General features: G+C 45.3%; 1 protein-coding gene across 1 annotated transcript; it reads right to left on the reverse strand.

Annotated features, from left to right (window-relative positions):
- Positions 1 to 41,774: 41,774 nt before the first annotated feature.
- TLCD3B (TLC domain containing 3B) lies at positions 41,775 to 166,488 on the reverse strand. Its single transcript, XM_069652031.1, has 6 exons — positions 165,646 to 166,488; positions 154,632 to 154,715; positions 63,689 to 63,905; positions 53,778 to 53,873; positions 51,032 to 52,337; positions 41,775 to 50,568 (listed from the first exon to the last, which is right to left on the reverse strand). The coding sequence occupies exons 1-5, from the start codon at positions 165,768 to 165,770 to the stop codon at positions 51,972 to 51,974; spliced, it is 888 nt and encodes a 295-aa protein (XP_069508132.1). The 5' UTR covers positions 165,771 to 166,488; the 3' UTR covers positions 41,775 to 50,568; positions 51,032 to 51,971.
- Between the last annotated feature and the right edge of the window lie 121,870 nt (positions 166,489 to 288,358).

Genomic DNA, 288,358 nt, shown 5'->3' on the forward strand with positions numbered 1-288,358 from the left:
CATAGTTCTTCTATTATCCTTGTATTGGAGGGGCGGTGTGCTCCGATTTGCGCCTCTGAAGTTAGCTATGTATAGAGCTTGTTTGTAGCGGGCGTTTTTTAATATGTCCTGGTGGCTTTTTTTCAAACAATAGCCCTCCTTTCCTTTCAGGGGAGAGTGTTTATTATTTCCTCACCCCATGGGCTGTTGTGCACTAGTGTTTAGCCCTTCATTCAGTTGGTCATGTGATGGGATCCAGGGACCAGGGCCCCTGAAGAACTTATGCTGCCCTATATGCCTGGCGTAGGCCTCGCTTCCTCCGGCTGTCCCCCGCTACTACACCCGTGTTTAGTGTCTGGAACTTTCTCCCCGCCCTCTCGCCAGACCGTGCCACTCAGGATGTGGGGAGTCACGCCACATTTATTCTGGTTCCGGAGAACGGGTTTACTTGACCTTCTTTTCCCTGGTGAGGGCCTTGTCATCAGTTGACCTCCCCCACAGCCTCTCTTCTAATGGGTGCTCCTCCTCTGCGTCCCCCGCTTACCACAATTAAATCTCAGAATGTGGCAGAGTGGTGAAAGCGGGCCTCCAGCGGTCTCCTTCTGGACTTCCGATCCGTTGGGCGTCGATGGCTCCCTCACTGCACCCTTTCCGCTCTTTACCCTCTTCCTGGCTTCCAGCTGGCGCCACTCGCCGAGGACCACAGGTTTCTCTTCGCCCTCCTACCAGTTCCCACAAGCTCTCCTGGACCGGCTCACTTTTCGGGTCCTCCAGCTGGATCCGCGCCGCAAGGTTGCTGACTTCGTTTTCTGGCCTCAGCTGTGTGCAAGAGCAACTCCGCCACCCAGCGACTGTGTCAGCGTCCCTCAATGTTGTGAATTAAGATTTTCTTTAAAGGGGAGGGGAAGAGAATTAGCCCCCACCTACACGGGCTCTTCCGCAGCAGAATCCGATCCCTGGGAGGCTGATAATGCTCAATTAAGTGTATTATGGATCCCTAGGTTCAGGAGAGCATGTGTCATGGCGCTCTCCTAGTGGCAGCCATCTTGGAATCCAGGAAATCTGTGAGGCCTATTTATAAGCATTTGTTCCTTACATTGCTGACAGAAGCGAGATGCAACATTAATTATGACATAAAAATCCCAGACTGTTTAACCCTAGTAAAGTCAAAAATCAACTGTTTGCAAAATGAAAAGGTTTAATTAACAAAACAGTGATAACATGTTACTATACAGCACAATCCAACCCAAAATCCAAGATCCAAGATCCGTTTTATTAGACTAACTGAAAATAATATACTGAGACAGTACAGTGCACTAGCTTTCAAAATCCCTTGGGCGTCTTCTTCAGGTGGTCATCTGAGGGTAATAAGTAACCACAAAAGGAAACACTCGACATTTCATTCTCATAGAAACATTTTAAAACATTTGAAAACGAGACTCCTCAGTTTAAACTTTAATAGGGGAAGGAAAACGTGCATGGAATGCAGGCCTGAGATGGCATACGCCAAATAATAATAATGTTATGCTACTTGCAGCAATGCTGTGAATAACAGGGTCACAAAGCTAGGCTTTGCATAACAACATTGTGGTATTGAATGATGTATGCAGGGTGGTGATAAGATTGGGAACATAAACCAGAGACTGGGACGGGAGGACATTAGAAGACTGACATCAGTGTTTGAATGGAAGGTTGGAGGGGATTGGTGTGCAGTTACCATTGTTAGAAGGTGGAGTTTTAACCTTGTTTTAAAGGCTCGGACTATAGAAATTGGTTTGATGGATGGAATCGAGCCTTATTTTATTTATTTCATTTTTTAGAAATTTGTTTTCAGTGCTAGTCCTACCCAGAGGGTCTCACAGGATCTTACAAGGTTCAAAGAAAAGGTGGTACATGGAACTGAAGTTACACAATATTTTCAGGATACGATAGGAAGATTAGTATAGACAAGTGGTAGAAGGGGAGTTGTAGGGGCAGGGTTATTTGTTGGTAAACAGGTATGTTCTGAGCCTCTTTCTGAAAGTGGTGGCCGGTACTGTGCGGATGTGAAGAGGTAGGGTGTTCCAGACTTTGGGTAAATTCTTGATTTTGTGTGCATGTTAGTTTGCAGAATGAATCTATAGGAGATGCTGGCTTGCTTGTTTGGTGTTTGTGTAGGCGATGGGTTTGCGTTTGTCATGAAGTTAAGGTGGGTTTGTTGTGGATGGCTTTGAAAACAATTCAGAGTCCTTTGAAGGCAATTATCTAAAGCTGTTGGCTTCAACCTGTGGGGCTGGCCCCTCTAGAGGGGCCTGAAGGATGACCAGGGGGGTGCAAGGCTCTTCAAAAGGGGATTACGGTGACTGCTTTTAATAGAAAATATAGCAGATACAGCATTTGGGGGGGAGGGGTAAGCAACAGTATTTTTACTGAAGGGGGGCTCAGCATAAAAAAGTTTGATACCACTGATTTAAGGGAACGGGGAGCCAGTGGAGCTGGGTAAGAGCAGAACTGGTTTGTGAATGTTGGAGTAGGTGGAGGATGAGTCTGGCAGATCGTTGTTGGTCCCACTTGCAGAAAGAAGGCCAGGACCACCCCATCACGCACAGTTAAATGTCGAGGTGTAGTGGCTGTGAGGAGGGAGCTGAAAGAAGCTGCGATCAGGCTTGGCATGGAGTGAAGACGTCACACAGTGGCAACCAGGGCCCAGGGGTCAGTGGAGCATTATGGCGCTCAGGAGAGGATCGCTGCAGAGAGGTGGCTGCTGGGGTCGGACAAACACATGAGGAAGAAGTCACCAGCCACGGTGCAGCAGCGTACTCTGCCACCAACCTGGGTAGGAATTGTCCAACAGGGGACAGCACAGTGGAAGAGCCCCACTTGGCCACCATGGACATTTAAAAAATGTACTGAGCCAGCAAGGAGGACGTGTTAGTGGTGTTAGTGGTGGGTTGTTGGCTTGACTGTGTCCTGAGCACGGCAAGCCTGCATAAAAAAAGGGGTGGGGCCTAAGACTCTTTTGAAGGGTTTCCCTGCCCTCTGCACAAACACCTGCGGAAATAGGCAGATTTGATTGTCTAGGGAGAGCCAGACAATCAGAGAGAGGAGGGAAATTTAAAGAAGTAAAGGATAGGATAAGAAATATGAGGTCAGAGGTGGCAGGAGGAGGACCAAGGGACCAAAACGAGTATGGATCCGGTGGCTGTTAGTAAAGGAAAGGCTACTGCAGAGGAAGTGTGCATGAGTGGGAGTGAGTGGAGAGGTAGTGGCAAGTGGAGAGGTATTAGTAGTAGAGTGGGAGGAGTAGGAGGTAGTAGTAGAGTGAGAGGAGTGGGAACTACTAGTAGAGCAAGGAGAGGGAGTTAGTAGTAGCAGTGAGTGGTGGTGTAATTTTAGTGGGAGGTAGTAGTGAGAGGGAGATGCAGTGGTAGCAGAGAAGCAGTAGTTGTCACGCCGCCATCTCCCGGTGGCCGCTGGCGGCTATGGAACGCTTGGCGTTGGCGGCGCCATTAGATTGTTCCAGGTTTATTTTTCACGTCCTGGTCCACCCGTCTAGTCTTTTTGCTCCTTAGCCCCGGTTCAGTATTTAGCCGCGCCCATCTCTGGGTTCGGTGCGTTGCAACTTAGTCACTTTCACTTTGTTGCTGTGCTCCTGTGTTTTTTCTCCTCGCGCTTGCTCTGCCTGCCTCGCCTCGCTTTCTGCTCCCTCTCCTGCTCCCCGAGCATCTTGCTACTCGGGTCCTTTCTTTGCCTCTTCCGCTTGCCTTTTCTCGCTTTCACCTCAATGCTTCGCTCTCCTTTCCTTCCCGCTCTGTGCTCTTCCTTCCTGGTTCTCTTCCTTTCTGCCCCGGCAGTCGGTCTCCTGCCTCCCTTCGTGCTCTGCATCTGCCTGGCCTGATTGTTGGACTCCGCTCCTTATCCTCACCCGTTTCCATCCCGGGCGTCGGCACCAGTATAGCCTCCACCCCTCAGCCTCAAGCCCAGGACCCTTCCATCTCTGCTACTACCTTCGGAACCTCCACTGTGCGCTACGGATCTCCTTCCATCCAGTTCTGGACTATAGAACCACCCGGAAGTCTGCTACATCTGCCATTACTGAGAGTTTTTTTTTAAGCGGCTGCCTTTTTCCTCTCCATTTGGTCTCCGTGGGAAGGAAGTCCACTGCTTCCCTGTTTAACAGGGAATCAGGGTGGCTTCTTACCAAGGACGACCCTTTCTCTTCTCAAAGAAGAAATCAAAGAAGAAGCTCACCCGACAAAAAGCCTCCTTAGAGGATTCAGGTGAGGAGGAAGGGGAGGTGAACATTGATCTTGTCGAAAACCCACCTGTAACAACAGTGCATGACAGTTTGCAACGCCACAAGGACATATCAATGGCTACCCCTGAGCAGGATCAGGAGCTTCTTACAGCTGTGCATAACATCACACAGGAATTACAGGCTGTCAAGGCCGAAAATACGGCCCTTAGGAAAAGGGTCGACCGCTTTGACAGCCCCGGAGTGACCTTCCTCCCATGCCCTTATCCTGTGGCAAATTTGATGGTTCACCCAATAAATTCAAGGAATTTATGGAAGCTTGCATTATCCACTACACCTTCAGACCCCAGACCTATGCCTCAGATCAAGCCTGCATACGTTTTCTGGTCTCCAATTTAACGGGCAATGCCCTATCTTGGGCAACTCCTCTTGTAACCAGCACTAGTCCTTTACTGCAAGATTATCCCGGGTTTACAGCCCAATTCAAATTGGCTTTCGAACGGCAAGAGACTGCCGTAGTAGCCAGTGAACAATTGTTGGACATCCTCCAGGGTACTTCTTATCTTTTGTCATACATATCCCGCTTTAAGCGGTGGCTGCAGATGCAGGTTGGCAGGAGAACGCCCAATATACCATCTTTCGCCGGGGCCTGAGGGAAGAACTCAAAGATGAATTGGCAAGAGTTACTAGACCTGCCACACTTGCCGATCTTTGGTCTACAGTTATCCAGCTTGACTTCCGCCTCTCAGAAAGGCGTTCAGAACGTCGAAGACATCGTGGGTTCCCAGTTCAGACAGAGCCTAGCACATCCTCCCCCACTCCCACCTGCTTGAATAAGGAGGAACCCATGCAAATAGGTACTACTAGAGGACCACTTTCGTCTGAAGAAAGAAAACGACGCAGGGACAACAATCTGTGTATGTACTGCGGATCCGCTCAACACATTATACGGGACTGCCTGGAGGTACCACCCTGACGATCGGGAAACACCACACCTCAGAACTAGTGGGGACGAGTTACCGAGGGGGATTTCCTGGTCCCTTTGTTTCATTATCTGTTACTCCCGTCAATTCCACTGAGGACAACCGCCTTATGGTAGTTCGTGTCCAATTGTGTCTTTCCCAACAAACATTCGAAGTACTAGCTCTACTTGACTGTGGAGCAGCTGGATGTTTTATGGATGTCGTCTGGGCTGACAAGACTGGAATTGGTCGTTTGGAGAAAGAGGAAGACCAAAAGGTGGAGGGAGTGGATGGCAGACCATTAAGTTCCAGACTCATCAGACACACCACTTCTCCCATGGTGATGAAGATACGTCATCATACCGAAACCATCCAATTTGATTTGATCAGAGCTGCGCATTTCCCAGTCATCCTGGGTGTTTCGTGGCTACGGAAACACAATCCTACTATAGACTGGACTAAGAATCAATTGACTTTTGACTCTGAATATTGTCAAAGATCCTGTACTTCCCAAACCCAGCATGCCACTGTTCTCGCTTTTCCTGATCCATCCCGGAGAACGGACGTTTTAAAGATGAACAGCATTCCCACGGAGTTCCTTCAGTATCAGGATGTGTTTCAGAATGAGGGTCCTCAAGAGTTACCACCTCACCGACCAGAGGACTGCGACATCAACCTACTGCCCAATGCGGTGGTACCTTTTGGGCGGATGTTTTCTCTTTCTCTCAAAGAGAAGGAGGCACTCAAGGAGTACCTCGACTCCAATCTGCACCACGGGCTTATTCAGCACTCTCGCTCTCCCGCCGGAGCCTCACTTTTCTTCGTTCCTAAGAAAGGATCTTGTGAACTTCGACCTTGCATCGACTACAGGGGACTTAACCAAGTCACAATAAGGGATTGTTATCCCATGCCTCTTATAAGAGACATACTGGTGGCAGTCCAAGGAGCAAAGGTGTTCTCCAAGATCGATCTCAGGAGAGCCTACCACCTTCTACGGATCCGCTCAGGAGATGAGTGGAAGACGGCTTTCCGTACACCTTATGGACACTATGAATACTGTGTCATGCCCTTTGGCTTGGTCAATGCACCATCGATTTTTCAGCAATTTATGGATCGTATATTCTCTGACCTCCTATTTCATTGTGCCATAGTCTATCTTGACGACATTTTGGTATTTTCGAAGAACACTCAGCTCCACACAACACATCTCCACCAGGTTCTCCAGCGATTACAAGAAAACCACCTTAAGGTTAATGCTGAGAAGTGTGTCTTTCAGGTTCCTGAGGTTCCTTACCTTGTGTTCATTTTGTCTTCAGAGGGTGACCAGATGGATCCCGCAAAGATAGATGCCATACTACATTGGCCCACGCCTAGTTCTGTCCAGGATTTTCAAAGGTTCCTAGGACTTGCCAATTTTTATCGCAAGTTTATTCTTGGTTTTTCCGACAGTGTACTCACCATCACTAGGCTACTCAAGAAGTCTTCTATGCCGTTTACATGGGCCCCTGAGGCTAACCAGGCCTTTCAACAGTTGAAAGAGGATTTCTGCTCGGCTCCTGTCCTTCGCCAACCTGAGCAGAGCTTAAGATTTATTGTTGAGACTGATGCGTCAGCTGCCGCCCTAGGCGCAGTTCTCCTGCAGGAACATGAGGGTCTGGAGTACCCCGTGGCCTATATGTCTAAAACGTTGAACGACAGTCAGACACACTATTCTGTCATTAAAAAAGAGCTACTGGACATGAAATCCGTGTGAGGAATGGTGTCATCTTCTACAGGGGGCTAACCATCCTTTCGAGATACGGCCCGACCACAAGAATCTCAAAATTCTACAGAACATGGAATGCGTCAATTCACGTCAGGCCCGATGGGCCCACTTCTTTACTCAATTTGACTTCATTCTGACCTACCTGCCAGGTTCCAAGAATATACTTGCCGATGCTCTGTCAAGAAAATCGTTTCCCGGGGTGGTACAGAAGGAACCCCGTAGTCTCATGCTCCCAGATGTTAAGATCATCTGTTCCATTGAGTCCTTTTTGGAGGAGGCTCATAGCGCTACACGGTCTGCTGGTATTCCTCCTGCTACCCCACTCGCCGAGAACCTTCTGGACCAAGATGGTTTGTACTTCAAGCAACAACGCTTGTTCCTTCCCAACTTCCAAACACGGCAGACGGCACTAAGATGGTGCTATGACGACCCTGTGGCTGGACACAGGGGGGTGAAGGACACCCTGGAGCTGCTACGACGCAGATTTTGGTGGCCCCAGATGGCTAAAGAGGTCGCTTCTTATGTCCATACCTGTCCAGTTTGTAATCGGTCTAAACACAACACTCAAAAATCCATTGGTTTCCTGCAACAAGAAGAGACTCCCAAGAGACCTTGGAGCCTGATAGCTACCGACTTCATTGTGGATCTTTCCCCTTCAGAAGGCTGCTCTTGCATAATGGTAACAGTCGACTGTTTTACCAAGATGGCTCATTTCTCCCCCCTGGTTGGTTTGCCTACCGCAGCAGAGATGGCGGCAGTATTTGCCAGAGAGATATTTCGCTTACATGGCACGCCGGATAAGATAGTTTCTGACAGAGGTCCTCAATATGTCTCCCGCTTTTGGAAAGAACTTTGCGACAGGTTGGGCATAGAGCGTGCCTTATCATCAGGGTTCAATCCGCAGACCAATGGGCAAACAGAAAGGACAAACGCAACCCTAGACCAATATCTTCAATGCTTCACTAATCATCAACAGGACAATTGGGTCAGCCTGCTGCCCACTGCAGAATTCGCCTACAACAACTCCAAGCACAGTGCCACAGGCCTCAGCCCTTTCTTTTGTTCCTATGGGTTTCACCCCAGCTTTACTCCTTCTCTATCCTTTCCTCCGTCTGTCACACCCTCTGTGGATAACCTGCTGTTTAGTATCTCGGAGGCGCACAAATCTGCGGTTGAGAACCTACGGGCAAGCAGTCTTCGCTACAGTACCCTGAGTAATTCCAAGCGCCTGCCCTCTCCGAAGTGGCAAACTGGTACTAAAGTATGGTTGTCCACTAAATACCTGCCTCGCTGGCTTCATCCCTCTAAGCTATCACCCCGTTTTCTTGGTCCTTTTCCCATTGTTCGTAAGATCAATCCTGTGGCTTTCAGTCTTTTGCTACCTAAACACATGCACCGCCTCCACCCTGTTTTTCACTCTTCCTTTCTTAGAGAATTCAAGGGGGATCCCTACCATCGCCCTTTGCCCCGGCATCCGGTGCCAACTGACGTACTTCCTGAGGAGTATGAAGTGGCCTCAGTGCAGTATTCTCGTTATCGGTGGGGCCGGTTGAAATATCTCATCCATTGGAAGGGTTATCCCCATTCTGAGGATTCCTGGGAACCGGTTTCTCATGTACATGCCCCGGCATTGGTTCAGAGGTTCCACCGCAGGTTCCCGGGCAAGCCAGAGGGGGAGTCACTTGGGAGGGGGTATTCTGTCACGCCGCCGTCTCCTGGTGGCCGCTCGCGGCAATGGAACGCTTGGCGTTGGCGGCGCCATTAGATTGTTCCAGGTTTGTTTTTCATTTCCTGGCCCACCGGTCTAGTCTTTTTGCTCCTTAGCGCTGGTTCAGTATTTAGCCCTGCCCATCTCTGGGTTTGGCACGTTGCAACTTAGTCACTTTTACTTTGTTGCTGTGCTTCCGTGTTTTTTCTCCTCTCGCTTGCTCTGCCTGCCTCGCCTCGCTTTCTGCTCCCTCTCCTGCTCCCCGAGCATCTCGCTACTCGGGTCCTTTCTTTGCCTCTTCCGCTTGCCTTTTCTCTCTTTCACCTCACTGCTTCGCTCTCCTTTCCTTCCCGCTCTGTGCTCTTCCTTCCTGGTTCTCTTCCTTTCCGCCCCGGCAGTCTGTCACCTGCCTCCCTTCGTGCTCTGCATCTACCTGGCCTGATTGTTGGACTCCGCTCCTTATCCTCGCCCATTTCCATCCCGGGCGTCGGCACCAGTATAGCCTCCACCCCTCAGCCTCAAGCCCAGGACCCTTCCATCTCTGCTACTACCTTCGGAACCTCCACTGTGCGCTACGGATCTCCTTCCATCCAGTTCTGGACTATAGAACCACCCGGAAGTCTGCTACATCTGCCATTACTGAGAGTTTTTTTTAAGCAGCTGCTTTTTTCCTCTCCATTTGGTCACCGCGGGAAGGAAGTCCACTGCTTCCCTGTTTAACAGGGAATCAGGGTGGCTTCTTACCGAGGACGACCCTTTCTCTTCTCAAAGAAGAAATCAAAGAAGAAGCTCACCCGACAAAAAGCCTCCTCAGAGGATTCAGGTGAGGAGGAAGGGGAGGTGAACATTGATCTTGTCGAAAACCCACCTGTAACAACAGTGCATAACAGTAGTAGTGAAGCGATAGTAGTAGTAGTAGATGTGATGAGGTACTAGAAGTTGAGAGGCAGCAGTGAAAATGGAAGGACAGTAGTAGTGAGGTGGTGATAGTAGAAAGGAAGAGGTAGTAGTGGTAAGGGGAAAGGGAAAGGTAGTTGTAGGAGCAAAGAGGTGGTAGTCGAGAGATAGTAGTAGCGGAGAGAAGTGTTAGCAGTAAGGATGTGGTAGAATTGGTTAAAAGAGAGATAGTAGTAGGTGTAGGATAAGGTAATAATTAACGGTAGAGGTAGAAAGGTGGAGTGAGAAATTAGAGGGACAAGTTTGATGGCGAGGAGAATCAAGAAAGAAAGTATAGTAGAAGGGAAAGGAGGGACAGAGCGTGATTTCCTTGAACAATTCCATCAGAGTGAGTGTAAGGCACCTCCCCAATCACACAGAGAACACTAAGCAGGCTAGAGTAGGGACAGTTAGAAAACCTCTACTGAGTCAGAGAGCCAAAACCTTAGGATACCATTGCAGCCTTATCCCAAAGAAATAGACAGTAGGGGTTACCAAGCCTTAGTACTAACCACAGTTATGGACACCTGGGCTAGGATGTGGGTGTAATCCAAGGAAGAAATGACAGAGAGGGGTGGCCCAAGCACCAAATGCCCAGGGCCTCATTTGCCCTGAACTCTTGCTGATTCCACCCAATCTTACCTCTATAAAGATTCAACAATAAACACCCTTGAACCTTCAAAAAGAAGTCAAAGTGGACTTCTTTGGTGACGCCTGTCACACCATCCAGGGGGTGATAGTGGAGAGACAGCATTAGAGGGTGTGGAGTTTAGAGACGGATGAGATTTGGAAGTATATTTGTGTGCTGTTTGCATATTGGAGGAAATGGATTTTGTGTTTGTTAAGGGTCTGTCCAAGGGATTCAACATACAGGTTGAAAAGGAGTGGAGATAGGGAGGAGTCATGTGGTATGCCTTACTTGACCAGAGTGGGGTTTTGATTGAAAAGGAGGCATGGAGACAAAGTGTGTCCTGTCAGTAAGGAAGGAAGGAGGTGAAGCAGTCAAGGAGTTTCACCAGTAGGCTAGGATGTTGAGTAGAATGGAGTGATTGATTGTGTTGAAGGCTGCAGAGTGGTTGAGCAGTATAAGTAGTACTGTGTGTCCTTTGCCTGTGATGTTGTAGAGGTCATCGAGTATGTGAAGTGAAGTGTAATGGTCTTGTGTTGTGTTCAGGTCAAAGGCTACATTGGAAGGGGTTGAGAAGGTTGTTTATGTTGATGTGTTTTTGCAATTGGGTAGTGACAAAGCATTACATGATTCTTGGGGGGGGGTGGCAGGATAGTGATGTGGCGGTCATTTGCATGGAGCATGGCTTGAGAGATGTTTTTTTGATGAGGGGTGAGATTTGTCCAGTTTTTAGTGCAGAGGGGATAGTGCCATGTGAAAGACAGGAGCTGATGATGTTGAGCCAGTAGATAGCGAGGGTGGTGATGCAATTGAATGTGGCTTGAGGTGGGCATGTGTGGAAAATTAAGAGTAAATTATTGTAGGAACTTTGCAAATGAGTGAACATTAGTTCTCTAATCAATTGGTCTGTGCACACGACCATAGAATGCTTGCATAGCAGTAAGAAAACACCCCTTGCTTCTCACATACACATTTATTCTTGGAACAAGCCATGAGTGGAAATAACCTAGATAGCAGCTGCACTAATAGTAACCTGAGACCCTGACTCTGTGTTCGTATTTAGCTCATGATTTAATGACCTGCCATGAAGAAATGTAACACCAAATGTATAAAAGCTGTTTGTTTCCAGAATAACCTCAGTAGTTTGGACAAAGCATTTGCATGTCGGTATGCTCCCTGTATAAACACATTCTGAATGAATAAACCTTTGACTGCCAAACAGCGCTGTGCCAGTATCTCAAGATTTTGGTGTGTGTCCACAAGCGGGCATTGCGACTGGATTATTTCTCACAAAATGGCACCCCAGATGGGACCTCGTCTCGGATAGGATCCAGTTGGACAGTGTGCCATGGTCGGGGAACAAGCAATGGACAGCAAAAGGACATGTGTCGCACTGCAAGAGGTGGACAAAGGTTTTCTGTACCCATGGCTTTCGCCGCCAGCTGATTTCGTCCACACACTGATCCTCCGTGACTGAAGTCCCTGCTTGCTGGGCAGAGGGAAGCTAGCAAAGATAAAGGAATTGGGTCAGATTGTTCTGAGTGCAGTATGTGTATGATGTGATGATGAGCATGCTATGATGTATTATGGATACATTATTAAATGAGCATGTAATGTTGTATTTTCTATGGGAGCATTGTGTTAAATAAGTCATAGTGAAATATACCATGTGTGCACAATTTGAAACCATGGGATGGATGAATCATGAAATGAGCATGCAGTGTTGTATTTTCTGTGAGAGCATTGTGTTAAATGAGCCATAGAGAAATGCACTTTGTGGACACAAATTGAAACCATGGGTAGTTCATTCAGTAAAATTATGTGTTGTGGGCTGAGGTTTTGTAAGGCTTGTTCCAGTGCTCTGGAGTAGCATGTTCCAACTCCCCCAGAAGGTACGCCGGGGTAGGAAGTGATGATTAAAAAGGGCTTGGGGTGGTGTTGGTCTTGCGAGAATGGCATAAATACACGACAGGACACAGACTGATATTCTGTGGATATTTCTCTTCTGTGAAAGGATAGTGAGCTAAAAAATCTGGTTGAGACTCCCCCACGACTGAGGCCAGTAGAGAGACTCTCAGAACCCCCCTGTTTTGCACATTAAAAAGTTCCACTTCTCTGATGAGGCTCAGCCAGGCTGAAACACCTGTCGGGGGTTGCTGTTGGTACTCATGTTCAGAAGAGAATTGCCTAGCATTTTGGTGCTGGACTGCCCTTTGGCACGTTAAAGACTGATATGTTGTGGATATTTCTTTTCTGTGAAAGGGATAGTGAGCCAAGAAAATCTGGCTGAGGCTCCCCCGCGACTGAAGCCAGTAGAGAGACTCCCAGAACCCCCCTATTTTGCACATAAATACACCACCACCAATTCTGAGTTACAGCATCCTGTGCATGGATGTTTTGACCTGGAGAAAATAAGGTACCTAAGAGAAGCATTATCGCTAAAGGCGATAAGGCAATTAGACCCTTGCAATGGGAAACATAGAGACAGTGGCAAGATTATGCTAGACAAAAATCAATGAGAGAAGCACAGATAAAAAAACATAAACTGCAAATCCGAAAAAGACAAAGCACACTCACATGATCATGAAGAGATGAAAAAAGATTGGGAAGAGGGAGACTGTGAAGATATAATGAGAATTAAGGGTGTGTATGCAGCCAAGGCTTGCCCCTCAGCCCTGACACTTGAATCAGGAGTGATCTTAGAGGATGAGACAGACCCATTGTTAGAATGTTTAATGGTTAAAAGGCCTCCCCATACCCCTTTCGGGTACCTGGTGATAAGGCACTCTCCTCGTCACCTCATGCCTACAGGATTACAACCCATGACACAGAAACCGCAGAAAGGGTGGTGTTAGCATGGATCAAACAAGGGTAGAAGGAGTAGAACAAGCTCAAGTATACGTGCCCCAGCAACTTACATTCACAATAGTTTTAGAACTAACTAAGCAAGTGTGGCTGTTACATAAACAGGTGAATGAGGAGGATGAAGTGTACCCCGTCCTGAGCGAAGGACATAGAGCAAGCACTCCAGGAGCGTAAGCTTGATTCAGACTCCAGTCAAAAAGTTGTGTTGAAATTCCTATTTTGTATCATAAATGCCCAAACGAACTCTATGGTAACTCAAACATTTCCTATGAGAGAAATACCTGGGTGTGATACTAATAACCCCACACACCAGGTACCCTGAGACAGAATGGAGTTAATGGGGGTCATTACGAGTTTGGAGGTAGCCATGGTGCTATTAGTGCCATGGCTGCCTCCAAACTCGGGTCCGGGTTCCCTGAATGGGGACTTACCGGGTCATTGCAACCTTGGAGGACCCGGTAAAGCCCCATTCAGGGAATCTATCCCCATTCCCATTCGAGCCCCCATAGGGCTCAATGGGAATGGGGAGAGAGCTAATAACGGGCACGTTATTAGCTCCCTGGTCCTTTAGTGGCTCCCGCTAAGGGACCTCGTAATGTGGCTGTAAGGGGTTAACGGCACCGGCATCCTTACCGGCGCTGTTAACCCCTTACCGCCGCACTCGTAATGGGGCCCACTGTCTTGTGTGTTGATGGTGTTATAAATGTTGAGAAGAATGGAGGGATGTGTATTATTGGAGGTGAGGGCATTGTGAGTGGTGCTAAGGCTGTGTCTGAAATGTGTTTAGTTTGTCTGGGTGGGAATGAGGGGGATATGCGGTAGGTCGGGATCCTATGTGGTAGAGTTAGTTTGAAGGGGACTAAAAAATGGTCTGACCACAACACCTAGATTCGATTTTCCACAAAGACACGATTTTTGCTTGACATTAAAAGGTCCAGGGTGTTGCTAGCTGTCTGTGTGGGTTAGGTGATGAGTTGTATGTGGTCATAGTGGGCGAGTGGATACTCTTTAGTGTGGGGGTGCTCTCTGGATGGGAACTATCAGGGCTGAAGTGGCCAAGGTAGATATTGATGGATGGGGAGCTGTGGTTGTTAATTGTGAAGTCAGTCCAGTCAGTTTGGAAGTTAGGATTGTGTGTTGAGGGCGGCAAATGAGGTGGATAAAGATGGGGTGTGTGTGCTCACTACACACGCACTAGACAAAATAGCCCCCTCAAAATAGAAAAACTCTGCTGCTTCCACCATCATTCATAGTTCAACAGTTTGAACCTCTCTATCAAGCAGGAAGACAAACGCTTATCAATAGGCTGGCAAAAGAACCCATGCTCCACCACCAGAACACTGCCACAACAAATAAAAAAAAAAGACAAATGCCATGCCAAAGCCACCCATTGTCAAATATTATTGATGTTGCCATCCACCCAATTCAGGATTTGATCAAATACCATCCGCGGTATTCTGAGGGAATACTGCCTGTGGCATTTTAGGCAAACCTTTTGCAGACAATCCAGCTATTTTTAAAGTGGAGGTAAAAAATCTAAACTGGCTCCAATATTTTAAAATCTTTCTTTTTACTCTACAGAGTGTAAGCACGGGTGTTTCCCTTCAATAGAGTGAAAAAAGATTTTACAAATGGTCATGTTGAGGAGGTAAAAAGATGTCAATCTCTGATTGCCTCCTCTCTCCCCCTTATCCATATAATACTTAAAAGGGCCAGAATTTCCCAATTTATGCAGAAAGAAAATCAACAGTAGTGATATGAGCCACTACTGTAGATAATTCATTTCTGCCTTCACATTGATGCTGATAATTGCTGAGCAAAAAACTTAAAAAACCTTTTCACATTACCACCATTGGAGGTGGTATTTCTGAAATAGCACTGGAAGTATTCCAGAAATACTACCTCTGTTGGTGGTAAATATTGAGTAGGGCGGATTTCTAGAAATACCACGGTCGGAGCTGGTAAGCTTCCTCAGCTGTATTACAAAATACACCCAACTCTGAATGACCCCCTTAGTTTGTATTCTTCTAATAATTAATACCAGAATATTGCATCTTTCTGTGAGTGTTTTTCAACTATGCCCAAAAGTAGGTACCACAAGCAGTCCAACCGCCATTTCTATAACCACTACATAAGTAACATCAATGGGTGTTATTTAGGGGGCTAGTAAACTCTTTTTGTATGAACGCAGTAGCGAGCAAGAAGTTTACCACAACATAGGCGAAGCATTCATACAGAATCAAACCGTGGACAAACTCTAATAAGATATGGGCCCTTACTTCAACAGCAGCAATAGATTTAAAAAGTGTGCTGAGTGCTACCGCCTGTCATTTTCAATGCCCCAACGGAACGTGAGGACTACGGTTTGGTTGCGCTTCATCGCACCTGAAATCATTTCTCGTTTTGGAACTTTGTGTCTGTTCTGACATGGGATTCCCTGTAACTAGGGCAAAGGGATGTCCCCCATCACAGTGGCATACAAGCCACCTTGTCCAAAGAATTAAGAGACCTATCTGTGTTATGGGCAGAGTCTTCTTGATGCCTCTCTGGTGTCATGTATGTTCCTTTCCGCACGCATGCTCCTTCAATGCTGCGCACCACGCTGGGCCTACTTGGGTTCGACATGGAAAAGTCTGACAATGGTGGAGAGGGAGCTGGGCCTTCACGCGTCACTTCCATTCAGCATGTCACACTGCTGATCCCACCAGGAGTGAAACCATCAAAAGGGACACGGTGCAGCAAAGCGTAGCTGCCTTCAACAGAGTGCTCACTTGGCATATTAACCAAAACAACATAAACCTTGCTGAAAAAAGGAACAAAAGAACAAAGATCAGGTGCGTGCCAACAGGAAGGCAGTGTCCCGGGTTTCGTCCCCAACACCTTCACCTCAGATAAAAGAGGGCTCAGTTGCTGGCCACAAGCGAACAAATAAGGAAACATCCTTCTCTCAGAAGAACCTATAGACAGGAGCCTAGCCATTCATCACATGTGTTTAGCAATCATGGTGGTTACGCAGTAATACAAAGGTGGGGGATGACAAAGGACCCATCCCACAAAGCTCTTGTAGGAGGTGAGAGGGAGTGATACAAAAAAAGAGGGGAAAAAAAGAGTGTATGGTGACAGGTGCCAAGGCAACCCGGTCAGAGCAAACAGGCTAAAAAGTGTAGAAACAAACCAAAGGGCTAGAAAGGTGTAATCAGCTAGACGGTTGGCTGAAACAAAGAATCCCAGACAATGTTCCATAGGGAGTTGACAAGAGCCGCTTGACAACCAAGCAGCTGTTATGGTCTTTCCAAATCCAAATTCTACTTTATGATTTGTAATCATTACAATACCTTGCCAGGTTCCAGGAGACCCCCTCTGTGGGATAGCTCTTATATTACGCATATGATAATCCATGACAGTACCCCCATAACCTTGGAAGCTCAGCCCCTAAAATCTAGGTAAATAAAGTATGGCTGTTTATTTCTGGTTCCCTCATTTACGTGTTGCACACAGCTTTGTCAGGAAATTCCCCTTCCCTCCCCTACCAAGGGGCCAGAGAGACTGCAAATTCCAGATTGTACTGTTATTGCAAACGCATTGACATTTCAATTTCATTCTTACTCATCATGGGCTCCCATTTTACCATTTTCCCCACAGCGTATGTGTTTTTTTATTTTTTAGGAAGTGTCACAAATTTTCAGCCTTTATTTCCTTCTATATTCTAATGGGGCATAAACTTTACTATGCGCCTTTTTTACTTCATTTTCTTATTATTGTGTCCAACTCGTGCTGCAAAGCGGTATCAGGTAATATTATCCCCATATATATGGTCGCCGTAAATAATATCGCCAGGAAAAGGTTGCAGCGATATTATATGGGTGACCAAAAGTTTGGGGGTTGCGGGGGTGTCCCCCGCATGTTCCATGCAATAATGTTGCCACAGAAAACGGGCATTTTTCGGCGATATTTTTGCATGCCGAGATTTTTGTGGCGACATTATTACATGGAACCCTGCAAAGCATGCGCTTCCTTATGTACTTCCAGGAGTGTCAAGAGGGCAAACATGTCAGAGGGGAGCCAAGAGGAGCTGACCTGGGGGGCGCTGTATTATTATTATGGATCTGTGACAAACCAAAAGGTGTTTCACTGCCTAGACCGCGGGGATCCCTTAGTCAGGTGGCAAGGGCACGGCCATCGCCTTTGGATCCAGACCCTGGGGTGGATAAGTGCGGGCGGATCACCTGGGTGAGGGGTCCTCAAGCAGTGGGTGAGGAACGCCCGGTGGTGAAACATGATATCCCCCCTTTCCAAATACCCCTGTCCCATCCTATTTTATAGGATATTCCAACCTCCCAGATCCCATGGCCCTTTCCTACACAAACACTGAGCCGAGGAAGAGGAGGTCGGAAGCTGAAAGGAGTACGACCCATGCAATACATTGGACATGTCCCGCTAATAAGATCAGGCAGAGTCAGGCACTTGATCTTAATTACATACACCTGGGTCCTATTAGCTCTCCCCACATGGTTAAAAGGTGGAACACTGAGACACACTCTGAGCGAGGTGATGCATGAGAAGGAGCAGTTTTCCAGGGCGACAGTGAATGAGGCGGAGCAGAACGACTGGCCGAGGGACGTAACTGAGGTAAGGAGAAACCTTGGACACCCCAGCGAGAGATCGTTACCTCCAAAGGGCCTTGAAGGTTGCACAAGGAAGCCCAGTCAAAGAGAAGAGACAAACCTCTTTTGTGTTTCAAGGATACCAGCCACCCTCCCGGGTGAATGGCAGAGTGGGGAAGGTGCAGCAGCAGCTGTGGTATTAGCCTTGACTTCAGGATCAAAGCTGCGAAAGACGAAAATGAATTAACACAGCCGGTGAGTTAATGAAAGCAATGAAATTCCGGTCTGTGTTAAATGAAACTTGATGACAACAGTATCCGACGAATGAAGGTTGCGCATGTGTGGATAAGACGTGAGGGAAAGCAATGCATTGTAAAGAACTGTAGATAAACAGAGTGGTCTGGCGAATGAAGATTGCCCAGTTAAAAGTCTCTGTGAAATGTCTGATGCTGTGGAAGCGGCAGGAAGAGAAAGAAACTCAGATGCAAGATTTGAACTGTTAGGTTTGATCCCAACTGAGGGAAACCTAGATGTGAGAGATGTCTTTGAACTGTTAGGTTTGATCCCGGCAGAGGGAATCTTGGTTGTGAGAGAAATCTTTGAACTTTGAAATAAATACTGTGCTCAAAACTACACTTACCAAGAGGCCTTGGTGACGTTTGAAGAAAGAAGGTCAAAATGGTCATGCCGAGGTAAGATCAAAAGCGTTGCAGTTTCGAAAGTCTTCGACAGTGGAAGGAAAGTGAACCGAGGCTTTAGCCCGACAGAGGGGAGCCTATGAAGGTGTGATTGAAGCTTGGGGAAGGGTGCCCCCACAAATTGTGATTGAAAAGTTTGAGCCCAGTGCAGGGAATCCTGTAACTGAATCGTGGTAACCAGAAGGAAACAAACTTTTGTTGAATTGTATTACAAGGTAAGAGGTGACATGGGCTGGATTGAGAGAAAGCCGAGAGGCCCAGAAGATAATCTAGTGACTTTTTGTGGAAGGCCAAGTGGGCCCTGGTCCATAAAACAAACTGCATCCTTGTGTCCGAAGCCAGAGAGTGTCTCAAGGTCCAAGTGTACCACCTTACCCCGTGCTACAAAAAATGGGGAAAGGGGTTTACTCAGCAATGCTGACATTTCTTTTGAACACTGATTTTTTTTTGACTAAAGACTGACTAGGACTGTATTTTCCTTTTGTTTGATGGTCGTGAATACTCCCATCTTAGTTATAGAGCAAGATAGGAGTTGTCCAACCCTTTTAAACCATCAATAAAGGTTTTGAAACTTACAGCTCTTGTGTCAGTGTCTACTTGTTATACCATGCCTCCCTCACAGATCCTTTTCTGTTATAACATCTACGAAAGCAGGAGACGATGCCTACAAAAAGGAAGAAAAACATTGTTAACCACACATTGATAGAAGTATTGGCTTGGTTAGACAGAGAGTGGCCGTATGATGCGCTTCTTCAAACGACTTTCTTCTGCTCATTAAATACTACCTACAACACCTGCAAGCTCATCTGTATATCAGTAATCTTCTTGATTTCTGGTATTAAATTCGCCAAATTCTCGAACCTTCTAGGTAACAACTTAGTTTTCTTTAGAAAACTCTACACGTATCTTCACGTGCTTCTTTTCCACAGCTAGACAAAACATGTTAAACAGTCCGACTTCTGTGTGCACTACAATATGTAATTCTGTCTTGGGCACTGAAGTCAATTCTTTACACTTATCTTTCCCACTGTCTACCTGTTAGTGTCAAGCCAGAGGCTTTCCTCCTCCCACCATATTCAGTTCCCCACTATGAACACTTGTCTCTATAACATATTAAGGCACCAGGGTGCCGGCATGAGCCATAGTTCCCAGGTTGAGCCAATTCCAAACCACAAATCGGGGGTTTTCCCCTGTGGTAGATGTATGGTGTCTGGCCGAATCAGCAGATGGTCTAACTTCTTACACTTCTCTTTGTGTGACCCAATCACAATTGCATCCTTCCCACAAACCAGGCACGATCTTGCTGGTGGGGGCCCAGATGCTTTTGACTAGCCCCTTGGCTGTGAAGGTGCAATTTTTCAGCTCACACAATGATCCACTATATTGCCCGAAGTTTCTCCAGCAGGGTCACAGGTACTAAAGTACCACAGAATAATTTCCCAGGATTCTTGGCCAGCTGGTATGTTGAATGTCTTCTCTGATGCTGAACATGTCGGCATTAGTAAATCTTGCACCTCTTCCCAAGCCATGTCCCACTGCAGCTCTCTTACAGCAGTCATCACACTTGTCACCAGCTGCTGCAGGGTGTCACTATTTAATTTGCTGAGCTTCCCTGTGACGTTCAGTTCCCCAATATTGGTGTTAGTATTCGAGAGTTCTGCCCCAGAGATAAGCACAGTGACCTCTTCCAAATGGCCTAGACGGCCTTCTAAACTTTGCCCCTTATAGATAGCACAAACTACAACTGCAGTGTTTGCCCTATCCAAAATCTGATCTGCTACTTCCCTTTTCTGTTGTCCTCCGTATAAATCCTTACTCTGCTGCTTTAGGTAATGTGAGAAACCTGAAGGTGTCTCACCCGCTAGTCACCGGGGATCTGTCATCCAGGTGGCCAGGACACGCCCATCGCTTTTGGAACCAGTTCCTTGGGGTGCACCAGTGCAGGAGGATCACCTGGATGAGGGGTCTTTGGGGAGTGGAAGTGGGTCACCGGATGGCAAGACGCAGTATCCCTTCCATGTAACACCTTTTCCCCATCCTACTGGGTAGGATACTTAGGAACACAATCCCCCCACCCCTTTCCCGACATGAACACTTTCTCACGGACAGCTCACTGCCAGAGAAAACTGACTAACACAGAGCCATATACCTGACATGTCCCAACACAATGGTCAGGCAGAGTCAGGCAAATACTAATCATTGCACACACCTGACTTCCATCACACTTCCCCACACAAATAAAAGGCGGAGCACGAAACCACACTCTGAGCAAGGCAAAGCACACGAGGGAGCAGCTGTTCCAAGATGGCAGTTTAATAAGAGACCAAAGACGGCAAGACCAGAGAGGGTTGCAAGGAGGGAAGTGCCCTTGACCTTTCCAGAGAAAGACTGTTACTTTCATGAGCCTTCGAGAATAAGAAACTTAAGACCTGGTACTAAAGCTGAAGAAACCTGCATTGTGTGTCGGAGGTACCCAAGGCTCTCCCCGTTGATAACCAAGGTGGGGAGGAGCGTTTGCCACCGTGGTACTGTCCTTGGCTCCCACAACAAAGCAACAACAGTAAAGTAAGCACAGTCGGTGAGTCGAAGAGACTGATACCAGACCGGTCTTTATTAGAGCCAAGGCTGCAAGCAGCAACACTGTATTGAGAAATCTGAAGAGAACAGTGTGTGAAGCATACGTGATGAGCGACATGAATAATTAAACAGCAGATGAGTGACTGAACTTTTTAAACCACGACTGACACCGTAAACGGAGTGGTCTGGAGCCACATGGGTGCTCATTCGAAGGTCTCTGTTAAGTATCCAACCGAGAGGTGGCAAAGGTAAATAGGAATTGTGAAATCGAAGTGGTCCTGCAACTGGTCAATCTAAACCCTCTGCACATTTAAAAGTCTTCGATAGTTGATACTGACTGAAATTGGCAGCAGAAGGAGACTAATCATGTAAGAGGAAGGATCTGAGCCCGACTGAGGGGGATCCAGGGTGAACCGTTAGTCACCCGAGAAAGAATATTTGATGAACACTGTAAAAGGGAATCTGAGCCCAGAAGAGGGGGATCCAAAGTAATGATTGCTGTATTAAAGAGATCTGAGCCCGGCTGAGGGGGATCCAGGGTGAAGAGTGAATCGCCTGAATTGAGTACTTGTAACACCCTTGAACTGTGGTCACTTGTGCCTGTTTTACTGTTGATACAATGCCTTCCTTATATGTGGTGTCAGGTCTGGGATATGACTGAATTGATCAAAATTGAGAATCCATGCTAATAATTGTTGTACCACCAGAAGGGGAAAATAGAATCATTGAACTCCTTGACTCTGGCTGTGTATCCACTCTTAAAGAGGTTTTGGTCTCTCAACTGCACATCCCAAGTGGTCAACAAGACTTGTTTTTCAAAACCCAAGTCTTATTAGACACACTCCTACTCTTTCATTATAATATCCAGCAGTAGGAAAGAATATTAAAAACCCGGCCAGCCTATACTTTTATTAGACCTAGTGCCCTAAACCCCTCACTCGCCCCCAAACTTTTCTTTTTGGTACCCAGTTACCGACAGCCCCGGGTCCATCAGGGTTAGAGACCAATCTATTTAAGTAATTTCCTTTGGTAGAATCGGACTCGGAAGGGTCAGACAACTTCGAAACCTTATCCGAAGGAGTCGAGACCTGTTTCTTTTCCAATTCAGGAAAAAACATGGAAGGAACTCTTAACCCACCGGAAGAAATGGTAGATTTAGCTGTCATGGCCCAGTTGGCTACCCATCAAATTCAGGCTGAAGCTAGGCTTCTAGAAAATGTGTCGGAATTGATTGAGTTACAGACCAGACCCCTATTACCACAGGGGATACTTCAACCACACATAGAAGGAGAAGACCTAGGGAACTTCTTTCTGAATTTTGAACTAATAGCCGAGCAGTTAGGATTGGAAGAAAATCTAAAGCAATGTTACTTAGTGCCCCTGTTAAAAGGTGAGCTACAGACCACCTACCAACTACTTCATCTTGCCCAGGGAGCCACATTTACATCTATAAAAGAAGGACTATTGAAAAAAGTAGGCCAAACTTGTAACTTCTATCGGCAAAAATTAAGGGGCATTACATTAAATCCTGGAGAAATCCCCCTTGAAATGGGTGAACGTGTTGAAAATACCATTGCTCTGTGGATTAATAACAAAACAATGGAAGAGTTGGTAGAAATGATTACTTTACAACAATTCACCAATTCTTTACACCCTTTCTTGCAAAAGGCAGTATTACAATTAAATCGACCTACCCTAGCCATGGTCATTGAGACTGCCCAAAATCACTCGGATGCAGCCAAACACTTTCACTCGGTACATCAAGGTGAGGAACGAAAAGATTACAAAACTCCCCTCGACCCCAACCCCAAGTAGTAGACAAACAAGGAAGGTCATATGAAATCAAAGAATGGATAACGAAGTCACCCGGGAAAGAATATTCAATGAACATTGTAAAAGGGGTTCTGAGCCCAGAAGACCGGGATCCAAAGTAACGATTGCTGTATTAAAGGGATCTGAGCCTGGCTGAGGGGGATCCGGGGTGAAGAGTGAATCACCTGAATTGAGTACTTGTAAGAGGAAAATACATTTTCATTTGTTTTGGTACATCAGGCCCTTTGAATCAAGAGACTTTGATAAGTAAAGAGACTTGGGCACAGAAGGCCCTGATGCTAAGTGATAACTGTATCCTCGTGCCGAAGAAGCCAGTGATTGTGCTATGCTTGAGTGAACCACCTTGTCCCGTGCTGAAAACCTGGGGAAGGGAGGCCAATGGCCTGAACATCCTGATATATCATTTTTGTAAACACTTCTTTCTTTTTCATAAACACTACACAGGACTATTTGTATTTAGCGGTAAGGATTAGCAATCGTTTTTATTTTGACAAGACACCACTAGGACTGCAATATTTTTATTTGATGGTCGCAGCTTGCTCCCATCTGTAGATTTGGGATTAGATAGGCGTTTATCATACCCTTGTTGAAGTTCAATAAACACCCTTGAACTGTGGTCACTTGTGTCTGTCTTACTGTTGATACTATGCCTTCCTTACAGTAATTGTATCCAACTCAGAACAGTTTGGAAACTGTTTAGAGACCAGATAGACAGATAGATGCACCGTAAACATTATAGTCGCGAACGTGGCATTCAAAACAAGATTCCTCTAACCAGACCTATCTATGTAAGTATCAGTGTTGTACTAAAGAGACTGATCACTCTTCTGATTATTTTTCATAAACTCCATAATATTAACTGTGGCAGACACTAAGGGCCTGATCACGAGTTGGGCTGTATCCCGGTGGTGATACTGCAGGAATACTGCCCAACCTTAATTGCGTTAGCGCCACCTGATCCAGGGCTTTTAGCGCAGGATGACGTGTTGGGCGATAACGTGAAATCACCATTCCCCATTTGGTCCATTGGACCCAATGGGGCATTTTTGGCACAATTACCACATGCTAATACCGCCAGCAGTAATTGCACGGAAAACGGACGCTAAATGAGATTTTCACCTCAAGCAGAAACCTGGAGGTAACACCGCCCATTTAGCGCCCACCTTGTGATCAGGCCAGCCCTTAAATGCGATGGTATTAGCATTACCGCCGCATTTAACTGCTACCACCCAACTCGTGATCAGGCCCTAAGTGCTGGATCATCGTACACTTCCTATTATCTAAGTCCTAAGTCAAATGACAAAGTATTGGATGAATTTGAACATAGTTTTGACATCCGAGTATAAAATCCAAAATGGTCATGAGATAACAATATAATATTATGGGACCTCTTTCCCAACAACTTAGTCGAATCCTCTACACTGCACTTTCCCAATACAATTAGTTTGGGTATCCCCAGAGGGAAATTTACTGCATTAGCGGCCAAGCTATCGTTACCACTTTGTGTCTTCCTCCTTGTCATCACCATGGTGCCAACAGAAAGTTTTCAAGGCCACTTTGTTTCTTCACCTGGTATAAAGAACAAAATAAGAATAATGAATTGCAATGGTTCTTTTTACATTTCAAACACTTCAGGTATTTGTGTTGATCTAGCAGCTACAAATTCAGTTTTAACAAGGGTTTCAAAAGTAGGTCTTTCTGCTGAGGTCTGAGCATCTGCATTTAGAGCCTGGGGGTAATCCTCACTGCTCATCCAATTGGGGAGAGTCTTCCCTACAATAAGGAATAACTCCAGGGGGACGCATGGCCAACTTTGGGATGAATCCTAGTAATAAACCAATCTCACATTGCCAATCTCCTGAATATGCAAAATTACCGCTCTACCAGTAGATTATCTATTGCTTGCGGTATAAGGGCAGCTCTCGATCTCAGAAGTAGTAGCTATATTAGTAAGATTATATTTTTTCACAGGCTCTAAAGTAGACATGTTACATACACTGAAAACCAGGATATAATATAGTAGAGCAAGAAGACAGAATGAAAATATTTGATACTTCAGTCTGCCGAGACTACCTCCCTCATGCAGTCCATAACATGCACCCATGTTTGTGCCCCTGGTGCTTGACTGATGAATTTGATGTCTGCAGGACATGAACGGAGCCTCTCCAACATTCGGACCAAAGCAGATTTTTGCTGATGGACCTTTATTCGTACTTGATCTCTAGGTTGTAAGGAATGGCCAAGGACAAGTTGTCATGGGCAAGACTGGCAGAGGAGGTTAAGGACTTCACATACTCAAAACGTTTATCTTCAGTCAAATGCAAATCATTGGATACAGCTTTTAGCTGTTTCTGTGTAGGAACAGCCAATACAAATCTATCTTTTTCAAGACAATACAGAGTAAATCTTTTTTGTAATCTGGACGTCCCAGAGCAGGAGGTTCAACCAAACATGCCTTTATTCTCGTGAAGGCTTCTTCTGTCTCCCAAGTCTATTTTAAGGGCTCCACTTTGTGGACTCAAGTGTACTGTTGAAGGGGTTTGACTATTTCAGCATAACCTAGAATCAATTTTCGGCAGTAACCGACTACACCCAAAAATGCTTCCATCTTTGTGTCGGTCTAAGGCTTTGGAATCTTATGCACAGCCCCTTTATGAGGGGGGAATATCAATTGGTAGCCTTTTAAAATGTCATGTCCCAGGTAATGGACTCTTGGTGTGCAAAGTTGTAACTTCTTCTTAGATGCTATATGCCCTTTCTCAGCCAGAGCAGACAGGAGCACCTCTGTATCTTGCTTTAAAGTTTCATAAGACGGTGATACTTTCAATAAGTCATCTACGTACTGAATCAATATAGTTTACAGATAACCTTATATCATACAGATCTATTTTTGGTTGTTATGAGAAGAGGGTGGGGTACTTTGTATACCCTTGGGGTAATCTTGTCCAGGTGTACTCAACTTTTTTGTGCAAAGAATACAAACAGGTACTGACTATCCTGATGTATGGGGCCATACATTACCACCAAACAAAGATCTACTACCGTGAAATGGGTGGGATTTTGGGGAGAGGTGATACATGAGAGGATAGTAGCAGGGTTTGGCACCACTGCGATAGAGGGGACCACTGCTTCATTTACAGCTCTAAGATCTTGAACATAATGGTAAGTGGACATCCTCGGCTTTTCACAGCAGTATAGGAGTGTAACACAGGCTACTAAAAGAGCCAATGATCAATTGATTCAGAAGTTATTTAATGACAGCACTGATACCTAACTCAGCCTCAGGCTTCAAGGGGCATTGAAGAGCATTAGGTAAACTCGTTTAAATGTATCTATTGTAATCCTAACAGGTTCATGTGGGTGTACCCAAATGCATTATTATGTGTGGACCATAAAGAAACAGGTTAGGTGTCAATCAATGCCTGTAAGTCATCAGACAATCCCTCCTTCCCTTTCACCAAGTCCCCCAATTCTCCAGCCAGAACTGCCTCGGTATTGGCAGAAGGCACACTCAAAGACACTCCATCTGGTGTGCAGTATATAGTGCACCTGGCTTTGCATAGAACATCTCCACTTACCAAATTTACTGTTGCATTAGGGCTCAAAGGAAATGCATGCAGTGCCGTAATGGACCTTAGGATGATGGTGAGGGGCTCAGTGACTGGATGTATGATTAGAGTGTTAGATATGCCAACAGCTTTCACTGTCCCTTTGTCTCGGCTGGGTTGGCTGCCCGGGTTAAGCACTCACTTGCCTCCTTGTATGGTTTGCCCCATGAGAGGACCACCTCGACCCCTATTCTGGGGTCTGCCTCCTCCCCTTTGGGCGAGCACCTTCACATTATGCATCTGTACCTGCACTGCATCTGTCCCTGTCCCTGTAAGCTTGAATCTGTAAAGTCATCAGTTTATTCTCAAAAATGTCCTTCTTTTGCTCCTGCCAAGCAATGCAGTGGTTTGCAACCACCACCGATTCTGCAAAAGGTTTAGTGTGCCACCCAATGCATACATTTTTGAGTTTCTTATGTACCTTAGGTAACAGCCTGGTGACAAAATTATTAGCTATAGCTTCCTCAGCTGCATCATCCGTTTGGTATTACATGACTGCTGTGCGAATACACTTTCAACCTATCTAAATAGTCTGGCAGAGAGTCTCCCTTATTATGCTTACAGTTCCCTATTATCGCCTAATACATTTTCCAATTGCATATTTCATGGATTGAGGTAACTATTATCCCCCTAGTTTGGACCAACGGTCTCCCTGTTCCTGGACCCAAAGCTGGCCAATTGGCTGGCCAATTGGCTTATTCCACAAGTCTTTGTCTTACCTTGGGCTGCATGACCACCCTCATGACCTGATTCATATCTGCCCGGGAAGGGTCTAGCATTGGAGACCCATCTGCAGAGACGCATCTGCAGCCCCACACAATGCACACTAGTGCTTGGGAATTCCTTTGCCAAGCTTTGCAAATCACCTGGTATCCATGGAACATGTATGTCAATGAGGTTCGGCTGTTGTTGCCCTTACTCTTCATTACTGCCGGTACTTGTATAAGAGGCGCTTGGAGGACTCAAGGGTCTCTACCATACACTGTCACTCCCCTCATTAACAGAATGTAGGGGGAAGGTGCATCAATCTGCATGTGCTCACCCCCCCTTCCACCCACCAAGGCTCCCTGGTCGCTCGGACTAGGTTGTTCAGCCACAGAGGGTTCAACTAACTGAGGTACTTGTAATTGGGCATCTTCCAGCACCTCTTCCTGTTGAGGTTGTCTCTGTCATGCCCTCATGGCTGCTTGCATGCTAATAAAAAACTCAACAATCTCCTAGGCATATTCACTTTTCTGTTCTTCCTGTTCTGTTTCGGCTTTCTCTTCTATTATCTTAGTTCAATGGTGCATGCTTTTCTCTGATGCCCCCTTGATCTTAATGACTTTATCTGTTGTGATGAATCCAGAGAATGTATCCCTTCTCCCCAAAGGGTAGCCACCTCCTTTGGCACTAGGGTGGTGAGCATGTTGCGCAATACCCTCTCTAAAGGTCAGGGGGAGCGGAATCCCACCTGACACTTGTTCAGCTCAAAACCTCTGCAGCATCTATGACCCTTCTCATACCTTCTCTACTTTCATCTCCAAAACTGCAATGGCGGCTCATCTCAACCTCCTAAATATTATGAAAATCAGGCCCCTCCTTCAACAAAACCAAGCATCTCATAACCACTGTTGTCTTCTCTAAAGTCGATTACTGTGCCAGCATCCTCTTTGGTCTCCCAACTACACTTTCTGTCCTCTTAACAAGATAATTAACTTTGCTACCAAGACTCTCTTTGAACTCCCTTACTTCACACCTACTTCCTCAAAGTGTCATCAGGCTGGATGGCTGACTATGCAAAACAGGGACAGATTTAAATGTCTTCTCCTGGTTCACAAATCTATACACAGTAAAGCACCATTGTATCTATCCTCTTTCCAACTCTACAAGCTTTCTCGTAATTTCTGCTATGCCTCCTCAACTACACTTGTGGCATCTCACCCTCCCTGTGCTTCCTCTCGCTTCTGCCCTTTCTCTCTTCTTGTTCTACTTGCATGGAATTCTCTTCCCAACCACATCCGAGAAACAGTCCACACAGATTTGTTAAATAACAAAATAAAACCCTATCTACTCGCCTATGAGTTACCCGATTGAACTACCTCTCATCTACCTCCTAGCGAACATTTTCCCTGCACCTCTAACTTGCCACTGTGCCTCGCCCTCTCTGCCTCCAATTTAGCACTTCATCCATCATGGTCACATTCCTAACAGAGCTGGCTGAGACGCCTACCTGCTCTTAAAAATGTCAGATGTTGGTTGTCCTTAATCTATGTATGTCCACCCATGTATTGTCTTCCATTTGCTACCCTCCACAACCTTGTCACAATGTCACTCGAACACACCCCATTGTAAGAAGCTCACTGCTTCCTGTCAATTCTGCTTTCTTATCTATAGTAAGTTTTTTGTGAGAGCATTGTTCCTCTCTGCATATAAATAGATCAATAAATCCCACTAGTGGTGACCTCCCCTCGGGGAGCAAGGAATATGCAAGTAAGGATTCCATCCCTGCTCCATTCACTTCACACTCTCCAAAGTGTGTGGTTATATGGAATAAAGATGATAATCAGGTACAGGGCCCCTTTAAAGTGGATGGCTTGGTTTCTGACCTATATTTGTCTCTGCCTCATGAGGAAGACCAGGGACAATGGAGTCTCCCCTTCCATTCCAGGGAGGAACATAAATACAGGAAGCAAATTTGAGTGGGCACCACAGGAGTATCGAATCCTTCTGGCGTTATCAAAAGTTTCTAGTGTGATAAGTCTTTGTTAGGAAGTTAGATCCTTTGTTAGGAAGTTAGATCCTCTATGCAGGAGCTGGCTGAAAAAGGCCTGGAGACACCCAAACCCAAAAAATACAGCAAGAAACAAAGATTAGGTGAAAACCCAATAATACAGCCGCTCTCTGGAATCCCATACTGGGTTTTACAATACAACTAATTTACATTACAACTAATATAAAACCCAGTATGGGATTCCAGAGAGCGGCTGTATTATTGGGTTTTCACCTAATCTTTGTTTCTTGCAGGAACATAAATACAGCCAGATGCCAACTGAGAAGGAGAGATTCAGCCAGAGAGTGAGAAATGCTCACGTCCACAGATCATCAGAGGAGCGAATCGCTCCCTCACAGGTGGAGCTGAAAGCCACACAATTTGCATTGTGGGTGGCGACCTAATGCAGCCCACAGAGTGCTGCTGCTTCATTGAAGGCTGAAACGTTGCCAAGCCAGGGACTGCTGAGGAAGAAAGAAGATCGAAAGGAAACTGGATGTACCAGCGTCTTGTTCTGCCAACGCCAAAGCCAAGAGAAGGGAGAAACAATGCAGAACAGCAAATCGCGCAGGCCATAGCAAAGTCAAGGACGTGTATCCGCATGAGCCAGAGAAACCACCTCCACTCCAGAGCAGCACTGCTGTACAGAAGTAAACGACAGCAGGTGAGGAGCTGCTGCAGGATGGTGAGGCCACAACCGAGCCCATGGTGGACTAAGAACCCCATCAGGGGGGAGAGAACTGAGAAACCCAAAGGGATGCGGGGGTCCATATCCCACATGTGGCTTATGACCTGAATACCCTAAGAGGGGATGATAGAAACAACAGACCAAGTCAGGCTAAGCAAGTCCAAAGCCCACGTAGGGCTGAGAAGCAGAATATCGCAAGGAGGTTTAGAGAAGCAACAGACCAAGCTGGGCTAAAGAAGCCAAACTCCACACAGGGCTGAGAAGCTGAATACTGCACGAGGGGGTGGGAGAAGTAACCTCACAAACAGGGCTGAGCAGACCGATACTAACTACCTGGGTAGCGGCGGGTGGGTGAAAGAAGCAACTACACAAAAAGGGCTGTTAAGGCTTGTACCCCCGATGGCACTAACAACCCAAATACCCCAGGAAGGGGTGAGAGAAGCAACAAACCAAGCAGGGCTGAGCATGGCCATAACCCACGATGGATCGAGAATATGAAAACAGATCATTTTTTTCTTTCTTTTCATTGTGGTAGGGCAGACAGTAGGTTAGCATGAATTTGGACAGCGAACAGAGTTTATTTGTGAGACATCCTGACAAGCACCCATTTATTGTTTTCTAGCATAGGGAATCCATCATGGTGTTAGGGATTAGAGAAGGTTTTCTTTCCGTTTTTTAATAAACCACCTGAAATAAACATGTCCTCTGGACCGTCCCCTATGTGTGACTTGCCACACTGTCGTCACATTCTATTGTTAACTTCCTTTAATCTAACAGTCGCTATGTTGTGCAATCGCCTCTTCTAATCATGTGGCAAATGTTCCCCACTTCTTTTAAGTAATGTTCCCTTTTTGTTCTGTTTAGACATGACAGAGTACTCCAAATTTGTCTAAGATAAAAGTCCCTTCAATTGGAAACTGAGTACGTTTGTTTTGTCATATCAACTAATGCAAAGAGTCCAAAACTCACAGCTAGCGCTATTAAAATTGGTAACCATTTAGTAGGGGTTCCCTTTGGGGGTTCTTGAACCTTTTTTTTTATTGTTCCTTGCCCATTTCTATCCCTAGTTTTATCACTCTCACAATTAGCAGTTGACAGGGCTATGGGGCACTCAATCTGCAAGCATAAGTGTGTCACTATTAAATTGGGCTCTAGTACTTCAATTCACTATGTCCCTTTTTATCAGTTCTCTATTCTAAACCAGAAAAACAAATAGTATAGAGAGGTTTCCTATAGATACCTTCTCTTTCCAGTGCCTGAATGTATTCTGGCCAACAATATCAGACAAAACCATTTTAACTAATTAATGAATCCCAATATTTTGCAAAATCTAATCCATGGCAGCAATAATAAACAATTGCTAAAACCACTGCAATAAAACAGGCAGCAAACACAATAACCTTATAAAGTGGCCAGCCCAGAACCTCTGTCACCTTTCAGTGCAACCCCAAAATAAATCCCCTTTGCCTGTGCATCCCCATATTTATTTATTTTTTTAAAACTCAGCTTCCCTTTGCAGCCCGCATGCACGTTCACCGACCTAGCGAATTCCTCACGATAACCCCCCTCTAGAACGCCTTATCTTATTCTGGTGCGCACAAGGGGTCTTTGGGAGGAAGTAGACCAATGTCTGATGCTGTACCTCATTGCGACAGGTCAGAGTCGGGAGAACAATCTGTTAATGTAGTAAACTGAAGGATAGTTTAGCTCTAAGTAGATGAACAGGCAAAACGTTTATTAGCAGTGATTTCTTGCAGGAAAACAGACAGAATCCCATTCTAACCCCAAGCCCAACTGATCTGCTTTGCCCTTCAGTCCTGCTCTTCTAATGCACATCAAGATGCTCAAACCCCTATCTTTGAAGTGGCCTACGTATGGCTTCTGGCATGCTGTCCTGCCTTCAGCAAACAAAATTACTAATTGTATTGTTATGAGAGTCCTTTGTTTATTTACACTACCTTCAGGTACTAGGTGATAGTCGACTTCTGGGACATGATGATGGTTTTTACAAGTTCTCATTTCATCCTCCTCAGGTGAGGGGCAAAGTTCCTCCATCCCCTAATGTGCATCCTTTCCCCTACGAGGAGCTCATTATCCGTACCGCCTGGAACGGTTCAGTTCACAAAATGGTAGGCTGACAACCTTCACCCAGTTATCTCAAGCTCATCAAAAAGTACTGAGCTCATCATCTTCTGGGGCACGCCTGCCCAGGGCTTGTTGTCTCGCACAAGCATTGGTTTCAGCCAATAGAACAGGGAAACCCTCAACAAAGTCTCCTTTAATTTAAAGAAAAATAATAAATACTAGGGCCTGCAACACATCGGGCTGGTAAAGGCATCATAGAGATTTAAATTATATATTTTTTTGTCTATTCATATATTTATATGTTGTTACCTTAACGTTATGATTTCTTTTGTTTCTAGACTTTACGTTTTTTGTGGTTAACCTTAACCCTTTTGTAAAACAATTTTTTCATATAACTTCATGTGTTTTTTAAGGTTTTATAACTGTTTGTTAAATATTTTCAAGTACTATTTAATTGTATAAATTATTATATGTTATGACTTATTTAATTGAAATATAGGAATGTTTGTTGTAATTGTTTTTTAATGTAGTTTAAAAAATTCACATAATAGGAAATGTATTTATTTGTATTACTTTTGGGGATTTGTGGACTTTAAACTGTTAGATTAGTAGTATATTTACTATTAGGTGATGTATGTTTTGTTTTATGTGATGTAACAGCGCTTTCTATTATTAAAGCAGTGCTAGAACTAGTACTAGGCAATGTCATTGAATAGAGAAAGTTTGTACTGTCTAAATACATTCAAATGTAGACTGAGTGCTTTGAATTCATTTTAATTTGTTGACTTTTTGGATGTTTTGCATCAGTTGTTTGTTTTAAATGTTTTAAAGGACTTGTGGATACAGCTGTTAAGGCTTGAACTGGTGCAATAAATGTTATTTATGTTGTAAGTTGTTCTTTTGAAAATATATCTTTGACTACTCCTTCTGTGACATTAACAATAGTTGGTATAGTTGTAATGTCGTCAGTGAGAATATTGATTTCAACATCCTGTTAGCTGATGCTATGTGTGCTTTTATGTTCCTTTTTTGTGTTCTTTTTTAAAGGAATTTTTGTGGCGTTTTTCTTTTTCATTTACTGCTTTCCTTTCATGCTTGTATTTGTGATAATGTTTGTGTTCTTTTTTCTCATTTTCTCATCTTCTCTTAATGTTGATGTTTCACCATTACAAAAGAAGACATGTGTGATAATAGTGAAATATGTCTATGTTAATGATAATCGTAAATGCAAGAACCAGATAGAACGACCCAGTAATGCCTGATGCTCTCTTTTTACTCTAAATGAGCCATAGTATAGTGACAATTTTGGAATCTCATTCGTTTTCTGTAGCTCAATTAGTTCCTTTCATGGTTCACTGTCTTCACTTGTAGTTCTTAAAATTAAATCCAAGGTTGTGCAAAAAAAAGTTTCAATTCAAATAGACCAATATGTCAATTAGTTTCTTCTAGGCAAACAGTTTCCTAAGTCACAATGTGGCTCAAAGCCAATGCATTTCGGAGCCTTGCTCCATCTTCAGGGCTACACATTATGTTGGAACCACATAAATTAAAGCAGTCAATGACATTAAATAAAGTGTTTCATACATGCCAAAGTTGGCCATATATGTAATAGAAAAAAACAAAACAAAACAAGAAATACCAAAAGTATGTTAGAATAACTAGATCACTCCTTCATCACACTAATGGAACATTCAGATGTATTAACAACAATCTTTGTATGGTATCCATCATACCTTATTTCCAGAGCCTTATAACTGTGGGTTGAAAGAATATGCATACAACTACTATTAGTCTTCTCATGCAGGCACAAAATGTTAGCGACACTGTTCTACTATACAGAATCTTGAGCATCGACTATACTATGCTACAAGCCCTGCTCTAGAACTGCAAAATTTAAATAACATTCTCCTATATGCCACAGCCAAAGAACTGCTTCAAGAAATAGAGCATATCCAACATAAATACTTTGGAACTGAAGATGACTTAGAAAATTCTGTTCCTTCAGAAAACATTCCTGAAAACCTCATGAACACCAACGTCCTATTAAAGAAATAGCTTTGTTTCAAAACACATCTGCTGAAATACCCCACCAAATGTGTCTGTTGTCGTTGAACGTTTTATAAAAAGAGCACAAAAATAGTACATCTAGCCTACAAAATAGAAGACAATGAAGAATCCCAATGGTTCCAATTAGATTTAGATCTAACGCCAGAAATTAAATACAAAATAACTGACCCCTCAACAGTTTGCACAAACTTCAACACAAAGCTTGCCAATAACTAAATTCCATCATGTGCTATCACTATAACTAATATTTCCACTTCCAAAAGCTCTCCAACAGCTCAACTTGTACAAGAGCATTATAATACAAAGAATGCACTAACTTCAAGCTATTATATGCCTTCACCTGAAATCAGCCAAATTACCTCCATCCGAGTTACTAAAGGTCACCTGTGGCAAAGTAGTATATTTGCCATTAGATCTAAAAGAACATTTACAAAGTCTAGGAGTACAACGTCCAATAGATCAATCTTTGATTTTACTAGTTAATTAATGGTGTGCCAACAAAAGACAAAAATATCTGGCAACAGCTAGTCGACTTAAACAAAGTTAGACAAACCCTACAATATTTAAAAGAAAACAATGAATACTACAAAGATATAAACATAGAGGAAAACTTAAGAGAAATCATTCAAATTATTCAAGAGTCACCAGCAAGTGGCCAATTTGAACATGTAGATCCTGTTACTGCAGCCACCATTTTCGACCAGTATACAATTCACCCACTGCACTCCAAAGACACCATTGACGACGATGCATTCGAAACATATCAAATGTATAAAGCCAAAGGATCCCCAATGAGCATATGGGGAAAAAGTGTAGAAGCATGTTCTTTTCCTCTACTCTTTCCTACAGGAAAATTAGTAAGATTTGATGAAAGGTCAGCCCAAATTAGTCCATCAGAATATCGCTCTTTAAGAAAGTATCCTGAAGACCCCAGATTCGGACAAAATGTTGAATACATTTTCCACCTCCTCTTCGAAAGTGAACTAGCATATGGTATGGAGTTGCACACACATTAAAAACAGGCTCTAACTTTTTAAACAAATCCGCTACCCAACTGCTTAAAAAAATAAAAGACAAAGATGGAGTTTGGCGGTCAAGCATCACAAATTTCTTGGCAAACATGCGTGGTACAAATTAATACTGGTTTTGCCATCACGCTGATGTACATTGTATGCTAAGGAACCTAGATCCACCCACATGGTTTGTTACTTTAAGTTTTGCTGAGTACGCATGGGATGACTTGCAGGACCTCTTATGCACTGCAAACCAAAATAAAGACGGAATAGTTATAAAAGCACCAGGAGAACTCTGTTCTCTTGACCCTGTCAATCTATCAAGGTACTTTCACCATTGCTTCATTGCCATACTACATGTAATCTGCAATAAAACTACCCCAGCGCTCAGAGAAGTGCAACACTTCTTTTGGAGAAAAGAATAACAATCCAGAGGAGCACCACACATTCACATGCTTTTGTGAGATAAAGGATGCTCCTAAATTAGGCCATGATAGTGACACCACTGTTTAACAGTTTATTGAAAAATACATTACCTGCAACATCCCTTCGGAAACCACAGATAGTGACCTAAATACATAATTTTTACGCTTCCAAAAACATAAGTGTGGCATATCCTGCCAACGTAGATATAAAAACCAATACAAATACTGTACCAAATGTCCCTTTGGCTTCCCTAGACCAGTTTGAAAAAAAGGACAAGTAAATAGCTTGATGTCTTCTGTTAGACGCATCGTAAAAGGCAAATCCCCTAAAAGTACATACAACATTAAAAGGGATAAAGCATCCAAGTACAATGCAATTATTGCCCTCTTATGGAATGCAAACATAGATATATAATACATTGCAGACAATGCCACTGCAGTCGCAGAATATGTCACAGCCTATCTGACCAAAGCTGACAAAACAGAGCTAAAAGACCTTTTGGATGACATAACATCTGACAAAACACTATCCCAAAAATTGTACAGCTTTGGTATAAAAGTGCTCTCCCATAGAGAATGCAGGTGCTGCGGAGCTGCAGACCGTTTAACAGGTACAACCTTATATGAAAAATCTGAACACATTGGGCCTCATTATAATGTTGCCAGTCCAGAAACAAGGGTGCCGGTAAGCTCACAAGCACCCTTGTTTCCAAACCAGAAAACTACAACTACAAGTCTGCCTGCCGGAGCTGCTGTGCCCGACAGGTCTGACCCTGCCAGGCACAGCAGCCACGGTAGGCAGACTTGTCAAGGGAGCACATGCACCATTGCTAACGGTGCCGGTGCTCCTGTGTCCCCACTCCCATAGAGTCTGATAGTACTTTATGGGAATGGGGATTAACAAATGTACTAGCGCCTGACTTCCCGGCTGCCAGACTTGTAATAGCCGGTGGCACCGGGAAGTCAGGCATCAGTAAATTATTATGGGTTTGGCGGCAGCCCACTGGTAGCACCGGCAGGGTTACCTCCGGACCCGTAATGAGGTCCGTTGTCTGGCTGAGTCTTGGACCAGCTTCATTCCAAAAAAGAATACTAAAATTCTACCAAGAGATAGAAACATAGCCAAAAATGATCTCAGCAGCCAGGACATTTAATTCATACTACCCAAAAAGAAGTACTGCTTTGGAAAACATGTGTCTGTACGATATTGCCAAAACTACACATACAAAAACAATGTCACATCAATTTACACAACTGGCAAATATTCAGTCTCAACTTGTGAAGGAAGTGAAACTCAACAAACCATGTCTAATTAATCATATAAAGTTATCATTTAAAACTCCACAACATAGAGAACTGTGTTACATGGCCCTACTATTAAGTGACTATGACTCATTTGAAGCTGCATTCAAGGCAAATGAAAGCAGTATAACAAATCACAATTTCGAACAATACAAACACATGTTGGACAATGAACACCACCAAGAGGATGAAATTGAAGCTCAACTAGACAAAGACACTCCTGAGGGCAGTCAACCTTCCCTTGCAGGAAGCCGAGAACCACCTGGAGAAACACTCATTCTAAATGAAGCAGAAATAGCCATGACTGAGGCAGAAAATACCATGTATCAATCTAAACAATCTGAGGAAGACTTGTCAGTTCTGGAATCTCGGCTAAATGATGAACAACTCACCATTTACCTCGTAGTCACTCGAGAAATTGAACATGGTTTTAAACATGAAACTAAAACGCGCAGCTGTAAAAATTATAAAGCTCTGCATGGTGAAGCTGGTTCTGGTAAAACATTCTTTATTAAAATAATCAGCAAATGTCTACAAAACTTAACAAACAACAACCTTTTCAGCTGTATTAACAGGCCCCACAGGTTTAGCAGCTTACAACATTAGAGGTGTAACTTTACACCAACTACTACTCCTCCCAGTAGAAAACCAAAACAAATTAGAATACTACAAATTATCAGCAGAAGCTGCTAATGGATTACGCAGTATTCTAAAACAAATGAAAGTGCTCCTGATAGATGAAGTAAGCATGCACCTCAAGTTGGCTTTAATTAATCTCAGAATGCAAGAAGTCCTAAAAACCAACTACGAAGAACTGTTTGGAGGAAAACAGTGAACGGTCAACCTATTTTCAAAACATTAGGACAGAACCAATGCCGCAATACCCTCAGCAACATTGGAAATGTAAATCTCTGGCAGCATTTTCACTACAGAGAACTAACTCAAAACATGCACCAGTCTGTAGCCCTCACCTATGCTAACATTTTAAAAAGCATTACAACTGGTCTGCTTACTAAAGATGCAAAATCCATCTTAAATAGTAGACTAATCCATGAGCTATATGAACGAAACACATGGGCTCCTGATGTCATGGAACAATTAACTCAACAAAATCTAAAATGTATGACCTTAATGTCAACCCTTGCAAGCTGTAGTCAATTCAATGAGACAATGTTGAAAAAAGAAATGCAACCCATACTGCATATCAGCTCCACAGACAAACTAGAAGTGCACAGCATGACACTTCCTATGTGTCAACAAGTCACAGCATGACTAAATAGCTTAGAAAAATATATCTACAACACAGCTGGATTGGAGAAAATATTGACTTTGTGTCAAATTGCAGCGTAATTCTAAAACGTAACCTTGACGTTGAATGAGCTTTAGTCAATGGAGCAATTGGTAGGGTTGTTGGCTTTCAAACATATCCACATGACAACATTTAGTTTGTCAACATCCACTTTGGATCTATAATCTTTTGCAAACTTTTGTTTAGATTCATCATGGGGCTTTCATGCCTCAGCAAAACTGATGGTTACTCCCTCCCACTCCCCACTGAGGGCTAACATTGAACATGGGGGAGAGTTGGATCCTGGCTAGCTCCACACTACAGTTACCAGAATTCCCTGCTGTCACTGCCTATTAAATACCAGGGGGATTTAACCCTGCACACCTGCATCCAATCAGCCTCCCTGAAGATTACGGAGGCATGAAAGCGTGCTAGGAGGAGAACATCTTTGGACTGTTTGACTTTACTGCAGCTGGGACCCAGAGTAGCGCCCCTGCCACCCCTCTTGTTTTGTTTGCACATCTACCTGGGGGACTGGGTCTCCAGAGGGGCTGCACCTGGGCTACTCTTGCCTAACTTTGGAGTGCCATTCTGATTGTTACTCCCTCCCCCTCCCCACTGAGGCCTAACATTGAAAATGGGGGAGAGTTGGATCCTGGCTGGCTCTACACTACAGTTACCAGAATTCACTGCTGTTACTGCTTGGTACATACCAGAGGGATTTAACCCTGCACACCTGCATCCAATCAGCCTCCCTGAAGATTGCAGAGGCATGAAAGCGCGCTAGGATGAGAACATCTTTGGACTGTTTGAGCTTACTGCAGCTGGGACCCAGAGGAGCGCCGCTGTCACCCCCTTGTTTTGTTTATATATAGATATGTATATATATATATATATATACATATATATACATATATATATATATATATATATATATTGGTACTGTATCACAACTGCTGTGTTCATATTCATAGTGCCAAGATAAGAAGTTAAGCAGTGTATTGCAAATTTTAATACCAGTTTTAAATATTGTTTTTGGTAGGATTTCACTTATTGTTTATAATGTGTGGTAGTCATGGTGTCAGTCACTGTTCTCATCTATTTTCCATTGATCATCATTTTCCTTTCGCAATGATTATTTTAATGAATATTACAGTAGTGAACTGGGCAGTGGTGACCATATAGATTTATTGGATCAGCTGAATGCATAAGCAGTAACAAATATTTTTGAGGAAACAATATTTTTATTCTCCACCACTATTCAGCTCTTTGGCCACATACCCCACTACTGGAGTTAGTTTATATATTCCTACTGGTCCTAGAAGATGTGGGTAAGGCTAAGTAGTTGGAAGAAGAAATATCATTGACCCCAATGATGTGTTTTCAGCTGATGTAATAACATACAAACAGATTTACATATACACGAACCAACTTGCATCTACATAGAATGTCATCTTTTGACTTTTCATTTTCTTAGCTGATTCATGCTGGGTCCAGTTTGGGGTCCTTTTAGTCAATAATGGCAGAGCAACTGGTGAGGTACATTTGAGTGTACATGAAGGAAGATGCTGATGCAACATAAATGTTGGGAATCACTGCCTTACACTTTCTGGTCCTCAATCACCAAACACCTTCAGAAGTTCTTCATCTCCCTTTACCCTTTCATGCTCACCTTCCCCTGTGCCCTATACGCTATGAGCCATCTAGAGACCTATGCGCCCATTGCCCACCCTTAACATATCCTTTTCAACCCCCTGCCTATCAGACCATCACCAATCACTAGCCTTCAGGGTCTTCAATTATCTCCTCTCCTTCCAGACATTTGCCTGCCTCAGAGTTCCCTAACCTCCTTACATATTGCCTTTATTCTGTGTTCACCCACTACCTGCCTTCCGGGCCCTCATACACCTTTTTGCTCCCCTCCTTCAACATGTCAAAGCCTTGACTGTGTTACTGACCTACATTCCACTACCAACCACCCAAACTCTCCGGCACCCATTTGCTTTTATGTGTCTGCTTCTCTTTTAGGCAGGTCCTCGACTACCTTGTCTGCATTCTATCCCACCTAATGTTTTACCTAACCTCAGTCCTTTCTGGCTTTTTCAAGGGTCTTGGCAAGTCACTGCCCTTTTGGGCTGTCTCCTCTCCTCCTACCCAATCATTCCTCCTGCCGCCCAAAAACATTGTTTGATCCCAGCCATCTCTGGACCCCCTCTGACCACAATTGTCCAGTACCTTTACCCCTCTCCCACAGTCCTTCCTGCCAAACCATGAAGGCCCTTATCAACCACCTACACTCGTAAGCCCACACCAAACTACTGCCTGTGGGACCAGAAAGCTAACCCTGAAAAACTCTCTGATGGACGTAAGAAGCTAGAACCCTGAGCCCCTACGTGCACCCTTTGGTATTTTTCAGGGTGTACGTGCCATGCCAATGCTTACTGAAATACACCAACTTATCAGACGCTTATGTGATAGTGGCAGACACTGCAGCCAATTGAAGGGTTTTAAGATTGGCTTTTGAATCCCTCATTGTGGGGCATCTATCTTTAAGCCTTACTGTTCTGTTCCAAACTCTCACCCAATCCTTATTAAAGGCCTATACCAATGCACGCACTTTTACATGCTAGCTAGAAACTATAGAGTAATGGCTACCATATAGCTTAACTGTAGTTTATACATAACCATGTCCCAAAGTATTTGTGAAGGTCTCCTTTTTCGTCTGAATAAAAGGACGGCATATTCCGCCTAGCCCTGCTGCCGAGTCTTGTTACAATGCAGATATTAACAGAATGCCCATTTGAATGGGTGTCCAGTGTGGTAAAACACAAGCCTAGACAGAACATGAACACAGGATCTGTAAAGTAACATGGCTGAAGTTCAGTTTAACTAAATATAATATCAGGGACAAACAGATGGGGCGATCTGACGCAATCAGGAAAAACGAAATTGTGTCACCAGTCAATGATATCCTTTTTCCCCAAACCATGTAATATGAAGAAGGGAGGGACAAATTCGACACCACATGAAATAGGAAAACATACCATAACAGCACGGTGTCGGCCTGAACAGAATAATCTAAAATAAATAGGGAAGTCAGCAGACATCTTGAAGAGTAGGGAAAACACTTCTTTCTATTACTATGGTAATTCATACTTTGTCCACCATGCCAAAGAGCAACGCGGCACAAGGAACATGACTGATTTATCCTCACAATCTTTTCCTTACAGTAAATCAACGATCATTATTTGAAGCAGGAAGTCGGTGCTGTAAATGTTTTCATTAGGGTGTTGGCAAGTCTACTGGGCTGTGTCCTATAGGGAACAGGAAACCATATATACTGACCATCAGCTAAGGCAAAGCCGCCAGTACAAAGGGCTAATGGGAAGGATTCCATGTTGGTCCCGTTGTCACATTAGAGAACCTATGAGGACAAACACAAAGATTGCTGGTAGAAATTGCAGCTTACCAAAGATAACCTGCAGGATTCCAGGATTCTTGGAGGTTTTTCACAGCCAGTGTTGACAGGACACTATATGGTTGGCAATGCCGAGACTCCTACTTTTTCATCCTGTAAAGAAATGTTCCGCAGTTGGAAAATAAAAAATCATAAACATGTGTTTACCTCCGAGACGGAAAAACCAATGGTGCTCACTCTGGAGGCTCCCTCTCTGTCCCCCACCCAGCCCCCACCTCTGTCAGACAATGTGGGCTGCACCATACCTTGGGTTTGAAGAAGATCACCCTACACAGAAACCAGCGTTGTAATTTCGTTTTTTTTAATGTTTAGATACAATTATAAATGCAGTCAATACACTATCAGTGATGCTCGGCGTATATTCAAAATATTTACAGTCTTTTAAAATAAAAAGGGCAGGGGTGATGGGAGAAAATGGTCCTCTTTCCATCCGTTTAATGCTATGCTTAGCCTCAAATCTTTAGTGGAGGAGGGTTGTGAGGTGGAGGAAAAGGGTTGGATGGAAAAAGGAGAAATGGGGAGAAGAGTCCACGCCAGCCAAAGCCAGACTATCAACCAATCAGTATAAAGCCTCTGTGCACGAAACCCGTCCAGAGGTTTCCATGGGCGGCCACAGAATGTCTGGATTGAACCAGCAAAATAAATCGCCAGATTTCCAGCCAAGTCGCGCCATTCGCTATCGACATAAAAAGACAGAATCCTGACCCGTTAGCCTTGGGACTTGTCATTGGTGAGTATCTAGTAGACGTCAAGGAGGTTTGGACAGAAAGGTGTGAAGGTGTGCAGGGAAAAGTAAAGACGACTGAGACTTTAAAGGAGTAGGTGATATTTGCAGGCACCGTCTGTAGAGATTGGCGGGAACAGAGGGGATAATTAGAGGGATTGTCATATTTAGATAGGACTGTTTAAAAGATTTGGGGGAAAGGCAGGAACTGTGTAGGGAACGTCAGGGAGTTTGTGGAAATTTTGGGAGCTTTCAAGGGAAAATTGGAGAGATTTGACAGGAAAATTGGAGAGATTTGACAGGAAATTGAGGTTTGGTGTGATTGCGTGGATCTGGAGGATGTTCCCTGGTGTACAGTGTACCAAGGCCGGAAATCTCTACCTTGCAGAAAATTGAATAATCAGGGACAAACTCCGGTGCCGGCTCCTTTTAAGGTAGAGCGTGTGGCCAGGGCAGTGAAGTTCTGTCGGAAATGTCTGAAATTCTGTTTTTCCTTCTATACAAATGGGGAAACCTTAGAAATATTTGGCATAGCTGAAAGAAACTGCGGGGCAAAGGTCAAACATGTAGGCTTGTGGAGTGCCCTTTTAGACATTGAGGCATCACTCTCCTTGTCCCAGTGGTACACATCCTCCTCTTCTGCACGTTCCCACCCTCTTTCTGTCTAGCCTAACCCTTCTGTCCTGTACACCCTATTTGGTCTTCAACTACCTACTCAGTCCTCTACCCAACATCCTGCACACTCTTCGGCTTTCATCTTTTGAGTCCTGCACAGGCCTCGGGATTTCTTCCATTTGTGCCTTGCACATTGTTTGAGCATTACCTCCTCAGAATTCGGCTTTCCACTCTGTCTTCCTGTCCCATTCAGTTTCCAGCGTTCTCCCCTGTCCTGTAGCGTCTCCTTGGTCTTGGTGCTCCCTGTCTTTTCCATATGACCCACACACCCCATTTGTCCATTGTCTTTTATTGTGTCCCATCTTTCTGTCAGTGCTTTGACACCCTATTCTGTGGTTGGGCCCTCCTCCATTATTATGCGCTTTCTGTAGGGTCGTTAGTGTTCTCCATGTTCTTTGCATGCTATTCCATCTCCAGCTTACTGACCCATCCCGGCAGGCTTTCCGTTCTCCCAGTTTTGCCCGTCTGTCTTTCACATTCGTTTGTGTCTCCAGCTTCCACCCCATCATTTCTGCGCAACCCCATTAGGTCCCGAGCTTTCCACCTGCTTTGGTGGCTAATCATACAGTTTTAGTCTTTGTGAATGACATACAACTGAGCCAACAGGAATCCTCAGGCGTACAGAAAATTCTTATCTATTAGCGAGTAGTTAAATAAGTAAATAAATAAATAAGACTCTTTTTGCAGTGGCTGAAGTCAAACATGTTTGCACCGTAGAAACACAGAAAATAAATACATTTAATAAATAATATAACTTCCTCCTATAGGTCTGAATTATTTTCATGCAACCATTTGGGAATGAACTATGATATGTTTTGAATGTTATTTTCTCAAATTCTTGTACAGCGCTAGTGTTGCCGCCAAGGCAGTCTCCTGCCGTTGAATATATTCATTACACAAGAGGGGCATGAGTAGATTAGATGCGAATGGGTACAAATTAAAGTTTGACGCTGTAACCTTAATTTGCCATGGTCTGAAATGTGCCTTAATTTGTATTTTGTATTTGTATTTAGTTTATTTATATAGCGCGCCTGGCCCAAAGGCATCTGGGCGCATTTTCTTACAAGTTACAGAATCATGTACAGTGAACATGGAGTAAGTACTGGAGAACATGGGGTCCTTAAGGTGAGAGGGAGCTTATTCGAAAGCTTTGCAGCACAAACCGAGAAAACTTTGGTCACGCACTCTTCATTTCTTGGTTCTCGTGATATCCACGAGCCATGTGCCTCCTGAGCACAAATGGTGCCCAGTACTGTACAAAACAAATCCATCTGTTAAGAAGCATGGCCCTTGTTCATGAAAGGCTCCATGGACGATATGTGCTGGTTTAAAACCAACCCCACTTCTTACTGAAAACCAAAGGGCGCTAGGTATGGTGCCAGTCTTTTTCAGATGAAGCAAGAGTCGGGCTGCAACATTCTAGATGCCTTGATAAACAGGTAGGCCCAGATTAGGGCTATTGGCATACACAAGATGAGCCAGAACCAAAAATATCATGGCCTGGACTATGATTGGGAGGTTTAAAAAGGTAAAGATCCTTTTTGCATTCTTTAAGTCAACAACCCTTGAGTACTACAGTTGATATCTGGGAGTTCATGGAAAGGTATTCATACATTAAAACACACAGATTCCTTAACATCGTTTACGGCTCTGGAGAGGCCCCTAACAGTTTTGGCTAGATTGCTCTAGGCCTGTTGCAGGTGGAAGCTCCCAGAACGATAATCTCTGCACATCACAATTCCTTTTAAGAGACTTTTTTTTGTGATCCAATCCTTGGTTGTGATACGGGCATGAGCAAATCCTATCAGAGTTATCTGCGCCTTTGTAAAATGTACAAATGAGTTGGTTGTTGGCATCATTATATGCAGCAATGCCCGCGTCCTGCATTAGTCTGATCAGAGACGACAAATAAATATTGAACAGTCAGTGAAAGGGTAGATCCTTGGGGTACTCGGCAGGTAACTGGGCACACCATAGACATGCAGTGGGATTGAGCAACCCTCTGGACAGGGTCATTTGGGAAGGATACAATCAATTTCCACGCCATGCTGCCTGGCCGGATGTCCTTTCATCGGGATGGTAGGATGGTCACTGACCATCTAAAAGATGGCAGAGATCCAGAAGTACCAATATCCTAGCTTTCCTCGATCTGCACCCCCTGCTGAAGTCATCCAGTATAGCACTAACGACAGATTGATTGCCATATGATGGCAAAAGCATGCCTCAAAAGGATCGAATAACTCATTTGATTCCGTGGAATCTTGTAGTTATTTACCTGCAATTCGTTTGATGAGTTTGGTTGGAAAAACGTATGTTGGAAGTATGCCTGTTACTGACCATGATTCCTTGGCATGTATACGGCTTCTTTAGGAGGGGGTGAGGGACGCTATTGTAAAAGCTTTGGGTACCTTGAGTGATCGTAAGGAGGCAGTGAAGATGGTCAGTAACTTATTTGGCGAAACTGAATTGGTTGATACTCCAGCGTCATCTGGAGACCTTGAGCAGCAGCTTGTATCCCAAAAAACTAACATTCTTCTAGAGTTAAATATTTTCGAAGTAACCATCTAAAACTGGTTTGGTTTATATGGCATTGCCAAGATTTTCAGGTCCTGATTATATTTTAGTTCCTGCAGTTCAATTTGTATCTTTCTGATCTTATCAGAGAAGTCATCTGCAATACTGTCACAGAGTTCTTGCAAATGTATTAGTCCAGATTCCGATGCCAACGGTTTCCTTAGTTCTGCAGTCAGCTCATAAAGATCCTTCTGATGTAAGGTTGCACTAGTAATGTAATCTTGAAAATCATTGTGCTTGGTTTAAGATTTCTTTTTGTATAATAACACGTGCATCTCATTAGATTTCATGTATCCTGATCACAATATAATTGCTGCCATTTTCTCTCGTGTTTCTTTCTCTGTGTTCTGGCATTTACTATGGTTTGTGTGAACCATTGTGAGTTCTAATTAGGACTGGACATGTTGATGTCTTTAAATGGAAAGAGAACTTCAAAAATGGCATTTTAAATATTTCTAAGACTGCATTAATATCTTCCCGATGAAGATCAAACCGAATCCATTGCAAGTACTCCACAGAACATGGCTGGAGAAGGTTTTGAGTGGTAATGGGCCTGTACCATAATTTGTGTTTGTGCCGATCCAGCGTGTATTGTATTCTGGTACATACCACAAACAATATAGCATAATGATCCATCCAGGATAATGACTCTTGTTACAAGCTGTTATTTGCTCACAGATATACAGTCAGACAGAAAGCCCCCTGTTGGCTCTCGGAGCTGCATTATGGGAACGGCATGCTTCTGGGAACTCTGGGCTAAACAGCCAAGGAAAGGAAGTCGCTTATGGATCTGTGTCCTAAATTGGAGAAAGGCATGCTCCCTTTGACTCGCTTATGTGCATTCATTCAAAATCACACAAATCAATTGGGCTCTAAATATGGGTATGATACACACACACACAATATTCTTGGTTACTGGATTTGTGTTTTGGGTGCAAGTGAAGCTCCCCTGTTGCCTAAAATATCCATAATTGCAGGCAAGGGCTTTTCATTGGCTCCAAAACTTGTGTTTAGGGAAAGAAACACACATTTGCTAAGCCATCAGTGAGCTGGAAAATAAGGTTTCTTATTTACCCCCGCCGTAGAGGTCGGAAATCTTTGTTTCTAGCCGTAAGTTTCCAATTGTCTAAAGATGGCCTGGTATTGCCTTCAGATGGGTCCGCGCTATATGCTTCAAACGCGTGGCAGCACTGCCTGGGGTTCTTACTGTACAGAGATGTTTCCAGGTATGCTTCAAACCCCTAAAGCCGCCTGTCTCCAAGTGCTTTGTGCAAAGCTACATTTTTTAGTGTTTGACTGTCTGGTCTTGGACAGCCTTCTCCCAAATGTAAAGCGAGCAAGGCGATCCGACAGTGCTGGCTGCTCATTCGCAGGTAGGACAGCAAATCTTTGATATTTTACTGTAGATGGGCTCCCCTGCTCCTTACTTACCAGGTTTGGCCGTTTCCTCCTTAGTGGCTAGCTAGTCACTATTTTTGCACTTCCATCGAACCGTGCCTTTGCTTTCCAGAGTTATTTTGTAGTGTAGGCAGCTACTAACACTTGTGTTTTCTGTACCAGCAGGGAATAGCCTTTTTTCAAGTGCCAGATGCATTGCCTTGATTTGCCTCTTTTCTGTACCTGTTAAGCTCGACCTATTTTGTCTTGGTTCCACGGCACAATACCTCTATCAGCTGAGTAATGCCTGCTTTTACCCATTTACAGTCCCAGCTGCTCACTGTCTTTTTGCCAGTTCCTTTTCGGTGCCACCTGGGCACTATTTCTGTTTGTTTCCTTTGTCTACTGAGCATTGCCTGTTTCTGCCAGTTTGGGCATGACTAGTGTGTGTACCAGCTTGTTACTTCCCTTCTCCACCTATCCCTTTGACGGTTTGGTGCTCCCTGTTTGCTGTGCTAGTTATGAACTCATTTTATCTGACCATTTACTGTACAGATGATGCATTTCCCGTTTTCTGCGCCAACTGGGTGATACCTGTTTTCACTGCCAGACAACCAGTGCCTGTTACTGCCTAGTACCTCTTTCTGTTCCTTTCGCATGAGATTTGGGGCCCTAGGGAGCAAGCGGTACACATTGCTCCCCGGGAAGATGTGGGTGCTGCGCTAAGAACAGCAATCCGCACTGGGGGTAGAGCGCCCCTACTCCATTTATAGAGGTGCCGGCAAAGGTTCAGGAACAGTGGCCGGTTGATGCTGTTTCGTGTTGATGGCCCACCGACCCCAGTAATTTTGTCTTGGGGGAAGGTTTCTTTCGGGTTGGTTTACTAGGCAGGGGATGAGCGTAATAAGGGGGAGCCGGTGTTTTTATGTAACAGGTCGGGGTGCCAAGGGGCAGGATAAACTTTGTATTGCGGCGTTCCTTTGTCGGCAGGTCAGTCTGGCTTTCAGGTTAAGAGGAGAGAGGTGGTGAGTTGCGGGGACCGAGGATATTGGGGAAAGTGGGGATATTGCAACGGTAGCCGGGGACATGGTTGTTTAAATGATGGTTGATTGAAACCAAGGGATAATTATCGCGCTAAGGAGGGTGGTTAGTATAGTTTGGACAGACAAACTAGACCAGGATTACAAGATAGGGAAAGAGGTACAGAAGAAGGACAGGCAGTGGCTAGGGGGGAGGACATGGATACAGTTGGGAGAGATGTTGGGGAGTTGAGGGGGAAGGAATATTTGAAGGGAGGGAATGGGGGAGTGGGTTTACATACATGTTTAACGGTTTGGTAGTCTGTAAGGCCGAGGGGGCAGGTTAGGGTAGTTTGTAAATTGTGGCATGTCACGTTAAAGAAACCTTTTTTTAATGGCGAGTCTGGGTATTTTTTGCAGTTTAGCCCAACTGGGTGCTGCCAGCTTGGTATGCTACCTGTTCAACACCATTTTCTGCTAGATTTCTGTGCCATGTGGGCAAAGTCTGCATCTGTTTTTTTTTCGCTCAGTCGACTTGACACTGCTTGCGTTCTTTGCTGGCCGAGTGCCCTCGGTTTCTACGTGCTCCTTATACCAGCAAGGAATTGTCTCTTTCCAGGTATTGCTTCTGTCAGCTGTCCACTGCCTCTTTCCTCTGCCAGCTCGCATTGGGTATTCCCACTGCCAGCCGCAGGGTGCCCATTTAATTCGCCAGCTGGGAAATTCCTGTTTCCTTCGCCATCAGGCCAGTAACAGATTCTGCTCATTTTCTATGACTGCCTAAAAAGCAGTGCCTTTTTACCTACTTGCTCCACGCCCTGAACCCTGCCTAGTTCTGCGCTGTTTGGGTGCCAGCTGCACACTTGACCACCATGCTAGCTGCTCTCAGCTTGCTCTTACCAGTTTTTTTCTGTCTGCTCCTCTTGCTGTTTCTTGTGCCAGCTATTGGCTGTTTCCTGTGCCTTGCTTCGTCATTGCCCGTTTCCTTTGTGAATCGGGGGCCGCTTGCTTGTTCTTTATTTGTACTAAGGGAAGTATCTTGTCGCTGCCCATCGTCCTACTGCACGCCGCTTTCTTGTGCTTCTACCTCAGTTCCATAGTTGTAACCTCTTCCACGAATGCACCTCTTCTCTACCTCTCTATGTTATCTTGAGCCCATTTGTTTTTTCTGTTGGCCTTCCCTGGCACTCTAAACGCTCTCTTGTGCTCCTGCTGCTTCCTCACATGGCATGCTTGTCCGCGTGGAAGTAAAGTACCATTATTTGTATTTATATAAAAGGTGAGTACATACATAATACCTTATATACATTACCTCCACACATCACTTTGGGAGGGCTCTTACTGTCCCTCGCTGTGCATCCCTTCATGGATTGCTGTTCCTAAATCTGTGCTCTGTTGCCTTGACTTTACCAGTCCATGGCCACCATTCTGTGTCGACTCTTTCATGCGGTTTTGGTCGATTTGACCTAAAACATTTAACCTAATCACATTTGATCGAATGTATTTGACCTTTTTTTGGTCTAAAATGCGGAGGGGAGACCCCCCGCAAGCCTCCTCCCCCACTTCCCCTCAACTTAATCTATAACCATACCCACCCCATACATATATTTAATTAGATTAGACCGAAAATAAAGGTTAAAAAAAAATTGATCAAATGTTTTAAGTAAATGCTTTTAGGTCAATTATGCTAATACCTGTCCTGCTGGTCCTGCTTTATACTGCACTTTGAGTCCTGCACAACATGTGATGCCTCCTGAGGGATTCCTGGCCTGTATTATTCTGGTCTACTCTAACAGTTGCTTGCCACTGAAACGGTAACCCTGATCTCAATTTCATGTTTCTACAAAGGGTTCCTAGCACCAGCATCTGCCAGAAAAATATTGGCTTTTTGCCCCGCTGTTCTTGTAATCGGGCTCACATTGCTTTGTGCATTTGTCCTACGGACTTGCATAGTTCTTATTTCTCATCAAATGAATGACTCCGGACCCCTGACCCGTCCTTCGCTCTCAGCCAACGCACGGAAGGTCCAATGGGAATATTTAGCCAGTGCTAATGAATGCATGGTCGGTCTTCTAGGATTCGCAGCCATGTAGGAAGGTCTTAGGAGAATGATAGGGTCTGTCAGCCCACATAGGGGGATGTTAGACTGAATCATCTGCCACCCCCAAAGCCAATGCAGGTCGAATGTTTGGGGCAACTCGGGCTCCGAGAACCCCAGTGCATGCAGGGGAGGCGCCGGTGAATGTTGCTGTCGCTGAGCCTGGAGGCCCGCATACAAGAAATATTAGAAGGATCTTGGTGTCCCCGAACCCGTAGCAAGTGAGTGTGGGGTCTGGGTGTCCAGCCCACCTAGTGGGTCCGTAAAGTGAATGTTAAGGTGTGTGAGCCCCCAGCCAATGAAAGGGAGGTGTTAGGACATTCTTAAGGTTTGTAAGAGCCTTGGCCATATAGGAGATATGTTATGGAAATATTCAAGCGTAATCCCACTAATGGGTGTGTTGCGTCGCAGCATTATGCTGGAGCGCTCTTCCTCTGGAACCAAGCATTCAGGGACCGACCTAGAAACTGGGCCTTGCATGTCTGCAATGGATTCCTTCGGGGATCCGAGTGTGGGCGCTAACTTTTTCTTGAAGCGTTTACTTTAGGAAAGGAACATCCTCATCCGGGCTGCACCTTAAGAAGGGGGCCCAGAGGGTGGACTGGCCTAAAAGCAGTGGCTGCGAACTCTCAAGTGGTTAATAACCACTGAACAGGTTATCATGTCTGTTCTTGCGAGAGAGGGGCGCCCGCTACCTTTGTAAAACTATTTGTTAAGGAACCTGGGATTGGTAACCCTAGGTCTCCTGGGGGCAACCAGACGTGGTCTCCCTCTCACTGTGCTTAGAGAGGCATCAGCTTCACCTCACTGATGATCCCCAACAAGGGTGAAACACGTGTATGGGGTTGCTGGTGGTACTCTCGTTCAGATTGGAATTGCCATTGTATTTCGGTGCTGGACTGCTCCTGGGCAGGACAAAGACTGATATGCAAATGGATATTTCCCATCTGTGAAAGGCACAGTGAGTAAAAGCAGTGGCTGCGAACTCTCAAGTGGTTAATAACCACTGAACAGGTTATCATGTCTGTTCTTGCGAGAGAGGGGCGCCCGCTACCTTTGTAAAACTGGCCTACAGGGAACTCTGGATATTTTACGGTGAGCTGCGGCACCATGGGCCTCTTTTGTGCAGTAACCTATTTTAGTTCGAAATGTTCTTATGGGAAAGCGGTTGGTTGAGCTTGCTCACAATTTGTAATGTGGATCCCCTTTGAAAATGATTTCTAGGGCCTCTTTTTGTTCCGAGTCCACCCCCTCAGGGGTTTGATATCACAGCCAATTCGTGCGAGCAGGAGGGAGTAAAACCAGGATCATACAGACTTCTACTGCGGTCAGAAATGAGGCGGTGGGAAGACAAAAACAGTGGCCATTTTGTACATCATGAGCAAGGCAGTGAGCCGTGGCTAACAGCAGTGTTTTCCATCAACATCCTCCCACTCCTTTCTTGGGAAGTCCCAAATTACTAAGACATTACCAAGGAACCCGCTCCCGCCCTGCTGGCCCCAATCTTCTGCTTTCCCCTTGTCGTTGGTCTCTTCAGGCTGTAGTGTTGTGCAGGCAGAGTGATGGGAAGAGAACGTTTCACTCTCACCTCATGTGGGTGACCCATGTCTGTCTGCTTACATGCTGAACACACCTTCTTGGGTTCCTCTGCATGTTTTGCCAAGCTTGTGGTTTGCTGAACCATAACTTACAAATAAATACATTCATAAATAAATAAATAAATACCAAAGTAGAGAATAGGGGATAGGAGTAGGGAGTTTGGGGTAGATAAAACGCCATCCTATCAGTACAGTTGAGGCAGAGCATCGGTGCCACTTTTTTAGTGGTGGATTTTAACGTGCAGGTCCCTCTTCGCGGTCAGACAAACCTGTCCCATTGAGTTCATGTTCGAAGGAGGGGTTCCGTAGATGTGGAAGGGAAGGCAATGGGCAAATACGGGTAGTTGCAGGGTGTGTAGTAGGGATGGGGGCCTAGGGCATTATGAGAGTGTTCCACCACACGCTGTGTTCTTAGTTGACTGGCCTGGGGTCTCCGCTGCTGGTGTCCATGCTGTCTTCGGCGATGGTGGCGGCCAGGCTGTCAGCGGCATGCCCGTTCTTCAGGGCTGGCTGCCGCTTGGCTGGTTTGGGATTCATGAAAAGCCTGTAGGCCCCGCGGCAGATGAGAAAGAACCAGTAGACCTGGGGAGCCATCAGGATGGCAGAGCCAAGGTTGTACTCCATGGGTATGGAGAAGGGCACCTGGTGCAGGGGCAGGCCCACCCGCTGTCCATAGGCCCAGTACATGTACGGGAAGAGCAGGATGCGGCAGGCAAAGAATGTGCTGAGCATCAGGAAGCCGTTCACCTTGTGGAGCAGGGTATGTTGCTTCTTGTACTGTGGGAGAGAAATGTAGAAAAGAGAGGGGTGAGCAGCACTGATTACAGCATCCGACCAACACTCCCTGCAGGTGCTACCTCTGCTGCAATCCCAGTCCTATCCAGCAGGGGCCACTCTAGAGCCATTCTTCTGGGCTGCCCTCGAAAGGGAGTGTGCAAACTCAGCAGCACTCCCAGTGCAAGCCAAGCTCAGGTATCAGTTTAAGGCTAGTATTGCCGCCCCCCAACCCACCCAAGGAAGTTTATATCCGCCACTCCCCCAGCCCCAGCTCACATATTACAGTCTTGGGGGATATATGTAGCTCTCACTCCATGTTTATGCAGCACTCTCTACCCCTAGAATCAATTATAGAGGTAGATAGAATCTGACAGCTCAAAGATACATACAATATTTAGAAGAAAATACATAGCACTTTATTTAATAAGACATACTATTAAAACACTTTATAAAACATCAATTAACGCGTCCAAAATGACATACTATATAAAACGTTATAAAAATAGTGTGTGACCAATAAGTGCTCTGTAATAATCTCTTGCAATCGAGTTTGTTTGTACCCCAAGCAGCGGTCGCTTTCAGAGCCGTACTTTCTCTCCCTCGGCCAGGAGCGCCAAGGCTAGCAAAGGTCCCCCCTATAAGGACAGTTCAGGGCTCTGGCTCCCTCGTGTTGTGCTAATTCAGGTGCCCTACCAGCCCAACCCATCGCAGGTCACTTTGAAAGCAGCATTGCTCTCTGGCTGGGGGCCAGCTGTGCTATTGCACTTCGAGCCCTGGCCAGCAAGATGCCTTGCAAGAGACATATGTTGCAGTGTTTTCCCTGAGGTGGTGTTTTCTCACCAGAAGCCTCCACGATAGTCAGAAAGTGTCAGTATAGAAGCACGTGCATGGTTGTCCCTCGCCAGCATTGCTGTTCATTAAGCAGCATGGCCGGCAGGTGTCGCTGTAAGATCTAAGAACAGTCTCTGCCTCTCCCTCCCCTGGAGATGCGCACTTCCAATCTTGGCCCGCAGGTGTCAGTGTAAGAGCAGCGCATGTGTGGAGTGTTGGAAGATGACTCACTCCAAGCAAAGGGCCGCTGTACGAGCAGTAAGCGGTAGAGTTCCAGAACACTCCGTGTCATTAGGCACGCGCTGTCCAGTTATATACTCTAATTTCTCCATGAATTGCGTTCCAGGAGTTCCAGTGTTGGGCCTCAAAGATGGAATCAAATGGATAGGGTGTCATTTGTGACTTGCAATTATCTGATAACAGTAACTGGGCCTTCCTCCCAGAGAGTGTGTTAAGTCATCAGGGCTCGAAAAAGTGACTAGCAATGCTTGTGGCGCCCTCTCTAGGGGCAGTGCTATGGCGTCATTCCTGCCCGGGAGCAGGTGTTACAGTGACTTGCTTCTCCTGGGACCCGTTTTACCCCATTGCCTGTGCCTCCAGCACACTCACCTGAATGAGAACCTTCCCCAGGCAGACGAACGGTGTGCTTAGTTCAGCCATCAGCATGCAGCCCAGGAAGAAGTCCCCTTTCTCCTCTCTCCACAGCTGTGGGACAGAAGAGAGGAGAGTAAGAGGTGAGATACAGCGCCACTGACACACACACACGCACACCCTCTAGCATACCAGGGGTCACTGCGGCCAACAGCAGACACATGCCATGCAACGGGGGTCACACCAAAGAGACTTGTGCCATGATTGATACCCCAAGAAACAAACAGTGTGGGGATTCACACCACCAGGAACGAAGACCAGGGTTCACCACACACAGCATTGTTCAACACTAGAGGCATGCTTCACACCATAGTATTTGAGGATTCAAACCAGTATTCATTAGTACTAGAATTCACACTGGAGAGCAGCACTGCAAAAACGCACACCACAATGCACTAGTGGTATGGTATTGTTTATTTATAAAGGACCTATACACAGGCAAGTGTTTCAAAACGCTCAAGGAGGGTGGGAACATGGGGAAAAACAACAAGTCGCTCAGAGCCCTTGGCATTCTGAGACGACAATAGAGTAAGTGCGTAAATATTCAGATCCGCCTACCTCTGACCACACAGACTCAAACATCTTACACTAAACGAAAAAGACTGGTGGAATTGGATGATGAGCGGAGACTCTACATCCTTGACCATAGGAACAGCCAAATTCCTCCAGAGCTTAGACCTAAATCCTCAGTTCTATAGGAAGAAAATATAGAAAACTAACCGCGGAGCAAAAATCAAGACAATGCTGTCGCTGCATTTGTAAAAATTGTCTAACCACAATTAAACACACAAATATAATAATAATACATTTAACAGTTTGAGATACAACAAATAGATCTTGACGCTGATTCTGCAGTTTTACCAGTGCAGTTAAGGGGTGAAGACAAGGAAGAACAGAGGGACGATCATCAGGCACCGTGCGTACGGATCGTTCAAGTGCACAGACGGTAACAGGGAGGTGGAGGGCCAAGTGCACCTGGTCGGTGAGGACTGGGGTAAGTGCAGAGAGAGCCGGTCTCTTAGGTTATGTCTTAAGTGCAGTGAGTGTGGGTGGGGTGTAGGGCCCTAAGGCAAGTGTGAGAGAGGACTGGCGGGCGTGCCAGGGACCTGTGAGACTCTGAGCTACACCAGGCGGCCAGTCAGCAAGTTGTAAGGAAGAGGAGGGAGCGAGGGAAAGAGCAGAGAGCTCGGTTCGCAGGGTAGAGGGAGAGAGAAGGAAGGAGAAGGTCTTGAGGAGTTTCCAGAACTTAAGAAGATCAGGCTCAAGACGGAGGGCGGCAGGGAGGCTGTTCCAGAGGGAGGCACCTGGTGAGGATAAGGATCTACCTCCAAATCTCTTCTTTGAAAACCAGCTCACTCGAAAAAGGTTGGAGGTAGATGAGCGGAGGGCTCATGAGGGACAGTATTTAGGTAGGCAGCGTTGTAGGTAGGTAGGTCCCAGGCCCCAGAAAGGCTTGTGACCAATGCAGAGGGTCTTGAACTTGATCCTTGCAGCCACAGAGAGCCAGTGAAGGGATTTAAGTGCCAGAGATATGCGGTCCCTGGGCTTGAGGCCAAGGATAAGTCTGGCAGTTCTGTTCTGGATGAGTTGCAGAGGGCGCAAGGCAGAGGAAGGCAGGCTGAGGAAGAGGCTGTTGCAATAGTCCAGCCTAGTGAGAACCAGGGCTCTGGAGACAGTGAACCACTGGGGGAAAGTGAGAAAAGGTAGAGTACCTCCGAGGAGGTGTAGCTGTTAGTTGGACTATTTAGAAATGTCTGAAATGTGAGAGGACAAGGACAGAGTGGAGTCAAAAATTACCCCAAGGTTTTGTGCCTCGCAGGTGCGTGCAGTCAGAGGGCCAAGGGAGGCCGACCAGAGTGAAAGTGGGAAAACAGGAGCAGGGGTCCCAATGCGAACAATCTCAGTCTTACTGGTGTTGAGGCAGTGGTCGTTTGTGGCACACCATGACTGAAGAGCAGACAGGTAGTTAGATATGAGCGAGGAGGAGGCGGCTGAGGGTAGCCTGAATGATAGTTGCGTGTCATCCGCACAACACTGGAAGTTAGAGGTGAAAATTGGAAATCACACGTGTCAGGGCAGCCATATAGACGTTGAAGAACCAGCGGGATAGGTTAGATCCCTGGGGAACGCCATAGGTTGAGAGAGCTATAGTCGAGAGAAAGGCTCAGAGTTCCACCTGGAATGGGCAGTCGGAGAGTAAGGAGGTTAACCACGCCAGAGCCTGACCTGTGATTCCTAGGGTGTCACAGAGTGGTACCAAGAGTTGCAGTTTTTGGAAGGCTTCCGTCAGACCCTCATGGCAGGGGCAAGAGTGTCAAGAGTGTTGGAGATAGAGAGATTGAGGTTAGCGAGAGCCTTGTCAGGGTGGGAGTCAGCCGGAGGAATGGGTGGAGTAGGTAGAGGCAAAGGCAGCCACTGTCACTTTTTTCAGGAGAGGAGAGCTTAAGGTGTGTTGAGAGAAGAGAGTGTTCAGTCCAAGAGAGGGAGGTAGTGAGAGGGATAGAGAGAGGGATGTCAGTAGAGATGAGAGCATACAGGGTGTGGCCAGTGGTGTGCGTGTTAGGAATGGCACCACATATCTAGAATTCCAAGCCAAGTCACTTGATCCAGGATTCAAACCACAGTTCGGAAATGCTAGGAGGTGCACTACTAGGATACAATTCACACCAAAGAGCATTAGTGATGTAAACTACACTACTGAGAACTAGTGTTATAATGCATACCACAATATACCGCAGACTGCTAGTGGCAACATTCGCACTGCCAAAAGCCAGTGCCAGAATTCACACTGCAGGACACTAGTACTTGAATTAATACCTCCGGAAGCACATGCTAGAATACACAACTGAAACTCGGTCTAAGAGTATACATCACAAATCACGACTGCTAGAATTACCAGCGTATACCACTTGGGATACGACTCACAATATTGGGCACTGGGGTTCTAATTCATACTACATATCCCTAGAGCCAGGAGTCAAGCTGCATATCATCACTGACGATTAGGTCTAGAATACATTCTAGAGAGAAACAGTGTTGTAATTCACACCACAGTGTACCCATACTAGCAGTAAAACTCCAGATATCCAGTGCCAAAATTTCAAATACTGAACACTAGTGCCAGAATTCCCAGCCTAGAGCAACAGTGAGAGAATTCATACCATCAGTCACCATTGCAAGGATTCATCATTCAATAATATTAAGCCTACACACCCCAGCACAAAGCATTATTGTTAGAAATATACCCTCACTCCCCTCCCCTCTTCCAGAACTGCACACCAAGAGGCCACCAAAATGGTCACAGAAAGGACCACTTAACATTGCCTTTGCCATTTTGGTAGCAATAAAGCGAGAGGACCATTGGTGGGGGTAGAGGCATGGACACGTTTGAAACCTGAGGTGTTTATGGGCGCAGGCCCAGATTACCGGAGTCCTGTTTTTCAGGATTGTTCTATGTGCTTTGTGTCGGTGGCACTTGTGTATATGCTTTATGCAACATCTATTAGCTGATACGTGGAGCCACGTATGTCTGGCAGGAAGTGGGGATAGGTTGAACTAAAGACCCTCCTTGTATGAAGCACATAGAGGGGTTGACAAATGCAGGTAGACGCACGCCGGATGCAGCTTTGTCATTATTTCCTTCCCTGTCATTGATGCATTTGCGAAATATTTTATACATCTCATCGCACTTTCGGCACACCGTGTCACATTCCCCTTATGATTTATATAAATGTGTTAATATTGCAACCATGCATTTTATGGTCTGTGTTATGATATGCATTTACTAATTGGAACATATTGAGTGCTATGGAATCAAAATATTACTACTACAAAAGGCACTTCAGGGGTTAAGTTACGATTACAAATATCAGTTCAGTGCAGGAAAACATTAGTTGTGGCACGAAATACCCTATTCCCCCATATTAGGATCATCTGAGGCTCCTGTCTACAAAACGAGGCTCACTGGGCCTACAACATCCAGGACTTTGCCTGCAAGTGTGGAAGCCATCTAAATTACCCTGTCTCGCTCCCAGAGGGACACGTGACTGTGCGGAGGTTCATATTCAATAAAAACAAATCTTGGCCACATCCTGCTTTGCCAGGGGACCCTGTGCCCATTGTGAGGGTCTTGCCTAAAAAACAAAGCTCCCAGTGTCTACAACACCCAGCACTCTGCCTACAAGTGTGGAAGCCTTCTGGAACACTGCCCACCTTATCCAGTCTCCCCTGGGTGTCCAGCCCGGGCATTGCAGTCAAGGGACAAAAAGCAGCAAAGGAACTGTTGGTGCCAGAAACGGTGTAGGGCCAGAACCCCTGCTCAAGCCAGGACTTCACCTGGCTCACCCTTTACCTGACCACAGACAAGGATCCTTCCACCCATTGCTTATCCATTCAACGCAGAGCGTATGCTACCTCACAAGATCAAGGATCATTGCTGTTTTGGGTCTGTTCACTGTCTTCTGGTTACCTATAGCCCTATACTAGCCCAACTCAGAAATTCGACTTGCTTCTTATTAGCCAGTCATCCACCCCTTCCCTTTCCGCTCACCCACCTACCCTCCCTCTCTCTTGGGCTGCACCCTTTCTTCATTTTCTTCACTTGCCTCTTTTTTACACCCTTCCTCATGTATCTTGATTTTTCTCCATACCTCCTTCCTTATCCCTAAGGCTGTCAATACTGTCCCTCTTGCCCCCCACCCCCGACATCAACTCTTCCTCTTTTGAATATTTCCACTATTCAACTCTCCCTCCTACTCCTCTTAGTGTTCTTGCTCACTATCAACCCCCAGTCCCCCCCAAACTCCTTCTTCCATGATCTAACCTTCTCCTTGAGTCACTTAAGACCGACATCCCCATTATTATGCTGAGGCACTTTAACATTCCCAAGTGCTCTGCAGCCACCTGCCTTGAACTTAAATCCCTCCTATCTGATCACTCCCTCCACAGCCAGAACTACACAGTCTGGTGGGAACGCTCTCGACCTTGTGATTCGCTCTAACTCACTCTCCTCCTCTGACCTCCCAATTGACCCCTTTCCCTCTGATAACTCCATTGTTAACTTTAAGATCTCGGTTCGTCCACCTTTAAATACTCCTCTCCCCACTCCAATGACTAAGGAAATTCAGGCAGGGCTCTCCTGCCCCTTACTTTGATGATGTAAGGACCTCTCACCAGACACTTTTCCCCTATTCACGCCTCTTCCATTGACCATGCTTTCACTGACTTTCACTATGCACTTATGACTCCATTTGACCCACACTATCCTGCTCGCACGTTCACATCTTCCTGTCACCATCGTCAGCAATGGACCACCTCTGAAATTCAGACCCTCAAAACAAACTTGCACCATCACATACGATGATGGCTCGAGTTATGGATATCTTCCCTACTCCTTGGCCTACAAAAATTCCCTTGCTGCACTAACCTCTGCCCTGGACTCAGCCCAATTCTCCTACTTCACAAACCTAATTTCCTCCCTTAGCACCGTCCCCGCAAACTTTCATCTAACATCCAATCTTTGCTCACACCTCCCAAGCCAGTTTTCATTGCCTCCTCCCTTGCTGCTAATATCTTTGCTCATATTTTTCCTCTAAAATCTCTAAAATAAGTGACACCCTCACAGCCCTCCTCTATCTCCCTCCCTAACCCTCATTCTCTACAACACTTCTTCCACCACTTCTTCTATGCTTGACATCTTCCCCCTACCTCGCCTGTTGAATTAGCTCCCGTCCCTTGCAGTGCCAATCCATCTTGCTCTCCTATCGACCCTTTTGTTCCCCAAATAGTCAAAGACTTAGTCTCCATCACTTGCCCTTATCTCTCTGAGCATTTTAAAATCTCTCTCACTATTGGGCTCTTCCCTGCCTCCTTCAAATCTACAACTGTCTTACTCCTATTGAAGAAACCCTCTGCTGACCCAAACGCCCCAGCAAACTATTGCATAGTTTCTCTCCTTCCTCATTATTCAAAAGTCCAGGAGTAGGTGGTCTTTGACCAGATCACTAAGTATCTTGAGGACAATGGCAGTGGAGATCAACTCTAATATTGCTTCTGTAGAAAGCACTCCACCGAGACTGCACTCATGCATGTCTCCAACTTTCTCTGTAATGCGCACCACTCCAAACTCTCTACTGTACTCATTTTTGTGCACCTTTCTGATGCTTTTGACACTGTCGACCACTCCTCTCTCCTCCTCACTCTCCAGGGGCTTGGGCTTTTCAAATCTCCTCTTGCCTGGACCGCCTCTAACTTGGAAGTTCGATCCTTTAAAATCTCTTAGAAATCGCAAACCTCTGACCGTACTCCTCTGCCTGTCCACGTTGCATAAGGATCAGTCCTTGGACCTCTGCTATTCACCCTCTATATCTCTGCCCTGGCAAGACTGAGCTCATCCTTTTGCTTTCACTATTATCTTTTTGCTGATGACAGTCAAATCATTTTTGCCTTTTCCCTCCTTCACCCAAGCCATCTCAGAACAGATTATGAACTGCAATTCGTCACTGGATGGCTCTCCGCTGCCTCATGCTTAACGGAGGTCATCTTTCTCCCAGCTTCCAATGTCATCCCTCCCCTCTCCTAGCTCCTTCCCAGCCGACCTTCTTGCTCCTTCACCCAAGTCTTGCAATTTTGGGGTTCTCTTTTATAGCGATCTATGACTGCAACCATTTCTCACTATCATTGCCTCTGCTGCACATTTTAACCTACTCAACATTTGGACAATTCATCCTTTTCTTACTAACCATTCGACAAAAACTCTAATCTCTGCTCCAGTGGTGCTTAATAATGTAATTTTGTATATTTAATTAGTACTCCTCTTTAGTTTGAACCACTTAAACCCTTTGTAAGTCATCTGTTTTATTATATACATTTGATTTCTGTTTCTTTGGTTTTGTCCCTGTTGTATGTCCTAATTTTTTACATGTTGACCCCCTTTTAATTGCAAATTACAGACCTATCTCTAACAACCGTTTCATAGCCAAACTAATTGACCGATCAGCCTACTCCCAGTTATGCCTTTTAAATTGATCAAACCTGCTCCTTGACACCGCCCAGTTCAGCTTCAGATCCCTACAAAGAACTGAATCTTTCTTAGTCTCGGTCTGTGATGATCTCAAAAGAACCTCAGACTCGGCAGGCTGTGCTGCACTTATCCTTCACGACCTCTCAGCGCCCTTGGACACCATTGACCACCGCACCCTCACGGACAGACTCCACTCTCTAGGCACCAGGGATGCAGCTTTGAAGTGGATATCCTCCTTCATCTCCAAAAGATCCCACATCACTCACATGCCTCCCTTCTCCTCTATTCCGTGCCCGGTCACCAACGGAGTACCACAGGGCGTCTCTCTATCACCCCTGTTCTTCAGCCTCTACCTGAGCCCCTGCCCTGCTCTCATCAGTTCGCACAGCCAGTCTTGCTACAACTTTGTAGATGACACCCAAATCATCTTCAAGAACCCAAAAGACTCTTCCAACCCCTCTCCCAACCTCACCTCTTGCCTCACAGAAATTGACCACTGGATGACGTGTAACTGCCTCCTCCTCAACCCCGGAAAAACAGAAATCGTGATCTGCAGGAAGACAGCCCTTTGCCCCCTACCCACTCCATGGCCATCCTCCCTTGGTCCTCCCCTACTCACCTCCAATACAGTAAAGAACCTCGGATGTACCATGGACGTAGATCTGACATTATCGCATCACATCAACTCTGTGTCCAAATCATGCTTTCTACACCTACGCATTCTCTGACGCATCTTCCTCTTCCTCTCCTACCCCCACAGAGTGACCGTAATCACGATCATCATCTTCTCTCACCTTGACTATGCCAACTCCCTATACCCGAGCACCCAGCATCTCAACTCAGAAAACTCCAAGGGGACCAAAACACTGCAGCCAAGATTCTACTTGCCCTAAGCCCTAGAGAGCACATTACGCCTGACCTCTGTGTCCTGCACTGGCTCCCTGTCAGACACCGGTCCACCTTCAGGGCTATGTACAATGCTATGTACATCGCCCACAGTGCTCTGCACAACACTGGCCCAGAATATCTGCAACACAAGCTCACCCCATAGAGACCCAATTCGGACAGAATAGAGGGATCCTCCTTCTTTGTCCATGCACTCACAATATGGAACTCTATCCCTTTTAGCATTCGCAGTAGAGAGGATCAACTCGCCTTCCAGAAGGCACTCATGACCTGGTTTTTCCCTCCTGCGTCCTGACTGACCTAAATCACCCCCAGGCAGACAGAGACTCCAAGAAAGTACCGAGCATGCACAAAAAGGATTCCCGTAGACCCTATGGCAGGACCTGCATTCTGCCAAAAAGTAATCGGGTATGACTCCTGGGTACCGTACTCCATCTACATTGAAGATAGCTGTATCCCACCAAGGCGCGGCCACCCACCCACACTCATCTGCAACCATGCGCTACTTGATCTCATATCGCACATCACCTCTACCACTAGAATGCAGCTAAGTCCTACAACAGATATTCGGTCTAGCTGGATTCATAATCAGTCTCCTTGGCTCGCATTCTCTCACGACAGCCTTCACAGTGCCCATCCACTAGCCAGTTCTAGATGGGCCACTAGCAGAGACTTAGCCACCCCTACTTAATTTCGGACTAGCTAAAATGCAAACACGGATTCTAAACTCCTCTGAACAATTTCTCATACCTCAAACTTCGGTCGGCAAGGGCGTTCACCTACACTACTTTGAGGCCATACCAATGGCAGTAGTTGCTTTGCAAAGGACATATTATACTACATTACACTGTCATAAACTGCCTCGCCATGCTATTGTAAAGGCACTCTTGCCGGGAATGCTTCTGCTATTTGTAAATGTGTTATTGTAACAAATTGATCGAAGATACCCTAATAAGCACCCACAGGCACCCTTTTGGCTATTCAATTTATTGATCGAAATTGATGTCCCTGTTCATCAAATAAATACATTATCTCACAATTAATTGGAACATTTAGCCTGATAGCATTAGGTGTAGAAATATGTGCAGGCTGTTTTAGACCCCATATATTTTTTGTAAAGAAATCCACAAATCTACAACATGACACATAAAAGCACATTATTTTGAAACGCTACCAAGAACAGTAAATAATAAAATGCACTGTGGGTAGAATGCCTGTACACCTCAATGTACATGAGGTGCGATGGGGAGCCAGTGCTTATTATGATAGCAGCTTGAATCAGCAAGGTTCCCTGCAGTGCCTCTCTCATAAAGAGTGAGAACTCAAAAAGTCCAGAAGAGCACTCGCTCGGCTAGCAAATAAGCCTGCTCCTTGATTAGTAATTGGAAAATAGAAGACTTCTGACATTTGAAGTGCTATCTCAATTCTGCTCATCTATAGCAGGGGGGCAAGGAGTGATCCCTGCCTCTCCAGGGCAAAGCATTTGCCAATACAGGTAATGTAGCACTGCTTCAGTGCCCATACCCAGAGGTCTGCTTTCTGCAGTCATTTGGCAGCAAATATTTTGTTTTTGAGACAGAAGGGGATATTGTGCTTATGATGGGTGTATTTCCTCAAAAGGTAGACTTAAAGAAAAGGGCTTCACACCTATAGAAACAGAGTTAAGCAAGAGAGAGATCCAAAGATATTTTGCAGCACTTTTACGCATTGGGTTGGCACGGTGCTGCCTCTTTCGTTCCCATGGCAAACACATCACACACATAGGGGAGCTTTAGAGTCTGACCCCCTTAACAATGCCAGGGGAACAAAGTCATTACTTGTCCCATTTTGGAAGATACCCTAATAAGCACCCACAGGCACCCTTTTGGCTATTTAACGGTAGAGAAGCATGTTACACACTGTGCCCTGACACTTGTGCTTACTTAGACCAGGAGACACTTACGACAGACATGGGGAAGCAGACGGCCACCATGAAAACGTGGTGCAGCACCATGAGGAACTCCTTCTTCAGGTAGCACTTGGCCAGGGTGAGCGTACTCCCGGGACAGCCATCGTGCTCCTTCACCCGGTACTTGTGCCAATGGCATAGGAACATGGCGTAGATGTCGTAGATGAAGTAGGGCACTGCAAACTGGGTGTAGGTGGCTGCCAGCCAGTGCCTGTGAAAGACAAGTAGAAAGCGGGATTGAGTATTTGCAGTCATGCCACCTCATATTTCTTTCACACGTCTCTTGATTTATTTGTGCCACAAATACTCCTAGGCCACTTTCCCCTTTCTCCACATTTCTGGGATGCTCGGCACCACCAGGACCAGGAGACGAAGCACATGGTTGCCCAGAACACAAATAGTTCATTTAAAAAATCTGGGTGTATGCATTTACCTGCATGCACCCGGGATCTGCCTCCTATACATGCCTTCTGGTTTGAATACTGTGTCTCTTATCTCTGCATAACTCAAATTGGATGTGTTTGTGCCGAGCAGCAAGTTTCATTCTCGTTTTCATTCTCATCCTTCTTCCTCACTAGTACTCTAGTACATTTTCCTGTGGCCTGGGGATGTTTTGCCTGATCATTTCCCCTGGAAGTTCTTTGATTCTCAACACATGCTGTAGGCTATCTGCTTTAGGCAATTTCAAAGCTGCAGTCACCAGTTCTCCTAGCTGACCCACATAGGTATTATAGAGAGCTCACATTCACAGAGCTCAACAATCCTTTAAATGATCGCCAGTGGCTACAGAGTCCTACAATGAGACCCTCCAAACAAGATGGGTGGAATCTTTGCCATCATTCACAAGGCATCATGGCCATGCACTCAACTGGATATCACCACCATCAGTTCTTTTGAAGCCTTACCAGCCATGCCCAATACCCCTTCTTCGCAGACTTCATGAATTTGGTCATCAGCATGTCTCTCATACACATTAATATCTTTCTCACTGACATCAACATCCCTGGCAACCTAGCAACTCAAGTCCATGAATGAAGATTTCCACTGCCTTCTCGACACTCTGAACCTCACACAGCACATGAAAGACTCAACTCACAGGAATGGTAATCTCAACCTCACCATCACTGCCCTGTCCGCCCTCTGTCACAGCTCTCTAATTCTGCTCGACTGGTCGCATTATCTGGCAATCCACTTTGACATTAGTCACACCACCCCAGTCAACCACACCCATTAGAAACCCAGAAAACAAGCCTTCTGATTATTTAAGAACTTCCCGTTGGAGGCTCCTAGAGAAGACCTTGCCAGCCTCCACATCACATGGGCCAATCTACCTCAGACTGTGACTCACTTCTCCAAGACCTGAACATCACCCTCTCAACAAACATCAACAGCTATGCCCCAGTGAAACAAAGCACCCTCAAGCCTAAACCTTCTGCACCGTAGTACACTCAAGAACTCACCTTCAACAAAAGAACCATCAGAAAACAAGAAAACACTTTGTGAAAATCCTGCAGCACATCCAACCTCACCATGCACAAGGAAAAATGCTATGTGCAGATGACTGATAACTGCTGCCAACACCAACTACTGCCAAAGGACCATAGCTAAGGACATCAATGAAAGCAAAGCCCTCTTCAAAGCCAGCAAGGATTGCATCAACCCACTGCACGACCCCCCTGTACTGCACTCCATTGAAAAATCAAATGGCATCAAATCTTTTTTCACTTACAAGACTGCATGATCCCACAGCACATAGATACCAATGCCACAACTGACAGCACACTGCACAACACAGCTCAGAAAACCACCACTACTTGGACAATGTTCATGACACTCACTATGGAAACCTCACTGGCATCCTAGCATCCTTCAAGGCAACATTGTACACAGATATCCACCCCACCTCTGTACTCATGAACCTTCCACCTGAAGAGCTCCTCCCTTACATGACAATCATTAACAGCTCCCTCACTCAAGGCACCTTCCGCTAAACCCTGCAGACCGGACAAATTCTTCTGCTTGTAAAGAAACCAACACTCGACTCCAACACCCTATGCAACTACCGCCCTATCACCCATCATCCCTTAAGATCCTTGAGAAAGCAGGAGCCAAGCAACTCCTCCAACCCATTGAAGCCAACAACAAGATGCCCTTAACATCCTCAATGATGGCCATCCTTGCCTCCTGGTCCTCCTCAACCTCTCAGCTGCATTCCGCACAAGAGACCACCACACACTCACCAACATTCCTTACCACTGCATGGGGATTATTAAGATTGTCCTCAGCTGGTTCAAATCCTATCTTGCTAACCATCACCAGTTCATCCAAATTGATTCCTCCAGATCACCAAAGCTGCCCACCACCTGTGGAGTACTGCAAGGATACATCCTCTCCCCCCGATCTTCAACGTTTACAGGGAATCACTGTGAATCCTCCTGGCTCAACACAACAGCCATCAATAAGCAGATGATTTGCAGCTCTACCTCAAGATATCCTCCATTAAATACATTCACAGGCTCAAGGCCTGCCTCATGTTGATTCCGTTCTGGATGTCCAGTGCTTACCGGAAGCACAATCTCTCCAAGGCTGAATTCCCACTGCTGACAAACAACACCGAGCAGCCTGACATCCAAGCTTGGCTCTCCGCTATGAACCTTGAAGCCTTCACAACACAGCTGACCAGATGTAATATGTCTCTTGGGTTTAACTCCCACGTACATCACTTCTTCAAGCAGCACATAGCAAGGCAGACGAAAACGGCTTGGTACCAACTTTCTCTGCTGAAGAAAATCTAGCCCTTCATCCCAGAGGTCTTCTGACTTGCTGGTGGCAATGCACTTCTGGAAGCCCTTCCAGGAATAACCCCGGAACCACTCAGATGTGTCCTACATGCTGCAGCATGACTGCTCAAAGGACTCTACAAATTCAGCCACATCATCCTGTCTCTCAACGAACTGCAAGCGCTTATCCTCTTCACATCCTGCTGTATTATCTGCATGGATGCCTGCCTGAAGTCTCATGCTACCTCACTGAGAAACTCAGCATCTTCTGAGACCTATAATCCACCAGAAGAAAGAACATGTGCAGACTTGAACTCTGCCAGTTCAGGAAGGAAAGAATCAGAAGACAAGCCTTCTCTGCCTATGCCACCAGACTCTGGAACCTCCTCCCTGTCAACGTCAAACTCGCCCCCTCACTTCCACATCTCAGGAAGGTGCTCAAGATCCTCCTCTTCAAGAATGTCTTCTCACCAATAGCTAGGTCCACAAACCCTCCACTCCCTACCTAATGTGAGACAGTGCGATCTGCTTTCCTAGTTTCCTCCCCTGGTTGCTTGTAGATCCCCTGCTGCCATATTGCCCGCTCTCCGACTCCCCTGTTAGCTCCCCACTCTCTTGCATCTCTCCTTTTCTCACTGTGTCCTTCCTCATATGGATTGTAAAGCACTCCGTTGGTTCCCATATGTATTTCCATATTCGTTTTTATGGTTCAAGTATCAACTGCTTTAGTCAACCCATAGATTTGCTTATACAATAGAAATCCAAAAAGAAAAACGTACAATGCATAGTTATAAAAGAGCATATGCGTAGATCCCTAGCGGTGCCAGCCGAGTGTGTACATCTTTTGAAAGTCTCTTCAAAGTTTTTAAACATTGCCATACGTGATAAAGGTTAGGTATGGCCTGACTCTTCAAGATAACAAATCACTGCCCTTTACACTCTGCCGTTAGACTTACGTCAGTGCATAATCAGGTGTTCTAGTGCCTTGATTTGTGCGACAACCTTACAAATTCTACAGCAGCATTGTTCTCAAGGCACCTTTTTCAAATGACCCTGTAGCTCACATGTCCCTAATAAGAAAAAACAAATTTTTTGAAGGTGCATCGAGTCCACCTGCAAGGGAGCGCCAATGGATATTCCTGAGTTATGTGTTCTTCGGCAAAAGTCAACATTCACTATTTCGTCGAGTCTAAAGACAGCAAGTTCTGTGTAGACTGAGATTTCTCTGTAACCATAAGTTTGTTTTTTTAAACGGTTAACAAAAATGTTATACGCATCACAGCCCAACAGATCTACATGCATTTTGGGTAAAACAGTCAAAAGAAGAAGACCTCTGGTCTTTTTCTGAATTTGGGCAGTGACCTTCGCACCTCAATTTTGTTGATGTGCGAAGTTCATGCGTTCAGGTAGCCGCCAGGACCATCTCATACTGTGCAGCACTGCACTACTTCTGCCCTCCACTACTCCAATACTGTCCAGTACTTCTCCAAAGGATTTGAGCTGGTAGGTGGAACAGGATAAGTGAAGTATAGAAGGGCCTTTTCTTAAGCCCCCGTCCCCAAGTAATCTTCGCAACGGACTGTCCAGGGCATGGCAGGGGGCGGCCATGATTTTGCAGACAGGATTCCATGGACGAGCTTTACGCTATGCTAGTGCCTTCCTGTAGAAGTGGGTCACTCCATCTGCATATCCGCAAAGGCAGATGGGGTGAGGCAGAAGATCCAGCCAGCGAGGGGAACGGCACACATATGCAGTTGAATATGCATTTAAATGACTGCCTTAAGTGTCTCACTGTCCTTCTCAGCCTGCCGCTTTATGCAGCCTCCCCTTCCAATCATCCACCATTGGCACCTCTGATGGGGCATGCTCATGACTATAGCCACTGACACCGGCATAGACCGCTGTGCCTACAGCAATTTTCAGATTGCGCCTAGAAACACTTTTTGTTGTACAATGCGCTTTATAAATGTTCAATAAATAAATAAATAAATACCAAGCTGGGCTTTTTAACTGCTTCTGAATGGGCTTCATGTCCTTAGTAGTCTATGGAAATTAACAACAATCCAGCACCTGCAAGATAGCGCAATGAGATGCAACACTGCAGTGATATTGGCAGGGCCTAGGTGCGAATCCCCAGCAGGGGAGAAGTGCTGCATTTTGTTTCATGCAAAGATCACCTCTTCGGAAACCGACCGGTTGTGGCTGAGGAGACACTCTTGGGCTCATTGAAAGTTCACAATCCATGGTCACCAAAGAACACTACTAAAATCACTTTCAGATTCCTGAACGTCAGGATCCCCCTCCTTGCCATGTAATCCTTTCTTTCCTTCGGTCCAGGGCAAGAGGGTTGTACTATTCATTCAAGGACAAAATGACAGCTGTATTTGGTATCAGGTATTAATTTCAGACGGGTTGAGGGAATGTCCCCCGCTCCTCTTGTAAGGAACAAGTTACTTACCTGTAACTGTTGTTCTCCAGCATGGGTCTGGCATGGATTCACATGCTCATGAATATTCCCCGTCGTCAGGCTGGGAATCCTCGGTAAAGAAAAAACCAGTATCAGTTTCGTTTCTGATCTGTCTTTCGTAGTAATAACCAATCACTGGTCTCTGCGTCATACTGACCACAGCCAATGACTGCCCTCTACCTAAGCACCGCCTCTGGCAGCCATCTTCAGATTTGGAAGCACGTGAAGTGGCAGTATGACCAAGTGAAGAGCCGCAGAGGGGTAGGCGGGAGGGTTCGCATGTGAATCCATGCCAGACCCATGCTGGAGAACAACAGTTACAGGTAAGTAACTTGTTCCTTCTCCAGCATGGGGTCTGGCATGGATTCACATGCTCATGAATAAAGAATACATAGCAGTACACACATGCACAACCACGGGAGGTGGCAAAGGCTCAACATTAAGCATCACATCAACTCAACATTAAGCATCTTACCTCCTCACCAGGCTCACCTCAGGCGAACAGGTTGCGCAGCACTGCTTGGCCGACCCTGGACTCCTCCCTGGAATCCCGGTCGACGCAGTAGAATTTCGTGAAGGTGTGCGTCGACCTCCACGTAGCAGCCCTGCATATGTCCAGCAGGGGCACACCAGATAGGAACGCCGTGGTAGCTGCGATCGCTCTGGTGGAATGGGCTCTCGGACGGCCAGGCAGCGGTCGGTTTGCCAACCGGTGACAGTACATGATACAGCCGGAGAGCCATCTGGAGATGGAAGCCTTCGAGAGAGCCTTCCCCTGATTGACAGGTCCAAAGTTCACAAAGAGTTGTGACGTCTTCCGAAAACCTTTCGTGCGGTCCACGTAGAACTTCAGCGCTCTAGCTACATCCAGCGAGTGCAAAGTCCTCTCAGCCGGCGACGAAGGCGACGGGAAGAACACAGGTAACACCAAGGGTTCGTTGAGATGAAAGTCCGACGGTACCTTGGGCATGAAGGAGGGGTGCGTCCTGAGCACTACCCTCGTGTCGTGGAAAGTCAAGTACGGGGCCTTGCAGGAAAGGGCCTGGATCTCTCCCACTCGTCGTGCGGAGGTGATGGCCACGAGAAAAGCTGTTTTCCACGATAGAAACTTCAACGGGGCCGAGTGCAGAGGCTCGAACGGAGGTCCCATGAGTTTGGTCAGCACCACGTTGAGCTCCCACGCCGGGGCCGGAGCCTTCACCGGCGGGAACGATCTGAACAGTCCCTTCATGAACTCTTTCACCAGACGATGAGACCACAAGGACGTCCGGCCCGTGGTTCTGGTGTATCGGGAGATCGCAGCAAGATGAATCTTGATGGACGCGTGTGCCAGACCAGCTTTGGCCAGCGTCAGCAGGTACGGCAGCACTTGGGGAGCCGTAATCCGTAGAGGGTTAACCTTCTGTGCGTGGCACCAGACAGAGAACCTCTTCCATTTGTGTCCGTAGCATTTAAGAGTCGAGGACGCCCTGGCCTTTGCAAGAACCTCTCTGCAATCGGCCGGTATGTCGTATCCTCCAAACTCTAGCGCTGCAGGAGCCAGGCCTGCAAGTTCAGCGACTTCGGGTCGTGGTGGAGGATGGCGCCTCCTTCCCTGGAGAGTAGATCCGCGTCCGCCGGCAGCTTGATTGGCGGGGACGCCGACAAGTCCAGAAGGTCCGGGAACCATATCTGCCTCGGCCACGCAGGTGCGACGAGGATCATCCTGCACCGTGACCTCTTGAGCTGGTTGACGAGCCGGATTAGCAGAGGCAAGGGAGGGAACGCGTAGAGGAACAGGCCCTCCCAGGGGAACGAGAAAGCATCGCCCATGCTCCTCGTCTGGGGAAACCTGCTGGCGAACCTCCGGCACTTGGTGTTCGTCGCCGTCGCGAACAGGTCGATCTGGGGTGTGCCCCACCGTCGGAAGAGGCGATCCACCAGATCCTGCCGTAGTTCCCACTCGTGGCACGAGCGCAGCTCCCTGCTGAGTGAGTCGGCGATGGTGTTTTTTATCCCTGCCAGATGAAACGGCACCAGAAGAATCCCTTGGGCGACGGCCCAATGCCACAGGTCCTGCGCCTCCTTGGACAGCGCTGGGGACCTGGTTCCGCCCTGTTTCCTGATGTAAAACATGGTGGTGGTGTTGTCGGTGAAGATCCTCACCACCTTGCCCTTGAGGGACGGAAGGAAGGACCTGAGGGCCCAAAACACTGCACGGAGCTCCAGGACGTTGATATGCAGGGACTTCTCCGTCGGGAGCCAGAGTCCCCTTGCGTGCAGATTTTCGGTGTGCGCTCCCCACCCTTCTAGGGAGGCATCCGTGGTCACAGTCACCTGGTGGGCTGGGGTCTGGAAGTCCATGCCCGCCGTCAGATGCGCGCGGGTGCCCCACCACCGTATCGCTCGTCGGAAACTCTCGTCGAGCTTGATCCTTTCCTCGAAGCTGCCCGTCGTCTGGATCCAGCGCGCATCCAGGAACTCTTGCAACGGGCGCATCCGGAGCCTGCACATGGGAATGAGGTAGATGCAGGAAGACATCATCCCGAGGAGGGACTTGATGGACCTCACCTTGGCCGCGTCGGCCACCAACATCCGTTGCACCTTGCCCAAGATGGTCCTGGTCCTCTCCTCCGACGGGGAGGCCAGAAGGGACACTGTGTCGAGCCTCGCTCCCAGAAACAGTGCGACTTGCGCGGGCACCAGGTGGGATTTGGCGTAGTTCACGGAGAATCCCAGGTCCGTGAGGAGTTGGACGGTCCTTGCCGTGTGGACCACGGCGAGCTCCCTCGTCTTGGCGCGGATGAGCCAGTCGTCCAGGTAGGGGTAGACGTGAATCCCCTCGCGGCGCAGCTGCGCCGCCACCGGTGCGAGGCACTTGGTGAAAACCCTGGGTGCCGACCGCAGTCCGAAGGGAAGGGCTTTGAACTGGTAATGACGCCCTTGGACCACGAATCTGAGGAATTTTCGGTGCCCCTTTAGGATGGGAATGTGGAAGTAGGCATCCTCCAAATCCAACGACGATAGGAAGTCTCCTTCCTCCAGCTGACCCAGGACGTGCTGGAGGGTGACCATCCGGAACTTCTGCGCCTTGATGAACTTGTTCAGGCGTCGCAGGTCCAGGATGGGGCGCCATCCTCCCGTCTTCTTCTTCACGAGGAAGTAACGCGAGTAGACTCCGGAGCCCCGAAGCCTCTTTGGGACGAGTTCGATGGCGCCCTTTCTGAGCATCGCCTTTACCTCCAGGAGAAGTTGAGGGACGTGAAGTTCTTTCCTGGCCACGGGGGGGACGCGCGGGCACCTTCTTTGAAACTCGAGCGCGTGGCCCCGGGCCAGGGCGTCCAGCACCCAACGGTCGGTGGAGATGGACTCCCACACGCTGACGAAGCCCGCCAGCCGGCCTCCCACCGGGGTGCTTCGGTGGGGGCCCGACCCCACGGCCGGTTCAATCCTGCTTGGACGCGGCCTTGCCGCCTTGGCCTCCTTGGCGACGACGGCGGGGGCCGCCAGACTTGCCTCGTCCTCTGTAGGCCTCTTGCGACGACGAGCGGGCCGCTTGACGGTAGGAAGCGAAACCGCCGCCGGAACCTTTGGAGGCGCCCTTGCCTCCGCCGCTCCGAAAGGGCGTCCGCCGTTGCTGCAGCACTCCAAGGGCCCGGGCCGTCTCAGTATCCGCCTTGATGGCCTGAAGGGAATCGTCCACTGTCTTCCCAAACAGGTTGTTCCCGTCGAAGGGCATGTCCAGGACCCTGTTCTGGACGTCCTGCCGAAAGTCCGTAGCCTTGAGCCATCCGCGACGTCGAAGGCAAACGCCGTTGCCCATCTGGCGGAACCCAGTGTCGGCGATGTCCGTCGCCACGGTGATGGCGTGGTCCGAGGCCACCTCACCTTCCTGCAGGATCTCAAGGGCCTCCGCCCTCTTGTCGTCCGGCAGAAAATCCAGCAGGGGAGCTATCTTGTACCAGAGTTCCCTGTCGTAGCGGGCCACGATAGCCAAGGCGTTGGCCGCTTTAATCGTCGTCGCCGCCGACGAGATGACTCTGCGTCCCATGGCATCCAATTTCTTTCCCTCGCCGTCCGGCGGGGAAGTCGACGTGGAGGCCGCACCCCCCCCCGCTTTCTTCCTGGCTGCCGCGGAGACGACGGAGTCCGGGGTAGGCTGCGCCCGGAGGCATAGGGGGGCCGAGTCCGGGACCCGGTACTTTTTCTCGTACCGGTCTCTTTTCGCTGGCGTCGTGGAAGGGTTCTTGAGGAGGGAAAGGCCCTCATCCCAAATGTCGTCCAACAGAGGCACTGCGAGGACCGTCTTCCTCTTGGTCTCGCGCCGTTGGTAAAGGAAGCCTTCCTTTTTCTTCTCCTCAGGGCAGAGTTGGAAAAGCTCGGATGCCCTGGCGATCATTGAGTGGAACGATCCAATCTCGTCGGGCGGAGAAGCCCTGGGGGGAGGCGACGACGGAAAATCCTCGTCGTATGCCTCGTCGTCCGTACCCGTCGCTGCCGTGTCAGTCCCCGTATCATCCCCTCGGGTGGACGGGGAGGAGGGCTGGACGGGGCGCGACGGTTGAAAAGGAGGCGGTGGATGGATCCTTCTTTTCTTGGTAGGGGGAACACCAGAAGGTCCCGGTTCTGGATCCCCCGACGGGAGAGGTTCCTCCGTCGGTAACGGTAGTCTCGTCCTTATCTCGGAGCATAAGGACTGTATAGCCAACAAAATGGCCGCTGAGTTGTCTTGCGGCGCTGGCAGAGGGGAATCCGACGGGCGAGCAGGGGCCCCGTCGGTATCCTCGACGATGTCGTCGTCGTCACCTGCGTCGGGGCCCATTCCGACGGGCTGGTCTTGTTCCACGCCTAGGCCGTGGCTTAAGACCTCGATCAGTTCCTCTTCTGAGGTTGAGGCCGAATCTACGACGACGCCCTGCCCCCCCTTCTTCCCCACGGAGGGTTTCACGGGGGTCCTATCGATGGGCACGAAAGAAGACTCCCTCCGGGGAGGCAGGGAGATTCTGGGCCCCGAGGCCGCCACCACTGGTGCAGCCTCCACAGGCTGGGCCAGGGCCGCCGCGACCGTTTCGATAGAGGGCTTGGTCGAATGGATCAAGGCCTTCACCACCTTAGGTGCGCTCACCGCCTTATCCTTGAGGGAGGGGGCACTGCCACGCTCCTCCTCTGCCTTAGAGCTCGACCGGGGTCTCTCCAGGAGCTTCGCCGGGTGCTCGGCCTTCCTCTTACCCGACCCAGAGCGTTGGCTCGTGGTTGATGGTGCCGGGGAGGGTGCGCCCTGCCTGGCGCCCGTAGAGCCCGACCGTTCGGCGCTCCCGGTGCCAGCGGACTCGCGGTGCTTGGCCTTATGTTGGGCCCCCGTCGCCGGGGCGCCCTCAAAGGTCTTAGAAGACCGCTCAGATTTCTTCTTCTTCTCGCCAGACGGGCTCTTACCCTCCAGCCAGCTGGCGAGACGTTGATGGCGGTCCTTCATGGTCCGTTCCGACATGTTGCCGCAAAACGCACAGTCCTTCTCCACGTGCGTCTTGTCCCCATGAAGGCAGTAAAGGCAGAAAGAGTGTTCGTCCTCCTTGAAGACGTTCTGCAGCTGGCATCCAGGGCAGGCCCTGAACAGCTTTCCGGGCGTCGAGCTTCCCTTCTCCTGGGCCATCTCCGAGACCGGGCCTGAGAAGCTTCTGGAGTCCTCCGAAGTGTAGCTCGACGAAATCTTCACCCTTGAGGGGCACAGATGAATCCGACACGGGTCCCCGTTGATCGGATGTAGGATCGGTGGAGCTTGAGGCTCTTTTGACCGAAAATCGAAGTTTTTTGTGAAAAAGCGCGAAAAAATAGCACTAACGCTCGAGAGCAATAGCACGAGGATCCCAACACATGAACGTGCGGTAAAAATCTGAAGATGGCTGCCAGAGGCGGTGCTTAGGTAGAGGGCAGTCATTGGCTGTGGTCAGTATGACGCAGAGACCAGTGATTGGTTATTACTACGAAAGACAGATCAGAAACGAAACTGATACTGGTTTTTTCTTTACCGAGGATTCCCAGCCTGACGACGGGGAATATTCATGAGCATGTGAATCCATGCCAGACCCCATGCTGGAGAAAAATAAATATTCAATGTAATAATGTCTCCGTAAAACACAGCGACAGTTTTGTCAGCAGACATGTTTGCAGGGACATTATTACATGGAACCCTGTATTTTCGGTCATACATTCTGGAGAGGCCCACTTCTCCTGTCATTGTCTATTGGTGGTGGATATGTGGACAGGGAGGCTGTGCTGAGCAAGGGTATCTCTCCGTATTTCACTCTTTTCGTAGAGTGCCCAACCTCCAGGTGGACTGCTTAGCCAACTACCCAACACCACTTATGAATGGAAGCCATGTTTGGAGGAGTGGTTAATTTTGTTTCAGAAATCAGACAACCTAGAGATGGGCATGTTTGCATTGTAGGAAAAATGAAAGCTTCCTCTCGAGTGAGTATGGAAGGCGATTCTCCTGTATAGGGAAGATGCCAATGTATGCCTTGTCTTCCATTCTCTTTATTCTCGAGGGACACCAGAAGGTGGCAACAGACTCGGGGCGTTCAATTTGGAGGTCGAATGTGCAGCTTTGCAGCAGGAAAGCAAATGGGCAAAAGTGGAGAGGCCTGCCTCTCGTTGTCTGAATGAAAAGAGCAGAACGAGTGAGCCTAGGGCCTGAACTACTGGGAAATTGGTAGAACGGATAGGCCTGGCGGTCCTTTACAAGAAAGTGGACGATGGGTGTGACGCTGGATAAGCCTGCTGGCCGTATCTGTAGAGAACGTGCATATTATATGGGCCAGACGATCTTTTGGGGGATGTTCCTGCAGGCAGTCCTTTTCCGGCATAATAATAGAGGCGGGCCCCACGTTTTAACTACTGGAAGACGATTTTCAATTATCCAAGGACTAACACCATCTGTTAATAATAATAGCAGAATTAAACCGAAAGTCGGTGCTGTACAAACAAACAAATATTATTGTTATTATTATTGTTATCAGTCGCACATTTTTTAATCAGCCTGACTGACATTCCCGTACTCTGGTCCCTGCGCCGCTTTTACGTGACGCAGGAAGGTGAAAGACGCCATGGATGCCTGGTAATTGGATAATTCAATTGCTGCACGTCTTTCCTGGTTCCCCTCCCGGGAGGGAGTCCGTCCCTCCCCTTAGGAAGGAGAGAATCCGCATCCTTTGCCTCACCTGCCTCCTCTCAGAGGCCTCCCTAGACACCTGCCGCAGGCTCACTTCACAGACGCGTGAAGCAGGTGAGCCTGCAGCTCAATGGCCGCGTGGGGCGCCTGTTATTGGATTCGCTGCGGCCAGTCTGGATTGAGGTGCGCAGGCACGCGACATGACGGTCCCGTTACCGCGAGACCTGCACGGATACTTGTGCAATGACAGAGCTGTGAGGTCTAGTCCTGGAATTGCAGGGAGGGAAGAGGTCGACAATGGGTGGGGAGGGGCTGGGGGTATTGAAACAAAGGGAAACTGGAGTTTCGGGGGGACCACCACAAATACAATTAAAACAAATCGGTGTTTGTTTTTTTTCTTCCTGTAAAATCACGTACAACTCTGGAATAGCAGTTAGTGGCCATAACCAGGATCTGGGAGGATAGCTCAGTGGCAACGTGCTCGCCTTAGAAGCAAGACGAAACGGTGCAACACAGGTTGGGTTCGCGCCTAGAAACCTCTGGGTATTAAGCGAGTTATACATAACCTATCAAATTATACAGTGTCAGCTTTGTTTGGGCTTCGGTGCTGGGATAATTTAGGATGTTTTAGGTAAGGATTGAAGTACAATGGCTGAAATGTATTTACTTATCACTGTTGATATACTAGTAAAGGTTAGGAAAGAACTCTTCAGCACTGCGGCCACCCCTCATTTGAAGAAAACACTGAAAATAATGCACCATGCCATCACTTTCTTTTATTTCAAGCAGCATGCAGCTTTATGCTTCTCATCAACCACAATTTGCACCTCTTAAAATACAACAATTGCTCCTATTCATCCACTCCTGCTGTTTCTTCGGCTATCTGTGATTAATGGCCCTATAACATGCTTGAATGCAAAACAAGGACAAATCGGAGTAGAGATCGGAATTTTGTAAAGTAAACAGAGTTTCACTGCAGAGGCAGTCTGCGGCAGCAAGGCCCTGGGCTTTACATTTGGCGGTTCATTTTTGCCTGTTTCCGAATCCAGGAAAATCCGACCCAATTCAGGCACTGGCTAGTGTTGGGTGGGCCGAGGGTGCCTGACCACTCTCATAAAGGGCCCTGCAGGGCAGGATCGGGAAGCGGCGTTCGGAGCACCAAACAAGATACACCAGGCAGGAGTCTGGTGGCATTGACTGACCAGCGGCTGTCTTTCTTTTTCTTGCTTACAGATTTTATCCATCAGCTGTGATTTTGGGATACCGAGACTTGCGCCTCATTACTCCATCTTCTCGGGTTGAGTACGTAGTCGTGGGTTAGGATTCTTCTTGGTCTGTGTGGGATTGTCACAGTAGGGCGAGCGGGAAGCCGTTGAGCCCTTTTATTGGGTCAGTCACATGGTGCACAAACATGTGACACAGCACAAGCCCTCGGCATGGGCCTCAAGTTACAACGGTTAGAATCATAGTCCATCCTATTGGTAGAGGTGTGTGTATGGGTCTCAAAACAAAGAGAAAAGGGTGGGAAACTGGAGCAAAGAAGTGTGTGGGTCTCGACCCAGATAAACAAGTGGCATTCAAACTTTTTCGTACCGAGCTCTGCCCTCCAACCACTCCCTCTTGAGTAAAAATATTGTTTCTGTCCCCCTTCCCTCCCGCCAAGGGGTTGGCCCACCTAGGGGCAGGGCCGGATTTAGGCACGGCCAGGGAAACTGCTGGGGTTGCCTCATTAGCCCCACCGCCCCACCATGCCAGCTCAGGAAGAATCTTTCAGGGGCTCCCCCGAGGTGGCGTAGTCAGTGAAGGCGCCCTATTGTAATAAAATGCGCCCGCTCTCATGCTGGCGCCAGGCGTGCCAGCATGCTTTTTATTACAAGCGCTGATGCTAAACCAGCATAGGGCAGACTTTCAATGGCTGCCCCACGCAGTGCTCGATCCAAGTGATTAACTCCATGCTCCACTATGTGAGCGGGGAGTTAATCACTTAATTAAATACAGCGCTGATGCTGGTTTGGCAGGGGCGCTGTATTTAGCAGAGCAACGGAGCGAGGAAACAACATTTGGAAATGCCATGGGGTAAGGCCGGCCCTGTCTAGGGGTCGCAAGGGATGTCCACGGAAGGGGCAGGCTCTTCAAAAGCAGATTTTCTACTGCTTATATTTTCTATTAAAAAGGTGCCACCTTATTCTGTTTTTAAATTAAAAACAGTCATCTAAATTCGTTTTCAAAGAGGCTGCCCTCCACACCCCAGACATCCTTCGGCCCCCCCTCTCCCAGTTTGAAGACCACTGAGATAGTCATACATCAACTGTGTACGCATGGACCTCTATGTGAGCACGTGTGTGGGAGTACTTAACTCTGCCTGAGTGTAAACATACCAGGGTGAAAGGTATCCGAGTGTCTGAGATACCTATTTGTGCGTGTCTGTGGTGCAACGTACTACTTACTGGTCGTGCTCCACTCACCCTGCGTCTTTATCGGCTTGCCATGATTTGCATTGCAGTGATGCTTACTCGTAGGGCAGTTGTATTTATAAGGTCACCTTTTGTGTGAAAGGTGCAGCGACACATTCGCTGCCTTAGCCCCTAATATGTAACACGGCATGTACCCTTTCCCCCACAACCCCAATGTATGTTATCCCTTACCCAAATGCCATAGCTCTCAACTCGCACGCTTTTGGCGGGTGTCACCCGCCTTGTAAAGGGCTGTATCACCCGCCAAGCGTCCTGCACGCCCATTCATTCCAATGGGCGTTTCACCCGCCAAAAACAAAATCGGGTGATTTCACCCGCCTTTGCAGCACAAATGGTTGAGAGCTATGCAAATGCTGTTTACGTTCCTGCCTTTGGCTAAAACACGCAGCTGTCACATGAGACTTGTCTGGGATTACACTGGTGTTACTGGTGGTAACTAAAGCGGTGGGGGAGGGGGGCTTATGATGAAGCCAGCTGTGTGTGTGGGTGGAAATCTGCAGAGCCTGCAACAAGCAGCTGCTGTGTGTGCGGCTCTGAGATGTGACACGTTTGCTGCGTTCCTTGTGCAGTGGTTCCCGATTTCCTCTCTTCAGCAGTCCGTGCTGCACTCCACCCCCCTCTCTCGACAACATTCTCCTTGCTTTCGACTTATCCCTCCCTGTTCTGCGGCTCCTTTCTTGGGCGCCAGCTGCAGGGCCTTCAGTCTCAATCGACCACCGCTCACCTCAGCAGTTTAGCTCTCCACTCTAGGGCCTGTTTACAGCCCCCAGCTCCCACTGCGCATGCGCGCGCGCACACCGACCATCTCCCGAGTTGGACCCCGGGTCCCTCCAGCCCTGGCTGGCGCATTAACCAAGGACGAGCCCAAGGTGAAGGCTTACTTTCGGGCCTAGTGCCTGCACGTAAAGAAAATCGATGGTGCAACTGGGCTCCCTTCCTCTGCTATTCCCTCCCACCCTCACTGACTCAGCATGGGATGGCGGAAAAACGCTGATACGAGCTGCTGGTGCCCAGCCTTTGATTCGATTATCGATTAATGCGCCTTGCGCTGACTTTCCTCTTAAGCGATTAATGCATTATTTAATAATAATATTTTTAAATGGTGAAGCACACGTCGCAAAGAGAGTGGTCCATTTTTTTCTCCAATAGATATTATTAGTAGAATCAATTCAATGGCACTCAGTTTGCTTTCCTCTAAAGTATTACATGTTCTTTCAGGCCTGCTTGTATTCAGTTTTCTGGGCACTTGTATGTGTCACTGTGCGTGATCAATAAATTCACGATGAACGCTATAGTCAGGACCCTGTCTATGGACTTGATACATCCTATGGTTCAGCCCATTGGTAGCATTTACCCCATAAAAATTTAAGTCCTACACTAAGAAGATTCTGAGATGTATTGGAATGTTTTAGCTGTTTGTGCTAAGCTCTGATCTGACCAATAGTGGCTCTCCCAAGACCGCAGTGCTCATGTCGAGGGTACACGTGGGTGGACGGAGACCCCCACTTTTTTCAGAAGTCCCCCCACTTTTTTCAGAGGTCACCCTGATATGCTAATTTCTGGTGACACCAAATTCAATTGGAATGTTCATGAGTTCCCCCGTTTGTTTTATTTTCTAGGTCTTGACCCCAAGAGGCTGGAGTTTTTGAGCATTTTGAAGATGTTTGAGCCCCAAGGTGGCATGTTCTGTGGTTTCAGTCCTCAAATCAACTTGACGGTGGTTGGTTCCCATGTTTAAATCTTGAATAATGTCCATACCTGACTGCTGTGATAGAGAATAAAGGCCTTAAATTGTCCATAAATATTCTGAATTTAGAGGTTGTACTTCCTAAGTCCTGTGACAGAGGTGCTTAGAATCACCACAATGCAGGAAGACAGGCAGTGTCACAACATTTGCCTTCAATGTGGTACCGCAATAAAGGCAGGATAGGGTCCCATAGCTTACCTTGGCTCACTCATTGGCAGTTATCATTTTGAACAAAGGAATTTCCACACTGACGTAAATCTGAAATAATGTATTAAAGGGCAATCAAATCGTTATTTACAGTTTATGGCAAAGTAATACCTAGAACTAAGGGTGTAAGAATGAATGTGCCCCTAGCTATTAGGTGTAGTACCACCCAGATGGTCACAGTCGGTGATAGTCTCACCGGGGTTCAGAACAGCCAGTGTACCTGGGGTTGATTACTGGACCCATCTTGGCTCAATGGCAGTACAAGGCTCTCATAAGAAAAATTGGGTCAGACAGGCATGCATATGATTGGTCGAGCACGAGAAGGTCCTGATGCTGCATGGTTATTATAGAGGTTAGGACCTTGCAGTCGAAATTACTTAGGCCTCTCTGGTAGCCTTTCAAGCCATCAGGGAGGTCCTTTAGGTTTCCCAGGAAAGACTACCAAATGCATGAGCATCTTGCACAGTGATACATCTGTGGTTATTTCAACTGGAGGTGGCAGATCCTCAGCCACTGTTCGGGGCAGAGGTTGAAGGCATGATGCTCTAAGTGAGGCAAAGTTCTGATGATGTCACTGAGAAGCTGCAGGTGGATCTCGAGGTCAAAATAGTATCTGGGAGTTACCAGAGTTCAGGTACTAAAGCTACAATGCTGGGGCAGCCCTGTCCGACAGTGGTGGTGGTGGTATAAGGATTCTGGAGGACGATGACCGGGCCCAGTAAGGCTTTCACAGGGGATAAGGGGAAGAGGGTTGTGTTAAGGCTGGTCTCACCAAAACAAGGGGAGGAAGCACCTTTCTGGTAACACTGGTAGTTCGGTGTCCAGTTCCCACAGGTCCTTGACAGAGGTCTGCCAAACTGAAGATCTTTGAAGATTGCAGGTTCTAGCAGGGCTTCCTTACATTATGTCTTTATACGAACATCTTCTTACGATCTCGGTACATCAGCAAATTAACATAAAATGACTCTCCACCTCCATGACAGATTAGGGAAGCGATGTGAAGATGCACCTGTAGGGATTATAGCATAGATGGGTGTGCCCTGACCCCGAAGGACTTTGAATCCCTCACGTGGCGCAGATAGTATCTGGGGTTCTGATAAATTCTGAGATCACAGCTCATCAGGGAAGAATCAGGTCAACAGCAGCATTATAGTGAAAATGTTGAGGGGTGCTGCCTCAAAGCCGCAGCATAGCATTTCTGGTCTTTCAGGCCAGTTCCCTCGATTGGCCAAATGACCAGTCTGTCAGAGAGAAGGCCTGCCTTAATTTGTGGTTTTATCCCTTCCAAAATGAGAATGCCTCTGTGATGACGTGACTATTGGTGAAAGCATGAAAACCTTTGCGTCACCAACAGCTACCAAGATAATTAGAAAAAGGTGGGTATGTAACTTGTCACTATGACCTAGTTATTGATATGTCATGGGAGCTTAATGGTGTTTCTTGGAGTCATTTAAGGATACCTGATATGCATGCAGCTCTTACTGACCCACAATTAAATGGATAGGTGGGGCATATGGAATTCTCTACAGAAAATGCATGACCAAGACACTTTTTTTAAATCACTGACTTAATAACACTTGGAATGTTTCCCTAGTACTAGAGGTAGCACATTTCTTATTGACTGGCCAGCATGATGAGCATGCAAGGTAGGTCACTACGTTACTTGTAGGACAACACATGTATTGTGTTGCCTAAAAGGTGATAGGAACTTGACAAATGACATTTTATTTGTGTTTTTTCTTTCTTCTCTTTCCTTTGCGACCCTCCACTTCTGCCATCCCCATTCTCCCCGTGTGTCATTGTTTACGTGCTACGTTGTGGTTGGATGCACCACTATGATCTGACTATTTTGTCCAATGTATGGTTCATTTATGTTTATTTTGGACAATGTTTAACAATGCAATTTTGAACAAATTGACATGGACTTATTGGTTGGCACTATTTATGTGTAATATCTTCTGTTTTTTATTTTGGCTTTATTTTATTTGAGCAATTTGATAGGTACAGCCCAAGTAAGGCCGAACCACGTGTCACAAAAAGGGCATTCCTTTGTATTAGCCTACATGATCACAATAAAAGGCATTTATGTCTTTCAAAACAGAAAGTTGAACACCAAATCCTTTGATTTCTATCGCACAAACTAATCTATAAATAAGCCTGATATTGGGGACTACCTGGCGCACTGCCCAGGGTGCACCTTCAAAATGCTTAGCTACCAAGATAGCCTTATACATCCCACTTATTGTTTTTGTGTGCTAAGCATCAGACCAAATGAACCTCTAGATCTGACCTGTTTTTCAAGGCAGACTTGTAACCTCCTTGAACAAGCTTATGAAGGAAAGGTGTACTTCTGGCCTTTTTCCCAGCTCATCCGTGTCGCTTTAACTTGGTATGTCCAAAAAAAACAAACCAGATAGAAGTGCTACCCGGCCGCTGGCACACCTAGAAGCCCTCAGACCTTGAGGTAAGGATACATTGTGCTGCAGGTGGAATCCCTTTCAATCCATCCCCAGGGATGCACATGTGTGATGTTGCCAGGTGTCCCCAAGTTCTCAGACTGCCAGGTAAAGAAGCACAAGAGTGTGCACATGAGACAAGACTGCGAGGTTCGCCATGGAGACTGTAAGAATCCCATGTTCTCAAATGTAGGCTTGCAACCCTCCCGCTATTAATGACTCGACTATAGTTGATCAATTCATGTACTGTATTCTTTGCTGTATTGCGATCTTATTGCACCCCACTTCACAGAGCAGGGCCTTTATTATTCGATCACTACTACTCATAGGTGAACCAAGGCAGCCAAGACGGATTGCTTCTCTTGTGATTAGTTGGACATCGTTGGGGCATGAGTAAATTGTGAGACTCTTCCAGTGCCACTGTTGGGAGTGCACATTCTCAGCATTCCTGACAAATCAAAACATTGTTCTGCAGCCCTCTTCAACAAAACCATGCAGAGCCCCGCCTTCGTATTCCATGACGGCCATGTTGGTACAGTATTTTCTCTCCGTGCACGGGAAAATAATACTTTCTATTTGTAAAAAAAAACCATTAGCATCCGCGTAACATGCTACATGGGTGCTAACGGAGGATAGCACAGGGGCAACGCGCTGGTCTTGCAATCAAGACCACGCAGAGCAACAGAGGTTCGAATCCCGGATCCGTGCTTAGAAACCGAACTCAGGTATGGTATTAGGCGTGTTATAAAAAAACAATGAAATAAATAAATAATGGCACAATGCCCCTCAGTGGCTGGGCCCACCCTGTTGGTAACGGCCCACCACCTTTGTTAAGGCCCGTAACTTGGTGCGGCATGGGGCCTACCACGGCGGGGAATATCGCCACAATATATTTTCTGTAAAGTTGTAGGAAACCGAGAAAGCTTTCAAGGCTCTGTGCTCCCAATCATGCACACGCTGTATTTAGTACTGATCCATAGTCACCTTCCTTGGAACAATAGCATATTCTAGGAATTGCATCTGTTATACGTGCAATTCAAACTTCTTTATTATTCTCAAGTAGCCATATGATGTTGATGCTATCTAGAACATTATAAAAAATAAAATATCCAAGCAGATTACCATGAACTGATCCAGATATTCCTAAAAGGTGTTATTTGCAGATATGCTGCATTGGCACTACACTGAAAATGCTTTGCTTTAAAACTCCCATTCCATCTGTCACCTCACTTCATTTTGACTCAGTTGCAGGCCCCCCCTATAGAGCTCATTTTGAAACACTTGTGCCCCTTGAACTTGATCCAACAATTCTACAAACAATGGTAACTAATAACAATCCTGGATAGGGATATAATTTAAAATCTAACAATCAGCGGTGGAGATCACCATTTATTAAAAATATAGAGGAGTTCAGTTCCTGGCAGGGATGTAGTGTTTGAAAGCATTTCGTTCATTACAGTTAATCCATTTATGTCGTATGCCATTTGTATAGAGGGAGAACTGCCTGTTTCCTTCTCATCACTTTAAACCTCTTGACTGAAAAAACATAACCTGATCGGTTTGTGTAACTTTTGGGGTAACAGATATGTCTTCATGGACTTCTTGGAGTTAAGGAGGTTGTCAAATATTCGCATGGCCCTTGGAATGCATTATTGCCTGTGCAGAAAAGCCTTACATACTATGGTATTTCTAAAGGGGTGTGGCCAAAGCAAAAAATCTGTTTTTGATCGATGGTGTTGACCCATATCCATGGTAAGATTTGTGTATGCCGCAGAGGGCCTTAAAGACTATTCACAGCTTAACCGGCAACCAGTGCACAAATCTCAGGATGACGTTAACGGCTCTCTGATGACAAAACTGCGGCTTGTGGTTCCTTCCACTGTACTTTCAGAAGGCCAATAGGGAGCAGATAGTGAAAGATTTCACTGCCCTTTCACAGGCCTGTCAAGGCACCGGGCGCTGTTCTGGCCCTTCTGGTGACTCCGTATGATGTGGATGACTTCTCTCGTAAGGATGTGGTGGAAAAGAAAAGGAAGAGCGATGACTCGATGAGTTTCTCTTCTTCCAGAATCCATTCTTCATCAAACAGTGTTACAGGTCCCCCTTATCCATCTCATAGGAAGTATCACATATGCAGGTCCGAGGTTCAGGTGCCATTCCCAACCATGTCTTGTCATCAAACACCATGTCACAGTCATTCTCCTACAAGTACTGAATAGCTCACTTTACAATGGACATTGTATCCACAGCAAGGATTTTATATATAGGGGCAGCTTTGTGCATCAGATGACATGATTCAGAAACAAGCTCATTATTCATGAAATGATCCATTTTGTCGAGACAAGCATTAACCAAATTGTTATAACAATTGTACTCAGAATGGGTAGAGAGAACACCTCCCTAAGATTTAAAAACATTAAGGCTAGAATCTTGAAATATTTGATGAATAAACCTAATCTCTTTATTTATCTCATCCCCAGAAAGACTAAGCCCACTTGCCACCTCAACCCCTGGTTCCCTGCAGACCTTCAAACCTTGCGCAGTAAGAAAAGACAAGCAGAGGCGCTTAGAGGCGCTTTTAAAAAAAAAGAGTCCACAAAGCTGCTAAAAACGGCCCTTAACAAATTCGCCAAACAATACAAGCAAGCTATCACAGCTGCAAAAGCCCAATTATACACCACTAGAATTGAGAATGCTAACTCAAACTCTAAGGAATTGTTCAAAATCCTCAGAGAACTTGAGACACCACCACAGCCCCTAATCCCATTATAAAATGACGAAACGTGGTACAGAAACATTCAGAATGCTATGCACAAGAAAATCTCCTTGCTACAGAAAATAATTGAACAGAAACAGAAAAAACAACCCCCCTACTCCACCAAACCCCTCCAAATTACAGCTAGCACATGCCTTCAAATTCAGGCAATTATCTGAGGCCAAAACAGCCAACATCCTAAATAACCTTAAACTCTCCAACTGTTAAGGGTGACATCTGACCAGCAGATACTATCAAAGACTGCTCAGAGCACGTGGTGCCATTCATCACCAAATTTATTAATGCTTCCTTCTCCAACAACACGGTTCCAGTGAGCCTTAAGGAAACCTGGGTCCAACCACTACTTAAGAAACTGTCACGGGACCCTGCAGTGCCAAATAACTACCGCCCCATAACAACAGTACCTTTCCACCTGAAGATCTTAGATGGAACAGCATACAACCAGATCCAAGCCCATCTTGAATCAAACCACATCCTAGGTATGCAGCAATCAGGCTTCCGTCCCGGCCATGGCACCTAAAATGCACTATTAGACCTTAAAATCCAACTCGATTCCTTCTTCCGCGGTGAGGGCACACCAGCCATCCTTCTCCTGCTAGACCTATCGGCTGCGTTCGACCTTGTAGACTACCCCACTCTATGTCACCACCTCATCACCTCAGCCAATTTCATCCCCAATGTGACATCTTGGATAGCCACCTTCTTGGAAGACAAAACCATGAGTGTCTTCTCAGACACTGCCAGCGCACCCCCCTATCCACATCCCCTGCGGCATCCCCCAAGGTTCCTGCATCTCCCCTTCCCTCTACAACATATTCACAAAACCTCTTTTTTGACATCCTGGATGAAATCGGCATATCCTACACCAACTATGCCAATGACACCCAAATCCTCTTCCCCTTGTCAAGCTGCTACGAAGAAGACCCACGCTTGCTTAACAAAATCTATTCCACGATACAATCATGGATGACAGCTAGCTACCTATGTCTAAATGATGACAAGACAGAGATCCTACTGGCAGGCCCACCTGCAATGCTGCAGAAACTCAGTCCCCAATACACTGCCTTCACCATAGACGGACACCATATCCAGTATCAGCCACAGTAAAAATACTGGGGGTCTACATAGACTCTGCACTCTCCCTCACCAAATAAGTTAATGTGATTGCCTCCTCAGCAGCTTACACAGCCAAACGTATCAATGCCTCAGGACAATCCTTAACCCCACAGAGCTGCTTAACCATCGCCAGAGCAACGACAGGAGCAAAACTGGACTATTGTAATGCTCTCTTTGTAGGAACATAAGAAAAGAACATTAATAAACTCCAAATAATCCAAAACAATGCCCTTTGAGCGGCACTAAACATCCCAAGGAGAGACCACATATCAGCCACCAAAAGAAAAGTGCATTGGCCCCCCATTAAAGAAAAGACCATTTCAAAACGCTATCTATGGCTCACAAATGTTTGAGCAACTCAGCACTGCAATACCTAGCCCAGACAATTGAGAGATCCAAATTCAATAGACAGGTAAGGTCCACCTATGCCCACCGCCTCACTCGACCTAAAACCAAAAGAGCAAAAGGAGGAAGGGTGTTCTTCGCAACGATAGCAGTCAACCACTGGAACTCTCTCCCCACTGAACTAAGAGCTGAGAGCTCCTACTGGACATTCCGCAAAACTCTAAAAACATGGCTTTTCACCTAACTGTTAAGCATCCACCCTGGCCTTCTGGCCTCTGAACACTGTTTGCTGTCATTAATCTCCTATTCATGCTGTTCTATCCTTTAATGTGAAATTTACTATTTAGTTCACTAAGACTATCATGTAACTGGTCTTGCAACAACGCCCTTGTGCCTCAGGGTTTGGGCACTTTACAAATACACATAAATAAATAGTTTCCAATATACAATTCTACCGTTGGGAGTGATATATTTATTATACCAGAAGTACCGCGAGAGCCCTTGAAAGGGGGTATTAATAGCCAGGAACAAACAAAACCTAAGTGCATACATGAATGCTTTAATGAAACACTTGTGTATAGGCACGTTATAAATGCCATATCATATTATATCAATGGTACTTGAGAATTTGGACACAAAAGGACCACATTTATACACCAGATCACAGGAGAAAACAAGTCTTTTTCAAGGGAAAACAAGGTAGGGAAGTCATAGCCATCAGACGAAGCATACCAGGTATGAGATTGTTTAATTAGAAAAGCATTGTGATAACACCTAAAGTCAGGGAAGCGGACACCCCTATTCTCATGCGAGACCATAAGCTTAGCAATTACAATTCTTTTGTTTTTACCTTTACCCCACAGAATATTGGTTAGGATACAATCTACTGAGGTAAAAAAAACATGTCAGCAAGGGGGTACAGCAGTAGTTGCAAGCAATACAACACTATAGGAGAGAACATCATCTTAATAGTCTCCAGTCGGCCCCGACAAGACAGATACAAAGGGGACCAAATAGAAGACGGCTCAGAAAGTCTACCAAGGAGGGCTTTCGTATTAACTTTAATAGTACTATCTACAGAAGAAGTCAAATGTAGGCCCAAGTATTTAAAAGAGCTGTCATAGCACTTAAACCCAAATACATCAATATCATGTTTGAAGCACAATTAATTAAGACATAAAACCTCTGATTTGTCCTTATTGAGTTTGTACCCCCAAGACTGAAGAAAAGTCATCCAATACTGAAAATAAATTAGGTAGATGTTTCTTAGGATTTTTGGGAAAAATAAGAATATCATCTGCATACGCAGCAATCATATTCACCACACTGAATGCCAGAATGAGAATATCCTTCCTAATACACTCTAATAGAGGTTCAAGGGACAGTATGTAGAAAATAGGGAACAGGGGGCACCATTGCCTAGTCCCTCTTTTGAGGGAGAAACATGACAAAGATTGACCATTAATAAAGATAGAAGATTTGGGATCAGAACAGAGAAGTTTGACTAAAGAAACAAAACCAACACCAGACCCATGCCAATGCAAAGCCTGAAAAAGATAATCCCAGTTAACTTGGTCAAAAGCCTTTTCAGCATCAAAAGACAATGTGGCATAACCATGTCTATCCTTTTTATCTTTAGCAATTAGATGAAAAACATCAAATAAAAGTCTCGTATTGGAGGAAATAGTCTGTCCTTTTTACAAACCCGACTTGATAAGGTTTAATTAATTTGGGTAAGAAAGATTCAATTCTATTGGCTAATACGTTGGCAAAAATGGTACACTCTATATTAATAAGGGAGATTGGTCTGTAACTCTTTGGAAGAAGAACATCTTTTTGAGCTTTCTGAAAAATAATTACTAACGCCTCAGCAAATGTACCCTCTGTCTAAAAACAGGTGAACAGTGCCTCAATCTTAGGGGAGGGTGAGTTGGAGAAGTGCTAAAAAAATGCAATGGATAAACCATCAGGGCCAGGGGCTTTCCCTTTACTTAAGTCCCTAACAGTACAATTGATTTCCTCAATAGTAATTTTACACTCCAAACCACTGAGATCCACTGTAGGGTAAGATGTTCTAATAATATTATTAAAAACCTAATTAAGATTATCTGAAGAGACAACATTATCAAGAGTATATAATTTGGAATAGAATATTTAAAAAAAATCCATTAATTGAATGGGATTAGAGACAATGGCACCTGAATTATTTTTGATGTTGGAAATAAAGGTTTTCTCCTTTTTGGCCTTATATTAGCATACCAGCGCTTTGCTAGCTTTAATTGAGGTTTGATCAATTTTTTATTTGTAATTTAGAATGACTCCAGATGCCACCTCTGTTAACTTTTTGTTAACTTCAAAGCGCAAGGTAAGAACATTGCGATGTCCTAACTCAGAGGGGTTTTGATAGTAAAGCTTGTCAGCATTAGTGAGTTGAAGAAAAAGTGCATCCAAGTCTTTTTTATACTCCTTCTTACGTCGGCTCATAAAAGCAATGACATGCCCTCTCAGAGCAGCCTTAATATCAGGTTTGTCTTTCTCTTCTTGGTAATCACTTAAATCAAGATCCCCCTCCTACTCTCCTGTGTCTTCGGATGTAGAGTCCTGCAGCCGGCCCTTCTTTTTCCGGTCTCTTCATTTTTTCCTGAAGAGGTACGGCCTCCCTCGGGTAGAAGCCACTCTTCCGCCTTTATAGCAAAGGTGGACAAAGGACCCCCTTCCCAGAGCGCCAGCGAGGAGAAAAATCCAATTGCAGAAAAAACCTCTCGTGTGAATTGTGTTGAGTAAAACCTTGCCGGATGGTAGTAGGCAGGAGAAGTAGCAGATCCTCAATCTTATTGGTTGTTACAGCCAGGAGTCCTTGTGAATGGAAGCAGTGAGTTTGGCAATGTAGCAGGAATGTCCAGCAGAGAGAAGGTAGAGGTTCTCTGTAAACTCACTTCCCCCTCTGTTCGAGGATTGGTACAGCCAAGAAGCGAGATGGTAGGTGAGACTTGCCACAAGTAAGCCTGGTATGGGGAGCTCTGGATCGGAACCGGAGTATTCCGCTGTAGATGGGGCTGCAGCGGAAAGGAAGAAGAGCTCCGTGGCTCCAAAGAGAAGGAGAGAAACCGCGGCGCGGGAGCAAGGAAAGACACGGAACGTAAACAATGGAGGAAATTAGCATAACACGAGGGAAAGAAAGAAGGTAGATAAGAGAAAGCAGAGACAGGCAGACAGAAAGGTAGAACGGGAGGATATCCGAATAGAGCTACAGAGAACTGCAGCTGCAGGGAGGCACGAGAAGAGACCTGTACGGACCAGCAGAAGACAGCGAGACCCGTGAGGAACAGCAGAAGGCAGCAGAGAGAGGAAAAGGACGAGACTGAGTAGGAACAGCAGAAAGGGAGGGGTAAAAAGCAGGCAGAAGGCAAAGGAAACAAACATAGTTGCACGAAAAAATGCCAACACGAGCGCAGAAACCCAGTAGCGAGAAGCGAATGGGTTGCAACGCGCCGGACCAGGGAATGGGCGTGGCTAAGTAGAAAAACAGAAACAGGCAGCAGAAAGACTGGAGCGGAACCCCAGGAAGCGGGCACAAGTGGAATGGCATACTCTAATGGCAGTGGAGCCGCCACATATTCCATAGCCGCCAAGAAGGCAGGCGCACGAAATGCGTGACACTTAAAAGTGTCCCAGTTATTAACAGTATAGGGATCACACTCAAGGTTGTTAGACATAAATTGTAGTTGGAAGTCGGAGAAGGATTGAAGAAACAAAGTTATTAAATCTCCAACATGCCAAGTGAGTTGAGATATCAATACAATTAAAAAACGTAACAACAGGGACATGATCTGAAATATTATCAGTTGAAGAGTCCACAATGGTAGGTGACAGGGATTTCACAGCAAAGATGTCATTCAATTGTGATAATGAGGGAGTGAATGAAAAGTAAAGTCTAAATCCAGGGGATGAGAAAGCCTCCATGTATCAACCAGACCCACTTCAGAAATACACAGGAAAAAAAGCCTTATGCGATTTGGAGCTTTTGACAATACATTTGGATCTGCTATCCATAAATGGATCAATAATATTAAAATCACCACAAAGAATAAGACTAGTGAGGTTGGATTGCAGAATAAATAGTTTACCAGAACCCGGGGGTCAGGTTTGTTTGGGCCATAAATAGTAAAGACAGTAAAAACATTATGTCCAATCTGTAATTTAACCCAAACCCATCTCCCTTCATTTTCAGCGGATTTACATACCATTTTATGGTGCACGTTTTTATGAATTAATATAGCTACACCATTTTATTTCCCGATAGCAGGCCTAACTATAACATCTTGATCCCAGAATTATTTAAGTTTCATGGATTCAGCCATGAAGAGGTGGCTTTCCTGAATGCAGGCCACCGCTCGGTTGAACTTCTTTATATGAGAAATAACTTTGTCTTTTAATAGGGTAATTGACACCCTTAATGTTCCAAGATATACATTTAAACACCATTATGGAACTTTAATAAAGATATATGAATATAAGGAAATATATTTGCAAACATAGCAAACATCATAAAACAAGGAAATGAAGGCAATTAGACCATAAAAACAATAATGTGTGGAAGATACACAAATGCAAACATAGCCAGACACTGAGGGAAACACACAGAGGGAAAGGGGAGATGTAAATACACCATAGTAGAATTTAGAGGGATGAAAGATATAAAAGATAAGAGTAGTCAAAAAGGAAAAAGCAAAAAGAAGTTAAAGGCTCACTGACACTAGATAGGATCCGCACCAGATCCACTATGCAGATGGACCCCTCAACAGTGCACCCACCTGAGTCAGCACCAGTTACCTACAACAATCTGCAATGCTTATATTCAGAAAAGACAAAATTATAACAGATCAACTAAAAGGAGTCAAGAGCCTATGGTTAAACAATTCGGAGGTGTCGAAGTATCCATATTTTCGGATTTCATGGTCTTAATAAAAGTCCTGAGGTCAGTAGCATCATCAAAGAACGACGTTCTTCTGTTAAGGGTAACTCTGAAAGAACAAGGATGCTATAGGCCATATCGAGCATTGAGTTGCTTTAAAGCATGGTGAAAGGTAAGAATTCTCTTCTTTATTGTGTAGTCTTTTTTTGCCACATCCTGGGAAATATAAATGCGACTGCCATGCCAGACGGTGGTGTTTTTTTCTTTGGCCTTAGAGATGATGACCTGCAATTGGGTATATTCCAGCAAAAGGAAGATCCGAGTGTGTGGTGGCAAAGTAGAAGATTGAGTGTTCTTTATAAGACCAATGCTATGAGCCCGTTGAATGTTAAGAATAATTTCAGGTGGGATAGGAAGCAGAGCAGGCAACATTTTTTGGAAGAAAGAAATGGCATCATTACCCTCACAGCCCTGCGGAAGGCCAAAAAAGAGAAAATGTTTGCGTCTCCCTCTATTTTCCAACTCTTCATTATTCTTTTGCAACTCGTTAACTGCTTTTTCTGGATGAGGAACTCTAGGAACAGTATCTTCAACTTGACTGATTCTGGTCTCCAACTCGTCCATCCTGTTTTGAACGGCACTCCATCTGTCATAAGGTTGTGGTAGTGTTTGATTTGTAGTTTTAATAAAAGGTTTAAGAGACCTAATTTCCTGCAAGAGAACATCCATGCCTGAGTCCAGAGAAGGAAGCGGGGTAGGGGATTCACTTTTCAGTGTTTTTCTGGTAGCTTAGGGGGCAAGTGCTTGGATGACTTTGGTGCCAGGAGGGGCTTTCTGCCCACCTTTGCCCGAGTACAAAGAAGATTGAGAAAAGACTTATCAGGCTGTATCAGCAAGTACTCACTTCATACAGGAAAGAACAAAATCCCAATCCACCACACACGGGTCAGTGCAGTAACTTAGTAGAAAGGTGAGTAAAAATGAAGTACAGTCGAAGAACAAACAATTACTGCAGTAAAAGAGCAGCCTGTAAACTCCTATTTGTCCATGAGGAGGCAGCGTAACTACACAAAGCGCCCAATCCAATCTGATCAGCGAAGTACAGTATTACGTGTGTTTGTAATTCTCCTCACAACAAGCGGCTACCACATGCCGCTCCATCGCCTCTGGGGACCAGACGCCTGGGGTTCACCCTGCCTGGATCGAAAAGCACTGTTGTTGTTATCTGCAGAAGAGGGCCACACAACACGACAAGTGAGCAGTAAAACAACAAATAAAGAATTAAATTTAAAGTGATGCAGAACCTAAATATGAATGTTACGGGCGGAAGCTGCGCAATCAAGAGGCCATCTCCATCGGTGCCAAACCACGCCCCTGAAGTATGTATCTTGAATGTTCTGATCTCCTGGTTCCTTTGTAGTTTGAGTATGCCAGGGAGACCTCCTCCTATGCTCTAATGTCCAGAGTGGTAGTTGCCAGCTTGGACTGTGAAAAATGTTGAATATAAGTGCACCTTTCACCAAGGCACAGAGTCTCAAGCAAAGAGGAGGCCACTTTCCACTTGCTTTTCACAAGGCCTCCTTCTACCCTCCCCCACCCGTCTCAGGGTCCTGGCTCTACTGCTCATCAGCCCACTCTATCTATCCTCATTGATGCCTTACCACATACTTATACTTATGGGAACCTCTCCTATTCCCTTCCTCTCCATCCTTGCGATTCATCCTGGACACCACACCACATGGCCATTTCTCCACCCATCCCAGGTTTCCCCCTTTTAGAGCCAGCCTTCACCCAATTTCACAATATTACTTTAGTCCTCTCTGGGCCAGATGTGTCCTTCCTCGCAAAAAACCTAATTTCTCTGTGGTGGCTTATATCCCCTCCCTTTTGCCGTTCCTTTCACCCTCCTCTTTGCCGCTCTATGTATTCATGTTCTCCTTCTTTCCTCTTCTTTGACTGCTACCTTTCCTCCCTTGGTATGCCTCCCCTCCTTCACTTGTTTGTTTTCATCCTCCAACTCTCCTCTGTGATCAGTTTCATCCTCTTCTCTGCTTTTACCCTCCTCCACACCTCTACAATTACACTTCTGCTCCTCTCTCCAGCTCTCGATGTCCCTCCTCTCCTTTCTCATCTTGTCACCCTGACCTTTAATATTACCAAATTCAGAGGGAACTTCTCTACCTCTGCCAATTATTTTATCCGGTGAATCAGCCCCATTTTCCCGTGCTTTGTCTTCCACCTGTTAACCCTCTCACAAAACCCTACACCCAAAGTCAGAACCCCAAAGCAATAAACTTTCCCCGGAACCTGGGGAACATGATGTAGTGGAGGAAAAAGTGAGGATGCCCTCAGGATCCTCACAAGTCCCAGCTGTCTCTAAAACCTTGACCTGAAACACCTGGTAATCCAGCATTTCTGTCAAACCATCCAATGTCAGAGAGCTGGATGGTGTAAGCCTCTAATGCTGACACGTAGACCTATGTCTTTCCCTTCCATCCCCAGACAGAGAATTCAAGAGGCTGGATGCCTTCTTGCATAGGATATTTGCTTGTGGCAGCTTGGCCTTGCACACTGTTAACATGTGTAACAAATCTGGTTAATTCATCCCTTCTCTCCAGTGGGGAGCCATGTCCTTTGAGGTTAGGGAAGTGAGCCTGCCATGCAAGACCATGCCTAGGGGTCTGGGCAAGTGGGGCCTTACTGGGAGTGACTCCCCTCTTGGGGACAAAGACTCCCATTCCACAAAGGAACTCCCTGTGCAAAGTACCTTTTCTGCCTATTTAGATGTTGGGAAGACTCTGGCATCTCCTTTAATGCCTATATCCAACAAAGTGTTTAAACATTGTGTCTGCAGTTGGAGAGAGTGAAAGCATTGCCCAAACCAAGAGCATTCCCTTATTGGGGTTAAAACAAAGCCTTTCTCAAAGCCAGAAAACGGTCTAACAATGACTGTTAGCCCAATAGAAGTTCAGCCTTGCCTAAGATACAAGTGTGCAAGCATTACCTGAGAGAGTGGCGCCAAGGCTTCTGGGTAATTATTTGGCTAAGAGTTGGAAGAGAGGTGAAGGCAAAGTTGGGGAAAGGAAACCTTACTGCTTATACAGATTACTTGAAGTTGACATAACCTATATTGCCAAAGACTGTAAGAGAAAGAGAAAGAGAGAAGTCGGTCATAAAGGAAAACCCAGTTTGCTGGCGTAGCAGACAGACAAGAGAGGCAAAGAGGTTGCCCCTTTTGAAGAGAGATATTCAGAGGAAGAGTGCCTTGCCTATTTCATGTTGTTGCAGTGCCTTAAAGGGAATCTTGTCAGAACCTCTCTTGAATCACAAGTACTGAAGCTGTGGTGGTATATCTGGTTGTCAGTAGATGCAATAGTTCAGTAGTACAAACAAAGGCTAATGCTATGAGGCAAAGGAGAATGCCCTCATGGTAAACGCTAGTAGAACTGAAGATGTTAAAGTAGAAGCAGCAGTGCTCTGAAGTCATACTAACAAACATACCTATTGTAAATCCTAATCTTGTGTTTCACTAACATTTATAGAAGTTGTATTTCTTTTAAACTGTGTCAAGTCTTCTTGGATAACTGGAGGTGGTGCAAAGCATTGTGACTGGGAATAACATTGATGCTTTTTTGAGGAAGTGGAAAGTCTTTATCTCACTAGGAAGAAGACCTTTGTTGTTGTTGAAACACTGGTTAACAAAACTTTACCATGACATTGAAACATAAAGTACTGAATCGGGACTTTGCTACTTCATAGATATCCTTGGTTCCTTTGATGAACACTGGAGCTGACTTTACTTTGCATCCTGGGGAAGAGATTTGACCCAGGATACTAAAAGGTTATCTAGAAACTGTGAATATAACTGTTGATGTTGTCTGAATTGCCATATATTGTCTTTGTGTAATTGTGTTTAAGTGTGAGGGCCAGACATACAAGTGGTGCATGGTCTGTTACTAAAGTGAATTATCTACCTAACAGGTAATATCTTAGTGTTTCTATGGCCCACTTCACTGCGAGGCATTCTCTTTCAATTGTCGCGTAGTGCATTTCGTGTGGAAAGAGTTTCCTACTGATGAATAGAATTGGTCTTTCATTGCCTCCCTGGTTCTGATATAACACAGCCACAAGGCCTGTCCCAGAGGCATCAGTGTGTAAGAAGAATGGTGCTGAATAATCCGGACAACGCAGGACTGCCTTTTCTGTGAGAGCATTTTTAAGGATGTTAAAAGCTTTTTTAGACTCTTCTGTCCGCCATTCTTTCTTTGGGGAAAATGGCTTCTTTAGTAGATCAGTCAAAGCGGTCACAATACTTGAGAAATGAGGAATGAACCTTCGATAGTATCCGACGATTCCCAGGAAAGCCCTGATTTGTCTGGTGTTCATAGGGAACTTTATACGTTTAATTGCAGCCAATTTCGTTTCTTGAGGTCTAATAACCCCTTGCCCTACAAAATACCCTAGGTACTTTGTGTGGTAGTTGGCGATATGGGTTTTCTTCGAATTTATGTGGAGTCCTGCTGCTTTTAACCGTTGTAGTATTGCCTCAAAATGTACCAAATGATCTTCCCAAGATTGACTAAAGACAATAATATCGTAGGCACCAACATATTGTTCTTGTCCCTTAGTTAGTGAATTCATCAACCTTTGAAATGTGGCAGGTGCTCCATGCAGGCCAAACGGAAGTACTGTAAATTGGTACAAACCAGTAGGCGTAGCAAAAGCTGTTTTTTCTCGGTCTGCTGGATGTAGAGGTATCTGCCAATATCCTTTAGTGAGGTCAATGGTTCTTAAATATTTAGCTTTACCAAGCTTGTCTAGCAAATCTTCTATTCTTGGCCTAGGGTAGGCATCAAATTTAGATATCTCATTCAATTTTCGGAAGTCCATACAAAACTGTGAGGTTCCATCTGGCTTGGGTACTAGGACCATTGGAGAAGACCAATCACTGTGCGAGGGTTCAATTACACCTAGTTGTAGAATCTCTTGAACCTCTTTGTTAATGGTTTGTAGCTTTGCTTCGGGAATCCTATACAGTCTTAACCTGACAATGTTCCCTGGTGGGGTGTTGATATAATGATGAGTGAGGGTTGTTCTTCCAGGTAGAGAGGAAAATGTTTCAGAATATCTATCTAAAACTTTTGATAGTTCGAATTTTTGTGTGCCAGATAAATTCGGATTTATGTTCAGAGCTTCTTTTCCTTCTTTCTTCAATAGTTGTGAAAAATGTTCTGTATGAACCTCATTAGTACTGATCATAGCCAGTGTCGTAGTGGGTTTGATCCATTTCTTAAGAAGGTTTACATGATACATTTGCAGGGTTATTCTTTTATCTGGTAGTCTCACTCTATAGGTTAGAGTTCCTAGTACTTCTATCACGTATGGCCCTCTCCAGGCAGCTACCATTTTATTCTCTGAAGTCGGAATGAGAACTAAGACTCTGTCTCCCTTTTGAAATTTTCATAACTCAGAATGTCGGTTATAATATTGTTCTTGTTTCTCCTGTCCTTTCATTAAATATTCTCGTGCCACCGATTGCAATTTATCCACACGTTCTCTGAGTTGGCAGGCATATTCTGTAAGAGTCATTTCCTCAGTTGGTTGTTCTTCCCAATTTTCCTTCAGAATGTCCAGCAGGGTTCTCACTGGTCTCCCAAACAGCAGTTCAAATGGAGAAAAACCTGTTGAAGATTGGGGGGTATTTCTAAGTGACAATAATATCCAGGGTAGCAGTCTGTCCCAATTCCTTTCTCCTGGTTCTGCGGTTTTCTGTAACATCTGTTTGATGGTCTGGTTACATCTCTCTACGAGACCATCCATTTGTGGGTGATAGACCGCCATTTTTAAATGATCAATTTGTTATATTTCACAAACTTGTTTTAGAACACTGGACATAAAATAAGTTCCTTGGTCGGTTACAATCTCCTTGGGTATCCCGACCCTACTAATGAATGGAATTAATAAATCACAAATCTTTTGTGCCGTCGGAGACTTAAGGGGAAAAGCCTCGGGGTACAATACTATGTGGCATCTCTGTCCCAGAAACAAGCTCTGCAATACCAGGCAAAACGGCTATATGAAAGGCTGACATGAGAAGGCAGTGTGTATGTACTTGATAGATGTGTTAATCTACCAATGAAATACAGAGAAACACGATAAGGACCTTTTCTCTAATGGGTGGCTTGTCTTTCTATCTGGTTACTAGGAAACACCGGAGGAAGAAACAGAAAATGTCCATTATGAATGGGCCTATTAAGTACCGGCCGCAACAAAGTCCGTTTCAAGTTTTGTGGTTATAGTTATTGCACCGTTGTGCTAAAGAGTTGATACACGTACCTTGGATCATTAAAGAGGGCTTACCTGACTCCTGAGGTGTCGCCGAACCGTTGGCTTGAGACGCGGCTTCGAAGAGCCATACGAATACAGAGGGGCATATTACGCCAGCATCGACCTTGGGAGGAGTGGCCGACACTGGCAGACAGCTGATGATCTGCCGAGCCTCCGTGAGCCAGGAGGAGGAGTAAAGCCGGGTGAGACGACGGAGCAGCGCTTCCGGCATTAGGAGAGAGGCTCTCCCTGAGGAGGCCAAGCATGCCGTCACTGAAGCCCATAAACTACGCCCATAAGCTATGCCCATAAGGAAGTGAAAGCCACACTGAGGTACGATAGTTTCCTTTCAGTTCAATCGCAACAGTAGCCTTTCGAGATGACAGGAGAACTGCTAAGTGAAGTGCCAAAGAGCCTATAAAACAAGTTGATATGCAAGACATATGTTCAAAGTAAACGAAGATTGCATAATTCATGTTCTGAAGTTCGTATGAAAACGATTGCAGTTAAAGTTACAGACAAGTTGAGAATTATACAGTTAAAAGAAAGAAAGTTACTACACATACAAAGGTGTGAATTTATACGAGAAGTATTATAAATATTGACAATATTATAGAGTGAAAGAGGGAGTTTGAGCCAAAGGAGGGGCTAGAAGCTATACAGGGAAGGAAGAACATTAAAGAAAAGAAAGCAAAGAGACAGTAGAGACTTACCAGCAAACTTACCTGCACAAAGAATGTGGTCTTCTATTGAAGCTGTCCCAGAGTCTACAACCTGTAGCCTTTTCATTTGTTTAACCCTGAAAGATAAAAATAACAACACAATATTTAAGAGGAGAGTTAATAAAGATATATTGTTAAAAAATACTACAGTTTCGGTCTGTTACTCTTATCCCCAACTTTAGACTGGTGACATTTGGTGGCAGGGGTGGGATAAGAGTAACAGACCGAAACTGTAGTATTTGTTAACAATATATCTTTATTAACTCTTCTCTTAACTATTGTGTTGTTATTTTTATCTTTCAGGCTTAAACAAATGAAAAGGATACATATTGTAGACTCTGGGACAGCTTCAATAGAAGACCACCTTCTTTTTGTTCAGGTAAGTTTGCTGGTAAGTCTCTGGTGACTCTTTGCTTTCTTTTCTTTAATGTTCTCCCTTCCCTGTATAGCTTCTAGCCCCTCCTTTGGATCAAACTCCCTCTATCACTCTATAATATTGACAGTGAACTGACATGAGTAAGGGTATAGTATTGATAGCAGGTGATTTTATTGTGCAATTTGAACCCCAGCCTGAACTGTTTGATCGCCTAGAAGGCAAGGATGAACATGGAACATACCAACTTTAAAGTCCTCAAACCAGTGTTGGCATTATATGTACTTGGAAATGGCAGAGACCCTCTTTATAATGGACGTACAGGCATGTAATGGGTGTGTGACTAGCGATGTGCCCCCTGCAGGGGGAACTCTACGAACCAGATCGATTACTTTCTCCTAGATGTTCGGCACTGGGGAATTGTGCAGGTAATAAATGTAGTCTCTAGGTCCGGGAGTGACCATTTACCGATCATGATTTCCCTAAAGATTTCTAACTTCAAGACTAATAGAACCCATATGTTAAACACCTCTACCCTCTCCTGTTCCAACTATAGGAGGAGATTGAAATGGGATTTGTTTAACTGTGATGCCATCATGGCTAGTATCTTTTCCAATGCCTTGCCATACCAAGAGCTAGTTTTTACCCACAGCATCACCGAAAATGAAATGCTGTGGGATCTGAACAACAAGATCATCGCATTACTTAACTATCACCTGACAAAATGTTCCCAAGCACCTAAGGGAAGGCACAAGAATAGGCAAGAACTGTGTTGGTTGGATCTTTTATTGATTGTAAAAGCTACTGATCCTCTAGACCGATTACAATTGCAGTCTATCAGGAAAGAACACAAAGATCTAATAAGCAAAAAAGAAGGTGCTCACGTAGCTACTAGTTGGGCGTATATGAATATCACCAAAAAAAAAGAAAGATCATAGAGCTTTTTGGCAACTACCACACTAAGGTGAATCGAATGGGGGTGTTCCTTTTGAATTTGCTATCACAGAAGAAGCTTGGTATAACCATTTTGCTGCACTCTATAAAAAGGACAGAATGGACTATCATGGACCAGTGGGCTTATTTGATGAATTTTCATCTCTCTGATCACATGAAGATGAACATCTAGTATTCACCCTCAAAGAAGTAGCTGATGATGTAACATCTCCATGCAGGGCTAAGGCCCCTGGTCTAGATAAAGTCCCTGTGGACATCTTCAAATATGAACATAGCCTATGGGTCCCTTAGTTGCTTCTTGTATGCAAGCACTTTTGTAGAATTAATAGTGGCGTCAGGAAGCGATTGTGCTGATTTACAAGAAGGGGGATAGGAATGATGCAGGGAATTGCTGTCATACCTCCCTTCTGGATGCTTCAGGGGAAATCTTTGGTATTATGTTTTTGGGTAACATGAGCAATGGGTGACACATTAAACTGCATTAGTAAAGAGGAAGCAGGGTTTAGGAGAGGTATTAGTACCTCCGAACAAGCATTCAGACTCACTATTTTGATTGAGAAGTATGTTGTCCTGGTTTCAGGAATGTTGTACCTACTCTTTATTGACCTCAAAACAGCTTTCCACTGTATCCGCTGTGCTCAGCTGTGGAAATTACTTTGCGATAAAAACATTCTAGGCCCTTTGCTGAATGCTATTTACTTGCTGTACCTTGGAAACCCTGCCTCAGTTAGATTTGGGTTTAACAGGGAGTGTACAAGGCAATTTCCAGTAGAGAAGGGAGTGAGACAGGGCTCTGTGTTGGCCCCCACTCTGAGGAGTCAGGAATGAGAGGCTGATGCAAAGTTATGTTATTCTCAAAGTAGGATATTTTATTAAACAGAAATGGGTTAGAAAATGCCTCTCTAGCCCTATTCGTAAAGAGGAATTTCCCTACCTAGAAAATGAAAACGAAAAGATCTGTATGTGTCAAGTAGTCAGTAACTTAAAAGCTGTCCTTGTGTCCAAAACATTCTAAGCGGACCTTTACACTAGAGCTAAAATAACAAAATGGTGCAAGGAAATGTTCTTGACTGGATATTAGCAAAAAGTGTTCACAACCATAATATAAAGACAAATAAACCTGGTCTCCAAGGAAAGACCCTTGGATCCAGAGGGTGGTTCCCATCCCCTGGATTCCTAGGTAAGATGTCAAAAGGGTCTCTTTATCCAAAAGTTCCTTTGTGTAAAAAGAAGATCTCTTTATCCAACAGTTCCTTTGTGTTAAAGTGTCTTTGCACTGGACGAACAAAGTTCTTGTTCAAACAATACATTTCCATAAGAGTCTTTCTTTAGTTTCAAACAATACATTCTATAACATTCCTTCTTTTATTTCTATTTGCAACTTTTGCAGATTGTCTGGTATACGCCCCCGGCCAGGAATCCATCTATGGATTTTTAAGATCCCCTGGTATACTCCCCTGCCAGGTATCTTCCCACAATGTCGAAATATTTAGACAACTTCAGGTGCCTGGTGTACTTGCCTGCAAGGACTTCTTGCATGGGCTTCTCAGATCCCCTGATATACTCCTCTGCCAGGTATCTTCCCACAATGTCAGCATTGTGATACAACTTCAGGTGCCTGGGATTCTAACCTGCCAGGACTTCTTTCATAGGTTTCTCAGATTCCCTGGTACACTCCCCTGCCAGGTATCTCCCCCCAATGTCAGCTGCGTTGTATACTCCCCTGACAGAACTGCTTATTTGTTTCACTGTTCTTTTCACTATACCACAGTAGCATACACCGTGAGGTGCTCAGTATATCTGCCTGTGGTAACACTTGCTCCAGCTTCTCCCCACATTGGCATCTGTACTTGCTTGGGGTTTTTTGCTGCACTTTGTCTTGTTTTCTTTCAAATGATCCTATTAGGGTTCGAACTTGTACTTTGCCTTGACTGTATTCAAACAAGCTTTGTGACTGTCTATCATTTGCAACTTCATACAGTTCAAACATTCGCTGGTATTCACGTTGGAATGCCCCAGAGCCCCCCACTGCTCAAGGCACACTCACTGGGTCTTCTTTGCGTCTCTGAACTTAATCGCTCTTCCACACTGTTGTCCCTCCACCACCGGGAATGTGCAGATGCTCTGCCAGAGTCCTGCATGGCTCTGCGATCAACCACTGGCATTCCTGGACCGAAGAGCGCCATTTGCTTGGGTGGCCATACTGCCTGGAGTTTCTGCGTGTCCGTCAGCCTCTCCACAGCTTTCCTTCCTCCTTGCCTCCCTTTCTTTCTTGGCACACCGATCTGGACTGTTCATGGTCAGTAGCCCCATCACGGGGTTCCTCGCTCTCTCTTGCACTGCCTCCTCCCACACTGCTTCTGCCATTTTTAAATGTCCCGCTCACTTTAGGACCAGTAACACAACTAGCCTGCACGTTAGGCTTCAGGCTTCTCTTGGTTTGCATACATTTCTTCCCCCTCTTCCTCGTCTCAGTACCTGAGGGTTTATGGGAGTTGAAGTCCATAGATGTTACTGGATTTTTTGGATGTGGTTGTTCAAAAGTCTCACATAAGGACACATCAAAAACAGAAATTGTTATGTATGAGTTGTGAGTTTTTGAGTCAGAGGGTGGCTTGACGAGTGATTTAGAGGAAAGGTTTTCTGTGTTTTACTATAGGGTGGAACTGTTAGGTGACAAGCCATTAAGGACTTGGGTATTATGGGGTCTTCCTCAGGGGAAAGGGGGGAATACCTAATTTCATCTGATGAAGTCACTACCTCCCCCTGGTAGTTGTATCCGCCCATGTGATCATCCCTCATATAGCCACCACCAGAGTCAGGACCAGATAGCGGCTGCCATCGCCTGGCCACATGGGAGAAGGTCACCACAGGGAAATCAGTGATGACTCCACTGGATTCATCACACCACCCTCTACTCCAGTGGTCTTCAAACTTTTTTGGCTCGGGCCCCCCCTGAGCCATGTTTGGGCAGGCCGGGCCCCATAAAAGTGCCGGATGGACAGTATGTAGAAATCGCTATGAACTTTTGCGTGCCGTCACTGAACCCTACTCCCAGTACAGACCCTGGGCTCTCCCCCACCCTACTCCCACCACTTTCCCAGTGCTGCCGCCCTTCCTGCTCCCACCACAGTCCCATAACACAAACATAAACACACACATAAACATTTAAATAAAAAATAAATTGCCATAAAATGACCTTCTGCAGGGGCATGTGCATGGTTGCTAAAATGCCCCGCTCCAGGTTGCTCTGCCCATATGTGCGAGGAGGCGCAGGAGCACCCCCTCGCACATACATACATGCCGTGCCCCAGCCAGCATTTCCGATGAGCTATGCAAGGCTGGTGAAGCAAAAGACCCTCAACGTTGCATGGCTCAGTGGTCATGTGCGGCTGGGGAAATGAACTGTCAAAGGCAAACAGTGTTTCCCTTTGACAGTTCAGCCGGCCCAGGAGCCCTCCCTCAGCTGGATAAAGCAGCTGATGGAGTGCTCAGTGTTTCACTGCGCTGGCTCCTCGGCTCCTCCATAATGGGTGAGGTGGCCAGTGGGTGGATGCCTCCTCACCCATTATGGATGAGTCGGCAGGCTTGGACTGGCCTATAGGGCAATAGGGCGATGACTGTACCAAAAATGCAAAATGCTAGTGTAGGCCAATCAAAATGGGCCACTTTTTTGGCCAATGTGGGCCAGTTTGAGGAGTTGCTTCACTATGCAGCTAGTAGTTTTGACCATTGTTGCTGAATAAATATTGTTTAAATATCACAATTTGTTTACATTTGAATAAAAAACAACCCCTTGGGCACTATTCAAACAGTCTGTGACTAAAGGACTGAATATCCATTTGCAACTGCTGGCCATGTTTTCATTGGTGCCGAAGACCATTTTATGGTCCATGTGAGCTGACCCCTCCCATTTCCTCCAACCTCAAAAAAAAAAAAATATATATATATATATTTTTTTTATTTTGTTTTTACACATTTCATGCTGGGCTCTGGCGCCCCCCCTAGGAGGCGGCCACACCCCCCTGGGGGGGCGCCCCACAGGTTGAAGACCTCTGCTCTACTCTATTTTAATGACACTGTAAGCCATTTGGCGATGGACGGGTAGCACTGGCGATCTGGAGGAGTCCATCTGAACAAACCGATTGCAGTTGGTGAGGTAGGACCTGAACCAGCGTAGGACAAGGTTGCTGATCCCCATTCACCAATGTAGGGTGTCCGAACACCTAGGCTAGCGGGAGAAAAGATAAACGTGTTGTTGTTCGCAGATGATGCAGTGCTCATTTCTCGAACACCTATTTGGTTGAAAAAGTTAACAAGCCAATTTGCGGATTTCTGTGATATGAAAGGATTAACGGTAAATGCAAATAAAACTAAACAAATGCGCTGTGAGAAAAAAGATTAAACATTTTACTGGGCTAACTAGTCCAATCGAAGACAGTGAGGTTGAGGAAGTCACCGCCTTTGACTATGTAGGCTTCTGTTTGTCCAACAATGGCAAATAGGACACAAATATTGTAAGAGCACATCTCACATTGTCCCGCCAATGTTCTGCTATTGTGAACTTCTCTAAAAAGTTTGGAAACAATGTTGTAAACCCTGCCATAGAATTACACAGATCTCAAACGGTTGGGGCAGCAACCGCAGAGTTGTGGGGCCACAGTGGAATTGGTTGTTTAATCACCATCGAAAACATATTCTTGAAAACATTTCTTATGCTTCCTAATAGTGCACCTCATCCTTTCCTACATTTTGAATTGGGCTTTCAAAGTATTGGTGAATTAATTAGGATTGAACTCTGTTGTACTGGGCATATATTTGGTGCAACCGAGAGCTGGCATGCTACTGCAAAGCTCTCGTGGACTTGATGAGCTGTGAGGGTGCAGCTAACCTTCCCAGGCTAGCTTATGTTAGATCCACATTGCAACTTCTGAACCTGGGCATTTATGGTCTGAGCCGTGGAATATGCAGGGGAAAAATTCTGATACAATCAAAGAGGCCTTCAGTGATTGCCAATGTTCCCAAAAATGTACTGATTGTTTATCCTTGGTGGCTGGTTTAGATTATCTGGTGCATAAAAACATGAGCATAAAATCCCCATTTGTGTGTTCACGTCTTATGAAGTTAAGATTTAATATCTCCCACTTGCTCCATTGACCAATATTTGGTATAAAACAGGACATGTCTTCTGTCCTTTTTGTGCCAACACAACTGAATTGGTCCAACACTGCATGTTTATCTGCCTATTTGTGGAGTATATGTAGTTCTGTGGGATTCTGAATGAAGGGAAGTTAGGAATAACGGGGGTACATTGCAAATGAAGTATATAATCATGAATTCGGCTGAATTTGTTGTAGCAGGCCTGTGTGGTGTCTTCAAACCAAGATGGCCACCGCTACAATTTATGAATCAGAATTTGATCTATAACTCCTTTCAGAGTGATCCTATCAAATATTTTCTATGGACCTTTTTTGTTCACCATAAAAAATGAAAAAAGAAGGTACCTAAAAGAATTTGATATCTCTTATTTTTTTTTAAGTTTCTGTTTGAAGTTTGTTTGTCATGAATTCTAACATTTTGTTCCTTCTATTTTGTTACAGGTTCTGGTAATTACCAAGAAAATGTGAACATTATTTAAGAGAAGTTGTAGCATGAAATTGATTATATGTTCCAGTAAAATCATGTTTTTCGAAATGTCAATACCTCCAGATATCAAAAGGTGTTTAAAAATAGAACTCCCACCATCAGCCTAAAAAGGAAAACGGATTACAGTCTTTGTATTGTGTATTTTATGTAAACAAAGAAAGAAATCTCCCCTGGTTAATCCAAAATGTTATGAAAAGGGTTTAGAGTGCATTAAGAATAGAGCTGAGTGGAAAAATAATGACTACTTGAAAATTACGATTAGGCAACTTAACACCTGAAGAACTGAAAAATGAAAACGCATCATGGTATTCGGAATGCTACAAGCAATGTACTCATAAGGCAAACATGGATCGAACCAAAAGATTGCACAGAGATGTGATGAATCAGAGATGTTTCTCCCGGAAACCCTGGCCCAGACCCTTCTCATGTGGCCAGGGACAGGCAGACGCTTCCTGATCCCGACCCTGTGGATGGTGTTCTGTGGGAGGACCACATGAGATGGGTATCGGTCAGGAGAATTGGGAGAACCCCTTTACTAACTTCCCTAGAGACTCTACCGTCTTAATGGCCTATTGTGGAATTGAAACCTTTGAAGAAAAGGATAATCAGAACATTGGGGACTTAAAGTCCCACAATCCCCTAAGTACTGGGATGAGGAAGAGGGACTCAGAGTCCCTAAACTGCAAATTGCACTCAAGTGGTTCTAGTGACCCACACCTGAGTGGGACATTTGAATATATAAGGCCTCCTCAGGTGCAGGCCATTGGAAACAGAAGGTGGAGTTGCAGAGACCTCCTGTCGCAGTTGCAGTGGAAAAAGATAGGAAAAGGAGCCACTGGAGCCGCCGCCATCTGTGAAGCCGATGACCGTCCTGAGAGGGTCTCCAATATTGATGGCCTTGATTGCAGAGGTTGCACATCGGTAAGCAGTGTTGCAACAAACTTTCCCCCTGGAGTGAGAGACTCTGCTTGTTATTTGTGTCCTGGTGGCTGGCAAGCACAGGAGTCCACTATGAGCGAAAAAAGCTCCTTTCCCGATCGGCTTGGGCCCCAGGAAACACACCAAAGCAGTCTGACATGCAGGAGTTAGCTGAAGAGGCAGAGCAAACAGTGGCAGCGGGTCAAGCGGACGCATGTGCAGCAGCAGCCGATGAGTTTACCATTGCCAGGTAATACAGATGTGCTGCGTAATTGACCACTGGCCAATAATAACAATTTTGAATACCCAACGAATAAGAAGTTAAATTGGCATAACAAGCATTTTGTAAAGAGAAAGGTTATAATCAATATTATCAAAGCCAGTGTTATTGCCCATACAAAGAAAGGGCAATACTGAATCAAGATAATAGCCACCATTGCCTAAGAAAAGAGAGCGCAATACTGAAGCCAGCTTACAACCACCATTGCCAAAGCAAAGAGAGGGCAATACTGAAGTAAGCTAATAACCACCATTGCCAAAGCCAAGAGAGGGCAACACTGAAGCAATTTAATTATAACCATTATTTACCAAAGTGAGGAAGAGGCAATAGTTGAGCAGGACATCAACAAGCATTTCCTAAGCCAAAGAGGGTCAAGAGTAATTCAGAAACATTGTCAAACATTGTTTGATGTAAAAGTGGGAAAACAAGAGTGGTAGGAGAGAAGCCCTCCTGGTAGAGAGTATCAAGGAGGTGAGGAGAATAATCGGCATTGCCTGTGTTAATACAACAGTGGAACAAACCACACCAATGTGTATCAGGTCTTCCCAAAAGAAGTTGTGAATTTCAGTGTTGTTAAAAGTTGAAGACTTTTTTTTAAAGATTTGAAGTAAACCTTACCACAGAGTACTTGTAGTAGTTTTAGGAGTTTTTGTCCTGGCAGGCAAGTATCCCAGGATAGGGACCTTTTAGTCGTAGTCCTGGCAGGTTAGTGAACCAGGAAGAAATCATTAAATTACTGCATTAAATTACTGCATTGTGGTTGAAGGTTGTGGAGAAGAAGAAGTTGCAGTTGTAACATTGGATCTTGTTCTTTACAAGTCTGATTTAAAATTAGCTATGGCTAAAATAGACTTGTCAAAGAACTGGATGCTTAGAACAGGTGAGCTATATATAATAATGGCAATGCGTCGAGCTATTGGTTCTTTCTTGGATGATACAGGGATTGAGTCCACCTTAATTGTACTTTATGACGCAAATGTTGTGTTGAAGATTCTATAAGGGAAGTGTGTAATGTGAGCAGTTGAAGCTCACACGCTACTAAGGCTTACACTTTTCAAATGCATGATCGATGAATTCTTCAAAGAGCATGTTGAAATCAAGGAAAGGATGGAACCTGAAGAAGTTACCTGAAAGTTTACAAGTGGATAATTCCCAAGAAACAAAATCAACCCATAATTACGTTGTGGCGGTTCTGACAAATTTGAATGTAATGGCCAAAATGGAAGACTTTCGGGCTAAAGAATCTCCAGAAAAACCAACACTCAGAGACTCTTCAGTACATTCATATGGTGGATACAATGCTTTCACTTATCAGATCTGAACTGAAAACTGGGATTTACACCTTGCATCACTTGAAGAGTTTGTTAAGTAATTTTTCGCCCTCAATTTGATAAACTACGCAAGTCTGATAGCATGGGTTTTAGCAGAAATGAAACAGCTTAAAAGGAAAAACCCAGATTTGTGGAGTGAGTTTCAAAAAGGCAACTGTGTAGTAAGCAAGACAAAAGTACCCTTTTGTGCTTTAGGTTCAGATGAAGCTCGGGAACATCAAAACAGAGTAATGAACGTACTTGGTGGTGTCGTTAACATTAATAAAAAAAAACAGGCTGTAGCATGATTCTTTTTAGCCTCTCCTGAACTTTCAAGGCTCTCTACAGAAGCTAAATAAATTGTACGAATCAAAGATTACAAACAGTCAATACATCACCACCTAACAGCATCCAAACCAACAGGCCAAAAGGAAGATATTCAATAGATCTACAAATCGATCATGACATTGACTAATGTTGTGAATTATGATGGAAAATAACTCATCAACATCTCGACAAAGGCAGTTTTTGATGAAAAAATTCAGAAGGATACACCAAGAATGACATAAAAAGGTTGCCAAATGTGCAACAGCTTTAAGGAAAACTGTATTTAATCAGACAGTTGTAGCTGGTGGGCACCAATGAAGAACGAGAATAGTCAGCTGTGTAAAAGTGCACCCAAAGTTGTTACAAAAGTATGAGACGCCATAGTGCAGTTCGTTTTTTTTCACACTACAGGAAGGCTTGAATAATTACGAATTCTCTACAGTACCTCTGACAATGTTTAACTTAGATGGTACAATGATTTTTGCTCCAAACAAAAACAAGCTGATGAATATACTGGAAGAGGAACACCTTCCAGAGGTTTCCAACAACATGACAGAGGTCTCTTAATTTCTTATTGAGGACGGATTATCTGTACCAGAAAAAACATATCCAGCAGCTGACCTTGACGGAATGGCAGAATTGCAAGCACTGCCGAATCTGTCATATGTGAAGACATGCCATGACCTTGCAATTGAATTCAACAAGAAAATAGAACCTTATCTGCTCAAGTATGATAAAAACACGTTTAGTATTTGATACCTAGCTAGAAAATTCATTCAAGAACTCCATGCAAAGGAAAAGAGCAGGAAAAGCAACACCTGTTGAGTACAAAATCACGGATTGCACAAATATTGAAAGATGTTCCATGAGAACCCTCCTCTTGCATTATAAAACTAAAGATGAGTTAACATCTTACCTCTCAAATAAAGAAATTCTGCATGCTCAGAGGATAAAAAGAGGCATAGTGGGATAATGGTGCACATGATGTTGGAGACATTAAAAACACACATGAGGAGGCAGACACAAAAATAATTCTTCACTCCTTTATGTATCACATCGTCATACTACTATTCTCCACATTTTTTAACCTGATACCGATGTTTTTGTCCTTTCATTGTGGTGCTCACTGTTTTCTTCATCTGACAGTATGCCTGTCACATGAGTTGGAACTAATAGAAGATTTATAGATCTCAAACATGTGTGCTCCTGCTTGGGGCCTGCAAAAGTGCAGGCATTACTAGGACGTCATGCTCTTTCAGGGAGTGATGTTACCGGGTGCCTTATGAAGAAAGTGAAACTATCCTTCTGGAAAGTATGCAAGACTTCAGAAAAAGAAACCCTTGAAGCTTTGGGAAGACTTGGTTGTCTAGAAGAATTTAAGAAGGAAGATGAATGATTGATAGAGCGATTTATTTGTCAAGTCGATTCGCCAGGAGCAAAGATTTCGGACCATTCGTCAGCTGCGATGGTGGATGTTCACAAAAAAAGAGATGCAAAGTGAAAATCTGCCACCAACAAGATCCTCTCTAATACCAAATATCTAAGGGACTCATTAGCAGATGATGGAGTGGCGACACGCAGATCAACAACACCCGAATCTCCTAGAGCCATCACAATTCAGGTGGGAGAAGGCAGATAATCAATATTCTCCTACTATCTGTACGCTTCCATGTGCACCATAATCAATCATACAGCTGGTACGATGTGCATACATCTAAAGACGCTGCCCAAAGTCACTAAGGTGCACAGACCTGTGTAAGTGTGGTGCCGATGAAGAGCTCTGTGATAACGATTTTGTAGATGATGAAAATGAACTCTTGCACTCAGAAGATGGTCTATAAAGCCTTAATTTATCTCTTCAAATGTAAATAGTTATTGTAGTAATAATAATAGTTTTAATAAATAGTATATTTCAATGAGAAAGTTGCAAATTATTTCAAACTTTCTAATTTAGTGAGCATACAGTCGAAGGTTTACAATGAAGTAGTAATAATTTCCGAGGCTATATCTCGGAAACGGTAAAAGTTTTAAAGAAACTCTTATATGAACTTTTCTATTCCTTTGATCATGTTTAACAAAAAACCTACTTAGCAAATATTTTATATAACCACCCTAAAAGCAGTTACAGCTCAAAAACTAAATCAGTATCCGTAACGGCAGCCACCGTGGATTAATTATATCACACAAGCCCCCTGCCACAAATTCAGACAAAACACCTGGTAGTACATGATTGTATGCTTCATTATCAATGCATCCCCAGTAGGCATCCCTTCCCTTCACTCAAAATCCCACGGACTAAGATATTGTAACAGATGCCCCTCAACTAGCCCGGTTTACTCCCGAATTTGCTAGGGGAACCTGAGATTGTGCTTTATCAACCATGGAGTATGCACACTGCAGGAGTTCTTCTCTTCCTGATGTTGTGATCGGTATATCTAACTATTTAGTTGGTGCCTGGAGAAGAAGGAAAACCAAGCTGCAAACCTTGAGACTAACATATTTATCCAAGTCTGCTGGTCAATTTATATTTTGATCCACTCTTTTTTAAACTTAGATGCATTTATATGTAAATACCTTTTCTTGTATGTGGTATATTATTTAGCAATTTGTATTCTGGTGCGCTTTCTTTAAATTTAGATGAATGTGAATTCTTATTATATGGTATGTTAATGACGTGTTTTTCACTGTGATGTTATGTATTTTGCTTTTATGGCAACAGGCCGAAATGAAGTAGCCGTAGGCATGAGATGTGGGAAAGCCTGCATCTAGTTTGTTTGCAAAGACTGACACGTCATGCGAAAAGAGTACTCCGCATGCCAAGGGTGAGAGACTTTGTTTGGGGATTACTAAAAACTTTCCCTTTGCTAGTTTTTACTTTGTGCTGGACCTTCCTTACATGTGCAAATAAAAGACAAACTACACCTCCTAAGAACAGTTGTTGTGTGTCCCATGAGTCGTTCATGATAAAGGCCATAGAATTGATTACACTGTTTGAAATAGGAAAGAGAGGGTCTATTAACACTTTCCGGATTGCCAAGAAAGTTAGGGGGACTCCTCATCCATTTTGGACTTTAGACTCCTGAACCTCTATCTTCCCAAGGACAATTTAAAAATGGTCACCCTATCGATTATCCTGCAAGCATATAGACCACCAACACTGGTTTGTGTGCCTGGATCTCCAGAACGCATATTCCGTTGTCCCAGTCCACCACAAACACATTATGTTCTCTAGGCTTGTGGTAGAGGAAGTGGACTATTACTTCACCTCATTTCCATTTGGTCTATCCTCTGTGACAAGGGTTTTCACCAATCCACTAGCAGAGGTAGCAGACCACTTGTGTGTGTTCCCTAGCTGGACAACTATCTTCTAAGAGACTGTTATTCTGACTATTTTTGAGCATTTTCTGAAAACGTTTCAGTTGCACCACAACCTGGTATCCTCTCTCATTTTACACAAGTCTTCTGTGATTCCATCCCAGCACCTATAGGTAATGGGGACAGGCTTGGACAGTCAAAAAGAGAAAGCATTTCCCCAGCCAGAGAGAGTCACTAAGAGTAACCAATCAGTGACTCTCTTCAAAGACAATGCGTGTGGCAGCATCATTCCTAAGGCTCTTGGGCCTGATATCTCCCTGCATTTATCTACCTCCAGATGGTGGGCTTTTTGATGGGTTCCCTGCAGTGGCAACTTTAGAATCAGTGGTCTCAATCTAAGAGGGCCATGTGGACTGTCTTCAGGTGTCCTCCAGCAGGGCACGGGGAATCCAGTGGTTTTTTTCACTTGGCAAACTTATTTAGGGGGATCCTTTTTGTCAGCCATGGCAACAGATCACCTTGGTGATGGATGAGTCCTTAGAAATATAGGGTGGGGGGTCTCACCTGCATAACCTGTTGATGAATGATTCATGGATATGTCCACATCAATTTTCTTAACGATTCTGGTGATCTATCTTATATTGGCACCCTTACTTTCTTCCATAAAGGGCAAGTTCATCCATATATTGACAAACAACATAGTTGTCATGCACTACCTGAACATACTAGGTGGGTGAACTATTCTTCCGATATGCAGAGAAGTGATGTTGTCCTGGCTCTGGGTTTTAGACAACAGGGTATTTTTCGTTTCAGTCAATTTGATGAGAAAGGTGAATGTCAGAGCGAATGCTGTGTGCAGGCAAGGGGCAGGCTCCCATTAGTGGGATTTCTGCAAGGTGCTACTCTAGGAAATCAGGTTCTATGTCATAATCCCACATTTTAAAGTCAGATTATTTTTGGACGTTTTTGTGTAGGTTTTAAAATGCGGTATTATTACATAGAACCCCCCTCCTTCCCAACCCCCTCACTCTACTGCTCATTTGCTCGTTAATCGGGGGGCTTAATCCCCAGCTAGACCTCCCTTTCCTCACCCACCACCCCTTCCCACATCAAAACACGCATTCTCCCCACACATACGCATACAAACACATACACGCACACACACAATTTCAAATTTACCTGCCACTCTCGGGACGAGTTCGCTGGGGCACACAGAGCTTGTCAGCTCCTGCGCGCACTCGTCAGCAGCAGGGGCTTGACATTTTGATTTAGAAAGATCGCTCCATGCGGTCACAGAGCAGTCTTTCTAAATCTTTATTTTTTCCTGTTGGAAAAAAGAAAAAGATCTTTTGACCTAGGACGGGAAATCTTTGAAGCGCGTGATTCCACCGATTGACTTCTTCGCATCCAGTCAGAACAGGAAATTCTTATTGTTTCAGTCCATGGAATCCCCACATCTGGGTGCCCCGGACGACGTTCCAGTAGTACATTGAAACTTAAATTTCCTCAATGCGGTTCTTCCTGTGTCTCTAGTCCAGGTGATGCTCAGTAGACTCTCGAGTTTCAGGAGCAAGATGATTATTATTTCCCTGGGCCGGAGCAGGAGCACATGGATCTGAGGACCTCATAGACCATTCATTCTGCCAGCGGTGGAGGCTGCTCTTGAAGGAGATATGCTGTTATAGGCTCACTGTACAGTCCTCCATCCGGATATGAGCACCATAAAGTTCATGCTTGGCTGCTGAAAAGCTAAATTACAGCAATTCAAATCTGGTCTCCATTGGCAGTGGTTTTCTTGTTGACGACGGAAAAGGGAACTGACCACTTTGTGTGTCCAAAGTCTTTTGTGTTGGAATACTTGCATTCTAGTTTTCGGGTTATGTTGAAAACTACTGATAAAACACCATCAAATTCACATATTTTACTTTACGTGTACACTGATGGTAACAGTTTTCTCTGCTGCTGCACTGCTCTGGACGAAAATACATGTTACCCACAAATATTTACAGGTTCCAGATTGGATGCTGTGAGAGCAGGGCCCAGGTTACTTTGTAACTCGTCTTTGATTTGAGCAAGTGCACAGAATATAGGCTGCTACTTTGCAACAGAAGAATACCGCAGGGACACTAGAGCATGACTCTGGCCATCTCCCCACTTGGATTGCTACATTTACATATCAAAGCCAAAACCCACTCATAGTCCCCACCTCACAACAAGCTGCACCCGTATGGCCAGAAAATGACCAGTTACTTTGTTGTCTTTGCATCGTAATATTACACCCGTATAACAGAGGGGATATTTTACTGCAATCTCAAATTGCAATGATAAATTACAGCTTTTAAAAAAAGAATTTTGACGTTCTTTCAACATTCAGTAGTCTTTAAATTGGAAAAGGCGTGTTCATGCACTAGCTGTTGTTAATTGAGCTGACAATACGATGGGCCAGTCTCCGCTATTTAAACTAAATGGTTAAGAAGGACTGGGTTCTGTTCTGAATCTGAAAGGAGATGGAACGAGAGATCGAAGGAGGTCTCGAGAAAGAAACTAGAGAAAAGGACAAGAGAACTGTGAAAAGGAGACTAACGTACAGGGTGTGGTTTGTTGGATCACACAAGCACGTGATGAAGATCGGCAGGAGGTCGGCAGTAGCAGCGGTAGCAGTAGAAAGTATAAAGGGCATCTTGCAAGTCGGCTGGACGTCTACACTCGTAGTAGTAGAAGAAGAAAGTGAGTATCGGAGGGCGAGCGAGAGAGCGCAGGGAAAGACGGGACCAGTCTGGCACCCTACCAGCCTCAGAGAAGGAGATCAGGCGATACGAAGGTGAACATATCGAGAAGAGGTTGAGTGAAGTAGAAAAGACTGAACATGGGATGCCCACAGAATATCTTGATAGTTGTCCAAGGGCCGACACCCCGAAATCCAAGAGAAAGTGTGGTGGGGTGTGACCTGTGGTGGGTGGACCGTGCGCTCCGAGAACGGCGCTGAAACCTCCAGCACTGCCCTACGTAGGCGATTGCACGAGAAACGTCCAGGAGTATGAACAACACATTACCTGGAAAGGCTGGGCAGTCGGCGACGTACACCCGAACTGCCTATAGTCAAGGGCTGTGAAAGTAAAATGGGCCCCAAAGAAAGAAGAACAAAGGAACCTATGTTCATGGGACTACCCCAGGCAGAGCCAGTGAAACGTTCTCCACCCAGAACAGGCAACAGAAATGAGAAAAGGTCCAGGACGGAGGCCTGTGATATATAAGTGAAACTTGAAACATCTATAGAGAATGAAGAAAAGGCAATCAGAGTCATAATGCAGTACAGTGGGGACAGGTTAAAGAAAACAAAAAAGAGACTTACTTTTAACTCAATAACTACCATGATCTATTTTTTAAACCTGGGCTGGCACTTAACACTTTTCCCCACCTCTTCCCCAAAAGTAAAAGACGTGAATACGCAGGAATCCATCTTTGAAGAGATCAACTACCGGACCCGGGGGTCTTCTGGAGCATCACTGGTGAGAACAGTGTCCTCCTGGTGTACAGCCCAGAAACTAGTGTGAGTCTGTGGATTCGGGTCTTGGGAAGGGCCAGACATATTCTATTGCAGTAATTAAGGAGCGTTGACATGAAAGCCTTACCAATGGTGATGAGACAGAAGAGCCAATTTCCGACCATTGAACTAATTTGAGCATCAAAGCTGAGCTCTGAGTCGATGATGATCCTGAGGTTGCAAAAGTTTTATATTCAGATTTGGCAGGGTCTCAGAGATTGAGACCACATTTTCGGGAGCGTAGATAGTGGGTCAGAATTGAAAGAGATAAACTCAGTTTTGGTAGGATTGAACCTACACCTTTTTGCAATCATCAAATCCGAACATTTCATCATGCAATTTATGAAGTTGGTGGTTGATTTGTTGCGGTTGCCTCTCTGAGTGCTATCCATATAGGTGAAAAAATGCAAGATGGAAAAGCTGATGAGGTTTGCCATTGCTCTAAGATAAAATGTGTAAGAGCGACAATAGAATAGAGCTTTGTGGTAGTCTGCAGAGCATTGCTGTTTCTTCTGATTTAAAAGGTGGTAGTTCTATTGGTTGGGTGTGGTTTAATAAGAAGGATATGATCCAGTCTAGCACCAGATTTCAGATTCCCGTATGGTGTTGACAAACCAGAAGTATTGTATGGTGAGCTATATCTAAAGCAGCTGAGAGGTCAAGAAGAATTAAACCACAAGCACCATTGGTGTCAAAGAGTGCTCTGTATGTTATAATTTACCACCATGAGGACAGAGTATGTTCCTCTACCAAGGTGGGAGTTGACTTGTTTGTGGTAAAAATAAATTGTGAAAAGGTCTCTGGTACAGCCTTCTGGTTTGCACGTTTGAAATAGGTAAGTGAAAGAAAGCCAAGTCACACATGCCATAGCACCACCAACTAGCCATCATTGGAAGTTCACCTCCAGTTCAGAGCAACATGAGCAAAGCATTGTGGATATTGTGAGAAACCTGAGGGTATTCTCACTCCTAAACCCCTGGGATCCTCTGTGCAGGTGGCCAGGGAAAGGCCATCGCTATTGGATCACAACCCTGTTGGTGGAGAAGTGAGGGAGGATCACCTGGGTAGGGGATCCATCAGAACTGGGAGTGGGGTGCCCTTGGCCGAGACATGTTATACCCCATTCCCTTATGACAGCCACCCCAACCCTTCTCCAACCTTCATAGGTTATTGTGAGTCAGTTCCCCTTATTTCTTCACACATGGCCGTTGAAAGTAGTGGGACGAAGAAGAAGCAACTAAGAGCAATATATATACTATGCATGTCTACCACTCTGGTACTGGGACAAGGAAGATGCCTGCTGAGTTGGAAGGGTAAGGCATGTCCCTTTAGTTGTGGTCAGGCACGGATAATTGAAACCTTCACAATGTCAGCCTGTCAAAGGGCTGCAGGTGTATAAAATGGGCCCAATCCCTGGTGTGAAGAGAAAGGTGGAAGCAGAGGCGAAGTCAAAGTAGCAGCAGCAGGGAGGCCAAGAGAAGCAGCTGGGGACTGTGGCAAAGAGGCATGCTGAGACGCTGAGGTCTGCCGAGGGAGAAGACCAGTGGAAGCATTGTGTGCAAGCTGAACCCCTGTGGAGCAGAGCGAGCGCTGGAGAGGGAGCGGTGCAGAGAGGTTGTCCCTTTTCGTGGAATTCTAATTGCTTGTTCACCAATGGTTAGAAGGTGACACAGGAGTGCCTGAGGGGCAGGATTTGGATTCCTGATGTGTAAAGCTGAGGGCCGAGTGATCCGAACTGCTGGGTGGTTCTGAAACACAACAGTGAGTTTCCAGCAAAGGAGAAACCCGGTATGCAAGTGTTTGAACTTCCCGTGAGGAATACATTGTATCGGATAGGTCGTGTGTGAGATCAAACACAGTTTCGAAGGTCTACGAGCATTGGGTATTTCCTTTTGAACTGTACAATCTGTATAACCTTTTAAGAGGAATACATTGTATCAGAGTGGTTGCGTGCAAGAAATAACAATTTTTCGAAGGTCTCCGAGCATTGCACATTTCCTTTTGATGCAAATAAAGCAATATTACATAGCGGGCTGAAGAGAAAGAGGGTTTTGAGTGCAAACTGTGTTCATTAAATCACAGGTGAAAACGAAAGATATGTGCTGAATGCAACCCGTGCCCAGGGAACTGTAACCTAAATTAAAGTAATTTAAAATTCCAAATTAAGCCATAAAACTGTATCTTACAAAGAAATACCTTTTGAAGCATAACCAATGAAGACTCTGAAGTTGTTTTGAGTATATTTCACACTTTATATTGGATCCATCAACTACAAAGAGAAGACCCACAAGTGGCAAAGACCTTTATGAAGACAAAAGACAATTATTGGTGTTACTGAGCTTAAGCCTTGGGGAAGGGAGCCCTTACACTGGAACTATTTCTGTTTTTTTTTTGCTGAACTTAAGGAAGGAAATCCCTCATTATGTATTGGTATGTGGATTTGTGATGCTTAGAACTTTGAGACTTTTGCTAAAAAAATGTATACTTGTGGAAGGGAGCTGAAAGGAAGCTGCTAACCGGAAGAGGCTCAGAAATTTGTGCTGGAGACAGTTTCTTTTGCTTGCTGACATCCATACACATTGATAGATTAGTTGTGAGGGCAAGTATAGGTTTTGGACACAGATTCTTCATTTGAACTCTTTGACTCAGACTTTCCTTCGTTTTATTTAGGCAGGGAAATTCCACCTTAGCATAAGGCAAGTTAGGCCTTTTTCCATCCTGACATATAAGTTAATAAACCTATTTGTTTTGAATTCTGAATCTGTTGTCTGTGTTCTTCTTCACGATGCCTTCAGAATATGCAAATCAGTCCAAATACAAGTCTTTAGTTTCAGGAAATAGTTCTTTGTTTATAGAGCAGTGCTACTTTATACAATCGCTTTTTCAGACAGTTCTTAAGGCTGGTGACAACAGCATATTGGTTTCAACCTTATTAGGGATCATCAGTGCAGTATGACCTGACAGCCTTGAAAAACTACCGTTTGAGGGATGTTGAAGTAGAATACAATGTGGGAGGGAGGAGATGATTCAGAGGGTTGGGTCTGTGTCTGGAGTGGTGGCGATGATGTTTTGCAGGCCATTGCTGATTTTCTAAAAGAAAAAAGGTTGTTCCATGGCTGTTTAATAGTTTGATGAGGTTGGGCACTGCGTTGGTCCCCAGAGGTAATCAAAGATTTTGAAAAGTTATTTTGCAGTGTCCAGTGCGGATTTTAGGCAGTCTTTAAAGTAGTGTTTTTAGATTTGACGATCTGATTGTTATAGTAAGGCAGCTTGGATGTGAATCCAATTTTGGATAGGGAATAGCAATTGCTGTGCCATTTTCATTTCCAGTCACTGCAGGGTTTGTAAAAAGTTTTGAGGTGTTCGGGGGATGTACCATTTTTGTACTGGCTGTTTGGTGTTCTTGATTTTTGTCCTGGTTGGATTTTAGATGCCACTTTCAAGGAACCTTCCAATAAGTAAAATCCATCGGCACAATGAGGTGGCTGAAAACTGGAGGCAGAATAGAAATGTTTTGCACATTTTCGCGGGTGGACAAGTCAGTCACACACTGTACTTTTATTGGATCCTTGATAATTGTCCCTGGTGCAATAGCACATCCCAGGAATTCCACAATCTGTGCTCGATATTACCATTTTCAAGTTAAGCACTGAGACAAAGCTCAAGTAACCATGGTGGAACTTTTTAGACCTGCTATTGATGTTCATCCATGTTCTTAGTATTTACAAAATGTGATTGAAAATCTTCAGGGATTATATATTGATCTAATGACTACATTATGGGCACAATCAGTTTCAGAACATGCTGGTGCTTCCCGCACGTGATGCAGTGATTCACTCATTAGTGCTAAGAGATAATGATGCCTGGCGGTAATAATATTCAATACATAATTAAGCTTTATAGACCTAGGCTGAGGGCCGAACCTGGTTCTATGGGCCCTGAAGACTCAGTTAAAGGCCTGAGCTCAGCAAGGGAGTTTAAGGAGATCTTCAGGAACCATAACTCCTGATATGGCCAGAGGGAGTGGTCTACAAAGCTATTATGTCCTTTAACAGAAAAAAAGGAAATCTGTCTTCAGTGGTTGCTCGAAACTTGCTAGTTCCCAGCAACCATGTCCACATATCATGAGGAGGGTGGGGGGGGGGGGCGCAAGGGTTAATATGTAACTGGACGGTGGCTGCCAGGTGTGGCCTGGCAAAGACTGCAGGCAGCAAGGTAGGGGGGACACCCCCTCCAAACAAGGTAAGGAGTGGGCGCAGGTGATTACACGTGCCCATGGTTCTTCAGTGAGGAGCGGACAGGGCAGGGGGAGAGCATCGCTGTGAGGGGGGGCTCTGCCCCCTCCCCTAAGAAGGAAAGGACTGGGCATGGGTGATTTGTCATGACCGGGCCACACCTCTGTCAGGTGCAGCCCAGGGGAAGGAGCACTGCTTCGGCCCCTCAGTGCTCTCAGTACAGCAGTCCCTCTGATTACAGGAGGGACCGCCGCCCAAAGAGCCAAGGTGGGAGCAGCCCTAGCAGCAGGGCTCTCAGCACGGCGCTCCTCTGCTAAGAGAGAGAGAGCGCCGTGCTGAGAGCCCTGTAGCTGCTGTTTAGCTCTCAGCATGGCATTCCGGTCATGAGAGGGAGAGCTGCGCTGAGAGCTCTACAGCGGCTATGGGGCTCTCACTGTGGTGCCCCCATCGATGTAACCTGGATCTAGTGAAAAAGCGATTGGGGCTATTAGAATTGGGTCTCATGTGATGGGAATGACTGACGCCCTCTGGGTTTGATGATTTACCCTTATTACTTGTGTTTAATAAAATCGAGTGTACCCTTATTTAATAGCCTATTCCCTTTGTTACCTGCATTCAGCTTGGGACATTTACAAGATACCCATTTGCAATATAATTCAAATACATCCATTTCTTTTTTTCTTTTCCTATTCCCAGCCTTATGGGGGTTTTTAATATTCCAAGCGCGGTGAAGTCCTTCCTTCAGCCTGACCCTTCTTTGGAATAAGGCAGCTGTCTTCTAACGTTCCTGGGAGGCATCATCACGAGTGGAAAAAGAGCAAGACTCATTAGCATTCACACTTCACCCTGGCAGGCGACGCTTGAGGACCCAGCTTGGCTTTATACAGTCTGAAAACTGAAAGTGATTCAGCAGAGATGTGCACTATGAATCTGAAATTGCTAGCTATGCTGGCCTGCTAAGTCTGCTCAGTAGAAACATGCTTATCTCCTGCAAAAGGAAGCAGTGCTTTTTCAGATCTTCATTGCCCACTGCTCAACATTTATGTAATGTGTTCAAGTCTTTGCCTCTCAGGTGTGCGCCACACTTTGAAGCCACCACAACATTCTGAGTAGCCCCTTTCATTTGTATTGCCACAAGAATAGATACATGCCTACCTGCTCTTATTTTTTTTATTTTATTTTATTTTAATGATTTTTATTGTTTAAATATTGGGTTTGATACAGATATCGACAAGTTACAGACTTTGAATAAAACAAGAACCATAAAGAAATGACATAGTAAATGATTCTGGTCACTTGTAATAGTATTTCTATATAGAAAAATCATTTGTTAAAATCACTTACGAATATAATATGAACTACAGTAGATATAAACCGCATTAATATAACAAGTAGTATAAAATTAATAGTAGCAGTAGTCTGCAAAGAGTGACTTATATGTAGTAAATATAGAGATTAGGGGGAGACGTACAGGGAGACAGACAAGAGACATATAAGCCCTGCTCTTATTTTAACAAATTGACAGTTCTGTCCAGTAAGGTTCACAGGTAACAACCATCATCATACTTGTGTTGCATTGTGCTGTTGTGATGAAGTCCCCTGCTTGACATTGAAGACCAACAGTGGGGTGGTCAAAGGTGCTGGGTGCCTCGGAAAGCTAATGTATGCAGGACTAGGAGGAGGTATACAGGGGATCCCCGGTTACTCTGACTAGATCCCTGAACATAGGCAGGTGGTAGACATAGGTGCACTCCCACTCCCAGCAGCTCTACAGACACCTGTAGCCACCACTGGGAAAGGGGGAAGCAAAGACGCTCAAAGATACCCCTTACCTAAGGTTGACCACCTTGGAGAGCCATTCCAGATCCCTAGCCAGATCCAAACACCTAGCATATTGAATAAAGCATTCTGCTTTATGGAAACACAATTGCAACATGTCTGAGTCATCAGCAATCAAGAACATCGTTTTTTTTCCTTCAGCCCTGGTGCCTATGGGAACATTTTCCATTATAAGCCATGCCTGCTGTGGGGATTTTGCGCAATGAAACAACGTATCACACAAACTAGCCTTTAAAAAATATGGTTTTAAATTAGGTGAAGGCCCATTCGTACTAGGGAATGATTCTAGAATTAATAGATATATATTTGGTCAAATGGTGTCAAGAATGGGGTAACTTAAAGCAAAGTTCTTGATGTGCTTCCTGAGCCTTAAGTGATACAATGGTTTAACATAAAAGTCATGAACTTCATCTTATGAATCTCTGCCCCTTCTGGGAGGCCCTTTTCTAATACAAAAAAGTCCAATAGTGAGCAACACAAAAGTCCAAACCTAATCTTTATAAGTCTAACCTCCATAAGCTATAACACAAAGAGTTCTTCAAGTTTGGTTAACAGAAAGTGTTCAAAATGTATTCCTTTCTAGACCATCCCTAGTCTATGAACAAAACATATCTCCAATGTTCCTGGGCCATCCCCTCCTGAGGTTTCACTCATCGTTCGTTCTGCCTTCTGAGGGATTTCTGAACAGCACACATTCAGTAAGCATTCCCTAAAGCTTTCATTCTTTGAATGCATCCATCTTCTCAGGCATCTCCATGACCTTGGCTTCTGTAAAGCTTCCCTCAGATCTCTCCATGACCTTGACTTCTCTCAGAATGCTCTCAGGTCCCTCCACAACATTGGTTTCCCTCGGACGTCTCTCAATGCAAGACTCATGACAATAATGGATATCCCCCCCTCATTCCGGTTCCTTTTCATACAGACAATATTCTTACCCTCTTGCCAGGAGTTTTGCCTCTCAGATTCAAGGAGGCACCTCACCTGCAGGCCCTCTTTGTGGTCTAAAAGCTTGTAAGTGGGACCTTTACCTAGGCCCTGAACAGCAGGTGCAGCTGATAAAACATGTCCCTGTGTATCCAGGGAGCAGATGAGGCTAGTACCCACTGTTTTTATCAGTGATGGGTTTTCTAAACTAGTCCTGGATTGGTTTCGCAATGCTGGGTTTGCTTTGCGTATCGTGACTGGTGGACTTTCTGATAAGGCTTTGTTTACGTTTGGGTCTCATTATTAATACCCTTTGGACATTGGTTGGTCTGAATTAATTCCTTAACTTGAGTAACGTTCAGTACCGAGCCTATAAACCCGAATCGAGCTTCGCCGCCATTAGGCATTGACTAGTGTGAGCAGGTGCACTGCTGAGGTGTTCGACAGTGCTCGGCAACTTCACAACAGAAAAGCCTGCGGCTTCCGTCAACCGAGATCTTCCTGGCTCTCGCTTTGTTGGTACAGTATTGACTGTGGTTTCTCATTGTTTAGTTTTCCTCTGTGCTCGGCATTCCACAAACTCTTGTGGTTAGCCTCTTCGTTCAGCAGGATTATTAAAGCTGAACTGCAGAGTTTAAATGCACAACAAGGGTTATCTTCATTCTGGGGTTTTAACGCTGATTACTATCCTGTTTTAAGAATCATTCAGAGCTGAAGTCCTGTCCACTGTTACAAACTGACTCTCCTGAAGCATGCTTGATGCTCTGGTACATAAGTATCTTTATAAATAAAGGCGACTCCTTTCGCAATTATGAAATGTTGCATATCTGAAGGGGGGGCGGGCCCTGGGGGGGCGGGCCCTGTGATCCCACTTCCTTCTCCCTCTGGGAGCAACATCAGTTAACAGCTGGCCGACCCATTACCTGTTGCTCAGCCCAATCATATGAAAGGATGTTGAGTTTCTTCAACTCACCATGCATGCCGTGCTGCCGCTCTGACAAAGCAAAAGTGCCTCGGTTTGCTTTTGAGACAGAGAGAAAGAAAATAAACAGTGCCTATTTTCCTGCTCTGCTGAACTTTGCAGGCGTTAAAACGTTGTAAACTCCCTTCAACAAAGGAACCCCAAGTATAGCAGACAACTTCACATGCTTGCCAGAGGGTTTTCTGTCTCAATTCACACACTATAAAAGCAGAGGGACCCAGGATAAAGCAGGAAATGGAAGCATAGCTGCAAGAGGGTGGGAAGGCGAGCCTACACACACGGCCAAGGTCATTCTAAAGGCCAAGATGGCAGAAGGTCTTAATGCACCACTTTAATACCCCCTTTTGGCCCACGTGACCCTATGCATTATGCCCAATCACAGAAAATATAGCCCACACAGCACAAGTGTAATCAATGTCCCTATGTATCACCGAAGGGGAGGAGAGACTACCCTGCAAAGAGCAGCCAGTGCAGTCTGGGATTGTGTGCATTTGAGAAGGAGCTGGAGGAAGGTTTTTGATGAAGACAGGTGTTTTGTGTAGGCTGGTGAGAGGTGTATTAGAAGGAGAGTGGGAGGTTGGATGAAGAAGTGTGTGCGATCTGGAGAGGGAGAGATATTGAGAAGGGTTGAGGAGGGTCATCTGGTGTGCTCGAGGAGAGGAGTTTGGAGGTGGGTAGTCTCAACACCTTCTGGGAAGGAGGACAGAGAAAGGTTAGAGGCCAGATAAAGGCGTATGACCTTAAGAGTCCGGAAGAGAATAAGTATCCCTACCTGGAAGAAATAGTTGACAGACTTAATAAGTGGGAGAAGGTACGAGAAGATTCAACCTCAGCAGGGTCAGGGGACCTTACAACAGTGGTCAGCAGGGTGGCAGGGTCCTTGGAAAATTGTGAGGTCACCAGAAGGGAACAGACAACCTGAGTCCAGTGCCCAGACCATCAAGAAGGAGAATATGGTGGGAGAAAGTGTGCCAGTACCTCAGAGCCATGGAGAAGACGGACACACCTCTCCTGATCTCGGACATGGAAGGCTTGTACACCCAGGATGAAGAGAATTGGGAACCCTGAAAACCTGCGTCCTGAAGACAAAGGCCAGGGAAATCACCTAGACTTTAGAAGGTGGGCAAGGACCAACCCAACTCTAACCTGTGTGAGAAACTCTTTCTTTTTATGATGTTCTGCTGTGATGAGAGTTATCCTGACATATTTCCTTTTGAAAATAAAGCCTCATGGAGCATATCCTCGTGCCAGCTACTTTGTGCTCCCACTCGTGAAGCCTCTGGCACTTTCCATTTCTAATTATAGCTTGTCTTGGCCAATCGGTGCAAGCCTTTAACTCATTCACGTTGCTTCCTCAACTTGTATAATTGTTACAAACTGTGGTGTTTGTTATATTGCAGCCTCCCAAAATTCAGTACTCGGACACATAGAGGTCTATTGGACAACTAGCCATGTTGTACAAACCTCCTATTGGATTAGCTACATTAGCTAGGAAGTCTTATTTTACAATTGTTGGGACCAGGATCATCTTATATACTTTCTATAACATCGAAAACAACAATTGCTACCTTGGCCTGACCACTTAGTATGAAGCACAAATCAAACATAGTTCCTGAAGAGGCTACTTGTAGTGTTTTCATGAAGTTGCTTTTAACCTAAGTCTCCATGGTAACCACGATCTGGCCGAGTGACCAGCCCAACGAACCCGTGAGCTGTCTCTATCTGAAAATGTACCTTTAAAGCCAGACATCATTTTCTTGTCTGCAACAGCGGGATATCGGAAACAGAAGTTCTAGTCCAGCTCCAGAACACTAAGGGCCCTGCTAAACAGCAGGATACATGAAGGATTCAAGGTGAAGGCAGGAAGCTGCACCTTCCCTTCTTAGTAAAAAAAAACATATTCCCAACTATCACTGACGATTAGTGTGTTTGCAAACTCGTTATCCAGTAAAATGGAACAACCATATCTCCAAAGCCCACTCTAATTGGGAAAATACTGCTGCTGAACGATGACCTGTTTATACTAGAAGACACCCCCCAAGAGAAGTAACATTGCAAAAACACTCTCAGAATCAGAAGAGACGGTATATTAGAGTATCTGTGGGTAAATACACTCTAATGTTTCCATATACTTGATCCAGTGCCCAGCCAGTGTGTATTGATGGGGTGCTATGCTATCCATTTGGGTAACCAGCTACTCCATGCCAGCTCTGCCTATGTATCAATGTGAGGATGTCACCCATCTACCCTTCCTTCCCTGAAGGCAAAGTGTACAGCCACTAGGACACCCAGTTCTAAGCATTTCTCGAATTGTTACAATTAGATGCATTGATCCAATATCGCCATCCATATACATGCATAGCACCAAATATGTGTGACAACAAATAACAGCACGGGGGCGCAAAAGTAGACTGCAAATGGTCTACTCAAACATTGACTAATTCATTAGGCCAGTAATAACCTACTCAAGGAGAAAACACTGCCTATAGAAATGGTATCTTTCATTATTGATGTTTAAGGATGAGGTCTTAGAACACACACTGAATTTTCAGCGTGTCTGTAAGCTTCCCACATGCCACGAAGACCCTCCATGAAAAGGCTCTGGGGACATGCTATGCCATACACTCCAAATTGTGCCATGTTATGCCATGCATAAAACGTCTGTAAACACTGTGGCTACCTCATTGACACAGTTTTGTAGTGAATCAGTTCAGAGGAAAGATTTTGTTAAGTGACCATATCAGAAACTATGAGCTTAACATCTTGCATCAAAAGATCCCCATGTCACTAGACAGACAAAGGTCGACAGGCCTTGTATCTCTTATGATGTACAGCAAAAGATCCCCATGTCCAAAGGTAGTTAAAGATCGACATGCTACAAAGGTCGAAATGTTTATTTTAAACTTTAACATGTGTTAGATTTCGACAGTGGAATACGCTCAGGTTAAAAGATTGACGTGTTTAAATATGGGGGTTGGGTCAGCCCTCCTTGCCTGACCCTTTTGCGTCTTTCCCATACAACCCTAGATCAACTGAAAACGTGGAACCACAACAATATTAAATTGTTTCCCTTTCCTTCAGATTGCCTTGTTATCCTCCCTCCGTGTCCATTCACAGCCACACCCATCCCCATCCCCTTTTTCACACCTACCTCAGCAAGATATACCTCTCAACGTTAGAATGTCTATGTTTTCACCCTATCTTTTGCACAATGAGACCTTAACATCTCTTTATTGTGAGCCTGTTTATCTTTTGTATGCCTACCTTAAGACTTTATACAGTACAGAGGTACTTACGGTTTACATAAATGTGCCCAACAATGCAGACAGATCAGGTCTGCAAAGAGACACCTTAGTAAGGCAATAATGCTTTCCCTGGGAGGCCTTAGCAGGTGGCAACAGCCCGCTTCTCGAATTAATAGGCCCGATCAAAGCAAGGGCATTTGACCAGAGCTGCGGGCCATTCCCACACGGCTAGAGCTTGCCCGGGAGGCACTATTACCATTAGCAAACTGCAACAATGTCTGGGGTGCTATGGGTCATTTTTAGGGAAAATTGTCAAGAGAGCATGTGCAGTCTACTTATTCCTTAAACAACATAAAACTACAAATAAGATAGCTGAGGGTGGACAAGGACTCCCTCAAGAACAGCACTTAGATGTTGGGAGCGGAAGGGGAGTTGGAGACGAGGATGCAAGCATGACATCCGATAAATGGTAAGTGTGGGTTTTCATGATTTAAGTAAATTTACAAAGTATGAAGCAGGTCGATTGATGGGATTTGGATTAATGGTGAGCAGCGAAATGCTTCCTTAAAATGTGGGGTTAGGCCGTTAGGTAAAGCCTGTGATTCCAGCAACCTGGTGAGCTGCTTAATTCTCCCCGAGTTCCAATACTACGGCCTCATTCCGAGGTTGCCAGAAAGCTGTGAGTGGGTCCGACGGCTTACTGGCAACCTCGGCTTACCGTTTGCCCTCCTGATATCCTGGTATTATCGGGATATTACGGGCGTCAGAGGAACAATAAGGTACCATTCCCATGGGATGGGAACCACTGAAGCACCGGCACTGTTAATGGTGCTGATGCTTCAGTGAATGATCTGCCGGCAGGAGCCCGAACTACCGGCAGGTCAGGCCTGCCAGTTGTTCACCGCCCTTACTGCCAGACTCAGAGTAAGCTGGTCTGGATAAAAGGTGCCATTACACCTTTTTCTGGACCGCATACTCGTAATGAAGACGTATATATACACTAAAGCAATCTAGGACATTACAGTGTCAGATCAGAGAAACTGTAATAGAATGAAAACACTCATCAGGGTCATCAGGGTGAAAAAAAAATACAAAAATTAGATATCAAAACCACAGAAGAACAGGTTACTTACCCCTGGTAATGTTCTTTCGATTGGATGTTCCTTCCTCATCTTTGATCATTATCTTTCTGCTTCTGAAAAAAAGATTATTGACAGAAGGCGCTGTGCGGTAGCATTGATAACTCAATGTCCCTCAAAGGCCTCCGTCCGATGGTCAACGTCATCCACAGTTCATGTAGCACGCGCAGCGCCGTTGGCCTCCTTTCTTGTTTTTCCATGTTTAGAGGAATTACTAGTGCCTCCTTAGACTTTAGAAGATTCTGGGAGAGCGCAGAGTGTAAAACATGTAAATTCTGCAGTGGGGTAGGTTGGGAGGGGTGATGAGGAATACTTGGGAAGAACATCTAATCGAAAGACCGCTACCAGGGGTCAGAAACTTGTTCTTCGAATGGATTGTGTCCTCCCACGTATTTCTCATCTTTGATAGCTTCCCAAAGCAGTAATAATTTTGGAGGTGGGAAAATAATTTAGATCTGCCTTTAGCAGTTATCTTGGACCGAGTGCAAGACAGCTTTCCCGAAAGCTCCCTCTTGAGTAGAAGAAGTGTCCAGGAATGTTTCACCAAGGTGTGTACGGTAGACCATGTGGCTAACACACAAATGTCTTTAATAGGTACTCCTCTCTGAAAAGCGAAAGAAGTAGCCATGCCCCTGGTTGAGTGAGCTCTTAGACCCTCTGGGGGATCTTTACTAGCCAGTCTATAGCATTCTTGGATAGCCAGAATAATCCATCTGGATAAAGTCTGTTCTGTTATTGCTAACCCCAATTTATGACCTGTATATCTGATGAATAATTGGTCATCCTGGTGAATTATTTTAAGACTAGCCTTATCCTTATGCAAGTCCATATATGGAGGTTTACAAGACAGTGCTTGCAATTCCTACACCCTGCGGGCAGATGTGATTGCAACTAGCAAAACAGTTTTTAGTGTTAATAGTCTTAATGGACATGAATGCATGTGTTCAAAAGGAATGAAGGTTAAGAATTTTAATACAAGATTTAAATCCCAAACGGGGACCTGGAAGGGAGTAGGAGGAAACATATAAGTGAGACCTTTAAAAACCCTTTAATCATTCAGTTTCTTAAAGTATGAGGTTTCCTCTGAAGAGCGCTTGAAAATCAAAAGCGCTGCCAGATAACCTAGCCAGATTTGCTAAGTGAAGTAGAAAAGATAACACTGAGGGTGTATCGCACTGGAATGCGTCCACATTCCTATCCCTACACCAGCTGCTGAACTTGTTCCAAAGACAGCGGTATGAGGACTTTGTTGCTGGCCTTCTGGCCGAAAGCAAAATCTCCAATCCTTGTACCTCAGCCTCTCAGAAACCATGCGTGAAGGCTGTGTTTTAACCACTGGATAGAGAACCTGACTCTCCTCTCGCGAGGTAAGGTCCTCTCCTTCTTTGTGGAAGATGTATCGGAGGGCAGATGGACATGTCCAGAAGGTCTGGGTATCATGTTCTCCTAGCCCAATCCGGGGCAATAAGGATCATGGATTTCCTGGACTTTCTCAACCTCCTGATGACATGAGGAATGACAGGGACTGAAGGAAACGCGTACAGAAGTGGGACCTCCCAGTCCACCACAAATGCATCTCCTAGCACTCCTCTTTGGGGAAATTCCCTGGAGGAGGAGAGCCCGTACTTCCGGTTGACACTGGTCACAAACAAATCCACTTGAGGGGTTCCCCAAAGGGTGGAGATCGCTTGAAGGACTTCCTGAGCTAGTTCCCACTCATCAGAGACTGTGCTCTACATGCTCAGAGCATCTGCCGCTGTGTTCTTCTCTCTGCCGATAGGGAGATTCCTTCTTGAATTTGCTTAGTACCAGAGTTGCATTGCCTCTCTGCACAGTGGCAATGAACCTACACCCCCTCTCTTGTTGAGGTAGTACAAGCCCACTGTGTTGTCTGTCATTATCAGGTCATTATTTCCCTGAACACAGGGTAGAAAGGCCTTCAGCGCTAGTCTGATTGCCCTCAGCTCCAAAGAATTGATATGTAGTTTGGACTCCTATGGAGACCAACAATCGCTGATTGTCAGATCGTTGGTATGGGCTCCTCACCCCGTAAGTGAGGCGTCCGATAATACTGTTATCTCTTGCCATGGTTGCTAAAATGGTTCTCCCTTCACAAATGTCTCCTCGCAGGCCCACCACAGAAGGACCTGTGGGACTCTGCTCATTACGTGAAGGAGGTCCGACATCCTGCCTGAGAATTGGGACCATTGAGTCCTTTAGAGCCCATTGGAGAGATCTCATTCTTAGGCGAGCCTATGGCCCCAGGAAAATGCGGGAAGCCCTGAGGCTGAGAAACCTCAAAAAATTGAAGGTCGGAAGACTCTAGGCACTCTGAAATTTGGTGACCATCTGCAGAATGTGATGAGTCCTCACCTCGGGTGGCAAGGTTTTTTCCGAGGAGGCATCCAGGACTGCTCCTATAAATTGGAGTCTTTGGGATGGTATCTTGTAATTGAGGGAGAATCCCAGTTTGTGAAGAAAGTGGCAAGTCACCTGAGATGTTTCAGGGTCTGTTCGGGATAACGAGCCATGATCAGCCAATCATCCAGGTAGGGGTAGACGTGAATCCCCCCTCTCCTGAGACTCGCTGCCACCCCCGCCATCAACTTGGTGAAAACCCTTGGGGCGGAGGTCAGCCCAAATGGCAGAACTCGAAACTTAAAATGAGAACCCCCAACTGTGAACTTAAGGTACTTTCTGTGCTTATGATGGATAGGCACATGAAAGTAAGCATCCTGAAGCTCCAATGATACCATCCAGTCTTGGAGCTAGAGGGCCTGAAGGATCTAAAAAAGGGTAACCATCTTGAACTTGTCCTTCCTGAGAAACTTGTTCAAGTTTCTTAAGTCCAAGATGGGTCTCAATCCTTCGTCCTTTTTGGGGATTAGAAAATACAGGGAGTACCAACCCTTGTTCATCTCCGCTGAAGATACTGGTTCTATTGCACCTTTCTCTAGCAGGATACACATTTCCTGCATAAGGAGCAGATCTGGAATTTTCAATGAGCTGTTTCCCAGTGGATGATCCTGGGGCCTTTTTTTAAAAGGAAGGCACTAACCCTGGGCAACTGTTTCCAGTGCCCAAGCATCTGAAGTAATGCCTCACACTCTTTCAGATGCTTTGAGAGCCTGCCTCCGACTGGGATCTTGTGGATTAAGGCGGCTGAAGCAGCAGCAGAGGGCAAAGCTGCCACTCCTTGGGCTGATTTAGCACCTCTTACTCGTCCACCATGATGGAATCTTCTTTGTCCTCTATGACTAGCTTGTCCTCTCCCTCTTCCAATTGAGGAGTAGAAATAACGTACCAGAGTAGGAATGTTGAGGCTCTCTAATTGCGGCACTAAGAGATTTAGCCGCCACTTTTGAGGTGTGTAGCCTTTCCAGACTTTCACCAGCCTTGCTACCAAACAGTCTCAAGCCGTCAAAAGGCACATTAAGTAATCTAGATTGCACATCCGGTGCAAATTCAGACTTCCTTAGCCACGTAAATCTGCGTAGCACGATGCTAGTCAGCAAGGATCTGGTAATACTATCTGCAGTATCCAGACCTGACTGGAGGCACTCACACATCGCCTCCTTAACATCCTTGTTGATAGCCAGGAAGCTGTCTCTCTCTTTCTCTCCAGGAGGTGCTCAGCCGCCATTGCGGGATAAGGCGCAAGTGGTATTTGCCGATTTCAAGGCCATGCTCCCGGCAGTAAATAATTTCCGCACCCAAGCGTCCACCCGTTTATCATCCCTGTCTGTAGGAATAATAGGGTAAGCAGATTGTTTTGTGGGCATGGCTGCTTGGGTCACCAAACCTTCTGGAGTTGGGTGCTTGGTCAAGTAATCTGGGTCATTACTTTATGTTCTATATTTCTTGGGAAAGTTCTTATTAACCGCAGAAATAGAATATGGGGTTTCCCAATTTGTTGTAACCCTTTTTTGTAAAGCAATATCGAAGGGCAAAATGGGATCCCTCTTGGTCTAATATGTCTGTCAAGTCATCCTGTTGTAAAGGTTGAGCAGGTCTACTCCATCCCAAATATTCTACCACCTTGCTCAACAATTGTCTATATGAGCTGTAAGCATGTTTTGTAGGATCTGGCTTTCCAAGTTCCAGCTCAGGAGATGTATCTACTCGACTGGCTGTTTGTAGTTTGTCATAGAGCTCTTTAGTTCTAGATTCATTTGAAATAAACTCATCTGGCACATTTGGAGTGCCATATTGAAGAACAAACAGTGCCAGATCATCATCAGATGGTTCATGTTCTTCATAGATTGAAGAAAGAGATTTAAAGAAATATTTTTGTGGTAAAGGCTTGTAAGATTTCTCTTGTGTTGCCTTCAGTCGCTCTGAAAAAGTCTTCGGAGTAGGCCTCGAGGCCAATGGCGTCGAAGTGTTCAACTTAGGCATCGATGGCTTCGATATGGGTGTCGAAGGTTCCAACGTCGAGGGAACCAATTTTGTTTTCGTCAAAGATGTCTTTGACAAAACCCTCGGAGGGCTGGACTCTCGACTCGTCGAGGTCCTCGACACCTTTTCACTCTTTCAAGGCTTCAAAGGCTCTCAATGTTAGTCAGGATTGCGTCCCGGACTCGAGGGTGCATGGGGTTTAGCCTTAGACTTTCCCTTGTTGTCTTTATGCAGAGCAACCGGGTCATGGTCTTTCTTCCGATCTTTCGAGGGAGTAGAGGTTTCTCTCTCGAAGATTTTCATCAACTCTTTCCATTTTGCTGGGGAGTGGACATGTTATTCTCCCGAATGAGGAGTCATTCGACAACTTTTCTTGGACTTTCTGGAAGAAGATGAAGAATGACATGAACAACTTCTTGATCAAGATTTCTTCGATCTTTTTTGACAAGGGGAATCTCTCGACTCATCCAAAGTACCTTTTTTCGGGACAGAAGGGTATTTTGGAATTCTACCCACTGCCAATTTACCTGTGCGCTCTCTCAGAGCCTTGTCAGTCATCACCTGACAGGATTTGCATTCCTTCGTACGATGCTCCGTGCCGAGGCACAACAGGCAAATGCAGAGCGGGTCGGTGATGGACATCTTCAACCCGCATTCCTGACATTTCTTAAAACCCGTCTTGGACATCGATGGAGTCGACGGTGAAGACATGACGTTTTATTTAATGCACGCCGTAATTTCTCTCAAAACGAAAGCTGTGTTGGAATAACGGAACTGAAGCCAACCGGCGCTGCGAAAGCTACATATTATGCGGATGACGTCGACCATCGGATGGAGGCCTTCGAGGGACATCGAGTCAGACATCGAGTCATCGACACTACTGCACAGCGCCCTCTGGCAAGAATATTTTTTTTCTGAAGCAGCTGATGCTGGAAAATAATTATCAAAGATGAGGAATATGTGGGAGGACACAATATATTCGAAAATGTACCTCTGTCTATCGGATGGAAGGAACTACACAATGTTATATACCCAACTGGAACTATAACCCTGGACAATACCTGAGGAAAGTTTGTAGAACGAGAACACAGACAAATAGTAACCTAACAGAGTGAGCGCTATGGGCTGAAAAAATGCAGGCAGATACAGCCAATCCTGGATAATGGAGGAAGGTAGGATATGTGCCTAATGCAAAATGGACCATATCAAAGATGAGGCCCGCCTCTTAAAACTAGTTGATGAACAAAAAGATGCCGATTTCTCTGGAAGAAGACCGATATCACAGAAAAAGCCACAAACACAGCACCTTGCACTGGCTGATAGAAAACACCCATAAGCCATGGGATCAGCAAGCAGGCCTGCCACTGGCTCATCCCTTAGAGCCTGGATGCATATAATTTATTTGTATTTATTTTATTCATTTATAAAGTGTGCAGCAACCCGTAGGCATCGAGGCACCATTACAGGGGTAAGTACATGGTTACATAGTTACATGGGCACATATATAAAACGGTGAGAACTGACAATAATGACATTCGTGTGCGCATGGCTTAGTCAAACAGCCATGTTTTGAGGGTTTTGCGGAAGCCAAAGTAGGATGGTTCTGCTCTAAGGGTGAGTGGCAGGGAGTTCCATTGTCTGGCCGCAATGAAGGGGAAGCGGGCACCACCTGCTTTAGTGCGTTTGACTATGGGGAGTAAGAGTCGGTGGGAGTACAGTGTTCTGGCAGGTCTGGATGAGCCTGCTCCGACTACTTTCTGAGAGAGGTAGGTGGGAGCTGTGTCCATGAGGCACTTGTGAGTGATGGCCAGTGTTTTGAATATGATGCGTTCTTTGATGGGCAGCCAATGGGCTTCCCGTCTCGCTGCAGAGATGTGGTCTCTTTTGGGGATAGTGAGGGCTGTTCGGAGCGCATTATTTTTGATGATTGGCAGTGTTAATAACTTTTTTGATGAGGTGCCAGCGAAGAGGACGTTGCAGTGGTCAAGTTTTGAGCATATTACTGCTCTGTCAACGGTGAGGCAGTTCTGGGTGAATAGGAATGGTATGGCTGAAATAGGTAGTTTGGTAGAGTAGGCTGCCGAGGAAGCAATAGCGCTGACTTGCCGTGACATAGAGAGGGTAGCGTCTAGGTAGACCCCTAAGGTCTTGACTGAAGATGATACAGGAAACTGTATGTTGTCAATTGTGAATGCAGTGTATTGGCTATTGAGGTTTTTGTTTCCTGGGGTCCTACCAAAGGGATTTCCATTTTGTCTCCATTGAGGAAAGCCTGTTGGCTGCCATTCAGGCCTAAATGATGGAGTAGGCTGTATCAAGGGCCTTGGCATCTACTTAATGACCCCATAGTTCCATGGCATATTCTGCGATGAAACCCAATTCTGCCTTTCTTCGGTACATAAATGTGTTTAATGACTGTTTGAAAAAGTACTCTGTGCAACCAAGCTCTGTCAATACATGTACTTTTACTGATGCCGTATAGAATTGCTGTGTTAGATTGAAGTGCATTGCATGGATAATTTGGCAATGCACTTATATCTATTTACTGATTCCAAAAGCCGCTTTTGGGATAGAACCCCATGCCCTCCTTTCCTACAGAGGCATGCGCAGCAAAGCTAGCATCATTGGCAGGAGGGCGCTATGTAAGACCACTTTGCATTACACTGAAGTGAATTATATCATGAATGAGTGTTATTAATATTCAGAAAAGTAACGTATACCTATGTATAGACCTCCATCTCCATTGTCCATGCACTCTGCACTCCCCTTTATGTTACATCCTTCATTCGCCACTCTCTGTTCTACCTGACATCCTCTCCCCGACTTGACTCTACCCCCTGCATCTCCCATATTTAAGGGAAGAGGCCGCTGCTCAGTAAAGGAACAGCTGCCATTGCTCATCCCTCCCAGCCGCCCTTGACAATGATTACAATCCTCACCCATCTGCTCGGTGGAGGGGGCCAACGGAGAGGGGGCATGAGGGGGCTAATCCAGACTAAACCTAATTACTGTACAGAAATAATAAGAGCGGATTAGGCAAAGGCTCACCTTCCTTGGAGGGGGGATGGGGCAGGGAGAGAGGGCGGAAGGCTCAGGAGGAGATGTGTTGAGAATGTGGGCAGTGAAAGGGGGATGAGAAGAAAGGGTGCAATAGGGAAACTGGGGGGAAAGATGGAAGAGGAGTGGAGACAGAAAGGAAGTGGGCATCAGAGAGCAGAGACGGGAAAGAGATGAGGAGCGAGAGAAGAATGCCAACCCATGGTGAGTTCCTCACACATGGCCTTCCTCTCACTCCATATCAAAACTACACCGTCAAGTGGCTTCAAATATGGTACTACTCGAATTCCCCAGGCAAGCCAGCAGCTCAATTACTATTACTGGTAGGACTATACAGGAACTCCCTAAATATTCCTAGGCCAACCTTTCATAGTAAGGTCGAACAATACTCTGCCAGACGTGAGTACTGGAGCTATCGTTGCCGTTGTTTGCTGCTGGCTGCTAAACACAGATTAGGTCATTCCAATATGTGAACAGCGGTTCTTTTGGAAGAGCTATGCCTTCTGGTTATGACATTTCAAGATCAATCAAGTCACTATTAGAATAATAGAAGTTGAATAGAAGATTGACAGCTCATGGCTCTTATAAGGGGTGCTGGCCCAGATGAAGACAAGGCTTCTCAGCTCTTAGTAGAAACTCTCTCACTGGATTTATGTATGGTGATTCAGATATCTGCGTATTAACCAGTGGAAAGGGAACTCTGCCCTGAAGTTTTTCCATCATGGTTGATCACTAGTTTTATAATGTCTAGTCCTATAAATATTGTATGGATTAATGACCAGTAGGTTGGGCTACATAGTTGGCTCACTTTCCCAAGTCTGCCATGAACATTTGTACTGTAGGTTGCCAGCACATGTAGCACTTTAAATAACTGTTGCATTTCTTTATGCTATGTAATTTCTGAGATTTATTTAGGCATATCTTTGCCATCATGTCTACCTCAATGAATCAAAATATCAGTGAGTGTGTTGAATGGATTCATGTATTTATATGTATATCAGTGTAAATAATGTGTATATTCATTGCACTCATTTTGCTACTTATAAAACACTATGACAATGTCCGATATGTACGGGGTGATTTAATGGTCTGCATTATAGGGATTTGTACCCATGTGTGTTAAATAGGCTTCAAAATCAGTTTTCTTGCTAAATGAGTGTGAGCTATATTGCTCATATTACGAAGACATTGGGCCTCATTCCGAGTCCGGCGGTAACCCTGCCGGTGCTACCGGCGGGTTGCCATCAGACTCGGAATGATTTACCAGCGCCTGACCTCCCGGTGCCCCTGGGGGATTACAACCCTGGCGGCCCAGAAAATCAGGCACCGGTAAAATGGTGTTCCCCATTCCCATAGAGTCCTCTAGGACTCTATGGGAATGGGGCCCACGGACGGCACCCGCCCGCAGAGGTGTAGTGTGCCGGTAAGCTTAGCCGCAACGTTGCCTCTGGACTGGCACACTTAGAATGAGGCCCATTGTGTTGCTTTAGAGGTACTCTGTCAGACGCCTTTTAGTAAGGGTCACCACGGTTTGGGTGCTATTCACTTTAAATAATAGTGCAGCATAATATTATATTCAGGAAAGACAACCAGGACCATTACCTGTTTGCCCCATCCTCCTCCACTAAGACTAGGTTTCGAGCTCCAAGAAAGATCTAAAGATGATTTTTTTCGACCTCCAGTGGTGGTCTCCATTTTCGGCCCAACAAAAACTAATTGACATTTTTTGGGGGGGTTCGACCTCCAAATCCTCTTTACTATTATCTAGTCCCTATTCCCCATAGCCTACCTTCTTTCAACAGTAAGGGCTGGTGAAGGCTCGAGCTGCAGGTAAGAATCACGGCTCTGCCATCTGAGCTGATGTTCTCTTCTCGTTTATGCTAGAGAGAACCCAACAGTCTATAAGAATTGAAAAACAGTCGGAGAGCTGCATGGCTCCCTGTCCACATATTAGAGCACTCTGAACGACCCCTATCCTATCCCCAAGGAAGAGAATCAGAGGTCAAAGTGTGTGGGAATTCAATGGCATGAGGTTGCCCTGCTTTTCAGGGAAATCCACCATTGTTCCCTTATATTATGCCACACGAACACAAGTCCAGGATGGCAGGGAAGGGCACCTTTGTATTTTTACCTATCCCCTACTTGGGATTCGAACTGGGGCTCTGCTGGCAACACTCCTATATCACATCTAACTGAGCTATCTCGTTAGTGATGGACGCCTTTTGTTTATTTTAATAGACTGCTTGGGACATAACACACATTCCCGAGCTGCCACAAAACCCTGCTCGGCAGTGATTTTACTTTATCTTCTACAATTAAGCATGAATTGCTGCAGGCTCAGCTGTCTGTACAGGTAATGGTAGGGGTGTGTGTAGCTGTAATACTGGGTATGTCCCTTAAGAGGTGCGAATGGCAGGGGTGATTGGAAAGGGAGGGTGCATAAAGCTGCATGCTTTGGGAGACAATGGGCCTCATTACGAGGTCGGCAGTAACCTGCTGGTGCGACCGGCGGGTTGCTGCCAACCCCGTAATGCCGTTTCTGCCACCTGACCCACGAGAATGGGGACACTGAAGCACTGGCACGTTAGTAACGGTGCGGCGCTTCAGTGAGAAGTCTGCTTGTAGGGGCCTGAATTCCCGGCAGGTCAGAGTTTGCCGGTTCAGTAAGGGTGCCGATATGCTGCTACCAACACACTTGTTTCCGTACCGGCAAACTCGTAGTGAGGCTTAAATGCATTTTCTCTCACTGTGTTTTCTTCAGTCTCGATAGAACAGTCGTAAAACACAGCATTGTAGGTTGTAGTGGAGGAAAGGTATAGGGTTTGAATTGGAAGCGGTACTTTATTTTTACACTTCGACCCCTGAAGAAAGGCCACAAAAGCACAAACCTAAGAGAAGACATACTAAGGTTTCTCCCACTACTGCTGCTTCACCTTCTACTCTATGGTTGCCATTGCACTCTCTGTGCTAAGGGATTAAGTACAACAAATGGTTGGGAGCAGTGTAGAAGAATGCTAGCAAGAAAGGAAGCATCAATCATACCTAACCTCAAACTAAATTAGGTGGAAAGAGGAGGAGGTGGGGGGGCAGAGTAGGCGATTCCCTAAAATGAAGAGTCATTGTATTAAGAGGTAAAATGTAGTGTCCATAAGCAATGGCAGAGATCATGTCTTGTGCCTGCCTGAACCAGGGGAAATCAGACCCAGATGAGCCCTCCACGTCGGAGGAAGTGAAATGTAGTCATTTAAAAGCCCCAGTCACAATGCTACCCCAGCTGCTTCCATATAGCTATTCACCTGGGAATCAAAAGAACTCAGTGGAATGGGGGAGAGGTGCATGCTTTCCAAGCAAGCGATATCCTCTACGAGGGTTTGATGAAGGCTTCCCAAAGATCCTTAAAATGTACTATCGTCTACCCTTTTTGGAAGAATATGAACCGTCATCAGAGGACCTTGCACCAAATGACACAGGCAACAAATAGGTGCAAACATCTGTAAAGTGTTGCTATGTTGCAACACACTTTTCAATTTGCGCATCCACATAGACGATCCGGGGCATTGCTCTCTGCTTATTACGCCTCACTGTGGCTTTTGTCACGGTGGACCGTGGGGTACTATAGACTCTCTTTGTATTTCAGACCGTTTGCCCTCGACTCGACTGGATATCTTTTTTTCTCTCCGGGACATCTCAGCAGGTTGTACTTGGTTCATGCATCCTTTAATGACACCCTGTATGGGGTCTTGCAGGAGTCTCCCCTCTCATCGGTGCTGTTTAGTTTGTACACCCGGCCCCCTCGCTAACATTATTCACAAATTTAAGATTGGATATCACTTATACGCCGAGGATACGCATCTTATTCCACCATTGCAGCTGTGTCACCTCCATCTCTGTCTTTCCACCATCAAACCAATTCTCGGTGAGAAGAAATTGGTTGCAGCTGAATGTGTCCAAGACTGACATTTTAGTTCTTGGTCTCCCTCCATCTCTATGAGGCTCATCCCTTTGATACAGCTACTTAGCATCCAAGCTGTTGTTTCTAACCCTGCTACCCCCATCGGGAATCTCAGGGTTCTTGTGGGCTCTTGGATGTCCCTTCTCGCCCATAATCTTCAAGCCAAAAAGACTTGTTGTTCCCTTAAAAACTCCTGAGGGAAATGTTTCCCTTAGTTCCCAAAGAAGACTGTCTAGTAGTAGTTGGGAGCCGTGATCAAATCCCACTTGGTCTACTGCATCTCCCTTCTTGCAGGTCTGGCTGAGTCCACTGTGAACAAGGTACAGGTGACCCAGAATGCAGTGGGTAAGATTGCTCTGGGTCACACTTCGGAAGCTAGGAAGTCACTGCCCTGGCATAATATTAAAAAAACTGCACTATGTTACAAATGATGTACCCTCCTCACAAATGCCTTGGGGAGTTAGGGGCCAGGCTATCTCTGCACTGTTACATATTTCCACACCACTTCCTGGTCATCTTTTTGTTCCTAAAATCTCTTGCAGTGATCATCGTTTCTCTATCGGGGTCCTAGATATTGGAACTGGCTGCCTGAGAACATTAGCACCCTTTGCCTCCTCTCTCCTCTTGACTCTATTTCTTCTTCCCTCTCTCAACTTGGCTGGCTTCCCTTCCACTTTCAGCTTAAATTTAACTTCCTTTGTCTCATCTTTAAATCTCTTCATGATCTCGCTCCTCCCTACCTTTGCTCTCTTCTCTCATTCTACTCCCCTTCTCGCCCCCTCCGATCTGCTGATCTCTTCCTACTCACTGTTCCCCCACCTCCTTTTGCCCCTTCTCGTTTCCGTTCCTTTCAGCTGCTTGCTCCCCTACACTGGAAATCTCTACCTCTCTCTATCCGCTCCATTTCCTCCTACCCCTCCTTTCATTCCTCCTTGAAATCCTATTTCCTTCATTCCCCGTCCTGTTAACCTCCTCACTTTTCTCTCATTCTCCCGCTCTCCCGTTTTTTTCATTCACTGCCCTAGGTAAATTGTTCTTCATATTGTTTTGATGGTTTGTCTCATGTTTTGCATTTATGCTTCCATTTATTCAATGTATTCAATTGTTGTAATGTAAAGCGCTTTGGAGTAAAGCGCTCTATAAATTCAATAAATAAAGTAAATAATAAAATAGGCAGGAACACGCTCACCTCCATTTTAGAGCGTTCCTCACAAAATCCCTATTCCTTTGATGGTGTGTTCCCTGGCTCATTTCTCTAGTGCTCCCCTTTGCAGTGAAGTCCAGGTGGTTTAGTTACACTGTGCACATTAAATGGTACCACTCAATCCCTCTCCCCCGTGGGAAGGAGATCACAAGACGCCTATGGTGGTTGGTGAGCACAAAAATCACCACTCCTACCCACTCACACTCACTCAGATATAAAGAAATTTCTAAGACGATGCCCATTCTCTCACTTTTTCATTACGGTGGAGTAGCAAAAAAGATCCCATTTGTTTGGTGGCAGACTCACGTACTTAAATCGATGTAGCCCACTTAAAGCGATGTAGCCCTTTCTAAAGGGATTAGCAATGCCAGCCCCACCAATGAGCTGTGTATCTCAGGATATTAATGGTCACCCATACTGAACACTATAGATGCTTGGATGCAAATGGTTATATATCTGGGCCTTCCGGAGAGCCCTAAAAACATGGCTGTTCGCATTCGTTTTGAATTGGGACTTCCCAGGTGCACTGACTTATTTGACATTTCTTCCCAGTAACTCGTTATGTAACAGCACTTTCTTTCTTTGCATCCACCCACCCTGCTTCTAGCTCTAACGTGCATCCTCAGCCCGTGATCCGTCTGGGATCCTTCCACCGTCTTCTGAGTTGGTTCTTTGGTCAGGTTCTTGCTTAGGTCAGGTGCACCTGACCACCACTGTTTCTGAACAGGACTCTTGGGGGTCTTGGCCTAGCTTAGACCTTCCACCCCTGCCAATGAGCTGGATCCTCAGTTGCAGTTTAGTTATGCATTGGCCTCCTGGGCCTGGTCTAAGTCTTTACCTTGAGAACGACTAATATGGATGCACACCTGTCTGTATTCAAACTTAAATGTGATTAATTAGGTTAGTGAGGTGCAGAGGAGAGTGGTGCAACCCTGGCACTAGATTGCAATGACTAAAGTACAGCAAAAAGGAAGTGTCCATGATCAGTGGATCACTCGTGTCCCCTGCACACTCGAGGGATTGTATGGTGTCAAACAATAAATAAATGATTTTTGCTGAGTTGGAAGTAAATCCAATGGAGCAATAACTCATGTTAAGGAAAACCAGTTCACAGGTAAGAGTCTATGTCCGGACCCCCCTGGTTCAAAGCTTAATGAATTTCTTAAGGTTTCGGTGATTCTAAATCATTGTAACAAATCATTTTAAATACAATACAGTTGAAATTTTGAACAAAATGTTTAATTTGACTCAATCAAACATGGAGCGAAAAACCTCCCAATAAAGAGGGACACATAATGTTACAATATTATATTCATATTGATACAATGTTGTATTGGTAAATGGTAAAGAATGCCAACAGTTGTTCATATTTAAAAACTCAACGCGTTTTGTCCTTACCTTCCCAGCATTCAAGGTCTGAGCATTCTACTTGGTTCTGGCCTAGGCCTCACTCTCCACCCCTGACTCTGAAATGGGTTCTTACTCATGGCCTGGCAATGGGTCAGACTATTGGTCTAGTTTTGAGCTTGGCAGCCGGTCCTGGCTTAGGTTTTGACCTTTTGCCTGTACATTTACCCACAAACCAAGCCTACTCTCAACTGCTCCATCAGTTGAGGCCCAGCTCTGACATCAATCACTTTGCTCGAGCACACCCCCACCTCTGCTCTTGCTGTGAGCTGGCCTCTTAGTCTTGGCCCAGATCTCCCCCAGCTTAGGCTTGGTTTCTTGGTACGGACTAGTTTCCTTCTTTACCTCTGAGCTGGACACTTGATCCCGATTTAGCCTTTAGTTGGGTTTGGGTGTTTGACTGAATTTATTTAGATTGTGGCAAACTGACCGCAATTTATCTGCTCGGGCCCCAATTTAAACGCACACTCGTGTTATTTTTTTGTCCCCCGCCTCCAATTTTAAGGAATCAGGGGATACCCCTGCACCCCAAAATTGCAAAATATCAAACATGGGGAGCAGAGGACATCCCCGCTCTTCAGGGTTGGTATTTTGCAATATATGCGACCAAATTGCCCCAAAGGCCAAATCACCCATGCAAAATTTGATCAAATTGGTAATTAGGTCAATTGTTTTAGGTCAAATAGGCTAATAACTTTAGTTGGCCCTCACTGCTCTCATAATTACCAGCTGGCCTAACTGCCCCCTCCCTTGCCCCCTTCCTATGAGTTCGGACCTCAGCCCCCGGCCTACCTCTGGCACCTCATCCTTGCCACAGAATTTGACCCTCTGCCGTCTGTAAATCTTGTTCTTTTATCACGGCTGAAACCTTTCTCTGCCCTGCCATTCCTCCCCTCCCTCTCACCCACCCCCCACCTTGTACTGGGAGCTCCCCAGGGCAATGATGAGCAGAGAAAGCCGAGTGCTGCCGAGTCAGCACGTTTCATTCCCAGCTATAGATGAAAGGGCTGACGCCGGAACTAGAAACTATCGATCTGGGATCAGGAAGCTGGAGAGGCGGAAAGTGCTGACTGCGACTGATCGGTCCATCGCGGCCAGTTTCATCTGTAGGCCCACCATAGGATTCCCATAACGACAGCACTACCATCTCACAGCCGGTCCACACTCCTGCAGCCCCCCTACCAACACTCATACAGCCGGTCCACACTCCTGCAGCCCCCCTACCAACATTCATACAGCATACACCTCCTGTATCCACATCCAGCAGGCACTCCTGCTAAGTCGCCACGGGCAGGGTCAATTCCCTGTGTGCGTTTAAGTGTCACATGCAAAACCCATAGCGGTGAATGTTTACACCCTCTCACTCAGTGGCATACCACTGGGCTGACCGGGCTTCACTCCCCATGCCCCAAAAAATGTGGTATGTTGACTCGACCTGGCTAAGCTACACAGCCTTGGCCGTACAGAACAGGACACAGATGTTAAACAGCTCCTGGGCTTCCCTGTTAACAAAGGCCCTGCAATTACTAATGTAAAGCATTCCACTGTTAGTAACTTGCATTCATATGCCTACATTTTATAGGCAATGAAATCGTGATGTGGGCTTAGTACTTGCATGCCAGGGGAGTGATTGGAAAGGTAGAGAGGGGACAGGAGACCACTCATTCGCACATCAGTCCTTAAGTGTGTGCGTTCAGACTTAAAGGGGAGAGTTAACTGCTTGTAACATTGAAACTTCACAAGAAGAGTCTCATTACAATGCAAAAAGTAGTTAGATGCCCCCCCCACAAACATAAGTCTGCCCTTCCCCCACTGTCTCCCAACATTAAAAGGGATAGTCCACTCCCCCACCACATCCCCCCAAAATGTAGCTTTCATTGCACCACCGCTCTCACCTCCACACCATACCGCAGAGATTACTCTCTTACAGCATACATTTTCACTCCATCCACAACAGCCAACACACTCATGACATCTGCGAGTTAACACTACTACCCTACCTTACACACACCCACCAGCACTAGTCCCCAAGTTACAGCACTCCCATCCAACACAGAAAGAACTTCCTAAGGGTCCATCGAAGTCCCACCTTAATAACCGTTGCTAGTTTTTTTTACTGCGGCCCTCGTGCCGCATCCCGCACAGTTCATAGAGGGATTCATAAATAAGGAGATTGTGTCGTTTCGTGTATATCTTGTGTCCAGTCTTACGCTGTTGGCGTGTTGTGTCACCTTTTAGCCACTTCCGGGAAACCTGACTCCGCGGAGTACCACGAGCGCATCACAGCGCGCCCACCACAGTTGCACTGCATCTACCTTCTTAACTAACAAACAAACACGCAAGAAACAAGGCAAGCAGCATGTCTGACGTGGTGCGGCTGTTCGGCGGAAGTGACCCTGATGTCCGCTCCTCCCTCGGTGTGGCCAGGCGCCGCTGCATTCCCCAACAACACCCGTGACATCCGGCTGCATGCTCGCAACCAGATGTGGCATTTCTCGAGGTCCCCTGCGGCCTTGCTCCTCTAGCAGCGGAGGCTGTGAAACGTCAGTTGGTGACGCCACCCGCTCGCCACTACCCATCACGGCCTCTAGCCATGCCCAGATGGTGGCAACGCTTTGCTTTTCGCTTCCGTGAGGTTCGGCGGTAAAGCTTGGCAGCCGTACCGGCCTTCTATGTCCGGAGCGACATGCCATCTGCGGGCGGGCCTTAGCGATCCCGGGGACACGAGGAGGATAAGAACATGTTTCTTACTTCTTTTAATTATACGTTCATATGCACAGGGGCTAGACGGACACAGATACTAACACACACACACTCCTGACAGAACGGATATGAAAATCCCTTCACGTGAAAGGGGCCACACACAGATACCTGCTAACAATAATTGTCACAACCTCTGAGAGAAAAGAAAAGATAGCACAGCGAGTAGAGCGCTCGCTTTGACATCCGTGCAGAGCCTGCTGACGCAGGTTCGAGTCCCGGCATACCCAAACTCAGCCTTTCATCCTTCCGAGGTCGATTAATGAACACCACACATCTGGGAAATAAGCAGCGCTCAGATACCCAAGGGTTCACGGTGCTATATAAATGCTCAACCAAACAAACAAGAGGCACACCATGCTTCAATAGACCGCTGACAACCCCCAGTCTTTCCATTAGCGAAAAAAGCTAAAAGTACCCATGAAGCATCCTTGGCTCAATTATAGGTAGCGCAGGCTGAACTCAAGACTTTGCTCTGCACAGCCTTGAATGCAAGCGTCATAGTTTTAACACATTCAAGCCAGTCAAGATATGAAGTTTCGATGAAGAGCATGCATACAAGTAGGAGAGATCATTTAAAGTCTATGAACTAGAAGTAACAAGACATGGGGCTAAAAATTGGAAAACGTATGTTAAATATAGACTTGGGTGTTTTCTAATGTATCTGCTAGACTTCCTGTTTCAACACATATGTCTTCTGGTTACATACCTTTGTATTTATATTTGCGCCTATCTATCTATGAATACACCCATCAGTCGCTTTTATTCCATACCCCTGTTGCTTCCTATCCTTCGGTCACGGAAGGCATCCCCCGAACATAGGGTGGCCAGACGTCCTGGGTTTTCCCGGCACAGTCCAGGGAAATTACCCTCCGTCGCGGGTTCCCCGGCGTTTTTTCATTTTCCATACCCGGTCCGTTTCTTCTCCAACCCCAATTCCAATTGGCCATTGCTTCAGGATCATGGAGGCCTCTGTCCAGGATGATATGATATGATGCCCTCAGCCACCAAAGTAGAGTAGGGACCAGCTTCTTGTGTACTATGACCTGCTTCCATTACATGGTCATCTCTGTGTGGTAAAGAAGACACACAGTAGATTGAGGAGCTTCTTTATTGGCAACAAGCCTCAGCCCAGCAGTAACAAGCCTACATTACAGCTGTCCAGATAACTCTCAACCGTCTTCCTGGAATGTAGAACATTAACAAGAGTAACAGCCATTATAACACTCTGCAAGGGGACTTGCCCGCTCAGCCCCCCCGGAATCCTTTCAAGAGACAGTACTTCTCAGGCTAAATCAGCCTTCCCACACCATGATCTCACTTGCCCGATGGAATCCATCACCTGTTCTTCGATTTCGGGGACTTTCTGGGAACCCTGGTTGGGAGACCCAGCATCAGCTCTCTTGCCATTCTATCGGTCCTGCCGCCTTTTTCTTCTGGTCCCGAGGGGTGTTTTGTGCAGCCTGGCTGACGCTAGATTGTACAGCGTTTCCACGCTTTCGGAGCTCTTTCACCTTGGTTATGACCGGGTGCTTATGTGACTTATCAAACAATAATTTAACCCTTTTGATGCATGCACATTCAAAATGCAATTTTACCTTAAAGTTCCTCCTCAGATCAGTAGTAATGAAGTAGGATGACAGCTCTGTCCTGTGCACTGCCCTGCTACTTCCACTGATTTCAGGATACTTGTGCCAATGGGAGCTTAGGGCAGGCTCTGACGTGTCTCGTGCTATTGTTTGTTAGAAGTATTTTTACTCCCAATTATTTTTTGGTTAGGTGTATTTGCCTATTTTTAGGGAGTCATAGTGCAACAGAAAGTAAACGGGGCGATTGCCGTGTTTAATTTATATTCCTGACACTGCCCTTGGAGCCTCTGAGCCAGGGGTCGCATGGGCAGTGCCAGGGGTGGCCAGGGAAAGCAGCTTCTACCCTTGGCGGCCCTCAAGGGATGTTTCTGCGCCGTTGCCAGCAGCTCTTCGCTGTAAAATCAGGAAATCACTTCAAGGGCCAATGCATGGGGGTGAACTGAGTCCCCTTTTCTGACTCGCAGTGCCTAAGCCTCGGGTGCTCAAAGTACCCCAAACTGTGTTCCCCCCCTATTATTTCTACTCCCTAAATAGGCTCAGAACATCCTCCTACCTCATGGCACCACATTGGACAGAACACATGGTGGCAGAGATCAACATTAACACACAGGCACACACATACCCAGAAATGTTGAGAGCCTAAATTGTTGAACCACATTTGTAGGATTTAGCATCTGCAGCCACACAGACTGGATGCAACGGTGATGCACCCTGGCCAGCCAGAGCCTAATGCTTGCCCCCACTAAAGACTTATGTTAGACTTCACTGCAGAAACCTGTGGACCATTTTCCAAAGAACTACATTCCCTTGAGCGGACGGAAGAAACTGAATCTATATGAGGGAATTTGGGGGGATGTTCTTAGAGTTGATATGATTATTGGACCTGTGCTTTGTTGTCCCAGCCTGTGTATGCATAAACGTTATTGTATTATTGTAAAAAGATAATAAACATGTGAATACAAAAAAAAAGAGCTACATTGCCTAGCTGCAATCTATGTAAATACTGGCCTCAGGCTCTCAATGTCCAAAATGTCATGTCCTCCAGTCCCTGTTTAATGTTCATATTCTTACCCCATCACCTCCCGGAATACGTCATTTAATCCTATGCTCTCATGTAAAGGCATTTTACCGTAGGACTGACTGGCTCTGCTCCCTGTTACTGCCTATTTTGTGAGTTATAGGTTTTCAAAATGGCATCCTGCTCTTAAATAAATACAAACACCAGTACTTTAATTGGTGGATAGCGCGTGGCCAAATGTCCCAGTCTGTCTCTCTGGCACAGTGCCCCTTTGTGTTTCAAAGTTTCTGTGACTAATTTCTATGGCACATCGGAGAGGCAATCTCCATTGCATCTATTGTATGTGCTTATAGAGGGCCCCCAGATCGATCAGAGTCTGTGTATACCACGTGGCCTGTTTTCCATATGCGAGTAACATGGTGTGAATGGGAGGGGAACAGTGGGTGCATTTAAGATGACCACGGAAATGTTATCCGAACCTGAGGCAATCCCTGGGAGAGATGCCCTCAAGAATCACTACCATCCTAAATTGGCAAAGAGGCTACAACCGGTTTGTAAAATAACAAGAAAAGACCGCCCCCTTAACAATGAGTGGGAATTGTTACCTTCTATTTTGCAACCAGAGACTGTGTTAAGGCCCTAATAAAGACTAAAATGTATGGGAAATGATTTCTTGGAACACACACGACTACAAGCATTAGCCGAAATCTTGTGTCGACTCAAAATGTAGTTATTCAACATGAAACATGGCACTGCTTAATCCCGATCATAGATGGATATACTTTAGTCTGTGAAAAAGTAGTAAAAGGCCTTAAAGGTTGCCCGAAAGCGCATTTATTAATTGGGGTAAGGAAGGGATTTTCAGTGGAAAAAAAGTGGGAATTGGCGCAATCATCCAATTGCTTTGTGACCTATGTGTACTATGCGCTGGACAATTATAAGGAGGGGGAAATGTTAATTGTAAACACTTATGACACCCATTTTAAACAGATAGTGTCATTTCCTGCTTCGGCACGGGAAAATTGGTCTCATCAATTGCTAATAGTGGAAGGGGATTTAAATGCAAAATACCATTCTTTGCCTGTTGACAGGGAAGTAGACGTGTATATCCGGGAAGTGGCATTTTCCAAAACAAGCTTAAAACAGAAGTGCAGCAATGGGTTGGGGCACATGTGGGCCTCCTGGAGGGATGAATGGAGATCGGTAGTTATCAATGGACGAATCCCGAGGGATAAGCAGTGGAATACACCATGATATGGTTTATTAACAGGACACTGGATTATATTCAGTTCACTTTGTGTGTTTTGAAAAATAAGTAATGTATACATTACACAAAATGATGGAAGCTGTGTGCTAGACTGTTAACTGTGCTTCACAGGAGCACAGTCATCACGAGGAGACAATAATTACATAGGCAACATTCCAATTAGGTGATTGCGAACAATATTAAGATAATTAATTATTGTCTTGGATTATACAAAACATCTTGGATTGAAGCTGAATGTGTTCCAAATGTTGGGAGCGTTTCCAAATAAGTAAATACCTTAATGAACAAACAACCACAGAAGAGTGCTTATATAGCACCCTAGACGTTTGGGATTTACAAGCCATATGACCCGATAATTGTGGAGAAGAGAGTTTTGTTTTGAACTATGACAATAAAATAAATGGGGTTACATTAGTGTTCCACACTTTGCTAACAAATAAGAAAAATTTTACAAACATATAAAAAGTGTTTCATTCAATACAATTAAAAAGAAATAAAGATTTCCAGAAGATGGTTGAACGCTTGATATCGTCTCATAATACAAAATTACAGCAGATCATAAATAATACCAACCCTGGGTTGTCAATAGCATTACTCAATGATACAGATGAAATAACCCAGGTTTTTTACATTAAGGAGGTGTATTCTTACCAGCACCAGAGCTAGGAGAACAACTCTACGTGATCTTCATGCAGAAAATGCGGGCCTGGAAAATTAGGATGTATTAGACATTATTAAAGCAGAAAAAACATTCATGGGTCTGGCCCAGAAGGTTTTCCAGTAGTTCTGCTTAAACAGCAGCCAGGAGAATGGACTCTACTGATCTCGACCCTCTTTAAGCAGCTCAAAAGAGTTGGAGCCAAAGCATTTTATTTCCGATATTTAAAAAAAGCAGTGCAAAGAGGGTCCAAGTAACTATCGGCTAATAGTGCTTCTGGATTCCTCAGGCAAAGTTTGGCTCCTTTTTAGATAAAGAACTGAATGCCTGGGTGGAGAATAAGGGGAATTTTCCCAGATTTTAATTAGGGTTTTAGAAGGGAGTGGAATTTGTGGAAAATAGTTTTGTCCTGAGGTTGCTGATAGATAAAGCATTGGGACACGCGTGTAATGTATTTAGACTACTCTGCAGCTTCCGTCCAGTTGGATAGCTATGGTGTGGATAAGTATAGTAGGACTGGAGGATAGCTCTGTGGCAACACACAGGTCTTGGAAGCAAGACCACACTGAGCAAACACAGGTTCGAATCCCAGACCCGCGCTTGGAAAAAATAAAATAAATAACGAGCGCATTATAAATAACCTGTCCTTCCACAACGAAAGCCTAGATACCTACGGCTAGGTTTGCTGTAAATAAATGCAATAATAAATAAATAAATAAAAAGAAATATGGCAAAAGCTGATGGTCTGGGGTATGGATAGCTCTTTATACAGCCTCTCAGGTTGGGGCTTGGCGTGACATGCAAAGGGTTTGCCCACGTTTAATCAGAACCGAGTAGAGTTTGAGGCGGGGATGCATACCGGTGCCCCTGCTGTTTAATCTGTATATGGCCGAGTGTGTTCACACATTGATTGGAATGCTCAACTTTCCACCAAAATTGGGTAAAAACCACATTACACATTACATCACTAAGACAATTTACTTTATGACAAAAAGAAATTGCAGAAGAAAGTTGTGTGTAAAATTGGAATTACAGCATTCGAGGCAGTAAACAAGTTTACACATCTTGGTATAAATATTTAGAACAAACGAAAACAGCAGAGTCCAGAAGAAAGACTACGTGATGAAGCTATTCAAATTATGGCGGCTATGAGCGGTTCAACCAAACAATAGCGTACATAACAAAGTAGCCCAATCATTTTGTATGCAATTGAAACCAAAAACTATAAGATGTCATGTGCTTTGGAGGGATTAGAAGGCCATTATTGTAAAAAGGCCCTGGGATTATCCAGTGTATTCCACTTCAAATAATTAGATCAGAACTGTGCCTGTTATCCCTAGGGGCTGGTGAAAATATACGAAGCACGAAATGATATCTAAACATTCACTTAATGTACTGAACTGGGTAAAAGAATTATGTTAGGACAGAGCAGTTTCAAGGCCGCTGTAAGCAGATGTTGTTTTACTGGGGATTTAAGTTAGTTTAAGATATGGAAATCAGGATTACGCGAACAGAGCTACAAAAAAGCTTGTTATTGGCCTTGGAAGACAATTAGATCTATTTTGAGTCAGAAGAATATTTACTTAAGGGTCTTTCCTAAACATTTCAATCTTTCTAAATATGTTTGCTTTTTTCCCCAAACGAGATTGTAAAATTGTAATTGAGATTGTAAATCATGACATTTCGTGTTAATGAACTCCACACTGGAAATGTGAGGTACACATGCGAATATTGCAGCAGTAAGTGAAGCTCTATGGGGTGCAAAAATAAGGGCCATAGAGAAACTCTAAAACAACTGATTATTCATTGTACAGGCGTGGGTGAATTGTGAGATCTGCATTTATGAAACATGTTCATTAAATGGCCACATTGAATATAAAATCCTACTGGATACGTTGGATGCTGGGGAGACAAATCTCATTATACTTGTGATAATAAATTACTCATAAACGACTGGTATTATGTGGAAGGATTCTTTTTTAGGAACTTGGGGTTCGCTTTCTTTAGTTACATTTGTATTTTTTTGTGAAATAATGTAAATTGCTTCATTTAGCAATTTGGTATCTGGATAAATTGTATTGCTGTTAATTAAATTAATTAACGTGCAATGTTTTCTTCTAACCCATATCACTTGATTAAAAAACATTATCACCCGGCAGGGGGGAGCCAGCCAATCAAGTGGCCAGGAACGCGGGCTTGATTTGCTGCTGTAAGCCTGCGTTCCAAGCCACCTGACGGTCGGCTCCTCCCACCGCCATCTTCCCTCCATCACTCTCCCTTCCCCTTTTTACATTTTTAATCCCCCGCCCCCAAACTTACCTTATTGTGGCTGCAGCGGCACTTGACGCCGCAGCCGCACCTTCCTCTCTGCTCACAACAGCCACCATGGAAAGGGAAGAGGGGCTCCGTACGGAGCACCGCTTTCTCTTTCCATGGCAGGCATGTTGGTAAAGGTGTTTCCTTCCTACAACGTGGTAGGAGTGAAAAATAAAGGTTTTAGCACTCCGGTTTGCCACTTTGGTAACCTGGGGTGCTAATGGCCTTAATAACATCCGATCCTGCACGCCGAATCAGGTGTTAACGCCACAATATGCACATAACCTTGGATAACTTGCTCTAATTGCTCCAAAGGTTGGTGGCAACCTGTTCCTAATTTTAGGAGGCATTGTCCTGCTGTGCCTTGGGGGTCTATCTACGGGCAACTGCCAGTTTCAGTCTCTCCTCTTGTTTCTGAGTAAAACAGTCATATGTTTGCTGTGAGTTTCGAAAATATGTCTGTTTCCATGAACTGTTCATATATATTAAGAAGAAAATAAAAAAAAGGTTTTGTATGCGTTGGGCATGAGATTTGTAAATTAGTCCCCGTGGGAACAGTGTGTGCACTTCAGGGTCTTGATGCTGGACATTGTTCCTAAGTGGAAAGGAAATACAGTTGGTCATATATGGGGTAAGAGCTCTCTTAGGGCAAGAACAGCCACGTGTCGATGAGATCCGTTTTTGAAAGGTGTCTGGAATGGAGAGCTAAATCCACAAATGGGGAGTTTGACCAGAAAGAAGCATGTAAAGTGGTTTTAGGGAAGCCCCAGCTGACTACGTTGGCCACTGAAATGTTTGAATGCATGCAATCCTGTCATTGTGAATTGCTACTACCCTACCAGTCCCATTTCCCTATTAATGTGGGGAGCCTGGTTTAGTTATTGGAAGATCCTTGGGGACAAGTCCCTGAACAGGGAAGATGATGAAACGAAGATTGGATTTGATGATGTCTTGATGTTATCTAAAACCTTTCAAGGCCTCACCTAATGGTGCAGCTTTGCCTGGTGATCATGGAAACAGGACTTACTTATAGAGGAGTGAGATCAAGGATGGTGTTCACTCTTGTTGACTTAACCCACCTGACCGAAACCTCCAGCGGCTCAAGATACTGAATGACAACAGCCCAACGATCACCTAAAAGGCCTGCAACTTCTTGAACAAGTATCATCCCTGGAGTTCCTCTGCAGCCTATCACCACTGTCGCTAGACCTCCATTGGACTGGACTGGTCGGCGCCGTATCCCAGCTTCACAGCTGTCCTCCATTTCTACCGGACCTTAAGAACTGTACTTCAACAACCTAATATCTGAGAGCTCTAATTGGAAACACTCAACCATCACCGACCACAAGAGACACAAAAAGGTGACAGTCCTTGTGGAGGAGTCCAAAGGACCTCTCTGTGTGCAGGTTCCCCAAATGGTTTTCAGTTCCTCCAAAGGCGCCGGAGCAGTTCTGAAGGCAAGTCCGATTTGCCCCAATTTGATGAATGACTGTACAGTCCCCGGTGTAACTATAGAACCAACCACTATCTTATTGTTGGCCTCAGTCCTTACAGTTAGGTAGTCCAACTAGGCACTTTACAGCTTTCACCTTCCTCCTACTTGTACATAGCAATTTACTTACACGCAACGAAATATAAAGTATGTTAACTATACCTCTGTGTGGACATTTCTTTATTCAAATTATTAACATGTCTTACCGCCCTGTTGCTTACTGAGTGTGTGGCTTGACTGCTCGACCATTGCTATCAATAGGTGAATGTGGATCATTTACCGTGAGAATGCGCGCCCTACCGAAGGTGGGCACTGCAGGCGTAGGAGCCTTAACCGCTTAACTGCCAGGCTATTATGCAAGTCTATGCAAAAAGGAGGCACATACTCGTCCTTGGACCTTTTGTAGACCTCGAAGGACTGGGGCACAAAGGAACCGAGTTAAAGTGATGGAATGGCCAGTTTCTCACTTCTCTCACACGCACACACATGCACGTACGTACACACATATAGGCAGCCCTGCAAGTTAACGGCTCATTTCAAAGATCTGTGTGCAACCTGTAGAAACAGAGTTGAAGCCTGGCAGGACCATCTCAGCTCCTTCTGATATGGATTAAGTGAGTATCATTGAGTTGGGTAATAAAAACACCTAGGATTAGAGCACTCACAAATAGGACAAATTATCGTGAGATCCGGCGTAAAAAAAGATGCTTTATAAAAGTACATGCCTCTGAGCATTTGCCCTTTATATGGCTGTTCTCAGGAACGACCTTGGATTGCCACGCGATCCTGCTCCCAGGCCAGCTTTTAGAATCGAGGCTCTCCTCCACGGGTGCTAACTCAGCCTTACTCCCCTGGAGCTGGTTCTGGTTGGCCCTGCTTCAGGTGAGCTTGGTTTCTAAAGAAGGCCTGAGTGGTCAACGCCAAACTTAGATCCACCATCTCCGACCTTGTGTTCATGGTCCAGGATAATGTGCCACAAGTGCATCTGAGCTGGTTAATAAGAACAGTAATTAACTAGAGTGGCTGATTTGTAGTGTGTGCCCAGCACATGGAGGACTCAGAGCAGTTAGCATTGAATAGCTCTTTACTTGTTTTTTTAATGAATACTGCATAAGCACATATTGTTTAAACATCTTACACTTGATGTGATGGGCACACGTATTTACTATGCATGCATTGCAGGGAGCAGCTTGTTATTCATCGACAGAGTGACAGGGGGTGATAGGTATTGGCGCTGAACGACAGATGTCCCTTGCTTAGAGGCCAAGGGGTGAATTGGGGTGGAGTGTCCGCGTGGTTGCACACTCACCGATCCTCAATGACGTCCTTGCATGTTGAGGCTACCACGTAGCCGGCGGTGGAGGCCAGGATGGCTTGCACGGAGGAGACCAACCTGTGAAGGAGAGAGCAGGTGAGATGAGTCAGGAGATCAGGCGGCTCGATGACAGGCAGGGGGAGGAACAACGCTCACCTGACTTTAGCAGCAGGTGGCCAGGAAATATGGTTGTGTGCATTGAAAAATTAATGCGTGTGATTATGTAGACAAGGACGTTCGACACAGCAGTGAGAGCCTATTAATTATTGAATACTGTTCCTGGCACCTTCTGCAGGAGGGGCCACACACAGCTCTGGCTGGCACGCATCTTGGGTGGCACATAACTCACACTGATTGTGGTGGTACACACGACTTGGGGGGAGTGGTGACACAGCTAGAGGTGGCATACAGCACGCGCAGTACATAGCTTAAGGTTGCACCAGGATCAAGAAGGCACATGGGTGGCTGGTGGGAATATAGCTTTGGGGCACATGGCTGAGGCTGGCACACAGCATGGGATAGCTAAGAGCTCAGTGGGACTTTTATGGTGGCATGCGGTTAAGGCTAGCACACAACTTGAGTGCATGCACCTTGAATAGCACCTAGCCAGGGTGTCAGGCAGAGCAATCCAAAGTTTGGTGGCAAACAGTTTGTGTGAACACTAATTGGGTGGTACACAGCTTGGGCGGCACGCAGCTAGGGGAGTACACAGCGCAGGGGCCATGCAGTTCAGAGGCAGCTCACAGCTCAAGGGTCACCCAGTTCAGTTTGGCACATATTTGCTTGGCAAAAGCTTGATAGCACACAGCTTAGGTGGCACGTTCCTTGGGTGGCAAAGCTTAAGGTGGCACATGGGTAAAGGTCAGCAAAGAGCTTGTGAGGCGCGGAGTGTAGATAGGGTATAGCATACAGCTCACGGGGAGTGGGGAGGGATTCAAGTGTTAAAGAAAAGAAACCGATTGCCAGACTGCTCTGATGTAGGCATTGATGAATTCACTGCCAAATCCCAGTGCCATATTTCTTGGACTTCCCATCACACATTTCCATGGTATCACAGAGCCATAAAACGACTATCCTGACCATAACTCTTGCTTGACTGCCCCCTCCCCTACCAGCCATCGAGGTGTGTGGACCCACACAAAATCTGTAAAGAACAGGCCTGCCAATAAAGGCATTTTTAAAAATGATTTAGTTAAAAATAGGATTTAACTTTTAACATTTAAATAACATTCACATTTAAAAGAAGACAACAATACAAATCATTTCAATATAACCAACAGAAATACATCAGAAAGGTACCACTATAAAATGTTCTAAAAACAAATAAATCCTTCACAATCGCCACATATTAACAACGAGAGGAGCAGGTCGACCAAAAAGAGTAGCCCTCACCCAGCCACTACAGTAAAAGAAATTAGTGCAAAGGGGTACACTCACGGGATATAACCAGTAAGAAGAGGAGGGGTTAACCATGGCTGAGCTAGATCCAATGTCGCTTGGCATTTCGAGCTTCAGAGCTTTTAAGAAGCCAGTTATCACAACTACTGCTGATGTAGCATCAAGCAACATTTCCAAACCAATTCCTCCTCAACCAAGGCAAACAAATCCGATCCTTTTAGTAGGGTGTACCATCTTAAGCCCTGTATCGCAGCACATGAGACCAGAAGATGTGTAAGGGTTTCGCAATGGTCATTCTCATTGCAAAATCTACATGTAGCTTGTTCGGCTGTCAGCATACCATACCTGACCAAGATCTGCTTGGACGACACAAGGAACAGACTCGAATAGACTTATCGCGATAGATTGTTAAATAGGGTGCTATGGTACCCAGTTTTTTATGGTCCCCATGCAAATGACTTAATGATGCATACATATGCAAACTCTCCAAGCTCTATTCATCCAGTCATGGTTGAACAGAGACTGTTTAGCTTAAGTTGGCTTTTCAATTAGTTCTTTCAGTGAGCTACCAGATTTGATGAGAAGGTCACGGCACAGCTCGAAGATGTCTTTCACTAACACACAACCTTTCTCCTGCAGAATCATCTTCATGTCTATACACAAGGGATCTTCAGTGGGACACAAGATCTTCCTTAGAAGAGAAAGGCATGATATTATATGGCATTTATAATGCGCCTATACACAAGTGTTTCACAAGGCATCTCCAGTGTGCTGTTGCTTTCAATGAGACAATACCCAACTCATACCTTATGGCGTGAAGAGGTACAGAGCATGGGAAGCACAAAGCCCTCCTCCAAATCAGGGGCTCAAGAATAGGCATATATTCCAATAAAGGTATTTAAAGTGCCTTCAGGAACCCAATTTGCCGTACTACCCTCTTTTATTTGAAATGAGCAAACTGCACACCAGGAAATGGGGGTTGGAAGGGCTAGGGTGCTCGGATAATTCCCAGTGGCACTCAGCACCAGCATAAGAGGGTCCCAGTCTCCCCAACACTGGAGTCATCCCAAATAAGAGTTTCAGCAAGAGCCAGAATCGCCAGGCGTGTAGGTTTTGGGCGTTATCATTAGGTGCCTGCCAGACCGAGGCCCACCTCAACTGAGACTGATCTAGTCCCACCCAGCTGAGCAAACCTGACTATAGAACAGAGGGATTAGAGCGCTTCAGAGACAGGCAGCGGGGGCGGCGGTATCTCCTAGCCACACGCGGGACTTGTCAAAGCCCCAGCAAATAACGCTTCCTGCGCCAGAGTATTACGACGAGGCTCGTGGGATGGCTCAGTAAGGAAGTCCACACTGATTGGACAGAAAGTCTGCTCAAAGCCTGATAGAGAAATGACGTAGCAGGACTTGGGCGGGAGAGGGTAGATTGCTTCATCTGGGCTGTTGGATTGACAGTCTGATGCAGTGCCAATGGTGGAGGTCAGCCAGGTGCACCCAGTTGTGAAGACAAGGGAACTGAGGCACGTCTTTACAGTGGAGTGTCTCATGATTGGTTGGCCTAGACCAGTCTCTTTTGATTGGTTGGCCTAGACCCTTAGGTCTAGGCCAACCAATCAAAAGACACTCTACTGCATATCTGTGTTTGGCTGACGATGCACCCATCCGCCTATCAGACCATTGCTAGAACTAATCAATAATTGATCAGGGCTTTCAACATTACAACGGCCGCTTGTGGATAAGCGCTTTAAAGTGTCCACTTGGCGCCATGTAGGACTGTACAGACAGTCTGTCTGGTGTGGGATTAAGATGTTCCTGGACTAGGAAAACGTTCTGAGGAAGCAACAAGGAATTTCGAGGTCCCACAAGCAGGCACAAGAACTCGAGGAGGGGAAAGCCTGCAAAAAGGTGACCCAGCTTAAGTCCCGAATCTGGCGAGTACTCAAGGAGTAAAGAGGATGAGCGCATTAAGCAGCACCTGCGCCAAGGAACTTAAGTCCTTGAGAGGCGCCAGCTGAAGATAAACAGCCGAGTGCCTGCAAGCGCAGGATGAAAGCAACGCGTGGCTTTCAGGGCACCGTCATGTTAGTAACAAGCACTGGCATAGCCATTCGTTTTAGCTTTTATGTAGGCATTTACCAGGCGCTCACCATTTGCCAGCTATTGCCATCATATGCCCAGGTACAGCCATTATTTATCTGGGTGCTCATATCACATGGCAGGTATGATGACTGCCATGCAGCAGTTACTGCCTCAGAAGTTCAGGTGCTCGCACTGGCGCAAGGAATGGTCATTAACTGTCCAGGTCCTGGCCTGTCATCCTTGGCCGGCAGATACTGGAAGCAGGGCACAGGAACTCAGCCCCACCTTGTATAGGGCACATTCTATCGGGGAGCATGGACTAACATGCATGCAGCCGGATACACAGAGCGTGAATGCTCGGAATGCAGCACTGGCTCCAGAGGTTCTCTTTGTCAGACTACCCATATACCACAGAGACAGAAGAAGGTCGAGGAGATAAAGTAAAGCAGTGCCCGCAGGCAAAGTGCACAAAATAAAAATAAAATCAGTACTACAGATATACCCAACAAATATGGTGCAATGCAACAGACAGATACATAAAAGCAACTCGTGTGAAATAATGCCATGTGAGCCCCTCTTGAGGAACTTGCTGGTAGCGTTCTCCGATGAAAATGAGTGTTTAGGATTCCATTCCTAGGTTGTCCATTGGAAATGTTCAGGTGCGCACAGGAAAGCGAACTGCCTTTTCAGTTAAAGCGCCACCTATAAGCGGAAACTATTGCATTAGAGTACAGCCAGGGAGAAATGGTATATGAGGATGGACACAAAGCTTGTAGGTGCTTGGCTTTTTACACTGCCAATGAGTGCCCATGATATGAAATGAGAGGTTATTTATAATGCGCTTAAGACCCAGAGGTTTGTAAGCGCGGTCCAGGGGATCAAACCTCCATGTTGTCTTGCTTCCAAGGCGAGCACGTTGCCCCTGGGCTATCCTCTTGACTAATGGCTATATGGCCATTCCCAGCCACTTCCTGCCCTTCCCCGCCCAAACCACATACTCCTGGGATCTCCGTAATCTTGCTTTATCAAGCCTTACCAAGAAACCGTGCGGTCGAAGTGCCAGTGTTTTTTCAAAGCAGTCTTCTCAGATTCAATAACTTATTTGGCACTGTAAATGTGCCACTGGTGTAATAAAAAGATCTTAAACAGGTCTGTTTTCAGTCACTTGATTTATAAGCACTACGCGTGTCCTTCACTGAAGTCCCGTTAAAAACAAGCATTGGTCATTGTGGTGTCGAGCGGGCCTTACTCGACGAGGGACTGTGGGATGCATTTAAAGGCCCCAAACAGAAGTCCCTTTCACATGAATGGCAGGGATTTAAACACTAAAACAAAAAACGGCCTGGCTTTTGTTGTTGTTTTTCAAGTGAAGTTAAAGCGCCATGTGGAAAGGAACCTACCTGTCATTACCAATGGAAAACCAGCATTTTAAGTTACAAAAGAAGGAGGAATCAAAGATCATGTCACATGGAAAACAGGATTTTTAAACATTTTAAACAAAAATTGATTGCACATGTGTGTGCAAATAAAAACAGCATTCAAAAAGAAAACAAAATATCAATGCTCACAGAAAAATGTCAGGAAAGCAAAACATGGTGTGTGGGTTGACAAAAGCAATGTATATTATGTTTCCCCTACAAAACTCCAGTGACATTTGAAGAGCCACTTCATGGCAGGCCATGTTTCTGGCTGTGGTCAAAATTTCCCAAAGGAAATCTCCCACTTCCAGCCTGGATGTCACACCTCCCATTTAATGACCCCAGCAATCAAATTTGCTGCTGAAGGTGTTGAAAGCCCAATGTTCTCCAGACTTGCCGGCTCTGGAATCTTTCAAGGAAATTCACCCTTGGCTGCAGCATGACTAAAAGGTGTGAAGACTGGGGACTGCAACTTCACAGAGAAAACTACGCACTTCAGAGAGACTCATAAAAAACCTGTGGTCACTAGCTGACCCAGTGAAAGCAAATCACCGGAAGGCAGAAACTTCCATTTGTCCCTCATGAACATTCACAATTAATTTAAAAGGGCTATTATCATTTAGGCATTTTGCTCAGCAACCATAATGTGGAATGATTACATTTTTTGTACCATTTTTTATGTCATTTCCAGGCGATTTTGGGGATATAAAATGCCTCTATGTGTGACTCTGGGAACTGTAATGGCCACTTAGACTAGGTTTCCGGCGGATCTGAACATGTTCCAAATGTGAGAGTTGGTGAGTGGGTGGAAAATTAAATTAGGGATATGCTTAATAACGTCCATCTTCATAACTGTTGTGATTTTTATGGAAATGGCAGAAATGTGCCACATGGCCATGCTACATCGTACGGGTTTGGTGTTGGTTTATTTAATTTTCCATGATCAGCTAAACAGAAAATATGTTTGGTATGGCAGTTGCTAGTAAAATTATGAAGTTGTGATCCATAACTAGTTTTTGCTAAAAAGTTGAAAGGAGAACAAAGGGGCGATTACAAATGGGAATTGCCATATGGTGCTCCAAACCTCTAAACCAATCCAGACTTGGAGGCGGGGTTGGGAGGAGAGAGTGGGTAACTGTCCAATCCTAGAGGCAGGGATTATTGCAGAGTACTTCCCCAAGATTGTAAAATTGGTGATGTCATTCTGCTATATAAGGGGGACGGTTTTATTAAAGTGTATTGTTAATAATTTTCCTTTGAATAGAAGATAATATGTTCACAATAACCTGCTTCAACCCCACTGTTCTATTGGGGTTGTATCTGTGTGCACTGGTGAAATCTAAGCACCTCTAACCATCCTATACAGAGTACAGATTGATAATGTGGCTCTGAAACCCCAAAGGAACTAGGTTTCCTTGAATATCCCTTGTTTGACTTCATATCAGGGTTGTGCCAACTGTCGACTCCCAGACGCTTTGGACTAGAACTCCCATGGGCCCACACAATTAACTTTGTAGCCTAGGGGTTGTGGAAGTTGTAGTCCAAAACTTCTGGAGAGGCAAAGGTTGCAGGACCCTGCTTTAGATTAAGTGCTACCTATTTTGGGATATCGGGTAGCTTAACGAGGACCGCAATTGAACCTTCTCCAATCTCCTGGACCAACCTTCCAGTCTTACAGGGACATGGAGTCCCATCCGGGAGTAAGAGCCATCCGATTCTGGTGCTTCTCCTTCTCCCGTGGTGGCATCCGGGGTTCACTACAGGAGCTAGAGAAATACATTCACGTTTCTTCCCCATTAGCCATAGTCGGTCTCCATTCCAGGGTAGCACAGACTTCCTGTTGCATTGTTCCCTGCCTCATCCAAAATGCCTGTGAAGAGGCGCATACATCCAATTCCTCCAGTCCCACGTACTCTTGGCCTTCAACGCATATAGCCATATAAGGAGGTCCAATAGTCCGGACAGGAACTCGCCTCTTCCAATAACTTCACCCAAAGTCCATTCCAGGGGCACATGCATGTCCTTGCAACTCTTCTCAAAGAGGCTGTGTTCAGAGTAGATTAGCAAAGGGGAGAGAAGTCCTGTTCCTGTCCACCCCTGGGCGTATCACCTAGGGAACATTCCAGGGACGCTGTTACCCTGTTACAGTTTTTCATTAGATGCACTGAGAGCCCATTTCTGGATTCACAGAAATCCTGTTTGTGTTTTTTTCTCCAATTGCTGCCCTCTAAAAAGCACATCATTCAGTTGTGGGCCATCTCTTGAAGGCATTGTATGAGACTCCATTCCAATGGACTGATGAATGCAGTTCCGGTTCTTCCCCTCTTCTGCTGTTTAAGTCAATTCTTGGAGGCCCATGAACGCAGTTCAGGTTCCTCTCTAGGTCTAACAGGTAAACTCATGTGTGGAGGTACATAAATCCAGTTCTGGTTTTGCTTCCAGGGGCAGCACCTAGACTTTACTTCAGGGACGCATGAATCCAACCCAGTTCTTCTCCCAAGAGCTGTGTTTCTATGCACATGGTGCAAAAAGAAATGCAGTCCATCTTCTCCTGCTCTGGGAGTTATGCCCATACTAAATGCAAGAAAGCACAGAATGGGTCATTCCAGCTGACTTCGATGTCAGGGCTGCATAATTCCTGTTCCAGTGTTTCTCCTCTTTAACTGAGTGTAACCCAAGTCTATTCAAGGTGCCAAAGAATCCAGTTCCCACCCTTCTCCAAGAGCTAATCCCAGAGTGCAGTGCAAGTCATACAGAGATCCAGTGAGGCTTCTTCCTTCTCCACCCAGTGTCTATTCTGGGAGCAGGGAAAGCTAGCGTTGGGTGTCTTCCTCCTTCTGGGGTGCAACCAGAATCTACTGCATGCAGAGTGATGGAGATCCACTTTAGATTATTAACCTGTAGGGGGAGCCTGCACTATTTAGGCCGAATGGTCTGCTCCCAGGGCACAGGACTCCAGTTCTGTTGCCATCTTCCCTCTCCAAGAAGCTCCCTCAAATTCCATGGCAGGACCACATGGACCCTGTTCCAGTGCGTTTCCACCACTCTATACCAGGGATCCGTCGGCCCAGCCATAGAAGACTGTGAGGAGTAGAGGTGGAACTATCAAAGAAACCTTGCAAAGACTATCTTTCTTGCCATCTGCCTTCTACCTCACCTCTCTGGTGGTGGGGGGAGAGGGTCAGCATATAGATAGAAACTTTGACCTCATCTCTGCTCACTCTAGGCTTTGTGATCTCATAACTGCTCACTTTACAGACCCCGGTGGCCCCATTGCCCCCTTTCACACGTGAACTATCGGCCAATCGTTACTTTTTATATAACAGCAGTTGGAACAAGTCCCAGCATGCCTAGGGTTCTACCTAAAAAGACAGGACGAGCAGCTGGTGTCACGTTTGACATGGGCACACGTGGTACTTACACCCCAGAACCCTTTAACCTGTCTATCAGCACTCCTTCAAGCCCTTCAGCATGTTCCTAAACTCCCTAGAACCCCTTGAAACCCGTTTGGGACCCCCCATTGCACCTCACAACCCTTCAGCACCCCTAAGAGCCCTTTAACCTTGAAATTCTTTAGCTCGCCCTACCATGGAACCATTCAGCACATAGCAGGGTTTTTCAGGAGCCGATTGAAGGTTTGACGGCCATTTTCAACCCCCCGGCATCACTCAGAACCTTATAGCACCCCCGCGATCCTTCAGGGTGCCACAGAACCCATCAGCACCCCTCATAACCCACCTGCAAAATTTCTAAACCTTCAGCACCCATCAAAATGCTCCAGCGCCCCTCAAACCCCATCATCACTGCTTGAATCTGTTTAGCACTCCTCAAAAACGTTCAGCACCCTCTACACCCTTCCACGCCATTTAGAGTCCTAAGGATCCATCAGAACCCGTAAGCATGCCTCTGAATATTTCATGGCTCCTGAGAACTGCTCAGTATATCAATGATTGCTTTTACAAAAACCCTGTTAGTACTGCCCAGAATTCTTGGGCACCTCTCAGAACTTTTCCTCTTCCCTTAGAACTGGTTACTGGCCTCGAAAGCAATTCTCCTCGGCTTCCCTTGGAACTCTACAACAACGATGGAACAGTTCAGCACTCACTTAAACTTGTTTGCATTTTAGCAAATCCTTCAGCCCCTACTCAGTGCCTTGTAGCATCCCACATAACACTTCAGTCCTCATTGAACTGTCAAAACCCCTCAGGTGCCAAAGTAATGTGTTACAAGCATCCATCGTCCCAGGGCCCCTTCTGCATGGCTCAGAACCCACTGGGGCCAGCCAAAGCACGGTCAATACGCCTCAAACCTTTGGTAAACCTGACAAAACTCCAGTGTTCCCCAAAACTCATCAGCACCCCTCAGAACTCAAAGCATGCTGCCCACTGTTCTCTTAGCCTTCAATTCAGCACCCATCAAACATGTTTAGCATCCCTGGGCATTGGCACTACACGCACTCCTTCCACAAAGGCCAGACTCACTCATCATCCCTCAAAGTCATCAAAAAAAGTCCCTGCGCCACTGCGTGACCTTTGCTCTCCTCTTAGCCCCTGACCACCATTTAAATCCCCGGCAAGCACTGAAGCCCTCGGCATTTCTCGCTAGGCCTCTTTAGCTTTTTATCCTCTCTTCCACCCTGGAATTCCACAGAATCCATGGCCATCTCTTCCCTCATCCCTTCCCTCCTCTCCACGCGCACCTCAGCTCCTTCTGGGGCACAGGCGGCCCTCAGAGGTGGGGGGAGGGGGTCGCTCTGTCTCGGGATAGCCGACGGCGCTACGTCAGCTTTTACCTCAGCGTCCCCTGTCCACGGATGGATACACCAATTGCCAAACCCATGCGCGAGGACGCCTGCACCTGGCCCCTCTTGACAAATCCCAGTGTCCCCTATCAGGGCCCTCCCCCCAAAAAAAGAATACGCGGAGGCAGAGCCGCGTCGACGGCCCGGGAGCGTGTGAGGGAGTGAGGAGTGGCGGGTGTCTAGGCGAAAATCTCGCGGCCGCCCCTCCCCTCTCCTAACGCTGCACACAAAGCACGCCAGGCTGTGCCGCATAGTACGGCTCAGCGGCAAGTGCTGTGCGCCCCCACACCCCGCCCCGCAATGCCCTCCAAACTCGCTCCATGCTCCAGAATCACGGGGCTGCTGGTGTCCCGGGGGCTACGCAGACGCATTACCCCCCCCCCCCCCCCCGCGCGCCCGAAGCCGCTTCCCTCAGGCTGCGTTGGCGCGAGCGACCCGTATTTCCGTCACTAGTTCAAGTTTAACACTGCGTATCCCCCCCACCTCAGAACAAGCTGGGGTTGACGTGTTTTGTGTTGCCCAGCCCCAAAAGGACATGCTGCTGAAGCATGTGGGTTGTCTGTCTGCCCACTGGTCTGACAATCATCCTTCTTAAATATTGGGCATGGGGGGGGGGGGTGGTGGTTGCGAGCTCTTCAATCCCATTAACTCATCCAGTCAGTCTAAAACATGGGCATGGTATCCGTCTGTGCAATCAATGTGCTACTCGGGAAAGGCACAGGTAGAAAGGGGTCGCTGCCTTCCGTTCGAATGGTGGGCCCCTCTGACATTTCAGGCCATACACATTCATCTGAAATTGCACTACAGGTGAGGAAGAACCCCCCCCCTAACCCCCCCCCCCCCCATCCCCACAAATACCATGTCAGCAGCTGCCTGCACTTATGCTATGGGCTCTAAAAATAGAGAAAGTGCTGGTGGTGGGTTTGGCCTGGGGGTGGGGGGATGGGGGGGTTGGGTACTCGGTCGGTGGTGCTGATAGGGTTGGGGTGGGGGTTGCTGATGCGGGGAGTGGAGGTTATGCAACGATGGGGGTGAGCTGGTGGAGATCAGTGTTTGTGTGAAGGAAGGGTGAGTTACTGCTGGGGTGATCATGTAAGGCCGGGGGGGGGGGGGGGTGCATTGTGAGGCCAGGATCCCGCAGGTATAGAAGGGCTGCTTCCTTATCGGAATTGCCAGTGCGGCTGTCCCCCAAGAAGGGGAGGGGGGTTTGGTGAGGGGCGGTGGACGGTGATGGCATTGACAGGTGAATAGAGTGTCCTAATTTTTGGAAGGGGTTTAATCCTGGATTATATGCTGAGGGAGGGTCGTACCTGGCTGACACGATGACCGCATCTGGCTCGTCCCATCGCAGACCCGGCAGTTCCCGAAGTCCCCGCCTGGAGAGTAGAAAGAGACCCGGGAAGAAGACTCCCCCCGCCGCCAGGACCAGCACCATCTCTGCGGGGGCCCACTCGTACGGGGCGGGGGGAGAAGCGAGGGAGGGAGATTGGGGTATGAGGGTTGGGCGTAACGGGGGTGATGTGAGGCCGATGAAGGCGAAAGTGGGGAGGGGGGCAGAAGGAAGAGAGAGGATGAGAGGGGATGGAGACTGAGGAGGATGCAGGCGGTGAAGAGGATGAGAAGAAGGCGGGATGGGGAGGAGGGCGGACGGGATGAAGAGAGGAGAGAATGGATGGGTGGGAGGTAATAGAGGGGGTGAGGTGAGGACAGAGGTGGGGAGCCTCAGGGCCGGGCAAAGGCTACACCGCGCCCCCTCTTGACCTCTGCCTGCTCAGGCCCTTCCACACATGCCCCCCCGGTTGGTCCGGCTCCCCTCTGTCAGGTGCTGCGGTGAGGAGGGGGGCGGTAGGGGGCGCGCCCTTGGGTTCTGCGCTCAGCGCGCCCCCGCACCGCCGCGCCTGCCCCCCAGCAGGGTCACAGCCGCAGGGTGCCCGGTGCCGGGAGGAGGTAAGGGTGAGGGGTGACGAGGAGGAAGATGCGGGGCGTGCGGAGGCGGACGATGGAGCGGTGCCTCCGCGCCGGGGCAGAGATGCGCTGGGATGAGCGAGCTACCAGCGCTGGGATGCTCGAGGGAGGCGGAGGAGGGGGAGGACCACCGAGGGGAGGGAGCGCTGGGCGGCGCTTGGAGAGGAGATGGCACTGCAAGGGACCCTGGCACTGCACTGCAGTGAGCACCGTTATGCCGGGCGTGTGGTCCTGCGCGTGCCGTCTCCTGACGCCCCGCCGCGCCCCCTACCCCCTCCCCGGCACACAAAGCCGTGCATTTTGTAATCCCCCCTTTTGTCTTTCTGTTCAATAAGACAAGACAATCGCCAGATGCAGGAGCTGACAGAAAGGACAAAAAGGCAGCGCGAGGCGACTGATGATTATGTGCACAATGAAGGCTGCATCTTTCTGAAGCGGCGTGTCCGTGTGGCCATGTCAGCTCCACGCACAAGCACACATGTCATCCTTGCATGACCGCCATGCTCGGCTGTCGTGCGCTCACATCTGTGCAATGCACAAACACGCACCCCCTTCGAAGGATTAGGCGCACATTGTACACATAAGAGTATTCTTCTGTCAAGTAATATAAGTACACTGCACAGACGCGGAACCTACACGTCGCGTGATGATAGTAACATCAGAACAACTCACGCACACACTGCTCACACCCGTTATCCTGGAACATGGTGTTTTCACGACTGCACAATGCACGGGCACACATTGTGAACTCCCAATTGCCATGATTATGTAACAGTGCACATTAATAACTATGCACCGCACAGACACTCTCGGTTCACACCACATTATCCTGACACAGTGCACCGTCATACATGTCCACCGCACAGGCACACATTGTGCATATCCTAGTATCATTATACTGTAACAGCGAGCACTTACAACTGTACAAACAATGCAAATGCACACACTGTGCATGCACAATGGTCATTATTCTGTAACAGTGTACCCTGATAACCCTACACTGCAAAAGGCACACTGCACACACCACATTAACTCCATGTCCCTCCTCCTCGTCCCAGTACTCGCTCTTGAAGGGCCCACCCTTCCCAACAGTGACTTTGGTCTCCAAAGAAACAAACAATGTCCTCAAACTGCCCAGAATTGAAGGCGATACACCGGGCACTGCTCTGTTTTGCTCCTCTCATTCAGGCGTCCCCTGATCCTCATCAGGACAGACAACTTCTTCAGCCCTAGCGAACAGGGGCGGATATCCAATAATCTGGATGCCCCAGTTCCCTGCACATATTAGTTCTGGTATTTAGAGCCAATCAGCAATTGGTAATTTAACAACAATTCGAGTAATTAATTACATGTTAAAATAATAACAAAAGAAGGTCATGAACAATTCTGGAGACTCCAAAATCCTTAATGAGGTTCTCTTATGTCTCACAGGTTTAACGTGTTTCGGGAAACGTAATCCCTTCATCAGGAGGATAGGTTACATCTGTCAATAGAGCAATATTGTACTATCATTCCATAAATGAAAATATAGCATAGTCATTATTAGAGGAGGCTACAGTAAGAGCCTTATCACCCATAAAAGCCCCCAACGCACATTACAGGATATCACTTGTAGAGAATAATGACTATGATATTCAATATACGTTTGAAACAATTCGGATTCTGCAATTAATATGAGGCGATAGTTATTGCAGTTTCCGAAACTCCAATTTACCGAATCACAATGTCATAAGTTAAAGACACAGGAAATATTGAATATCATTTTTTTTTAAAGGGCAGTTGTGGAACACTCATGGTAAATATAGAAGTTATTTCCAACATTATTTAAAGTAATGTAAGTGATACCTGATCCAAAGGAAAAGCCATCCGAGGCCAGATCTAGTAAAGAAAAAGAAACACCACAAGGCATATATAATAAATAAAAGAACACAAAAATGTATCAAGAGCTAAAAATATAAAGAAGAAGGAAGAATAAATAGGGATTGCCTGCAGGTGGATCAAGCCAGTAAACAAACATTCTTGACAATTGAGTTATGGATTCTAAGAAAATCTTAAGGAACATCCATAAGAAATATGAGGTCTTTCTTATGAAAAGAAATGAGAAGTTTTTCTTATAAATGGGAAATAAAATCAAGTACCACCAAGCAATTAGCTACTTGCTTAATGGTGTATTCGAACCAAACGGGCAAAAAGAAAAACGCCTGTATGCATGGATTAAATAAAATGTAAAATTGGTGAAAATCGGAGCAATGAAGTCATGTTAACAACATGAGAACGGGAAGTACTGAATCAAAAGTAAAGGGTATAAAGGCGCAAAACAAGTAAGGAAATATTGTATTGGAGGAAACAATAAAATAAAATCGCAAGAAGGGGGAACCTAGAATGGTGAAAGGGAACAAGACGGAAACTGGAAACTATTCCCATTCACAATCTAAAATATTTCAAGCTAGAAATTGAGCAAATAAATTATATGGATTCCAATCAAATTATTAACTTTCAAGTGAAGTTAAAAACAATTCTGATAAAAGTGTCACAGGGGTGTATATCAAATCATTATTCCATTTCATAGTCAAAAAGTTGTGCATCACACTGCAAAAAAGAGAAGAGAAAAGTGCACTGGAATCTTGTCTCTAATGAATGATAATTGTAAAAATAAGCCATATGACAAAGATATAATTATTATCTCAATATGAATTTACCAAAGAAGATTGATCACAATCACATCTCCAGTTCTGTCAACAAGACAGTAATAGGAGGAAAGATTGTAGGAGGAAAGATCTAAATCGTATATTAATCAAACCAGTAAGGTACTGACATAAGACACAGAGAAAGATAATTAGAAACAAAGATTCAGACTGAAATCTTTATGCATGCCTTTAGGAGATAATATATGCAAAATATCAATCCAATGTAATTCATGCTGCGCTAATCTTTTGGACAGATCACCACCTCCAGGGGGGCGTGCAGTACCTATATTATCATGAATCTTATTTATGCAATATTGTGTCCCTATTCAACAAGGTTTAAGCTACAGGGGATCTCTGGTTACATGTGCTGATATTAGATTTATGCCCAATCCACCTTACACGTGCTTTCCTTGATGTCTGTCCTACATACAAAAAACGACCTGGACATTTATTAGCATAAATCACATTGGAAATATGACAAGTTGCCTAGTCTTTCCATCTTATTTCATATCCAGTAAATGGATGTTGTATCAAATTACCTTTTATGATATTGTTACACTTACTGCCCAGAGATGTAAATATGCCTGGATTCAATATAAGTAAGGTTCTCTTAGTATTTAGTAGTGGTTTCTTAGTTTTAATCAACTTTTCACATAGTTTGTGTCTCCTTTTTTAGGCCATCATAGGTGCTTCTGGGACCAGCCTTTTTAGTTGTGAGTCAAAATGTAATAACTTCCAAAATGTATTGATAACCCTCTGGCGACACTGGTTGGAATAGGTGGAGTTATAGAGTAGCAGAATAGTAGTCTCTCTTATTCTAGATTTTAACAAATAATTTCTATTGATTGCAGAAATCTTGGAGGGTGATTCTGAAACTACCTCCAAAGGGTAGCCCGCTGTTGTATATCTGTTCGTCAAGGTATCACTTTCTATCTCATAAGTCAGATGTTCTGAGATAATCCTCTTAAAGCTCAGAACTTGAATGTAAGGGAAACTTAAAACATGGGTGGAAACTTCTGTAATGTAACACGTTATGAACATCAGTGGATTTGTGACAAATAGTAGTAATATAGAGGATATATCCCAGGAGGATTGTCGGAAGCGGCCAGTGAGAGAATTCCGGTGGGTGAGAGCAACAGAGAGCAATACTGGTGCGGCTTGACGATCCATTTAGGTCCTTTCCTCTAACATAGTACGGCAGCAGTGCAGGTGGCTGCGAGCCGAAGAAGCGAAGCCGACGAAGCAAAGCTGGGTTCTGCGAGCTAGTGCGCTGGTGTGCCGGTTCCATGGTTCCACCATATCCCGCTAGCATTCCGCATTCCACATCTCGTATCCCGCTGGCATTGACAGCATTGATAACGGCCACAGCAGTGACCGTTTGGACTCGTGGAGAGGAGAGGCGCTGCAGATCGAGCATGTCAAGAAATAGAACTGCTTGACACTGCGCTGAGTTGCGGTTGCTGAGTTGCGGTTCGTAAACACATGGTAAACTCATGGTGAGAGGCCCAAAAGGTTGAGAGGAGACGAGACAAATTGTGCTTAGGTAAATCCTAGGTAAACACTCTGCTGTGTTGTTGGATGTGTGTTTGTTCAGGCCCACGGTAAGCCCACGCGGGAGCCTTGTGCCTTTGGCACTCATAATACACAATTTACTGCAGGCAAAGAGTGTGCCTACCCTCTACTCACTCTAACATTGTGGCTTGTTATATAACGTATATAACGCATATAAGCCCTTTTTATTGATCTGCTAAAGGGTAGGATTGTGAGCAGCCAAAAGGAATGGGGTCACGCGGGATAAGCCGCTAGAAAAATCAAGCAAGGTAAGTAACTATCAATATAAGAGCCCAATGAGGGGATAGGCCAGGTCAACAATAGTATAAAATCAGATTATCTTTATTATTCACATATTAAATTACATAGCACATAGTGCCGAATCCATGGTAAAACAGCATAAAAACACACAATCAATGTTGAATATAAACAGGTAAAGTGCATAACTACCAAATAATCACCCTGCAATACGGGATGGTCGCAAAGTGCACAAAAGAGAGACCCCCAATCAACTGTATGAAGGGCAAACCAGGACAGAAAAAGAGAAAGAGGGGAAAGGAAATTTAGAAAAGAAAAAGGATCCCCTGTGGGGTCCTATTATTATCCCCAGTTTCAAACTGCATGCACAGTCCAAGAATCAATTCTAGATATAGCTGGAAGTGTTCAATCAATACAAAACAATTGGAAAATAAGAAATTGCTAAATGCAAAAATACAATAGCTCTTCCGGCCTCTTGTTGTGGAGTGGTATAATATCTAGAAAAATTGAATTTAAGAATGATCAGCCAAGCTTGTAGTGCAGAGATGATAACAAATTGCAAACTGCAGCACTTGTCACCATTTCGACCTAAACAGTCAACCACCAGTACCTAGTGTAGCTTCCACCGTTCTCATGTGCTACACTGGTATCACTAAGTAGGTAGTTTCGACTACCTCAAAAAATGTCTAAGACGTCTGTCTCTTTAAATAAAGAGAGAGACGACTTGGCAGTCGTCTTCCTCAGGACAGGACAGAAATGGTTATAAACTGTTGGAACAGCAATGGATCTATACAGTCAATGGGTGAACATCTTGATATTGTTCCCTGTGTCCTTCCATAGCCTGATTCTTCCTGTGTGTATGGATAATCCTTGCGTTTCATCTTTATCCGATTCATCACTAAAGTGCATCAGAAAGTTGAAAAAAAGGAAAAAACAAACATATGATGAAGTTAAAAATACACCGTTAAAAATCCTTGACCTAGCCTAGCAACCCCACAGTGACTCAATATAAATCGTTACAATGTGGTTCTCAACAAGAATCCAAAACATGCAACAAAAAAATCTACATTTAGAGTCATATAGTAGGAACCATAATAGGAACAGGGATGTAGAAGTATATTCCATCCCAATTGACCTGCCGCAGATAATCAATTAGATGAATCTGACAACACAGGTCACCAGGAGAGAAGAACCTAATTTAAATGAGGAATCTCACTGCAATCCCAGTGGCATATGCATAAACAGCAGGAATAGCGCACTTAGTCCAAGTTCAGCATGAAAGTCCAAACCTTCATAATTGGTAAAAAGCCAGCTCCTCCTGGGTGAGACCACAGGAGAGAGAAACGAGGACCCCTCGCTTCTGGGGCTATGATGTCTTGGTTGGATGAAGTTTATTTGTAGAGGAACTCTATATAAATCCTGCCAGATGAGTTTCTGCTAGCTGCAGAAAAAAGAGAGAAAAAAGAAGTTGGAGCACAGCCAAATCGGATGGAGTAGAGAAAGGCACGTGCATCGATGGGTCATAAACCTATATTTATGCCGACTAGATGTGTGTGTCTATGTATCCCCTCCACTACCGTGCTTATTGCTAATCTGTTGGAACTGATAAATAATAATGATGAAGCACCGTTGTGCACATCATCAGTCACTTAAAATAAAAACGGTTGCCTGTGTCCCATCATAGTGTGTCAGGGCAAACCTATAATGAACTTGTCAAGAGTCTCATCAAAGTAGATATAGTACATGGTAAACAAACACGCTGTTAAACGAATGAAAATATATCAGGCCGATTACCCTGGCTAAAGGGGTACTGGATGGTAAAGTATGGAATAAACTGGCTAACCGATCACAGTCCGGCCATGTGGTAAGTACCGACAAGTGTTAGAGTTTATGTCCAAAAATTCAAATATGCAACGCCCTAAATACGTATCACTATATGGCAAAGGAATTGAATACAATTCCATTCCACAGCATATGGACATAGAACTAAGACCCTGCACCCTAATCCTAAGCAGTGCAGTGGGACCAAGACAAGAAAAAAATAGAGAACAGAAGAAAAAGGGAAAGCAGCTGTGTCCATACCTGCGTGGCAAAAAGAGTAACAATACGGGCCGCATAGCATCCAGTTCTTCGTGTACCCTCGCCGGGATCTAGGGCAGCTTACAGGTTAACATCCTAACGTTCACAGGTGGCCCTCGCGTTCCTCCGAGATGTTGGGAAAACTGACTCCTTCCTGCATTCGCTTCCTGAAATAGCGGAACCCTTAAATCACGTGACTGCGGGAAACAGTCACGTGACATAAGGTACGGGGAACGGCTCTTAAAGAGGCAGGGACCTTATTGTACTAGTCCATTGGTAAAATGTAGTGGAACTCAAATACAACAAAAAAAGGGGAAGGAAATCCCTATCCCTATGCTCAATCAAATATTCAGATTGACTTAAACCCAACGGTCCAAGTATATATGAATGTATATCCTCTATAGCTGGACTGGAGCACCAATATCTGTGGACAACATACCGAAAATCAGATATGTAATATATTACTCATACAAGGAAAGAGGTATGAAAAACGGGGTGCCAGTGTTATTCCATAATAAATACCAACCTAAATAAGGGTAATGAAGATAGAATACCAGTCCAGATATAGCCATTAAAGCGTAATGCATGCAAAATTGTGCAACATTACTACATTAATTTGACTACATAATAGAAGTGTGGCAAATTGCCATGTTACAGACATTTAGCCAGCCCTCACATAAGGCAAAGAGCCATCAAGCAGCCTTCAAGTGATGCAGTGAAGCCATTGATGGTTCAAGCCATTATGATAACTATCAGTTTGGTACATCTACCACTGTTCCCGTTGGGAAAGTCTAGCTGCCGTATTGAGTCGATCCATCCCTGTAACACGTTCTAACGCCCACCATTTGAGATCATCGCAGTTATGGCCAAGTTCCGAAAAATGGGACACTAACAGAGCATTGCTGGTATTGGTGCGAATTCTCGATTTGTGTTCCGAGATCCTAGTTTTAATAGGTCTGGCTGTTTTTCCTATGTATGATTTCTTACACGGGCAGATGATGACATAGATCATATTGGTAGAGTTACACGTAGTATGTTGCTTAAGGGACCATACTCTCTCATTGATGGTAACGGTAGAGCAGGCCGTGGTAAATTTAAGGGCATAGCAAAACCCGCATGGAAAATGTTGCAGTATCGGTTGAAAATCTCATTGCGAATGAATGGTTGATTGCTGGGGGGTGGATTTTGCTCGATCTGCTTGTGAGAGCCAGTTCTTAAGATTTCTACCCTTTTTAAAGGCAAACAATGGACGCTCTAGATCAGGGTTGTTAAGTTGGAGAAGGTACCAATGTTTATAGATAATTTTTTAAATCTCTTTATGATGGGAGTTAAAGTTTGTAGCACATACAATGCATTGGTTGGTGATGTCAGGTCTATTCTGCCTAGTGAGTAGTGTATTGCGATGTTGGTATCTGGCTCTCTTGCAAGCATGCTTCAATAAGTGTGGAGGGTAGCCTCTGGCCGCTAGTCTGTTGGAAATGATACCAGCCTGTATGGAGTAATCACTGGTTCTGGTACAATTATGCCTAGCTCTCCGAAACTGCCCATAGGGAATACTCTCCCTAAGGGCCTGAGGATGAAAGCTATTGAATCGTAAAATGGTATTACGGTCTGTTTCTTTGCAAATTAGGTCTACAAAAATGTGATCTATGTCAATCTTAATAGCGAGATCCAAAAATGGAAGCGAGGTGTTGCTAGTCGACATAGTAAACTTCACATGAGGATTTAAGGTATTTATCCAAGGGAGGAAAGTTGTATAACCCCCCTTTGTTGTGGCCCAAACAATTATTATGTCGTCTATATACCTCTTATAAAGATGTATGGCTGCAGAGAAGGGATTGGAATCATGTAGAATAAGAGACTTCTCGAACTGCCACATATACAGGATTGCGTAATTGTGGGCGAAAGCTGCCCCCATTGCTGCGCCCTTTACCTGTAGATAATATGTGTTCTTAAATCAAAAATAATTCTTGGTGAGAGCTATCTCCAACAATTGAATCAGGAATTCACTAGGAATGTGTTGGATCTCAGGTCGACTATCCAGAAAGCTCTTAATAATCTGTAGAGACTCAGATTGGGGTATATTCGAGTAAAGGGACTCTTCATCCAAAGTTATCAACATCTCGTATTCCTGATTAGATGGTAAATTTTTGAGATGTTTAATGGCGTCTGTAGTGTCCGATATATAAGTGTCAGTGTTAGCTGCCAGAGGTTTCAAAAAATAATCCAAAAATTGGCCCAATGGTTCTAGTATAGAGCTGCATAAAAAAACTATAGGGCGGCCGTAGGATTGATGGGATCTTTATGTATTTTTGGTAATACATAAAACAGCAGGACTCTAGTCCCTTTAGCCGTCAGGAATAAAAATTCCTTTTCACTGATGATTTCAGCCTCACGTGCTGTCATACAAATGACATTTATTTCTTTACTGATCCCTTCAGTCTGATATCCACTCAGTTTGTGATAAAATAAAGGATTATCAAGTTGTCGCATAACCTCTTGGTCGTATTGGGCAGCATCAAGGACAACAATACCACTCCCCTTATCGGCCTGCTTAATTATGATAGTAGAATCTTCTTTGAGTTTTCTGAGGCAGTCCCATTCCTTTTTGGAGAAATTCAAACTAGGTGTTCGTGGGTGACTATCAGAACGTTTGTATAGCAAGTTTAAGTCTCTAAGTACTGTCTTCTCAAAGATCACTTTCTCTTCAGAGACCCTATTAAGACTAGGCGTGAAGGTAGACTTACATCTAAATGGAGTATTAGAGTCCACATCAATTTGTTCTCTTTCGTTCGTGCCAAAGAAGTCTCTCAGTCTAATTTTCCGTAACAAGCTCCGTAATTCAATTTCCGTGTCCATTTTAGAAGGGTTTTGCATGGGTACAGACGAAAAACCTCTCTCGAGCATAGAAATTTTAAGAGGGCTTAGAGTTTATTTAGAGATGTTGTAAACCGCTGATTTGGGCATTACCTCCGGTAGGACCGTCTCCTGGTTTGAAACAGGTTGTCTAATGGTGGTGGTCCTAGTTCCGGAGGAGGAAAAGGGAGGATAGGAACCGGGAAAGGGGTATTCTGACCATACTTAGCAAAAGGCGGTGGAGGGCCATATTGAGGATATTGCCAATAAGGTCTACCTCCTCTACTTCGGTACTGTCCTCTGTTCCTTCTGTTTCCTCTATTTTGTGTACCTCTGTTAGGGTATGACGTACTACCGTCTGAGGATGTATCGGAAAAAGTAACCTTCTTCATATATTATGCAGAACCCATTTGAGGAGTATTTGGATGCTGCCAGTGACCTGGTCCTTTGTATTCAGCATTGAGATAGGGAAAGGTGCCTTCCTTAGTGAAGGCCAAAATATCTTTCCTGGGTTTATCCATTTTTTTATTGTAGCAGTGCTATTACCCCTATTGGCAGGAATTACCTTAATTGATAACAGCAGGAATTCTACTGGGAGGCTGACGGAAGTATCATTTAGGTACTCCCATCGGAACACCGGTAAGAGAGCACCATAACTAATATCTAAGACCGGGCTCATTCCACTGCAAACGTTATTGCTTGGCATAAGTAATTTAAGAGATGTGTGCATTTGGGTGGGCATACAAGGCCAAGTTGGCTGTTGCTCCTGATTTACATTGAACCACTTACAGCTAAACTGCAGATAAGCAAAAGGGGAAAAGCATGAAAAGTGTGGAGCAAACAAAAAAATAAAGAAAATGTAATCATAATACAGGAAGTCATACAAGAAGAGGAACAGAGCAAGAAAAGGTTGGCTACAGATAATGAGAAATCAAAAAGTACAACAAAAAAGAATGGAAAGAACAAAGTGGGTGCAGAAGAAAAAAGAAAAATGGGAGAAAAAGAAACAGATTTGGATCACAATAAGGGAGATTCGAACTATACAAAGAAAAATTGTGCAAATGTAGGTCTGCAGACAGACCCACTAGGAATCCAAATAGAAGATACGCAGAACATGAGTTCAGAGATTGTTAGTCCCCCAAGTTCACCAATGAAAATAGAAGACAAAAGAAGGAAGATTGCCATAAAAAGTTGTCCATTATTAAAGGGACTCCCGTGGGTTCCAATATTTCTGGGGAAGGGGAGTATATGTTCTCCAAAAAAAGATACTGTTGCCACAATGGAACCAACTAAGAAAATTGCACCGATCTTTCTCCAACGAGCTCCACAAGCTAGTAAAATTGTGCCACTGATGATTGAAACCAAAACGGACAAGGCAAAAGAAAAGAAATAGAGGGCGATCACAAAGAACAAGAAGAAGTCTCTCGAAGGAAGGCTTCCTCTGAGGAGAACCCTCAGCCTCAGTCTTCGGTGCGCGACTCAGAAGACCAGAAATACGCAGTTCCAAAATTATGGCTTAAGGCAACAAGTAAAATCCCACAACATACTTCACTTTGCAGGGGGGCTATACTGGGCTATTTTAATAAAATGTCAAATCTTTTTCTTTTTGGCTCAGGAGATATGGAATATGTAAAGTTCCTGAGTAGAAGCAACCCAAAAATCGCAGAGGTGGGTTTTATGTCATTAAAAGCATGGAAAGCCATAAAAAATAACAAGAAAGAATTAGAAAAAGTAAATCTGCAGATTTTTGAAAACCCACCGGAAGAAGTGAAAAGTGAAATAGAAAGTGTAAGCTCTCTTTCTGAAGGACTGAATTTAAGAGCTGAGGGTTTCCCAAAGCAGAAGGCATGTGTGAACCCACAAGGACATGGCGGGGACCCAAAAGCTAGCACGTTAGCTGCGCTTCCCGAGATCCTCACACAGGTACTCCAGAAACTAGGCCTGAGGCAACAGAACCTTTAGGCATAGTGAATTGAATATTTCAAGCTGGAACACCTGCGGCCCAAACTCCTTTACAGCAAGTAGTAAGAAAAAAGCTCTTTTTCATAACTCCGAAGTCATCCTGCTTCAAGAGACTTGGCATACGCACCCAATAGAAATAGAAGGATTTACTACATTCACTTTACCAGAAAGCCAAAAAGCAAAGGGTCGACCTTCAGGAGGGCTACTATTCGGGGTTAATAAGTCGCTAAGTAAAGATGTTATACTTGTACATAGTGACAAGGAGGGTATCCTTGCATGTAAAGCAGGAGTACATACAGCAGAGGGATACCTGTAGCTCGTAATAGTGAATGTATATTGGAATCAAGCACAAATTGATCTTCAACATTTTCACCAGTTGCTATCTACGGTGCTGGAAAAGATTGCACTGTCTCATGGTGAGGCTAGTGTGATCCCAGGAAGAGACCCGAATGCCCAATGTATAACTACACAGAATAACAATAAAAATCTAAACAGGGCAGACAGGAAGGCAATGGGTAAATTACCTGAAGTCATGGGGACTCAACATGCTAAATGGCTCACTACACAGCGACAACCCATCAAGACCTACATGGTCTCGAGGTAACTCCTTCTCTACACTGGACTATTTTTTTTGTCTCAGAAGATATTCAATCAAAGGAAATATCAATGGAGATCATTTGGGGAGAAGGGAGTGATCATGCTCACATTAAAATAATTATTTCAGGTTTCAAGAAAATACAACTGAAAAAGTATTCTCATGATTTAGCCCTGAGAAACGGCAAAGCGACTCTGGTAAAATACAAGAGAGAGAGGAAGAAACTAAACGATAAGTTGAATCATATTTCCCCAAAGAACAAAAAGAAAATTGCAAACCCGAATGCTTTAAGACATTTATTTGGTCCGTACATCCGCCAAATGCAGGGGTATCACGGTAAGTAAATCATCCTCTTTGCTTCTGCTTTCTCTCCTCCCTGGCTGAATTCCTGACTGAAATTGCACTGGTTACCTGGCCACCCTTTTCTGATCCCTGGCCCAGGCCCCGTCAATCGCCCACCTGCACTGCCTCCCTGGCAACCCCTGCACCTAGGGACCGTTTTTCTGTATCCCCACAGTCCTCCTACTAGCACTTTTGTCTGCACTTCCTTGCACTTGCCACTAGCTGGCTGTTTTATTGGTTTTTATTTATCTTATTTATTCCACTTTCCCATGTACTGCACTTCCCCCTCTCCCCTCTGACATCCCCCCGCGCACTTTCCTTTCCCCTCATCCCATACACTTGCGCAATCTGAATGACACTTGGCCTAGTAAGATTGTTGTCTGTCCTCCCTTGTTTCCCCCCCTTGCCTCGTCGCTCCTTGAAACACTTGTGTATAGGCGCGTTATAAATGCCATATCATATCATATCATCAACACTCATTCGATGAAGAAACGTGGATACAGAAAAAGATATTAAGGAGAGAATGCAGATGACTAAAACAAATTATAATAGACTAAACAAAATTACGAGGAGAGCTAGATAAACTCAGAAGAAGTTATAAGCAATGGTCATGAGCAAGGAAAATCCTGCGAGAACAAGATAAAGAGCGGATGCTCTCAACCCTATGTGAAAACAGAACTTGAAAATGTTGGTCAATTATAAATAACTTGGGCAAGAAATCAATTACTAATAACATTCAATGTAATCTAGTGTCTGAAAAGAGCTGGACAGACTATCTCACAAAGAACTTTAAAAACACGTCAGAGCTCGAGGGAGGAGTGAAGGAAGATGCGCAATGGGAAATTAAATTCAATATAAAATTAATAGAAGAGCTCATCCTGAATGCTTCATCTTCGAAGGCGGCAGGACCAAATGGACTAACCTATCCGGTCCTAAAAAATAATGCTAAAACATGGGCAAATCTTCTTTTCAACCTCTACAATGAAATACTAGAGACACAAAGATTCCATCTTCCTGGAAACAAGCAGTCGTTATCCCATTCTATAAGGGGGGTGATCGGACGCAACCTGAGAACTACAGGCCAATCGCCCTCCTTGATATTGAAAGTAAAATATTTATGAGAATTCTTCTTATAGAGTTAGAGGACTGGGCAAAGAGGACAAATATCTTAACTAAATTTCAAACAGGGTTCAGACGTGGTATGTCCACAACATTGAATGGTTTGGTTTTGAATCTCTTATTAGAACATTCTAAAGAGTATGGAGAGGGCCCGATATATGGAGCCTGGATAGATCTGTCCAGGGCTTTTGATTTAGTGATAAGGGAGTAACTATGGGCTAAATTGAGAGACTGGGGACTCCTGAGAAGGTTTTTATCAATCTTAATCGAGTTACACAAAGATACTTCATTGACGGTGAGATTAGACGAGACTGGTCATCTGACTGATTCAATCAGTGTTGAACAAGGCGTGAGACAAGGGTGCCTGGGTGTGCCATTCTTCTTCAACTTGTATTTGTCAGACCTGGGGGCCTTCTTACAATCCTGGACAATGGCAAGACCAAAACTAAATTCAACCAAGGTCTTTTGGCTCGCCTATGCTGATGACATTGTCTTGATTGACAGGACAGCACTAGGGCTCCAACGCCTATTGAATGGTTTAAGTGCATATACCAAAATGAATGGTCTTCAAGTAAATCCAAAAAAGTCCAGAATTTTAGTGCTGAAACACCCAAAAAGCATATTAACTATGGAAAATGTTTTTTTGAAGATGAGGCAATTGAGAGAACAGAAGAGCTAGTCTACCTGGGCTACACTGTGCATTCCTTCCCATCAGCCAGCAAAGCGGAAGCAGAAATAAGATTAAAGGTCGAGAAAGCGGTGCCGCAGATGAAAACAATTCTTCATGAACAGTGTACATTTTCAATCATGCCGGTATTAAAGTTTTACATTGTAAAAATAATTCCAGTGATACTATATGGACTGGAGGCCAAACCAACTCTCTGGGATATAGACTGCCAAAAAGTGGAAGGTCAGCTATGGAAAAGATCATTAGGCTTACCTAACTGCCTTCCTATGTCTGTCTTAAGGTTTGAACTTGGACTAAAATCACTGCAGCAACAAGTGGGTTGGAGATTGATCTCACTGTATAGGCTAATAGTAATCCCACAAAAAACGTGCTTTATGAGGATATAAAGACCCAGCTCCAAATGGACAGACCAAAGATACTTCATCAATTGGAAGCTAGAGTTATGAGAATCCTGATAGAGGCAGATTCCTCGGTAGAAACTCTGAAAGTTAATCCTCTGAAAGCGAAGGAAAAGTGAAATAATGGATTGGATTAGGACAGGAGTGGAAATGCGATGCATAAAACCAAGAAATAGCTTTCTAACTCTGGATAAAAACTGGGAGAGTTACCGAAGTATCTAATCAAATAAGGAATCACGAAATATATTCCTCAGGGCACGCCTAAATCTAATCCACACAGGAGAAATTTTAAACATTAGAGGACAAAATCCCAATGCCATCACTCTGTGCAACACGTGTGCAGACTACAATAAGCTAAATTTGCAGCATTTACTTCGTGACTGTGAAGGGACATGGAATATTAGAACAATTTATTTTTCTAAGTTTGTAGACAAAATGGAATACCTATTATCGGACAATTTCCGGAACCTCTTGATATCGGGGTATAGCACTGCCCTAACAATTGCGGTGGGACAGGTCTTAACAAAGATTGGTCTGCTATCTATGGAAGTTTGGCAGAATGAAGACACTAGCACTAAGCAAATCCAGGAGTAGAGTGGGAGCGGCAATTATTGTCATGTTTTTTTATCTTTTTTAGAAGGACTTGGTTTGGAGAGATAAGATATCCGGGCGGTGCTTAGTTGTCTTTATGTCTTTATGTGCCCTTCTGTTCTCGAGGCTCCGAAAATAACTTTGTCTTCAGCAGAACCTTCTTTTCACAGGAGTGAAAATGTGATTATGTTGTATTGTATATGTTATATTTTAATGATTGGTTAAATATTTTTTGTAAAGGTCAAATTTTGATCAAAACAAATAAAAAAATAAAATAAAAAAGTAATACATTCATCCTCTGTGAGGCCAATGTCAACATCCAAAACATGTAAGGATGGAGTACTCACATCTAAGGTGAACTTAATCTTGGAATCCACCGCGATGAAGCTGCCACCGCGAACAGAAGTCGAGAAGTCCAGATGGGGATAATTCGGAAGTTTCAAGACCATCCCAAAAGGCATTACCCATAAGATCGGTATATCGCAAGAGGTTCACCTTTTCGAAGGGAGACTGACGAGTGGTGAGATTAAGCACCAAGTTTGGTGTCTTTATCCAACCATTTGAACGTGCCAACACTGTTGAAAGTGACTGTGCCCTACCTTCGCACATACAACAGACAGACAGAACATGTTGCAACTTCACCTCTGTGGGGCTTGCAGATTGGGTCTAAGGAAGAAATAATGGGTCCTGAAGAATATGATACACGAAAGACATCATTGAAACCGGTCCACCAGACAACACAGATGTCACTATATTCAGAGTAACACAAGTGGACTGATGCACTTTTAGAAAGAACTGTTTTGAATCAATGTTATAGATACTGTGATTCTTTGTTTTAGATGTGTTACGCACTCCCGCACAATTCATTTGTTCATGCACCTTAGAGAACGAGTTTAACGTCCGGTGAATCATTATGCGATGAGAGTGGTTTGTGATGTTGATAGTCTTAAAGATGTTTTAGAATTCAGCATTGGGCCATCTAGGTACACCTCACGGAAGGCAATTAAATTGTCAGTTTTTTCTGACGTTGAGTCCCACGTGATCTGCCAGTTTGACCCAAAACGTGCAGTCGGGAAATGGTCTTTTCCGTAACTGCCTCTGTTTTAATATGTTTGGGCCAACTATCTATGGCTGTATAAAAATATTGTGAAAAAAGAAAAATTATTAACATTGTGTAAATCGTCGCATTGTAAGCTGATATAGGGTGAGAATTGCCCCCATGTGCTCATTTCCCGTAGTCGATGCATCAGCGCTTGCTAGGGTAAGGAACATCATGAAGGGCTAGGTTAGTGTGTCCCTTGTAGGGAGAGTGTTAAGGCTGCATTAACGGCCCAATAAAGTAATCAGCTCCAGTGAAGCTTTTGTTCCTCATTCTGTTGTGTGTGCTACAGTCTATCTGATAACAGAAAGGACACATACCCGGCGGTTGAGGTAATGTGTATTTTAGTTGAATCCCTGTGTGTTTAAAAATCAAATTGAGATAACTCAGAAAAGTTTCTAGTTCTGTTGTGGTGGCAGTCCAAATACCAAAATTATCATCAAGTTAGTGTTTCCAGGCTATAATCTTATCAGGCCAGATGAGATTCCCCAATATATTTGTCATGTCAAGGTGATGCGTAAAGATATTGGCATATGCAGGGGCCACTGCTGACCCCATGGATGTTCCAGAGGTTTGTAGATAGAATATACCAAAGAGAAAACAATTGTTGTACAGAATGATCTTTAGAGTGCATGGCTTGGCACCATGAGTTATGGCCACCTGAATTACTTATCTCCCGCCCTTACATCACACACTTACATCACACAAGAGAACCTCTAACACCTTACATTTTCTAAAAAAAAAGCAGTCAGAAAAGGCCCCAGACTACTTTTTATTAATGCGTGTACCTGGTGTTCCCAGAATTTAGTTGTTTGTTCTTGTCCCCAGATGCCGTGACGTTGGTGTGAGGCAGGAGCGTTGCATCGTTTTGAAACAGCAGTCGTTCATGAGGAGCGGCTCGGAAGGATCGCCAACATCTGTGCTGCTTCCTCATGGATATCATAGTGCACCATCTAATGGACTAACAGGATTATTCTTCATGCAAAGTTTATTTCAGCTTTTTTAAATCAATTTCTCACCCTACATCAGATACTTTGCTAAATGTAACATTTTATTATTTTGAAAATGTGGGACTATTCCATCCTAAATCCACACATGTGTGGGTAACAACACACTACAATGGTTTATTGAGAAGCCACCCTCAACACAGGGAGTCCCTTCCCTCCCCCACTCAAGTGGTTATTCAACAAACTGTTTAACATATTCCTTTTATTAGCCCTATCTCAGACACATATCATGCCCCTTGGATCCCTCTCCCTTGAGCTAACAATGAGCCAATAACCAGGCCGGTGTACTGGAAATATATTGGTATTGGTATTTATTTAAAATAACAGTAATAGAAATTAGCACAAAAATATCGAAAAAACACCACTTTATCTGTGGCACAACATAATCAACTTTGCTCAGCATAAATAAATCACAAAAGTGAGTTAAAAAGAAAACAGACACATTTCTTCCCTTTCTGTAAATCTCACTTCACAAAATAATTACACTGATCAATAATATAATTTCACCCCAAACCTTTGGTTTAAAATAAACACAGGGTGATTTATTGCTTTGTTCTTTAGACCCCCAACCCCTTTGCTTTGGTCTATGCTGGGAAGTCAGACAAAAAAATGTGAATGCTTTGGGTTATTTTGGATTTCAGAACCCCCCCTTACTGAAAGGCCTGTGTTGGGGAAGCTTGATAAAAAGGTTGGACTGATTTAAGAACAAAGACACCCGTCTTCCTTATATAAATCAGGGTCAGCTGGACAACAAGGATCACCCAAATAAATTATAGGCTATAGTTTTCAGCACACACAGGGAAGTGAGCTTTGTTAATTTACAATTTTAACAAAATTCATCCCATAGTGTTCTGCCAAATGGGGAATTAATTAAATTAATATGTTTGGTTACATAGGGTAACAATCTACACAGTTTTGCCAGCCCCCAACCACTAAACAGGCAAAGGATTCTAGGCAAACAGACTCCCCCCGCCTTTTGGTTTTCCAGGGCTTACTTCTACTTACATAGCGAGTCGCTGTTTAAGGTTTCAGGAAAGCCAGCTGTATTTCAGGACACTCTGGAAAGATAGGGCAGGGTCTGATCACTCCATTCTCAAAGATGGCCTCCCGATCTCCACCACAGGACCCAGTCAACTTTGAGGCCTTCCTAGAAAATGACAGCTCTATGCAGATGCACTCTCAGCAATCTCCTCTGGTGTCGCCTTATAGCTGTCAGCTGGTAAGTTTCAGCAGCCTTCCTGTCTTTCTCCTTTTTCTGTCACCCGGTTTTTGTATCTCTCTCCTCTGTCCTAGTGCAGTCCCTCTTATATGGCAGAAATGACATCACCAATTTTACAATCTTGGGGAAGTACCCTGCAATAATCCCTGCCACTAGGATTTGACAGTTACTCCTCTCTCTACTCCCAACCCCGCCTCCAAGTCAGGATTGGTTTAGGGGTTTGGAGCAACATATGGCAATTGCCATTTGTAATCACCCCCCTCGATATGATTTGAAAGTTTATAGAGCGCCTATACACAATGTGTTTAAAAGCTCTTCAAGACAAGGGAGGGAACACGGGAAAATACAATTACATTCTTACAAGCCATGACTCTTAAACTTGTAGACAAGGTAGCAACCATCCAACTACAGGCTTATGTACAGATGGCTGGTATACTACACGTCAAATAATCGGGTTTTAGAAGCCATCATAGCACTGAGAGTGCTCTCTTGGATCTACAGACCCTCATGCTGTCTAAACTGGAGGAAAGTAAGTCGGGGCTGCTGATGCTGTTGGATTTATCAGCAGCCTTCGACTTGCTTGATCATAAAATTCTACTTGACAGAATGAAGACTGTCGGGGGCCTCTCTGTCAATGCCATAGCTTGGTTGAGATCATTCTTGGAGGGCCGATGGTCACAGGTGTACTGGGGGGATAGTGCTTCTAAATCACAACTTATAACTTGTGGTGTACCGCAGGGAGCATGTTTATCTCCATTATTGTTTAATATTTACATTCTCCCTCTCTGTAGTGAATTAGAGTCTTTTCAGATTTTCTTTTGTAACTACGCTGATGACTTTCAGTTGGTTCTCGATGTCACTGGTAATTACGATGCTGACCAACAATATGGTTTACCTACTGATAAAGCAGTGAATGTCCACCAATTGGCTCTGCTTGAATGCCTTAAAGACGGAACTGCTGCTATTTGGCCCCCGTCAGGCACTAACCCAGTTAGACCAAGAGTATGTAAGTTTCAGGATAGATGGCAGTTCTATTAAGGTTGTGAAGAAAGTTAGAACTCTGGGCACCTTCATGGAAAATAGCCTAGACTGTGAAGCTCATGTCACAGCCATTACTAAGAGCACAAATTATCATCTTAAAGTGCTCAGGCAGGTCGCCCCTCTTATTTCAGTTGAAAATCGCACCAAACTTGTAAGAGCCGTTATTTTGCCACGTGTAGCCTACTGCATTGCGCTCCTAGGTGGGGCAAGCAAATCTAATATCCATGAATTACAAAAAAAAAGTCCAGAATAAAGACATCCGCATCATCTTCCAGATGAAACGTTCAGAACCTACTACAGCAGCTAGGAAAAAACGACACTGGCTTCCTGTGGAAACCAGAATCCACTTTAAACTCCTAACTATCTGCCATAAATGCATTTTTGGGAATGCTCCAACTTATCTGAAGGACGTTGTTAGTATTTATCAGCCCAAAAGAAACCTTAGGCCAGCTGAAGACTTCTTATTAGGACAACATCGAGTGAAACGATTGCGTGGGCTCGGCAGGGCTTTTTCCACTCAAGGAGCGAAGACATGGAATGCGTTACCGGCTTCCTTGCGTAAGACTAAGGAGCTCCTTGCATTCCGGAAACAACTGAAAACATATCTCTTTAGTTAGTATGTAGTCTCGATAGCAGCTCGGTCACTATACCTGTCTCTCGGCTCCTGGATGCCTACGGTCTTTGGCGCGGCACAAGCATAAATAACAATAACATTGATCAGTAAGGATGTGAAATGAACTATCGTACTCAGCCTGATGACATTTCAGTGCAAGAGCTAAGACATAGATAAGGAAGGGAGGGGGAGAGTGGGAAGGAAATGGAAACAGGCAGGCGACTACCGTACTAGGCCTGACAACATTTCTGGTAGAGCCGGAGAAAACAAAAGGTGATGGAGAGGGGTGCAGAAAGGGAGGGGAGGAACAAAACAAGCGACTATCGTACTAGGCCTGACGACATTTCAGATAGTGCTATGGGGGGGGCAAGTAAGGGAAGAGGCAGACCAGGTTGCTAGCATACTAGGTCCAGGGACAATTCTGACAGAGTATATGCATAGAAGAAAGTGAGGGGAGGAGGGGAGGAGATAGGAAAAGGGAGAAAGTAAGAGGTGGGGAGAACAGAGAGTAAGCAGTCAAAAAGAATGGAGAAGCAAGAGGGTAGAGCAAATACAATTGCAGAAGTCAGTGGTAAAACATAATGTTGCAAGCCCGGATACAAGAGGAAGATGGGAACAGCATGATTCAGGGCCACCATGAGAAAGGGTGACACACCGTGAATCAATGAAGTCCATAAAAGAAAATCCTGCATTGGCCACAAGACGGTGATGGTGAAACCAGAATGTATCAGGACAGACGTCTGCAGAAGTACCCCCTGGAGGGGGGGTGGGAGCAGGGTAGAAGAATCAAGCAAAACAGGCAACACCTGTGTGCGAGAATGGGGGGGCACAAGGGAACCTCACAGGGGGACCAGAGGGGTGGGGATGGCCTGTGGGGACAGAGCGATTAAACACATGTTGGTGCATACTTACCTGCTGTCTGAGCAGGGGTTCGGGCCCTGGATCCTCCTGGTTCGAACAGGTGCAAACAGGAATTACCCTTTACTTTGTCTGTCCCTCGCTTCAGATGGCCGGGCGAGAGACACCCTTGATCTAAGAGTTAAGAGCATGAAGAAAGATGCCAGGCTAAGAAGGTGGGTGGTGCTTAGGCCAGGTGACCAAGATCCACTTGCACCTGCTCCCCATCTGCAGAGGAAAAGAGGCTGGAGGGCTCCTTAAGTAGGGAAAAAGAGCATTAACCAAGAAGGCACCAGGTGGGTGGATCTTGCTAATAGGGGAAAAAGAGCGGCGACCAGGAAGGCACCAGGTGGGCGGGGCTTAGGCCAGGTAACCAAAATCCACTTGCACCTGTTCCCTATCAAAGGAAAAGAGGCGGGAGGGGTCCTTAAGTAGGGAAAAAGAGCGGCAACCAGGAAGGCACCAGGTGGGCGGGGCTTGCTAAGTGGGAAAAAGAGTGGCAACCAGGAAGGCACCAGGTGGGCAGGGTTTAGGCCAGGTGACCAAGATCCACTTGCACCTGCTCCCCATCTGCCTTTGTTCTCCTTTGAACTTTTTGGCAAAAACTAGTTATGTATCACAACTTAATAATTTTACAAGCAACTGTCATACGAAACATATGTTTTAGGTGATCATGGAGAATTAGATAAGCCGACCACCAAATCCGTAAGACGTAGCATGGCCATGTAGCACATTTCTGTCGTTTCCATAAAAAGCACAACAGTTATGAAGATGTAAGTTGTTAAGCATATCCATACTTTCAGTTTCCACCTTTTCACCAACTCTCACATTTGGAACATGTTCAGACCAGCAAGAAACCTAGTCTAACTGGCCATTACAGTTCCCAGAGTCACAGGTAGGTGTATTTTATATCCCCAAAATCGCCTGGAAATTACATTAAAAATGGTACAAAATTGAAATCAATCCACAGTATGGTTGCTGCGAAAAATGCTTAAATGATGCTATTTGTGGTGTATTTTATTTTGTTATTCCTATTCATATTGAGATAGCTTTGGACCCCAGTATGTTTTTTCATTCATTTTTCGTGATCTTGATCTGTGTTTTACTTTTGTTTTTTTATCTAGTGACCTTCTGTGTTTTTTGCATTTTAGCATTTTAAATTGTCTTAGTACTAGGGCTGTTTGAAACCCCTGCTCCTCCTCGCTGCCTTGCTAACCTACTGAGCCACGGTTTGCATACCGCTTTTGGGTGGTAAAGCAGCCATGACTCGTTGCTCCTTAACTAGCCCTGAACTACACTACACAGACCACCTGGTGGATCTCGCGCCGCATATATTTGCATTTCAAGCGGTCTGTGGTGGTGCAGCAAGAACTATTTTTGACAGCAAGGACACTCTACTAGCCTCCAATCTCTGGATTCCATGCCTTTGCCCCGGTGGGGGGCGTGGCAGCCCCTCAGCCAATGAGGAGGCTCGAAGTGGGGCCATCCCCACTCCGAGCCTCCACACGGCTGGAGGCCGCCTTCGTCCCCCACCAGGGATTCAGGTATGTATCATTTTTTTCCGGCACCCGGGAATGGGCAATTACCGGGGCATTATGGCACCGGCGTATCTGGTAATTGGCCATTCCCGGGGGCCGGAAAATATTGCTCCCCATTCCCATATGAGTCCCATTGAACTCAATGGGAATGCACCAGCACCATCCATGAATGGTGCCGGTGCATCCGACATGGTCTGCTCGCGGGTGCCGGTATGCCCGCCAGGTAAGACCTGGTGGTCGGAAAGGCACCAGTGAGCAGACCTCGTAGTTTGCTGGTCCAGTAACAACGGTTTCAGCAATCTTACCGGTACCGTTGCTACCGGACCGGCAAACTTATAATGAGCCCCAATGTATTTAAAGGTAAGTAATTGGGCTATTGGCACATAACTATCTTTTACCTAATAGCCAGTTATACCCAGTATACCGTTTACAAGTGTATAATACAGTTTCTAAAGGTAAGTAAGAACCTTTTGAGACTATTTTAGAATAGCACCAAAGCAGTTTAGGGAAGCACAACCCAAGGTTACAAGTTCAGAAGAGCAGCAGCTATTCGAGGTGAGTAAGGCCTATATACTTTTTAAATGAGTCTCCAGCTACTAGAGGTATGTATACACTGTAAGACTGTTTTAGATCTGTATAAAGCAGACCAGGGAAAGCAAATCCCACTGTTCCACTTCAAGAATGACACAATTATATTCAAGGTAGGGAAATCCTATTGGGAAGCTTTTACACTCATTCAGTTAAGCAATGATAAAACAGTACCAATACCTATTACTTTTTAGAAGGGGGTAAACACCATTCAAAGTTAGTAAATAAAGCATAAACTTAATGACACTTTGTAATTTCTTTTTTCACAGAGATACAGTTACCACACCAACTTCTTTAGCAAGTAAGTACTTTTACACTTGTTATACTTTCAAGGTAGAATCCCTTTCTTATCCAGTCCTTATCTAGTCTGCTGCATGGGTTCTCTCAGAGGCAAAAGATGGACTCTAGTGATCTAGGTGCCAGATGTAGGCAGGTTGAGATAGGGTTCATGTGCAGGAAAGTCAAAGTTCCATAGTATATCTTCTTTAAACAAGTAAGTATTCACTTTCAAAGTTAGTTAAAGTTTTCAGGGACTTCTGAGAATGCTCCCTACATGTGTTCCAGCATTAGGTCTGGGCAAGTGCTATGGGAAAACTCCCAACCACACAAATCACCCACTCAGCCTTACAGGATGCACATCAGACGTAAGGTAAGTAATACCCAAGCCCACACAGTTACCTTAAGAGAAAAGAAGGGCTTCAGAGTGCATACCTTGAGGATGCGGCACAGGACCCGTCCATGGATTCTTGGTCTGGAGCAAAAGAAGTGGACACTCGAGTGGCACTTGCAGCAGCAGTCCTCAGAGGAAGCTTCCAGCAAAGGTTTCTTCATAGATTCTCATGGCTTTCTGGATTTGGCACCTTTTTACAGTAGCCAGATGAAGAACGAATATCACAGGTCGGATTCTCTTCACTCTCTCGGTCCTGCAGTCTGTTGAGGGGACTTCAGGGAATCGATTGTTGTCTCTCGAGATCCAGCAGGAGTCCACCAAAGCTTTTTAAAGATTGGGACTTCGGAAGACCATGCACCACACTTAGGCTTGAGGCTTGAGGTCCCAGGGCATTGGTGGTTTGCAGCCCAGCAAGGTCGCAGCACGTTGTGGGAGGGCTCAAAATGCAGGTATTCCTGAGACTAATGGATCTCATCAGCCTGTGGGTAGGAGCCATCGCATTTGGGACTCCCAGGTTGATGGGAAGGAAGGGTTAGATCAGGCTCTTGTTACACAGCAGGCTTTCTGGTAGCTGGAAATCACTACAGACGTCCTTTCTTCATCTTCCTCTTCGGTTTCAGCTTCACTGGTGGACTTGTCAGCAGCTTCCAGGTATTTATCCAGGTATTTATCCAGGTATTTATCAGGAACTATAGCCCAACCTCGGTCATCTCTCCCTGCAGTTTAGGGAAAGGGGCGGTCTGGCTGTCCAATCAGGAAATCTAGCCTTCCACTGGGAGTTGGATCCTTTAAGGCAAGGTTAAAGACAAAGGACTAAAGGGGTGGGACTTCTCCCTTGCTTCCTGCATTCTCAGACACTCTGGAGCCTGGCCGGGTAATACAAAGGATTCCTACCGAAGCCAAACTTCCCCTGCCATTCTAGGCGGGAAAGACCTCAGTGGAAGACCTCAGAAACATCAAGGATACTTAAAAATAGCATAAAAGAAGGAACCCACCATTCTAGCTGAATGGCCTGCGAGTAAGAAAACTAAAAAGCCACTAAGGTAAAACCACTGCCACCAGCCATTCAAGTAAACTTACCAGGTAAGTAAGAAAGGGGATCCATACGGTGATTTGTACTGGCTCTCTATAAAAACTGTAAAGGGGAATGAAAATCCCTCTTTACCCCTTGGGAACAGTAGTTTACCCAAGTACTTTAAAGAGACATTAAAAGGGAAGCCCAAAGGGGCAACCCAGTCTATGCCCAAAAGCTATAGGAAACTGTAACTCCAACCATACACTATGGAGAGACATAAACAGGTCCTCCATAAAAAGATTAAAAGACTAGGTGAAATGGGAAAAAGATTCCCCTCCACCTAGGGACAAGTGGAAATAATCACCAAGCCCATGATAGTCTCCCCTGCACCCAACATGTTTTAGATCCTTGAATATCTCTACCAAATTGATTATTCTCTAACTGTTTGTGTGCACTTGAACAGTTTTCTTTCCAATAGCATTTCAGCCTGGCCTATGTTAAACATAAGGCGGGACCGGGTCCAGGTCTATGGAGTAAGTTTCACAGGAGATAGGGCTTCGGGCAGAAGTCAATCTCCTGAGCCTGAGGATGGTCCACATTCAGGGGACAGAGAACTTACATGCAGATTGGCTGAGCAGAACATTCCCTCCCTCAGCAAAATGGAGTCTGTCTGGGGCAGCTTTCAGGAGGAAACTGTGCAGCATGGGGCCACCTGAGATAGACATGTTTGGCTTGCCTCAGAACATTCTTCTAACCAGTTTCTGCTCGCAGTGTTGGACCCTGGTGGCATGGGGGTGGATGCCCAATGATTCCATGACCTCTGACTTTAGTTTATGCCTTTCTCCAGATTCCCCTGTTATTCGAAGTGCAGCAGAAAACCCGGAAGGCGAAGGCTTGGGGTGATCTTAGTGGCTTCTTTCTGGCCCAGGCGGGCCTGGATCCCCCACTTGAGAAAACTAGCACTGGTTATCTTCTGGTGTGCTCACAATTCCTACCTCCGGTGCAAGGGCTGGGGGGCTGTCAGCTGAGAAACAGCTGGGGCTCAGGGCCTGGCTCTTGAGAGATAAGGGTTGAGATACCAGGGATTGCACGAAAAGGTGTCAGCAGCTCTGCAGAATATTAGGAGAGGATCCACTTTAAAACGCTATACCTCATTAGAGATCTTTCTGTAACTGGTGCGGAAGGCAGGAACTCCTGCCATTGGAAGTGGGGTTAACCGAGGTGGCTCGATTCCTTCAAGAAGGTTTCGAGTTAAGAGCCTAATGGACAGCTGCCTGAGCTTTTAGGGCCTGTTGGGAGGGTTGGGGGTAGACTAGACCAGGCAGAGGCCTTTGGGGTTCGCCTGGTGTACAGTTGTTTTTAGCCAGCCCAAGAGTGCGTTCTCTAACCCAGCCTGGGATCTGTCCTCAGTAGGGCCATGCCCTCAGGGACTCCACTTTGAGCCGTTGGCTTCAGTGGACCTTATGCTTCTTCCTTAAAAACAGCCCTTTTGGTAGCCATCACCATGATCAGATGGTTGGCGGAGCTTGGGGCACTGATCTGTCCCCCCACATTTTGATAGTGTTTCCCTCTACCATTATCTTGTATTGTGACCCTACCTTTTGACCAAAGATGGTGTCTTCTTTCCATTTGTCCCAAGAGATCATTATTTCCTCCCTCCCTACCTCCCTTCCTCCCTCCTTCAGGACCTCCTGGAGTCAGAGGTTGCACTGTTGACAGGGTTGGATTTGTGACAGTTTCCCCTTACTTACCCACTATGGCTGCAGTAAGAACGTCTGAGAGCTTATGTGTGACCTTTGGGGCAGTGGGGCATGGGGAGGAGGTCTTCTCTTGTCACTATTAGCCGATGGCTCAAGAATAGGATTTCTCTCGCCTACAGCCTTAGGGGGGGGCAATATCTGCTAGGTGTCCCAGGGCATTCCATGAGGGGGGTGGCAGCCTCTTTGGCGGAGGCCAGGGGGTCGTCGATCATTAGCATTTGTAAAGCAGTCACCTGGACCTCTCCTCTCACGATTGTGAAGTACTACAGGCACAGGGGCAGAGGGATCAGGAATTTGTCTGCTCTGTCCGTTGAGCAGTCTCTGGTTAAATGACAATTGTGTGCAATACATTTCACTGAGTATGCCACATCGTCTGAAGTGTTTTATTGTGTAAGTGCGTCATTGGTCTTTGGCATACTTCATGAGTAAGTACTGGGATGAGGAAGAGGGACATGGAGGCAATGCCTGCATTACTTACCGGTAATCATTCATTACTGATAGTTCTACCCTTTCTCGTCCCAGTGCTGGAATCGCCCCACCGCCCCCCTGGGTTGGGCATTTCAGGTTGTTGGTAAAATTCAGGCGGATTGAAGGAACAACACAACCCTTATAGAGGAGGGGAGAGGAAGGCCTCTATTTTGGCTTGAGTTGGAGTGGGATTACTATTGGCAAGGACAGGCCCTTCATGAGTAAGTTCTGAAACGAGGAAGAGCCGGACTAAGAGTAATGAAGATTACTGGTAAATAATCAAAGCATTATTCAGCAAAAGTGTACAGTGAAGAATTAACACTGCACAAGCACACATTGTGCACATCCTCTTACTGTTATCCTGTAGCAGCGAGCAACCATAACTGCACAATGCATAGGCACAAACTGTACACGTCAAGCAATCATTATTCTGTAACCGTGTATGATAGCTGTACAGTGCATGGAGACACATTGTGCACACTGCATGATCCGTATTCAGTTATAATGTTAAATGTATAATGCACAGGCACACATCCTCATTATTCTGTACCAGCGTACAGTAATCACTGTATAATACAGAGGCGCACACGCATCTTAAATGTAAAATGCTAATTATTCTGTAACCTTGCAAATGATATTAGTATAATGCACAGCTAGGCAAGACTAGACATACCACCTGAAAACAACTTGGGTGCCCCGGGCGAAACACTAGAATGCGCCCCCTCTGACTGTCACACATCACTACCAAACTACACCTCTGTCTCGCACGTCAAAACCACTCCTCAATATCAATAAATCATTGCTATATAAATGAAGATGGTTTCATTACATTGTAATTCAAGTACTCTACAGAAGAAATCTAATTCAGTTTCAAACTATCGGTTCTGGCACACTGCTGTGTAACCAGCCTGCCGGGGTCTGTGGGCCCACTGACCACTGGCCCTGTGTTGAAGGCGTTCTGTTAGTACCACATCACTTGTATTTCACAAGGGGCAATAGTAGACTAACAATATGAATTATTTTCTGATAGAAGGTTATCATTCCAAGATGGACACTCGTGTACACTCCTTTTGTCTCTTTTAAAATACCTCTATGAGAGTGGGAAAGTGGACACATTGCACCAATGAGTGTTCACGTCTGCTTTGCATTAAATCACAAGAACATTTGAGGAATATAACAGTGATCTGAGATCCCTATGTTTGATAACTAAGGCTGTGATAAAAGGGTTTTATGTGTGAATCTCTAAATACATAACTGACACATGGCTTGGTGCTCACATCACTGTTCACAACACACACCCTAACATTAAAATGTTGTAACAACTCATTGTACTTATTCGTACAACATATGCTTTTGGATGCGAGTATAAAATGGCTGCAACATCAGCTACTAAAATGGGGTACAAGGGCTCTTTCGTTTCTTGTTTCTGGAGAAGTTTAGATGAAGAAGGGCTGGGTCTCAGTGTGAGCATGCCCAACCCCCAATACATAAACATCTTTAAGGAATTATATCCATCAACAGTAAAGGATACACTTCAAGAGACACACAATAAACAATGCACAGAAAGCATCCACAGAAAGGATTGTACCTCTTACAAAGTTCAGCCTGACCAGTAATAAGCTGATGAAGCGTTTTAAACAAAACCGGCTTATAACACATGATAAAGGGTCCACAGTTCTTCAGCCACTACCTCCTCATCATAACAAAGGCCTCATTGGTTATATCTGCAAAAGGAGCAGGCCCATGCTTTATCTAACAGAGCTGGCATTAGCATCTCTTATTAGTGCTGGCCTGCAGTGCAGGATAGAAAGGGTGTTTGGCCTAGAGGCAACTTCTTTGATTACTTTATGTGTTTAAGTGTGGGCAGAGTATGGCATATTCGTCAGAGCCACATACACAAAACGTTCCAGTGTGGACATGGGACACATCATACAAAAACAGGCATATGTGCTGTTACATAGAAGCCATTAACGAACAGGGAGGTAACTTGTGCAGCGCACAAATCATAGCAAATATCATGGAATTAATTTGCTATGGACTACTGTCTGCATGGTGACACACAATGAACCCTGCTTTCCTAATGAAGGAGCCAAGTCACATTGAGGTGCCATCTGGTGTGCGCTAAGCAGTGGTTGGCTTGTTAAGAAAACAAAAAGAGCTTTGATGCTGAGTGGATGCATTTAGTCCATGTCACAAACCAGCCACTAGAATAAATAAAAAGTAATATACGAACAAAACCTTTTGATGTGTCAAATAAAAAGACATGAAAATAAAGAACATATTTTAAACATTTTCCATGTGGCACGTTAATTCTCTTGGAAGAATGTGTAGGTTTGGTCAGCTAACTGATGCTTTGTGCTTGCCTTCAGAATAAAAATGCCCCATATTCAGTTCTTAACACTGAAATGTTATGTACATACTGGGTAAAAACAATGGCTCGTTAAATGAGCCAACACTTATAAATGACCCCCACTCCCACAGGGTGTTTGTCTCCAGAGCATCTCAGAGGCTGCGTTCGCAAAATGCATTCCTTTTTCTCTGGCGGCTCAGAGGCAGCAGTCGGGGTGGGACCCTTCCTGCGTGCCTCCACTCCCCTCCCTTGAGCTATTTAGGGGTGATCCCCGGGCAGCCGGCCACTTCGCCCACCCCAGGAAACGGATCTGCACACAGTATCTACTTTACAAGAACATTACTCTGTAACCATATGCAACACAACAGTGCACTGCATAGACAAACACATTTTGCACTTCACATGTTCATTGTACAAGAAAGAGAAAGAAGAAAACCCCTTGTACTAAAACCAATTAATCTTTTGTCAAACACATTGTACAGCTACATTTAGCAAGCGCGAAGTGCGAGGGGCTTTATTCTCTCTCTATTTTGTTTCAAGTGGTACAAGGTTCCTTAAATCCCCACCCTTCCTCATCCAGGAGTATATCTTCCCCCTTACCCATGATGCACCCGTTAAAAATGCCCTGCCTTCTGACAGGACCCCGGGTGTACTGCGGGGCAGTATGCTCCCACTGTGATCGTCTTGCTCTGGGGCTACTGAGGTGCAACATTGCTGATTCTCTGGTGGGCTATTCTTTTAGCTGCCTTAGGGGACAGCACCTAGGTTGAGGAACGCTCCTGGGGCTCCTGCAGAATGTTGGGACATAGTGGAGAGGGTATTCCTGGCAGACCCTCATAAGGGACAAGGAATAACAAATGCCACCCTTATGTGGGGCAAGGATGGACTGTAAAAAGTATGGTCGGGCCGCATGGCAGAAATCCAGCACAGGCCACGCTGGCTTGTAAAAACGTTGGCAACTGCATGCTATGACGGTCGTCAGCATGGGAACTGGGGACACAAGTGTTTCAGGACGTCTGCAGAAGAATCAGAAATCCAGTTCTAGATCTGTTTGCTTCCTCTCAGATTGCCACGGTTCCTTTATTTTCTTCCAGGTTCCCCAATGGTGGGGGCTTGATGCAGTGACAATACAGTGGCCCAGGGCTCTGTTATATATGCCTTTCCTAATCTCCCTCTTCTTACCAGATCACTGCTGTCAGGATCAGGTACTCAACTACAGAAGTGATAGTGGCAGCTCCAATATGGCCAAGATGAGTACAGAACCCTCTACTCGTGGAACTAGTTAACCCTCCGATGTTTTTGCTACTTTTATTCCCTGAACCAGCCAAGAATCTGTCAGGAGGTAAGAGCAGCAAAGTATCCCTCTGGGCGGGGTTTGGAAATTGAGAGGAACGGTTGGCAAATACAAGGCTTAACTCCGCAATTGGTAACAGCAGTATGCGATATGACGAGAACATCCATGCAAAAGGCTTATGAGAGACACTGGAAGCATTTTGCAGATTGTTGTTGGGAGAAGAATTCCTAGCCTCTAGAATGCCCGATCCTATCACTGCTTTTTTTTTGACAGGAGGGATTTGAGTTAGGTCCGGCAGTCTCATTTCTGCGGGCACAGTAGATGGTGTTGGGAAGAAGAGAGGGTCTTACCAGACCAATAGGCGATTCCGAATGAGAGACAAACAAACTGCACTTTGAGAGAGCAGGGATGGGCGTACATGCAGGAGAGTGCACAATTGCGTAGTGCATGCATTAGGAGCTACACAGTAGAGGCGCACGTAAATGCCATCTTAGTTATTGGCAGCCATTTTGGAACATAGGCCCAAGCGGAGTGAAAGCACCAAATGTGTTAGTATTAGCCTTGAATTATTGGCACAGAAATAATTTACACCATGAGTGAACTTCTGTCATGATCCCTGCCCCCAACCCTCATAGGCAAGGCAATGGAGCCAGGCCACGGTTCTCCATTATGGCCTTAAAGGCCTTACCATCTCATCAAGGACTCTCCTGGAGTCAGTCCTGGCGCCTTTGGCGCCAGGCTCATACACAATGTGAGGTTGACATGGACCCTGGACTTGGTAATTAACTTTTGTGCAACATGGAGGCGCCCACATAGCTCAGTTCTAAGAACCGTGCTATGCGGTCTAGTGTTTTGGGTGTGGTCAGGCCTGGGGATACCTGGGATACCTGGGGCTATATAAGCCACGCCCGGACAGAGGAACATGCTTTGCGTTACTCTGAGATTAGCAGCGTGACACTCACCATGCTCAGCTCGGTCTCCTCAGTTCCTCGCCTGCTTTCCTGGAGCCACGTACCTGAAAGAACAAGAACATCTTTAGCACAACAATTACCTGTGAGTAACATCCTGTTCGCAATCCATCTTCCACCCGATCCAGTGAACACAGCATCTCGGCACCACCTCCATCTCCGGAACGCCTCAACCTGGGAAGAAGAGAGAGCGAAATCAGCATTAGTAAGCATTTCCACTTTTCAATTCAGAAAACAGAAGAACAATCAGACGCTTACCTGGATTCGAGCCGCTCTTGGTCAGCATCTGCTCCGCAACCTCACAACGACTTACAAAAGAGAGGAAACACGGGTTAGCACATGAAAAGACAAGAAGTTGCTGCATACTGCGCATCACTCACCGCTTAGTGCTCTCTCCGCCAGCATCCGTTCTGGGACACTACAGCGACCTGCAAGAACAAAGGGGAGACACAGGTCAGCACAGCACAAGAAAAGACGTATAGCGCCGCGCATCGCACATTACTCATCACCTCGTGCCTAACCCAAGCAGCACGACAACACCAATATCTCCTTCCTGCACCTAGAGGAAGAAGCAAAGACATTACCAAGGGACAAGAGAAAGAGAGAAGGACAGATCAATAAGACTGCAAAAAAACAGCAAAAACTTACCTTAACGAACTGGAGTCACAGCAGGTCTGGACTCGAACAGGGCCCGCACCAGTGAAGCAAACTAGGTTGCGACATCTCCACACCAACAACGCACCCCTGCACTGAGAAGCAGGACGGAGAGCGCATCATTCAAAAAAGCAAGGTGAGGAAGAGGCTGGAGGGGAAGGTTTGGACTTCAAGGGAGGTGGGAGCCAAAACAAAAAGAAACAGTAAGATTAAATCTGATATTCCTGTATTGCAGGCCCAATCCTCGGCCGGACAGATTCCAAGGGAGGGGTTCGAGAGCACGAGATGTCCAACAAGGGCTGAGTGGCGTCCCCGTGGATATCAGGTGAGCGTTACAGCTTCAGAGAGTTACAAGCCTTTAATTGTCTCAAAGGCTGCAGACATTTGCGCCCCAGGAAGAATGTGCTCCGCAAGGCCACAAGAAGAGGGCAGAGTGCCTCTTGGCAGTTACCTTCCCTCGAAATAGATAGCATGGCCCTCTGCCCCAACTCTCCCCCTGCATCAGAACTAAAGCCCTCCTCTGCTTTCATCCTAAGACCTTCACATGCCATTGTGCCAGCCAGGCCCAGACCATTGACCATAAAGCTGTAAGACCCCCAATCGATCAAAAAGATCACAAAGCAAGGCTATCTTGCCTTCACATTTGGGTCATGTGATTTGTGCTGCGAGGTGCCATGGAGGGATGAAATTATAGCTCAAAACGAGGGTGGAGCAATTTGGAGGCTGCTGGCGCCTCTTCTGGGAGTGAATGAAGTATGCAAGTTGGTATGATCTTGGATTTCCCCTGGGCCTATCACGGTGTCTGCCAGGTGCACCATTACAGTGGTAGAGTAGCATTGTTTTCGAAATAAGTAATGGCTTGTTAGGTCCTGTTTTATCGCACATGACAAGCCCAGCAGCAGCCACGTGGATGGAGATGGACAAGAAGGCTGGGACCAATGGCCTAGTATCCCCTATGGAGTGGGACGCCCATGCATATTGGGTCACTCCAACCAGCCTTGTAGGTTTTTAATGTATGTAATGACCACATTGATGATGACGGGCGTCCTTTTAGCTTGCTGCACATCCCCAATTTGCCAGAACGTTTGGGAGCAGCAGAGTTCTTTGCTGATGCATTTATAGTGTGTAGAAATAAATCCTTGTTATCTTTGCTAGCAGTGACTTGGGCCTTTTTCCCTAGCGGGTTGTATTTTTTCTGGTATGAGTGAGCAGGGGCGTGCCTTCATTGACAATCAGAGCCTTCAGGGAAATTTGGAGTCAGAATTCGAAAGGGAAGAACCGAGTGTCAAAACATCTAAAGAGTTCCTCTAAATCATGCCCTGTTGCCGCAGCAGGTTTGCCGGCCTAGGATTTACCTCTAGCATTGAAAGTGCTTTATGCCCCTCCTTTTGTTCAACTGAAATCCATCAATATAACATTTCTAACAAGCAAGCATTATTTCGATGGTGATAACTTTGGCCAGGAGGTTGGAAGAGACTGGGACTTTTCCATACAACTCCCCATAGCTACAAATGCTTGCAGATTCGCTGGCAATACACTGCAAGCAAGCATTATTGCCAAAAGTTCACTGGTGCCAAGAGGTCGTAGTTCCAGATTTTCTTTTTAGACTGCGCATCCCCAGAAGAAGAGCAGTGGCACAAGTTAGCTGTGAAAAGAGACCTATTGACATGCACAGAACTCCGTCATTCAGAACTTCTGACAGCCTCTTCGTAACATTCAGAGTAAATGACCCTGGCATGAAGGCAATAGTTCCATCCATTGGCAGGTGGATTAGGTGGACCATAATGGAGGCATATACAACGGCAGCTCAACCGCTTCCATCAGTGATCCAGATGAGATCAACCAGGGGCATGTCAGCCTTCTTTGTGGAAATCCCAAGCAGTTCCAATACAGGACGTTTGTAGGGCAGCAACACAGGCTGACCTGCCTTTTGTGCAACATTATTACCTAAACATTCTTGGGCCTAGCTCTATGACCTTTGGCACTAGGGCGTTGAGTGCCAGTAGTGGAGTATTACATTTGTGAATACATTGGTAATGGGATGTGCTAGCAGCATATGGTGGGTTGTGTGTTTGTTCTTACTGGACCCATCATAACAATAGGAGGAGGAACAACCAACCTAGTACCAACGTACTTTGGGTTGAAGCAAGGATGTAACTTAGCTGCGCTATTGTTTAACCTAAATCTGTAAATCTGTGCTGTTTGGATAACTTGTGGTCTGATCCTAGGGTATTTGCAGTAAGACATGGTCGACTGAGGCTACACTGGCTGACTTTCGCCGATGATATTTTATTTGATCCGACTGCATTAGGGTTGCAAAGAAAGCTTGAACTCTTCGAGACCTATGCGTATGAGCACAACTTAAGACCAAATGCAACTAAAACTACAATAATGGTCTTCAGTACCGGGAAGAAACAAAAGCAGATTAGGTGGAAATTGAATTAAATGTATATCACGCCATCAGGCGAGATGATTGATCTTGGGTACATTGTTTCCAACATATGATCGGTTAGGATTTGGAATGAATGGCTCAAATTAAAAACAAGGCCTCTTTTGAGTCAAATGAAGCTTATGTTTTCCAAATACTGTACATTTTCACTACTACCATTGTTTACATTTGTGAATTTAAAGGTTGAGCCGGTAGTTCTGTACGCTCTTGATATATGCCTGTATGATCTAGGTAAACAACTCGATGTATTACAAGGAAGTTTGGTTAAAGCTGCACTCCGCCTCTCTCGGTCTATCCCAAACTGCATCATCAGACATGAATTCAGGTTAATATCACTATCATGTAAAAATGAATGGAGGGCCTTAACAAATTACACAGAAATGCTCGATCCACCAAGCAAGTGCCTTTACCAAGACTATCACATAATCGTAAATGGTGATAGCACAGACTCGATCATGCAGTACCACAAAGGGATGATTAATGTTCTGAATGAATTACAGCTTATAACTACTGACTTGTGTACCAGACCAGTGTATGTTAAAAAAAATTGTTTGAACTTGATTGGAGTCGAACATTAGATGGTATGAAAAGGTATTCTACGTACACTGAGTATGCAACGTTTCTGCACAAGAGAGAACTTTGTGGTACATACATAGCAATGTTTCCGTGTAATCATACACGTATGCAGTATATCAGTTTCAAATGTAACCAATGTCACACCAAGGAACGTGCTAAACACTTGGGTGATCCTGATAATAAGCAAATGAGCACATGTCGTTTTCCTGGGTGTGACGAATCAAATGAAACGCTGAAGCATTTAGTACTCGAATGCAGACATTTTAAGGTTGCGAGAACAAAACATCTGATGCAATTTGTAAATAGATTTTGTTGGCGCACTTGCATTCCTATGGAATAGGTTGATGCTGTTTACTGATTTTTGCATTGGTCAGTTTTCTGAAAGTAATTGAATCCGACCTGGAAATGACCAATAATTTTACATTATGCATATATGGATATTTGAAATACTTAAGATAAGATAATTATTTTTTATTATTGACTGATGTTTTGTTCTTTCTTTTATACCCTCTGGGGTTTTAATGTTTTAAGATAAAAAAAAAAGAATTCAGTAATATGTTTTTGTACTTTATTGGAGAAATATTTTAAAGGTTTTTTTAAACCATGAACAAATAAAAAAAAAAGTCTTAAGGTCATCTAAAGGTTTAACCTCACCCCATCATCAACCTCCCTGCTTAACCACCTAGGAGGCTTATAGGCGATGCTCACAAAACTATGTAAGTGGCAAGCAGCGAAGTCGTCCACCAGCCAGGATGAAGATGCCGAAGCAAGCCTGAACCGGCCCTCGGCCTGTACCCCCACGTCTGCACCCCGCTGGGCTTCCAGTTATCGCAATTTGTCCATCAGTGGCGAAAGATCTCCACGGACAAATGGGTGCTCGATTTCCTTCAGCAGGGGCATGCTCTGAAATTCCAGGACAAATGCCCTTGTATCGCTCTGGTTCCATGACCAGACCTATCTGGCACAACTGCTGAAGGAGGTTCAAGCCATGCTAAACAAAGGGGCGATAGAGCCAGTCCCTCAGATCCTACAGTGTACTACAGATAATTTCTGGTAAGGAAGAAGTAATTCCAAGACTAGGCCCCCAGGTCCCCGAAGCCTCCCTCTCCCACCCCGCACCCTCTTGCTGGTCTCTGTCCCTCCCGCCTCCCGTCCCGCCCATCCTGCGCCGATTGGGCCTCGAGCCCTATTTCAAAGGGTCTAGCGACCCTCCTCACACCGGCCCCTGCATCCACTGCAGGCAGCCGGCGCGAGGTGAGCAGCCCATCTCTGGGCACTCGTGTGTACTTTCTGGACCAAGACTAGGCCCCCAGCCCCCCGAAGCATCCCTCTCCCACCCCGCACCCTCTTCCTGGTCTCTGTTCCTCCCACCTCCCATCCCGCCCATCCCCGCTCCGATTGGGCCTCGAGCCCTATTCCAAAGGGTCTAGTGACCCTCCTCAGACCGGCACCTGCATCCACTGCAGGCAGCCAGCGCGAGGTGAGCAGCCCATCTCTGGGCACTCGTGTGTATTTTCTGGGCCAAGTCTAGGCCCCCAGGCCCCCCGAAGCATCCCTCTCCCACCCGGCACCCTCTTCCTGCTCTGTGTCCCTCCCGCCTCCCGTCCCGCCCATCCCTGCTCCGATTGGGCCTCGAGCCCTTCCCATGCCTGCAGCCCTCTGCCCGTGCAGCCCTGCGGCTAAGGGCCCCAAGGCCAAGGTCGGCTCCAACAGAGGCGGCTCCAGGAAGTGTCAGCAGGTGTCCGCAGGGGAAGCCAGTGACCAGCCGTCAACCAGCAACTACAAGGACCAATAAGGTAGGGTGGCTTGGGTTGGGGAGAGGTACAGCTCTACCCTACATACCTGACCACTAGGCAAAACGAATGTCTACTGATGTGATCACCCCCCATTGTCCCCAAACTGCATTGATAGCAGGGCCTCTGTGCCCAAATTGCATTGTGTGATCCCAGACTGCATTGATAGGCCTCTCTCCCACTATACAGGTGTCTCAAACTTAGCAGGGCCTCTGTGCCCAAATTGCATTGTGTGATCTCAAACTGCATTGATAGCAGGACCTCTGTGCCCAAATTGCATTGTGTGATCTCCAAACGGCATTGATAGGCCTCTCTCCCACTATACAGGTGTCTCAAACTTAGAAGGGCCTCTGTGCCCAAGTTGCACTGTCTGATCTCAAACTGCATTGATAGCAGGGCCTCTGTGCCCAAATTGCATTGTGTGATCTCAAACTGCATTGATAGCAGGGCCTCTGTGCCCAAACTACACTGTGTGATCTCCAAACGGCATTGATAGGCCTCTCTCCCACTGTACAGGTGTCTCAAATTTGATAAGCCTCTCTCCCACTATATAGGTATCCCAAATCTAGCTCACTCGAAAATGTAGCAAAATCTCAAGTGAGACAGAAGCCACCAGTAAATTACGGTGGTGGGTCACTCTGACTAGGGCCTCTCGCATCACAAGGGGAAAGTCCAAGCTACGCCCGTCCAAGCCACCCTCCAACTAGCAGATACCCTTCCCAACCCACAAAGCCTGCTCACCACAATGAACTGCACTTAGGGAGACGGACAGTAAAGAGAACAACCGATACACCCAATTTAATAACCCTTATCACCCCCCTTCCCCTCCTAGGACAGCGACTGAACGAGTCAACAACCCCAGCCGGAATACCACCCACAGACGAAGCCCAAACTAGTAGCAGACACCCCCTCACCCGCCACTACACCACAAGACCACCTGACCAAAGCAGGACCAACTAGACGTCACCAAACAAAGACTAAACAACTCTCAATCCTACAATGCCGCGCAAACGACCCATTCCAAGGAAAAGATGAAGAGATGAAAGAACAAACACTCCATAACAGCAACTTAGAACAACCATAGACTGGACCCCCACAAACAGGAACAAAAAATGAAGGAACTCTGAGAGAAGAGAAAAATCCCTCTACTTAACTCCATACCTCGCAGACAACTGGCCATCATGGCAATCTAACCCAACATTAGAAGCAGCAACATCAAACAACCTAACACAAGCAAGTAGAGGGAGGATGACCAACACACACAACAAACAGACAACCATCCCAATAACCCCCTACATCACGAAAGCAAAAGGAACTTACAACCACAACTCCCGGAAGACGAACCCGATGAAAACACAAAAAGCCCAAGATGAAACATAGAAGAACTCTTCGAATACTCTGATACCCCGAAGCCCACAGCCCAACAAGTGACCGACCAGGAAGGAATCCTCAACAACGAGCGGAAGATAACCTCGATAAAGCCCAAACCGAACAACAGCTCCAAACTTCACTGCAACCTGACAAACGCAAGATCCATGTCAAAACACTCAGAGATCTTCGGCCTACTTGACGACAACGGCATTGACATCCTGTTCATCACAGAAACATGGCTGGACGACAACTACAAAATCACACCCCAAAGCAAAGCTGCCTTCCAGCCGACTTCAAATGCCTGCAAATACACAGAAAAAACAAAAAAGGAGGAGGCATCGCTATAGCATTCAAAGAACACCTGAAAATAAAAACTGACGAACCACTCAACATCCTCAACTGCGAAACCATGGTAATACAGCTAACAGCAAGCCCAAAATCCAACATCACATTCATCCTGGTATACAGACCACCAACATATGATGCAACATTCGTCGATAACTTCATAGAAGCCATCACCAATTTAGCCATCTACCACGAACACCTAATCATCTTGGGGGACTTCAACATCTGGTTTGAAGACAGCCACGCCAACTCCCAAAACTCACTAATCGAACAGCTCAGCACCATGAAACTACGACAACTAGTCAAAGGAGCAACGCACTCCGCAGGACACACCCTAGATGCAATTTTCGCCAAAGACAAACTCATCACCACGGCACCCCCGATACAAATACTATGGAGCGACCATCTCATCATCCCATTCGTTATCACTCTGCCTACCCAAGCCTACATCCAACATCCGAAACTCACAACCACCACCAAAAGAAACTGGAAACACGTCATAGAAAGCAACCTATTCGAACAACTGGAATTAACCAAACCCCGAGCAACAGAACTGGAACTAGCTGACCTAGATGGGAAAGCAGAGATACTGCACAAATGGATCGCAGATACAATAGATAAGATTGCCCCAGAAAAACTGTTCACCCCATCAAAAAAAAGAGCAATGGCAAAATGGTTCACCCCACTATTAAACGACATGAAAAAGGAAAACAAAAAGATGGAATTGGAATGGAGGAAAGAATACAACCCAGGGAAAAAACACTGTACCAGAAACAAATCCGTGCATACAAGAAGGAAATTCAAAAGGCAAACAGAAGACATTACGACGACAGAATCAACAATGCCACCAACACACAAAAAGAAATATTTAGCATCATTGAAGAAATGAGAAACCCACCAGGCTGCGATAACACCCCAACCCCCTCAGAAAAACTATGCAATGACCTGGCAGATCACTTCAAAAAAGAAATCAATGACATCCGTCAAACCATACAAAAGCGACCAACCAACCGCAACATACAACCCAACGAACCTAACACGGAACCACAACACAAACTCCGAGGCTTTCCTGAAATATCAGCAGAGGCATTCGCAATGCTGGTAAAACGAAGCAAGAAAGCGGGATCACCCATGAACCCATGTCCCCAGACATCTACAAATCAATCCTCGTGCAAGGATCGCCAGCAGAACACTACAGAAACCTTCTAAATCTATCACTATCAACATGGACTGTAACGAAGATCTTCAAATCAGCATACATCAAGCCACTCCTGAAAAACACAAGTGGTGATGTAGATGACCTTTCCAACTACAGACCGATCTCTAACATCCCCTACCCAGAAAAACTTCTAGAAACCTACGTATATAAACTAACCCAAGAACACGCTGAAAAACACCACCTGCTGGATCAAGCTCAAATCGGTTTCAGACCAGTGAGAGGAATGGAAACAGCACTACTATCCACCTGGGATGACCTCAAAACTAGCGCAGCCTCAAACACTACCTCAGCCCTTATTCTGCTCGACCTCTCCGCAGCCTTTGACACAGTTAGCCACGACACCCTGACCAAAAGACTCGAAGACATAGGCATAACAGACACAGCACTACGCTGGACCAAATCATTCCTAGCAGACAGAACGGAAACCGTATGGATAAAACCTTTCAAATCCACCCCACAAGTTAACGACTGTGGAGTACCACAAGGATCCTCACTATCTCCACTATATTTCAACATCTATCAGACTCCGGTCATCAGAATCTTCAAAAAATACAACATTACATGTTACAACTACGCAGATGACACTCAGATCATCTACAAAATCAAAGACACTGATGCCGACCATTCAACCCTAACCGACAGTCTAAAAGAAGTCTTCAACTGGATGGATGCCAATAACCTGAAAATCAACCCAGGAAAGACAGAAATCATGATCGTATCCAAAGACCAAGAGAATGAAACCACCATCCCATGGCCTACGGAAATGTGAAACGCACCAACACCATTGAAGGTAGTGAAAAATCTGGGAGTCCTAATGGACAAGAACCTAATCCTGGAACCACAAATAAATGCAACAGTGAAGAAATGCTTTTTCCTCATCCACACGGCAAGAAGAATTCTACCTTTCCCCTCCTTCACGCACAAAACACTCACTATCGTCACCCTAATCATGTCAAAAACCGACTATGCAAACAGCCTCTATCTCGGAATACCAGAATACCTCCTGAAGAAACTGCAACGGATCCAAAATGCAGCAGCAAGACTACTCCTCAAACTATCCAGAAGAGACCACATCACTCCAGCCCTAAAAACACTACACTGGCTCCCAGTAAAACATTGCATCACTGTCCAACAATGTGCATAACACACAAGGCAATCAGCGGACAAGGAGCAGAATTCCTACAAAAGAAAAGAACAGTCTACAAACCAACAAGACCCCTCCGATCAAGCAACGAAATCCGCCTGGAGCTCAAACCATACCTTAAGAAAAAACGGAGGCACCTCCTTCTACCACTTAGCCGCAAAAACCACCTGGAATAACATCCCTAAAGAAATAAGGAACACTGAAGATCACCTAAAATTCAGGAAATCACTAAAAACCTGGCTCTACAACACCACAGTCTAAACCTGGAAACCAAAACTGCAAAAAGGATGACTAAACCGAAAAGACACAGACATCCCAGATCCGAGAGAGTAACTCACACGGCACCTGGACGGGTGACACCGAATAGACTGGAATGCAGGCGGCACGCATGGAGACTGAGTCAACTACCCCAGACAATCCCACCAACACTTTCGCCCGCCCCTTAATTACCACCAGGTACCACAGTGGTGTGGAATCATCGAGGTATTGGCAATCACCCCACTACCTGAGAGGCTGTCATTGGCAGGTGCACTGGCCACAGGAGTATGGAGGGAGGATAAGGGGAGCTATGAGAGAGCATGTTAGAGGTGGGGCCCGAGGAGTAAGGAACCTGTATGCCAACCGGACCCAGATCAGGACAGAACCGCATCAGGGGAGGCTACGCAAGCCGAGCGCATCAATTCAGGATAGAGACGCAAAGTAACCAACCCTACTAACAATTTCCCTTTCTGCATACACCTCTCAAACTCCAAACCAAACACAACCAAAACCTACAGCACAACAAACCGCACAAACTTCACTACATCGCAACAACAAAACAAAAACACACATAGCCTTGCACAACAGTACACGACGACTACCACCCACAAACACCCCAGGCCCAGCCAACGGACCCACCGGGCTGAGGCCGCCAACAGCACATCACTGCTCTCTTGCACCTTTCCTGCTTCCTCCCACTAACTCAACCTCCCCTCCTCTTTCAGAGCCACCAGAGCGCCAGGGGACCTTTCCAGTGGTGATAGTGCGCGGTACAAATGTCCTTTAACATTTACATTATCTATACAAGCTTTGGTAGGTACCTGTCCACCTCATGGCAGCCGTTTTGCCACATTTTCGCTGCATTGTTTAGGTGGTGGGAGGAAATTGATTATTTTATTTATTTATCTATTTTATTTATTTACTTATAATGCGCCGGCAGCCGCAGGCATCAGGGCACGACATAAACACAAGCGGACAAACAAATATCACGGGACAGGCTAATGGGGAAACTGGACTGGAAGGGAGGAATTACTGGAATAGCAAGATTTTTGAGGATCTTTTAAAAGTGCAAATATTGTGATCTTGCATCATGGGGAGAGGGATGGAATTCCATAGTTAGGCTTCTTTGACCTGGAAGGATCTTACCAGACCCTTGTCCCTTTTTCAACCTGGAACAGATAATCTGCCCTTTGTTAGATGACCGCAGTGCTCTCACTGGTCGATACTGTGAGTTCAGCATTTCCAGGTAGGATGGAGCGTCTCCATGCACACATTTATGGATGATAGTGGCCACCTTAAAGTTAATACGCTCTTGGATGGGCAGCCAATGCAGTTCCTGTGTATAGGGGGCAATATGCACACGCCTAGGGAGATTGGTGATGATGCGCACTGCATGTTTTATTTATCTTATTGGTCACTTATTAGGCATTTATAGAATTAGCAAAACTGTTTCAAAGCGCTCACAGGGCAAAAAGGTTGAGGACAGGGCAAGGTAAACAAGGAATTACAGCAAGGATACAGACATTGCATTAATGGTACAAACAATTATTGAGAATAGAGGGAAGGGGAGACAAACCTACTATGCCTTGTGAGTGTTCAGAGCATGCAAGTGCAGAGGGGGAAGGGGAGAGAGGTTAAGGTGCTTTGCTGCTCATAGAGAAGTGCTCAGGGTAAGTGCTGAGAGGGGAGGAAAGTAAGTGCAATCATCAATGAATGGGTGAGCCAAGTAAGTGCCATATAGAGAAAGACAGCGGCTGGGATGAGAGTTGTTGGGGGTCAAGGCCCCGAAGACACATAAGGTCCCTGCACATCAGTCACGCTGCTGTAAGATTAGCAGGGAAGAGAGGAGGAGAAGGAGGAGGTAAAGATAAAGGTCTTGAGGCTTTTTCTGAACTTAAGGAGGTCTGGCTCAAGACGCAGCGGGAGAGGGAGGCTGTTCCACAAGAGGGCGCCAGCCGAGCAAAGTGATCGCCCACCAGCTCTCTATTTGGCAAAGGGCTTAACATGCAGGTAGTTGACGTCCATTTCTCTTCCCCACAGGGAGAAAAGGTGGAGTACAAAAGCACAATTTGAGCTAGGCAAAATACACGAGGGGGCAGCAGTTCCGAGATAGCAGTTTAAGAGAAAGAAGGCAAGACCAGATAGGGTTGCAGGGAGGGAATTGCCCTTGGCCTGTTTAGATGGGGAAAACCACTACTTTCACGAGCCCTCGAGAATAAGAAACATAAGACCGGCAATTAAAGCTGAAGAAAGGTTAATTGTGTGTCGAAGGTACCCTGGGCTCTCCCGCATTGATAGCCGAGGTGGGGAGGAACGATTTCTGCTGTGGTACTGTCCTTACCTCCTACAAAAAAAGCTGCACCAGTAAAGTCAGTGCAGCAGGTGAGTCGGGGAAACTGATAGCAGACCGGTTTGTCTGTGAAGAAATCTGCAAGGAACAGAGTGGAAGGCGTATGTGGTGAGCGATGCAAATGTAATTGACTATCCAAGGAGTGGCTGAACATTTGGAACCAAGGAAGATACCGTATACATAATGGTCCTACGCCATGTGGGTGCACCTTCAAAGGAATCTGTTGGGCATCCAACTGAGAGTGTAAAATTGCGAACTGTGAAAATCGAAGTGGTCCTGAAATGGGTCAAGCCAACCCTGTGCACATTCGAACGTCTTCGATAGCTAATAAAAACTGTAATTGGTCTGAGCCCGACTGAGGGAGACTAATTGTGTAAAAGGGATCTGAGCTCGGCTGAGGGGCATCTGGGGTGCACTGTGAGTCACACGAGAAAAGATATGCTATAAGCATTGGATGCAAAAGGGATCTGAGTCTGGCAGAGGGGGGTTCGGGATGAACTGTGAATCACCCGAGAAAATATATTCCGAAAGCATTGAAGAAGGGGATCTGAGCCTAGAAGAGGGGTATCCAAAATAAAGATTGTGGTAGAAAAGGGATTTGAGCCCGGCTGAGGGGGATCCAGAGTGAAGTGTGAATCGCCCTACTTGAATACTTGGAAAGGAACTTTTCGTTTGTTTGATGCATCAGGCCCTCTGAATCAAGAGACTTTTGATAATTTAAGAGACTTGGGCATAAAAGGCCCTGATGCTTATAATGGAACTGTGTCCTTGTGCCGACTGTGCTATGCTCGAGTGAACCGCCTTGTCCCGTGCTGAAAACGTGGAGAAGGAAGGCCAACGGACAGAACATCCTGACTTCTCATGTTGTGCACACTTCTTTCTTTGCCATGAACATTACCTCACACTATTTGTAACTTAGCGGTAAGGATTGGCAATGGGTTTTTTAGTATAGGCCTTTTTTATTTTGACGAGACTCCACTAGGACTGCATTATTATCATTTGATGGTCGTAGCTCCTTCCCATTTTAGATTTAGGTTTAGATGAGCGTTTATCACACCCTTGATCAAGTTCAATAAACACGCTTGATCTAGGGTCATTTGTGTCCGTCTTACTTTGATACCATGCCTTTCTTACACCACTCACTGACCCATGTACCTTCTCTTACGTCCACTCACACTACCTTCTCCACACAGACACGGACCCATCCAGAACATTGAAACACACACACTATCACATTTCATCTCATTCACCCACCACTCACTAACCCATAGCACATACATACATCTGACAAGCACTTCACACATGCAAAATACACATCACATTTAAAAAAGAAAAGCCTTCATACCTGTTTTTTCAGCTTCGGTCCGTCACTGCAGGCCACCTTCGGCTCCTCCATGCTGCTGGGAGAGCTTCTTAGTTCCTGCATATGAGCCGCAAGGAAGGGGTTGGAGATGAACGTGGCATGTGACACGTGACACATGTCACAATCAGCTTCAACCCCTACTGAGCGCTTCCTTCTCGCGCTGCAAACCCCGGCCCAGCCTTCCCCCTTATGGCTAAAGACTGTTCTGGGGCACCCTCAGACCTGGTGTGGCAGGAGCCCTGCTACTCCAGGAGCTTCAGTTTAAAAGAAATACTGGGTAGCAAGGGAGATTGCAGGGGTATCAAGGGCGAACACATGGGTCGCGACCCCTGGTGAACAGCAAATGACGTCCCTGGATACAGCACTGCTGGCAAGGCTGTGTCTGCCCCTGTATGCACTGAGACTAGCTCTGTACGGTACTAAGATTGTGCAGCATCTTTTTAAAGCCATGATCCTGCCTTTGCATACTCCCTTGCCACCGGCTCACACAAATGCTGAGCCGCAACATTTTAAAACTGGACCAATGTCAAATTGGTGTTAATGATGGTACGCTCCTGAAAACTCTGACACTAAGCCCAACACTGGGGTGAAGGAAACCAGGGTTAAAAGGGATGACTGGGAAAGGGCTAGTGTGGGTGTTTGGAGCAGCAGAGAAAAAGAGTTGGGACTGGCTTGGCAGTGGGAGAGAGAGCTATGGGAAGAAGAGTGGAGCAAGAGGGGATGGAGTGGAGGTGATTGGAGAAGACAGGGAACGAAGAGCAGCAGGTGGTGGAAGGGGGGAGCTTAAGGTGTTAGAAGTAGATACACAGCGATGGTTGGAAGGAGAACAAACAGTTTGTGGAAGGTGGAGAGCAGCAGGTGGTGGGAGGACAGCAGAGGCTAGGTGGAGGAGAACAACAGGTGGTGGAACGAGAAAAACAAAGGTGGTGGTAGGCAGGCAGTGCAGAAAATATGGGCAAGTAGGAGAACAACATGCATGGTAGGGGGCAAAAAGCCAGAGGTAGCTGGTAGCAGGAGGAGGAACATTAAGACTAATATGACTAATCCCTGGATGTTGTCACTTCTCCATAGGGGGAGCCCCTTCCCATGAGGCCAGGGATTTGAAGCTGCTACCCGATAGTCCCCTGGCGTGGGTTCTCAGCGGGTGGATCTCATGGGGAGGGAAGCACCCTATGGGATTATTTACGACCTGGGGAGCACTTTGTATCCCCATAGCCCACCTAACCCTATCAACCCTTCCTACCGGCCGGTAACATAGCTCAGCGGGTTGAGCACTCGCTGCTGCGATCTGAGCATGATCTGCAGGTCGCAAGTTTGAATCCCGGCAAGGCCAACTCACCTTTTCATCCTTCCGAGGTCGATAAATGAGTACCAATTTTGGTTGGGTGATATTGTATGTAAATATGTGCTCTGTAAAGAGCTTTGGATTAAGGCACTATATAAATAACACATCATTATCATTATCATTACCACACTTCCACCAACACCTTCCCGAGTGCTCGTATGTGTTTTTCTCATATCACCAATATAGGAAGTACAGGGACGAGGAAGAGTGTCTTCGCCTCAAGGGACATGTATCCCTTAAGTACTGAGACGAGGGAGAGACCAATTGACTTCCTGGAAGACCTCAAGATCAGTACTGGGACAAAGAAGTGCAAAAGCATAGAAAGCACTTACCAGAAGGTGAATGAATGGTCTAGCTTCTCTAGAAACCTGATTGGGCGCTGCTCATTCAAAACTGAGGAGGGAAACCAGGAAGGGGAAAGAAGCCCTCCATGGAGGAACTACAAGACAGGAAGCGGAGCCTGTAGGTGGAGCTGTCCCTATCTGGTCCACTGCAGAGAGACCGACCGGAGCAGTGGAGAAGCAGGCGTCTACACAGAGGACAGTTGGTGGGCCTCCAGAAGGGCTGACTAGCATTAGAAGCCAGGGAAATGGAGGCATTTGTGCTAGCAGTGTGAACTGTATGCTAAAATCTAATAAGGGCCTGGCAGAAGGGAGCCATTCCACCCAGCCCTTGTGAACTGTGAAGTTAGGAAACTTCAGGAGAAGTAGCAATACCTCCTGGCGGTTTTCCTGTATATTGTGAATCATGAAGCCAATCAGAAGATAGGCCCGGGGAAGAGAGACATTCCCCTGGCACAGTGAAAACATTGAAAATAGAATACCTGTAGATGGAAGGCATTCTCCAGGACTCCAAATAGTGAAGATTATGAACCGTGAAGCCAAACGGGATAAGACCCAAGGAAGGGAGTCACTCCCCTGGTACTGTGGAGACATTGAGAACCAAATACCTGGAGAAGGGAGGCATTCTCCAGGAACCCAGTGGTCGAAATGGGCGGGAGCGGTCGGGAGCGGTGCTCCTCTACTTCTTTTAATTAAGTTTTACTGTTCCTATACTTTTATTTTAAAAAGAAACCGTTCCGGAACGGTTTTGTTTTAAAATAATAGTCTAGGAAGAAGTTGAAACTTGCACTTTCAGTGCAATGCACAGGACGTTTCCTTAAATAGCAGGCACATGTGTTTTGGGGGTTTTATTGTGCATGGGAGGGGGTGCGACAATGGTGTCTGTCGGGAGCATTGCAGGCCAGTAGGGAACATAGTTCCACTACTTCTTTTCGTACACTTCGACCACTGCAGGAACCCAATAGTAAAACAAAACTGTGGTCAATAAGGAATAATGTTTGAGTTTGAACTTTTTTCTTTTGAATTGGAACTGAAACCTTACAGCACCACAAGCTGGAACTCTTTTTGTTTTCCTCTGGAAAGAAACTGAGACCTGGAGAAGTGAGTCATTCCCACAGGTGAAATTCCCCTACGATTGGAACTGTGGCTCATTGTCCAGAAAAAGGTAGTCATTCTTCTGGACCTTTGCTTAATAGTTACAAGTGTGAGGGATAGAAGTAGGCATTTTGACACAACGGTGGACTCTTTTTATTTACTTGGACATTCGGACTGATTCCTTAGTTCCTTGTTAGAGCCAGGGCAACCCCTCTTAGAGTTACGGTGAGATAGGTTTCGACTTCTTTTTTGCCTGAATTAAAGTCTTTGCCAATACCCATGCCACCACTCTGTCAGACTTGTTCATCTGCACCCTTGCACTAGTCAGTTGAGTCAGGCACAGGAGGGTGTGTACTTCCCAAGGAAGGGGGTGGGAGTGAGGGCTCATTCTAAAGGGATTGAGCAAACTGTGGAAGGTGGGATGAGCACAGGCAGGAAATGAGGAAGGCTAGGATAAGGCAAAGGAGGTATACCTGTTGGGCTGTGCCTGTTTCAATTTTATGATAGTAGTGTGGGCCTAAGAGGTTTAGCTACTACTCATCACCGACCCAGTTAATTACTCTTCAAAGTGGTAGAGCTGAACTTCAGGCATGCATACTTCACAGCACTAGAGCTACCCCTGGGCATAACTGCTCCTGAGATGTCCCCGAGCGTGCCTGTTCCATGACATCAGTGCTGCTACCAGGCATGCCTGCCTTACAGAAACAGGGCTAAATACCTGAGGTGCAGCTCTACCACTGTGAAGAATAATTAAATGGGTCACAGCCCAGATTCGGATGAAATGACTACCCGTGGGTATGTCTGCTCAACGGCTCCAGCTGTGCCCCGGTGTACTGTACCCCTGCTGTAGAGTACCTACGCTGCTCTGCCTGTTCATTAGAAATGGTATTTCCTTTGAGAGTAGGATGATGTGTGTTGGCACTGTGGTGCCTGTTCCTGCTGGTGACTTCCCTTTAGAGATCTGTAGAACATTGGAAACATTATCCGCAATTGAACTGCTCAAGTGCTGAATGTTGTTACCTCATGGTGGGAAGTCAAGAACTCCTTCCCTCCTTCCACTAGGCCCGCAGGCCATCAATGGGGTCACCGGGAGAGCTTCAGATTGGACCTGCTCTCCACCTGGGCAGAGGAGTCCTCAAGCCCTGTGAACCCTGTTGTGTGTGTGTGGTTTCTTGTTGGGCACCACGCAGTGATGACACTGTGGCCTGCTAAAAAGTGCTGCACTGAGGCTTGCCGAGTGTGTCACAGATATGTCCCCAGACTGGTTTGCACTTTAGAGCATCACCTATCTAGCAGAACGTACATGGCGGCTTTGTATGTCGTTATGTCGGAGGGGGCGGAGGCGATCGACTCATGGTTCAGTGCTGATCCGCCTCTGCTTCCATCCCACCCACACTCACACTCACACAAATCAAGCCCTGGGGCTATGTAAAAGAAGATCCACTCCTTTACTGAGATGTGAGTGTCCTGGAGTCGCTGTGCTCTATCAGCCACATAAACATTACATAACATCCCACAAAACGACGTCGGAAGAAGGCTGGCTTTAGGTGTCATTGCAATGCCTTGTATTTGGCAAATTCTTCAGGTAAAAGATCTATATGCAAGCCCTGTTCAATTACCTACAACATGGCGATAAGCAAAAGAAATCATGTCATGAAAGTTATCCTGCAGACATTAAGAGAATACAGTACCGGCAAGTAGCTCAGCTTTTGAGGAGGCTATGCGGACGACTGGTGCTCCATCGATCTGTAACATTTGCTTATAGGACAACTTCCAAAAGCGATGGAGGATTACATCTATTTCCGGCGAGATACAATATTTATGACTTATACTGGTACCATGTGATGGTCAATGCTTGGAACAAATGGAAGAATGATAAGTCTAAACTATGCATAGCACAGAGGGCCTTGCAGGATATATTCACGAGGACTCATTAAAAGTACATGGTACATTAACAGTCAATATTGTATTGTATTGTAGTAGTCATTTATATAGCACCTTTTCCCCATTTGTATGGCCTCAAAGCGCTTTGTGGTAGGAACGCCTTCTGAGACCCTAATTCAGGTATGGGAAAATGTGTAAGATTAGATTTAAGACGTGTGTGTTCATTTGGCTAGGATTAGGGTTTAGGAAGGCTGCCAAGGCTCCAGTAAACAGTCCAAGATGTCAGGCACGTAGGTGGGTGCTGAAGGTGGTCACGACAGAGCACTAGTGCAGGAGACTCTATATGTACTCAGCTAGACCGAATTTGTCGTAGGTTGTTGCTGTATTCTAATGACAGAGGTGTTGAGGCAAATCGGGTGTTTCAGTGCGAAGGTGATGTGACCAGCTAGACAGAATTTGTGATAGTCGTATCTGCATTCTAGAATGCATGGGTGGAAAGCCATGCCTGCAGAAGGTGTTCACCGAAGTGGTGTGTTTATACATACTGTAAACCTGCATGGGGCTTATCTTCATTGTCAGCGTGTCAGATTTACTGGCAGTATGGGCAAGCTCCCCCAAAATCTGTGGGCGATAGATTAGTGGTTCGAGAGCATCTTATGGCTGGGACAGACATGCTGCCATGCAAAAGCTAGTCTAATGGGATTAGTTGAGCACAATAGGCTTGACGACCTGTAGCCCCAGCCTTGAAAAACTTACTGACAGACAAGGCTTGACCTGCTGCAGAGGAACTGATACAGATTTGGATTTATCATCCGTGGTTTTAGCAATTTCTTCATACAACCAAGGAAATAACAACACTCAATGAAAACTCCCAACTGCTGGATCTCATTGTGGAGGGTAAGAAGGCTTCAAATAAAAATGTTTCCGATTAAATGCAGGAAATAAAGGCAATTCACTCTAAAATCAGACCACAACCTGACAGAATTGGGTACAATGAACAATTAAAATACCCTCAATAAAAAAACTAGACAATGTAACTCACAAGATACAGATTAACAGAGAAACTGGATGAGCATGAAGCTGTGAGTGAGGCTCAATGATCTATGTATGAAAGAGAAGAAAGCCAGGACATCATTGCGTTCTTCAGAATGTCCTTTAAGCATGTACTCAAAATGACAACAGAAGATAAAGTGACTGAACATGTGCACAGAGCACCTTGTCCCAAACCTTCCAAATCTCAAATATCACGAGCAATTATAAAGAAGATCTTAAATTTGTAAGAGACGTTTGATACTCTCAAACCCTACAGAGCTTGCCTGGAAGTAAAATAGGCTGGATCCACCCTTATATTCAATGACTTCTTCACATATGTAGTCAACTGCCGACAAAAGTTCAGCACAGTCTTGGAAGCTCTAAAGGGTTTCGCGTTGCATTTCTACTTCAGATACCCAACTGCATTTCATCTTAAATACCAACAGGATTGACACAGTTTTGAGGACCCTCAGGTGGCATTGACCTTCTCGACACTGCATGATCTCCCTCAAGAAATGACTTACAAAAGACTGAACTTTCACCTGAAGAGTCTTCATCCACTACCTGCTTTACGGCACGCGAAGCTTCTGTGAATAAATCACTGGACCCCCAGAAACAATGGCCAACAAGGAATAGATCATAATCTAGGAAACAGGGGAATGCATCAACATCTAAACACAAACATTAATCGAGGCAAAAACAAGTCGGCCAACAAGTCTTCCAGCTCTACAGGAACAATGATAAAGGTCATTTGCAACGATAATGTCATGCATTTGGCAGTGGAAACCTGTCTAGAGCCCATCCTTCCAAGCTATGGTGTTTGGTACATACCTCTGAATAAATTGGACCATATAGATGCTCTCTAACACATCATAGCTGAGGGATGGATTTTACTATTATCGACTAATGGTTTCCTTACTACGATAAATAATGGGCAGTCACTCCACACCCCCTTTAAGAAGTAGAATAAACAGACCGCTACACCACCAAAGAGGGGTTTTCGGTGTGAGAGTTACATTTCTTGTTACAAGTTACCATATTTTACTGTTGGTTTATCTGTTTGTTGCTATTAAACTTACTAAATGCTGCAGGTTTCAGTAATACTATATTCTCCCACCTATGTACATCTGCTAACACAAACAATGCCAGTTACGGAATCCTTTGATAATGTGGCATGTATAATGACACCTCCAAAAAGATGATAAACACATTTCAAGGTGTTACTGGATAACACTGGGTAATACTGGGCAAAATGTGCTGATTAATTTGACATATTCTGCCTTTCCTTTTTCTTATATCAATAATCAAATGTACCTATTGTTCGTGGAATGTTAAATGAGCTGGTAGCCCAGTAAAGAGATATATTGCACCATCTTAAATCTTCAGGTGCAGACTGTGCCTTTCTGCAGGAGACACATGACACTATTTTTCAAAACATACATGAAGGGAGGATGAGTTACCCAACATCATCAACATCCAGAGTAGCTGTTCTAATTGCGATGGTATTGCCTTTTACTATAGAACGGGCAATAAAAGACCAAGAAGGAAGACATTTGCTTGCATATGGGTCAATAGGATCATATAAGGTGACTTTCCTTGATGTTTATGCCCAAGTAGGAGATAGACCCTAATTTCTGTTCAAATGTTTGTGAAATATTCACAATATTTCTCATATGACATCATGAGGTGGGGTACTTCTACTATAGAACGGGCAATAAAAGACCAAGAAGGAAGACATTTGCTTGCATATGGGTCAATAGGATCATATAAGGTGACTTTCCTTAATGTTTATGCCCTAGTAGGAGATAGACCCTAATTTCTGTTCAAATGTTTGTGAAATATTCACAATATTTCTCATATGAGATCATGAGGTGGGGTTCTTCAATGTAATGCTTGCCCTTAATCTGGACTGTTCCCTCTCTTCTTTTGTATCTTGTTGTATGGCACCAAATAGGCTGGGTGACTTAAAGTGGAAGGTTGGCCTGGTTGATGTATCGCGTTTGCGGAACCTGGTAAATTTGATTCTCTGTTGTTTTGCCAAAGTAAATTACAATGTGGTAATTTACTTCGACAAAATTACTTCGATTTACACAAAGCTCTCAACCAAACCTATGCCTCTTACCCTTAAAATGCATATATATCCAACGTCCCATTGAAGTAATTTTGTCGCAGTAAATAACCATGTTGTAATTTACTTTGGCAAGTAGAGTGCTCGCTTTGACATCTGTGCAGAGCCTGCTGATGCAGGTTCAAATCCCGGCATGGCCCAACTCAGCCTTTCATCCTTCCGAGGTCGATAAATGAGCACCACACACGGTGGGTAATAATAAGCAGTGCTCAGATACCTGAGAGTTCGTAGCGCTATATAAATGCTAAATTATTATTATTTATTATTTTATTATTATTTATTATTTATTACTATTATTATTATTTATTATTATTAATTATTATTATTATTAAAGGGAATCGTGGTTAGACTTTAAACAGTGAACATCACATATAGCACAATGCAAAGGTTTGCCCAAAGAAATGTCCAATCATTCACCTATCATATTATGTATGGAATTATGGAAAACGTGTAGGCCGAACACTAGATGGAGGCTGAATTTAGCAGTTCCAACGTACCCTGGTATTGTAAGCTAACTAAACGTTTCAATAGAGGATTTCTGGACCCACAACAAGCCATCTGAGGTGTCACTACAGATGGCGGAAGTACTATTAGTAGTAGTGTGAACCCTCAGACTACTACACTAACTGGAAAGGGCATATGCTAAATACAACAAAGTTACTATAAATAAACCAGAAAATCTCTTCTTGATAAGGAAACAGTTTCTTTTTGAGACCTACTAGTTTTATGGCATTTAAGTTAAAGGTACACCCACAGGCTAATGTTATCTACCAAATTAAAGACAAATGGGGCCCATTCTATGGAAAATATAGACATTCATGAAAAATGTGAAACCTTTTATCAGATTTTCTTTGACCGACAGGGGAGAGAAATGACAGCAGAGATGAGATATTATTTGCAAACTATTGACCTGCATAGTGTGACACAAGTGGAGTTAGAGTGCTTGAATAAAAACTGCGCAATAGAGGGAAGTGACAGCTTCCATTACACCCTTAGCTGCAGAAAAAGCGAGCGGTCGTGGTGGGTTACATACTGATCTTAATAAAGTATTGAAACAAGTCTTGGCCCTTAAATGAATAACCCTATGTGAAGATAGGTTCTCCAGAAGCGAGCTTCCTCCTACGATCTATCATGCCAGCATAGTCCTCTTCCCCAAACAAGGTGCATCTTATACACCAATATCTCTAATAAATTGTGATGCAAAGATCTTTTCAAAATGCCAGGCAGTAAGATTAGAAAAGGTAATCTAGGTAGATCAAACAGGCTTTATCCGATTCAGGCACGCCGTAGGGTAACCCCGCCCTGCCAAAAACGAATCCTAAAACAACGTGGCCGAAAACGCCAATTTCTTTTAAATCAAATTGTTTGGAACTTTATTTTTGCTAAAAAAAGATGGGGGGTTGGGTAAGGGAATACATCCCGGTAGGGTGGATGTGAGGGGCGACTGCGCTTGGTCTCTCTCCACATTTAAAATTTTTCAAAAGTACAAAAAAACGAAAAGGCATTTTGGAAATTCGAAAATAACAAATTGGTTTTTCAGCCTCATTGTTTTGGACTCAGTATTTTAACGTAGAACCCTCCGTAGATCATGCAAGGCTTCTGTTAAACGTCATGGGGGTTCTTGGGATGAGGAGTGTGCAATTCTATCGCTTGATGCTGAAAAAGCATTTGAGAAGGTGAAATATGAATTCCTTTTTAATACAATGGAAAAAGGGGCATAGTGGGGAGTTTCCTTGATGGGTAAAAGTCTTATATAAGTCACCATATGCAACAATTAACATCAAAGGCATAACCGCCCAACAGTTTAAGTTTTATATTGAGGTAGTAGACAAGCGTGCCTTTTATCCCAGTTGATAAATGCACTGACAATTGAACTCATGGTGGAATTCATGGGACATTATGGCTTGTACAAATGTATTGAAGTAGGCCCTAGATTACATAGAATTTCACTCAATGTGGATGATGTACTTTTGTATATTTTGCATCCGGAAAATACAATATTTGCTTTACTAGACATATACAACAATAAGGGTTATTAGCTGGTTATAAAATCTATTTTAGTATGTAAAAATGTATCCCACTGGGAGTGAAAGGGGGCGGGGATACCACATTGGAAAGGCCTGCTCACAGTTCAAACACTTACGTTAAAATATTTAGGTTTGTGGATTCCAGTAGACATGAAACAATTGTATGCCTGTAATTATAATTAAGTGATCCAGCAAATTAAAACAGACCCAACAAAATGTGGATGTGTTTTGAATTATGTAGAGAATGAATGCCCTTAAACAGAACGGCATGCCAAAACTCCTATAGCTTTCTCACATGCACCCAACTCATATTTCGTCTTCAGTCTTCCGTGACATAGATACATGTTTCTCGAAATATATCTGGAGTAAGAAAAAGGCTAGATTCAAATGATTGACTCTTAAAGAAACAAAATGCAATGGGGGCTTGGCGTTTGCTGATTAGAGATCATACCAGAGAGCAGTACAATTGGTCATCGTTAAAAATGGGTAAACACAGAAGTTTCTCCAGAATGGAAAAAGATAGAGCTCCAGAGAGCTCAACCATAGGGTCTCCCGCAAATATTATATATACCATGAAATCGTCTTCTGAAATATCTAAAAACGTATCATGCTATTAGTTTTACACTCAGCATATGGAGATAGGCGCTATGAGATATACATATACCTTTTAATAAACTCCTGATATTATAATAAACCTATGGATCAGGGGGATAGACGAGAACACATTATGACTAAGGTGGGTAGGAATGATACCACTCGTAAGGTTTTACGCACAGGTATGCATCTGTTAGGATTTGAAGAACAATATGATAAGGACACCCTCTGGTGTACAGAATGCCTACTATACAGGGGGATATCATGGGATTGATACCATTGCACTATTGCTTGCAAATTAACCACCAGCCAGGGAGAATCTATGAAAGACCGGGATAGAGAATATCTACAAATTAAACTCATAGACTTATTGTACTTATTGTATCTCTAGTGCACTTCTGGTCTTAAGATTTACATATACAATTTGAAACTATCGAGTTTAATCTTTTTGTGGGATTTGATGATAAATGTCTCAATCTCCCTTTGGCTTAGGGAAACACAATACAAATGAATACATAGTATATATACTATTCCACACAAACTGTTTGAAATGAGAGTGAAAGGCTCTTGTTATGCTGGCCTGGCTGCCAGGACCTTGGATCATTGGGTCACATGTTTTGGTTCTGCCCTAAAATAATTATGGTAGAAGGTGAAAAGTATGAGTAAGTCGATATGTCAGTGGATTCTTCCAGACTCGCTGTCATTCCTTTTGGTGAAGGCCTTCCTGTAATAAAGGTTCAATCTATGGAAAAACAAGCTTTACATACTTTACTAATCTCACCTTAACGGACCATATTGAGTACATGGAACAATCAGCATGGTCTTGTGCCAGAGGATGACAGATTCACCCACCTAAAGCCAAGGTTTACTAAAATGACTAGTACCGGATAAACTACAACTAATCTGTAAGGTATATGATGAGCCTTTATGAATTTTAGAGATGTATGAGAACAAGATCAACAACAGAGCCCTTCAAAAATATTGTTTATGCTAGATTTTGATTGGTATAAGGGTTATATATGGTTACTTTTTTTAAATGCATGAGTTTTGCTATGGATTTTTTAAATGTGCATTATTGAATGCTTTTATAGAGTAGATTGACATAATACTAGGGGTTTGTAATTACTCATCTAAGAAACAACTACACATATAACAGCAGATTTTCTTTTACTTGAGAATTACGGAATAATGCGGCTGCGCCTGCACTAAGAGTCAAAATGTAATCATCTCTTTGGGCTTTGTAATGGACTGGCATTACTTATCTGCATTTGCATGAGTGATGTTTGTTATCAAATTTGTGTTTTCTTGATTATTTAAACAATAAAATGCATAGATATGCGAGTTTATGGAAGCTGCTGGTGACTCAACTTTTACTGTCAACAAAGATGGGTTTGGTTTACTAGCAGGGTTACAAAAACAAGTGAGAGCTTATTACTCAGGATGCCGCAGAAATTCCAGCATCTGTGAACCTTGCATGCATGTGTTATAAAGTACTAAACTCTATGTTCTTTTACTTCTCCGAACACAAATGGTACAAGTTAATCATATAGCGGTTGTGCTGCCTGAGGCACAAAGTTAAGCTTAACAGTGCGGGCATGGGAGTGAAATATAATGTACTGTTAGGCTTGAGTTTGAAGGCATCAGCATAGCGGAAGGTCAACAAGGGCATGATGGGGATGGAAGGTGCTTGAATGATCGACTTTAATTGGGAAGGGTATAAGGGGGGCAACTGAGAGACGAATTTGCGAGTGAAAGAGGGAAGGAAAAAAGGGAAGGAGGGACATTCTGCAGTATGGTACTGAAAACGTAAACATTTGTTCATCAATCTCCTCAAACAAATATGTGAAATGCCCCCCAATCTTTCAAATCTTATTAACAAAATACACCACCACATCTACAGATTCATCTTGGTAGCCAGTGATATTACCAAATTAAAAACAGAGAATAACATTTTTAATGAATAGATAATACCGAAAAATACCGAATTTGCTATTAGAATTTATATGGGGGTGGGGTAAAGGGGTAAACAGGGGTGTGGAGGGGCCTGGAGAGGGTTTAAAAGCACAGGGAAATGGGGAAAGGATGTACAAATTTGATATTTATCTCAGTAAAATCTATTCCGTAAAAATGTATTTTCTGAAATTTGATTCTGTAACATCATATACATCAGTTCATCTTATGCATATCCACCCAATTCCTTTTCAAGATCATTCATTCAGTCATTTCCTCCTTCATTCTTTCATTTATTCATCCATTTATTCATCCATTGTTCAGATAAAGTAGTGTACCAAAAGCATGTTGCCAAGAATAATAATCCCCGATTGATAATCATTTTGGAGGAAATTTGATAGAAACAACAAATATCCTGTTTTATATCAACCGAGTTATTAGATCTGTAAATTAGAGAGAGGTCTCTAGTAAATAATAAGCCAGGTGACATCACAAATGTAAGCACTGAAAATAGTTCTGCATTTAAAGGAGGTATCCTTTCTTTTTCACCCAGATCGAATATTTAGAAACCTCCATATTTGATGCCTTTGTCTACAGATGTGTGTTGTATTCATACTTAGCAGCAGGACGGGCCTTGTTGAAACAATAACAGAAACATCCCTTGAAATGTGCAACTTCAAACACCCTTATTCCTGAAAATATGAACCAAAAACAATTTTGGGGAATTGTGCTTTATTAACATTGTGACCTTTGTTTTTAGGTCTGGCTACCAGGAGCTTTTGCTCTGTGCCAATACTCTTGAAAGATACATCTCTCAGATGCCATGATGTAAATAAGCTGCTCTGTGTGGCAAAAGCATGCTGAAGCCATCATTTCTCACACACAAACAATGCCAGAAAAAGTATCTTTACAGATGCTCTTTCTACTTACAAGTACACAAAGTAAAATAAAAAATCAATCATGAATGAAAATACGTATGTATATTCCAGAGGTCTGCAAACTTTGGATCTCCAGATGTTTGGGACTACGACTCCGATTAGAAATTTCCAGCATAACCAATGGTGAGGGATCATGGGTGTCATAGTCCAAAACATATCGAAAGCCACAGGTGGCAGACCCCTGGAATATTCAATCACAACATACAAAAATGCAATAATGGTAAGTGCTTGCAGATAAGAATAGAAGGAGCTTAGGACCTAAGCCAGCTCAAGGCCAGCGATCCAGACATTTTGTGGTTAAGTTCCTGCGCTTTCCAACCAAAGAAATGGTGTTAAGGAAAGCCCGTGAATTACGTGACCTGACTTGGAATGGCCACAGAGTGATGATATTTGGGGACCTCAGTCGGGATGTCTTGGATAAAAGAAGAGAATTCAATACAGCCAAAGACAAAGCAAGACTGAAGAACCTCAAATACTACATGGTTTACCCTGCCATCTTCAGGGTGATCAAGGATGGCAGGTTGTTCTCCTTCAATGACAGCAAGGGGGCTGAGGCTTTTTTGAGTGACCTGGAAGGGACTGAAAACAGGAATGATCCTGAGCAACCTATGGAGGCCATGGAGGCTACTGTGTCTGCTTCACAGAGAATACCAGCCAAAAAGAAGAGATAGACAAACTGGATGCTTAGAAAGCGGTGGAGTTTTTTTTTTTATGTGTTAATGTTTAAACATTGGTTCATGTGTTTTTTTTTTTTATCTAATTGTCACCCACTTGCCATTATTTTGGATGTAACGATCGTTAAATCAGTTGGGATGGATGTTTTCGTTTGAGAACGCAGTCACGGGCCATTAGAGGAAAGGCCATAGTACTTTTGACGCTCCCACGCGTCGTTCCACGTCACGGAGACGTGATTAATGGATGCCAGTGAGTGTTACGGAGGATACGCGTGTGAATGGGGGACGCTGTGCTAGGACTGGCGGTAGGTGTAACAGTTAGCACTAACAAACTTTAGTGCTCTGATTGTCCGCGACCGAGTTTCTTCCCTCTTCTCCCTCCCCTATCCTGCCTCCGGAGACGCCTGTACGCCCGTACGCGGCTCTCTAGCTGCAGCCATGTCTCCCACCTGCACGCATCTACGATTTGGATTGCGTAACCTTCATTGAGCTGTGCCTCCAATTGTTCTGTCCTGACAGCCTGCTCTGCCCACGATGGTCAATAGTCACTGCCCAGATGTTTGGAGCGGCTGTTGAAGCCTGCTTGGGATATTGCTCGAAAAACGCTGCGGTAAGCCGCATGGTTGCATTTCTTCATTTTATGGTTAACTTTGCCTAACAATAAGACGCTAGGATCTGAGACCAAATTCAGTGCAAGCTGTTATGTGGACTGTGGTGGCTGAGGCAGAGATTAACAACGCGCTCATGGAGACTTGCAGCGCCTCCCCCTTTAACGCTGCATTAACATTCATTATAACATAAATAGTGACCTTATTTGACTTGATTGCTTTTATCTTGTATAATTACCTATTGGGTCAGGTTTGAACATTGGAAACTTGGTGACTGCGGCCTTGAAGGATCATATTGAAGGGCACGGAATGAGATGTGTTAAAAGCATGAACAGGGGAAGTGCAAACTTTGCTGGCGTACACTATTGGCCTCAGTTACATGCAGGTGTTTTCTTCTGTGGCTACGCACCTGACTGGGTCAAAAATCAGATATCATCCTGCCTTGTGTGGTTCATGCACGGTATCACTTATCTTAGTGTATACAGTACTGGAAATTCCATAACCGGCTGATTGTTCATATGTTCACAGCACGCGAAATGCATATCTGAAATGGAGTGTTTAATACTGTTATGGCTTCGGGAGAGCATGATGGGTCATGGGAATTCCTTTATTCTGATGGCAGCTGGGTGGGTAATGGTATGGTAGATTAATTTGTTTCGGGTTCACTGGGGGTGGAGGGGGGTAACCATGGTTGTGCATAGTTATTATGGGAGGTGGAGTGGGGATTATGGGTGTTTTGTGACTTCAATGGTTTAATTGACTCTCTGTGGACCTTGCTATGCCTGGGCTGGGAATATTCTTCAGTTGTGGATTCTGAGATGACATTTGATCTGAAGTGGGTATTAAGCCTGACGGTATACAGTGTCTCTCACTGATTAGTACTAGTGGATGTCAGGCATCATAAGCGTGGTCATTCACCTATTGTCTATTATTTAATATGGGTAGTTGGGTTAATAGGATTGTAAGGACGAATTCTATATGTTCTATGCTATTGGGGTGGTTACTGGGCCACGCACTTTGGAATTGATGTGGCGGGTTTGAATGGGTTAATACTTTTAATGGGAGGTTGGTGGGTTACTTTGATCTCCATGCTATTCTGGGGCTCTTGTGGATAGTGTTAGGGGTTATAGGGGTGGAATATTTGTTATGATTGTTACTGTATATGCATTGGGTGCGGATTCTGGGGTGGTTGCAGTTCGAGACTTTGCTGTTTTTCGTAAATAACTGCACTCAACATCACCTTACAGTTTTGCAGGGTGTGTCATTTGTTTTGCTATTGTGTGTTCATGGGTTTGCTATGTCTGTGTTTGTTTTGTATTGTTTTGTGCTGTTCTGTAGGGTTTGCATACTTCAGTTTGCTTGCTCCCATTTAGTTTTCTGGTTTGGATCTGTTCAGGATAAATATGATTGGTCAATATGGTTGGTTTTGATTTGAGTTAAATATCGTTGGGTGATTTGAGAATATGTACCTGGAATGTTAAGGGCCTAAATATTCCGAGGAAGAGGAAGGAAGTGCTGAACAGACTGAGGAGGGAAAAGACGGATATTGCCCTCATCCAGGAAACTCATTTGTTGAATGAGTCAGTGCATTTACTCCGAAATAGATGGTTTACCAAGACCTTTTTTAACTGCTATGGTTCTAAATCAAGGGGGGTGGGTGTACTGCTGCGCAAAGGTCTAATGTTTCAGGTGGAAAAAGTTGTGATGGATGATGAGGGGAGGATACTTCTTATTGATGTCACATATGAGGGTAGGTTGGTCACAATTGGTTCTGTTTATGGTCCGTGTAGTAGTGGTGGCCCTTTTCTTAGGATGCTATCGACGCTATTGAGGGAGATGAGAGGGGAACATGTAATTTTAGGAGGTGATTTCAATAGTGTGATTGACGGAAAAATGGACCGCTCGGCGCAATGTAGATTTACTGCTGGGAACAATAGTAGATCCTTTAAAGAATTTGTGGATAATCAGGATTTAATTGACGCTTGGAGATTTTTTAACCCTGAAGTGGGAGAGTTCTCCTTTTACTCACCGGTACATGACTCTCATTCAAGGATTGATTATTTTCTTATTTCTCATCGGTTGGATGAGAGTTTGCGAGAGGTAACTATAAAAGAGAGGAGTATTTCAGATCATTCATTGATTATGATGCAGTTGAGTATGGGACAGGAAAGGTCGGGGTTTACTAGGTGGCGACTTAAAACTCATATTTTACAAGAACAGGGGGTTGCTGATTCTCTGGACAATTTCACGAGGAATTACTTTGATATTAATGTTGGGTCTGCATCTGATGTCATGGTCTGGGAAAGCTTTAAGGCGACTGTGAGAGGGGAACTGATGAATATTATATCCCGGGTGTGGAAAAAAACCTTGGCGGAGATTCAGAAGTTGGAAAGGAAACTGGAAAAAGTGCAGAAGGATTTTGCAGTGTCCAAGCGACCTGAGGATAAGTTGTTGGTTGGGCGGTTCAGGGACTTACTTAAACAAAAAATGGATGCCCAATATGAGAAGGGTATGTTTTTTATGAAGCAAAAGTTTTGGGAACAAGGTGACAAAAGTGGGAAACTGTTGGCGAATAGGTTACGGGGACTATCGGATGCTTCTTTTATCCAAAAACTGGTCGATGACAATGGTGTTCATATTAGTAAGAAGGATGAGATATGTAGTGGTTTTCGGACATTTTATGAAACTTTATATCGAGAAGACCAGTTTCCGAGCCAGGTAGACATGGACTCCTTTTTTGATAAAATTATTATACCAAATTTGAGTGCGGACCAAGCTGTGATGATGGATAGCCCTATTGAGGAAGAGGAAGTGTCAGTGGCTATTGGTCAGCTCAACAAGGGTAAATCACCGGGGATAGGTGGTCTTCCGGTAGAGTTTTACCAGACACTGAGTCGGGTTCTTGTACCGTTCCTGTGCAATTTATATAATGGTTTTATGCGGGATGGTTTGGTTTGTCCCACTATGAAGGAAGCTTGTGTAATTGTTATCCCGAAGCCGGGGAAAGATGGTAAGAGATGCGAGAATTATAGGCCGATCTCGCTCCTGAATGTGGATCTAAAAATTTTCAGCAGGATTCTGACTAATAGGTTGAATATGTGCATAGGCAAACTGATCAGTGGATCACAGGTTGGTTTCATGCGAGGCAGATACGGTGATGACCATATTAGGACGTTGATAGATTTGATGGGTCTACCGAAGACGAAGACCAGGGACACCTTGTTGTTATTTATGGATGCGGAAAAGGCTTTTGACAGGGTCAATTGGTCCTTCCTTTATCACACACTCAAGAGAATGGGATTTGGGGACACGTTCATTAGGATCATCAGGGCATTGAATTCTAATATTAGTGCAAAGGTGTGGGTCAATGGGGTTATGTCCTCCTCGTTCTTGTTATCTAGGGGAACTAGGCAGGGTTGTCCATTGCTCCGTATCTGTTCAATCTGGCCTTGGAACCTCTCATCCTATACTTAAAACAAGAGCAGGGCCTTCGGGGGCTTAGGTTTGGAGATACGGAGATGAAAGTGCTATGCTACGCTGATGACATGACAGTGATACTGTCTAACCCGGCTTAGGGATGTGTACTACTTAAACAGATGTTTGATGAGGTGGGACGTTTATCGGGCCATAGGATCAATTGGGGGAAGACTGTAGCTTTTCCTTTGGATGTTAGTGTCCTGCGTGATGTCTTGGACTCTTGGGACTGTCGCTGGGAGGTGGGAACAATGAAATACTTGGGTATACATTTAGTTTGTGATTTGAAAAGGATGACTGCTTTCAATGTGTCAAGGATACTGGAGGTAATTAAAAGGGATATATTGAAATGGGGCCGGCTGCAGTTGGGAATTTGGGCCAAGGTTAATGACGTTAAAATGGTACTTTTGCAGAAGGTTCTTTACATCATACAGTCCATCCCCTTGAAGTTTACGAGGAAAGTTGTTGCTCCTATTGATAAAGTCTTTCGGGATTTTCTTTGGGGAGAAGGCAAGCGGCCTAAAATATTCCTAAATTTATTTTGCATGGTCCAGTAAATGATGGAGGATTTGGATTCCCGAATTTGATGAATTATTGCACAGGTTTTCTCTTGAAAAAATCGACCCCATATTTTTCTGAGGTTCATGAATATGTTCCCAATTGGTATATAATTGAGAGTTACCAGTTTTCGCCTTATGCGCTGAGAGACCTCTATTCATTGTCTAAATTGCCTGCCTCAGTACAGAAGCTGCCCACAATGGGTGCGACTAGGGAAGCGGTGCTGCGCTTTCTGGACTTTGGAGGTGAGAATGATGGGTTGCACTATGATGCGTCTTTATGGCAAAATGCATGTTTGCAATTGGAGAATAGGCCCTTATGCTGGAAAAGTTGGATAGGTAAGGGCATACTTAGGGTCCGTGATGTGTGGCATAATGGTGGCATGATCTCCTTTGAACAGCTGAGAACATCCTTTGGTATTGGAGCTCGAGAAAGAAATCGTTATGAGGCCTTAAAGATGCTCTTGACTGAAAGGACAGGGATGTTAGATGGGGGCATGAATGAGAGACCTGCATTGTGTGAACTTCTCCATTCTGCATCGTATGGAGTTTCGACTTATCTGAAGTTGATGCCGGAGGATGATGTTGATGTGAGAGCATGGGATAAGCTTCGTCAGACCTGGGCGGATGATCTTGGGGCGGATATCTCGGTTCGGGAATGGACGTATTTGCTTCATGTAGGAGTACAGGCAAAGATGGACTTGCAGCTGCGTTATATTAGGCAAAGGGTCCTCTTTAGACTATATTGGACTCCGTCCAAGATGGCCAGATTGGGTCTTTTAGACACTGATTCATGTTGGGGCTGTGGATGTGGTGTGGGCTCTTTGAAACATATGTTGTGGACGTGTCCTAGAGTTTCCGACTTCTGGACTGGGGTATTGGATAGACTGGACCTTGTATTGGAAGAGAAACTTCCTCGCTCCTTCCTTTCAATCATTTTGTTATCCAACAGGGGTAGAGGAGACAGAGCTAGGGACTGTACGGAATGGATTAATAAAGGGTTGATTTTGGCAATGAAACAAAGCCTACGGGTCTGGAAGTCAAGGAAGAAACCGGGTGTGGATGGGTGGTTATCAGATATGCAGGTCTTGTCGAACTTTGATAAAGTTCTGCTCCTTGGACAAGGTAGAGAAGGTCGTTACTCTCGACTTTGGGGACCCTTTAATGACCTATTTGGCTGAAGGTTGGGTTCCAAACCTGGGGGGATAATCCCTTACTTGGGTTGGGGATACTTTGATACTTCTGGTGATGGGGGGCTGTTTCGTTGTGTGTTTGTTGTGTGTTTTTGTTTCTTGTTGTTTTGTCTTATTGGTTGAGTGTCAGGGATTTTTGTTCAAATTGTATTTGTTTTTTACAAATATTATTGATGTCCGTGTATTCAGTATTATTTTGTTTATTTCTAAGGTTCTTTTAGATTTTGCAATCTGAACACGATGCGATGTACTGGAGATTGTTTTTCTTTATTTGTTGTTAAAATTTTTAAATAAAGTGATTAAAAAAAAAAAGAATAGAAGAAGAAAAAGATTACACAATATAAAAGAAAACAAACTTGAACCAAAATCAACAAATACATCTACAATATGAGGTCTCTAATGTTACCATGTAATCATAAGTCGCCCTAAATGATTTTCAATAATCGGATGTCCAAAATGAAAGTTGTTTAATCAGTTATGGAAGTTATATGGTCTCAATTATACAGGCTGTATGTTCAATGCATACTCTTTTGTAAAGGATACTTGGAAAGGTGTATCTTTTGGTGTATATTGGCAAACTGTAGGCCCCTTATGTAGGACCATAACTTATGAGCTATGAATTTAGACCTGTGTGTTAAAATAGGATAAAGGAAGAAGAAGGCTATCTTGCTTAACAATTGTGCATTTCATCTCCTAGAGATATGCTAAAATCACTTACAATTAGATATGTTGCGAGCCCCATGTGATGAACTGACTACTGCTCTGCAGGAGTACAAGGATGAGTAGTGACTAAAACTCCTACTCAGCCCCACACTACCACTTAAACAGCAATAATCTGAATCATAATGATGAAAGAGGCATAGCCCGACAAGTATACATCATTGCCTCTTTAAAGTAGCATTGGCCAAAGGTAGGCTATACTCTCCAAGAGGGAAGAGAGCTAGCATAGAAGCAGAACAAACAATAATACTGTGGTACCAATAAAAGATGTCCAACCAAGGTTCTATAAGAATAGGACATTTTCATTAAACTAGAAAACGCACACAACTAATAGCAACATTAATGACCCACCCCTCTAATGGAACAAACACAGAGTGCAGACTTTGAAATAAACTTACAATCTGGGTTTGACGGCAGAGCTGCGCAAGCAATAATTTTAGCAGCAATGTCCATTCACTGAAGAGGTCTTTCAAAAAGGTAGAGATTAAGGTCTTACTAGAAACTAGGGACCTTTTAAGGCAGGCCTGCAGGACTGAACCACTTCAAACACTTTGAAAAACTTTCTCTTGGGGGCACAACAGTGTCAAGAAAGGCTTCTAGGTGCCTTTAAATGAATGGAGCTGGCATTAAGACATTTCCAGTAGGTGTTCCCAATGGACCACCAGCATCTAGACAGCTCAATATGGTCCAGTGATGCAGTGCCATCCTGTAGCAATGATTGGCATGAATCTGGTGAAGAAACCAAGCTGATGATGGGTCGAGTCAGAACGTCAAATTGGTCCTGTTGGCCTAAAGAGGTCCAACAATGCAATGCAGTACTTCAATGTCGATTAGCTGAAGTACACACAGGCCATGGGTTGAGTCAGCATCTCAACTGCTTGACAGCGGACTGAAAAGTGGTACGTGGCAAAGGCAGCTCTTGTTGCTTTCAGCATCTAGAGAAAACATCTTGAAGCATTTGAAAATTAATCTGCGCTGGAAAATAGCGTCACGTTTCTTGAAGTCTGGGTGCTCGTTTCACCTTCCAGGGTCTCCAGGTGCAATCTGAGTCCTTTCTTCTGCACTTTCCATCGAGGAAAGGTTTAAAAAGAACTTGCAGTGTTCTCCTCACACACAGTAAGCAGGTTTCTGAGTTCCACTGGTCTCAGTTGCAGTAGGCCTTGTCCAGCCAGCAGATTACCCCCAAATGTGCCTTTGGGATGTTTACGTGAAAAGGTTGTTCTTTTCAAGGAGGTGTCTGTCGTCAACTCTATGGAAGAGTGCTATGGGACAGTCCGTACTCCATACTCCAAAAGAATTCCAGGTACATTCCTTCTTCAGATGTCCAAAGATGATTCAAAAGGTGGGGTCATAGCCCCCTTAAATAAGTAATCTTCTACAGTGGAATTTCCCTTCCAGTCTTCTGTAAGGGATCCAATTCTGAGTAGTTTCAGACTCTTCTGCCTGGTGAGGTCATACCCAAAATGCACGGTCTGCAGAAAGTGGGGTGGGTGTATGGGGGCTGGGAGTGGTAAAGGAATTTTTGGAGCCCTTGGAGACGTCAAGGTGGTGGGACCCTTCTGTGGACTGATTGCCACTTTAAGACCACCTCTTTGATATCTGCCTACATCAAAAAAATCTCTCTTAATTACGACCACTGTGTGATTTCCTTTATCCTGGCAGAGCTGATCCTTTGAAGTAATGGACCTCTCCCTGCCCCAATGGGCTGTTTCTATCTTCCAGAGAGGTGAAACCCTTTCCCAGGGAAGACAAAGGCTTTTATATTGTATTTTGTTTTTTTGGGAGGTAGGCGCTGCATCCAATAGGTAACTAACCATGTGCCCTAAGCCTCTAGACGCCGTGCACCATAGAGCAGGATTAGGCGAGTCTTAAGTTTGTTTTTATGAAAGTTATCAGGTTGTGAGAGCAGCGTTAATCTTCCAGAAGATAATTCCAGAGTTGAGCCACAATGACCACTTCAGACTTGCCCAGACCTTTAGAGAGCCTGAACCGATCGATTACCATAGTGTGCAGCAGTATTCAAACTGCGGGGCATGACCCCCTGGGGGCTGCAGCCTCGTGTCCCGGGGACGCCCACCCACAGTCTGAATTGTAAAAAGAATCTTATTTTAAATGCAATTTTTGTTTTAGTCTAGAATCGAGACTGAACAAATAAAATCTGGTCTTCAGCATGCAATGAATATCATGTGTAACAGTACCATTTACTTGCATACGGCTATCATTACATTACATTTCTAGACAGAAAGAAAGAAATGTAGTGTAATGATAGCCGTATGCAGGTAAAGGGTACCATTACACATGATATGAATTTATTTATTTATTTTTACATTTGTATAGCGCACAAACAGCCCTTCGGCATCAAGGCGCTGTTACTTGTGAAGAACCTAGTTACAGGGGTAATGGAAGCACAAGTTAGACCGATACATTTATACATTATAAAGAGACATGGTAAATATCCTACCGACATTGGTCACAGTATTGCACGGATGTGGTAGATGACGGTGATTAGGAGAAGAGTAGCGTTTTTACCGCTTTGCCGAATGCCATGTGTGAGTTTTCCGCTCGGAGGGGTGGTGGCAAGGCATTCCATTATAGGGCTGCTAGGTAGGGGAAGCTGGCGCCGTCTGCTCTGACTCTCTTAATTTTGGGCACTGTGAGAATATTTGTGTAGGGCGTTCTGATTGGTCTTGTTGATGCAGTCAAGTGTATTCTTTGGGAAAGTTAATGGGGGGCGTTTGGTGGATACATTTGTGGGTAAGGGCAAGGGCCTTGAAGAGTACTCACTCCTTAATTGGAAGCCAGTGCGTCTGTTTCCTGGCAGCAGTGATATGTTCCCTTTTGGGAATGCCCATAGCTGCACGAAGTGCGCCGTTCTGGATGACTAGCAGCTTTTCCATGTTCTTAGCTGATGTACCCAGGAAGAGGGCATTACAGTAGTCGAGTCTTGACCCTGTTATAGATCTTGCTATGGTAATGCAGTTATCCTTAGAAAGGAAGGGTCTGGCTGGGTTTAAGAGCTTGGCGTGATATGCCGCGGCAGAGGCAATGGCATTGACTTGCCTAGTCATGCATATGTTGGAGTCCAGGTAAACTCCCAGTGTTTTCACTGAGTCTGAGACTGGGATTATGATGGAGTCCATGGTGAAGTGGCTAAATTGAGAATCGAGATTCTTAAGTGTTTCAGTAGGTCCTATACGGAGAAGCTCAGTCTTGTCAGAATTGAAGCACAGTCTGTTTGCAGCCATCCATGTCTGAATGGTGGTGTAGATGTCGTTGAGGGTTCTTGAGTCAGTGTCGTAGTCGCCTGTTAGTGGGAGGAGTATTGTTCGCGTAATTGGTGTAAGAGATACATGAGTCCAGAATGTGGAAGAGGGGCAGTGTAAAAATATTGTAGAGGGTGGGCGAGATGCAGGACCCTTGTGGCACGCCGCATAGTCTGATAGTGGATGAGGCGGAGGCTAGATCGGAGAAGACTTGCATGGTCCTTCCTTGTAGGAAATAAGTGATCCACTGGGCAAGAACTTGGCCGTTGAGGTCAGGTGGTGGCATAAGACCTTGTGATGAACGGGATCAAATGCCGCAAAGAGATCAAGGAGTAGGAGTAGAGCAGGTTTACCTGAGTCTCTTGCATCATCCATCTGATTTTTAAGGTTGAGTAGGGCTGTTTCAGTGCTGTGCCGCGGGCAGAATCCCGATTGGCACAGCCAAAGGAGTTTGTTCTCCTCTATGAATTGTTGCACCTGCAGGTAGGCTGCTTTGTCCAGTATTTTCATCAGAAATGGGACGGTGGTAATGGGCCCATAGTTGTTGGGTGACATGGGGTCCAGAGTGTTTTTTTTTAGAAGAGGGTGGACCCAGGTTTCCTTGTGACAGGAGGGGACCTTCCCGGTGGCAATGTATACGTTAACGAAGGCCGTCAGAAATGGGACGAGGATGCTAGCACAGTCCTTGATAATTGCAGCAGGGCAGATGTCCCCTTTACAGTTGGAGGGTTTGATGGATTTCATGATATTGACCATGTCTTGTTCATCTATTGCTTTGAAGGAAAATGAAGTGGTAGTAGCTGTGGATTGCGTAGTGTTGTGGAGGGGAGAGTTCATCAGCGTTTGTCGGGTCATTTTGATTTTTGTTTGGAGGGTGTTCAGTTTGTTAAGCAAGGCTGCTTGGATTCCGTTGCACCAGGTCTTCTTTGGTGATGTTCTGGGGGCGGTGTGAGGGGTGGGGGGAGAGGGGACTGCGGTTCTCTAGGTCCCTGAAGATAGAGAGGATCTCTTTGGTGTCTGATTTCACTTCAGAGATCCTAGTTTTGAATGAGTTGGCTTTGGCACGGATGATGGCTTTTTGTACTCTTTAGAGCGGTTTTGGAAATACAACTTAGCAGCGTCCGAGTGGGTGGTTTGCCATATGGATAAGGCTGCATGTTTCTTTGATCGGAGTTCAAGGAGGTAAGTGGTGAACCAGGCATTAGTGTGGCTAGTGGGTTTAGCTTTTCGGGGCTTGAGTGGAGCTATGGTGTCCACTGCTAGTTTGATAGCATTGTCATAAGACTGTGTGAGAATCTCGGGTTCAGCCGAAAAGGGGAGCCTGAAGGCTGGTACTCGTAGGTAGGGTAGTATCCTTTCCTTAGTGAGCTGGCAAGAACTTCTGGAGAGTGCTTGATGCAGAGGTGGCATGGGGTGGTGACTATTCCTTGCAGTAGAGATGTTGAATTGGATGACCTGGTGGTCAGACCATGGGGTGGGTGCATTGCCAGTGACAGTGAGAGGACAATTGTGTTGGGCTATCCAGTCCAAATTGCGGCCTTGAGTGTGGGTGGGGCCAGTGATGGAGTTGCTGAACCCTAGGGTCTCGAGCGCAGTGTTGAGTGACTTGGCTGCGGGATCTTTGGCGTCACTGAGGCCCAGATTGAGGTCTCCTAGTATGATAGCTTTGATTGATTTTTTCAGATTGTCTGAGAGGAGGTGAGTGAGGGCTGTCTGGAAGTCACCTAGGGACACTGGGGGGGCGATAGAAAATTTGCAGGGAAATAGTACAGTGGTGGGAGAGGTTGAGTTTAACAAGGAAGTAGTCACTGTTGTTATTCATGTCTTTGTCAGTATTCCTGATGGAAAGGGAGTCTTTAGCTATCAGTGCTACGCCCCCTCCTTTGGCGGGCGGTTCTGTCTGATGATGGGGTAACCTGTTGGTAGAGCAAAGTATAGTGCTGGGCCTGAGGCTTCATGTAATCACGTTTCTGTTACCATAAGGAGGTCCAGGTTACGGGTGGTGATGAGGTCATGAATATCTAAGGCATAGGCGTTGATGGAGCGGGCATTGATAAGAGCACAGCTCAGGTGGGAATTCTGAGCTAGTCGTTTTGGTAGAGGTCGTTGTGGGTAGTGGCATGGACGCAGTGGTTTTGGGGCTGTTCCTGCAAGTTGCATGGTGAGGCACAGTAGCAGCATGTACCTTAGTGGTATTGGTCATGGAAATCACATGGGGGGTGGGAGGCCACAACAGTAACATCATCATTGCTGGCATTAGTCATGGCGTTTACATAGGGAGGCACAACAGTATCATCATCATTGCTGGCATTGGTTATGGCATTGACATATGGAGGCACTACAGTAACATCACCATTGCTGGCATTGGGAATAGCATTGCATTGCATGCTGAAGACCAGATTTAGCATATAGTATAATAGCCACTGCATACAGTATTGTAGCTCTCTACACTATTGGGCATTGGATCTTGCATGTTCTGTTAAACCATAACATTAGTTAAGTGTCATATTTAAAATGCAGATGATTTGACGAGCACCATAAAAAGATGGCAATTGCTGAGCAAGCTAAGGGATTTGCATCTGTGATAGGTCTGTCTACAGGATACCCACCTTTGAATACATGATTAAACATATTTAGGGCTTCCTGTTTTCTGTGTTCTTTTTGAAAAATTCTCGGGCTGCCATTTTTTCAAAGCTTTAAAAAAATAGAAATCTGTTTTGATAATTTTATTTGTCACAGAAAATGGCAAACGAACATGCTTTGACAAAGCCACTGTTGGCTCTTGTATAGCTATTACATAGTTTGCCACCACTGCCGTGCATATGCTCAGGTACTCACACGATTCACCAGATGTCGCCATTTGATGGGCAGATACCACTGTTTAGGTCGGGCCTGCAAAGGCCTATGTCCTGTCTAGACAAAAAACAATACTGTGGGCTTTAACACTACTTGTTTAATCATGTCAGATTATGTTCGTAAAGACTGCATTGTAAAGGAAAGAGAGAGATTTATTAAATTATTCATTCAGTTCAAACATTCGTGAGTTTTATATTGTACCTTGATGTCGCCAGCAGCCACTTCAGAATATTGTAATCCTCAGTAGAACTGACACAAGTGCAATTTATATATAACAACTACTGCAAAATACAAAACAAATACCATAAAATGAGAGAGGAATGCCATAGCTGCAAAAAAATAATACCAATGATGGATGTGGGTATGGTGTGAAAAAAGCACCTCACCCAGGTCAGGGCACCATCACTAAAATAATTAACTATGTCTGTCATTGCAAGAGTGAGATAAGTGTGCCTGACACAGCAAACACATGTGTTTTAGCCCTACAGTGAAGGGGCCCTTTCGGTATTGAAATGGTAGTGACTTGTCTAATGCCTGGTGCTTGGCAGTGCAACAGTGAGTGTGCAGATACTGAAAGAGTACCGTCATTGCAGGTCCAAACCAAGTGAGCCTAAATAAGGAAACATCCACCCTGACACCTACAAAGAGATGTTTAAAAATGTTGTCTCTTCTTTCCTTCTGCTGCCTCAAATGATAACACTTGTTCTCGAAAGACTTGTTAATAAGCTTTAGGGATGGGAGGTAAGAGTGGTAAACAGGGTTAATTTAAAAAGTCTGCTCATAAATGCAGCATTTTAACCCATTATTTTAAAATATTTCCTGTGGGCCAACACCCTGATCCCCCTAATGCCCCTTGATTGGTTCAGGTTACCTCACTACGCTTGGTCGCTATGGCATATCTGGGGGAAATATTTATACCCATCTGCTTAAAGAATTCACCAGCCGCGCTGGCCCTAGGACTGTGATGAGAGCAGAGTGTGGGGAACCCAGGACTGTGATTGGAGTAGGATGCGGGAGCCATGGGATAGTGGCTGGAGTAGGATGGGGCAAGCCAAGGGTCTGCAGTTGGGTGGGGTGGGGAGAGCCCAGGTACTGGGCTAGGCGTTGGATGAGGGAGTCCAGAGACTGTGATGGGAGCAGGTGGGGGACCCCAGGGACTATACTGGTAGCAGGGTGCGGCAACGGCGCGATAGTTCATAGTCATTTGGAGAAACTGTTAATTTGGCATTTTTGGGGGGTCCCGGCCTGCCCACATTTGGCTCAGGGCCGCCCAGGCCAAAAAAGATTTTAAGACCACTGGTGTATGGAGAGGCTGCTCTCAGTGGCCTAGAAGAGTGATGCAATTTCCATCAATCCTTGATGTACTTAGGTGCCTCTCCAAAAGGGCTTTATGGGCAATGTTTAAGAGTATGAACACTATCCTGTTCCTTTTAGGAGGCCAGTGCAGTTTCTTCAGAACTGAACAAATGTGGGCCTGTTTTGGTGTGCTGATAACAATTTGTGCAGCAGTATTTTGTACTACTTGTAACCAATGCACGCTGAATTTAGGCATATCAGCATACAATGCATTACAATGATCTAGTCGTGGACCCACAATAGCCTGAGCGATGGAGAAGCAGTGTTTCTCTGATAAGAGCAGTCAGATTTATTGAAGTAGCATAAAATGGGAATGAGAAAAGTTGATTACTTTATCTATTTGTGTGTTTAACGGAAACGTTGTGTCTAGACTAAACCCCAATGTTTTACCTTGGTTTGTGTTTTTGGCAAAGTTCACCAAGAGTAATGTCTGAATATACCTCACAAGTTTTTGTGATATGGTGGGGAGAAGCAACCAGCATCATCTCTATTTTTTCTTGCTTAAGACCCAGTCAATTTATGGCTTCCATTCTTCTATTAACTTAAAAGTATATTGTATGTGGACAATGTGATCAGGATCTTTATCTGGCCATTAAAGGATAGTTCCGGGACTTTTTTTTTATTGTCCCTACGGTTCGGCCATGTGTTTTTAAGCATAAATCGGTAGATCGTAGAAAACTTTCCTATGGAGCTTACCCGACTTTTCGTCCATTAACGCACTCGAAATCAGCCGCCATTTTCTGATAATCCTATCATTTCCCCCCTGTGCCCTGGCTCACCTGCTTTTGCGGCACTAAATCAAATCCCCCGCCCCTGAGCCTGAGCCTGACATCAGCAGACGCGTACCGCCCATTTCCCAATGCCAAAGCACGTTTCGTGTCAACAATCGCTGCGCCTCAGCTAATGAAGTGTCGCCATGGAAATGGCAGGACGCCTCTTTCCTCAATAAGTATAAACACACCGTTTCACAACACACAGCAGCAGATTTTCTATTCCATTCCTCTCTCTGTGTTACTTTGAGTATTCTGTGACTCGTTTCTGTGCTTTGGTCAGCTACATTCGCCGCTTCTAGGCCTTGTGAACACCTGTACCATCTCTGTAAATTATTTTACTTTCTTTACCACACAATGGCTACAATAATGCCGTATATGTACGAGCCCGAGTACACCGAGGAAGAACTACTGGAAAGGCAAGCACGCGAAAACGATGGGGATTCGGACGGCAGTTGGGAGGACCAGTCAACGGATGAAGAGCCTGGACCATGTCGCATGGACGGCGTCTCCACCTGGTGCACGTGCAATCGGTGCGAGCTAATGCCAACTGAGGAGGAGAACTGCTGCTGCCGTGAAAATTCCAGGTGCTTGGCCTACATTTCGGAAGGCGAGCCAAGTCCGCAATGCATCACCGATCTGCCAGAGTTCAGGGAAGCCTGCCTCTCACGGACCGTGTTGAGGATGATGATGGTGCTTATGCACGAACTTCGCGGCACTGTTCGTCCGCGTAATCCGAGTAACGAGTAAGTATACTCTGGTTGTGATGTCAGTGATGCCACTACTATGTCATGGTCGTCTCCCACATATAAAATTACATCTACATATCATTCGAACGCATGTAAATTGGTTCCATATTGTGCATTTTCTAGATAGAATTTTTTTCAAAGCAGAATGACTTTTTTTTACCTGAATCGACAGTGATAAGAAAGTTTTGTCATTTTAATACAGTTTGCATCTTTCATTTTCACAGGTGGTACAGGCTGGTGGCCTATCGTTGCTTCACTTGGTGGCTTCACGGGAGGCTCGGACACCACGTTCGGAGAGTAATACCTGCCTGTGCGGTACTTGCCATTAGACAACATTTCCCCAGCGACAGTGGACAATACCGCGGATTTTCCCTAGATGTGCTACAACCGGAACTTTACAATGTGTAATGTTTATTATTTATGTTCAATTGAAATTAAGATCTAAAATAAAACCCAACATATATTTTAACAATGGTTGTTTTGATTTTTTAAATGAATCTAGTGTGTCTCCATTGAATAGTCTTCCTGTGCCTTGTCTTGTCACACCACATGTCTCCGGCCAGCATCCTCCCTCACGCTGGCCGCCCACCTTCAATCCACATAACCGTTGAACCCATATGCAGCAGACATACATATGTTATTTTGCGGGTTGGCATCAAGCCTCCCGGCCTTGCCTCCTCCCCCAAAAATACTTACCACACCACTTTGTTCAATCGTTGGCAATAAAAGGCCGTTGGATTTTATTGATACAAAACATGGTTATAGGTAAATAATCAATATGGTTGATCATAATAAATCATCCTTTTGGGCACTGGGTACAGAGATGACCCCCTCTGGCCCGTGCCGCCTTGCCACCACAGGCCAGCCTGCTGCTGACTAACTGCCTAGGCATCCAGGGTCTCCAGGGTGAACTGCACCCATATATTCTCCTGGGAGGGTGAGGTATTTATAAACTCACCCCCCTGCCTTCCATGTACTAGATCCTGCAGCCTGCCTCTTACAAGCAGTTAGATGGCCTCTCCTTGGTGAGGCCCTGCGGCAAACGAGTCTTGTCTGCACGACCACCGCCCCAATCCACCCCCCCGCCCTATCAAAGGCAGTTCGCACCGGGGTACTTGCGCTGGCAAGTGGAGCTGTCAGGGAGCGATAAAGGCCAAGAGGTGCCAAAGACCATGTACACTTCAAAGTGGTCTATAGAGCATGGGTTGTTGTTCCCATGTCTACCTCCAGACCCCGTGTCTCCTGCCAAGCATCCCCCCTCACGCTGGACGGCCCCCTGCAATCCACATAAGTGTGTCTCCATTCACGAGTCTTCCTGTGTCTTGTCTGCACGACCACCGCCCCAATCCACCCCCCGCCCTATCAAAGGCAGTTCGCACCGGGGTACTTGTGCTGGCAAGTGGAGCTGTCAGGGAGCGATAAAGGCCAAGAGGTGCCAAAGACCATGTACACTTCAAAGTGGTCTATAGAGCATGGGTTGTTGTTCCCATGTCTACCTCCAGACCCCGTGTCTCCTGCCAAGCATCCCCCCTCACGCTGGACGGCCCCCTGCAAACCGCATAATGCCACGACATATACACGTCATTCATTCACAAACACACCCCTGTTTCGAATTCTTTATAACCCACTTCATATTTCTAATGTGAACTTCTTTGCGCTTTGCTAGTCAACCCGTGAAGGTGCTGGTTATCTGCTCTTCGTCTCTGTGAACTTCCGTGACCACTTCGAGGAAACTCGTCAGTTTGCAACCTGTGAACTGCTCCCTGTTCTACGACAAGAAACTACTCTGATCCCTGCATCTAACTGTTTGTTCGTCAAGGTAAGGCCATGTACCATAATCATTTTGCGTCCAATTTCTTTTCGTTCAAGACAGTACATGCAAGTAACTAGTCACATGTTCTGAGTTTAGTCAAATTATTTTTCTATTTTTTTAAAGTTATTCAAATACTTATCCGCATGTGAATAACGTGTATAGTTCCAAGAACCAAAACGAACCTTGCATTGAACCTTTTATGTGTCATTTAATTTTTTAACACATTGGTATTCAGAGAGAATTGTTGATCTTTACTTTTCAGAACTTTCCACAATGCCTGCCTGTTCCATTGGCAGTTGCCCTTCGAAGACCCATAATAAATCTGAAGGTACTATAATGCATGTTTTCCCTAAGACAATAGATCAGATAAGAGAATGGGTCCGATATTGCGGATGTCCACCGTCTGAGCTTGAAAGTAGAGTCCTAGAAGTCTTTGCGGACAAGAGGGGTGATCGATACCGCATCTGCAGCAGGCACTTTACCTCTGACATGTACTCCACATCATTGCTAATAAAGAAGAACACACCGCGAGCGAGGCGAAAATTGCTCTCAACCGCTATTCCCACTCTATTCGTCCACATCCCTCCACTGGTGAGTCAAGTTTACGTATTTATCTCTCGGCCTTGCGGTAGTGTGTAGCATTAGCTAACAATAATTTCCCCATTTATGTATCCACTCAATATGAAGGCGGAAGATTCTCCATCCGTGTCATTATTGCAGTCATCAGCCACTTCAAGCGCCTATCGGGTAATCTTACTTGGCTATTCTGCCACTGACTTGTTTTAGGCATGTAAATCAATAGTTTTAATTTAACGTGTAATTATTTTACCTAATGGTACACCCTTGTACTCGTCCTCTAGTCTTTGTTTTCAGTTATAATTATTGTTATCCAAAATAATGCAAGTACTGTCTTTCAGGGAGATGCTGAGGAGTCCAACGTATTGACGACAACCGTTGATGTCACTCAGATGCTCGAGGTACGTTTCCGGACAGTTCCATCGATGGAGATCATCAGATCTTGCATTCTTGTAGCGTGATTGTTACACACAATGTTTCTTTCGTTTTTAGCCATTGATATGTCCTTCTGTCGTCGCCCTCCTATGTGTCTTCTTTTTTCAATATTGTGTTCATTACTAATGAAAGTCCTATGTTTCAGGGAGTCGATGGAGCATTAGTCCAAGAAGAAGGGGGAGCATGCAGTTACGGGTCGGCGCAACAGCTTGCAGAAGTGTGCACCGCAGTTACATCGTCCCTTGATGTTCTTATGCATTTCGAGGTATGGATACCTACAGTTCGATCAAGCGAAATCATATGACGTGATTACATCCGCTATACTTCCTTCTTTATTAACGCAAGTACTATGTTTCAGGGAGATGACGGAGCTTCTCCTACAAGAACATCACCCCTAGTAGTTGATGCAGATCTCTGGGTGGTGAAACTTCATACGATCAAGCAAATCGAATCATATTTAGATATCCATTATTTATTTTAGACAACTGATCATTTGTGCAGGTCTATTTAGATGAACCGTTGACGCCTGCACAAAGTTTATGTTCTTTTTAACAAAATAGAAAACCATACTAATGCAATTACTGTGTTACAGGGAGTTACTGAAGCATCATCTTCAATAATATCATCAATGGAAGTCTATGAGGAGCCCGAGGTATGGATCTTGACAGTTCCATCTAACTAGATCAACTATGCGTGAATAATTGTCGTTTGAATGTTCTACACAAAGCGTTCATTCGTGTTTTGCTATTGAGATGTACGTGGGTATTGGTCCCCAAGTACATTTTGTGTTTTCAATATTATTATACATACTAATAAAGTTCTATGTTTCAGGGAGTCGATGGAGCGTCAGTGCGTGATGGATGTGCTTATCATGAAAATATAGTCGTTGCAGCGCAAGAGGAAGTGGAGACATGCACACACGAGTCGGAGCAACAGCGTCCTGATGTTGAAGTTCGAGGCAAGAAAGTTTCAAAGAAAAGAAAGCAAAAGAAGGTTAGTGTCCTGGTCACTATATTATGTTGTTTTTCACTGTTAATAGTTCAATACTGTAAGTTGTGTTTAAACTGAACATCCCTTTTCCAATCTGTCCTCTAGTTGCGAGTGGGTGTACGAACTAGATCTACACAGACAGTGAAGCGAACGAGAGATGTTGCTTGTCAAACCTTTTGGCAGGGACTTGAGACTGGAGATGCATCGTGCCAATGGGAAGAATATGAAGTGATTGACAACGGAGCTATACCACCACCAGCCATTGATAGTGAATGTCCTCCTGGTAGTTCGGATGCAGTCGGAGATCAATTCACAGAATCCACACCCGCAAAAACTAAGACCGCGAGAAAGTTGAAGAAATTGTTTTATTCACCCATCGCCGGAGAAGGAACAGATGTTGCAATGGAAGAGAATGAAGTGGACGACAATGAAACACCATCAATATCACTGAACATAGCGGAAGACGATATCAGAGATTCTACCTTTCATGTGAGTGACATGTCCTCAACGTTACAGGCCGAACCAGCTGGGATGCAGAGTGACAGTATAAGGAAAGAGGCCAAATTCATTGTATTCGATAGTTGTTTGATTGATATTATTATTCGGATGAAATGTGGGCATTCGGTTGGTGGGGAAGTATGTGGGGAGCCATTGATTAATGTGACTCGTGCAATTCGAGGCACTAACCTTAAAATACATGCCACCTGTACAAAATATCATCCTTTCTCATGGTCTGCACAACCCATGCTGGGGCAACTGCCAGCAGGCAATCTACTTTGTGCAGCGGCTGCACTTTTTAGTGGTTCAAGTTTTAAAAAGTTAGAGTCTTTCTTTCAGTTTGTGGGAATCCATTTCATTGCGAAAACTCAGTTCTACAAATACCAAACCGATTATCTATTTCCAGCCATTAGCGAAGCTTGGAGAATGGAAAAAATGTCTATTGATAGTACATTCGCGGGCAAACGGTTCAGGCTAGCCGGTGATGGACAGTGCGACAGCCCAGGATTTTCAGCCAAGTACTGCACCTACCACTTTCAGGACATGGAAAGTAAGAAAATTGTGAGTTCGGTGGTCGTGCAGGTGTCACAAAGTACATCCTCAGTGGCCATGGAGAAAGTTGGCTTTGTAGCATCATTGCAAGAACTACAATCGCGGGGAATGGTGATCGACCTGATAGCCACAGACAGACACGTTTCCATTGCCAAGACAATGAGAGAAGAGTACAAAAATATAAATCACCAATTTGACGTTTGGCATCTTGCAAAAACAATCAATAAAAAAATGTCGGCTGCAGGTAAAAAAAAAGATATGCAAGGTATTTCACAGTGGTCCAAGTCAATCAGCAACCATCTTTGGTGGAGCTCAAAAACATGTGGAGGGTCGTTGGAAATTCTACTGGAAAAATGGCGGTCAGTAAAGCTACACTCTATCAACGTTCACCGCTGGAACACAAACCAACATTTCCACAATTGTGAACATGGCCATTTGTCCACAGAGGAGGCACGGAAGAAGAAGTGGTTGATTCCTTCATCACCCACTCACAAAGCCATTGAAAAGATTGTATTTGATAAAACTATAACAAGAGATTTAAGGGGACTCACGGAATTCTGCCACACAGGAGATTTGGAGGTGTTCCACAATATGTGCCTAAAGTACAGGCCAAAACGATTGCATTTTGGCATGGAGGGCATGATAAATCGGACTCTTCTAGCGGTCTTGGCACATAACCATAATGTTGGCCGTCAACAAAGTAGGACAACCGGAACTTTAGGGACGCTTCGCTACAATAAGGCCTTCACTAAAAGAAGTAAACAATGGGTGATCAAACCAGTGTTTGAGGATATGCAATATGAGTTTATTGAGAGACTTATTGTTGATGTCCTAGATAGGCACATACATGGAGTTGTGAACGAACCTGTGCAGGGGACAACTGCATTGCCACCCAACATTGCCTCTGTTCCATGTCCACCTAAAGCAGAGCTCATTGAGAAATACACATCACGGTTTAAATGATTGTAATTTGATTGTCTGTTCTCTCGAGTCTCCTCATGTCGCAGGCCCATTGAATATGTGTAGCTATGTATTGTGTAAATAAAAGTGATTGCTCAGTGTACATGCAATGTGTCTCTCCACCCTTGCCCCTCCCTTCACCGTGCAGTAGTGCAAACCACCCGGGTGTCACCTGTGACTTTGCTCTCGAGTCTCCTCATGTCGCAGGCCCATTGAATATGTGTAGCTATGTATTGTGTAAATAAAAGTGATTGCTCAGTGTACATGCAATGTGTCTCTCCACCCTTGTTCATTTGCGCATTAAAGTAAACCAAACAGTAATATAAATCATTTTTCTAAAAATATAGAATGTCTCCGTATTTATGGTTCGCTGGGGCTGCAAATGCACGCAGACAAAATGCAAAGATGGAGTGTAAATTTCAAGTCCTGTGAGATGGCCTTACACTGAATGTAGCTAACTAGGAATGTGTGCTCGTTCAAAGTGAAGGTCAGCTGCTTTGATTTTTTGCTCGGGTGCCGGAATGGCCCACGACTCAGTATAAGGTTCTATTGTTATTTGACCTTGACAGGCCGGGACCATCCCGAAAGACTTCTTTTTGGGGGTGTGGGGCAATAACGTAAGAAACGATAATGAATATAATTTCAGAAACGAAAGCCATTTAATGTTCGTTCATTAGAAGAAATAACGTCGGCATAGAAGGAGTGGTATTTCGGGGCTGCCCTACGCACAGACACAATGGAAAATGCAAATATAATGTAAGTGACTCTTTAGATGAGTTTATACCGCAATTTAATTACTATACAGTAGCTTTAAAGACGGGTTAAGTTGTACTTGTTCGTTCAATGTGGCATATTGTTTTGTACCGCGCACTATCTGGAGGAGAACAATCTCCTTTTACGGAAGCACCTCAAAACCTTACTCTTTGCTTCTGCTTTCTCTCTCCTTCTCCCCTGCTACAACTGGTCCACTGTCTGCGACCTCAGTCCTGGGCCCTTCCACTCTCCACCTGCACTGCCTCCCTGTCAACCCCTGCACTGGGGGACTGTCTCAGTATCCTACAGCCCCCCCTTCCCAGCACTTGTTCTGCACTTACCTTGCACTCGCCACCAGCTGGCCCTATGTATTTATTATTTTATGCTACTTACCTTGTACTCCACTTCCCCCCTCCCCTTCCCCTTGCACTTTTACCTTCCCCCTACCCCTGCACTTGCGCGATCTGAATGACACCTGGCCTTGTAGGATCGTTGTCTGTCTTCTCCTTGTTCCCCCCCCCCCTGCCTCGCCACGCCTTGAAACACTTGTGTATAGGCGCGTTGCAAATGCCATATTATATCATATCAGTGACGAAGTGGTCCACTGACGCTCAGGCGGCTCTGAAAAAGGCGGAGGAGAGGGGGTGGGTTACTGGAAATGACGTATAATACCCAGTTGCACTGTCCTAGCTATGAAATAATTTCCCGACCTAATATATAAAATGAATAATTTTAATAAAGATCTGATGGTGAGACTAATTTCATTTTTTATGTTTTCAAAACAGGTATATCCTTCATTATTGCATGTGTCACGAGTACCAGACACCGGCGGATGGGTTATTCAACCGCCAGTTGCTTCTCCGCGTGAACAACGTTACCACCCTGACCATTTTATGGGACGATCGCCAAGTACAAGTATGCCCTTATGCGGTACTAACGGCTAGATGCAACATACAGACCGTTGTGGTGGCCTAGTGCCTCGTTGTTGGAACAGGCATGCGATTATCAGTGCGACCGAAGAGCTTATTTTATCGTAAACCAACACCCTGTGTACTGCACACGAACATCGCTTGCCTCAAGACGAACTATTTTGGATCGAGAGCAAAGAAAAATGCAAATCGCTGAATATTCTCTAAACATTTGATGTCCAATAAATGTACTTTGCCAAATGTACAATCTTGCCGTTTGCTTTTAAACCACAGTTTCATATTCCGAATTGTGGCGCTGTATTGTGAGATGATCTAAGACCCTGTGTACAGCAAAGGAACATCGCGTGCCTCAAAACGAACTTTTTGGAACGTGAGCAAATAAAAATGAAAATCGCTGAATATTCTCTAAACATTTGATGTCAAATAAATGTACTTTACCAAATTTACAATCTTGCGGTTTGATTTAAAAGTACAGTTTCATATTCCCAATTGTGGCGTGCTGTGTTGTGAGCTGATCTGTGTTGATTTCCGGGTTCTGTGTGGAGTCGCGTAGAAGACGCCTGGGCGCGTTTGCCTACGCAGCACAGTCACGTCACGGATAGAGGCGGGGAATATGAATGTTTTGATAAAGTCTGTTTCAGGGGCGGGGGATTTGATTTAGTGCCGCAAAAGCAGGTGAGCCAGGTCGATGGGGGGAAATGATATGATTATCAGAAAATGGCGGCTGATTTCGAGTGCAGTAATGGACGAAAAGTCGGGTAAGGTCCATAGGAAAGTTTTCTACGATCTACCGATTTATGCTTAAAAACACATGGCCGAACCGTAGGGACAATAAAAAAAAGTCCCGGAACTATCCTTTAAGTGATCTGAGTATCGTCTGTGTAATTTTGTTAACAACGCTCCACGATTCACCAAGATATCATAAAGTAGCTTCATGTAGATATTAAAACTTGTTGGGGAGATACATGAGCCCTGCGGGACACCGTACTCAACCCATTCTGCTTGAGAGACATGATTATTGATTTTGATTCAGTAAGTTCTATCACTGAGAAATGAGCTGATCCAGCTTGCTGCATTTTCCGACACCTCTCTAACTTGTTATAGAAGTATAGAATGATCAATAGTGTTAAATACTGCACTCCTAGATAATCTTTCCCATAATCTGTAAAATAAGCGTTTTACATCCAGCAGAGCTAATTCTGTGCATCTGTCTACACAAAAACCTGATTGACGATCCCCTAGAAGGAGAGACGATTCAAGGGGCACATTTGTCTCAGGAGCATAGCTCAGCGGCAATGCGCAATACGACACGGAGCAATACAGATTCGATCCACGGGTCCGCGCTTAGAAACCTCTGGGTATTAAGCACGTTATCATATGATACCCAATTGGGAGATAGCCACTCGGTCCAAATGTTCAGGAGACAGGGAGAATTGGTGATAGACTTATAATTAGCACAGACATCTGAAACAAAGTCAGGCTTTTTTAGTAAAGGAGCAACCCCGGTCTGTTTAAGGGCATCTGGTACACAGCAATCTTTAAAGGCGGCATTAATAAACTTACTATCAAGCGGGCTCAGAGAATCAGCACAACCTTTGACATTAAAGGAAGGGAAGGAGTCACCCAGGCAGCTTTTTATTTATTGGGTATTTATAATATGCCTATACACAAGTGTTTCGAGGCGCAACAAGACAAGAGGGTGGGGAAAAAGGGAGGACAAAACAAAAACGATACTACTAAGCCTTGTGACATTGCGATTGTGCAAATGCAGTAAGAGAAGTACAGGGGAGAGGGAAGGGGAGGAAGTGCTGGTCAGGCTGGAACGGCCCATGAGAGGAGTGAGTGCTAGAGAGGCCAAGTGGACAGTGCCAGGGGAAGCAAAGAGTGCAAGGTAAGGAAAGTCCACGAGCTAAGTGTGAGGAAGGGGTCTGGGAGGGCTACACGGGTGAAGCTCAGCCAGGCTAGTGTGGGGTAAGGGGCCTGGATGGGCAAGTGCAGGTAGAGGGTCAGGGGTTCAGGGGAGACCAAGTGCAAAGGTAGACTCGAAAAGGGGGGCCAGGGACCCAGTTAGACTGTTAGGAACCAGGCAACTAGTTAAGAGACAGACCGGGACATAGAATATTCTGGAAATTCAGGAGATCCGGCTCAAGTCTGAGAGGGGCAGGGAGGTCATTCAAGAGGGAGGAACCTGTGGAGGAGAGAGATCTATCTCACTCTCTGCTTAGAAAAGCAACTGATCTGCAGAGAGTTAGAACTAGACGACTGTAGTGCTTTAGCATGGAGGTATTTAGAGAGATAGTGTTGGATGTAGAGGGGTCCCAGGCCCCGGAAAGCAGCATGGATGATGCAGAGGGTCTTGGACTTGATCCTTGCAGAAACCAGGAGCAAGTGTAGAGATTTTAGGGCTGGAGAGATGCGGTCCCTGGGCTTGAAGCCAAGGATAAGTCTTGCAGTCCTGTTCTGGATTAGCTGAAAGGGTGAAGGGAGGAGTTAGGCAGATTGAGGGAGAGTCTGTTGCAGTAGTCCAGCCTGGAAAGGACCAGAGCTCTGGAGACATTGAGTTTCTGGGGGAAGGTGAGGAAGGGAGAATGTCTCTGAGGAGGTGCAGCTGAAAGTGGCACTTCCTGGCAAGGTCCGTGATGTGAGGAGTGAAGGAGAGAGAGGAGTCAAAGATGACACCAAGGTTTTTTGCCCCACAGAAGGGTGAGAGGAGGGGGCCAATAGAGGGCAGCCAAAGTATGGGAAGGAAAGACGGAGCAGGAGTCCCAATGAGAAGGATGTCTGTCTTACTGGCATTAAGGCAGAGATTGTTAACAGTGCACCATGCCTAAATAGCAGACAGGCAGTCAGGAATAAGAGAGGAAGAGGAGGCGGCAGAGGACGGAAGATTGAAGGAGAGCTCTGTGTCATCTGCATAACACTGGACGTTAGGAGAGAAGGTAGAGATCAAATGGGCTAGAGGGGCTAGTGTGATAAATGCTCTCAATAAGAGAGCATGGTATCCTCTTCCTTCTTAGAAGATGGAGGTGCGTCAGTGTACCAGCAGCAGGCTAATGTTCCAGACAGCCGCCGACGAATCCAGTGCTTTGCTACTCACCAGCGAGAACGGTCACGCTCCGTAAGTTCGTCTCCTCTCTTACTAAAAAGTCTATAGGACCTTTTCTTTTCCGAGGATAAGGGACTCCCTGTTGGTTACCATCTGTTTTGTGTTCTATTCATTTCTTAGCTCGGTTTTGGGAAAACAAAGGACCGTACAGGGCTACTTTCACTTTCACTTTTACGGCGTCGCGAAGACGCCGCTTCTGTCAACAGACACTCCGCGCTCGGGTAGGTCTAGCGGTATTCTTGCTTCCTGGCTCTCATTATCCTTATTATTTAGTTCAGCAGGATGAGAGGGGTGGTATCTCATTCAGTGAACTCTTCCTTCTATACTTTCAGACATCAGAGCTCTAATTCAGACTTTAGGGATTTCGCCTGCCTCGCCACTGACCTCCACGAGCTTTCAGAGCAGACCTCTTCACCTCTCCCTGCTTCAAGGGTAACGTGGTTTCCATCTTAGTTCCGGTAGAATGTCCATTCAGGTTATCTTGTTCTATTAGATGATGATCACCCTCTGTTCCCTATTGCAGTTCTTTGGTAGAGGTTTTATAGCACCCTTTGTCCAGATTGGAATTCACACCCTCTGGCGTTCAGAGACTTCTAATTCATATCTCAGGGTGAGCCACATCGCCCAGCTTGAGGTCTTTCATTTCTTCCTTGTTAGAATCACTTCTGTTTCAAGGGATCATAATTTACCTCTGTTATTGTTCTCCAATCCTAATTAGCACCTTCCAAACCTGGAGATCTATCTTGTTCCTTTGAGAGAAGAACTAACCTGACCAGATGAGGGGAGCTGCGTACAGGATGCCTCGAACTCTAGCCGCTCTTCCCCGCAAAGGGTTTTTCCCCCTACGGGGGGTTTTCCCTGGAGGTCTCACCGCCGGCTGAATCTTTATTTCCAGTCGGCAGAGGGGCTTTTAGGTATTTCCCCATTATCATCTTGTTCAAGAGAGAGCGGATCTAAAGAAGACTCAGGTGGGTGAATTCTACTCATTGTTTGAACCTTGTCAAAACGATTGTATTGCTAATTATTACAGATAGCAACGCCCAAAAAAGAAAAAGAGCCAATCTAGAAGAGAGGCTGTTTTGGCACGATTCAAACATTTCTGGGTCACACCTTAGGATAAGATGGACCAACAAATCCAGCAGCTGATAGCTGCTGTACAATCCTTGACTTCAGAAGTACAAACCCTCAAGCAAGAGAATGCGGCACTCTTACAGAATCAGCAGCAGGCAGCTCAGCAGCAGGCAGCTCAGCAGCAGGCTGCTCAGCAAGTAACAATAGGAAGGATGCCTCAGTGCTCAGAAGTTCCCCCTGGAGCATTACCCGGAGGGCAGTTTGATGGAAACCCTCCTCGGGTAAAAGAATTTTTAGATGCTTGTACGGTGCAGTTTGCTTTCAAGCATGCCTTTTTTCAAACAGATAGGGACCGTGTAGGGTACATGATTTCACAAATGTCAGGACCCGCTTTAGCTTGGGCCACTCCATTGGTCACCTCCAATAACCCAATTCTTGACTCATATACGGCTTTCAGTAACAGTATTCAAACAATGTTTGCTAGACAAGAAATTAGGGTAGCCTCTCAAGAACACTTGTTAGATCTAAGACAGGGGAACCAAGATATATTAACTTATATCACCCGATTTAAACAAATGGCTAGCGAGACAACATGGTCGAATGATGCCCAGGTTACGTTATTTCATAGAGGTCTTTCCGAAGAGCTGAAGGGTGAGGTCTCTAAGGTACCTCGCCCTTCATCCTTGGCCGAATTAGTGGCGCTGGTTATGCAGTTGCACTATCGGATTAGAGAACGGAACAGTGAAAGAAGAAAAGGAAGAGCGTTCCGCCCTTTTCCTTCTCCGTCCTTAGCTACTCCAACAAAATCCAGTGTGGAAGAACCCATGCAATTGGGGACCACGACTCCTCGTCGCCCATTATCTACAGAAGAGCGTACCAGAAGGAGAACTCACAATTTATGCATGTATTGCGGGGCACATACACATGCAGTACAAGAATGTCCGATCGCTCCCCTGAGAAAGTCGGGAAACGCCAATGCCCGACCCTAGGAGGAACCGCAGTTCAGGAACCCTCTTTGGTATCCGGTTCCTCACACAAGTTGCAAAATTCCATGTGTCTAAATTCCCTTCTGACATGTATGATGGTTTTGAAGGTAACCTTAAGATTTGGAGAACATATCCTGTCCGAGGTCTCGGCTCTGGTGGATTGTGGGGCTGCTGGTAATTTCATCGATGATCATTGGGCCAGACAGAAAAACCTTCCCCGCACCGCAAAGACAGAAGCGATTCCAGTTGAAAGTGTAGATGGGAGTCCTCTAACATCTGGTCCAATTATGAGCCAAACAAATCCTCTAACTATGTCAATATTTTCACATCATGAGATGATTACTATGGACTTAATCCGGGCGGCCCATTACCCCATTATTTTGGGGCTGCCGTGGTTACGAAAACATAACCCTTTTATCAATTGGAGAGCAGGCTCCTTATTTTTGGGGTCAAAGTATTGTGTGGATCATTGTATTGAGGGCCCAGGACAGACGATAGAAACTCCTGAAGGATCCATCCGAGAAGCCCAGATCCCAAAGATAGTCAATTACATCTCTAGTCTCCCCAAAGAATATCAGGAGTTTGAGGACGTTTTTTCCACTTCTCAATATATGCAACTCCCACCTCATCGTCGCGACGACTGTGCCATAGAACTAGTTCCGGCGCAGCCTCTTCCTTTCGGCAGAATGTACATTCTCTCTAAATCAGAGAGGGAAGTCCTTCGAGAGTATTTGAATACTCATTTGAAGAATGGTCTGATTACAGAGTCTACATCCCCAGCGGATGCCTCATTATTCTTTATTCCCAAAAAGAATTCTTCAGAGCTTAGACCCTGTATTGACTACAGGGGTCTAAATAAGATCACTATACCGGACAAATATCCGATGCCCCTAATCCCGGATATTTTTGAAGCAGTCCAAGGGGCTAACCTTTACACCAAGCTGGATCTCAAAGAGGCATATCATCTGATACGAATTAGACAAGGAGATGAATGGAAGACTGCGTTTAGGACTTCGTTTGGGCACTATCAGTACCAATTGATGCTTTTCGGACTCTCGAACGCCCCCGCAGTTATTCAGAGGTTCATGGACCATCTTTTTTCGGACCTTCTTCTTCATTCGGTAATTGTCTATTTAGACGATATTCTTTTATTTTCTGACAATCTTCCAGATCATAGGATTCATGTCCAGGAAGGCCTGAGTCGACTACACCAAAACCATTTGTATTGTAACATGGAGAAATGCTCCTTTCACCAACCCCAGGTGACCTATTTGGGTTACATCTTATCCACCCAAGGGATTTCGATGGACCCAGAAAAGGTGGCTGCTGTCAAGGAGTGGCCTGTACCTACAAACTGTAAAGAAATCCAAAGGTTTGTGGGATTTTTCAATTTTTATAGGCGCTTTATCCCAAACGTCTCCTTTCTTACACTGCCTTTGACAAACCTGCTAAAGAAAGGGGTTCCTTATGTTTGGAACACCATCACTCAAGAATCCTTTGAGGAATTGAAGACTCGGTTCACTATGGCTCTTATATTGAAGACCCCCGATCAAAATCAGGGATTCATTATCGAAACCGATGCCTCACAACATGCTTTAGGGGCAGTCTTGTTACAAAGGGACGATCAGAATCAAGAACGACCTATAGCATATTTATCTAAAACATTATCCCCTTCTGAGTGGAATTATATTGTTTTGGAGAAAGAACTATTGGCCATTAAAAGAGCCTTTGAAGAATGGAGACATTTGTTATTAGGGGCGGTTGAAGTTAGAACAGATCACAACTTGCGCATCTTACAATATGCTCAAACCTGCAATAACAGACAGGCTCGGTGGGCCCATTTCTTCTCCCCTTTTCAAATTATCTTCTCTTTTATTCCGGGGAAGAATAATTTGCAGGCAGACGCTCTATCAAGAAAGGACCCTACACCCTTGAGCCCTTTTCGATCAAAACCCATGTTTTCTTGTTCTATGCTCAAACTAAAGAAACCCCTTAAATTCTGGAAGTCCCTGGAACAACAATCCAGTCTAGCGGCATCGAAGAAACTCTCTTTGGCTCAACAAAAGACCCTGACCAGGAAAGATGGCTGCTATTTTCATGGTCTTCAGGTTTTCATACCTACGAAGATTCTACGGAAAGAAGTTTTGATGTGGTGTCATGACTCTAAATCTTCAGGACATCGAGGACGGCTTACCACCTGCGAGTTGATCTCCCGGTACTTCTGGTGGCCTACAATCATAAGAGATGTGAAACAATATGTCGATTCATGTCCGGTGTGTCTACAGACGAAGTGTCCCAATCAGCATCCCTTGGGGAAGTTAGTCCGAATGACAATACCCTCTCGGCCATGGCAAATTATCTCAACCGATTTTATAGTGGATCTTCCCCCCTCAAGGGGTCATTCCGCCATTATGGTAACTATCAATACTTTCACTAAGATGGCTCATTTTGAGCCACTCGAAGGACTTCCTTCTGCCGCCCAGATGGCACGGAAGTTCATTGACAAGATTTTTTCCCGGCATGGATTACCTGAAGTCATCATCTCAGACAGAGGGTCACAGTACACCTCCAGATATTGGAAACAGATCTATAAAATATTAGGAATCACGCAAGCTTTAAGCTCTGGTTATCATCCCCAAACCAATGGGCAGACTGAAAGACTGAACCAAACCCTGGAAGGGTATTTGAGAAATTACATCTCAGCGGCACACGATAACTGGTCGGAGTTGTTACCAGTGTTGGAGTTCGCATACAATAACTCTTATCATTCTTCACTCAAGACCTCACCATTTTTTTGTTCATACGGATTCCATCCGACCATCTTTCCCACAAGCAAACACTCGGATGTCAAATTTCCAGACGTGGATCAGCTGCTGGGACAGATACATCAGGGTCATCTTGCTGCCAGGAAGGCTCTCACGGAGTCTTAAGACTGAGTTAAGAAGTTTTCAGATCGTCAACGTACCCCTGCTCCTGTCATCAACCGCTGGGACTGGGTATGGTTGTCCTCTCGTTTTCTCCCTAGTGTCACAAGTCTCTCCCCGTCTCACCTGTTTTTGTTGAGTACTTGCGACCTTCTGGGATTTCTTCTTTTTTACGGTCCGGGATTTGTATAGACCCGAACGCTGACCTTCGGCGTCCAGCGTGAGGATAGCGGTTCAGTTTCCAGGAGCGTTCAGAAAGTCCAAGGTAACACCAGGAAGCAAACAAGTTACGCTCGGAGGCAAGGAGGTCTGTGACTTGAGCGCAGAAGGTTTTCCAGGAGTTTGGAGAGGGTAGGAATAGGTCGGGGAATCAAGGAGCTGGGAACAAGGAATCAAGCGAGAGCCCCGATCGAACTCCGGCAAAGCACGTCCAACTACAGGTAGCAGTAGCGTTGAGACGTGCAGAGCCGCGGGGGCGTATCTCTCTTGTAGGATGAGCAGCGTGGAACGCATTGACTGATCCGGAGCGTTCCGTTCCGAGCGGCCATGTTGGAAGCAATACTGCATGCAATCCTCTGCGAGTCAGGGACCAGGAGGACCAGAAAGGACGTAGACGACGGTTCATGACAGTATGTCTCCTCTGAAAACCAGCTCCTCTGGGTTTGCCCAGATGGATCCAGATGAAATCGTCGAACCAATCTGGGCGCATTCATGTTTGACACTGGTTCCCACGTACGCTCACTGGAAGAGTAACCTTTCCACTCAACCAGATATTGTAGTTGACCTCGTCGATATCTTGTTTCACAAATCCTGGAAACCTCATATTCCAGTTGATCATTTACAATAACATGGGTAGATCTAGGAGCTGTTCGGGATGACTGAATGTAAGGTTTTAGCAGAGAAGTGTGAAAGACTGGATGAATCCTTTTCCAAGATTCAGGTAACCGAAGTCGAAAGGCCACTGGGTTGATGATTTCTTGTATGGAAAAGGGACCGTAGTATCTGGGAGCCAGTTTATTAGGGCGCAGGTGTCTAGGAAGGATCTTCGAGGATAACCAAACCTTATCTCCTACTGAATAGGGAGGTCCAGGTCTTCTCTTAGAGTCAGCATAATGTTTGACATCTTTTCGTGCCCTTTCTAGGTTTTCTTTAACCTCCTTATGGACTGTGATGAGGTTTTCGATCCAGGAGTTTACTGCAGGTACTGGGGTAGGATGTGGGAGTACGGAGGGTAGGACAGATGGATGGAATCCTTGACTACAGAAGAAGGGACTGGTCTTGATAGCTGAGTGATCTGAATTGTTATAAGCGAACTCGGCCATAGGTATTAGGAGTGACCAATCGTCCTAAACTTTGGTGGCGAAACAACGTAGGTGCTGTTCGAGAGTCTGGTTGATACGCTCCGTGGTTCCATTGGTTTGTGGGTGGTAGCCAGTGGATACGGCACGTTGGATTCCTAGAATATGACACACTTGCTTCCAAAACTGAGATATATACTGGGGTCCTCGGTCTGAAATGATTTTGGAAGGCAGCCCATGAAGTCGGAATATGTGTTCCAGGAAAATTCCGGCAAGATCTGATGAGAAAGGTAGTTTGGATAAGGGTGTAAAATGAGCCATATGAGTAAACAAGTTAATAATGACCATGATTGTTGTGAAGCCTCTAGATGGTGGCAATTCCACGATAAAGTCAGTGGCGATGAATTCCCAGGGTCTTGTTGGTATTGCTGTTTGGAGTAGGAGTCCGGCCGGCTTCTTATTATCATGTTTGTTCTGATTGCAAACGGTGCATGTTTGGACATGGATCCTAATGTCATCCTTCATCTTCGGCCACCAAAACTGTCTTTGTACTAAATGGAGAGTGTTGGTAATTCCACAATGTCCCAAATGTAAGGTATCATGACATAGCCTTGTGATTCTTTGTCTCAGTCCAGGAGTGAGAATAACTAGACGATTGTCCTTGAATAAATATCCGTCCTTTGCTGTGATATTCCATCTGTTATTTCTCTTGTGCTCCTTCCAGAGGTCCTAAAGTCAAGTTTGGCCCTGGATATTCTCCAGGAGCGTGAGTGCTTGGGCAACAAAGATTGTGTGGGGAAACATTTTTGGAAAGGTCCGATCCTCAGGGTTTTCATAGTAAGGATGTCTGGAAAGGGCATCGGCAATTATATTCTGTTATCCAGGGACATGATGGATGTGGAACTGATACTGGGCAAAGAAGAAGGCCCAACGGGCCTGACGACTGTTCCTACACTCCAAGGATTGTAGAATTTAAAGATTTCGATGGGCCGTACAGACCTGGACTGGATGCCTAGCTCCCAGGAGTAGATGTCGCCACTTTGTAAAGGCTTAGCGGATGGCTAATAGCTCCTTTTCCAAGACGGAATAATGAGTCTCACTGGGAGTCAGAGTTCGTGAAAGGTAAGCAATGGGGTGCTCCAATTTGTCCTCAAATTCCTGTTTTAGGACTGCTCCTATGGCGTAGTTAGAGGCATCCGTCTCCACTAGGAATGGCCGGTTAATGTCGGGTGGCGCTAGGATGGGTGCTTGAGTGAACTCTGTCTTTAATCGTTGGAATGCCTTGTCTTGGGCTGCGGACCAGAGAAATGGGGTATCTTTCTTCAAGAGAGAAATGATCGGTTGAACAATTTCAGAAAAGGACGGTATGAACTTTCGGTAAAAATTAGCAAGTCCCAGGAAGGATTGAATTTGTTTCACGGAAGTGGGAGCCGGCCAAGATAGTATGGCCTTTACCTTTGAAGGATCCATTCCAATTCCTTCTGGACTAAGGACAAATCCTAGGTAATGAACAGAAGTGACATGAAATAGGCATTTCTCGGGTTTAGCCAGGAGTTTGTTTTCATGTAATCGTTGTAGGACTGCCTCAACATGCTCTTCCTGCTTTAGAAGGTCCTTGGACTAGATCAAGATATCATCCGGGTAGACGATGACGAAGAGGAATAGCATATCCGAGAACACCCTATCCATGAAACGTTGAAAAACTGCTGGGGCATTAGCAAGTCCGAAGGGCATGACTAGGTATTCAAAATGGCCGAAGGGGGTTCTGAAGGCTGTTTTCCATTTGTCACCTTCTTTTATATGAATGAGATGGTAAGCACCCCATAGGTCTAATTTAGTAAAGATTACTGCACCTCTGACTGCTTCTAGGATATCCGAGATGAGGGGTAAGGGATAACGGTCCTTGAGAGTACACTGATTTAGACCACGGTAGCCCAAACATGGTCTGAGTTCCTTGGTATCTTTCTTTGGAACGAAGAACAATGAAACACCCGCTGGAGATTTGGACGGGCATATGGTACAATTTTCCAGGTTAGTATCCAGGTATTCTCGGAAAGCCCTCTTTTCAGGTTCAGATAATATAAACATTCTGCCGAAAAGAATCACTGCAGAGGGCTCGGTATCGATGGCACAATCTTCTGGTCTGTGAGGAGGTAGAGCTTGTACTATAGCAGTCGAAAAGACATCAGAAAAGGCTTAGTAGGCTCTGGAAATCTGGATGATGTTAGAAATGGTAACTGGACTTTGTTGGTTCTCTTGAAAGTCTTCAGAAGGCTTCGGTACGGTATCCAGGGATAGGCAGTGAGCCATACAATATTCAGATCCAAGAAACAGTGAGCCGGCTGCCCAATTGATGTAAGGATTGTGCATTTGTAGCCAGGGCATTCCGAGAACCATCGGATAATGGGCTGATTTAATGAGGTCAAATTTGATCCTCTCTTGATGGCGATTAATAGAAAGTAGAATCTCTTTAGTCTGAAGGGTAATGGGTCCTGAGGAAAGAGGCCTTCCATCAATGGCCTCTACTGGTTGCATTGTCATTCGGCTTTCATGTGGAATGTTGTGAGCAGTGACCCAATCTTTTTTTTTTTTTACTTATTTTTTTGTCGGCAGAGGTTCACAAGGCACAAACTTCAAGGCAACAAGCATATAAACCAGGCATAGCATGAAACATCATAATGATTACAGAATATAGTTCCAACAGTGGTTAAGAGCATCACCAGATAAAGAAGGACACAACAGAGATCACAATGCATGAATGGAGACTGGAGACAAGCCAGATCCGGGCGTGTTCTCACTTTGGTTGTTGAGATACGTATTAAATTCGCTCCAGATGTTCCTGGGGCGAGATTGGGCGGGCAGCATAGTCAGGTATTCCTCCTCACAGTTCCGTGGCCATGTGAGCATACCCAGCCATTTCTGAGAGGCCGGTGGGGAGGAGCGCTTCCAGCTCTGGACTATACATTTTATGGCAATCATGCAACTTATATTCAAAAACGTTTTCAGGCGCTTAGTTTCGTCAGTCCTCCAGACCCCAAACAGAACTGCCAAAGGATCGGAATCAATTACAGTTTCAGTTACTGGACTTAGTGTATGTAGAACACCGTCCCAAAAATTGGACAATTTGTTACAGGTCCAGAACATATGTAAGTGATCAGCATCCACTGCCCTGCAACGCGGGCAGAGGTGCACCTCAGAGCGAGCAAACCCTGATGTCCTGCGTGGAGTGTAGTAGAGCCTATTAAGAAGCTTATATTGCATGGCACGAAAACGGAAGTTGAGGGAAACTTTTTGTGTGGCAGCACTTATCCTCCCACAATTCATCAGGTATTTCTAGGCCCAGTTCAGCCGACCATCCGTCACGCGCCCTCAGAGCCGGAGTGGGGAGGATGTCTTGTAGGATTTGATACAGTGAAGAGACGACGCCCCGTGCACCGCCCGAGTTAGCGATATATGCTATTGCCGGGTTATCTGGGGGCTCATCAGGAAAGGAGGGCCACATGGTGCGGAACGCGGCGCAAAGCCTGTAGTATTGAAGAGTCTCTAGGGGGGATCTGGTGTGCCCCGGTCTCCAAGTTTGGGGATCTATGAATTTGCCTTCGGGATAGAAGTCGGATAGCGCCCGATACCCCAGTGCACCCCAGTGTCGGGCCAAAGCGGTATCCAGCGTGGGCTCCAGGCAAGGGAAGGCCCATACGGGAAGCCATTTGTAATATGGGGAGGGCCCACTTGTCGAGTATAGCAGACGTGACCAGGCATACAGAGTCGCAGCAATGGGGTCGATGGGGGAATCAGGTGCGTAGTGTCGATGTAGTATTAAGGACATTAAGTTGATACCAGCGGACGCAAGCCGATCCAGTTTGACATGTGGGCGCAATGGGGAGCCAGGGTACCAATGAGTAGCATGCTGGGCCTGTGCTGCGATCCAGTATAGTGCTAGGTCCGGAGCAGCAATACCACCCTGTTTGTATGAAAGTGCCATGTCAGTCCACTTCTTGCGCACTGCACCGGAGTGCCAAAGGAATTGTGCACAAAGCGTATGCAATTTAGTGAAATAAGCCCTCCCAGGCCATATGGGTATGTTGCAAATAAGAGCTTGGGGAGCAAGATCATTTTAATAAGAGATAGTCGGCCAGCAACGGACAACGGAAGAGTGCGCCATCGTGAAATTTTGGTCTCAACTGTTCGTGCTACAGCTGAGTAATTATCGGCAAGCAAGGTGGGTTTAGTGAGGGATATCTGCACCCCAAGGTATCTAACACCCTCAGGGGCCCAGCGCAGGGGATACTCGGTGGTGGGCTGTAGAGTAGCTTTAGTGAGCGGGAAGATCTCCGATTTGGAATAGTTAATCGTAAATCTGGAGTGGGTGCCGACGCGGGTGATGTCTCTGAGTATGGGATCTAGGTGAGTTGTGGGATCTCTGACGTATAGTAGGACATCGTCAGCATTTAGAGATATTATTTCAGGATCGACAACCAGTCTTATTCCTTTACGTGAGTGACGTGCACGGACAAAGTCCGCCATTGGTTCTATCACCAAAGCGAAAAGGATCGGGGAGAAGGGGCAACCCTGTCTGGTGCCTCTGAATAGCGTGAACATCTTGGATGTTAGTGAGTTAACTCGTACCCGCGCAACAGGGGAAGTGTATAATAGTTTAATGAACCCTATCATGTTTGGGCCAATGCTTATTGTTTCGAGGACCAGCCACATGTATTTCCAAGAGACCATATCGAAGGCCTTCTGAGCGTCCAGCGTAACCGCTACGGCCTGGACGTCTTGATCTATACGGTACACGACATCGAACAATCTCCTGATGTTATGCGAGTTGGACCTGCCGGGAACAAAGCCTGCTTGGTCTTCTTGTACCAAGTGTGTCATAATAGGCAGAAAGCGATTAGCAATGATCTTACCAAAGATCTTTGTGTCGAGGTTCATGAGGGAGAGAGGTCTATAGGACCCGCACTCGTCATCAGGTTTACCCGGTTTGAGCAGCACCGTGATGGCCGCTTCCTGCATGGAAGGGGGAAGGATAGTGGCTCGGAGTGCCTCATTCCAGACCTCCAACAGCCGGGGGGCCAGAATAGCTATGTGCTCTTGGTAGAAGTCCGCAGTGAGACCGTCAGGTCCCGGTGCCTTGCCTTTAGGTAGGTCTGAGATGGCCGACACTATCTCGTCTAGCGTAAACGGGGCATCCAACTGGTCCCGGGTCTGTGGAGAAATTTCCATGGTGGGGATCTGGTCGAGGAGCTCTCGCATATGTTGTTCGGTATGCTCTATGGGCTGGGAGTAAAGGGATCTATAGAACTCGGTACATATGTCCAGTATTCATTGGTCCGCCCACTGAGCGTCACCATTTCGATCTTTGATGAAACTGATCTGCGTTCGGCCCAATTCCCCCCTCACAAGTGTCGCAAGCGTTTTCCCGGGTCTGTCTCCCTCTCCATATTTCCTGGCGGCCTGCGGGCGGCTGAAGTAATGAACTTCGCTGGTAGCTAGAGTGTTAAATACTTGGAGCTCATCCGAGATTTGGGCAAGAGTGGTGGGGTCAGTACCGGAGGAGCAACATTGCTCCAATCTTTTCAGTTTGGCCTCAGATCGCCCCAGAGCGGCTCGAATAGCTTTCAACACCCCACCCTCCCGGGAGATAGACATACCCCTAATCTAAGCCTTACAGGCCTCCCATCTAACCGCAGCGGACGTGTCCTGAAGAGAGTTAAGTTCAAAGAACGACTCAATGTCAGCTAGTAGCAGTGACCCAATCTTGATCTAAAAATACGCCCATGGCTCCGCAGTCAACTAATGCCAGGATGGGGTAGGATTCTGTCTTGGAAGGCGATAGTAAGGCCTGAAGAACCACAAGGTTATTTTGTCCAGGAGAGTTCAAGGATGGAATTGATGTGGAGCATACATCTCTCTCCTGACACTGTGCTCCATCTAGGATCGGGAGCTGGCGTTTCCCGAACGCCGTGGAGGAGCAATAGGACATTCTCTCACCAGATGTTTATCGGAGGCGCAATACATGCACAGACCAGTATGGATCCATCGCATCCTTTCTTGAGGGGTAATGGGTCCATGGAAGGCTCCTAGTTGCATAGGTTCGGGGTCCTGGGTAGAAGGAACTCTAGGAGCATGTTCCGTGCTGGTCTTTTGGAAACTCTCCTTAGACTTCTTTTTCTCTGCTCTTCTTTCTTGGATTCGGAAATCTATGTGCAAGGATAGGTCCATAAGAGCCTGGAAGGAACTTGGGCGGGCCACCCTTGCTAGCTCATCTTTTATTTCTTCGTTCAGCCCCCTTCGGAAGAGAGTAAAACTCGCTTCTGGAGACCAGTCTGCTTCGTTTACAAGTGGTTTGAAACGAGTAACATAGGTGAGCATATCCTGGGACCCTTGTTGAAACTCGAGTAGTCTCTCTTGAGCACTGTACACTTGTTCTGGGCGATCAAACATTTCCTTAAGGGCTCTCACAAAGCCATCATAGTCATCCAAGAGGGCATCGCCTGAATTGACCAGGGGGGTTGCCCAAGTCAATGCATTTCCAGTGAGGTGTGGGATCATAAAACCCACCTTTGTTCTAGGAGTGGAGAAATAGTAGGGTTTGAAGGTGAAGTGAACTAGACACGAATCAAGGAAGGCATGGAGAGTCTTGGAAGAACCGTCATACTTGTCCACTATTCCTCCCAACAACACACTTTCTTTTGTCACTGAATCACGTGATAGAACTAACTGCTTTAACGCAGCGTTCTCTGCCTTGAGGTTCTGTACCTCTATTGTTAACTCCTGCATGCCTCGCGTGAGGTCTTGAACAGCGGCTTCCATCTCTGTATCTGTATTTTGTTGAGTACTTGCGACCTTCTGAGATTTCTTCTTTTTTTATGGTCTGGGATTTGTATAGACCCGAACGCTGATCTTCGGCGTCCAGCTTGAGGATAGCGGTTCAGTTTCCAGGAGCGTTCAGAAAGTCCAGGGTAACACCAGGAAGCAAACAAGTTACGCTCGGAGGCACGGAGGACCGTGACTTGAGCGCAGAAGGTTTTCCAGGAGTTTGGAGAGGGTAGGAATAGGACGGGGAATCAAGGAGCTGGGAACAAGGAATCAAGCGAGAGCCCCGATCGAACTCCGGCAAAGCATGTCCGACTACAGGTAGCGGTAGCGTTGATACACGCAGAGCCGCAGGGGCGTGTCTCTCTTGTAGGATGAGCAGCGTGGAAAGCATAGACTGCCCCGGAGCGTTCCGTTCCGAGCGGCCATGTTGGAAGGAATACTGCATGCAATCATCTGCGAGTCAGGGACCAGGAGGACCAGAAAGGACGTAGACGACGGTTCATGACACCTAGACACCTTAGGCCTTCAAAACTATCACCAAAGTTTCTGGGTCCATTTCGGGTGGTGACAGCCGTTGGTCCTGCAGCCTTCAAACTTAAACTCCCCATGACATGGCCCCGTATTCATCCGGTGTTCCACGTCTCCCAATTAAAACCAGATGTCCGGAGTACATTTCATCCTAAAGTTGCAATACGTCCTCCTCCTTTACAAGGATCTTCAGGTTCAGAGTACAAAGTATCCGATATTTGTGATTCTCGACTCCATCATGGGAAGGTTCAATATTTGGTGGACTGGAAGGAGTACTCCCCTTCGGATCGAACTTGGGAATCCTACCATGCAGTCCATGCCCCACATCTTTAAACATTGTTCCAGGAGTCCCGGGCTCACAAGACAGTGCAGCAGGGCCATCTTGCCTTACATTGGAAAGCCACAACCACGGCTTTCCCCCTCCCCCCATCAAGGGGAGGATTTGTGCTATGGAGGGAGTTGTTTCCAGTCACCTGCCAGCAAAATCCAGTGCGGAAAATACAAGTACCATAATCCTCAGAGCTAATTAACTTGTCACACCTGAAACAGAAATGCAGACCCGTCTGAAAAAACAAAGAAACTCAGCCTCCCTGAAGATTGATGAAGTAATGAAAACATGTGTTAGGAGGAGAAGCTAAAGACTGGTAACAGAGCGCCTGCCTTCACATCTTTAAACATGCCCCACGATTAGTTCGGAAGTTTCATCTAAAGCACCTGAACAAACCAGGGGGTGATACCCTTAGGAGGGGGCATACTGTGATAAATGCTCTCAATAAGACAGCGCAATACGGGGATGCCACCGCACGGTATCCTCTTCCTTCTTACAAGATGGAGGTGCGTCAGTGTGCCGGCAGCGGGCTAGTGTTCCAGACAGCTGCCGACGAGTCGGGAGCCCTGCCCCCGGACGCACGCAACGCATATCAGGAAACACGGATGGCAATCCAGTGCGTTGCTACTCTCCAGCGAGAACGGTCACGCTCCGTAAGTTCGTCTCCTCTCTTACTAAAAAGTCTATAGGACCTTTTCTTTTCCGAAGATAAGGGACTCCCTGTTGGTTACCATCTGTTTTGTGTTCTATTCATTTCTTAGCTCGGTTTTGGGAAAACGAAGGACCGTACAGGGCTACTTTCACTTTCACTGCGTCGGGAAGACGCCTCTTCTGTCAACAGACACTCCGCGCTCAGGTAGGTCTAGCGGTATTCTTGCTTCCTGGCTCTCATTATCCTTATTATTTAGTTCAGCAGGAGGAGAGGGGTGGTATCTCATTCAGTGTACTCTTCCTTCTATACTTTCAGACATCAGAGCTCTAATTCAGACTTTATGGATTTTGCCTGCCTCGCCACTGACCTCCACGAGCTTTCAGAGCAGACCTCTTCACCTCTCCCTGCTTCAAGGGTAACGTGGTTTCCATCTTAGTTTCGGTAGAATGTCCATTCAGGTTATCTTGTACTATTAGATGATGATCACCCTCTGTTCCCTATTGCAGTTCTTTGGTAGAGGTTTTATAGCACCCTTTGTCCAAGATTAGAGTTCACACCCTCTGGCGTTCGGAGACTTCTAATTCATATCTCAGGGTAAGCCACATCGCCCAGCTTGAGGTCTTTCATTTCTTCCTTGTTAGAATCACTTCTGATTCAAGGGATCCTAATTTACCTCTGTTATTGTTCTCCAATCCTAATTAGCATCTTCCAAACCTGGAGATCAATCTTGTTCCTTTGAGAGAAGAACTATGCTGACCAGACGAGGGGAGCTGTGTACAGGACACCTCGAACTATAGCAGCTCAGGGTTTTTCCCCTATGGGGGGTTTTCTCTGGAGGTCTCACCGCCGGCTGAATCTTTATTTCCAGTCAGCGGAGGGGCTTTTATGTATTTCCCTAATATCATCTTGTTCAAGAGAGAGCGGATATAAAGAAGACTTAGGTGGGTGAATTCTACTCAGTGTTTGAACCTTGTCAAAACGATTGTATTGCTAATTATTACAGCTAGGTAGATGATGAAAAGCCAAGGTGAGAGGATAGAGCTGTGAGAGACACCGCAGTTCAACCTGGGAAGGTCGTCCGAAAGGAAGGAGGTCAACCAGTCCAGAGCCAGGTCTGCGATGCCGAGGGTATCAAGGTGCTGATTTTGTAGGGTGGCATGACTGACCGTATCAAAGGCAGAGGAAAGGTCAAGTAGGATGAGAATGAAAGGAGAGCTGGAGTTGAGATTAGAGAGCAAGTCTTCATTGGTGTTCAGGAGAGCATGCCGTGCCTCTGGCAGCTCTGAAGCCAGACTTGTGGTCGTGGCGACAACCAACCGATTCATTGTGGTGGATTAGCTAGGAGATGGCTAGCTTCTCTAAGAGTTTGCCCAGGAAGGGTGTAATGGATATAGGGAAGTAGTTTGCCAGGCAGAAAGGGTTGCAGAAGGAGTTTGAGGAGAGGGTTCACTTGAGGAGTAGGGGGAAGGAGCCAGTGGCAAAGGAGTGATTGCAGAAATTGGCCAAGGCTGGAGCAAGGGAGACAATGCTGTCCTTGATAGTTCTGGAGGGGCAGGGGAGCACCTGTTTGGATGAGACTTTCAAAGAGCGGACTTTTCTAGAAACCTCATCAGGTGTTATGGGAGAAAAAGAGGCGAGTGGGAGGGGAGGAGGGCCAAGGGAGGCCTGCGAGCGGGTGAGGGTGAGGTGTTAGAAGTAGAGTGTGGACAAGATGTCCTGGGTTTTAGAAGTGAAGTGAGAGGCCACAAAAGTGCAGAGGGCCAGGGAAGGCAGAGGAGAAGTGGAGACTGCAGTAGGGTTGGCGGTTCCTTTCAGATTTAGAAAAGTTCAGCTGTGTTGTTGGTGGCTGCAGAGATGCAGGATTGAATATAGGCCCTCTTCTTAGAGTGGATGGAGTGTCTGTATTGCCTTTGGAGCAGGCAGCAAGCCAGTTTGTCAGACGGTGGGCTTGAAGCCTGCCACTTCCGCTTAGCTGTTCTCCACTTGTGTTTCAGAGCGGCCAGGTCAGAGTCATACCAGGAGTTGCACTTGGAGGCAGGTTTCATGTGGATCCTCATGACAGGGCAAGGATCTCCAGAGTGTTTGGCGATGGAGAGCTGAAGGTTAGTAAGGGCTGTGTCAGAGAGAGAGTCCGTGGCAGGAGTAGGAGGGGGAGAGAAGGGGGTGGCAAAAGCGGCAACTGACACTGACTTTATTGGTTGAATGATAGAGAAGGAGGCTGGCATTGCGGGCGCAGGCTTAGCCGGGGGACCCAGGAGGTCCAGGAGAGAGGGCAGGACAGAATGGTCAGACCAGGAGAGAGGAGCAATGAGAGGGTATGAGATTGAGATGTCTGAAGAGATGAGAGCATCCAAGGTGTAACCAGCTGAGTGTGTCGGACTAGAGGGAGAATGGAGAGGGAAAGAGAGTCACAGGGGTTGTAGAAGATCCCAGGGGCCACATCAGGGGGAAGTCAAGGTGAATATTGAAGTCTCCAAGGAGGAGGAGCTTAGAGGAGGAGGCCAAGAGAGAAGAGGTGAGGTCAGCCCATTCTGAGAGGAAGTGGGAGACCTGGCCAGGGGGCCTGTAGATGGTGGCCAGAGTCAGAAAGAGGCCAGGAGAGGCACCAAGCCTGCAGACAAGGCATTCGAAAGAGGAGTAGGCCTGAGTGGGTATGACAGTAGCAGGAAACAACTCAGGGAAGATCAGGGCCACTCCTCCCACGGGCTGGTTAGGCCTGGGCTTAGAGAGGATCGTGTACCCCTCAGGGAGAAGAGTGTCAAAGCCTGTGACAGAGCTGGAAGAGAACCACGTCTAGGTCAAGGTCTTCAAGAAGATGGCAGTTGTCAGAGGAGTGTTTGACGGCAGAGCGAGAGTTGAGGGTAGCTAAGTGGAGCAGGTTTTCCACTTTTGAAGGTCTTCCTAGGAGGGGTACAGGAGTGTGGTATGCCCGTCGGAGGTGGCAGTGGGGCTAGAGTGGTGGCAGAAAGACGAGTGGCAGGAGAGGGGAGGAAGTTGATGAGAGATGGAAGACGCCTATCAAGAAGGGGGAGGTTGGGCTGAGAGCCCTGGACTATAACAGTGCCATTTCAGTAGACATTATTGATAACCCTAGAAGACAGGAAGGATCCCAAGAGTACCTCCCAGCGGATGCCACCATTAATGGGAGATGAAGAGAAAGGGGAGAGCACAGAGACCATAAGGTGAATCCAAAGGTCCGGAGAAGGAGCAACAAAGAGGATGTCAGTGAGAGTCTGCATGGAAGAAGCCTTCACATAGGTGTCAGCGATGGGCATGCCTGGATTGGAGACCAGGAGATCCTTCTTGAACCTTTTCCTTCCAAACCTTATCAGAGTCATAGGATTGGTGATAGAATAGCAATTAGAGAAGATAGGGGAGATTGAGAGCACCTTTGACAGAGAGTGTTGAGGAAAGGAAGGAGGGAGAGAGAGAGAGAGTTGGAGGAGCTGCAGAGCATGACACCAACTACAAGCAACAACAAGGAACCTAAAGAAAAGTGTCCAGGGGCAGAATGCCTGCGTTAAAATCATATCACAAAAAGCATAACACCTAGAAGCGAGTTATCAGGAAAGAGGGAGGATCCCAGAAGAGGGATAGAGGGCAAAGCCTTATTTTAACATAGCAGCAAAACACGGACACCCAGATTCGACTTTCCTAGACAAGAGGGGAAAAGCCCAATAGGCTAATTATGACAATTCACCAATGCCAGATAAGGATAACATACAACTGCCATGTGCAGCAGACTGCAGAGTTAGATAGTAGTAGTAATAGGAGAGGAGGGACAGTTAAGTAGGGAGCAGTAATAGCTGTTCCCCCTGCCCACACCTTCTCACCTTGTCAGTTGCTGCTGGTTGACGGCTGCACTGTATGCTCCCATGGCGAACACCGGCTAACACCCTCTGATGCTGCAGCTGTGGGAGCTGCCCTTTGCCTCAGAGCCCTTAGCCGCAGGGGGCTGCAACGGGAAGGGTGCTGGCCTGTAAGCAATAATAAATAGGGCCTAGTAGCCAATGGGGGTCGGGCGGGACAAAGGGAGGGTGCACAGACAATGAGAAAACAGTAGGTATTCAAAGGCAGAGAGCACAACGCTAATGAAGAACGAAGGATTCAACAGCACAAAGAACACAGCCCTTTTCAGCCCACAAAGATGTTACAAAAATGCGATCCTCACAACAGCACCCATGTTGCCTCTCCTATGGGCATAAGAGGGGGTAAGACATCATTGATGCCCGATACCAACACAAAATGGAATTCAAACAGTTCTGCTTCATCCTACATTATCTGGGATTGCCCGCTAGGACAGGACATTAAGAAATCAGTAGTCAAAGATTGTGTCCCTGCTAGAGATGTTAGATATTATCTTACATATCTTATCCTGAAAGAAAGACTGGATTTCCCCACACCATGTCTTGGAGGTGGGCAGAGCCCAAAGGCCTGCTTTGGGTAAAAATCTGTCCCAGACAGTGAATACACAGAAGCCATAGACAGGAAGGTCACTAAAAACTAGGTGGCAATAAAATTATGCCAAATGGTTTGGCCAGTTTAATTGCGGGTTACCGGAAACTACTATGCCGAGAAGAGGCATAGAGGGCAAAGCCTTATATTAACATAGCAGCAAAATACAGACACACAGATTCGACTTTCCTAGAAAAGAGGGGAAAAGCCATATTTTTTAAACACAGCAGCAATGCAAATGCACGGGCATCCATATTTGATTTTCCTTGAAAAGAGCGGGAAAAGCCTCATTTTTTTAACTCAGCAGCTATGAAATTGCCCGGACCGGTCACCCAGATTAAACTTTCTTAGAAAAGTTGGGAAAAGCCTAATTTTTTTTAACACAGCAGCAATGCAGAAGCAGGGACACCCAGATTCGACTTTCCTAGAAAAGAGGGTAAAAGCCCAACAGGCTAATTATGACAATTCACCAATGCCAGATAAGGATAACATACAACTGCCATGTGAAGCAGACTGCAGAGTTAGATAGTAGTAGTAATAAGAGAGAAGGGACAGTTAAGTAGGGCTAGCTGTAATATGCAGTAATAGCTGTTCCCCCTGCCCACACCCTTCTTACCTTGTCGGTCGCTGCTGGTTGACGGCTGCACTGCATGCTCCCATGGTGAACACCGGCTAACACCCTCTGATGCTGCAGCTGCGGGAGCTGCCCTTTGCCTCAGGGCCCTTAGCCGCAGGGGTCTGCAACAGGAAGGGTGCTGCCCTGGAAGCAATAATAAATAGGGCCTAGTAGCCAATGGGGGTCCGGCGGGATAAATACGGGAGCAATACACAATGAGGAAAAAGTAGGCATTCAAAAGCAGAGAGCGTACAGCACTAACGAAGAATGAAGGATTCAACAGCAAAAAGAACACAGAACTTTTCAGCCCACAAGGATGTTACAAAAATGCGATCCTCACGACAGCACCAATGGTGGAGCACCCATGTTGCCTCACCTATGGGCATAAGAGGGGTTAAGACATCATCAATGCCTGATACCAACACAGGATGGAATTTAAACAGTTCTGCTTCGTCCTGCATTATCTGGGACTGTCCACTAGGACAGGATATTAAGAAATCAGTAGTCAAAGATTGTGTCTCTGCTAGAGAAGTTATGATGTTAGATATTATCTTACATATTTTATCCTGAAAGAAAGAATGGGTTTCCCCACACCATGTCTTGGAGGTGGGCAGAGCCCAATGGCCTGCTTAGGGTAAAAATGTGTCCCAGACAGTGAACACACAGAAGCCATAGACAGGAAGGTCACTAAACACTAGGTGGCAATAAAATGATGCCAAAAGGTTTGGCCAGTTTAAGTGCGGGTTACCAGAAACTCCTATGTCATAATCAGGCATTGCTTATTTTCAGATTTTTCATCTGCTACCAAGTTTAGGAGCACACAATCATATGCTTTAATTTAGGGTTAGGGCTGCAAATGGGTAAAGGCAGATGCTGGCTGCTGGAGTGTCATGAATTGGCTCTGTGGTCTCAGGGTACATCGTACCCAGTACGGCATTAGATGGAGGTTGCCATGGCGTCTTGGGCAGTGCGGAACATCCTGGACCACATGTGCCGCCACTGGCATTGCGATGTATTCACGCAACTCACTCCCAGCCAATTGAAGGAGGAACAAATTGGAGACCCAAATCCTCAGTATAAGAAAGGCCGAACGGGATGCTGCAGCATTTTTCAGTTAACGAAGATCCCATCTCCTGTGCATAGTAAACTCTTGTTTCTTTCCATTTAATGGCTTTGAAAGGGTTTGACCCTCTCTCATGACCTGTCTTTGGATTATCCGTTGGAACAGTTTTACTGGTTTCTTTTCTGTGTACCGGCACCTGCCCTTCTTTAAGAACTTCCCCTTAGATTTCGTCTCTGTCCTTCCTGATCTCTGGCTCTACCACCCACTAAACGGTCGCTTTGTTTTTGGAACTGTTTTGAATGTCTCTCTCATGGATTTGTGTCTGTCTATGGATTTTTGTGGAACCTGATTTAGAATATATGAAACTTATGTTGCAACTCGGGTGATTTATGCTGTGCTTTGACGTTGGCAACCCCACCTAGTTTATACCCTCGAGCCATTTGGGTCACGTCCCTCTTTCCCTATATGGCCCTATAGCGACACTGAACTTGGTTGATAACCCTGTCTCCGATGTTAGGTGCACCGGTACCTGACAGGTTTACACCAGATATGCATGAGGGAGGAGAGGGAATCGTGAGGGAGGATATACTGGTTCATCACATCTTAGCCTGCTCTCCCTCTCTTCTCTTGCAGATGGGAGGAAAGTACCCCAGGCATTTCCCCAGCCTTTTTACCCAAGCCATTTGCACCTGAGTAATAGAAATCTCAGGAGGCAACTTCCCAGGGGAAAAGGTCCTTCTTAGTATCTCCTAGCTAGGGGTTAAGCAGTTGCATTGGTCCTGCGTCTAGCCAGAGCCTGAAATGCCCTCATCAGTCTGTTCGAAGGAATGCACAAGCCACTTTGTACTTCCATGTTGCAGAACTACAAAGCAGTTGCTGGGAGGTGTCAGTAGACGGGCCAGAAGAGTTACATGCTTTAATTTGATTTTCAGCATGGAGCATTATAAAAAGTGGGGTCTGAAATGCTTTTTCAGGGACAGATCTAACCATATAATTTCATTACTAAAAATAAAAAATCTCAGGCTATTCAACCTCACACATGGCATTCTGTCGTCACATGCACCCCAGACAAAAATGGGTGAGCACCAGCTTTTCTATGGGCCTGGCTCATCATCAAGGCAAACATATCCACTGAGGCTATCTGCATTGGAATGCTGAGATCCAGGTTGAGATCCAGGTTTGAGCTGGATGTCCATGTTCAGTCCTTGTAAGGATATGGCTCACTGTAACTACTTTGAATTCTCTTACTGCATGACCATTAGCTCCCTGGCCTGAGATCTGTTTGGACAGTAAAGTGAGACTCACACATGTGGGGTTTGAACTTGTGCACGGTCCACATTACCGCAAATACCTCCAACTCAATTGTGACACAATGGGCCTCATTATGAGCATGGCGGTAAATCATTATGAGCATGGCGGTAGACGTGCCTGTATGGGAGGCACGGCTACCCCCATGCTCGCTACCTCCACCGCAGCCCGCAATTTCGCAATAACCGGCCCGTTACGAGATGAGTGGGCCGGTAATTGCCCATTTGCGGGTGGCGGTAATGCCGGTTTCCCGATCCCCATTCTGCCCCACAGGACAGAATGGGGGTGGGGAGCATGGTTGCACCGGCACCGTTGATAATGGTGCCGGTGCAATCACAAGTTCTGCTCGCGGGTTCCTGACAGCCTGCCAGGTTTTACCTGGCTGGCTATCAGGAACCCGCGAGCAGAACTCGTAATGTGGCGGCCCGGTATGAACGGTGCTGGTACCTTACCAGCACCGCTCATACTGTGGCCGCCACCCTTGTAAAGAGGCCCAATGTCTCTACTTCTTGGTGAGTTGCTTGTTACTGTAGGCAACAGGTTTTTCAACCCCTTCTGAGTTTAGCTACACTAAAACTGCTCCAATTACAAAGTCACAAGAAACTGTTCGGATCAGGGATGTCATTTCACCAAAATGCCAGAGGTAGCGGAAGTCACATCACACGACCCTGGCCTCTGATTACATCACCGGAAGTGATGTCATGTGACCATGACTCAAAGTGATATCATGGGAAGCGATAGAACATGACCTTTCTCCCCTTGACAATACACGAAGTGGCATAACATAGCATTGTTCCTAAGTACACTATGAAAAATATGGTTACGATATCACTATAATGGGATATACATTTCATACAAGAATGGATTGCCATATGTATCGTTAAGATCAGTTTGTATAAGCCCATATTACCAAATTACTGTGAATGCAAGCAAACGTGCATGGCCAAATGATAATGATGTGTTATTATATAGCACTTACGCTTAATAGCTTTACATAGAACAAATATACATACACTATCACCCAACCTGTGTTGGTACTCATTTGTCGACCGCAGAAGGATGAAAGGCTGGATTGAAGTGTTTAAGAACAGACAAAATCAGTGACTCACCCCTTGAAGTCTGCCTGAAATAAACCTTTAATGAGTCTAGCAATTATTGTGTAGAATTCCAGAAAGACAAATGATTTGGTATTCCTATTCCTTCTTATTTAGGGTCACTGCTGAAAGTGTTAGACTTGTGAATTCCTGTGATTTCTTTTTTTTTAAAGAGGCCTGAACAAGAAAGCCAGACAATCCAGAAGCAAAGAGCCACATGGCGCTGGCCACAGCCCAGGAGCTTGCATTAAAAAAAACATATTTTTTAAAATTATTTTTAGGGGTAGCAAGGGGGACCACCCAGGTAGCGAGGGAGACCTCAGGGTCACAGTTGCGAACCCTTGCAACCCCTAAATGACGTCCCTGGTTCAGATAATAAGTTCCTGTCCATAATCTGGAATCTTTGGACCTATGGTGCTGCACACACCATCTGGAAAGCTGGTTCTAGAAAGCTGTTTGGGAGGCAGAAGTCCAAGTGGCTTTCTTTGGAATTTTCATTGATGTAAAATCACTCAATGGAAGGGCAATGGTTGCATACCTCTTGGTAAATGTCTGGTAATACACAGTGAAGCCAAAGAGCACACTCACCGAAGTCTGAGTGGTAAGAATGTTCCAATCCTAAATCACTTTTATTTTTGCTTGAAAGGCCCATTTCTTATTGCCACCCACTTGATGTCCTAGACAAGTTACAATACCCAGCGCTAGGTAGGATTATTAAGCCTTGACAGTCAAACCACCATCTTCTGAGTGGCATTGTTTGACCCAAGGGGGATACAAGTGAACTGGTAGTGGACTCCTTGAGAGGAAAATGCTATCCTCTCCTTTGTTCTGTCAGTCAAGCTGTCCTGCCAGTACCAGCCAAGAGGTCAAAGTTAGTCATGTACTTGGCAGCAGCTAGCTTGTCAATAAGTTAATCTGTGTGTGGTATGGGCTGTGCATCCATGTTGGCCACAGAAGAGCTGAGCTCTCTGTAGTCCACAAAAAAGCAGACTTTAGTTTTCCCATTGATGGACTTTTTAGGAACCAGCACCACAGGACTTGGCCCTGGGCTAAGGTATGGCTCAATACCCTTGAGATCCAACACCCAGGGATTCCATCCTTGATAGCGTCTCGCACCTTGTCAGACATCCAGTTAATTCTGCTCATCACCAGTTTATTGTCACCTGTGTCGATATCATGCATACAACAGTCAGACAAGAAAACTGGTCCAGCAGTCAATGGTAGTCTCATAATTGATGTTCTGTTAAGTCAGAGATGATTTGCACCCACTCTATGGACCCATCAGTGGCTTCTTTGAGCAGGAAGTCTGGGAGGGATTTCTCATCTTCAGATTCACTATCAGGCGCCAAAGCCAACAAAATGTCATCCCTGAGGGATTGAGTTTGCAGTTGGTTGACATTAAAGATCATGGGCCTCATCACGAGTCCGGCTGTAACCGTGCCTGAAATTCCGGCAGGTTACCCTCGGACTCGTATTACCATTCCTCCTCCGTGATTCACGGAATTACCGGGGCATTACGACCCCGGTGACCCGGGAATTCCGGAGGCGGAATTTGGTAAATCCCCATTCCCATTGAGTCCTATAGGACTCAATGGGAATGGGGAAGTGGAAGCACCGGCACCATCTTGTGATGACACCTCCCGCCTGCAGAACTCAAGATCACCCGGTCTGGAAACAACGGTGGCGGCGGGTTTACCACCACCGTTATTTCCAGACCGGGTGACTTGTAATGAGGCCTCATGTGTGTCTGCCGACTCCACAAGGGGACTGCTTCACGGTACCATGTGGTGTGTTCTACAACTACCAAAATGTAACTGTTCCCTGAGGTGGTTTGGGGATCCAAATGACCCACAATTTCCATTTGTATCTTCTTGAAAGGCGGGCCAACCACTGGTAGTGGAATTAAAGGGGTCTTGGTCACCTCACCTGACTTACCAGAAGTTTGGCACGTTTGACAGGAAGACACAAATTCCTTGATATTTACACCCATCTGTGCTCGTACAAACGGGCACTCAACATGTCAGCCGCCTTGGTCACTCTAAAGTGGCCTCGCAAAAGAATGCTGTGATCCAAGTCCAGAAGGTAACTCCTATGGCACTGGGGAACAATAAATCTGCAGCCAGTCCTTGCCTCAGAATACTTGGGCACACTTTTAGGGGGACCAGACTCCTACCATGAACAATCCAGGGGCCTCACACTGAGCCAGAACCTCTGCCTGCTTTTCCAGACCTGCCAGAGTGGTGCAGTCTCTCTGCACTTTGCAAAGGTCAGCTTGAATTGGGCCTCCGGCTGAGGACAACTCGCTAAGTTCTGGTAGTCATCTTGAGGTCGAAAACTATTGTGCCCTCTATTTCAGGTTACTTTATTATGCAAGTAGGCAACAATGAGGTTCATGAATCCTTGGCTACTGCATTAGGGATTTCAGTGGCCACTGGGCCCTCCTCTGCAGGAGCAAGTGCCTCAGTGGGCTTGGGATCTGGACTGGGCACTATCAAGGTTCATTCTCTCGCACTAACCAGCAGGATGAGCCTTGGAGCCCATTGCCCAGGGGTGTTGCTAGTTCTGGATAAGATCCGGGGCTACGCTAATGTCGGGACTGACGGACTCGGGCTAGCTAGCCTTTTGATTGTAGCCCCTGAGCTACTATCTGGGGCTACAACCAAAGGACCTGGGGCTTCAGCCCCCTCATACCCCCCCTAGCAATGTCTCTGCCATTGCCTCAAGCAATGCTTCTCTGAGTGCTTCTTGAGCTCTTGCTCTAGTAACCATCATCACTATCTTGAGGGTAGGAACGTCATTACTCAACAAGCATGCTACAGGAATGGTGTCCTTATCTGCTATGCATTCTACCCTCCAGCTAAACGTTACCATTGCCATGGGCCATTGACTGAGGCCGGCAAAACTCCCTAGTCTGGATGATTTGGCCTTCTTGAACACGCTAGCACCTGACATCTGTGACACTAGCAGCTATGTCACATAGCTCATGAGCTCTGTCCCCATTGATGAGATGTGCTCCAAAAAGATCCGTGTGTTTACGGGAACCGGTGTCTCTTGTGGGGACCCACTTCCTTTCCCACTCAGAGTAACTAGGGAACACATGCCCACTCACTAGCCTAGTGGGACTTCTTAAGCTAGGATACCCACATTGACTGTGGCCTCCTCTACGAGGCCAGCACTCACCATAGACTGTGTGGGTCTGCCAGCCGAATGATCTTGCCATTTTCCAACCGAAACTTAAGTTGGCTTCTGTGCGGAATAGAACTATGTTGGCCTCATTATGCACTATTATGCATTATGCACCATCTAGAGAGGAGATTGCAGCTGGTAAATCATCAGTGCGTGTCACAGAAAGACCTAGCTGACTCCACAACTGAGAAGATAAACCTGGCTGTGTGGTTCTACCTACAACAGTAGCTATGGAGGTATAAATCACCACCCAGTAAAATTGGTGTAGCACAGACATTCCCACATGTACATATTTTTTAGACATGTTTGAGTGTGTTGACTTTTAAAGTCAACCAGTGTTCAGAATGGAGAAGAGCATCTCAATCCCGCTGCCTGCGGCATGTTTTGAAGAACCACATTTTTCTTTAGAAAGTGTATATGCATCGAATTACTATTAAGGAAAATAGGTGTAATAAAGTTGCCTTCCTAGCCCTTGTTTGAGTAGTGCGTACCTGTATGAATGGAAGAACACCATGCACTAGGTGCCTTTTCTCTATCTGTGTCCTCAAGGAGATCGGTAAAGAGAGATGCGCCATTTTGGCATAGTATGTTTGAATACAAGTAGTGCGGCTAACGAATAGGAAGGCACCCCAGCCTTCTGACGTCAGACGTTAAGTCCAGTGGTTGATATCTCAGTGCTGCTGAGCATGCTTGCAGTAACAAGGAGCGTCATCTTAAAATGGTTGGAAGCAAGAATCAAGGCCTTCTCAGTCATATTGGTACCAAGAGTTCAATATTGCAGATGTATGCACAATATGGATATTCCAATATAATTCCTTTGTTTATGTTACTATTTTACAAAGGGGTCCACGTCTAGAAGACATAACCTGTGTAAAGGGAGAGTATTCCAAACATTTTGCACTGTTCCCAAGATAGATCGTCCGTGTATATCTAGAGGAGAGGAATATAGAATTATTTAGTATATGGGCGTAAAGATTAAAAGTCACACATCTATTTGTTGATGCAGGCATACAGCATTAAGTTAAGTCACTGGGCTACTATAGTAATGCCCAAGTGGGCAAATAGCTTCATCAGTTGTGCCCCATGTCTCCAAAAGAGCTAGAGCCAAGAGATGTAGCAGCCCGCAATTTCAGCTTTTAGGACAAGCATTTAAATATCATATGCAGATGATATTGAAACTAAGAATGCTCATATAAGTAGCAAGGCCCATTCAGATTGATCATTCAAGATTTCAGAGTTGAGCCCGATATGAAAGAACCATAGTTGGTTGTTACAGGACAGCAAGGCATCAGTACTGATATTCTACCCATTGCAATGGGCGACATCCATCACCATCCCCTTTGTTATATTGTTCTATGTATGGTCTTTATCAATATAGTGCTGAAGCATGAGTGCATTCATTGGGCCTCATTCTAAGCCAGCCGGTGCAGTATTCATGGATACCGACACTTTACTGCACGGGTCAACTACGGGTTTGCTGGTGGGGCGCCTGGGTTACCACTAGCTAAATGCTGGAGTTAAGCCAGGCACCCTACTGGCAAGAAAAACCCCACATTACCAGCACTGACATTGCCGGTGCCGGTAATGGTGGCAAATCCCCTCATGGAATCGTATGGAATTACATGAATGGGGATTTACACCATCACTCTGGCACCCATAATCCAGCTGCAATGCCGCCAGACCTGCTGCCGGAAACAGTATCTACAATTGCCGGTATCCTGGCGGCTCTATCGCCAGGATACCGACAGCCTCGGAATGAGGCCTATTATTCAGAATCGGATGCAGGGCCTCTGTTCTATAATGCTGGCATTCACTCCCCTGAATGCTTCTGTCCACATACTTAGAACAGCAGAGGCATTCAATGCAAAATATCACAACCTTAAAGCCACAGATTGACAATGGTACCATTGGTGTTGGCCAAAGCAAAAAGCCATCTTTTTTTGTGGGTGTATCCGCACACAGAACACCTCCCACATGCATAGTGCCAATTAACTGTGGATAGGCTGCACAGGCTGCCCTGTGTGATAGCTGCCCTAGATGCAGGGCAAGCTGGGAAGAGGAGCAAGCAGACAACTGCCTCCCAGCCTGGCAGGGCTGTAGCTCACTGGGCCAGGGCTGCAATATGTAAACAAATTAAAGAAGATAAAACCCTTCAGACTCGAGCCTGCTTGGAAGGATCTGAGTGCTGCAAGACCTGTCTGTCTTCTGTATAGACAGGGTGAAGCATTTGCATTTGTTTTAACAGTGTTGCAAATGTAGCTGGATGGCTCCCACATATGGGCCTTCATATTGATATTGATATTTGATTTGTATCACGCTCATAAACATGTGTTTCAGAGCTCGATGAGGCAAGGGAAGGGAACAAGGGAGATCAAAAACAATGATCTTACTAGGCCCAGTGACATTGAGAACACTCAAGTGTAGGGCAGAGGGAAGGGGGGAACTGCAGAGGAAAGAGGGGAAGTGGAAAGTGCTGAGCATAGGAATGAAAAACAAGTGATAGTACAGCCAGCATGTGGCAAGTGCTAGGTTTAAGGCACAGACATGGGTGTCTGATAAGTGCTGGAAAAGGGGGGGACTGTAGGGTAACAGATACAGACCCAAGTGCCTGGAGGCAGTGCAGGTGCGTGGCAGAGTGGGCAAGTACCTGGGCCTGAAATCAGAGGGTAACCAGGTGCAGAACAGATCAACAAGGGAGAGGAGGAGAGACGGCAGAAGCAAAGAGGAAGGTCTTGAGGTGCTTCCGGAAACAGAGATGGTTCTCCTTACGTTTCAGAGTGGCAGGGAGGCTGTTCCAGAGGGAGGCCCCAGCCGAAAAGAGAGATCTACCCCAGCACATTTCTTTGAGAAACGACGGACCCTGAGGGAGTTGGAGGCAGAGGAGCATAGAGCTTAAGAGGGAAGGTATTTACGGAGGCAGAGTTAAAGGTATTTTGGAGCCAGATCCCAGAAAGCCTTGTGGACAATGCAAAGAGTCTTGACTTTAATCCTTGCAGCCACTGTGAGCCAATGAAGAGATTTCAGGGCTGGAGAGATACAATCCCAGGGCTTGAGGCCAAGGACAAATCTCGCAGTCCTGTACTGGATGAGTTGCAAAGGGCGGAGAGTAGAAGCAGGTAGATTTAGAAACAGGCTGTTGCAGTAATCCAGCCTACAGAGAACCATGGCTCAGCATACAGTGAGCTTCTGGGGGAAGGAGAGGAAAGTAGTGAGTGGGTGAGTTAGTGGGGGAAGAGACTAGGTGGCGCGCATATGTTTATAATGCACACAGCCAATGTGTGCATGTTGTTTCTTGATCACTTGTGAGTTTATTGGAAAAAGAGTTTAAACCACCCTGAATAGTATCAATGCTTCTAGTAATGGCTGTTGGACTGTTAGTGGTGCTGACGTGCAGGCATGGTCGGCAAGCATGTATAGAAAAATGTACAAGTGATTGTTGGTAGACTAGACAGTGAATCTGTGAAGTTGTTCCTTGTCGTGTCCAGAACACCTGTATGTGAACAACAAAAGGTAAATGTTAAGATGGTTTTCTAAACTCTGACCTGGTGGGCAGAAGTCTGGGAGCCCACCCTAATTTAATGAAACAGGGGAACCTTCTGGACAAGCCAGAGAAATCTAGGTAGCTTGGCAGGCAGTAAAGACTAAGTCTCAGGGGGGGGGGGTGAGAGTGATCAGAAGCACACAATGGGCACACACAGTAACAAACCACAAATTAGTCTTAGACAAGTGTACATATAAAATATCTATACATTTATTGTCGGCCGGGCTGAATGACAAAAGTAAACTTCAGTTATATCAAAACAGTTACAATTCCTTATACTAAATAATATATATATATACAATACATTTTCTAATGCGACAAAGGACTAAAACACAGCCACAACCTGTAAGACGAAGGGTGGGTTAACACACTACGAGCATTAGATAATTCTTCAGAGTTGTTCTCTAACTTTTGCAGTCCAGCTCTAAGAAGTGGGGAGCCTTGTGCTCAACAGTACAGTGGTGTGTAAAAAAGCACGATCGCGCAAGGAGAACAAAAAGCGGGTCTTCTTGAGAGGGCTGTAGTGAGTGAGGAAGGGGCTGGAGGTGATGAAGAATTAGTTCCCACTATTCGAGTAGGGTATGCCCTTGGCAGCAGGGCAGTTTCCAAAAGGTGGGAATAGCCTCTCAGCGGCTGCGGAATAGAAGGATTGTCTGTGATGGGACAGTTGCCTTTTATCAGCTTCCGAAGGAGATACAAAGACAATTCTGGTGCAGCAGGCTTCAGGGCACATGAGAGCAGATCAGCAAGGCACCTACTGCAACTGTCACCAACAGGAAGTGACACGGGAATCACAGATTTGTGCAGCATTCCATACTTTCCTAATTCACGACCCAGAGGAGCTAGGCGGGAGCGGGTGCGGGACCACAAGCAAGTAGTGTTCCAAGTCTCGGGTTTGAACTCAAGACGGCGGCGATTCTGCTGGATACCCCGAGGTAGAGCTGGACAGTTCACTGGATGGCCCAGGAACACTTCTGAAGGGGCTCATTCAGTGGGTGAGCAGGGGAGCGCCAAGAGTAGTTGTTCCCACTACTCCAAAGCGGTAAAGCGCCCTTGCAGGCCTTCTTGACTGATGAAGAAAACAGCGGACGACAGGAGAAGGGTGCCAAACCTTCCAATGCATCTCTGGCAGTTTCACAAGTATGTGTCTTTGTTGCAGGATACTTGGCTCCTTCTGTAGTTCAGGGAGAACTCAGGTGGTCAACCTGGAATGGATGCAGAGCGCCTTCTCTTATCCAAGATTAGCTTTGTGCCAAAATCAGGGACTCCCAACCAAAGATCTGCTTTCTTGCAGGCATTCCAGTTGTGGACCAATCATGGCCCACAGTTGTCCCAGTCATTCAGGAACTCCGGACATCCTGGCACCAGTATGTGGATTGGGACCAGACAGTTCCAACCCTCTTCCTGGGCACACACACGTGACAGGTAAAAGCGTGCTAAAGGGATCGTTTTTTCGTGGGAGGCTGCATGCCCAAATAAGGAACGCCCGGGCTACTCGACCTGGGTGAAGGCAAGGGACAAGATGGCCATGGGACAGAACAAAAGACTTTGTGGCTCAGCCATTTTCAGACCTGGCCACAGTCTTGAACCAAACGCAACCCAAAACACAATGTGATCCTGTAAAAAGAAGTAAAAAACTTATAAAAAGTAACTGCTGCCACCAGTTCCTCCCAGGCACACTTGTACATTCACCAAAAAATCCTTTAAGGGTCTCTAGGGCCATAAAACAAAAAGGACCCCAGCGCACAGTACTGGAAGGTACATTGTGCACTGTTAAAGAGGTACCAAGAAATGGGAACATAGTCGAAGACTAAGGGAAACATAGTTTCCCAGACTGACAGTCTGAAGGACGTGTCAGTTTCCCCATAACAAGTGAGCCCGCATGTGGTCACTTTTCATTTGGTCAAACACCACCACCCACACCCAAACCCCCTTCCCTACTTACCAGCTTGCTCGCCGCCTGATCCGCTTCAACCCTGTGACGTCAGATCCGTCCCTCTAACGCAGGTCGCATCCAATGCCACAGGGTCCCTTTTTCTTTTCTTTTTTTTCAACCCCCGCCTCCAATATCGAGGAAGCAGGAGACAACCCTGCAACCCCCCAGACCAATACACACTGAACATGGGGAGCGGGGGGAACCTCGACAACCCCCGCTCCACATGTTCGGCATGTATTAGCCAATTTGTTCAAATATATTCGGTCAAATGGAACATGCCAAATTCGGTCAAATGTACCATTTGACCAAATATTCGAACAAATCTACTAATACCCAGCTGATGGCTGTGCTCCACTGGCAAAAGTGAGGATTGGATAGCCAAACAAAAGCAAAAAGTTTGGGGGGGGCAGAAATTGAGGGAAAATTACACATTGATGAAATATTTCCTAACAGTAAACATACAAATCAACAACATATACACATCTATAGAAGCACAGTTGCACGAACACACAGATACACACTTCCACATATACTTTAATAGACAGAAATAAACTGTACACATAGCACCAGTCACACGGACCAAAACAAACACAAACAACCCCTTTTTTGTATGCACATATATATATATAATTGGACCCCGTATGCCCTCTCCATCACCTCCTCCCAGGCGAACCCACCCACACAATCTCCTCTGCCTACATCAATTGAAATATGCAGCTGACTTTCCCAGAAAGTGGAACTTGGGAGAACAAAGAAAGCAATGTCCCCTTTGCTTCCTTTGCTCTCCATTGTCCAAATGCAGACCCCATTGCCACAATTACCAGCAAGGCCCCAATAACAGCTCCTTGTTAGATGTGGCAAAGGCTGTCTAGCAAACCAAGGTGATCTACCATCTAGAGTTGAACCAGGGCAGCGATGGGTGGTAAAGAACAATAACGGAATGCAAACTTAGTACTCTTTTAAGTAAACTTAAACCAACAAGCTGTAAGGGAGAGATATGCCCAGCGGTGGTGGTTAACGTGTGCCCAGAGCCTCTTCTTAGCACGTTGACAAACATTATGAACACCTCATTGAGCGAATGCCATGTGCCTAGCGATCTAAAAAGCACATGGATAACTCCACTAATAAAAAAAAACCTGGACTAGACCCAAGTATACCAGGAAATTACAGACCCATCACAAACTCACCATTTCTGTTGAAGATTTTGGATAGGGTGGCTTACAAACAAATATTGGAGCATCTGACAAAATATGACATTCTTAGCAAATGGCAGTCAGGTTTTAGGCCAGGCTTTAGTATGGAGCTAGCACTCCTGGACCTGAAGACGAATATGTTATACAACTGGATAATGGCCGAACGATGCTTCTGATAGATTTGGATCTGTCAGCCGCCTTCGATTTGGTGCAACATTCTCTCCTATTGCATAGGCTAAAGGAAGTTGCCAACTTCAGTGATGATACGGTGGCATGGATACATTCCTTTTTGGAAGATAGAGTGGTCACGGTCTGCAGTCATGATGCAGACGCCTGCCCTGTCCTCTGCCTTATGGAGTGCCTCAGGGAGGTTGTCTGTCTCCCTCGTTGTATAACATTTTCACACTCTGTCAGCTGCCTACAAAGTAAGGGTGTTTGTTTTTCCAACTATGCGGATGATACGCAGCGTATCATGCCCCTTTCAGGTAACTATTGCGAGGACACAGGCAATATTAATGAGAAAGTTGGACTGATCCAAGGGTGGGTGGTGGAGCATGGGCTCGCACTGAACAATGAAAAAACTGAGCTCATGATTATAGGCACAAGTACCAGAATCACCAGACTGGGACCTGAATATGAGGATTTCACCATTGCTGAGTGTCAACTCCCTATAAAAAGGATGCTAAGAACACTTGGCGTCTATTTAGACCCAAACCTTAATATGAGAAAGCACATTAGCCATCTTGTGTCTACCTCTTCTTACTATATAAGACTTTTAGACCACATACGCCCTGACCTCACGATTAAGAGTAGTGAGACGATTGCTAGAGCTATAATAGGCTCTAAAATAGACTATTGTAGTAGCCTGCTGGTGGGAGTAAATAAAGGTGAACTTGCCAGACTCCAGGTTATACAGAACAGTGCGGTCCGAGCTATTATGGGATTTCAAAAGTATGATCTTATTTCAGAAGCTAGGAGGGGTATCCACTGGCTCCCATTGGAGGCCAGGATACAATTTTGCATGCTGGTCATAGTCCACAAATGTCTGGATGGCTGTAGCCTGCAATATCAGAGAGAGGATCATAAATAACCTACGGTCAAAAACTTGGGATCAGACAATTTGAATGTGCTAGTTGTGCCAAGAGTCGAACTGGTGAAAGTCGATAAGAGTGCATTTTACACGGCAGCGCCCAGACTCTGGAATTCTATTCTGTCTACGCTTAGAGGGGAATAATGCCTAGCCAAGTTTTAAAAGAAACTGAAGACGTACTTTTTTAAGTAGTCCTCATGTTCTCTCCTTTGTTTCTACTATGACATGTTGGGTAGGTTAGGGCTTTATGTTGATGAGTGTTTGTCAATTTTCTCCCATTTGTTGTCTGTCTTTAGGTGTCATCTTCTGCGCCCATATGCCTACGAGCCATTTCTGGGTACGCGTGGTATATATTAATAAAAGTAACGAAAGTCAATGAATGGGCTTTGTGTGATGGGCTGTTGAAGGGATGGCTGTCAAGGAATTGATGGCTCAGCAAGATGGGCAAGGAAAGTGGTGACTTTGGTTGTAAGCGAATTAGATTGTCTTAAAGGGTAAGGGATTAGCAAAAGGAGTACAGCTGTCTGAAAGTTAATAGTAAGGGAGAGGGTAATGGGAGTTGAGGAAGGGGTAGAATGGAAGTACACTGAAGGGTGATGGGAAGGAAAAATAAGGTAAAGGTGGGTGTAAATATTGGGAAAGTTAGCTCTCAGCTCAGGGACTGTTGTTGAGATCTATGGCTAACCTGCATGCCACTGCACCCGATTAGTCGCCCTCATATGTGTTACTAATCTATAGTGTTACTCCATAAATAATTATAATATGAACCATATATATATAATGTGCACTGGTGGGGAGGCAGGATGCAGAGTGAGGGTCTCATGTTGTGGGGGTTGGGTAGAGAGGTTGCGCAGTGTGGGTTCTGTGTTCTTCAGCAGGCAAACATGAGTGTTTTGCTACGGTGGCTCATGTTTGGCTGTTGGAGCAAAAGCAGACCCCTAAAGATGGGATGGGAGACGATGTGGCCTACTGTCAAACTGTAAACTAGGAGAGCAGGAAACCTGTCCTTAAATCCCAACTTTCCCGTTTCAGGAAATGATAATATCCTGGTCAAATCGTTTTGCTACACTTGGTATGGGGGGGAGGTTCCCTGGGACCCAGCTCTCGTATGAAACTGCAATAAGTAACTCAACGATATGTTGCATAAAAAGAACGAAATGTCAATAATATGACATACAAATGTATGCTTTTGGTCATGTGTGGGGGAGAGGTGGTATTGAGTGTACTTGCTCTGGAATTTGGGGACAGGACAGCTGAATCGTGGTCTTGGCCACTATAATATGGGCCAATAAAGTGTACTTGCCCCCCCATGCACATGTCAGAAGTTTCCACCCCCCTCCAGGCCCCCCGGCTAGCAGTACAGGGTTGTGAAGGACTAGATGGTCTTTAAGTTGTAAGTCTGGGTCACTTCATTGCATAAGTCCTTGCAGATAATCTGCTTGATGGCAGAGATGTTCCATTTAAAAGTAGTTACCCATGTTAGACGATCTTCCTACTAATCCCACATTTTTGACCGACATGCAAATGCATGAAATGGTTAAAAATAAAATAATCCATTAGGAGACTGCACATTTTTGGGCTTTGCGCGGTTTTTCTTGAGGTGAATCGCGCTCTTCTGTGGGAATTCTTCTTAAAGTTTCTTTCATTTGTATGTCAGTCATTTTGTAAAAGTTACTTTTACCTGTTTTCCTACCCACCCAACACTCTCCTCCAGCTTTGAAGCACAGTGCAGTTTCTACTTCTCCCAGCACTTTTAATACAGTCAGCGACTAAAAATGTAATTATCAGCTGGAGAGATCATTTATCCATCAATCTACCCATTCAATCATATTCACCCACTCATCCATACACGCACACACTCATTCATTCATACAACAATGCTTGCCTATACAGCAATATTCATCCACTCATCCAACTCTCCACCCATATTCACTGACGTGTTCAACCATCCATCCACCCATGTTAGCACAGTCCCCCACTTATACATCCATCCCTGCTCACACCCATTCAATCATATTCATCCACTCATCCATACACGCACACACACTCATTCATCCATACAACCATGCTTGCCTCTACAGCCATATTCATCCACTCATTGAACTCTCCACACATATTCACTGACTCATTCAACCATCCATCCACCCATGTTAGCACAGTCCCCCCCTTATAAATCCATCCATGCTCACACCCATTCAATCTTATTCGCTCAATTTACACTTACAAAAAAGCAAACATATTGGCTTTGCCAATGCATGTTCATGCTTCGAATCAGATATCAGCAAGGGCAGTTTCTTCTATTTGCAGGGGGGGACTGGGAACCAAAAGTGGCCCTGGGAATATTTTCCAAAGTGCCTATATATTAGAATGTGTGAGCATGCCCAAACCCTCCAATGACGTCTTGGGGCGGGGGGACAGTGGGCACTAATAGGGAATTTTAAAGGACATTTCCCCTATACAGGGATTTAAAAGTAGGTATCCGTATCAAAACAAGCACTGACAAAGCCAAACGTGTTTGGCGTTTACTGCTGTTATTTGCATTTTACATTGATAGGCACCAGTGAGCAAGAAGTAGAGTGCAAAGTTTCAAAGGAAAATGCAATATGGGGTGCGGATGTACAAGAGG

This window comes from Ambystoma mexicanum, chromosome 3p (assembly GCF_040938575.1).
Source record: "Ambystoma mexicanum isolate Mex_15411 chromosome 3p, UKY_AmexF1_1, whole genome shotgun sequence".
Lineage (NCBI taxonomy): Eukaryota > Metazoa > Chordata > Amphibia > Caudata > Ambystomatidae > Ambystoma > Ambystoma mexicanum.

Bases quoted from the DNA above. Each gene is read 5' to 3' on its own strand.
- TLCD3B (XM_069652031.1), bottom strand. From the start codon at position 165,770: ATGGTGCTGGTCCTGGCGGCGGGGGGAGTCTTCTTCCCGGGTCTCTTT. The intron at 154,716-165,645 runs GTACGACCCTCC...TCTCCTTCACAG, and splicing joins GCGGTCATCGTGTCAGCCAG to GTTGGTCTCCTCCGTGCAAG. The intron at 53,874-63,688 runs GTAAGTGTCTCC...TCTGTCCCACAG, and splicing joins TCTGCTTCCCCATGTCTGTC to CTGTGGAGAGAGGAGAAAGG.